Consider the following 215,687-nt stretch of genomic DNA (forward strand, 5'->3'; position numbering starts at 1 on the left):
ACTGCCACTTGGGGGAGCTACAGCACTTTCTGAGAGAATATGGTCCATCTACAATGTGAAGAAATTAAGTCTATTATCTATATTAAAATACATTTAAGTATCTAATTGTAAAAACACTGTGCACTCAGACCGCATTACCTTTAGCTTCAACTCTCACTGACCAATTGGACCCAATTATTGATTAACCCTTTGTGGACTTCTCTGTGGCCATGGTAAAAATACAATGTGAAAAACACGCAAGAACTTTTTGTATAAACAAGCTAAATGTTTACAAGCAAGAGTTCTTGTTGGCGTTTGTCAGAGAACTTCAAAACAAGGAGAGCCGGTAGTTTGGTGCAATATCCGTATTTAACCATTAAAGACCTAACAGCTGCATTAATAACATATGACAATGTTCACTGTTAATTGTAGAATAACGGCACAGAGTGCATAATGAAACATTGCTGCATTAAGTTAATTCATCCTCACATCATATTAACTAACTAAATAATAATAAAACTATGTAAAACAACTGTACAGCCATTGATTAGTGTCACTCTGTTCGTGTTGTGACTGAGTTTAAGGCTCTTCCACTGGAACTGGGTCATCAGTCTATGTGACAATGTCTTATGTTCATCTGTTGAATGTGGCCCATTTAGTGGTCATCACCTATGTGTGAAGCTGACAGTGTTAGAAAGTTGCATTTCTAAAACGTGGCAACATCAGCAAGTGCATTGTAGTGTGCAAATGTTTAGCGACAATCCCAAAAAAACAAAAAATAAATGAGAGAAAAGTTTGAGTTGAGGTCTTTGCAAGAGGAAAAGAAAGTGATAGGAAACAGCAAATCACCTCCAATGTTAAATTAAAGACAGAGCACCAACTGCTTACAGTCAACAGTGCAACCACAAACAAAACGTTTATACTAAATGTGTGAGGAAAATGGATGCAAGTCACTCCATGAAAGCACTAAAAAGTGTATTTGTCCTTATGATCCTGCAATATGGTTTGTGGGAACAAAAAAAAAGATAAAAAAAGAATATGAAGACGTATTGACCCCATATAATATGCATATATTAACTGTGTGCATGTTCATCACACCAGAAAGGATTGGACACTCAAAGACCAGTGATATAGCATCATTGATGAGAACAGCAGTAAGAGCAATTAAAACTTATCAAATGTACAGACACCATCAGCAATTTCAAAACTCAATCTGTTAAAGTAGAGGTGAAGAGAAAAAACAGAGAGGCTATTTACAGGGACAATTAAAAATGATGAAGTAAGCAGATGTTTGTAACAACATATCTACTGTTTCCTGTGTGCAATGTGAACACACCACACTGATTTGGGTTGATACTTAGCTGTTTTTGCAAAAGAAACTATCAGATAAAAGACATACAGTTTACAGACGGTGGCAAACAGACTTGTGTAACATTCAGTAAAACATCAGAACTCTGATGTGCTAACACTGTAATTATAAATATGCTCTTTGTTGTTATTATTACATTTTTACAATGTATCTATTCACCAACTTTATGCGTACGTGCATACGTTTGCAGGTGCTCAGTGACACACACACACACACACACACACACACACACACACACACACACACACACACACACACACACACACACACACACACACACACACACACACACACACACACACACACACACACACACACACACACACACACACACACACACACACACACACACACACTTTGAGCAGCAACACCCAGCATGCACCTCTCACTGCGTGGGGTAAACTACATAACAGGCGGGGGAAGCATTGCGTCAATAATTCCTGCACAAGGGGGGAGGAATGCGGACCCTTTTTTTTTTACCATCAGAAGTGTTGAGAGGTGCAGGAAGTGTTTCTGGACAAAGCCATGTGAGCACAAGGTAAGCACAGGGGCTTGAGGGCAAAAGCATGAAATTAGCAAAAGGAACAAAACAGAAGATGGGGCCAAAACAACTGTAGTATGTAAATAAACCATTTTCAAAACAGTCCTAATTAGCTCAAATGTTTTCGTCCCCCTCCCCTGTTACCATCTGTGGGTGCTGCTGCGAATGGAAAATTGCCAATTCCTCTAGTAGAAAAAAAACAGCGCAAAAAAAAATAATAAAAGGCATTAAATGTTAATGTAATATGAAAATGGCAGCAGCTGTGTAGATATATGAAAACTATTTGTCTGAAAAAACAAGCAGAAAAAAATAAATCAACTGAACAGCGCAAATAAATTACAACAAAGCGCAATTCAAGTGATACCAAATAAAATACCTCCCCCCCGGTTGAATTGAAACTCTGGATTTTATTCAAGTCAGTACATGTTGAAGCCTAGAAAGAAGTGTGGTTCAAGCTGAAATACACCCCCCCGCCCACCATCCACTACTGAGTATCTTCATGACTCAGTCTAACTTGAAGCGCGCAGACAGGCAGACATTTATGTTGGAAATAAAAACACAGAATTATCTTCAACCTCCTCTTCTGCGTGGTGGTTTTTCAAAAGGAGGACAGAAAGGTGCGACAGACACTGTGGAGAAATTCTTCTGGAGCTAAAAGCTTATCCAAGGCCTCAATCACAGTAAAGACGGGGGGGGGGGATGATTGCGTGAGTGACGATCATTGTCCTCATTAAACAGAAACAAGAGCTTGGAGAGAAAAAAGCTGTATCATCTCAGTTTTTTTTTTTTTTTTATATTTACAAGCTTAGAGATATACAGTGGGAGAAAGTGTGAAAAAAAGAGCAAGAGAAGAATATTATTTACAGCAGTTACTCCGGAAATAGGAATAAGGTTTTAACCTCGGCTGCAACAGAAATCTCATCACTTCAAATGAGAAACACCATTTTAGGGGCACACAGCACACACCCATACACTCATGGAAGAAGAGATTACTTTGGAACTTACTTTCAAAACCAAACATTTTTAAAAAGGAACAATTTGGCTTGTCTGTATGTTAAATATGAAGCTGGAGACGATTAGATTAGCATAAAGACTGGAAACAGGGGTGGACAGTTAGACTTCCGTTGTCTAAAGGTAACAAAATCCACCTGCCTTTTGTGGTGCAGTGACTTCCTGGAGTATTGCTGTTGCTGTGAGGTTGCCGGGCAAATTTAATGAAGTCACCGCGCTTAGAGACAAAACTGTCTGGGCACGTTATCGCCACAGCTTGTCAATTCTACACTTCAGTTTTTGTATGGATTAAAAACAAACAAAATACAGTGTCTTAATTAGTGAGATTTAGAGCATTTAGTCGTGGCATTTTGTTTTAAACCTTCGGACAGATCAGGGATAGCTGTTCCCTCGTTTCCAGTCTTCATGCTAAGTGGCAGCCGGCTGTAGTTTCATATTCAGCAGACAAATGGTATTGATCTTCCCATTTAACTCTGAGTAAGAAAGCCAATAAGCTTATTTCCCCAAATGTCTTAACTATTGCTTTTAGTTTCTTTCCTCTGTATGCCATGAGACCCATACATGTTTCTTTCACTGTCCTGCTCTCTCTCAGGTTAAGTAACCCAACAGTCACACAGGTAGGCAAACTCTAAATAAAAGTATATTTTAATTTCTTGTCTGAACTATCTGCGTTTTCTTCCCATGGTCACTCCAGACTTTTATCTAATGTGTATGGAGAGATGGGGAGAAAAGTGATAGATTGAGGGTTACACAACACTCTGCACTATGTAACTGTACTGTACAGTGTAAGATGACTGGCTGGCTACCGAGCTGAAGCATGAAGATTTAATCAGCTATTTACACACAACCTAAGGTAGTTTTAATTCAAGCTAATTAACAGAGTAAAGATATCTGGGCTCATACCAGCAGGGCTAACACACACTCTGCACTTCAGCGCAGGGCGCTTGCACTTCTCGTTCAGCATGTCATAGATGACCACACTTCAGTAGCGTGGGGGTAGGAAGGGTCTCTTCTGAGCATGGAAGGGACCACCTGTGAATGGAGGACCAGGCCGCTTGCCCCCACGGAAACCCCCTATGGGGCGATCTTGGTTAATCTGCGGAGAGGGGGTTCGGCCTCGTAGCAGAGGTCTCTGTGAGATGGGGAGTGAGAGGATCGGGGGTCGAGGGCTGGGTAAGGTGAGGAGGGGAACGGGGTTAGAGGTTTGGTTGCGGGACTGAGCTGGAGGACTAGTGGGGGGCTTGTGGAGAGGAGGGGCAGCAGACTGATTTGGAAGGCGAGTAGGGACAGTGTCGACTGCCGGGGAGTTAGGAGTGGAGGGAGAGGTTGTGGAGGATGTGGGAGAGGGAGAGGGGGATGGAAGAGGTAGATTCAGAGGCTCCTTCACTCTGCCCAGTAAGGGTAGAGGAACACCAGGGGCACCTTGGCGGTGGAGGGGGGGTGCATGACGGGGGACAAATGGCTCTTTAACTGTGCCAGGACGGTGCAGCTTAGGGGGTTCCCCTAACAACGATGACATGAGAGGTGGAGGGCCTACTTTGCTTCCTCTGGGCCCCATCCCGCCTCGATCCACACCTTCGGGTCTGATTGGGGGAGGAAGAGAAAGGGGGCGGTCAACAGGGACCAGCACTCCCCCCACCATGACTGCAGAGGGCACAGAGGAGTGGGAAGGTGTAGGGGAAGGGCGCTGTGGTACGGGGGGCGGAGGGGGTCGAGGGATTGGTGGAGGAGCGCCGAAGAAAGGGGATGTAGGAGGATGTTGGTGGAGGAGTGACGGGGGAGGAGTCTGCATGTTCTCCGCATGGTACGGCATTTGGAACGGAGATTGGGGAGGAGGATGTGAGTGCGGATGGGACGGAGGAGGGTGGAGATGTGGGAGGAGGAGATGTGGGGGAGGAGGCATGGAGGGGGCTAAGTCCTCACTGCCCCCCTGACCAATGTTAAGAGGAGGGGGGACACCATGGGGTGAGGGAGGCTGAGCTTCCATGTATTCCTCCTCTTCATACCACATTGCTCCCCCTGGCCGACCGCCTGACCCTCCCCCTCGCCGAGAGCCTCGGCCAATCACGCGAATGCTCTCTACCGTCTTGATGCGCTCTCCAGCGAGTGGGCGGTTAGAGTAGCCTAGAGTTTGAATGGGTGCCCCTTCAGTGCAGGGCGACACTAGTGTCTCAATACGATGGTACTGGCCCTCCTTCCCACTTGCTGGAGACCCTTTCCCCTTGTCCTCTCTTTTCGCACTCAGACTTCCATCATCTGAGCCACTGCTTGCCTTACGAGAGCTTCCAGAGAGTCTCCTTTCTCCGTTCCCTCTGTTGTTTCCCATCATCCTCAACTGGCTGTGTTGTCCATCTTTGTTACCCTTCCTGTCGTGACTGGGGGAGGAGGAGACCTGCTTCCTCACATTCCTCACTTCATCGTCCTTTAATTTTGCGCCGCTCTTTTTCCCTGCTCCATACCGGGAAGAGGAGGAGGAAGAGCCCATGAAGTCTCCGTTGCTGTTGCTTCCTGACGGGGTGATCACAGCATCCCAGGGTTCGCTGCGGTAGGCAGTGGGTGAGAGGTTATGACCTCCAGATGACCCTAGAGACTCTGGCACACTACCAGGTGTGTCCATGATCTCATCCTGGGTGGGGGTGCCAGCAGCCTCATCTCTCACTGGGGTCCCATCCACCCCATCAGGACTGACATCACCTAGAGCAAGACTAAAACCTGGATTACCCTGCAAGAAGCTGTTGATTTTCGATTCTAGGCTGGGGGGAGAGACGGAAGGAGCTGAGGGGCGAGGCGGGGGTGGAGGAGGAGGGGACAGCTGTCTCTCTTTCTCCCAGTCTCTGGTTCTCCCAGGTGTGTCTCTTTTGAGGCTGTTGCCCAGAGTGGGTTTTGTTTTTGGGGTGGTTGGGGTGAGCGGGGTTTTAACAGCTGATGATTCTGGGGAGGTTCGGGTGGGAGGAGCAGAGGAGGTGTTTGTCACACTTTGCAGGAGAGAGGACAAACCTGCACCAAGACAGAAAATAATCAGTAATATAAAATAAAGTGATGGTGTCATTAAAAATACAAGTACAGGGTGCTCTATGTATCTTACCTGGTGTGTTTGTTTTAGACAGAGCATTAAGAATGCCTTCAGGTGTGATGTCAACACGTGACAGGATGCTGGCCAGGGCAGGGCTCGAAGGGGTCGCTTTGGAGGCTGCTGATTGGCCAGAGGGAGTTGTGGGTGTTCCTGGTGATGGTCGAGCAGGGCTAGCTGCTGAAAGAAATTCAAAGACAGAGAGGGACGGAGTTAAAGGGTGGCTCAGAAAATCCAAATTACTTAAAAGGTCAGGTGTGTAATATTTAGGATAATTGGTTGGCATGAATGGTTTTCATTAGTGTATTATCACCTGAATATAGGAACTGCTGTGTTTTCATGAACTTAGAATAACTTATTTATTTCTACAGACACAATGGGTCGCTGTTTCAATCTACACTAATAGATGCCATTAAATCCTACACACTGGACCTTTAAATTAATCTAAAATACTAATTCAATACTTAAATGTATGGCATAAAATGCATTCATTTACACATTAATTGATTAGATTTACTATATCGAGATCTCTTAAATAAACAATTCAAATTACTCAAATCTATATCTTTCTCAGAGGTTATAATTACTCTATAGTTGAGTAACTTTCAATTTCAAACTAAAAGAGAGTCAAACAATTTAAAGACATGCCTGAAGATGAGTCATGCCACTAGTCACAGTCTGATTTTATGGCCAAACTTACAAACCCCTCGTTGCTACAGTGGGAGTGGGACAGGTAACACATCTGTAGTTGCTTGCAGCTCAAACACAATGAAAATCCATCAGTGATAATTTCATAATTTGTCAGTTATGTGTCACAAGGACTTCTACTATCCCCAAACACATTTCTTTGTCTGAAACTTTTAGCTACAGGTTCCCTCTTTACTACACTCATCTTCCCCCCAAACACACCTGTATTCTTCATGGCAGATGTGAGTGAGCTGAGAATGGAGCTGATCTTTCCCAGGTCCACCTTTTCCAGATTGACTCCCAGAGGGGTTGTTGGAGCGCTCTGAGCAGTCGCAGCGGTGGGAGTCACTGGGGTGGCCGTGGCGGCAGCAGTAGAATGGGTCTTTGAAGCTTTCGTGGGTGTGGTGGGAAGCTTTGATGCTACGTCTGACTTTGTAGTCTTGGCAACAGCAGCGGACGCCTTCTCTTTCTTGTCATCTGCTAGTAAAAATAATTCAAAGAGCTGATACATTTTCAAATATGAATCACAACACTACAACTGGGCAGCCTATTATAGATCTATATGGAAAAGACAATTATTTCCCCACTATAACACTCTGTAGCCACTAACCCCCTTCTGTGGCAGCATCAGCCTCTTCATCAGACATATCCATGTCCTCCATGTCTCTGTTGTCACTGTGCATTTCTCCTTCATCCATGGCCTTGCCATCCAGCTCTGGATCCACCTGGGCTCTGCTAGTCCCCAGTCCCAGGAAGGGTGAGTCAGAGCCAGTGGGAGAGGGGGCGTCTTCAGAGGGTGAGGGGATGGGAGAGTCCTCGGGTCCAGGTAGATTCGACTTGAGGGAATCTAATTTCCTTTTAAGACTGGCCACACGGTTGGCAAAGGCATTGTACGCCTGAGAGAATAGAGGAAACAGATGGGAGATATGAGGAAGATAAAAAAGGATATTTCAGTTGTATCTATTGTAACACTTATATTGCTTTCTAGGATCAACCTTTACAAGCAACACAGGTATTACATGAAATGTCTGGGTCACGATTCTGTTGATTAATTTCCTATTAATTAGAGAAATAATAGCATTTAACATAAATCAACAAGAACCAAATAACACCATTGTCAATTTCTCTCCACAAAAACAAAATATCAAAAAGGATCTTGCGAAATTGATTTTAACCTAAGACTCACATTGGCCACAATTTTAACCTCCTTGTACTGCATCTCGTAGAAAATGTCTGCGTTTCCCAAAGCTTCCAGCAGAGGAGGCCCTGTTTTCAACTCTTTGTCCAGGAAGCCGACAAACTCCTGCAGCTTCAGACTGCCGTCCTCAAAGTCCTTAGCAAACTTGTTCCCTCCTGCCTTGTCTGAAATAAAGGAGGACAAACAAGCAAACATTTCTACACAAGGTTTATTTAAGTTTAATACGGTTCAATATGAGACCTCGTCAATATCAAAGAAATACGGGTAACATCTCACAATTAAAATAAATGAACGAGACTAACAGTTGTAAATCATAAGTCTTGATCGGCTTGATTGAACCAATAGTAACAGTTTAAGGACCGGTGTGTAGCATTTAGTGGCATACATCAGTAACTATGGTGGCCACAAAAACCCAGGCCCTATCTAGAGTCAGTGTTGGTGTGTTCATCCTGGGCTACTGCTATAACATGGCGGTGCAACACGGACAAACGCTCCCTCTGTAGATAAAAACATCTCATTCCGAGGTAAAAACACAATGACTCTTATTTTCAAAATTAAATTGATTAAAAAAATAACTATGAATATTATGTTCCATTTCTGCCAATATATCCTCCTAAATGCTACACACTGAACAGCGTTTGCATTCATCAGAAAACAAAAAAACCAGCAGCAACAATATCCCACTTAATTAGGATAATCCACAAATCTTACTTTCCAGTGAAGGAATATTAGTAGAAATAGTCCTAATTCACCTCCACTAACTGTGTGTAAACTCCTGTGTTTTGACAAGGCATGACGAGGACACAGGACCATAAGCGTGTGATGATGCAGAAATAAGCTTGGTGATATCTGACCTTTAAGTCTCTTAAGAGCCTCCGTGCTGCACACATCCACCCTGAGAGCTGCCAGCTGCTTCTCCCTGAACTCCTCTTCGGCAACCGCTCGCTTATATCTTGACAACTGTTCGATGAGGGAATGGGGCTAGAAAAGAAACAGAGTGCAAATGAACAGAGATGACAAAGAGTTACAGCACTGATAATGGTTTAGATACATTCAAACAAAACATGTAAGACAAAGTAATGCAAGACAACACGAGTAAAAACTTACTGTGAACTCTGCTACAATCTTGGACTTGAGGGCAGCTTTGGTGTTGGTTGGGGCTGGAGAATAAAAGTAAAAGATCAACTTAATAATACAATGAGAAATGCAGCTGTAAATTGTAATACATTATTATGTGGTTCAAACTGGGAAGTTATTTTACTTTTAGATTTGATTAAGTGGTGACTACTTCAGGGTGCAGAGGAAAAAAATAAAAAAAATAAAAAAATCAAACTGACCATTTGCCCGGGGAGTCTCTTTTTCTTTCTCTTTCTCCTTTTCTTTCTCCTTTTCTTTTTCTTTTTCCTTTTCCTTTTCCTTTTCTTTTTCTTTTGCTTTCTCCTTTTCTTTCTCCTTCTGCTTTTCTCGCTCTTTTTCCTTTTTGTTCAAGCTGGCCTTGAGCTGGGCAATGACCTCCTCGGGATACACACTCCTCTCCTCCCAAATCAAGAAAATCCTCTCCACTGATCTGCGGACCTTCCCATCTCTGACAATAAAGCAGAATGACAACACAACATTGTACATCTCAATAGCAACAGAAAGAGTAGACAGGCATTTTATTTTTAACCAATAACAACCATTTAGATAAAAAAAAAAAAACATTGTAATGTTGGTCCAATACTACAGCTAAATAAAAACTGTGTGTACTCACTTGATGAGCTGAGCAGCATTAGGAAGGACTTCTGCGAAGGCCGAACGAAAGACAATAGCATTCTTTCTTTTGCAGTTCTGTATCACATCATTGGCAAGGTAGAAGAGATTCAAGCGGTGATTGTTGTCAGCTAAAAAAGGCAGACAAAGAAGAAAGGATAAGACAGAGAATAAATTCCTCCTATGGGTACACAAATGTAAGAAATAGTTTTGACCCAGGCAATGTTTCTACTGTTACTTACGAAGATATTGTTTGTTTAAGGTCATTTAAAAAGAGGTCATACTTGTCTACCAGAAAGAATTTATTTTTCATCTGTAAAATTATCTGCTTGGTACATTTCTTGGTCATACCATAACATTTGTATCATTATCTGGCATTTTTTTCTCAACTCTCAAATATCAAAATTGGTACCAGCCAGGCTATAATATTGATAATAATACAATGCAACAGGCAAAACCATGACATAATGACAAGAATTTGTTTTATATGCACCATTATATACACTGATACTCATACTCATAGTCACATAAGATAACAACAGCCCTTCATTTAAAAGCTTTTTAAGGCTGATTTATTAAAATTACTCTCAGTGAGGAGAAACAGCTTTGATTAAACTGAAGGCTGAAGACCGCGTCAGCTCTTGCTTGACTGATTAGTCCATTTATAGACCTGGAAATTTGTTTCCATAGTCACCTAACTTTAGTATTACACATACATTTCCAAAAGAAATACAATACTGGCAAGGACACACTGACTTCCAGTGCTCCCTAAAATAGATTCATTTTCTGTACACTGATTTTACTATCAGAGTTCAATTACAGCCAGTAAGCAGGATATTTGGCTAATGTTCTCTGACTTTCAGGGAGAGAAGGCTGCGCTATAAAAAAGTCTATATCTTCCTATTATGTAATATTTTGTCACATTTTAGCAGAGGTTAGCATCTCAGTTAGTCTAAAAGACACAAGACTAAAACCTTATCAGTGCTATAGTCTATGTGAAAGAAGTGTACACTGTGTATTATGTTTAATCAAATAAGTCGGCTCCACAAGATAAACAAACAAAAACACAGAAAGCAAGAATATCTAATATAATCTGATACAACACAGATAAAATCATATCAGTATATACTGACAATATGCAAATAAACTCTTCACTGTACAACACACAGAGATCATTACAGTTTTTTAAAATGTTTTCAGTCTTTTACTTTAAAATAGAAGTATCAGCATTAACTCAAAGAGTGAACAGAAAACAATGCCCTACTCAGTGTTAACACTCTCACACACACACTCTCTCACACACACACACACACACACACACACACTCACACACACACACACACACTCACACACACACCCCACTTGAAAATACAGACCGTATGATTCCCACACGGCAAAGCTACATTTCTAAAATTACAATATATGTGCAGACGTCTTACATCTAATTCCATTCAAGCAACAAACGCAAATCGAGAGTGAGACAGTCGATTCATTTAGAAAATATCCACAAAACTGCAGCACCAACTTAATTTAGGCCGAGGCATTTACAGAACGTCAAACAATATGAAACCTTTTTTAACAACTTAAAAGTATTTCTCATGCCAGAAAAAGTCTAGAAATGTTCATCTTAGTTAGTGATAACTGCGTTTGATCCGTCTAACTTAAAGAACATATTGCTTTTTGCATATCTTCCCACTGAAACAATACATGCTGGGAAAATTGTAGAAGATATGTTTTTTTATTAACATGTTAAAGTAGGATAAAGTAGGAGTAGCATTTTGGCCAGGGCTTTATTTAATATAAACCATATATGTTTAGATTAGATAGATTATATTGGATGCATGTTTCCCCTCACACCATAAAAAGGAACAAAGAATATTCAATTTAATATTGTTCTGCTTCAAAATGTATTAATTAAAAACATTTGTTGTGGATTTTATGTATGTTGAGTATTTCTCCCCTTGTATATCTTTTATCCGATAATAAAATGTGTCAAGTTTAAATTAAATAAATGCAATTCATCCAATACTTGGTATTAAGGCAATCCAGATACATTACAACCACAAACTACATTAAACAAATCATCTGATGCCAAGAAATGTATTTGGGTAGTAATTATAGTGATTATTTTTATAGTCTAGTGTACATGTGTTATATAATATATGAATATGCGGTGTCTACCATATCCTAAAGCATAACACACACAACATATGGTACACCTGAATCTAAACATATGTTTCTTATTAGGCTGCATTGTGCCTTTTTTATCTCACTGAAAGTATCTTCACACCGGTAACATTTCTCAACTAAACACTGGAACATGTAATAATAGAGTAGTTAATAGAGCATTGATCAAACAAGTTAATTTGCCCAGCACGGACACTGATGCGACAGTTTAGACCGGTGCCCCTCTAGCATACAAAACATAACTTATTCTACAAATATCCCAGAGACGGCATGTTGGCAGTGGTGCTTGAAGATCTACTGCGAGTACTTCGATCATTCACGACCACACATCTTTCCCACACATCTGAAGAGCTTTTTCATCAGTCTCTCTCCTCAACTGCATTACCATTCACAAATAGTTAAAGCTGCAGGAGGCAAATCCTGTCCTCTCTCTCAGATGCCTCGTACCACTTCACCAAGCCCCTTCCACCAAACCCACAGTCGGTAGCCCTGCAAAAACAGCACACAGGAAAGCCCTCTCTCTGAAATGACCTACGATTGGCCAAAGTCTCCCGTCACAGGCTCTGTTTTCTAAAGCCTGTAAACTGAGCCGAGAGGAGGTGCAGAAATCTAGTTTTTCCTCTCAGACCATTTGAATTACAATGTGCCCAATGACGCCTAAACACTGCTGCCTGCCACCACTTTAAGCCCAACTATGAAACCAAAAGATGACATTACATACCATACTAAAATGAATGCAACCTAATGGGGGAAGCTGCGAGGAGCTCGGCTTCCCCGAAAGACACACAACCTCCCCAGAAAGACTCATCTGATAAATTTAGGGTGAACTTTTGGTGTTGGAAAAGTGATCTTGCTATGTTTTCCATATAAGACCAAGAGTTGAGGCTGTGGGCATGTTCATAATTGTCATTATTACATCTGGACTGTTTAACAAAGAAACACAAACCACTGTCTATCCACCGTGTAGTGGCATTTTTATTGTTTTTCGGTGGAGAGCGATTAAAATCCAACAGTGAATCATATTTCTGTTTCTTTGTTGTCCCAGGCTAAATATTCTCTGTATGACTTCAACCCTGTTATGTGCTTCGGAAACTGATTGGCATGGATTGTCTTTACTCTGAATACATGCACTTCATACATTTTTATTTTTATTTTTATAGGTATTTAAGGACTTTTTTCGAGACAGAACCCAACCAGCCCAGCCAGCAATTATTGATCGGTAGATTGGTTAGTTGGCACTGCTCTCCTTTAGAAAACAATGGCTCAGCCAGCGTGCAGCAGTTTGCTGTGTGCTGTCAGCATAAGCTTTTATCATGCATTGCTCTGTGGGCACTGGGCAGAAGAGCGGATGGGTAAAAATGCCTACGTGATGATTTTCCTGAGACACTGGCATTTCAACAAGAACCTCCCTGATAAATAATTAAAATCTCCACATTTTTGGGCTGAGGCCTGTAAAAGATCTAGCGGATATGCAGCACAAAGTTTTTCAAGGTAACATAAAATTTTACCACAAATGCTGACGTTAACTGTGTATTTCCTGATGTTTCAGCAAATACATACAATAACAGAAACTCCATACTAAAGAGAAAAAGATTTCCCCTCCAGTTAAGATTGCATATGGGGAATTATTTCTTTGGCTTTCAATATTTGTAATGATTTCCTTTCACACTTATAAGTTTGAATCAACACGTTTGAACTGAATGTGTGAACAACAATTGGATGCATCTAGCTTGCATGTCAATTTTCCAATAAGATGTTATGATTTTTGTTATTGGCATCCATACATACTGTATAAACATCCATATTAGCATGATGTAACAAATTCCAAGCAAATTCAATCCAATACATCTGTTAAATGCTGCTTCAAACAAACTTCTAACAGGAATTATTTGATGCAGTAACAGTTTCTAGATATTTAAATCATGATAGTAGGCCATCAATCCTCACACAAGTTAAACTTTGTACCAACAGGCTTTCCAAAATATGTTGGGAACCAAACTTTTCCAACCCACAGTGATGAGTAAATATAATAAAAACATTGTTCTAATGACACAGTGTCACAAAATTATGATTTCTCCACAGAATAGGAAAAAAAATAATTTTGAAGTTTGTGAATTTCACCAATTTATCACTCTAACAAAAAAGAAAGCTCAAATTTAAATTATCAAGCACTAAAAACATCCATGAAATTAATTCCTGCATTCACCAACATCAACAACCGAAGCACAAACTATGTGTGACGTACTCTGTTGCCTTCTTGTTCTTCCTGCACTCAGCTGAGAATCTGATGAAATCTGTAAATCTAATAAACTGAACCATTCATCACTCCAGGTTTTAGAAACTAGTCAGTCTATGACACAACAATTACTGAACAAATGTTCCACCAAATTGTTCTTTAAGTGTTAAGTTAGACACCTTGTGCATTTCTGCAAATCTGTTAAAAAAAAAATCAGCTTCATGCATACTTTACTTAAGTACGTAAGTAAACAGTAACAACATAAATTCAAAATAGCAACATCAGAAATATTATTCACGAGTAAGAAGGTAGATTGTTGGAGGGGATGGAAACAGACAAAATGAGCTGTGATTTCGCAAAACAACAAAGTAAAAGACATAACCAATAAACTGATGGTATCTGTTGGATGTCTCTCTAAATGCACAAGCTAAAGAAGAGGGAGCAGTAATTTTCTGCAAAGGTGTTGTGTAAAGTAATCTTGGTTATACAGGACTCACAACACCTCATAAGCCAGAGCTACATGGAGCCAATGTGTTGACACTGCTGTAAGATGGGAGCGCTCTGCTGTAATGTCAATATAACGAAGCAGTAACCACAATACAGGACTGGTATAATGTTTCAGTAGCAGACAAACTGTCATTTCCAACATAAAGCAGAATAATGTGGTCGACACTGAGCGGATTAGTGAGGGAATGCACAACCACCCTGAATTAGAAATGAGGCCAAACACTTGTCAGACTCAAGTAACACTAGTTTACAAGGGCTATCTGGTGACACTGTCTACATATATCCAAAACTCCTGCTTTGATGTTTGACATAACCAACCAGGACAAGTTGAACTTTAATACTACTACTACTATAATATAATACTACTACTTTAATGTCTAAACCCACGTGGTCCACATAAGTTATAATAATAATGATAATAATAATAATAATAATAATAACTATTACATTTATTAAGTAAACTTGCTTTACAAATACACAGTAGGTATTTTTAGTATAACAATGAGAAGCACTTTGGTCGGTAACGTTTGAGAAAATATTCTAAAGTGCATCAATAAATTATTTGGGTTTATAAAATATTTTATGCTCAATAGAAAAATAAACTTATGAACACATGAATTCGGTTTGAGCGAACTTTTCCCCTCCACCATGTTTAACTATGCAACAGCTACTCTACAAAAACACATTGGCTCATTGCATCACATAAACAAGCATGCATGTTGTGTTAAGAGCCAGTCATCCAGAACTGCACTTGCACACAGATCAAGCTACAAAGCACCGACTAAAGCGGACATGCAGCTAGGTCTGACTAAACCCGCTGTCACCACCTTTATCTCAAGCGTCCAATATTTGAGATAAGCAGTGGAGTGCATGTGAATTATTCGTGAAACAGCAGAATCGGTCCCTCCAGCCCGCGAACTCCGGGAGGCCCAACTGTAAACACTGCTAGCATGGACAGGTTAGCGTTAGCTGCTATTAGCGGCTAATTTCAAGAAGTGATAACAGTCGATTAGAAAATTAAAATTCACTTTAGAAAATTATCAAAATGATTTTATGACTGCGCTGGGTTGCCTTGCGCTCCACACAACGCCACCACAAGAAGCTACGGGTTGTTTTTCGCGAGCTGATCGCGGCCAGCGCATAAAAAAAAAATTGCATTTGAATTAGCTAAAGTGAGCTAACTGTTAGCTAGCAGGTCAAGCTACTCACATTTCTTGAGCCACTTCATCCAGTAGCGAACGATAACGCCGTGGTGCTTTTTGTTTTCAATGCACCAGCTTGAAAGTCCCTGTATCGACTCCATAGTGTTGGATACTCCTTGAAATCGCCGGTCCAAAGACGCCTCCAGAGCAGCGTTGGAGCTGCGAGCTCCGTGGCCGCTTGCAGCCCCCGAACCGGCCGCCATCTTTCCTGCTCTCTGCTGCTGGTGCGGGATGAAGGAGCTATCGTAATGAGGACGACAAACACGCCCCCATGTTTGTACTTTATTATAACGACATTAACATCTACAAGTGACGGTATAAAACACAGAATCATAATGATAATTATTATTATTAATGTATGATGTTAGAGCTGGAAAATAATCAGACACAAGTTGGTTATATTTTGTTGTTTATTTAAGGCTGTGACTGTAATGTTACAGAGAAATATAGCTACAGGTGAGTCAAAGATTGGCTCCTTCGTCCAAAAGAACAAAAAAAAATATGGATTTTGAAACTTTAAATTCTGCGAAATGTACCTGTAATAACTACAATATGTCTTATAACAATGTTGTAACATTACCCAGGAATCCTTACAGGTTTACTCTAAATATGTTAGCACAACAGTAGTGCAATTCATTCACTGATGGGTTATTGGTTTTTTTTTTTTTGTATTAACTGCTTGACTGAAATAGGGATTATTATCAGTGTACATTGGGATTTCATCACAAAAGTTAAGTCATAACAAAGCATGACACCATTTCTCATCATCACATAAAGCCTTGGGTGAGTGATTTACATCACACAGTGCAATCTGTCAGATTGTATTCAATAACAGATAACACAATCTCTGACAAAATAGCCTACCACCAAAGAGATGAACACTGATGCAGGCACACAAACGCACACAAACGCACACACACGCACACACACGCACGCACACACACACGCACGCAGGCACGCACGCAGGCACACGTCACAAATTCTTGCAAAAAAACATCCACACATGTTTATTGTTCGTCCTTTTTCTAAGGTCAAGTCTCTTTGTTAAGTCTGTCTGTCCACAGTCAGCAGTGAGGACCAACTGGCTGTGAGGCTGGGGGGCTCGTAGAAGGGGCGTTGACTGAAAAGACGTGTTCTCCGGGCAGGATTCAGTCATCTGTGCATCCGTCCAACACGCTCTTGCTGAGAGCTAGATCCCAGTAGTGTTCAGTGCCGTGTTTCTTGAAGTGTTCTCTGGCCATGTTCTCTGTGGGGCACTGCTTGAACTTCATCTCCCCGAAACTGCGCTCTTTAGTTGTGCCCTGGGGAACAAAGACGAATGACATTAGACTTGAATGAGACCACAAATAGAATATATTAATTTTAATATGTTTAAGTAACAACACAAGCCCGCCGCAGGAAGCAGGACGTGTGAACGCTCACCTCCCAAATCAACCAGCACTTGTTGTTCCTCTTTGTATCGTCATCGCCATCTGGATCTGGAGAATCAATGATAAAGACTTTAAATACCTTAAATAAACACACAGACATGACAACACGTACAAGACTCGAAAGTCACTCTTACCATCTCTTTTGCTGTTGTGTTCCTCCCACTTGATTCTGTGCAACATCAGCTTCTTGAACTTTTTCTGGGATTTGGGGCCTAAAAAAGGAGGGAGAAATTTAGATTTTAAGCATGACTATAATTATCCCACTTCTTTAATATCTCAAGGGGGTAACAGAGACGATGACACAGCGTAGAAGTCGTCAAACTTCATAGAAGTGCAGCTGTTTCGAACTTCCATGTAGGCGTTCATGATGTCAGTAGTTTGGAACAACCCCAAGAGTGACTATTCATACACTCAAAGGGTTCGTTTAAGATGCTTAAACTTTGACAAACTTAATAATTCTGTAGATCAAATGGAAAAACATTGTAGGCTGTAAGTCATAATCACAAAGCTGAAGGGACTCAGGAGTCTCCTTTTATGGGCTCCCCATGCCTTCCCTCCTGCAACCACACACTTACTACTTCTTTGACATTAACTTCTGTTAGTTCAACAACTGTGATGTAAAAAAATTTTGATTTCATTTAGTTCATGCTGTTAGGTCTCCAATATGTTGTCTTTGGTAATACTGCTCCGAGTCCCTTCTAGCTTTCTGTACTTATAATCTTGTATGACAATCCCATAGAGACGGTCATTTTTTTTATTTTTGACAACATATACACAGTAAGGTGCCGACCAGTGAGCGCTTAACAGATGCAACTTTATCAAATATACAATAAAATAATAATAATAAAAATATGTTGCAGAGGTGTGAAAAAGTTATGGCACCTGTTTATTGAGCCTATAAAAAGGACAATATTACTGATGATAAAGATCCCTCTACTAATTCACCTGCATATATGACTCATATAGTAGATCAGCAAAATCTAAAAGAATTCATAAAATAAAGAAATTTACCACAAACATTTTTCCCCTCACAGCAAATGTTGGTTAGAAATCACATGTCATTAAAAGTACCAGCTGTGGTGTGTAACAGATCAATCAATTTAACCGAGAGCACTGACAGGCTTGGTTTGGCACTTGCACGTGTTGTCACTTACCTCCCTCCACCACAACAAGGTTGACATCTCTGTGCAGAACTACTGTACCCGTCAGGTACAGCTGGTTGGCATTTGCCTCCACTTTAAACTTCTTGGCAGGATTTTGCAGGTTACGGATCCTGTAGAGGTAAAGGTAAGGTCCTTAAATTAGACACACTTCTATGTTGTGTGACAGACACACACACATATTGCACTATACAGTATATTTGAACCACAGTATGTGCTCTCTCTCTCCCTATAAATGCACACCTGTACACTGAGACGTGGACACCATTAATGAGGTCTTCTTTTAACTTCTTGACTTTCTTCTCTTTCCTCTGCTCCGCTGTGAGCTTGCGGGCTGCATTGGCCTCCTCATGAGCCCTGCAAAGAGGGGACGCAATTAATAAAGAAAGCTTTTGTTATAATACAATGTTATACTGAAAAGTTTCCAAAATGACTGTAAGTAATGAGGAGAGAGTGAGATACAAGCAGTGTGAAGGGTTAACTGTGCTACTAACTTCTGTCTCTTGGCCATCTGTGCTCTGACGTGGGCCTCCACCTTCGTGGGGTCCTGAACCGCCTCCGTCCCGAGCACTCTCATCAGGTTGGAGATACGTACTAAAAAAATGAAAGCGAGACATCAGTTACATTTTGTTTAATCCTTTCTATCGTACTTTGCAATAATATTGATTTGTGTGGGGGGGTACCTTTGGGTTCTGGTGGAGGCATCAGTCCAAGACGAACCTTCTCTTGAACTTCTTTTTGTCCCTCCCTTCGTGTCTGTCTTCTCAGTTTCTTCTGTTCTTTCTTTGTCAGGTATACACCCAGCGTTACTGGTTTATCTGTGTCAACTGAGGAAAACAAAGAAGAACAAAATATATATATATCAATTCAGCAAATTATTAGATAGTAATGAAATACACACCATTAAGACATCTATAGGGTGTGTAATGGCTTGTAGACAGGGTACTGTGGGGATAGCAGTGGGAGATCTGACCAAAAAATAATATTATCTCAATCAAGATCTAAATTGCAACCTTCCTTGATGGCACAATCTGCTCTGCAGAGCTGGAGCATTTCATTCTTCTTAAGGGCAGACCATAGAGACTATTAAAGGCATCAATGTGAAGCACCACTAATGTTACAAGATGAAGCACAGAGCAACTTTTGAGCAAACATACCCACTCAAATTCAAATTGAGGACATAGAAAATAAGCAACCTAAACATCAAATATGATCAATCCAACACAAAGGTAAGAGTCTGTTCTTAAGACTGTATTAAAAATCATATCATCAAGATTTCTAAACACCCTGGTATACCTTAATAAGTGCACAATTATAGTACCTCTATGTAGGTATGTACGATTGCTTTCGAAAAATAGAGCAGGCAACTATAAAGGCATATTGAGAAGACAGTTGTCTGCAGTACAATCATTTGACAATTGGGAACAGTACTGATCATGATAAATTGTATATTTTAAATTTTTTTTAAATCTGACTTAATTTAAAAAGCGATTAACTGTAGATTTCACCAGTTTGTATTTATCTCTGAGTGTTTGACACATACTATGGGAGCAGCTTTACCAGTGTGCAGACTTTTTACCATCAACACACTTACCTGGAGGGCTAATTTGGGCAGGATGTTCCACCAGGTTGGTCACACCAAAGAGCTCCATGCCTTCAAATTTTGTGTCGGGTGTTCTTCATAAAATAAAGAGAGAAAAACATGTCAGTTAACTACAATACTATATATATACAAACTGCATTATTATTTATGGACATAAAGATGAATTAATATTAATAAGTAATGAATACAAAGTGCTTAAGTTCCTGGGTGTAGTTTCTTACATGTCTATGTTGGAGGGCAGGATGAAGGAGTCCCACCACTCAATGTGGGGGACCTCCCCTTCTCCAATCTCTTTCTTGGGGGCAATCAGTGCCAGCTTGGTGGATGCCTGGATTCCTGTCTTCTTTGCTGCCTGAGCAATCTCACATTGCAACCGTTCTAACTGGGCCTGGTTGAGGTCAAGAACAATGCAGGATGGACAAAAGACATGTTAAGTTCCTTCTAACCATGTTTTAATTTTATGGCTAGTCCAAGTTTAGTAGTCGAATCCCACCTTAGTTCTAATTCTTTGTGCAATCTTCTCAAAGCGCCCCTGATCGTGGAATTTGAAGGCCCTGCGGGGGCGCTGAGCTGGTGTAATGAACACACGTTGGTCGAAGTAGGATGTGGACTCCAAGTCCTCCCCAGGCTTCTCCTTCAGCTGCTGACGGAACTGCTCCCTCTTTACCGCTCGAATGTTCGCTACATAGACCAAGTTATGTAATGTTATAAGAAGTATGGTCTAGACCTGCTCTATTTGAAAAGTGTCCTGAGATAACTTCTGTTATGAATTGGCGCTTTACAAATAAATTTGAATTGAATTGAAGTATTAGACCACTGTACACATACCTTTCAGTGTGGGCATACGGTGTGTGAGTTCAACCTCTTTTCCGCTGGCGTCCACAGTTCTGCCCTTGTCATCCAGAATAAGAGGCGTTGGCTTATTCACCTCCTTGGCTTCAACCTTCCTATAAAAGAGACACACAGAGAAAGCAGTCTATTCACACTGCCTCATCAACGAAAACACATCACGCCCATGTGTTTTTTCACTTTCCAAAATCCTATATACTGTGGCATTACTCACGGTGGGGCAATTCCCATAGCATGTAGATTAGCTAGAGCCACTAGGTTGTGAGGCCCAGTGTTCCCCAAGGCTCCGAGGATACCAGGTTTCATTGCTAACTGGGACTGGATGCGGGCCTGCAGCTCAGCAGCCTTGCGGGCCTTCTCGATAGCATCATTCATGAAGCTGGCAGCCTGGGAGGGGGCGATAGATGAGCCACCGCTCGCAGCTGCAGCAGCAGGAGTGCCAAGAAGCCGAGACACTGGGAGGTTTTCCATTTGTGACTGTGGTGTGGGAAGGGGCAACCGCTAAAATCAGGGAGAAATAAGAACGGTGTCACATTGATTGCATTGCCTGAAATTACTGATACATGTCTTTTAACTATGCTTGAATTTTTTGAAAAGAAAAAAGTTATGTTATTACTGGTGAAGGAGGGACGGGAGAGGAAAAGCTCAGTTGTTTCTTCCGCTCTTCTATCTGTTTTGTGGCAGCTTCCATCATCTGTTTTATCTAATAACACAGAAGGAAAGGTTAGTAAATGCAAAAAGTTTACCATTAAAAACTCAAAAACAACATATTTAAGGACAATTATACATCAGTCACTGAGAATTTAATCTCATACCTGCATTTTGGTGAGCATGCCAGGGCTCTCAGATGGAGGTCCAGGTATGACCTCAGGCTCCTCCACCTCCTCAAAGCGAGGAACCCGTTTACGCTTAGCAACCGTCCCATCTCCTGGCTCCGGAGCTTCTCGCTTTGCACCGGTTTCAGCCTCATCGCCAAATACATCCTGAAACCAACCAACCAAAACAGAAACATCAATATCACATGTCACCTTTAATCCAAACACAAGTGTGTTTAAACTTAAGAGACAGAACAGTACCCCCCACACCCACACCCACACACACACACACGTCAATAATCTTCACAACACAAGTAAACAGACTACCAGTCTAAACATGCACTACAGGCTTTTTCTTCTTTCCTGGCCTCTTAAATTTGCAATAATGGATGAAAATATGGTCACTGTGATTTATAGCCAATAAATGGATTGGCATTAGGTCTAAATATTTCACTTCGCAATAACAATAAAAAGTTGATAGTTTAAGTTTGCTTACCTTAAGGTCTCTCTTGCGGTGCTTTTCTCCTCCTCCTTTGTTGCCACGGGCACTCCGGCTTTCTTCCAGCGCTTCAAAAAGACGTTCCACAAAACCTCCAGCAGAGTCATCAAGGAAGGGACGCAGCTGGTCTGAGGTGGAAATAATCAATAATTAAATAATTTAAAGACATCAGTACTTTGATGATCATTGCCACAACTGAATGATCATATCTAAACCCCGCCTCCACAGAGTGAGTTTAAATGCACAGAAAAAACATTTCATAAACACTAAAATGAAGCTGATATTTTAGCTAAAGCAGTTACAAGATTCACAAGAACCTGACGTCTGCAATAACCTGAGTAAATTTAGGATTTACATCAGTGCACTGGCATAAACATTCAAGATCCAATTGCAATTTTGGGGTAAATTGGGATGTATTGTTTCTAAAATCTTTGCATCTGTAAAAGCTAATGTATCTATAATCATTAGTAGAGGCCCTATGTCTTTATTATTTAGAAATGTGGCCAATAATTGTACACTTTAAACTGTTTCTCAAGCTGCATAATTAATTAATTATTATTATTATTAAATCAAACTAACTGTGCCATAATGAATTCCAGAGCATCATATTCATTGTACCACACTGCATTGAATCAAATCATGTCTAATCGCACTGCATCGCAATGGGGTCAATCGTATTGCGTTGGTAGTTGTTTCATATGGCAACTTATAGTGTGACAGGCAAGATGAACATTACTTTCCTCTTGTGAATAATTACTAATATTAGTAACCACATACAATGATTCGCTCATCACTAATGTGTCTGATCTAATCGAAAAGCTATTTAAACAAATAACCAAATAATCTGGACAACTGTTTGAAGGCCACTGCCATCTTTCCATTTTGCTGTGCAGCCAAAAAAACCCTTTGGCCTTTTTTCTGTGTAACCAGGGCTCCATCCTCCATATCGATAAAATGAATAATGGTTATAAAGCCTTACTGATCACATGTGTTTACTTCACTCCCTGTCCTAACTGGATCTCGACTAAATCTTTGTGTGTGTATACAGATAAAACCCAGCAGCTCTCAAACAGTCATTGCAGTTACCTATGGTCTTCCTTTTGTCCAGCCCCTTTCCAACACAGTGCAGGGCTGCAGTAACCACTGTGGGCTCCGAGAAACCCAGCACCTTCTTCACAGTGCGCTCCACCCATGGCCTCAACTCCTCCATCTCCCGTTTAGGAAGAGACATCCTCCAATCCTGCAGAACATCACAACATTTACCACGAAGCAGCACCATTCACATAACGCTGATACACCTGTGAGACAGTCCTAAGCAGAGAGAGCTACATGATATAACCCTCCCTGTGTCACTCATACCGACACACAGCCGCGCAAACACAAGCGGCCACTTACTTACTCACACAACCCAATTCACACAGTCAGCTCCCCTAAAACATGCTGCTGTTCCTCAACTGATGGCTGCGGTGTTCAGACATGGGGCCAACGATGCTAACCAAGAGCAGCATGCAAGCTAAAATCAATTACATCCGCCAAAACTCCCGGGCTAGTTAACGTTAGCACACTGCGAGCTACCAACATTAGCGATATAGCTGCTTCATTGAACGCACAAACCTCTCGATTCCGCCTGTATCCCTTGTCGGGTCGCTTGCGCTGTGAAAGGCGAACAGAAAGGGTCTAGTTAAAGAAGAGTAAAACACTCAAAGAGATAAGTTTTCTGTAGAAACTTTCTGTTCAGTCGCGCCGTTCGCGTTCACACGACGTTCCTAATACGAGACCCGGAAGAGGAAGTGGCGCCTGCTTCTTCTTCGGGATCATTTTTGCGGACTCCTTCCGGTGAAATGTGCGTTGGTTCCACCAGAGGTCCCTGAAGGTAACACTTGTTTCTTGAGCCATTGTGATGAAAAAGTCAGTTTTTTGTTGTTTTTTTTGAGAAGTCAGTCATCTTTTAAAGCTTGTATTTGACTAGAATAACTTTAATAAGGTAAAGAAGAAGCTGGTGAGCAGTGGGATTGTAAGGCTTTATGACAGAGCTGGTTTAAAACATAATGGTTGGTATTTTTTTATTGTAATAAACGTTAAAAGACCCTAAAACCAAACGTTAATTAACTCACATTTATATGTTTTTAATGCACTGATGTTGGGTTGCAGTGCTTTAAGTGGTTGCAGCACTGATATTAACGTTAAATCATAAAAATCAATAAGGCCTTATACTGCTTTGTATGTTGTTGTTTTTTCTATTATTTAGACAATAATGTTCAATTTCCCATTTTATCTGGCTGTGGTGGTTTACTGGTGGTTTACTGGTGGTTCACGGCCCCTGAATATAGAGGAAACACTGGACCCAACAGTGACTGTAAATGTTTGCTTTAAAGAAGAAGCATAACAATTAGACGTAATTAATACTTATTTGCAGATTGCAACCATTTGAATACGACCCACTCTCTAGCTGTAGATACAAACAGCTTATTCTAAGGTAACGAAAACATTCTTATTGTCATTCATTACACTCTAATAAAAACATCCATATGGATATTATATTCTATATTCTGCCAATAGATCCCCCCTTAATGTTACACACTGGACCTTTAACTCTTTGGGTGGGTTACCAAAGCTGCAGGAAGAAGACGCAGTAAACTGAGGTTCGGTTCCTTTCAGGTCAACCTGCTGTTGTGCACATTGGCTCACTAGAAACACTTTGCTACTCTAAAAGGAACTTTAATTAGTATAATTGGTAACAGCTGTGTTTATCCTACTATTACGTGACATGATGTTCTGCAGTGAAAAAGGTCTGTTCTGCTGCTTACAACACCACTATTATGGACCAGTGTTGCTTCAGACCAACTTTATAAACTTCACCTAATAATATAGACTATAATTTCTCAGAATTTATATGCATCAACAATATTTAAATGATCAGCAATGAAGATATAAACTTAGTTTAAACATTTTTTTAAGGGTTTTTGTACTTTTTTTAAACTTGAGTACTGAATTTCACTCTTGACCTTGAACAATGTGTGTTACAATTTATATTTCTCGTACTCAAGTACTGTAATCAAGTACAATTTTCGAGGTCATTGTACTTTACTTGAGTACTTTCATTTGTATGCTGTTCATTTCATAAAAGTGAATGAAATAGCCACTAATAGCTAACAAAAAATGACCCCCAGCCACCACTTCTACAAAACAGTTACAGAGGAAACTGTGCTGTGGTCAACTAGCTGATATATTAAATGCCATTGAAATCAATGGAAAAAGATAATTAAGATTAATAAATGGGAGTACTTTACATTTCCAATTGCCTGTCCAAGCTCAGGACTTGGTTTTCATTAAACAAATACAACCTATCCACAATCTCCTTTTATTAGCACTCGGTCTCTCGTGAACCTAGTGAACTATAACCCAACTAACCTCAGATTAGTCATGAAACCAGTTCTCTGGTTTTGTCAGGTGATCTCTGTTTCCTTCCTCTGTTGGCCCCACCCCCTTCATTTTCCCTCTATCTGTGCGTGATGTGGGTCAACTGGGTGCATTTGTAGTAGTGTGAGCATGAATGCAGTAGTGAGCCAGAGGCTATTCTAGTCTGCCTGCCCCCAACCCCCCCCCCATCCACAAACCACGTCCACAGCGTCACTCACAGTGCTAATGTTCTGTGTAACTATCCAGCGTCAGGATAAACTGTGTGTATATATACGGCACATTATAGTTTGACAGATATTCTTTCTGCAGTTATAACACTCATCAATATGTCAGCCATTCATTATACCTACCATTAATTACTCCTACTGAACAGCACAGTCCCATCATCAACCCTTCATATGCTGATTCATCGAGGACACATTCACCACAGTTTACCGTCTGGCTTCACTCCCTCACCCACTTACTGACTGTTTACATCCATGTTTATATGCAAACTGCAGCCCCGATTTATGTAAATAACTAGATTAAGCTTTCTGCACGGTTTGCAGAACCCAAATTTGGTATCTGGTAGTTCAAAGGAAACCTCTTGTTAGGTCCACAGAATAAAGAAGGAAATCTGAGAAACTTCATTGCTGAAACGTGAGATGTTTCACAAGCTTCTTTGTGTATAAAAACACAACTTTGGATCCAGTTCACTCTGTGACCTCTCTGGTCAATGTGCTAGATCAAAACATTATGAGACTTAAGGTGCATATACTGTAACAGAGAACTGGGATACAACTGACACAATTCCCCAGCACCCACGGTGAAGTTCAGAGCTGAAACATTTGATTATGATTAGTCAGTCCACAAAAAATGAACAGACAACTATCTTGATAATCAAACAAAGGACTAGTGTGTAGGATTTAGTGGCAGTAGCTGTGTAGTTGCTGATTGTAAAGCCCTCGCCTCACCCACCTGATACAAGTGTGTAGGAGAAACTACGGTGGCTGCAGAAAAATGAAAATCTAGAACCATTGTTTGGTTTGTACGTTCTGGGCTACTGTAGAAACATGGTGGTCCAACATGGTGGACTCCATAGAGGAGGACCCGTTCCCACCACTCCTGAATATAGAGGAAACACTGGACCAAACAGTGACTCTATGTTTGATGACAGCTTTTAAAGAAGAAGCATAACAATTAGACGTAATTCATGCTTATTTGCAGATTGTAACCATTTGAATACTCGGGCTACTGTAGAAACGGTTCCAGGTGGCAGCCTCCGAGGGAGAGGACCTACTCTCTAGCTGTAGATACAAAAGGCTCATTCTAAGGTCACGAAAACTCAACAATTCTTATTTTCAGGTGATTATACACTAATGAAAACATCCCTATAGATATTATATTCTATTTCTGATAATAGATCCTCCTAAATGTTACACGCTGGAACTTTAATTGTGAGTAAAATGGGGAAAAAAGAAATGATTCCAACTTCTCAAATGTGAATAATTGTCTTCTATGATATTAAACTGAATGTCTCCTGGTTTTGGACTGTTAATTGGACAAAACAAGACATTTTAAGATGTCATCATGCTCTGTGAATTTTAATGTGCATATTTAGCTTTTTGCTGACATTCTGCAGATCATGCCATTAATTGATTCTTTGAGAAAATAACTTTAGGTGAATAAATAATGAAAATAACTGATAGTTGTGACCCTAGTGATGTCTTCAGGTACATTTTCATGTTGTATCAGCACTCCAAAATTTAAAAATATGTAATTTACAATGATACAACATTGAGAAATCTGGCAAATCCTCACATGTTAAAAGATGGAACCAGATAATGTTTGGTACTTTTGTTAAATACATGATCAAAATAGCTTTCTGTTAATTTTTTGTTGATAAACAAATCAACTGATTAGTCATTTCAGCACTACATATAATGCTTTGTGTTTCAGTCAATCCAATTTTGACCTTAATTTTGGATAAACAACCTGGTTAAATATACATTTACAAGAGTAATCCCTAATCTGGTTGTAATCAAATGATTAGCAGGCCACTCAATCACATTTACCCACTCAGCTACCTCCTCTTCCTCCTCCACCCTCGATCAACCTGAATTCCTCGTCGGCACCTCACATGTGTTGTCCGCCCCCCCTCAGCCAACTCTATTATGTAATGACACCTCAGCATATAATATGACAATACCTCAGATATATACGCAGAAAAAACAAAACACACACAGGATCACATGCACACACACAAGCAGGCTCCTACACACACTGGAAAGTAGTGACTTCCACTTGTCTGTGCAGCTAAAACAAGTGTAAAACGGCATCATGGGGGCGTGTGGTGAGAGCTGTATGAATTAATCTATTATATTACTGGAATGCCAGGCATTTAGTCTGCAGTTAAGCCTAGTCCAATATCAGCAAAGCACTAATTGTTGAGTCTTTCACAAGTGTTTCCTTTCATTTGCTCAGTTTCCCCCCCAACATCCTCGGCATACTAAATCACAAAGTGATGTCAGCTGAGTATATTAATGTGTGCATTATGGCTCTGCTATAAATATTACATAAGTGGATAATGTATGACTTTATTTAAGGTATCCTCCATGTTCCTTCTCACAGCTTTTTGATCAATCAAGTGGTGTGGTTATGATATATTTCATCATGCTGACCCAGTTTTATTTCATTGTATCTGACAGGGGCTGTAAATCATCTTGGAAGATACAATCTCTGGGGACTCCACTGTCTATACTTCCCACATGGGCTGCTAGGACCTCGGTGTATGTACAAGTGTGAGTGCATGTGCAAAATGCCAAGTTTTCCACTAGAAGTGTGAGCTTTTATCTTTCACTCTTTCCCCATTCATAACCCCCTCAGTGTTTGCAAACTCTGCCTGCTTTATACACCTTTCTTTTTCCTTGTCCTCGGTATATTTTATCTGGTGTTTCCCCTTCACTCACTGTACTTGAATAATTGAGCAGTCGTGTAAGATGGCGTCATCACGAGCAGGCTCCCGAGAACACATTCAGGCCAAAGAAACTGATGGGGATGTTATTTGCCTGTAGCTCGCCTGTGCCCCAAATATCACACACAATGTCATGAGATACACGTGCGTCCTTGAAAATGTAGTCCTCGTATCGCTGTCCGTTTACCGTGTCCCCTGTTGGTGACATCATGGTGATGGGGACCACAGATGGCGAGGAGAGCAGCATCTTCAACCCCACACACCAAGGCCCGTCATCGCTGTGAGCTCCAGCAAAGCAGATATGACTTCAAAGTAGCTCAGATTTCCATCACAGGGCTGGCCACTGTGCAATTTTAATGAGCATCGAGGCTGTTTTGGGACTAGTCGGCACTAAAACCCCCCGAGGACTTGGGGTGAGTAAGAGCAAGTGTGTGAGTGTGCTCCTATCATGTCTTTGCATTTGTGTGAACACATGAGTGTATGTGTGTAGTTATAAAGTCACAGTGTGGCTTTACCTCACGTGAGTTTCAGTGGAGTGCAGTGAGTGAATTATGGGGGAGGGGAGTTGAGATTGAGTGAATAAGCACCCTAATTGTGTCATCCCCTTCAGCACAGGCAGTAGAACTGGACACCCTTAACTTGTTAAAACCAATAAGGGGATGCGGAACCACAATTAAAACCTACACAACAAGGGATAAGAGGGGCAGTAAGTTCATTATGTGCAATCCTATTGATGCACAGACACACGTGCTCAATTAATCCAACACATGCTTGTTGGATAGAGAAGTGAAAACTACTGAGCAGATTTATGATGCAATAGCTATGATTTTTCTCAACCTTCTGCTCACTATGTGGTGTAATAAAGACTTTCTTTAAACACAGCATGCTAAATTGGCTTTAATGTAGAGGGGGATGTAAAACTTTTTTAAAAAATCATAGAGGGCAAAGTGAAAAACACACAAACACAAAACAAATGGTTGGAGCAAATTAGAAATGTTCATTATTATTGTAAACAAGTGGGAAAAACAACGAATGTCCTCCATGCTCCCCAAAACTGAGTGAGGTGAGGTCTCCTCCCTGTGCCCTCCACACATCCTCTTCCCGTCCTTTTCCTCTTGCCCCTCATTTCCATCCTCCAGAGGAGGGGGGGGAGTAGTGGCGGGGGGAGATGGAGGGCAAGGGCTTCTCTGCTAAAAACTGCATGGATACAAGGGGGGGCCGAGAGGGAGGAAGGGAGGGAGGGCGGTCTCTGTTGTTGTAACGTAGCACAGTCAGTGTGTCAGAGACAGGCCCATCACAAAATCAGCCAGTCAGTGTGTCAGAGCGTGTAGTGGGGAGTGGCACACGCGTGTCCATGTGTGTTTATGACTCTGAGTGTGTTTGTGTGTGTACTCGCAGCTTGGGTGATTTCATCCCGTCTGAACAGGGAGAAATCAAACCACACCCTCTTAAAATTTGCCACTCTCGTGCCCATGTGCGTGCAGTATCCATGGGATGTGAAGAGAAAATGGTGAATGTTTCAGCCTTTTTGAATTCAGGAATTTCAGTCAAGTTGGATTTAATATTTGGTTCAATATATGAAATCAGAGCTGCAACTAACGATTAATTTCATTATCAAGTAATCAGCTAATCATTTTCTCAGTTAAATGATGGTTTAGTCTGTAACATGTCAAATATAATGAAAAATGTCCATCGCAATTTACCAGAGCCAAATTTATTTGTTTTGTCTGATCATCAGTCCAAAACCCAAACACATTTATAATAATGTAAATCAGAGCAACATTAGTGAAGCAGAGAATATTTGGACTTTTGGCTTATTTTATCTCTTAAAGTACACAGTTTTTTGACTCTGACTTTAAGTACATTTTGATGTAAAAATCACATTGATTTGTGTGACATAAAATTACAATTCAGTGGCACCCAGTGTGTGTTTGAGTTATCAGCAGAGATAGAAAATCAATGGCAACGCAGCCAAGTTTTATGGGCTTTAACAAACGCACAGGATGATTTTTGGTGAGTGAGATCAGTGAGGTTATCTTTTGATTTTCACCCCTTGATTTTGTTTAGAGGGACTTAGATCAGTATGCCTGGATTCAGAATTGGACTTGAGCCCCCTGTTTGACTGCTGTTACTGTACCAGGAATGCACTACAGACACAACCATGCCAGGCTCATCTCTACTGCCCATAGGAAGTATTTACTCACGGTGATCTCACGAAATAAACAACCAGCGCACACGAACAGCAGTGTTTTGCACTCCGTAGAAGCAGCTGGTTGGAGGATCAGCCAGCCCCCCCACTACTACCAGTCAGATTACCAAGGCTGTAGTCTCACACCATGCCGCCCCTCCTTCTCACTACCCTCTCCTTCCCTTCATCACCCTCACACACACACACACACACACACACACACACAAACACACACACACACACACACACACTTAAAAATGTACAGTCTGTAAATCTGCACCCCATTGAGTCGCACATCTGTTTAGTGAGAGCTGCTTTCCAAAACACGAGTCTTACTCACATTGTCACATATGATGTCAAATATTAGATAAGCAAATGTGTTCACTGAACAGAGATAATCATAATAAAAATACAATAAAAATACAGGGACATAGTTCAGATTTCAAAAATGCGTCATTTATTAAAAGATTTTTTTTCCTTTTCACCATTATTGAAAAAGTAGCCAGAAGAGAAATATCATGTCAAGGTGAGGTGAGAGGGAGAGAGACAGAGTTTAGTTTAGAAAGAAAAGATACTAACAGGATTGAGGGAGATGAAGGAGAGAGGGCAAGGGCAGACGAATGCAGCAGAGTGGGGGAGGGGAGGGGAGGTGGGGGAGAGGTGGGTTGGGGACTACAGTCAGCTTTTACAGTTTAAGAAGTGAAAGGCAGCTAAAATAAATGAGACATATTATTTCTGACCAATCAGCAGTGGTCGCTGCAGTAGAAAACATACATGAAAAAGGACATAAACAATGAAAAATAAGTGCAATTGGTTTTCTCTGTCATACCACAACTGTATAAAAACAGGAGTCGGGTGGGGGACACAACCCCCCCCTCCGCCTCTGATCAGCGTCTGGCACATCACACCGCCACGTTTAAAGACGCGATGGGGTAAGACTCCAGGTCTATGACTGAGGGTTCGAACACTCTTTACTCCAGGCTGCCAGTAGCTCTGTGTTCACACGTGGTGCTTTTTAAAAAGGAGTCCGGTACGTGGATATCCCTCCTCTCAATTAATGTAAATATACTGTATGAACCACTCATACCAATTTAAAAATATTTTAGTTTAAATATTTACAATTCTTTTGCAATATAGGTAAATCCAATGACATCGCTAAAACCCCCTCCTCCCGATCCTACATTTAGAAGAATATTGTGAGCAGATTTCCAAATAAAGAGCGAGCCTCCTATCAAATATCTAAATCAGAACTGGAATTAGAACAATAGCAGCAGTAGAGGGTGGTGCAAATAAATATTTCCTCCCATTCGTTTATATTTTCTCTGTTCTTTCAAGTTTTCAAGAGAACCAGCTATAAGTGCAGTTCAGTCTGTTCCCCTGTTGATCAGAACCAAAAGAAAAGCCCCAAAGGAAGGCTTCACTTCGAAACTACATGACAAATAGTAGCCACTGCTGTTGGTGTGTGTGTAAAGGTTGGAGATACAGACAGTTTGGATTGACTGTAGATGTCAGATTACTACGAGCTGGACGCCGGTTTTTAAGCAGGAGATGGACAGTCCATGATACTGTTGGTTTTGATGCTGTGTGTAACTTCTGAAGCGAGAGAAAAACGACTACATGTAGGCTTTTCATGATTGAATGTGTACTGGTTTTGTGAAATAAAAGCAAACAATCAAAACGCAGTATGAATGCACTGAAAGCACCAAATGCTTTTCTGAACACATCCTATTTGGTAAAAGGCACAGAAGTCCAATAGTCCAATCATAAGATTTCACTTCCATCGTTGTTGTTTTTTTAAGCAATAAAAACCACAAACAAACTGTCAACAGCATCTTCCCAATCGCCTCAAACAAATTGTAGGCCAAACTGTGCAAGTACACAGCAGGCAATATTCAGCTGCCCAATAAATAAATACAAACAATAAATAAATGCAGTGTCCGATCTACACATGAATAAATTAACTGTGGGACTCGAGAGTCATATGTCTTTTGAGTGGTCCTTGTTTTCTTCCTCCAGCTGGTCTTTCCTGGATTTTCAAGACCCATCAGTTTGCAAATTGAGGACCGGGCAGAAACATCTGATTCACGGAGGGCACGGCAGGAGAGGTTATGTGACCTCTGGCCGCTGTGATGTCACTCCTCTCGATGCCCTGCCACAGATCTGCCAGCCAAGCGCTCGGACAGTTCTTGGATTACATTTGCGAGTTGTTGACATCATTTTTTCCCCCCACAGTCTCCAATGATGCACCAGTATACATGTACAGTATAATGCTGCGTTCTTTACACTGTATTTGTCACATCACTAGCTACATGATTTTCAATGATGTCAATGTCACGTTTCCTCTTCAAGACGGATGCCTTGATTCTATCTACAAGTGAATGTAAGGTCAAACGTGTCTCCAACTATGAGACTAGAATAAAATTCAGCTCACCCTGCGTTCCTCACTCTGGATTTAATCCTAACTAGCATTACCTCATCACAATAAACCTTGGAAGCTTTCACTCTCAATATTGAAATCAGCCTTTCAGATGGAGTGTGTCCTTCAAGTTAGATGTCTGCCGAAACATTCATCTCTGAATATATTGATTGCTTTCATGCTGAAGAGAAACAATTACTTTCTCCTCGAAAAATCCTCAAAAATCTCTCCAATTGATCATTACTCAATCAGTTGTATCAGCCTTTGAGCTTCAGATGATTTCCTATGCCCCTCAACTCCACCCTTTGTACAGGTGTTTAGATTATTATGTAATTGTGATTATCAACTCTTGATAGATTTGATTCATTTACACATGTCCCGTTGTTTGAAATAACTGTTGTAAGTGTCTTGATGAGGGGTTGCGTGTGATCCATCATTTGTCTTCAACATATATCCCCCACAATTCTTTCCTCCACCTCTCGTTAATGCATCTATAATCACAGGCCTTTAGCCTCTTCGCCTCTTCGCTTCTTCTTCTTCTTCTTCTTCTTCTTCTTCTTCTTCTTCTTAACAACAGCTCTTGGCCTGGTGGTGTAACGAAGCAGAGCTGCCGGCTCTTTGTTTGTTCAATGCATCAGGTCTCTAAGGGGGTGGGGCACAGCCTGGGCAAAGGCTTGACTGTGACATGAGGAGATTGATTTTGATCCTGATTGATCTCGATGGTCTCACTCTGTTGTCCAGTGACAGGCTGGCTTTGGCACCGGATTGGCTTCTTCAGATTTTTGGGGTGCTTGTAGGGTGTGGTAGAAGAGATAGAGCTGTCTTGTGTAGCTGGACTGCCCCGCCTGCTGGGTGGAAGGACGGCAGTGACAGGCCGGTTGTCATTGTGACCTCCCACTGTTGTGCCCTCATGTGAAGGGCAGGCCTTTCGTGGGGACAGGATGGGGGCGATGTGAACCCACGTCAGGCTTGGCTCAGAGCTTTGACCTGCTTTGTAGTTCGATGGCTTGCCTAATTCTTCGCTGTCACTGTCCTTTCCCTTTGTGTCCTCATTTAGCTGGCTGTTAGCAGCCACACCTGGCGAATTTTGGTCGGCGTCAGATGCCGACGATGAGGGAGGAGGGCTGTCCCTTTTAGCGTGATCTTGCTTCACCCTCTTCTCTTCTGCACTGATACGAGGGCACTTCAGAAGCACAGGGGAGGGCGTTGGGGAGTCCGTACTTGTCCAGCTGAGTCTGCGCTTCTGGAAAATGAGCAGGAGAGTAATTTACAATATATAAGTTAGTTTATGGTGGTGTTGAAGGGAAAGGAGGGTTGTTTGTGTTTATGTGAATGCCTGTGTTTTCACCTTGACGGGAATATGTAACTGATCCCTGTGCTTGTGCGGCGGGGTGGAGCTGGAAGTTTCTTGGAGGGATCGAGCGGGCGATGCGACAACGCTGGAAGCTGCAGAGACAGGCTGAGTGGTGATCTGAGGAAACCAAAGCTTCAGCATCATCTCCACCTGGAGGAGAGTGTTCAGGTACTTCTCCCTACAAAAGATGGATAATAATTTTAATTGAGGAACAGATGGCAATGCACATGTATTACTGAAAGCATCTGGATGTGATCCTGCAAATGGAGCTAGATAAGTAAGTTTTGTGTTTCTCTGCACTGCCAGTGACTGCTGTAACTCTACCTACCTCAAGGACTGTTCAATAAAACATGGAAGGGGAGATGAGAAATGGAAGACTACCTCACTGGTCCCTACTCCAATTTAATAATCATTTACATGGTAAAATCGAACTAATATGTCTAGGGATGCAGAGGCAAGATGAGAATGAATAACAGATAGTTACAGAGAGTTAGAAACACTCAGGGTGGATGGTGGGACAATGTGGATAACATCTTACCCGCTGTTAGGTCTCTGTAAAACCCCTACGATCCTCTGGATTCGATCCATGGCAACGCTCTGCTGGAAACTACTCAAACCTGCCAGTCAAAAACATAATAACCCAGTCAGCATTCACACTTTTGAGACTACACAGTCGCAGGAAAAAAGCGTGCACATGTAGACATCCACAATATCTCTGTAGCACACACACACACTCACACCACTTTCACTTTGTGATATTGTGAGCTGATGAGTCAGCCACAAGACTGTCGCTTCACACACGCTGCACTTTGTACTTCATCAATAGGCTGCGTCAATACAGACTGCTGCACAAAGGGAACACTGTATCACAGTGAACTGAGACCACTCAGATCATGTGAACCTGTGTTCAGCTTCACAACTTTAGATGCCAGTCGAAAGCAGTGATGTAAGGTTGCTTACCGCGGTCGAATCGGCCCCTCTTCAGTCCATTCAGCAGCTCCAGCAGGGGCCTGACAAAACCCTGCAGCTCAGCACACTGACAGAGGAAGAGGGAGAGAAGATAAATTACTACTGAGTTTGAGTTAGGCCTCACTATCTGAATCAGTCTGCTGGGCTTTCCTCTGCACACACATTGCTTTGTCATCCCTCTCTTTTTCTGGGCCCTCCGCCCAGTCCCTCACCTTTTGAGCAAACAGCAGGTCTCCCTGTGATTTCGGGATCTGGCTCGTAGGATCTGTCTCGCCCAAGTTGATGTGAGCGGCCTTGCCGCTGCTCTCCGACCTGTATGCCTCCTCCTCTTCCTCTTTATCGGTGAAACCATCGCAAGTCCACTGGGACCCAGGACTCTCCGATCCTCTGTCTCCATTGGCCACAGCCCCGCCCACGCCACCGATGATGACAGAGGAAGAGCCGTCTGTCAGGAAGACATCCGTGTCGTCCTCCGCCTGCTCCGAGTCGCTGAACAAGAGGCTGTCGCTGGAGCTCAGGGAATCGAAGGAGGGCTGAGAGGAAGTGCTGCCCTGGGACTGCATTGCTGTGGGGGCAGCAGCAGAGGGTTGTGGTTATTATGACAGCTTAGAAGAAACAAAAAAATAGGCTTGGCCCAAACGCCCAAAACCAGCATGTTTTAAGTTGTGACTAGAGACAGACAAGAAGTAAAAGGCAGTGAAACAAAATCATAGGAAAGAACTGCTTTCCAATTGGCAACACTCCATTTTTTTCCCTATCTCTCTCTCCCAAAAATAATAGCCCCAATTACTCAAAATGGTGGGTATACCAGTGCCCTAGTTTAACATGGTGCAGAGTGGGACTGGGGGTAGGCAGTAGGCACACAATGGTAGTGCATGTCTGGCTCCCATTGAGGAGATTGGAGACTGGAGAGGAGAGTAAAATGTGAGGGGGATGGGAGCTTGTAGAGTAGTGAAATCAGAATAGGCAGTCTCTCTCTCTCTCTTGCTCTCTCTCTCCCCTACTGCCTCCGGTGCTCTCTCTAGCCCCTCCTCTCTGTCTCGGGCTTGCTCTCCATCCCCCCTTGGATTCATACACACACACACAAACCTCTCTCTTTCCTCTACGGCTGCATTTCTGTATGCCTCTCATCTCTCCCTGCTCTCCCTTCAGCTCATCCTGTTCGTTATGCACACAAGCCTGGTTGCTCCTCTTCCTTTCCTCTTCCAGACCAACCCACCTCCTCCTCCTCTTCCTCCTCTCTTACTCACATTTTACATTCTGTATCTCTGGCCATGTGCCTCGGTCTTTCCATTTCTCTCTCTCTCTCTCTCTCTCTCTCTGTGTAATCTTTGAGTGCCTGCTGGTCTCTGATCCCACCAACACATAGGGGGGGAATTAAAGGGGGGTCACAGGAATATACTCAACTAATACACACACCAACACCAGTTTTACCAGTCTCAGAAATAAAGTCTAAACTCGCTCACAGACAAAGGAGAGTGATACAGATTTTTGCAGTGTGCCCACACAGACGTAAAAAGAGCAAGAACCACCCATTGAGTCCACACAATGCCTCAATTTCAGGAATACAAAAACATTTCAACAAGCCCTGTTCAGCTTCTACAGCATACAAAATGCTCTGCCATTCACATTTTATTTCTGTCTGATGCCTGGCTTCCCCTCAGGCTACTTGTTTCCTCTTTAAACTAAATGTCACGTTGTTTACAGCATCTGCATGAGTCAACTGATACAGATAGTGGAAGAACACAACAATTACATTTGGTTCTTGTATTTATTTTTTCACCCCCCCCCAACGCCCTTTCATGATATAGTTCATAGATGACGGTAGGTGGGATGGGGATGGAGGTAGGGTGGGTGGGATGGGGATGGAGGTGATGGTGCATGTGTCGGTACAGTCTGCACAGGTAGGCATGGACCATGAATGCTGCGTCTCAGGTGTTGGCTGCCTTGTCTGTGTCTGCGCACCACGATGCCCCGCACAAACAGGAATTAACAACCCCGCATATTTCTATAGGAAAACGTCCCGCATGTTTTGTAACAAATTACATTTAGAATACCAGAAATGACAACAATATCAAAAATATTAAAAAGGTGGAGAAACGTTGATTTATCAATAATATAAAAGAAATCGCACAGCAATCACGTGTTAATGGTTTATTAACAGACACAGATGGAGCAAATGTGAAATAAACAAGCTTTTGGCTGAATTAACAGATTGTCATACAGGATATAGCGGGACAGGAAATTCCTTTAGGCTAGCCTGCCAACTTAGGGAAACGTTAGCCATAAAACAAAAACAACAGGAAAAAAAACCCAGTTGGAGAGACTCACCTTCAGTAATGTGAGATTTAAATAGCAGCTGCCGGAAACAGTCGCTAACGGCTTTATCTCCTACTTTTGATACGACAGATCCGTCAGGACACACTCCGGAGCTGGAGCAGCATCGGGGCGCCCAGCCTCAACTCTCTCTCTCTCTCTCTCTCTCTCTCTCTCTATCTCTCTCAGTCACACACACACACTCACACATACACACCGCCCGACCGGCCGTTCATCGGTTTGTGTCTCCGCTGGCTCTTTCTCTCGGCAGTTTACGAGCATCAGCATGTGCGCGAATCCACGTGCCCACGTTTTACGCGCATCCCATTGGCCGACGTCCCGGCAGGGCCGCACGCCATTGGCCGACCCCTCCAGCCAGTGATTGCTTTACTCGCAGTTGATTGGACGGCGGCCCGGGCACTCACGGTCCTGCCCACTCATGTGTCACTCGTGTGCGTGGTGTGGAGCCTGTGGAGGGTTTGGTGGTGGTGGGTTGGGGGAGGACTGCTCTACTACAGCTACAGCGGGTGTAAACACACGCACGCACCACGGCGCCAGCCCGAGAGATGCACAATATGTTCTATGCATTTGATGTACACAGTATGATCCCCCCCTACCACCACAAACCTGCATCCTCACACTCACCCCCCCCAAAAAAAAAACAACAACAGCATGCGCACCCCGGATAATAATAAGAAACCTTATGCAACCCAGGAATACTGATTTGGGTTTAATTGAATAAATGCATGCAGAGCCAACTCACACCAGCAACGCATAGATGACTCTTTGGCAGACCTATAATCAGAGGAGAGGAAGCCTATAATTTAAAATGAGAAATAAATAAGGACGTTTGCTGGGGATATAAAATACATTCTGACAAAATAAACATATTAGTTGTGAAACAGAGTTAATAATCACCTTCATGTCCACTGAACATCAAATTTAAAGGCTGACATTTGATAACTGGGTCCAGCCACACCGTGTCATCCTCCCTATATGACAATATAGTAGCACTCTTATGTTGTATATTGTGTGTAGAGTCAGTCTCCAGGCAACATTAATAACCCTCTTTTTGATTGCTATGCTGAAGTAATATACACCTCTGTGCCTCCCTCCTCCTTACTTCAGCCTTTCTTACAAAGTTCTTCAAGAGTAAAGTCATCAATAGGCCTATGCTGTACAATAGGATCCTATAGGGCCAAATAACCTATGTGATGTGACATTTGCTGGAATATAATATTTTTAATGGCAGGGGTTGCGCAACATTACCAGGAATAGGTCAACCTATTATTAAAACATAATTGTTTAACCCTTTAATCTAAGATATCTTGGCTACTATAACTGTCACTAAATGTGTTATTGTCACATTGTTTTAGTTCTGTATATTTATTGCAGTTTTATGCAGAATGTACCATACTCTCTTCAATTGTCTTGTAAGTCAATCTGACAAACAGGCTCTGCAACTCAAATGTTTAGTGTCACAAACATCCGTTAACGTAGCATTCCCTTAGAAAAAGTGTTGCAATCGTTGAGGTCGCAGAACAGGAAAACACGTCGAGTGATAAAATGACAGAGAGAGGAAATAAAAAGGTGATATTTTACCTTATTTTAGTAAAAACATATATACATCCCCCTCCCCCCCAATTGAGTCATTGAGACTCAATTGTTAAAATAAGATCACTCATACATCAAAATGTAAGTTATAGTGATCGGACCATCATGCTGTAAGTCAGTCCATGGTTTATGGCCATGTAGCAGCCTCCCCCTCTCTAGGTTACTACAAAGTGAACTCAGTGACCTGCTGTTGAAACATCCAGTGCAGTATACCATCAATGTATATGTATAGACCACACACACACACACACACACACACACACACACACACACATTATCTGCACCATACTCATCCGATGTATTGGTATTTTCTCTCCTCACAACACTTAGATCAGAGGTCAGCTAATATTCTAGCTTTTAACGGTATTTTTAGATGTGAAATGCCCGGTTAAAGCACAAGAAGTTGTGGATGCCTATAAGCGCCTTGCATGTCAGGGATGAAGGGATCTTCCCTTCCCCCACTATACATACAACATACTCATGAACCCATCGACCCCTCTGCTCAACACACAGACACACACAGGCTATGTCCTTGTTTGACTGACAATACCTGTCTTTGAGCTTTAAAGCTATATACGGTCACTTAGTAACCTTGACGCCAGGTGAGCAAACCCATTTTATGGTCAAAACACAATAATAGTTAACCTTTGTTAATAGCAAACCTGGGGAAAGGGTCCTGTTTGTTTATACTTAGCAGGCACCAGGTCGATAGAAAAAGCTTTCCACCCCCCATAGCATTCCTCAGCAACACATGAACCCGTTGAACCTCCTCTGAGTTCATGGGTTCTGAAGACCACCCCCATCATTTCCATCTCCCTTCCCCCTGTTGGTCCCATCCCCCACCTGCTTTCTGTGTTATTTTTCTCTCTCTCAATCCTCTTCTCATTATCGTCCCTTGTATTGACATGCTTGAGAATTCAATAGGAGTGACCATTTTAAGCCTGGTGCTTTTGGCGATGAAGTGGGTCAAAGTGCAACACATCAATTGGTCCCTAATATGGAAAATACAGCCTTCTTCAGTTGGCTTTCTCAAGGTGGAAATGGAGTCAAGTGCATCTGGAATAAAATCAGTTATGCTGCATCTGAAGTTTTAATACAGTGTAATTGATTTGTAAATTCACTGCTGAGGCCTGTGTCCTCATGTGACATGTAGGCCAAGCAGCAGAGGATCCTGTAGTTTATTTAAGGATAAGACTAAGAAAGCTTCGTTATATATTTAATATATATATATATATATATATATAATTCAAATTGATTATCATATTGATAAGGTTCCTGAATGTTTTGTGTTGAAGTCTTGCTCATCGTGAAAGCATGCAGGCATTCCAGTAGTGAAAGGAGTTGTAAGGCCAAATGCACAAGTAGGTGTGGCGAGAGCTTTAGACACCATAACAGAAATCTGACCCGCCTGAAGGAAGACCGAGGCCTAAAGAGACTAAACAGTAAACTGTCTTCACTCTGGTTGGAAAGGGTGAGCAACATATCATGTTTCACCTGGAAACCAGGGCAGCTGTGAAACAATAACACTCTCTGTCCTGCACCTGTCTGTCAGTCTGTCAAAAAGTGAAATATATATTCCCTTTATTCTATTTATGCAAGTGGTTGCATATGCCTCAGTGCCTTCACAGTGCACTTCACATTTCAACACAACATAGTGTTCATTCAGTTCAGCAATATTATCCACCATTAACTCTGTTTCAGTCACACACTGGTCCTTTTGAGATAGTCACACTAAGAGACTCTGCACTGAATACTGAACACTACTTATCAAATGTCGACAATGAAATGGCCAGTGGTTTCATGAAACAAGGCTACAATAGGCCTGTATGTTATCATAAAGTTTGACCATAAATCACAACAAGCCTTGACGTCTATTCAAAGCCCGAGAAACTCCTTCCTGTACCGGGGCTGCAGCGCTCACATTCGCTGAGCCGGGACATGTGTTCATCAGTATAAACAGAGGGACGTTCACATGTCGGAGAGACGCTCTGCTTGTAGATTTGTGAATGAAGTCAGCTGGCACGCCCCCTGCGAAGACGCGGCCAATGGTACGTAAAGATATTCTAACCACGCCCCCTCGATGGAACGCTGAGCGACCAATAGGAGGCCGGCAGAGGTTACTGCTGTTGCATAATTTGGCTGAAGCGTTCACGTTTGAGCGGTCCGGTACACAGTGTGAAAAGATGGAGAGGCAGACAGAAGAGGCGGAGAGCAAACAGCGGATTTAGTCTCAGATATACAGACCTGTTATTAGTTAGACTGATACCTTCTCTACCGAGGCTGACTTATGGTCTATGGTTAAAACAAATAGAGGCCATAGAGGGAATAAATACGTTTAAATTCATTCTGGAGTTTCAGGAAAATGATGGTTTGTCAATAACCAATAGTAATCACAGGCTAATTAATACTAATTAAGACAATATAATGTAAGACAATGAAATAGGTCATACATTCTATCTATCTATCTATCTATCTATCTATCTATCTATCTAGCTATCTATCTATCTCCCTCCTTATATATATCTATAACTATATATATCTATATAATGTTATCTATCTATCTATAGAACTATCTCTCTCTCTCTCTCTCTCTCTCTCTCTCTCTCTATATATATATATATATATATATATAACTATATCTATATAATGTTATCTATCTATCTATCTATCTATCTATCTATCTATCTATCTAATAGTCCAGACAATGGCTCTCCTCCAGCTGTCACACTCAATGCAGTAAGTGATGTAACCTTTGTATTTTTAATGTTTTAAGTTTATCCTTGACTCCAGAATGTGATGTAATCTAGATCAAAAGACTCATTGATTCTTTAAAGGGGAAATCCACCCTAAAGACACCAGTGATTAAGTCGGTGCATCAGAACTTTAATTGGTGATGTAATGGGGCAGCAGTTTGCAGTTTGATCCACTGACAATGAAAATAGTGATGGACTGGAGGGCTCAAAGATGTGTTTTCTACAGTAGCTGTGAATGACCATTTTCCAATCAAAGTGACCACGGGCCTGTCACTGCCTGTGTCTGTGGAGCGCAACCAGGACTGTAACCAACCTTTACAATGTTATAGGAAGGAATGACACGATGTAAATTATGTTTTAGGGTGGATTTTCCTATAAATATGTCACGTGGAGAGGGCGCCCCCTAGTGTTCAAAACTGAACAAGTCATCCAATAACGTTTGGTGTACAGTGTGAACAGTTTATGTAACATTTCTAATAGAGACATACTGAAACATAAAAGCATTTTCACACAAAATGATGCAAGTTTGTGCAATCCCAACAGAGACCTGTTAGATGTTGAACATTTTAATTAGAAAGACCTAATTTCAAAGAATCAGGCAATTATATCAGGTTATATGCAGATAACTGAAGGTGAAGGTAACAATGGGCCTTTTTCACAGCAGATATTGTTGGATTTGTTGAAGTAGTAAAGGCACAGGTGTTAATCTCAATAAGAATATAATGATATTGTAATAATTTAATATAATAATATTAACGATGGCTCTATTATACACTATATATATTACCACATACAGTATAGAAACTTATGTAGCCTAGCATTACTCTCTATATACAGAACATATATGGATGGGGGCCATCATATATTGTGTGATATGATATAATATGATACAATAAATAAAATAATGATTACAAACATATATAAAACACATATAAATATTTTCTTGCCTACAAATAAAGATACCCTGTGTAAATGCGGAGACTAGCCTCCATATTACACAGTTATAAAGTCATACATTTAAAATGGCCTTTTGCAAGCCCAAAGGTTGCAGACAAACTGGGTTTTCAGGGGTTGTAAGATGATAACTGGGGTAAGAAATAAGAAACAGAAATGCCTATTTTTCAAGTTTCACTCTCAATTAAAACACAAACGTCTAGGAAAAAATAAATAAATAAAATAAAAAAATATATATATATATATATATATATATATATAAATATACAATTTAAAATACAAGATGTACAGTATATAAAGATGTTCCTCACATATAATGTAGACCATAAATAAGCAATGTATACAATTCACATTTATTTGATATGTCAAGTACACTATGAAGTGGCAAACAATCACAGATCACATAAATTGATCTGCTCACATATTGCCTTGTAAGCAATGTACACTGGGGAACCACTGTCCCAGCCACTGTGATACATCCTCATCCTCTCTTCTCTCAGTTCTTCCTCTCAGACTGACACATGTTCAATCCTCCCCTGTGATCTGTGGGCTTTTGCATCATATGGTCCCTCTTTTCCTCTTTTATTTACTCTCCTTTACTCCCATTGCTGTTTTTTTTTTATCCCATTGTTCCCATACAGTAAACTCCTTTTTTCTGTCCTCTCACTCTCTGCTGTATCACCCTCTTTTTTTTTTTTTTTTTCAACAGCACTGAATAAGTTCTCACTCACTGGTCCCTCTTTGAGGTCTTGTCTCTCTCCCTGAGTTCTCACCACCTTTGCCCACTCTTTCTCTCTTTCCTTTTCATACTTTCTCTCCATCTGTCTGTTGCCGAGACCTGTTCTGGTGCCCCGTAAGCCAGAGTGGAGCCAGCATGTAATATCCACTCTCTGGCTGTTAAGCAGAGCTGTGGCAGGTGGGATCGCTGGACTCAGTGAGCCCCCCCTTCTCTCTCTCTCTCTCTCTCTCTCTCTCTCTCTCTCTCTCTCTCTCTCTCTGTCACTCTCTCCCTTGCTTGCTCCTCATCTCTCCGTCCACTTTTATTCATTTCTGTGTATGGGCAAGGAGGGCTAACATGGACTCTTTGGGTCTTTTTATCCTTTTATTGCTTCTGTGTGTCCAGTGGACAGCCGCCCCCGCTGCTGGTAAGGTCCTCCTGATTAACACAATCAGCATCATGTGAGATTTGTTTTGCTTTCAGATTGGTTTTGTAGATTGTTTGGCTGTTTCAGTGTGAGCTGTAGTAGTGGAGCAGTAGTAAAATTGGATTTGAGCCGTATTTGAGGACTGTAGTAGTACTTTAGTCAGGAATTAGTCAACTACTAGTTGTCGAGAATTGTACTGGAATAATATTAGAAGCAGCAGTGGTTGTAGATCAGAAGTGATGATAACCTTGTATTTATGTGAAATATACAATATTTATGATGCTTTTATCATGGCAAACATTTATCAAAACTCAAATTTAGAGCCACTGTGAACTTAAAGACTAAATTAAGAGTTTTAGGAGTTTTTCTCTTTATTCTTTTTCAGAGGAAATTGCCTGGACCTACACTGGTAAGTTCAAGTTCATTTGTAGAAGCAAATCTCATACATAAGTAATTCAAAGTGTAGCCGAAAGTGAGAAAAAAAACACAGAGGGTGGGTGATAGTCCGGAGACGTTATTCATATATCTCTTCAGAACTTGACTATTAAGATCTTTGTTTTTATTTTAGTTTTTATTTTTAGACCAGGAGCAAAATCCTGAAATCAGCTCTGTAATAAACAGGTTAATAGTAATCAATATAAAGAAAAATAAAATAAATAAATAAATAAATAAAATAGTAATAAATTATAAGTTCATAACATAACAGCTTCTGTAAGTTAAGTAGGATTTGTTCTCCCCCCTCATATCTTCCAACCCTTCTCCATCTGTTTTCCACTACTTCCCTCTCTGTCTGTATTAGTTACAGTTCAACAAGCTGGCATGAGCACAGCAGTCACACAGAGATGATGAAGGGGTGGTGGGAGATGGAGAGGAAGAAAGCAAGAGAAAGGCCGATAGAGAGGCAGGCGGAGGGAGGCAGGTGCACAAGGACGAGGGTGTTGGACAGAGAGAGGGAGATGGGACGGGATGAAGCAAAAGCATACCAAATCGTGGCCTTATTGTTGCAGCGCACAATAACCTATGTGTTTATTGTGTTGTGGATACACACTGGCTGCCTATGCCGTGGACAATGACATTGTGGGAATGAATGGGGCACACAGACCACTGCTCCCTGCATGTATTCAGGAGAGCAATACCAATGTACAGTACAGAAAACACAGCTAACTGTAGAGGTGGTGCCTGGAGCAAACTGGTGTCTATACACAGGCCATTAAGGCATAATTATTATATGTATGGACTGGAGGCAAGTGTACTGTGCAGAAACATGTAGTGTAATCTTAAACTAGTCTTGCATTCAAAAACATTAAGAAAAAGAAAAATTGTTATGAATTTTCAAAGTAAAACTCACTGGCATTCACACACAGTCCATACAGTGCTTGAGAGGGTGTGTGTGTGTGTGTGTGTGTGTGTGTGTGTGTGTGTGTGTGTGTGTGTGTGTTTGTGTGTGTGTGAGGCATGTTGTGTGATACAGCATTGCATGATGTGGCCGTTGCTGAGCTGTTAGCTGAAGTGGAAAGACAGTTTTGTGATGCACAAAACATTTTGTTACACGAGAGAGCAGAGTTACACGCTTTCAGAGATGCCTCTTGCTTACGAGAGATGAGAGATGCAGAGTTATGTAAAGTAATGGAGGCAAAGTCAGTCTCACATTCCATCATTTCCTCATCATGAATCAAGTGAGTGAATCTGCATGTGTGTGTGTGTGTGTGTGTGTGTGTGTGTGTGTCTTTTGTTCCTGGCTGTATTCAGGATAGGGATAGCATGCTTGGGGAAGAGGTAGAGGCAGGCAAAGAGGGTCAGAATTTTCGGCCTCTGGTTACCATGGAGACCTCCATGACGACCAGCGGCGGGGCCGCGGGACTCACTTTTGAAGTTGGGTCGTGGTGCGGGTCTTTGCTATGGAGAGTAGCGAGGGGTTAGGGGGCAGAGAGGAGATTAGAAGTGCAAGGTGGGGGTTGCAGGCAGTGGGAGAGCGGTGGGAGAGGTATGTGTTTACATCAGTAATGTTAAGCCCTCCGTACATTGTGGGTGTGGGTGTGGGTGCAGGAAAAGGTAATGTAATGTAATGTGTAATGTGAATTTTAAATGTGTCTGTCTTACCCATTTAGTCTTACCCATTTTCTTTAACGCGTTTACATAAAATATACATTTTAATTAACAATTAAACCTGCAACTGCAGATATATGATTGGATACCTTTTTTTTTGCACACTGCTCACATTTTGTTATTTGTAAAAGGTGTCAGTGGTGTGCCTGTTTTCTAAAGCATTCCTCTCTTTGCAATTGAAATTCAGATTCTTTGAATCACATGTCAGTCTCTTTTTCTTTCAGTCCCTTTTTTCTTACTTTCTTTTATTCTGCAGTTGGGGAGACCAGTTTTCTTTTTTACTCAGTGAACCACAGCTTCAATCACTCCCCACTCCTACAATTACTGTCTCAATATTTCTCTGTCCATCTTTTAATTAAACTCTTCTTATTTTTAATGTCAGTTGTCAGACAATAATGAATGAAGTGTTTCTAAGAATTTGAAATATATAGAGCATAGTTTACAGTAAGTACGTAGTATACACTTGCTGCTTAATAGACATTAGCAGCACATAGCAGAGGACCTGCAACATGCAGTAGATGCTGACAGGAACCCAAAAGTATGTTGTTGTCTAAAAGCTGATGTTGTGTATTGTCTTTCTAAAAGTTAAAAATTATTCTAAATATTTGACATTATTATCTTTTTTATTTTATTTTATATATTTTTATATATTTTTTATGTATGTTTAAATGTTGAATTTGTCACTCAGGAATCAAAACTGCAATTTTACATTTTACATTAGAAACCAAATAAAACTGTGATCAGAGGATTCAGAGGATTGACTTCCCAATCCTCTGAGTTATGACCACAAAAACATTTCTAAAAAAAATTAGCTGTTTTAATATTTTTGTCTAGAAGGAAAAAAAAAATCTATTTTAACAAGTCAGTATTCAGTTGTAAAGACGTCCAATGTCTGTGGGAATTTACAATAAACAGGACTAAATCATTTTACTGACATAAAGATAAGGACAATTAATTCATTTCTATTGGAAATTATTGTTAGTATCTCATTTCAATGTCTTAGAAAAAAAGATATTTAATATAACTTCATGCAAAATCAAATCAATGTTTAATTTAAAACATCTATTGTTACCATTGTTACTGAAACCTTATGAGATCTATACCTTATGAGCCGTATCTATTTCTGTAATTTAACTACAATGATACCGAAGAGATCAGGACACCTGGATAACACTGTACAACCAAGGTTGGGAGAGGTAATATAAGGCTTAAGTGACACTGTATATTGATTATGTTGTGGTTGTTATCAGTCGACATTAGTTATTAAGTTATGTGCCTGGATCACCTGCTTTTATGGCCACTCATGTCTGCGTGTTTCTTTGTTTCATGTCACCCGCATTTGAGTTAAATTTCAGTTTTAGTGTTGACTGTCTCATGCAGAGCAGCATTCATACAGTGCAGTCACAGATACACTATGTTGTATGTCTAAAAGGCTTTTGTTGCCTATTATGACCATTTATGCACTGTTATACGATCAGTATATGTTTTTTTTTTCAGTTTTTATTATACGTTTTATTAAATCCACCAGCATGAGGCTGTGAACCTAAGGAGAACATCGAGGTATAATTATCTTGTATAATTAGAGTCTGATCAATGGAGGCTTTTCACTAAATGACTGAGAGCCAGTGGGCTGTGTGATTGGGTGACATCATTGTTTCTGTCTTTTCTCCCTTCAAAAGGCTTGGTGGGTCAGTCTCAGTGGTCACAGTATTTCCCTGACTGCGGTGGCACTTCTCAGTCCCCCGTCGATGTGGTAACCACCCAGACTGAATATGACCCCAGTCTGATCCCTTTGACCCCACTGGGCTACAGTCAGCACGGCTACAAGCCCTTCACTCTGTACAATAACGGACACACAGGTAACTATGGCGGCTAGCTGGTATCCGAGCAGCTTTACGGCTGATCTATTTATACTGCACCATCCTTAATCGTAACCTAGCAGCAAATGTTTGACTCTCAATCAAAACAATCCTGAGATAATAATTTTATATAAAAAAATGTTTTATTGCAGTTTCTGATCACATGCCTACGTAGTATTTATCGTTCAGTTAACTTCTCTAGTCTGTTTAACTCTCGTTTTGCTCTTCTCTCCATCAGCGGTGATCGAGCTGCCAGACTGGATGGGGCTGGAGGGGCTGCCCTGGCTCTTTACAGCTGTGCAAATGCACCTCCACTGGGGCAGCGGCGGCCCGAGCCACAGGGGCAGCGAACACACCATCAACGGACTGAGTGCAGATGCAGAGGTACGTTCAAACTCAGCTCGCTGTAAATTGTAAAATCAACAGTGCAATACAAACCACAGCCAAGCCGAGTTGTGATTTAAGTGAAGGGCAGTCAAGGTCAAGTAGTGTGATAATAGTAGTTATTATTATTTAAATGACAAAAAAACACTGTCAAAAACCACTGAAGTAGTCTGCATCCACAGAAATCAACTTTCTGTTCGTGGTTATGGAAAAAAGGATGAAAAAATTAAGTTCATACTAACAAATTAATAAGGTGACATTTGTGAATTAGGATGAACTGAAACATGGAATAATATTTTGTGTAGAGAATGTTGAAGAGGTTGATCACAAAGCATAAAACAAAGACCAAATTTCACATGACATACAGTAACAGAGACAAAGGAAAATACACTTAGCATGCTTGTTATGTGTTTGCACACTTAACTTTCTACCTTTTGGAGATAAGTGAGATTTAAATGAGCCTTTGTAATTATACAAAGAATTAACAGCAGCTTAAAATGGATTACACTGCAGATTTTAGCAGCGTATGAGCATACAATTATTCGATTTGTCGATTAGTTGATCAACAGATAAAAAGTATCTGCAAATATTTTAGTAACTGATAATGAGTCATTTTTTCCCCCGTAAAAAATCCCAAATCTGGTTCCAGCTTCTCAAATGTGAAGATTTGCTGTTTTCTTGGTCATATATTAAAGTAAATTAAATATATTACGGTTAAGATTGATTAAACAAGCAAATTAAATACATTATAGTGGCCTCTGAGAAATGGTGGAGCCCATATATATATAAATATTTTTTATATATATATTTCATGATAACATTTATATATTAAAAAAATATGAACTGATTGAATAATCTGCAGATTACTTGATAATTAAAATGATAAATAGTTATAGGTCTCTTATTTAAGATGTAGGTGTTCAGTAGGAACAAATGGGCAGTCCACAGACTTTGGATAATTGTAAGGTATATAGAGATGAACTAACTCACTGCTGGTTTCTGTCTTTATGCCTCAGGGTTACAGCGGGAGGTTTGACTCTATTTCTTTCTTTCGTGCCATACTTCTGTTTTTACACTTTCTTTCTCTCTCTCTCTCTCTCTCTCTCTCTCTCTCTCTCTCTCACACACACACACACACACACACACACACACCTGTTATAGCTGAGTGACCTTGGATCCCTGTTCTGGTTTAGTGTGGGATAGGGATGGAAACAGCACACTGAACCAATGTCCTCTAGAGCACACTGAGGGAGGGAGGAAGTTTTGGGATAGACTGCCGCTGATATAAAAAAAAACCACTAAGACAGCGACTGAATAACCTTTTAAGGGAGGAGAAAAGATGGAGAAAGAGTGGAAAAAGAAGGTAAGCCGTCTTAGCAACTCAGTTCCTGTCCATCTGTCAGTGTCCAGGTATGCCAACGCACAGCAGTGGGAGAGGAGGAAGCATGAGGGAATTTAAGCAGATTAAAAAGACAAAAATCAGCTGATGACACAAAGAGGACAAATATTTGTTTAAAAAATGGAATCTGTCATGCATGAGTGGTGTAATTACATAATGAGACAATTAAGCTCTCTCTCATTGACATCAGTCTCCTCATCGCTCATTGTTTTTTATACTCTCAGAAGGAAAAACTTGCACACAGCTTTTCCTCTTTCTCTTTTATTTTTTAACCTTCAGCTGTCACGAGGAGAACCAGGACGCATTTCTTGCTCTAACACTGTTCTTCCTCTCTCCAGCTACATGTAGTGCACTACAACTCTGAGCTCTACCCCAATATGTCCGCAGCCATGACACAGAGGGATGGTTTGGCTGTTTTAGGAGTTCTCATTGTGGTAAAAAAAACAACAAACTGAAGCAATACACAACATTATGAAAGAAATAAGAATAAGTTTTTACACATTTTGAGCAATGTAAGGAACATTTAAGCCTGAGTTTCGGTTTCCCAGACAGGTGAGGAGACTAACCCGGCATTTAACAACATCCTCAACTACCTGAGCCGCATCAGACATGCTGGTAAGTTCACTTGAAATGTACGCTTCATTTATAATCAAGTGAATAGGCTTAAATCTTAGTAATTTGCATGGAAATGTGTTAGACAAGAAGGAAAGTTATGTGAATACAAACATATTTTGATCTAAGGAAAAACATAAAAAGAAACATGCTTCTTTGGGCATATAAGATACTGATGGAACAATGATGGAAAGATGAAAACGGCACAGCTGTCAGTTTCTCTTTTGTGTGTTGCTACAACCAACTCTTTTTTAAAAATATATAATGATATTTGGCTCCAGCTGTAGAATCTATACAACCTCACATACTCTTTTTTTCCCCTTCTCCTTACACCCACTGGCAGATCAGAAGGCGTCCATCCCAGCCTTTGATATCCAGTTGCTGCTCCCTAAGGATCTGGGACGCTACTATCGCTACAATGGCTCCCTAACAACGCCGCCCTGCTACCAGAGTGTGATCTGGACACTGTTTCACGAGAGGGTCCAAATCTCAAAGGCACAAGTAAAGCTCAGACACTGAATCTCATCTAAAGTGTACAGAAGTAGATTGTACACGGCTCAACCTAATATTCACCTTTCATGCAGACACTGACTACATTTTTATCCATGGTGGATCTCACATAAGACAAACTGATCCACCATGTATTGAAATGTCATCTAATGCCTAAATAAATAGATGAACACAGCCTATATTCACACTTTACTTTGTACTGGCCTTACACAGGCTGGTGATGTGCATTTTTTCATTCTCTACAAAACCAACATTTGTAAACCAAAGCAGTAATGCTTAATTTAAACAGAGGTTTAAATTAAGCGTTCTATTATCAAATCAAATCAGAGAACATATAATTTATATTGTAAACTGAATAGTGCTTGCGATTCAGTACATTATTGTATTAGTATAGATTAACTGAGAATTTGTTCCCTTATACTGCCAGCATTGTGGATTTGGTTGCTGTCAACATTCTGCTCTCAACAAGTCCAGCAATTTCCTCCTAAACATCAACATCAGTTCTTTTTTTAGGATTTAAAACTTCTATTAAAAGCAGGGTCCCAATTAGAAGCAGGTCAGCCTCTTTAATCAGCTTACAATGTAGGAATTTAGTAACAACTGACATTTAAATTGCCCTTATTTGTGCCAGAAAAGAAAAGTAAAACTGTTAACATGACTCAACATTTGCTCACTGAATCACTTTTACCATATTTCATCTACTGATAAACTTTTACTTCAGCTTAATGTTGAATTTTCACTACGTCCGTCAACTTACTTTTAGTTTTTTGCAATTGATTTTTTCCCCGTTCCTCTCTCCTTCACGTCTGCCCTACAGCTGCTGAAGATGGAGACGATACTTTACTCCAGTAAAGTTGAAGACCCAGACAGGATGCTGCTGCAGGACAACTTCCGCGCAACACAGTCGCTCAACCACAGGCTCATCTTCACTTCCTTCACTGCAGGTTAGACGCGGCAGAGCATGTGGGAAGATGTAATTCATCATTATAAAATAAACAGCACCCACTCTCTCGTGTTGACTACTGACATGCTGTGTTAGGAATTAGACATTTGCCTTTAAATTACTTACTCTTTTAATTTTTTTTTCAAATAGTACCTGATTAATATAATTTGTGCAGTGCTGTAGAAAGTATTCAGATTGTTTACTTAAATAAAAGTACGAATACTACAATGTAAAAAATACTCCATCACTAGTTAAATATGTATGTAGCTCTATATGACCTTGAAAAAACAAGACCATCATCGAGAAGATTGGCTATTTCTCACAGGGTTGAATTAAGTCAGATTCCCCTTGAAATCAATGAAACGGAGTAGTAGAAACATCAGTTTTGTCCACAGGAGCCGCCAGAATCAACACAAAATGAAAGTTTCTTGTAGGGGCTTTAATTAAAAGTACATTGGCTATAATAATGTATTATAAGTAGACAAATGTCCCCTGTAACTTTAATATATATTATATCATTAGATTAATATTACCTAAAATATTAATATAGAAGTATAAATTGGCCTAAAAAGAAAATATTCAAGTAAAGTACAAGTATCTCAAATGTGTAAATGTACTTTCCATCATGAATATATGTTTAGTATATTCTTAAGAGTTTTTCCTTTCAGATTGCTCAAACAGCACCTCTGTAGTGTTGGATGTAAAGTCAGCATGCTGCTCATAATGCAAACCACAATAACAAGCCAGTGGGTGGCCATGTAGACCAAAGCTAGCAATTAGCACAACCCATGCAGAGAGTGAAAAGTGGAATGCGGATAGAAATGTGGGAATATTAAGGATTACCGGTGACTTTGTCTGAGGGAAAGAGCCTTTGAGAGAGAGACAGAAATAAAGGGGAAGTGGTGCAAAAGCACGGGGGAGCAGTGTTTGTTTGCGAGCTGATTAGAGAAAAGGATTTGCAAAATCTAAACACTGACTCCATTGTTATCACGCGAGTCTAACTGAAAAAAGGGGAGAGGAAAAAGAGACACAGAGAAGTGAAAGAGGGAGACAGAGTGGTAGACAAAGACAAAGGAGAAAGAATTTGTGTAAAGTGCTCATTGTAGTGAGTGACTGAACTGGAAGGCCTGTGATATCAGCACTGCTGTCAAAGGCTGCAAGACTGACTAGACACAACAGTTTCAAACAGCTGAACAGCAGATTCTCTTCTGATAAACCAACAAATCAATTTGTATGAGCTGTGTGACAGTATAAAACAGAAAGCATAAAATACGCTGCTTTTTCTAATGATTTATTCAATCTTTTGTTTGTTGTAGAATCAGGGAAGGAGCTCTCGTCTGGTAAGACTACATGTGATTTTCCTGCACGTTGTAGCTGATGCTGTTGATGACGTCAATATTTCTAATAATTTAACTCGGGTTTATTGTATTTATTATATTTCTGTAGGTTTTTCTTCATCTGTCGTGCCCTCTTTGGTTTTTTTTTTTATCTTCTGCAGGTGAAGTCACAGCCATAGTAATAGGAGTGATGTGTGGCTGTGTAGGTCTGGCAGTAATCATTCGCTTCATAGTGAAGACGATACGGTAAGAAGCCGTTGTGTTGCTCAGTCACGACAGTGGCCTGTTTGCCGGCAGACACCGGCCTGGTTTAACTGGGTAATCTTCAGAAACTGTGGGAGCTATCGCAGTGGATGTATCCGGTCTCTTCTCATTCTCCATCTCCTATCTCTTGGCAGATTTTTTACAGTCCTCCACCGTGAAACAGTCGTGGTAAACAGGTGGTTTACCTGATCTCAGTACTGACAAGGATGCACAACTAGCACTCACAGTGTTGTTTTTGTGACTTCTTCTTTTTGTGCTTGACAGATATCCTTAAGCGCAGATCTTGGATTAATACCGCGATAAACAAACACAATATAGCATTTTTAATCCTTATTAAAATACCCTTTTATGGAACAGGAACCCTGTGTACCCACAGTCGTGTTTGTGGACTGCAAGAACATCTGAGATATAAATTAGAGTCTAACAAATAAATTGGCATGGCCGATGTTACGGAATGATTTTGTCTTATGAAAAACATTGGTATTGGCCTCGAAACAGTGTTGGTTGGACTCACAGTAAATGTATAATGCTCTTTGCAAGGTTTCACCATTAAAGCAACCTTAAGATCAGCGCTGAGGATAATCTGATTGTCTGACCTCTCCTGCAATAACATGGCTCTTTACCAATACTCTTACTGTTTTCTCTCATAATTACCAGTAATTAATGAAAGTATGTCCCACCAGTCAGTGATTTAACCTTTTCATTGCTCTGATCAAGGGTTCCCAAAGTTATCAATGTGTGAGTCTTGAGCCTTAAAGCAACACTATGCAAGTATGTGATCCTAAAATAACAACTTCAAAATCATTTTGATGCTACACCGACACTTTCATTCCTGTTTGGTACCCTGAACACCTCTTCTTGCACTACGTATCTTGGGTTGCCAGGTTGGGTACAATCTCGTCCAGGAAGTGTGTAATGCTTTACTGCACGCTGTCCCATGCCACCAACTATATCACTGATTTTGGTACAACTGGATTATATTTTATGGAGAAAATGTCCTCTGGCAGAGCAGCCTCAACTCTCTGAGATTTACGGGGTTTCCTGATTTACAGATAGCTTTAACTGCTGCTAACTGGTGCTACCATTGCTGACTCTGCCTGGACTTGGAGCTTGGAGCACTGGGGGTGTGTTGGACCACCGGGAGGAGGTGGAGGAGGTTTGAACCAATGCTTGCATAATGTTGCTTTGGGGACAGAACTATAAGTTTCATTGTTGGATGTATGAGACCTCTGATTCCTGCAATCTCTCTATGTTCAATCTTTAACTGAGATCACAGTGAGATTATGATACTCCTAATTTTTCTGGGCGTCCCTTGGATGCTTCTCAGGGAGCCTACAGGGGGCCCCAACATCCCACTTTGGGAACCACTGGCTTTCATAATGCCAATCAGCTGTGGGAAATTACTTAAAATGTCACCTCCAATCCTTCTATCTAATGTTAAATCCAATATTTTCTCTCTGTTTTTGGTCATGTGATTCTGTCTTTTGATCTGCGACAGCTCTACCTCTAGCTGGGACGTCCTACCCAGTAACCGGCCTGCTCCCATGCAAAGGTCACCGTTCAAAACTTCGACTTCTAGGAGTTAGATTCCTGACTACATCTTTTTGCTTTAACCACCCATTCATAGTGACTGGACTAGACGTTAACACCTCTCTCAGAGTATTAGTGCTTAAAGAAATTCCATAGACTGAGGAAAATAGTACATTATATATGTATATATTTAAATTCTAAACTTTCAGTGAATTCCCAGTGTTTAGAAATTCTTTAACATCAGTCTATCCAGAGAAAACTCCTAATCCATAATCCTTTAATCTTGAAGTTTTCTTTGTTTTGCTGGCTATCGATGCAGTGCATATACAGTATAGTATAACCCCCGATGTTCACTGGATGCAGACATGAGACATTCTGGCTCCATCGCAGCTGAAACATGAAAAGCCACATCCACATTAACACATTTATTCCCTCTTGAACTTATTCATCCATTTGTTTAACATGTAATATGTCGCAGTCTCGGTGGGCAACACTTTAACATCTTTAAATCATCTTTTGGTGGTAACTGAACAACACTCAGGGCACAGGTTATTTTACACTAGAGCCCTACAGTATGCACAACCGTCCATGTTCTCTTTAACAAACAAGGACCTCTGCTGGATAACATCACAAACTACAGCGACAGCATACGGGATGACTCAGTAGGAATAACTTTTCCCTTTGATGTTTCAGGATGAAGCAGCCGGAGAAAGCAAAAGAGAAAAAACAAGACATGGCTCTGAAATCGACATCTGAAGGAGAAAAGAAAGAAGAACCCTCACCGTCTCCTCAAAGTGAGCCCTAGCCGGCAGCACGGTCCACCTCCGGGCTCGTCCAGACACTCGCAAACACATATTCAATGATGTTGGCAGTCTTGGTATCAGACATTTTTTTTTATTTTATTTTGCACGTGAAGCACTTGGTTTAAATATGTCAGTTTGCTGGCTCTGAGTCGTATGTTTGCTCTCGCAATGCTTGGGAAGCACAATTGGTTCATGTAAATACTTTGTAAAAAAATATATGTTTTGTTTTTTTCTTGTTCCACGTTTGGCTGTTATTTCATCTTGTTTATCTTGCCTTGAAACACAAGCACACTGCACTGTATTAAATATAATAGACTTGTTTACTTGTGAATTGAAACTGTAGTACCATTATTTTCTTTTGCCCCAGGACTTTAGCATTGACACTTGGAGTTGGACAGTTTGGTATTAAGGTCCTATCAAATGAATTAAAGATCAATGATGAAGTGTAAACTGATGCTGTCAAAACATTATGGCTCTGACCTTAAATTAGCACATTGTGTTGTAAATGGATGAGTTATATTTATATACATATGTTCATTCTATTAGAAAAAAAATTATTTGGTGCCATATATCATCTTTGTCTGATTTATTTTTTGCTGTATATAACTCGTCAACAGGGGCACCTCATTAAAGTACTTGAATGGAAACTTCTTGTGTTTGTGTATGCCTCAATATCTGGATCATATACCCTCAAAACAGCTGGGTGCATCTTCTTCAGGTGGAGAAACAAAAATAAGTAGCTTGAATTTTGAAAGAACCCCAAAGAATGAATCAAGGTGAAGGAGACAATAAACCATTAAACGTAGTAGATTTGGCAAATATTTGTCCAGTAGATCTAGTTAAGATCTGAATTATCTCAAGGAATCTAATAAACAATGTAGTAAACTCTGGATAATCATTTTAAAGGAGAATTTAACCTTCAATATCCAACTCAAGGCATAACCTAATTAAATTCACTATGCAGACTGTGGGGACATTAAACAAAGCCTTTGATGTGTCCCAGAATCGTGATTGGCTTATCAAAATTAAAATAAACTGGGCAAATCTTTAATTTACGGGTTTGAGAAATACTAAATTAGGGCATGTCATTAATTGCATTTTAAAAGAAAAATCAGGCCAGCAGGAGGAAGAGAACAAATGATGTATAATTAACATCTTACTCATTTTTATATATATATATTTCTCAGTTTCATGTACGTTAACAATACTTTTTAATGAATCTACAAAGGGATAAGACTCATGGTTATTGTGATGTTATGAGGACTGATGATTGTTCTTGCACAGAATGAAGAGATGGAGTTGGACAGACAGAGAAATCAGAAATGAGACATAAAAATGAGGAAGCTCTCTGGCTATATTTTACTCATGAAAGCACGTTCTGTCTCTGATTTCTTTTTAACACAGAAGCCTACAGCACTACGGCTTATAATTCAATTAAACTTAATTTGCATCTATTTGCATTAAACATCATGTTAATGTTTGCTTAATATGAAATGGGAGACATGTTTCTTTCGTATTTACTCAGATTAAGATGAACCAGTCAAATGTTTCTGACCAGTTTATATTTGAATTAAATCTCAAACAGTTATAAGTATCCTAATATTAGAGACGTACAAAAGTGGTATAAGAAGATGTAAGTCTAACTGGAAAGTTTTGATCTCTCTATTTAGATATATTTAGCATATACAATACAAAAGCAATATAAAATATTTCTATTTATACTGTACAACTCATAATTATTGTATATTTAGTTAATGCAGTGGAAACATCAAGCCTGTAGGTATAAATTCCAATAAAACATGAATGAAAGCATCAATTGAAACACAATATTGTTGTCTGCTGAACAACTGGACCATTTTCTAATTGGACTTTTCCACGTTTCTTAGTTCATTAATACCCATCTGTAATAGTGACACATATCCCATAATCATTAAAGCACTGTTGATCAAAGCATATATTAAAGTTACCATTTGAAAAAACAGCAGTGCACACACACACACACACACACACACACACACACACACACACACACACACACACACACACACACACACACACACACACACACACACACACACACACACACACACACACACACACACAGTGAGCATCCATAAAATAGCTCAGGGGATCTTTAACATGTATTTATAGCTGTAACTGGATCACAGCTCACCATGACTGCTGCTCTAAAGCACAACCATGTGGACAGATTTAACACACACACACACACACACACACACAAACGCAAAACAGTTTAGGCCACTCCTGCTCACACACACAGGAAGTGAAATGGAGAAACGCAACTGAAGAACAGAAAAAAAAGATCACACCTTTGGAGCTCTAGGTCACTTATAGCTCACAGAGGCTTTCACTGCTGCCAAAACAAGGTAAGGAACTTCTCTCATCAAACAGCTGTTTTCTACGTCCTCTTCTGGTTTTAAGTGATAAAAAAAGACAGTCAGACAGCTGTGTCTTTGTCTAACTCAGCTCTCGTGTGCACACAGTGTTTACTTTATCACGGGCCATGTCAGTTATTTGGTATAACAGAAAAAAGGCTGTAAAGTGTAGTTGTTCAAACTTCTGTAGTCTTTGTTTCACTCTAGGACTGCTGGGTAATGGCTGCTCTCAGGGCTTTTCTCACTCTTTCTGCCTGCCTCCTGCTGGGTCATCAAACGTTTGCTAAAAACGACGCTCCCTGCCAGCTCTCCAGATGGAACAACGGCTACAACACCTTTGTCAAGCGCCACATTCGCTCTGGCACTCCGACTTCTCTCAACCAGAACGAATGGGAGAAGTATATCAGGAATAACGGGGGCTGTGACAGACCCACGCAGTCCTTCCTCCAACCAAAAGACCTGGAGAGGGTGAAGGATGTGTGCACATACAAAGGGGGAACGAGGTACAAGGAGAACCTGTGCATCAGCCGGGAGTCCTTCACTTTTGTCACGGTGAGGAGTGAACAGGGGACGTGCGGCATCAGGAGTGTCCGAGAGGAGAACAAACATCTGATCTTGGCCTGCGATGAGCTGGACAATCAGTGCCTGCCAGTCCATTTTGAGGGAAACCCTGATAATTTAAAGCCAAATAACAACGCCAAAGGCTGCCAGGACCCACAAACTAGAGATCATGCTCCCAGCTTTAAAATGCCGTGGCTCTGGTTGTTATCTGCTCTTCTTGTTATTATTTGTGGCAATTTTTTTTTTTTTACTTGAGAAACTTTATAAGACAATGAAGCTTTTATGAGAGGACATTCTCTCCTGAACACATTTCAGCAAAACCTTTTAATGTCTTGAAATTTAATTTGGAAAGTTTTAAAAATTCACCATCAGATCAACAATGTATTTTTGGGAACAATTCACTTTTTTTTAAATGTATCTTTGTAACAAAGGTTCCTACTGTTATAAACTTGTGCCAATGTATGTGTCACTGTTGTATGTATTTTACATTAAAGGGGCACAAATACAATTACCAAAGAAAAGGGATTCAATAAAAGATTCATCTGCACTAATTTTTCTAATGTTTCTTTTCAGTGCATCAAATGTGATACAGATTAATGTCAAAACTTAATCCTGATCACAAAGGAAAGATATGTACAGATACAATAAACTATAATAGACAAACAAGATGCAAAGATATCAAGACAAAACTCTCAAAATGCCACCTATAATCAATGTAAGTTGTACTAAATGTGTGTACATCCGTGGATCTTTGTACAAATGTTTGCTCTGTATTGTAGATGTTTGTACTGTCACTCACGCACACACACACACACACACACACACACAATGTACATTACAGCTCTACCAAAACCACTTCTTTATCAGGGTGTCAGTACTGAGAGACAATGACTCAAATTCACAAACAGTGAGTAATTTCATGCAAATAGAAATAGAGGAACACTGCGTAAGGATTCTGTTTCAGGTTTTCTTTAGCACACGTACCATATGCACACTAGCAAGAACAGGAAACCAACAAAAGAAGAGACAGACACAGCTGTGCTTTACAGGATGCTTTGGTAAGATTTGATTCAACACGAAAATCAACATCCGGAAAGATGTAATGACTTCGATCTATAACTGGGACACTCAAATGTCAATGTACAACAACAATGAAACTGCAAAGATTAAAAGATCCAATGACATAAGTTATAAGATATTTATAAGAAATTCAAGTCATTATTTTTCTTTGCTTAGCTTATTAGAGCATCAGACCATATCACACACAATTAATTAGCTTCAAAATGCTGTCCTCACATACTTTGACTGTCAACACTCAGATGGTGAAGTAATGACAAATTTGTTGTGAGCCAAAAGAAATAAAAGGGTTGGATTAACCTACTGGGCACTGGCTGGCAAAAATGAGCAATGGGCCCCGGTTGACCCCTAATTTCTCCCTTTCTGTGTACATTGTTTATGTATTAGTAAGTAATTAGTGATTCGTTTGTGGTAAGTTGATTAAGCACAGATTGATTTAGTAACATGCACCATGTATGCAGTTTATGCATTCCTGCATTTGTATTTATTAGCTGAGTTTAGTGACAGGTAACTAGGGCATGCAAAAAGGTCAAGCTGAATTTCTTTGGCTCCCTCTGCTGGACCACAAAGCAAACTACAACTAGTTGCGCCTATAGACTGAACATTATACAGGTCATTACAGTTTAAATATTAAATTTTCTCATGTTCAAACAACACTTTGAATTTTGAATTAAAATAGACAGCCCTATGCAATATTAACAAACTCATTTTCACAAATGACCACCAAACAAGCCTTTGGCCCCCCTGGTGGTCTGCAGCTCCCAGGCCAGTTACCCGCTTTGCCTGGACTCACAAACCTTTGCTTTGTAAAAGAGTTACAAAGTGATTAGTGATAGCATTGTCTCAGATAAGGCGTGTCCCTGAAGTAAGGGCGTATATTTTTCGGCATTTGTCCACTCTTGCTGCTGTTCAATCAACTGCATTTAGAAATCCCTAGAAAATTGGTAGGCACTGAGATCTGTGATCATCTGGTATCTATTGGCAGAAATTTTATTTTATAGTGTGAAAATAAGAATCGTGTTTTTTTTCACACTGGTCCTTAAAAAGCTCTGGAACAACAGGAGACCTGTTCTCTGAAAAAAATGTTCTCACGGAGACAGAAACACAAATATATATACACACACACACACACAGTTTTCCAACAGTTTTCTGGACTAACTTGCGTGTCTTCTGACTGCACCTGCGCCTGCGGGGATTTGAGTGGGTCTCTGTGTGCAGTAACTCAAAGCCGTTTGCACCAAACAGAAATAAACACTAATAACAATAGTTTGATTAGTTACAGTAGGTCACCTTAGCTGCACATGCCCAGACATTTCCCGAAACAACTGAGCCAAAAAGTTCCAGGTCTGAGTCAGGAGATGTGACTGTGCCGCTTTTTCACCACTAGATGGCAGAAAAGTTACTTAAAACTAACTGCTGGAGTCCCAGGACCACAGTGAAGCCTGAGCAACCTGGACTTTGACGACAACTGTCCATCTGTCCAATAACTTTTTTTGTATTTTGCACTTGATCTGCAGACATTTCATTACTGTGGTTTGATTCTTTATGAACACTGCTTTTTCTGAGGCACCTAACCTGCCTGTCTTTGCTTCCAAAGCTGATTATACACCCAGTTCCCAGTGGAAAAAACACCACATATTGCGAAACTAAACTAGCAAAATGTTAGTCTCACTCAAGAATAAGATGAGAGATTAAACTTTAGTACTCGAAGCCACCAACAAGCTCTTATTTTTGCTTCAGGTTCCTAGAGTGCAGCTGGAGCACGTTTAAAATTCACAGACAAAATGTTTGTTAAATTCTTTTAGTTGCACAGTGACATTCCAGGCATCGACTGGTAGTAGCGTTTTTATGATCCCTTTGGAAAGAAATGCAGCCCTGGTCTTGTAAAACTTTCCATTCTGCCACAGTGCATCATTTTACTTGCTACTACTCTGCAGTTCGCTTCTGTAATCTTTTGCCTCGTGATTCTGTTGCAGAGACAAGAAATACATGTTTTCTTTATTCATAATTCAGCTTTCCAATTTTCTTTTATCCTTTCATTTTCTCAAACACTGCTGGCTAAGTCATCGGATCATGAAGGAATCACAGGACGCACCTAAACCTTTCTGCCCAGAGGCACCAGGGAATGATGCTAAGTTGCTGAGTGCTATTCAAGAAAATTAAAAAAAAACAATAAAAGACATAAATATGTCACCATTTTTTTTCAGGTAATTCTGGAGACTTTAGGGGCCCACACTGGTCACATACAGTAACAGTGACCAGAGGTTGACCTCCAGTGAAGTATTTAACTATAGCCATTCCTATCCCATGACATCATTATATGGTCTCACACACGCACACAGTCACTTTGTACAAAAGCACACGTTCGGACACATAAGCATCAACACATTCACATGCACAAACTCAAGAACACTGTCTGCTGAACGCACACATGCTGACACTCAACAATCACGGCTGAGGAAAAAGCAAAAGCGCACAACAATCGTTGACTCGGGTCAAAGAGGAAAGGCTACGGGAGAATAAAAGAATGAGTGCAGAGTGAGAGGCGGTGTTAGGGTGGAGGGGCAGAGCAGTAGGATGCAAGAAGGAGGAGTAACATGATAAAAAATTTAAAAAAACAAAAAAAAACGTGGGGCTGCACTTTTATTGAACTTTTTGGGGTGGTTTTTCAGAAAAACAAAACACATGGACATAAAATTAGGTGAAAAGCAGGGTAAGTATGGGAACCAGCGCTTGTTTTTCTTCTCAGCTTTCCCTCTATTCCACCTCTTCTCCCCATCCCCTTTGGCTCACTGTACTTCACACAACCTCCATCATGAACATCTCTATCTACTTGACTTCCTCTCTCCTTACGTATTTAACCTCCCTTTTCTCCCTTTCTTCTTCTTCTTCTCAATTCTTCCCCCTCTGTTGTCCTCCATCTTCCTGTTGAGCGTAAAGCAATTCAGCATCATTCAGCCTGTACAATGCTGTTTTACAGTGCCGTTGTCACGTCGCACCTCAGAGGGGCCCATGGGCTCGTTAAACTGTAGGTGGTGGCCACAGAGTGGAAAAAGTGCGAAAACAGAAGGGAGGTTTGGAGGAGACGGACACATGAATGGGACCAAATTAAAAACAGCCATTTAAAAAAAAAAAATGTTTTGATTCAGTTCTTCTCCCTCCTAATCCAACCTCTCTCTCGCTCTCCCTCTGTCCAGACCAACTCATAACAAATGAGCGCGATAATTAGAACCACAAAGACTCGAGGGGGAGGGAAGGGAGATTTTAGGAGTTGGGGAGGGAGTGAGGGGGAGTGAAGGACAAAAGGAATAGAGTGTGAGTAATACAGGCGTCTGGGTGCAACTGCCCAGGCATCTGGAGGTTTAGTCTCATGTACACAAGGAGACTCCGCTCGACTCATGTACACACACACACACACACACACACACACACACACACAGAGAGAGAGAGTCCACTCTGATGTACTGATGCTTAAAATAACAATTCCTGGGTAAAGATGATGATGTATGTGGGCAGGATATTAAGTGATGATTTGCGTCTGACTCTTTCTGTTTGATTCCTGTAAGATACGGTTTTACCCAAGAATAATAACGAATGAGTAACAAATGTCTGGTGGAGGAAGATTTCAACACACACGCATGTGGGGGAACTGAGTGCATACACGCACACACACACACACATGCATGTAGACAAAGCAGTCCTGTACTTCCAGCATTCACACAAAGCTGGCCTCGTCTTGCCGTGAAACAAGGAACTTTTGCCCCCGCTTTTTTTTTTTTTTTTTGGGATTTTGGCAAGCTGTGATTGTACACACACAATGTCACAAACACACAAGGGCACGCTCCCGCACGTGAAATCGACTTATAATCTCCATTCTCTTTCTCAGTTCCTCTTTTCTTATCTTTTCTTCTCTGCTCTTTGGTCTCCCTCTCCGCCTCTCGTTTCCATGTATGAAGTTAAATGCTGCCATCTCCTCTGCTCTAATCAAACCCACATGGTTGCGTGGGTCAGCATGCCAGCAGCCCACAGTGCGGCACATACTTTTGGCTGTGAATGTGTGTCACTGTGGCTGTTTGTTTTGCAACTGTTGTGCAAGTCACAATAGTGAGCAGTGGCTTCCAAACTTTTGGCATCTGACCTGTTAAAATTAAACATCGTCTTGCAAACTCTGTGTCTCACACTGTTTATGCCTGTGAGTTTTTTGCATGTCAGACTGTAATTCTTGGAGGCCGGAGGAGGTCAAACTGTCCAGTATTTCACAAGAAAAGAGCAACTACTACAGAAAAGGAGACCACTTTGTGTCACAGAACAGTTTTTTTCTCTTTCATGTCCAGTTAATCTTCTCTCAACCCTTCAGATTTATCTAACAACCCCTTGGGGAGCCCCCCCCCCATTGACACAGAAGTAAATCATAGGAGATATATACTGTAATTTGTGGCACTTTTGTCTGTATGCATGTGCATATCTTGTCCAGTGGCTTCCTCTGAGGGTAAAGGCCAGAGATAATGACTTCCAGGAGTTGGTGGTGAGGAAGGCCAGGGTCAAGTTCACATCTGGGATTACCAGGGTTACTGGGGTGAGCGGATTTTTATTGGAGGTCATCTGGATGATAAAGTGGAGAATGCCACTGAAGTGTGACTTTACTACGGGCTGATCACACGCACAAACTCCAACTTGTACGGACAAGTTGCCTTTTTCAAAAATCTGAGATTGCAACATGAATGTGATCCACAACTATAACAGAATACTACTATATCAATCATACAGAAAACATTGCATGAAGTGTAATATAGTGCATGTCGTTTCCTATTCCACACCCAGATAAGCTCTGTTAGGGGAAATAAATAGTCTGTAGACAGTCTGGATGTTCCACAGATATGGTTCAAATCTGTGTCATTTGAATGAGGAGAGGAAATAGGAAACAATAAGCAGCACAGGAGGAAGTGGGCGTGGATATATTGCACAGTTCACCCCAGTGAGTGTGTTGATACAAGGCTCAGCCTGATTTGAATGAGACAAAACCAAAGAGACATAGAGGGAAATACAGCTAATCATCTCTTCACTCTAACTTTTGAGTTGTCTGTTAAAATTATGGTGACAGAAAAACATCAACAAGATAAAAACATGAAATAGATTGAAAAATTAGAACCACTAACCAGATAATAGGGAGATATTTTCCCCTTATTTTCCAGTCTACGGTTGCTTCTTTTATCCAAAAAACAGATCATAATCCAAAGATATAAAGTTTAAAATTATGTAAAACAGAGAAAAACATCTTCACCGTGAAGAAGCTGGAGAGTGCAAATGTTTGGACTTTTTACCTGATACCATACTTCATCATTTAGCAAAATAATTAGTGATTCATTTCCGGTCCATAATCAACTAATTCAGCACTAGAGATTTCCAAAGAAGAAACAAAAAATGCAGCATTAATGTTGCTGCAATATTGCTGCTGTGAACTGCTGATAAGAGTCAAACATTATTGTAAACAAGTCCCAATACACTTTGTTTTGCTTGCACGTGGTGCAGCCTGTGAATCTCTGCGTTAGCAGTATCAGTTACCAAAAAGGTTCTTGGTACGACAGAGAAACAGAAAGATTAAGATGACAGAACAAAAGAAGTGAACAGTATAGGGGCGGATAATAGCTGGAAGGGAACATAAGGAAATGAAGATGAGTGAAATAAAGTTGGCACCGCAGGTGCAAACTAATACTTCTTACACCTCCGAAGACAGAGGAGTCTCTCTTTACATATCTGTCGCCTTCATTCTTTCTCTGTTTCTCAACCTTTCCATCTCTGTCACTATCTGTTTGCCTTTGATCTCCCAGCTCTCTCTGCTGACTCACTCTCCCTATCCTTTTTCTCCACAACAATGAGATAAAAAATGACCTGCACTCTGGTCTCTATAACTTTCACACTAACTTTTCCCCATTTTCTTTCTTCTCCTTTCCATCCTCTCCCCTTCTGTTTTCCCCTTCTCCCTCTCTTCAACGTGCTTGAGGAATGTGTCAGAGCAGCACAAAAGAACAAAAGCTTGACAGGAGGAGGAGGAGGAAGAAAGGAAGAAGGGGAGGGGGGGAGAGAAAGTTGCGTGAGGTAAAGGAGAGACAGAAAGGAAAATGGGGAATGGAGAGAAGGAATGAGTGGAGAGAGAAAGGTTGAGAGGAGCAGAGCACGGTTGAGTGGATCTGAATGTTGAGCGGTGCTTTGTCATCACGTGCTGACATGCAGCATCACACACATTTCAGAGCTCTTTATCAAGCCCCCTCTCAACAGCACGCACACAAGATGGGTGAGGCTGTCACTGCGCTATACTGCACGGCTGCCTGTTCGATTCAGTGGACCTTTGATGCATTTCTTGTTGTGTCATGGTAATATGCTAATGGCCTGCTGGAGGCTGAAGATGAATTTTCCCAACACTAGACAGCTCCCTATTGTAACCTTTGTGTTTGCATCAGTCACTTTTGAACTGGGGGCATGATCGATTCCCTCTTTCTGAACAGACCATGTTCGACAGACCACCATAGCAGCAGTGAAGCCGACTGATGCTGTGCTTGAATATATATATTCTTGTATTAGATGTGGACACGTCTCGCCTTTAAAATGGTACTTTTCTACTTAACTGACTGTTATTTTATTTTAATATTGTCAGAGCAAACCCTTAAAGAGTTAACAACTGCAAGTCAGCTTCGAAAAGTAAATGACAGGAAAGGAAAAGGGAGGATGGGAGAGGAAATTGTAGCTCTGATATGGCTGTCTAATGGCTCACCTCTGTTGTTTGGACCAGGAGTATCTTGTGAGGACATGCTGTGATTGTGGCATGGTGTGTGGCCAATGAGGAGCGCGTGTGTCCTGATGAAGGAAACAATGTGAGCGAGCTTTGTTCGCATCAAACAGAGCCGAAGGGCTTGATGCGAGGCTCTGGATTTGGACGCAAGTCTGTGCGTAAAAGCGCATATCGCGTTACCAAATAACAATCTGAGGCAGTTATTCAACTTTCTTAGTCAGTGCGTCTTTGTTATAAATCTGACACTGAGCTGGTGTGTACATGTAGGTTTGTTGGGGGGCCTTCTGATGCCCCCCTTTCTTCCAAGTCGCCCGGTTTACCTCGCGCTAATTCGCCGTGCAGTGTAGCGGATGGGATCATCCATCAAGAGTCAATAGTTAACGTCGGCTTTGTCCCGTTGCCATCCATCATCAGCGCGTGCGTGCGCACATACATAGAATGTGTGTGAGTGTGCGTGCTCTTTATAGGACTACCTCCGACCCCGCGGGCCCCTGACCCTGCCCCACAGACCCGTCTGACTCGCTGTTCCAAATGCCCCCGCGTCTCCTCCTCCTCTCTCCCCTTTCTTCCGTCTGAGCAGCAGGGGGGCGAAAGGCTCTGAGGAGACCTGCGCCAATCCCACCTCTTATTTTAATCTCTGCCCCTCTCTCTCTCTCTCTCTCTCTCTCTCTCTCTTTGCCTCACTCGTGGGTTCGGGGTGTTTTTTCCTCTGACGCAGGCCCCGTTAAATGGATAGCCCACCGGTCGAGGGCAGAAGCTGTATCCCATTACCACCGCTTTTATTTTTATGACACACTGCCGAGGCGCACAGGAGGCTAGGGGTGAACTTGGCCTCTCTCTCTCTCTCTCTCTCTCTCTCTCTCTCTCTCTCTCTCTCTCTCACACACACACAGCAGCTCTGCCATCCATTCAGTATGCCAGTCTGGCAGTTGACTGGTTCTTCCTTCGCACCGCCCTGCCAAGACGACATGTTCTGTCAACAGACTGGCCTAGCTGACATCCTCTCTGTACAATGTTCGAAGTCACTCAGTCAACCGCCCCATTACTGGCTGCATTTTGCATACATAATACACCTAAACATTTGATATAATATTATATCAAGTCTGCAGAGCGCAAAAGGCCATCAGGGCGTGGTCACTTTGGCTGATTCAAGATACGCGCGTGGATGAGAGGTGTCTGCAAATGCTGGCTGCGTGGGTGCAGCTCTGAAGTGTTGCCTCCAGGGGCGTGGTTAGGTTGAGGCACTGTGGACCATTGCTTGTAATCAGTTGGCCGGCGGGGCGTGCCCGTATAGACAGGGGGCGTGCTCAACCCTACACAAGTATCTTTGCTTTCTGTGCCATTCATTTGTAGCGCAGCCGCTTATAACGTGCACCGGCACATAGGTAAGATAAGAGCTCTGACAGTAGGCCACTCATCCCGGAAAGAGGGCAGAAGTAACTGGACAGGCAGCGTCCAACCATCCGGCGCGCCCACACGCACAGATTCAGAAGGGACAGTTGGAGCATTTTTGGCGCAAGACGCGCACGGGCAGCAGCGCACCGACCACACTTGGACCTGACAGTTCATCCGCAACCTACCTGCAGCCTAACATGGAGCGCAAAATCCCCGATTTCGCCGGCACCTGGGAGATGAAGAGTTCTGAAAACTTCGAGGAACTCTTAAAAAAGTTGGGTAAGTGATGGAAATGCTGATTTACAAAAAAACAAAAAAAACAAAAAACACTATGTGGCAGCTTGACTCATTTTCTGCGCGAGAGTGGTTTCTCATGAAGCTTTTATTTCTGTGCGTAATGACACAGATCCGATGTGTCAGCTCTAACTGTAGCGGCACTTTGTCGGCACATTATAGGTCAAATCTTCCTCTGTGTCAGTGCACCAGCGAGGATCACCCTCTGTACGGCATGGGTGGGGGGTCTTTGTCATTCTGCAGGACCCAAAATTCAGTGCTTGGCCCCCAGCCAGCATCACCCCTCTTCCTCTCCTCTCCCCCTTTGGCCTCCCCTGCTAACACAATAGAGACAAACGGCGGCACATCTGTCCGTGTCACAACCTCAGATTGTGTGTGTGTGTGTGTGTGTGTGTGTGTGTGTGTGTGTGTGTATTTAAGAAGACCGTTATGACACGATACAGTGTTGGACAGTCACATCATTATCTGAAGTGACAGTCGGGGAAGTGACAAACACCTGCTGCTGAGATTCACACAGTTTTGTCACATCACTGCTGCACTTGGAGTCTGAACGGACGTCACCGTGTGTGTGTGTGTGTGTGTGTGTGTGTGTGTGTGTGTGTGTGTATCTGTGTGTGAGCGCGCATACACACTCAGGGCCGTCTATCGTTATCGTTCCCATTAGAGGACTTTCCAGTGCACACCTGGAATTCATATCACGTAAGCGCACACGGAGAGATGACTGTATGAGATGACTTCCCCAAACAAAGCTGCCTTTTATCCATCTCTCTCTCTCTCTCTCTCTCTCTCTCTCTCTCTCTCTCTCACTCACTCACACACACACACACACACACACACACACACACACACACACACACACACACACACACACACACACAGAGTCTGCTGCATATGGAGGTTATTGAACCTAACCCATACAGACACATCACCACTCAGTTGGAGCGCGAATTCCAACTTTCCCGTTGGACTGATTCACCAATTAGCGTTTAATAGGTCTGTCTATTTATCTCCACCTACTTATCTCTCTCTCTATCTCTCTCTGTGTGTGTGTAAGATAAAAAGTGGGTTGAGGGGCTATAACAAAGGGAAAGATGGAAATATGATGACATGGCACTGTGCGCAATAATCAGTGTGCATGTTTTTGCATGTACACCCGTATGTGCCTGTGTGCACTTTCAATGTCCCAGTGAAATGTGTGCCAGAGCGCTAAAGAGAAGAGATGGGAGGTGTAAGACGAGTATTCATGGAGGAGGAAGTGCAGGTTAAACTTCCCTAAGTGACACTGTTGTACCCGAGCCAATACTCTCTCTTTCTCCCTTACACACACGTGCATGTATCACCGCATGTGTTCCTATAATTTCCCACTGCATTGGCATGGCTGACAGAGTGGAATGGCCCTTGGTCTCACTGGGGGGGCACAGCTGTATGCAGCCTGTCAGCACCCTCCTCCTCCTCCTCCTCCGTCCATCCTTTCTTCCTTTTCCTCACTCCTGCTCTCCTCCCCTCTTCCCTCATCTCCCCATGTCCCAAATGCTTCCTCTGCCCTCTGCTCTTTGACCTCTGACCCTAGCCGTCTGTCTATCTATCTATCTATCTATCTATCTATCTATCTATCTTGTGTGTGTGTGTGTGTGTGTGTGTGTGTGTGTGTGTGTGTGTGTGTGTGTGTCCTCATGTGGCCAGTGTCTGTGTGAATTTAAGCATTTTGGTCACACGTTCACAGAAGTCTGTTCAGGTAATTTTCGAACTTCTAACAACTGGCAGTTACTTGAGAAGCTTCAGCCCCCTCCATGGCTCCCAAATGGTTCACAGGCCAGAACTTGACTCCTGTGTCTGAGCCAACAGACGGAAGAGACGCAGAGGTCAGTTACTGTCTGCAGGTCAGAAATAATCCAAACTTTTCAGGAAGGAGGCTTTTTCCTTTCCTCAAGCAGTTTTATATTCAACTAAGGTTTTCTAGACGCAATTACGGCATGTTTGCAGTGATGTGCTGTGTTGTGTTAAACCCAACTATCAGTTTACCCTTTTCTTTTCTTTTTTATTATGTAGAGTCATTATAGTATATTAAAATTATACATCTATCATCGGAAGTGGTACGAAATTTAAGACATTTTTTGTTTTTTTTTCTATTTTCTTTGTCTTTTAAGGCAAAATCCATGTGTTAATTGATTTTTGATAATTTATTGTTGATTCTCAAAGGTTTCCAACTAGAAGTTTACTCACCTTTAGGGTTACAAGTAATGATTATTTTGATTATTTAATTATTTAATTATTATTATATATTAAATTAAGTCCAAAATGTCGCAAAATGATTAAAAATTACAATGAGGCAAATTATATAGGAAACCGGAACAAGCAAATGTTTGACATTTTTGCTTAATAAATTACTATTATCAAAATCGGTGGAAATAAGATATTCCTTTATTGATTTGAATTCTATTAATTGACTAATTGATTAATCAACCAACCAGCCGCTCCAAAGGGTGGAAATGTTTCCAGCAGTGTCCTTACACTGAGTTTTACACAATGGGATTACACATCTGCACGCACTGAGACGACGCAGTGTGTACAGCACATACAGTGCATACAGTGTACAGCCGGGACATCCTGATGCACACTGAATGACTGTGCATTTCTGAGTGTGTATATATTTACCCTTGGTGACAGGTGGGAATGTGTGAGAGGTGAGAAGTGCGAAACCCAACTCGAAGGCAGATACACACTGGACGATGTACACAGACTTCCCTCACACTTGGACAGAGATCTTCACCCACCACACACAGACTACTGCCCTCTCGTCTGTCTGACCCCCACCCCCCTCCTCCCCTCCCTCCACACAGGTCTGCACCTCATTCCTTCTCTTTTCCCATGCTGTGTCATCAGTTTCACTCCGATGCACTATGGGAATATGGGTGATCTCTCTGTTGAAGACAGTAGAAAACTGCTGATTACATAGGAAATACAAATCACCATATTAGTCTGTGTATTTGAGTCTGTCTGTCTGTGTGCGTGCGTGCGTGCGTGCGTGCTTGCGTGTGTGCAAAGATGATTAAGTGTGTGGGGAATGCAGATGTGCTGGCCGTGCTTTGTCATATGACCTCATTGTTTCCTCTGTCATCATTATTGGACAGGGCTGTGCAATGCTCCTTTTACCCTGAGTGTGCAGGAGAACACTGAACAAGCAGCAACACTACACCACACACACACACACACACACACACACACACACAGGGCCTAAGGCCAGTGGTTGTGCATAATCTGGTAAAAACGGGTTTAATTTGCCTCGCTCCTTAGGGTTGTATCCTATAAACCAGCACTAGGTGTGTACATGTTGCATGGGAAATTCTCATTCAGTTTGTGGAAGTGTTGTCAAATGTTTATTTGTGTCTTTGTGTTGTATTTTGTGTGTTGTTAGTTATAGGAACCCCAAACCTCTTCTTAATTCGCCTTATCTTACCTGTGTGTGTGTGTGTGTGTGTGTGTGTGTGTTTTTAGGTGTGAACATGATGCTGCGTATGATTGCAGTGAAGGCCGCCTCCAAGCCACTGGTGGAGATCACGCAGGATGGAGAGACGCTGTCTATTAAAACCTCAACCACAGTGCGCACCACCCACATCACCTTCACTGTGGGGCAGGAGTTCAATGAGGCCACGGTGGACGGACGTCCCTGCACGGTACACAACACACGGGGCGCAAACATATTCCTTAAATGCTCTCTCACGTCTACTTTACTTGCACACACACACACACACACACACACACACACACACACACACACACACACACACACACACACACACACACAGAAGAAAGGGGTGTACAGGGAGGGACCTGTCCAGATTACATCAATCTGTTTAAGTTGGCTTTTCGTCATATTTGGACTGATAGCATATCTTTACCACTCCCTTGGTCTCTGTAGGCCGATCATGCAGCACTATGCTCCTTCACTCTCTTTGACTCTGACGTCTTTCAACTTCCCTTCTTCCCTCCGTTCCCCCTTCTTGCCCTTTCCTGCTCTTCCTAATTCTCCCTGTTGCTTTCCCCGTTTTCCCATAGATGGCCTCTGTTTGGCCGTCTCCAAAGCAAACACATGCAACCAGCCAGTGCTTCCCTCTAGTAACGATGAGCGCATCACAAGTTATCACCTCTCAGTGATCGCCCTGCTCCACCTCTTGTTTTCTCTCTCTCTGCGAGCCACTCTCATTATCTCCCTTCCCGTCTGAATGCCATTGTGTACATCTGAGCATCCATTCATCGTAACATCAAACAGCTTGATTTGTGTAATGTTTTTTCTCTTTCTCTCATCCTCTGTCCTCAGAGTTTTCCACGTTGGGAAACTGACAGTAAGATCAGCTGTGAGCAGACTCTGCAGAAAGGAGAAGGGCCAAAGACATCCTGGACCCGAGAGATCACCAATGATGGCAAGCTGATCCTGGTAAAGCACACAAACTTTCCATCGTGCCAGAGTTTAAATTTAGAACCAACGATGGTAACGCTTCACTGTAGATTAAAGAGCACAAATTACACTGTAATTTTGTTGTACATTCCAGTATCAATGTGTTGTGGACTCACATCATATATAATTACAAATCAACTTGACTTTAAGTTGAATTACTCCTGACTTAAATTGAACTTTCACATTTGACTTGAAATGACTCGACTCCAAAGAGTGTTAAAGCTCCTGCTTGACCTTGAAAACAGACGTCTGAACACAAAACAAAAAAAAGGAAAATTTTAACTCAAGGCCCTATTTCAGAACATTCAACCCCATCTCACAGTCTTCTTCAGCAGATGGAGTTCACTCAGTAGCCTCTGTAGATGTTTCTATTTTTCTGCTGTAAAATCTTCCTACCATTGCAATCCATTCAAACCCTGTGAAAAATCAGACACCATATTCAGTTTTAGGCTTGCATTGGACTGCCAACAGCAGAGAGATGACAGCAAAAGAAGGAAATGGGGAATTCCATGCAACAGAGGCCCAAAAGCTTCAATACAAATATTGCAAATCTCCAAACAGCCTCATAAATTTAATAAAAGCACACTATCAGAAAATGTTGACTTTTGGTTAAATAATGTCTGCAGTCAAGAGGTTAGGAGAATTTTCCTTTTTCCTATGCATTAATTTTCTTTAGTGGTAACAAAACATCTTACTGGCTAATTCTGGTATGTTTACACCTAATGATGTAACCACCCACCACTATTACATTTCAGGTAATTGTACCTCATTTGTTTATGGGCTCTCTAGTGAGGTCAATATGTCATATTTTATACTGTACAGTTCTCAATAAACAGGTTTGTGTTCAGTAAAAGTGCTGCATGTTATTCAGTTCTTGTACTGTTAATAATATAGTTACTTTGACAGAACATAAAAGCTAAAATGGACAATGTTTGGTCAGCTGTATCTTCCTACCCCTAAAATACATCACTATACACTTGTATTACCAGTAAGTAGCTATATTATAAGCTTAAAAACATTTTGAGTAACATAATTTATCTACCGTTTACTAATTTAATACCCTGTACACCCTAATTAAAACTTCTTAAGTGTAATGTTTGTTTTGTTGCCCTATTATAAATTCCTTGGAATATCAGTATTGTTACTCCTACTCTGTTACCCAGAAATCCCATTACTGTACCTTGTCATATTTAATAAGTAACTGGTCATTTAAAAATACTTGCTGTGCATTACTCAATGCCATTTAAAAGTACATTTTAAAGTTTTAAGTTAGTTTATTAAAAAACAGCTTTACTGATAGCTGACAGCTCCTGGTATATATTTTATTGGTACCCTATTTGTAAATCAAAATTAGACTGTAATTTGTAGGCTATAATCCAAAGTGTTATAAATTCTATAACTGCACTTAGAGTGTTAGTAATGGCAATTTAATTATTCTCCAGGCAGAAGATGAAAGAACTTCTTTCGAGTTTACACATGCAAGTACAGGCATCAGCTTGAAGCTTGAAAGCACAAACAAATAATTATGATGTTAGTGATGTGTGTAGTGAAGGCAAGTCTTAAAAGGTTAAATAATGTTTTTGTAATAGTGTTTTACTAGTTTGCAGTGCCTGTTCTGCTGCTGTCAGCTACAAAACCTTGCGTGAATGACAAGGTGGCTGTTTCACAAACAGAACTGTATTTAATAAGAAACCCCACCCAGCTGGCACTTCAGGTTGACTACACATTGAACACATTGAGCTAACTATTCCGAACTATTATTTGACCCAAGTCTACCGGTAAACCAGTCCAACCGGAGATGACGCATGCATCCTCCACAGTCCCCTCTGGAGTAAATTTGTTTTTAATTGAACAAACTGTAAATACAACAAAGTATTTATGGAGCACTGCCTGCTTGACAGGTTAGCAGTAAGTTTAAGTTGACGACTCCTGACGTGCTCTTAAGCACCAAACCCACAACAGTTTTTTTTCCAGAATCCAGTCGTGATATAACTGTGAGTGTTTTGCACAGAGTTGCTGAGCAATACGTGTTTGCTTAAACAACTTTCCCATAAATAATGTTTGTTCGAAAAACTTGGCACAGTATGGAATGGTCTGGAGACATTACAAACAGCTCAATTTGGAGGTTTAGACAGAATCGACATTAATTGCTTGTTCTACAAAATACTTTCAATATGAATTAACATTGAACGGATGACCATGCCAGTATTTTTGAGTGTTCACATTTAACATCCACATTCTCCTCTCTTTTCAGACAATGAGAGCAGATGATGTGATATGCACCAGGGTCTACGAACGACAATGAACAAGAGCACTTCTCACTTTTCGTCCTTCCAGCCGCCCCTCCCCTGCATCACCACTTGCATCACTACTCCCCTTTTGTCAAGTCAGCGTTGGGAGATAGCAGTCTATAGCTTTATTCCGTAGCTTCACTATGTAATAAGTGTGGTAATTATAGGTAATTATATCTAGTATGTCACATATCTACACAATGGTCTTAGCTCCTGAGTCACCCGTCTGTCTCTTCAGCTCCATTAAACGTGGCCAGCTGGGGTATAAACATGAAAATGTATGTTGCATTGTATGTTGCTGAGTGACAGCTCATTTATTTGGCATTTTACGTGTGTATGTGCGTTTGTATGTGTGTGTGTGTGTGTGTGTGCATGAGTTTGTGTGGCAGCAGAAGAGAGGTGTGAGACTATATTTGTAGATGTGTAAACCAATCTATGAGCTCTTCCAGTTTCAGGTCAGTTTTGATGTGCCCCTCCTCTCTGTTCCTTTAGCCTGCCCCTCAACTTTAACCTTTTCTATCTCACAATGACATTTTATATTTATTACTACACTAGGAGTCTGATACAGTACTGCTAAAGTTTTTACTTTGTGTCTCTTTTGTACGAAATGTGATCATAGGAAACAACACTTTCTATGGGAAAACAATAAAGCACGATATTAACTCAGCTTGACATCGATTCTTGGCCCTCCTGCACTGAAAACCATTAGGAGCATAGAAGCATTTAACAGTGCATATGTTTTATGGTTTGTGAGTGTAGCTGTAGAATATGTGCACATTAGATGGCTCCATTTTATTTTAGGCTTTCTGTCAGCTGTCTGCAACTAGAATAACTTGTCTTCCCGTCCCTCCCACCCTTCTCTCTCTGTCAATCATCTCTCTGCCACATGCCCTCATTATTTCTCCCTCACTAGGCTTCAAGGCTGAAAATGTTTCCATTTAACTTTTTTTCCCCTCTTTTATCACACATTTCACGTGGATCTTCTCATCCTGCAACTTTCCCTGGCATGTGAAGCGACACACAGAGAGCCAGCTGTGGGAATGCCACTATTAGACTCAGACTCTGTTTTATTTCCATTTCATTTGCCAGTTGGTTAAATTTGGTTCATATTTCTCTGGAAGGGATTTAAAGGCCGCTTGACTTAAAAGAATAGTTCAACATTTTGGGAAATTTGGGGCATTTTGCTCTCTTGACAAGGGTTAAAAGAGAAGATTGATATGCCAGCAGTCTGTTCAGGTTAGCTTATGACAAAGACTGGAAATAGAGGGAAACAGCTAGCTCGGCCCTGAACAAAGAGAACAAAACTGGCCTAGCATCTTAGAGATTCATTTATGCAAAAACGATGTGCTGGACTATTTATGGACTATAAATGGTGCATTGTAGTTTTTTACACATTGTTTTTTGTATGCATAAAACAAACCAGATATAATGAGTAGGGGGCTTTAGAGTGGACGGTAGGTGGATTTTGCTACCTTTGTAAAGAGGCTACGGCTGAGTCAGGTTATTAGTTTGACAGGTGACTTATGTGCAGGGAGGAGTGGAGTGTGTGTACTTGTCTGCATACTTCAGAATTTGTCACAAAGTCAAGATGGGTGACTAGCTGTTCTAAGCCAAGCTAATCGGTTGCTGGCTGTAGCTACATGTTCACTGTAGTGACTGTACAGACATTAAGGCCGGTATTAATTTTCTCATCTAACTCTCGGCAACAAAGCAAATAAGTGTACTTCCCAAAATGTTGGCTTATTCCTAATTAAACTTCATTAATTATTATGGAACTATTATGGCATCTGTTGTTATGGTAACCAAGGAGGATGATAAGACAAATAGAGGTCAACTTGGGACCTTTTGGGGTCGGACAGTGACACCTGACCAATCATCAAATGGTCAGACGGTGAGGGTCAGTGGGTGTGTCTCCAATGGCAGGAAACGCCAATTGGATTACAGGGTACAGCTGATTGACAGCAGATGTGCTTAACAAGGAGTGGGCTGTTAAGGGACCTGGAAATGAAAAAGGGGGAGAAAGATGGATGACCCCGGCTTCACACACATACGTACACACACACACACACACACGTACATACAGTTGTACAACAAGTAAAAACTAGATGGGGAAGAATTCCTGAGAGAGGAGTGATGCTAAAGCTCTTTTATTCTTTTTTACAAACTATCTCTTCTTTATTTCTCTTCTTGCCCTACAGCTGTGTGTAGTTACAGTGTGACCTCAATAAAGTCCCCTCCTCTGCCTCCTTCCCTAATAAAAGGGGTAAATAACTACCCCTCCCTCACTGTTTATTACCCCCTGGGGCAGTAAAAGGCAGCTGTCTGGCCCCCTTCAAAACGCCCGGCCTACACTGGACCCCCGTAAAAAACACAGACATACACACACACATTCACATACCAAACTAAAAACACACATTCTGGGAACTCTTCACACATACCATCAAACACTCACACTGTACACGCAGCTCATAAAACACTGCCGTGGCTCACCCAAAAGGTGAACAGACAAACTGCCTGGTGGGACAAAAACCTGTGAAAAGACGTAACACCACAAGAAGGTTCTGAAAAACAAGAAAAAACTGAACACACCGTCTCCACTGCTGACATCCTGACTGCATTGTTATCCCTGCAGGTTGTTGGCTTTGCAGAGAGTGTAACAAGGAACAGAAGACAGTTTGGCAACATCCTTACCTCACTCCTACGCACCCTGTGAATCGAGAAATAAACAATACAACACACACACGCATTCCCACAAAATAAGAAACACCTGTATGATGAATGAATACGCCTACACATAATTGATGAACTTCATCCATCAGCATTAAGTGGTAATCGGATACCCTTTTAACATGTCTAACAAGGTAACCATAGGCAATCAGTCGAATCAACTGAATAGAAACCAAACGTTGGTGCTATTGACGCTTGTGTGAGAGCAGGTTAGTTTAGGTGCCCAGGGGCCACAGCTGTGTCAGGTTGCAGTTTGACAAGTGACTTATGTGCAGGGAGGAGTGGAGTGTGTGTACTTGTCTGCATACTTCAGAGGATGTCACAAAAGTCAAGATGGGTGATTTGTGATCTGGTTGAAGCAATTTTTGCCACACGGGTCAAGTGCATTCTGGGTTAGATGGTAAAGAAGTAGGATAGCTCTTAGAAAAATGCCCTGCAGGTGGTTGAGTGGGAGAGCATGATGGAGGGGGGAAAAAAGAGGCACAAACCCCCATATCTTCATGATATTGCGCACACACACACACACACACACACACACACACACACACAAATTCATAGAAAGAACATGCATGTGACAGTGTGATGACAGGTGTGTGTCATTAAACACCTTCACATACTGTACTGTACTCTATCCAGTATATTGATTTACACCCACACACACCTGCAAGCATGCACAAACTGATCTAACTCATCTCATCTAACAGTAACACGTACCGTGGTAAAAATGCACCAATCTCCTGTGGCAAATGCAATTAGACCACCCAGAAACCTCTGAGGCCTCTTGTAAAACATTGGTCAAGAATAGTACACATGAGGGCATACCACACACACACACACACACTGCTGCTCTGACATAGTTACAGTTTGACTGTTTACTGGAGAGAAAGGAGAAAAAAGGAGTCACCAAAACCGCACTGGCCCTCTTGACACGCAAGTACTGCAAACGTGTAATTATCCACATGTTCACATAGAGAAATTAGGTTCTAAATATGATATTAAATTATCTTAAACTTCCCTTCTTTCACTGACAAGATGCAGAGTTAATAAGCCACAGGAAAGACATGAGAGAGTGGGGAAGGTATTCAGCAAAGGTCATGGGAAGAAGTCTGGAAATCAAGTATATATGGTTGGCACCTTGGCCCACTGAGCCACACAGGACTCTCAAACCAACAACCATCAAAACCTCTTCTCTTTAACGTCTGGACAGAGAATCCTTCCATTAGGGAAAATAAAATCAAAGAGGAGTGAAATGGAGAGACATGGAGACGGTGAGTCAGAGACTGAAGGAGGGGTGAGGTAAGGACGAAAACATCCTTTTAACTTCCTTGTCTAATTTCATAAAAAAGGTGATTCATTCACTTACACAAAAAAGGGATTTATTAATGCTTTGCTCAGACATCTTCATATCTACTGTCAGCTCAGCAGGGAGAATCCTTGAAATGATCATCACTGGCCTTTCATAAGCAACATCATCATCCAAGACAATAGTCTTATAGTGTACCAGAGGTAGGCTGAATGAAGTCTTTGTACAGATGAGGAATGTAATAATAAATCTGATTACAGACTCTTGATATTGACCTCTGGAAAGACGGCAGGAGATGATGGAAAGATCTTCTAGATACTATTAGAAGACAGAAGAAGAGAAAGAGGTAGACTGTGGGAGAAATTAAAGAGAGAAAAGTACTCTCTTATATAGGAATTTGACTTATTGACAGATACACATACTCTACTTGGCTAAAGGTGTGTGGACGCCAAACACTACAAAGCAAAGAAAGTGTACAGAATGCACTTTACAGGAGCAGGACAAAGGCTGCATATAATAGAAAAACATACATACAATCTATTCCATTCCAACAAAACTCTCTTTATTATTGAGGTTACAGTTAAAGGTGGTGTTGTACTGGACTACATTTTACTGAGGAGTTTATACTTTTTTGTCCTTCCTATTCATATACATGAGGGGGTCAGAACATTAGAATATGACGCAATCCAACACCACCACTAACTATGACCTCAGTGTTCAGTGTCAAAACATTATAGTTGCAGCCTAAAACATTGTGATGTTTTTAGGCATTTTTGTGCTATAAAAACACGGGAGAAGGTCAAAATTGCAAAAATAGTTGGGATTTTATTTTGTATAATTAATTAAACATCGAAGGCAACTTGTTCCAGTGACAATAGTATTTAGAGATACAGTAGTTTGGTATAGCTCAGTGTTTTGCACGGGGGGGCTGCTGTGATTGGGAAACTATGATAGTTGGTCAAATTTGTGGAAAAGCTGCAGTGATTGGATAAGCAGAATTCACTGTGATTGGCTGAATTTGTATTAATTGCTGTGATTACAACATCGCGAGATCCTGCTTTTTGTGGCACAGTACCTTCATGCCCCAAACAGTACACCCATAAGTGATTGTTGAACACCTCATTCACCATTGGGCATTAATACTTAAACAGCCAACGCTCTTCTGGTTTCAGGCTTTCCACAACATTCTAGGATAACATGTTGCTCGATGAAGCCTGGCTCACAGTCTGGGTTCCAGTTCATCCCACAAGTGTTGAATGGGGTTGAGGTCAGGGCTCTGTTCTTCCACACCAAACTCAGAAAACTATTTCTGCATGGACATCGCTTTGTACATGCCGAAAACAGGAAAGGGCCTTCCCCAAACCTCAGCCAAAAAGGTTGGAATTATAGTGTTGTCTAGAATATAACTGCATTCTGTACACAAATGTAGGTACACACACTTTGGTTGTACAGGTTAGCACGTACACGTGTAGCCAGCAACATAATAATTATATGTAGAGAAGCAGACAGTGAGATAGAGAAGAGTGGCACCCAGGAGGATCATGAGGCATTACAGGGTGATCAACTGTCAGAACTCAATGACTCATTCTTTTTTTTATACAATCATCTCACTGTAAAGACACACTCACACACACACCAAAGCACAGACAAACACACACACACACACACACACACACACACACACACACACACACACACACACACACAGGTACACACACTTTTAAAGAGTCTGCATTTCATTACTGCATACATGAGGTTCAGCTTATCACCCTCTCTTTATTTTCTCCCTCTTCCTCGACTTCCTCTCTTGACCGGCACCAGACGGCGTCCAGGCCAAAGCATACCGGAGACCAGCGCGTCATAGCTGGACACAGTGTAGCACAGGCTGAGGTGTGCTGGGGTGTCGTTGATTGGTTGCAGAGGATTGTGATTTTGGAAACAGGGGTGGAGGAAGCACACCTTGTAAAAAATCTACTGGCTGCAGCACATGCACGCAAATTCACACAAACCCACACACACACACTAAAACGTGTGTGTGCATGAAAAGAAATCCAGATCTGCTACCCACGAGTTGCTGTATGGCTGAGAGCAATGTTTTCTGAAAAAGCAACGTTGTGCACTCTTCGTGGGAGTATATGAAGAAGCACTGATCATCATCATGACAACCATAGGTGCAAAATGCTGGCACGGTTCCTGCGTAACCAAACAGGAGTGTCGTTGCACGAGCACACACAGAAAACAGGCTTGTCTACTAACACTAAACTGTCACTATCGTCTAACTTATCCACAAATCACAGTTACTGTACTGCACTGATAATATGTAACACACTGGTGCTATGGTCTCCTTCTGCCCTCCATCTTTCTATCTACACAGCCAAGCTCTTTGTCTGACACTGATTTACTGATCGTCCAACAGGCAAAATATCCCATGGACATGCCAACTAATGTAGTACGTCCAGCAGCGGACATTCCTTTTGCTCCTCATCCTAAAATGCACATTTCCTTTGAAAGGGAAAATTCAGCACTCAGAGCATTAGACGTCAGCTGAACATCCAGTCTCTGCTGCTGTCTCTGACATAGCTCACACGCAGTTTGGGATATTTTCTGGTTGTGTAGTTCTTGATTTTAGAGTAGAAAATAAACAAATATATGTGCACAATCAGTAGTAATTAGTCTAATTAGTATTCACTTTTAACATCTGTGTAGAAAATCCAGAAAATGGAAAATCAGTGTCAGATTCCTTAGTGGGAACACAGAGAATAAAGTATGACGTTGACTTGTTTTTAATGTTCACTCTGCTGTGCAGCAGCAGTTTGCAAAAGCTGTAAACTTTATCTACTCTGCACTGATTCAAGTTGTGTTATTACAGCAGCGTGACTCTGCAAAATTCGATTTTATGCCTGACGTTAATGGGTTCCTGCATAGTTCCCACTGGTGTGAAACAGTCTGTACGTGTGTGTGTGTGTGTGTGTGTGTGTGTGTGTGTGTGTGTGTGTGTGTGTGTGTGTGTGTGTGTTTTGGCTCTCACTCCAGTTCCACCTCTGTGCAGGAATCTGTGGTTGTGTACAATGAGGTTTGGTTGCATGTGAGCTCGCGCATCTGACTTTACATATGGCTGCCAGTCGAGTTACAGTAACAGCCACCTGCCAAAAAGTGCTAATGTGCGTCACTGCAAAGGGAAAAAGTGTCTCTTGGTGTGAGTATTTATTCTTTATATCATTGTATATTGTTATCATGGGACTATAGCATTAAAATAATGGTTCCCATTAGGTCCACTGCTGTTGCGATGACAGGGATATGAGATGAGAAGAACAGGAAGGCAATAAAGACAAGGACACTGATGGAGACCAATGTCAATTAGGCAGTAACTGTAAGAGCAATGATGGAGAGAGAGAGGTAAATGATCTAATAATCATTATCTTCTCCCCCACTACATTCATAAATCAACGCTAATGAAGTTCTTATCATTTTCAAGATGTGTTGGCCACTTACGGGTTTACTCTCCAAACCCATTGCACTCTCCTGCCCCAGTTCTGGCAGAAATCCATCACCACATGATGAGTCTCGACTGGGAAAGCTGATTTGCAAGAGACAGAATAAGACATTCAGCAAATTACTACAAATGTGAAAGGAGGAATTCAGCACAATATCAGCTGACCATCATGAGTCATAGCCCTGACAATCAGACAAAGACAAACTGGTCTCGGATGATCTTTCACAATTAGCTATAGAAGGAAAAACCACCAGTTTTGACCAGCTGTTACTGTATTCAAGCGCACCTTGAGGCAAGTTCAGCCAGGTTAGAAAATACATTAGTTGAAACAGACCGCCACCAAGTGGTGACAAGTGACATTTGTTTCAGTCTATAGTAGCACTTCTTACCAGAAGAAATAACACCACATTTTGTAAGCACAATATCAAAAAGCTCTGCGGCTGAACCTCAGAGTTTGAGGCAAAACATGAGACAAAATGGCTTTCAATTTTGCTTGTTACTTCAGACTTCAGCAGCTTTATTTTGTGAATTTCTTTCAACAATTATATCCCCAAATGTTTTGCTGATGCAGTTCTGTATTAGCACTGTGGGAGGTGTGTAGCTCTGTGGGATAATTAATGTCCGACTGTAATGTAATAACAAACTTTGTGTGTGTCTACTTGCCAAAGAGGTTAAATTAATTTGTTTTTTGGGTGAAAACAAATAGTGTTTATAGATCATGTTGAAAACTCTTACATACCACTCTTTCCAGCTGAAATACTTTCTTATAAAAATACAATACCTTTCAAAAGGGCCTCCAGCTACCCCAGTTCATAATTTTCCATCATTCAATACAGATCCAGTCCCAATTATGTTCTCCTGCACTGTGTGAGCAGATTTCCCAATCAACAGGCTTACCACAAGCACAATCGGGACAGGATTTATGACGTCGAAGCTCCAAATGAATGCAATTCTTAACTTGAGCAAATGATAAAGAAAGGTATACAATCTCTCTGCAGCAGATATGAGCCTGTGCAAGTTACACTGGAATAAAAGCACAAAAAAATGGTACTAGCCACGTTTGTATACATACAGTGTGCAGAAGACTGGATCTTTGACCTATTTTATTTTATTTTTTTTTCACCAAAAGTCAAAAGCATTGATGCAACTCTTGAATACAAAATGTCTGAGGTCTCAGAAATGCATATTACTTCCTACTACTACTACTACTACTACTACTACTACTTCCCTTCAGTGTCTCTATGTGTATCTTTCTAGTGCAGGTCTATTAGTGTTGTGACCCAGAAGACCTCAGAGTTTGTGAGATGGAAATTGAGCAGAGGGCCAACAATACCCACTAAACTAGTAATTAATATGGTGTATTCCTGTATCTTTTTCATGTTTTTTCCAAGGCTTTAGTTTACATCTGACCTAGCAGTTATTCCCTGGTTTTGCGATGTTTGCCCACTAGGGGTCAGAAGAGACACACAAACAGCACTTAAAAAAATTGTTGCCAAAACACGGTTTAACTTCTTACCTCCACACGTAACACAAACTGGGGAAACTTGGTCAACATCTTTGAATCATCTTTCTGGCCACCTTTGGAATGTAAGTCACATATAACCAGATGTTTTAACCCTTGTTTGGTCTTGAAAATAAAATAATAAATAGATGTTCCCCTCCACCTGTGACTCACCTGCTGGGAAAGTAGCATAAAGGGAGGGGAGCTAGCCAACGGTCGTAAACGGCTACCGTTACCGTTGGAAACCGAACATGTCAGTCATTTAACGTAGGTATTAATTTAATTCAATGTGGGGATAATGATGTAAATGCGAGCTCAGGGAAAAGACGACCGTCTTCTTGGTGACTTATCGGGTTGGGGGAAACATAAATGGCAGGTGGGTGTAAAAGTAACACAAATGGAAGAGCCAACGTTAAATCAAAGATGGCGCAGAATTTCTTCCTCGCTGATAGATACAATGGAGTGATACTGAGCGACACTGCCACTACTAGGGCTTTACTTTGCTACAGTATTGATGCTGTTGCTGTGTGGCATTTATTATTATAACAAGGCAAAGTTGGTATTTTCAATAACGTTATACCCTCTAGTCTAACAGCCCAGTGGTTCCCAACCTTTTTCATCAATGGACCCCTTTTCTATTATTGTTGTAAACCGATGACCCCTGAGTCAGTTACTGTATTTTATGGGTGTTTCATATTAAACAGTTAAAGTTGTGAACACACTAACTGCAGGAGGAGATTTGAATTATTTTTGAGAAGATTATTACCTGTGTGAATATTGATAAGAAATAAGTTTTCCTGATATTTTTATACAGTTCTTTTTCTGTATTATGTCTTTTTCAGCAATCATACATAATCAGCTTCTTTTTTATGACAAATTCAGTGTTTTCTTCTCATTGTTTTATAAGCTCTTTGGTTGTTTTCTAATGCAGGATGAGGCTTATCATATCACATTATATTGTTTATCAGTGAGCTCTGTGAATATAGTGTGTGTTCAGGTTTTCAAAGTTTATATCTTGAATAATCTAAACAAAAAATAACAATTTCATTTCACAGAAATGAACAAAATGTTCAAATATAGGCCTAATGTGTATATTTTCAAGTTTTCTCATATACTACCACCTAAAATCAAGAGTGCTTTGCGACCACTGGTGGGGGTCCTGAGTACCAGGCGACCACTCTAATAGCCAACACTACCCTGGATCGGGACTGGGAGGACTATATGAAACAGACAGAGACAGAGTCCTATAAAATAAAACATTGAAAATACAATACGAGAATAGTAATTGCACTTTCTATCTTGTGCCACTGTGTTCATGTGGAGGAATAACTGTAGAGGCCTGACAGTGGCGCCCAAGAGCTTTACAAGAATATATAGGACAGAGGAGCCTGTGTTTGAAGTTCCATTCATTATTTCCCCAAAGACTTCTTTTTCCTTCCTTTTAATAATGAAAATTATTAAATTAAATTTGATTTCAGTTTAACCCTCAGGGCCTTTATAGCCAGAAAATAACCATAACCCTGAGCTAAAACATGTAAAATCTAAAACATTTGACTGAATGAAAGCTGCTAATTTCATTTTTTCTTGCCAATACAATACACTTTCAACCTTTTTCAGATTATATAGTCCTCTTAGAGCCTCCAAACTAAATCTAAAAACAGAGATCAATGAATTGTTAATTTGAGGATGAGGTTAAGTTGAAGATAGGCAATTTGTTGTGGTCCAGCAACACAGCCATTCACTCTTTCACCATTCATGTTTATACAGTTCATAGATATTTCTGACCAATTAATTCAGATTCATTATCATATGATTAAAGAAATGATAACTAGGGATATCATTTTGCACGGCCCATTTTTGTGCACCCCTGCACAGAACTTCATGCTCTTTTATATTACTCTTCCATTCAGTGACCCCTCAAACCCTGTTGATGCATCCTGGAAGAGACACCTGAATAGAAATGTTTCATAAGGTGATCACTTGAAATTTATTTATTAAAAAAAAATCATTAGGAAGAACATAAATCTCATATTTCTTTTAGTAAATGTGTCTCTTTAGCTCCTGTTGTGAAAATGAAAAATACATTTACCTTTTTTCTTTATTCTCTGTCACAAATCTGTCAATCTTGTACAGCCTGAATCTTGATAGCCTTGCCAGTATCAGGGCACGAGTTTCTTTTATCATTCCCACATAAATTAGATCCAATGACCTTTTCCACAGCAGACATTTTGACCTGTCCCAGTAGGAAAAGCACAAGTGAAACGTGAAGATTAAACAGTGGACCCAAACCATGCCAGGAAAACAGCATAACAGAGCCACTGTGTGTCACCATTCCCTTTATTGGAATTTGAATAATTTAAATAAAAGGCTGATACTTCTTTCTGGAACCTCATTCATTCATTAATTTACCAATGATATATAGATCACTTGTAAGCCATTGATAAGTAAAACTTTTGGGTTGCCAGGTTGTGGAAAATCCTCCTTCATTATGACACTTGATTTGTCTTTTTAGCTCCTCAGCACCCTTCCTGTTTGATCACTTCTAGAAAAAGAGCAACAAGACATCTGAACTGAAATTAAACTTGATGGATTGTTGTAATAACCCTTTATTAATGATTATTAATATTCATACTGTAGACTGACTAACTTTTGCTCATGGTTTCCTATTAGAAAGTGGTAGATTGCTCTTACCTGTGAGGGCAACGCAAAAGAAACAAATAAGTAAGTCAGAGGTGAGCAAACTGAAAGATTCTGAGAGTCAGAGTATGTTTGAAAGAAGAGAGAGAGAGAGAGAGAGAGAGAGAGAGAGAGAGAGATGTGGGTTTGAGGTTTGTCAATGTGAACCAGTTGCTCAGAGAGGAGTCTGGTGGATGAAGGAGGACGGATGGAGGGAGGGGAGCTCTGAGGATAAATGCGCTCTTTCATTTCAAAGTGAGAGAAATCCGTTACTAGAGGCACATATTTGCATCGACAGAAACTCGCGGGAGACAAGCGTTTCGTCGTTAATGTGGGGGAAATCAGCGCGGAGGATCATGGATAACAAGTTATCAGAGGAACCGTGCGCAACTCATCTCAAACTTTTGGCTTGATGAGCGGAGTTTGTGTCAGCGGGAGAGCTTGAGCTTCAAAGACGCGCTCCGGAGTCAGGAGGGATAAAGCGCGCTGCTCACTGGCTGTTTGGGGAAGGTGTTACACATTAGTAATGGTTTAATGACTCTGGACTGCGGCCTCTTGTTGGATGGGACAGGTGCAGGATTTTCACGCTCAAGACATGGGTCACTGAAGTGTCAATTAAGTAGTTTTCTTTAACCTAAATACCCTTCTATGCACTGCTATATAACCTTCTCCTGTGGTGCCACTCAAATACTCCTACAGGGACTTAAAAGCGCCAAAATCACGGACAATAATTCTGGTGTCGAGTAGATTTATTTTATTTAAATCTATATTTAACAACTCGTGTCTGCTTTTGTAAACGTACTGAATTGAGGCTCCCACACACAGCCATGCCACAGCAGCACAGTTTGACTGGATTTTACGCATCCCTTGGGGAAAGAGAGGGCTGAAAAGCGCGTGTGTGCCTGTGTGTGTTTATGTGTGTGTGGTGGACGCCTATGCACTACATTTCCAACAGCTCAGGGAAGACCACTTTGTAAACAGGAAAAAAAAAAGGTGGGTTAAATAGACGAGAGACTCTGCTTTCATTCGGTTTTATAAATGGAGCTGCGTAAATACCTGTTGTGCTTGGAGTTCATCCTCCTTAAAGGTAAGAACTACTTTCTCTTTCTGGGTTATATTTGGTTTTATAAGTCAAGTTTAACTTTTGTTTTACACAACTTTTGTTTGCTTGTTTTAAAAATAAGATGACACCACTTAAGGAGTCTGAAAGTGTGGGGGGGGGGTTATGCAATCACTGCTCCTCAAGCTGAATTGGAGGATGTAAAGTAAATCTCTTGTCTATGATTGATGCCTCTTGACTTGCTCTCCTGTCCTCCAGCACAGTCTTACCGGGTGATATGGTCATTAACCTCCAAAACTTTTGAACTTTAACAGACAACATATGTGAATAATTACGTCACACGTGCCTCCCTGAGTCCCAAAGAGCTTTATTCTGTGTGACAGTAAGCGACTGACCATGAACACATTCCTAACATGACTGTGTGCAGGAGAGTAAAGAAGCAGGCATATTAAAACATATGGCCACACTCCATTTGCCAAATAGATCAAAGGTATAGGAAGTTGCGCATGAGTCCAGCAAAGTAATGGTTCTTGGTTCAAAGTCAGATGCTTAAGTAAATCTATCAGTTTTGTCAGTACAGAGGAAATATTTAACTTTCGTTGGAGGCCTCCAGCTACCAGAAGATGTTGGGGGGGAATCAGAGATACTTGTATGCATCCTCTGCCAAAAGGTTACTGGTCCATCTCCTCTTACAGCTGACACCTTCTGACCCTGGCAGCTGTGTAACTCAACCTCAACGGCCATATCAGCCATTCCCATCGCTTACTTGATGTCTAAAGTTCCCCTAATAAGGCGCCTGTGCCATGTGTGTTTTCTCCATGGAGCATGAACATCAGCTTCCCTCATGTACTCATGTTTGCTGTGGCAGAGCAGCCTCACACACCTCATTGGGCCATTCCTGCTCACCAGCAAGAAACCAAAGAAAAAGACCATTGTTGTCTACCAAAACTGGGTGTTTATGTAGTTGATAAGCAGCGGTTTAACTACTGCATTATAGCATGTGGCCGTGAAGAAAAAGGAGAGACTGAGATATTATTCTGTGTGAGGCATGTAAACTTTGTACATGCTCTGAATCACACACACACACACACACACACACACACACACACACACAATCACATACAGTCTCTTAAGTTAATGTATTTAATGAGATGTTGCCAACTTTGAACATGTTGACTGAAGAATGATTATCCATGCATTCGGTTTTCATGCTATGCAAAAAGCTTCTCATCCAGAAGCTGAGGAGTGAATGAGGCATGTATCCATCATCATGGTCATTCACACCACGTACTTATACACATGCACACACACCTTTTTACACATAGGTTTACACAGCCAAATGTTGCATGTGGTTAGGTTTTACACATTGCCCTCCATTATCCGTTTAAAGCAAACCTTTACGGCATAATTCCCCCGTTTTTTAATGTGTAAACTGGATTTAATTTGTACGGTAGCTTATGTGACCTTAATGTAAGTGCTCTTGCGTGTGTAAGTTTGCTAGCTTGTGCGTGTGTCATACATGAGCATATAGGTGAGTGAGTATGTGTGTAATGTTAATGGTTTCAGCAGAGCTCCCCTGATGCAAGCAGCAGGCATCCTATGCCTGTTACACTCTGTTATGCTTTTACTGAGATGTCGAACACAGGTGTGTGAGCGTGTGTTTCACAAGTCATTCATACATTTTCCCTATTATTCTCCCAGCTATCTTCTTGTGTTGTTTTTTTTTTACTCTCCCATCATTCCCGGCCTTTCATTCCTACTCCCCCTCTTCTTCCACCCCCATTCCCCACGAGAGGGTGACAGAGATGAGAACAGAACACGATGGAGATAATGGAGAGAAAATCTGTGAAAGAGGGTGAGAGGAGTCGAAGGAGAGGGATGCATGGGAAACATTATGAGTCAGTTTAATAAAGATGATAGAAACAGACAGTCGAGCAGACATCTCTCCTGCAGGTAATTTCACACAAGTGCTATAAGTCAGGGATGTAAATTAAAGACAGAGAAACAGACAAGGAGAAAGGGAAACTTACATATGTTAGTCTAATTAAAAACAACATACATCAATGTCTCTGCATACTGCTGTAAGTGCTGGCATGTCTCTGTAGTATCCAAAACTTTCTAGTGTCAAGTTCAGTTGCTGTTCTTCAACATGTGCACACACACATACTACACAATTGCAACCATACACATCCAGCAGCAGTAGCGCCCAGAGCCGAACGTGTGGTTGAGAGAATCTGGAGCCAGTTTGGCTTGATAAATGTTTGCAGCTAGTTGTCATGGTGATGGGTGGTCAGACGGGCTGCGGTACAGTGTCATATATAAACCCCAATGAAAATGGAACCATAGGAGGGAGGACAGGACAGGGAAAACAGGGAATGATGGTACCGTTTTGTGGGAGTCTGAGGGGTTGGGAATGGAGAGGGGGCCTTGTGGTAGAGTTACAGTGTGTGTGTGTTTGTGTGTTATAGGAGAGGGAGGTAAAAGAAAGAAGCAATTTATGGTTTATGAGAGAATGAGTGAAATAGAAGGATGAAGGAGAAAATCAGTAGCAGGGACTGTTATCAGAGGTCTGGTTTGTTGCGGAAAGAAATTTGGAACCGGAGAGGGGGGGTGATGTTGCCACAAGAAAAGACAGATACATTTTACTGCACTGTGGATAAGAACTGTGGGAGAATAACTTGCTGCAACAAGGCTGTATAGAAAGATTTTTCTACATTCTGGCCATAAAAGCAGAAGGTTTAGTATTAAAGAATTACTCTATCTTTGCCTACGCATATTCCCATTGGTGAAGTGCATTAAACATCTGTGTAGACTCAGATGGCTGAATTTCAAGTCACTGGAGGTTTGGATGTAGAAATGTTGGAAGCTCACACACATCTGCAAGACGAGTAGAAACAAGATAGAGCTACACTAGCAGCTCTGTGTAGCTCTTTGAGTGCTTTGAGTTCATGATAATGTGCTCACATGACGATATAGTGTTTAACATGTTTGACACCTTAATTTAACACGTTAGCACGCTAACATTTGCTTATTATTAAAAAGCACAAAAGAGGCAAATGCGATTGTCGTTAGTTTTGTGGTGGTATTTGGTCATAATTAGACAAATTACAATTTTTACCTGATCAAGATGAAAAAGTTAAGGGATCACAAAAGTTAGAACAACTCATCAACTTCAGGAACATTATGTCTGTAGCATGTACCACTGAGTAAATGTTTAGATATACAGCCAGACTACAGCAAACTTTTACCTGCTGGTTGCAATAGAGGAAAAGTCAGGGGATTACCAAAGTCAGCAGGAAAGTCTGTACAAAACCTTATGACAATACATCAGATATTTCTCATGATATTTCAATCTGGGCGACAGAACGACATTGCCATTCCTAGAGGTGCTGCTAGCATGGCTATAAAAACCCATAGCTATAAACGTCCAGTGAGTAAATCTGGGTACAAGAGAAAGAAAGAAATTTGACTGGAAATTTCAGTGACATTACAGCAAAAAACATCTGCATGAAAAGAGAAAATTAAAGAGCAGGTAGAAGAAACTACAGTATGTGAGAAAGCAAGGAGCAGAGATGGAAGAGAAACAGTGAACATATCTAGTTTCCTTCTCAAGACCAAGTGGAATCCCCCTCTGATTGGCCTGGCCGAGGTAACTGTCTGTGTGTGTCAGTGTGTATTTGTGGGGAATTATCTGTATACAAGTGTGTGAGTAGCTGGTGTATCACAGCAGCAGTATTCTGGTCTTGTTCCCCATCCTGGACTACTTTTTCTCCAGTGGAATCACTGAGTTATGTACAGTAGGGGAGTTACTGTAGATGCCTCCGGATGCTGCTAAATGACATGTCAAGTCAAATGTATTTTAACAAAACACATCCAACACACCCTGGTTTTCAAGGATACAAACAGCATTCAATAGAAGTGAGACAAGTTAAATACTGACTGTCAAGAGTAGCGTAGTGTTTCTGAGACTGAACTGAAAATACTACATAATAATGTCCTTTAATTGAAGTGAAACTGTGCATCTATAGAAAGTAGCGAGGCAAGTTTATTTCCTGTCAGCCACTGTTAACATTTGTTTATTTGTTTCAAAAAGTCGTCTTTGCTGTACACTTTGCATTTTTATACATCTGAATTCAAAGTTTGACCAAAAACCTGTTAGTAGTCGGTTTGATAAACACACAGGTGCAGATACATACAATACAATACCATCAACATTCAACACATCGCACGACTTTCTTTCATTCACAGGCACTTGTCAGGGAGCTCTTGAATAATCTGAGCAGTAAAGAGGATTCAGCTGGGAGAACTAATCCCTTGCTTGACATGAAATCATAGTTAAATCAATACAATATACCAAAGCTTAGCACATGAAAGGAGGATGGGATGGTGGCGGGAAACAGCAAACAGCCTTGGTATGAGTGCAACAGCCGAGTTATAGCGACACCTGCATGACGTTAGTCGTCTGATAGCCAAACGAGCGATTGTGATGCACGAATGAAGCAGCTGGTACCAATCTCCATTAATGTTTTATTCATGGTCATTTATATTTTGCTTGGAAACTTTTTCAGCCATGCTGTTATCAGCATGGCTCCATGGCATTGTCTGTCTGTACAGTTTGACCACTTTGAGGTTGATATTTGTGGTTTTAAGTGAAATAACTCAACAACTGTTGGATACATTGCCATGAAAATTGGTGTGTCTTTTTATCCAGTTCTACCAATACTTGGCTGTACTTTGTGATAGCATGCTAACATGGTAAACTAAGACATGGTACACAATACCTGCTAAACGTCATTAAAAGTAAAAGTGTTATTTGATAAGAACTACTATACAAAATTAGAGTTGTATTGTACATCTGGTATTTATAGAGAGGTACTTTTTTAAAAATCACAATTTAATGTGATGTTGCTGTGTTGCTAATGACTCTTTAATCTTAAATTCCTATTTACTTTGAATTCTTAAAGGTCACAAGTAAACTCTTGTTTCAGTTCATTCAGTTTCACTCTGACTAAAATAACAGGAAAGATTTAATCTATGTAGGTGTGCATTAATCTTCCGTTATATATTTTTTCTGGTGTTGGGCAAACATATTTAGACTTTCCTCTTCAGACTGAAACAAAAAATACGATGTGTGTCTTTCACTTTGCCAGTTGGAACATGTTTTCATGCTCCTGTTTGCACCTAAATGTTCACAACTCAGTGAACTGTCTGACTACCATCTTGTTGCTCTCTGTCTTCTCTGTGTCTCCCTCACCTCTCTCTCGTTGTATGAAGGGTAGACTTGTGTGTCATAACAGGGGGCCTACTATACTCCATAGTTTTTCTAACCCACACCCTTCCCTGCCTTGCCTCTTCTCTTCCCTCTACTCTGCCTCTTTCCCCTCAGACTGAACTCCCTTTTTCCTCAGAGGTTGCCTTTGGTCACTCTGTTTATCCATCTTTTTCACCCCCCCCCTTTCTCCTACACCCCCAATCCCCTCTCCCAAGGCCAGGAGGGAAAATAATAATCAGATAGTGTACAGTCCTGTACACACAGTTTTCCAGCTCCAACATGTTTTTCACTAATTTTAATGGCTGATGAATATGATTTATTATTTATTTATTATTATAACATTTCACATTTAAAGAAAAAGTTTGACATTATTATTTCCGTTCTTGCCAACAGTTAGATGAGAAGATTGATACAGTAAATACTAAAAAGGATTGAACAAACGAGATATAACGCGTTGATTTGTGATACGCTGGATGTGCTGGTTGGCAGATTCTGTTACTTTTGGACAGAGCCAGGATAGCTGTCTCCCCCTGTATCCGGTATTTATGCTAAGCTAAGTTAGCTGGCGGCTGTCTGTAGCTTCATATTTAACAGACAGATATGAGAGAGATATCAATCGTCCCTTGTAACTCTTGGCAAGAAAGCAAAAAGTTGGAAAAATGATCTTGTTCCACACTGTCTGATAGTACCATGTTCCAACTCTTCATGTGAGCTATGTTAGGCTATATTTACACTGAATGAAATATTGAAGCCCGAGACTCTACATCTTTCATGGCTGCACCATTTATTCAAATGGAAATATTATTGATGTCTTATGAATCATTTCCTCAAAATGACATATCTTTGGAAACTTTAACTAGAATTTAAATTTCTTTGGGTCTGAACCAAGTGTGAACCTATTGTGACATTTGGGTGGATCATTGGTTTGTGGAGTACTGTTTCGAAGCTTTGAGTTTGTCATTATGGTTGTCACCATGACAGTTTGTAGGAGCCAGCGGATGTAATGTACTGCGAGTTGAGCTCCGCTAACTGGCTGCGCAATTTTGACTTATCCGTAGTGGCTTGCCTGGTCACACATAATCTCGTATTACAGAAAAATAGTACAGTAAAATATGTTTCTGAAACAATTTTAGGTAAGAAATAGGCAACACACTAACAGAAGCTTGATTCATATGTGTCAGCTCTGCCTAGTTTCACAGTTTGATCAGACTTTGGTGTGGTGAGCTGGACAGACTCACTGAGAACGATTTGTGAGTCAGAAGGTAGCCTCGCCCAAAAGCATACCCTGCTTTGCTGTCTATTTTACTGTAAATTGGACCATAATTTACTAAATGGACATCATACTGTATGGAAGAAGACTTGAAACAAGTGATTGAGACCATAAACTTGTTAGGAAACCATTTACTAAGCTAATAAATCAAGTGAGAAGTCAGGTCATTTCTCCATAAGACTGCGTGGTATTACTTTGTCATCTGTGCAACAATCTCTTCTGCTATGTCTTTCAGAGTTGTGTGAGTGTTTCAACATAGATGTAAAGAATCCACGCATCTTCACCGGTCCAGAGGACGCTCTGTTTGGCTTCTCTGTGTTACAACATGAATCAGACGGAGAGAAATCGTAAGTTGAAAGACTAACAGAGAAACAGATCAACAAAAAGAGGATGTGTACTATGATGTCTTGATGACAAATGACTTTATCACTCCTGAAGGATGCTGGTCGGGGCTCCCTGGGACGGGCCACCTAACAACAGGAAAGGAGACGTGTATAAATGCATTGTGGGAGAGGAGAAGAACTCCAACTGCAGCAAAGTGAATCTAGGTGAGAGAAACAAACATCCTTAAAAAAATCAGCTCACATCAGGTTTAGATATGTCACCCTGTGAACTGGTCTCTCTCTCTATCTCAGGTGAGACTGCTCTCCAGAACGTCTCGAAAAACCTGAGGAATTCTCACCTGGGAATGACGCTCACTCCAGACTCCCCTGATGGCTTCCTGGTATGTGGTTTCAACACTAAGAAACAAGACTTTTTATTTCTGCTAGGTCGTCATTTTGGTTGTGTGTGGTAGCCTGAAGGGATGTGGTGAGACCAGTTTGTGTTTGTTTGACAGAATTTGAATGAATCAGGGCTGTTGCTGTGTTTTTATTTTACTTTGGAAGTGACCATGTCCAGTTCACTCATCCCCCACTTCCTGGATACTGTTTACAAAGTCAGACACACTGATTAATTATTGATTATAGAATACAAACATCTTTGTTTGTGGATTTAATTATACATACACTACATTATACTCGTAATACATGCATATTATGGGACAAATTAGAAGCAAATTACAGGTACAAGGTACAATGACCAAGTGATTTTTTTTTTATCCAAAAGGTCAAAGGTCAACTATGACATTATAACGTCCTGGAGTGTGCCTAGCTAATTGCGAAGTGCCTGTTTAGCCAGTGCATTAATATAGTGATAACTTTGATTTAGCCAAAAGAATACACTTTATACCTTTTAAATAATTCCTTCACCACGTTATATGAGTCTGGACAGACATGGACGTAAACTGCAACTTATTCTCAAGTCAAAGTCAAGTCTTTAGGGAGTCAAGTCTCAGAACAGTCTAGTGCAAGTCATTGTTTTTTGTCTAACTTGAGTCTCACATCTTAAGTCTGCCTGCGCCAGGAAGAAGAAGTGTGTTGTGTGTTTGTATGTTAGTTACTGTGTCTATTTTCCTGTGTCTGTTTGTGTCTTTATGTGTGTGTGTGTGTGTGTGTGTGTGTGTGTGTGTGTATTAAGCAAGTGTGCTTGAGTGTTTTGGTGTCTGCCAGGTTTTTACTGCTGCTTCGGGTGGGGAGTCGTGCACAGTTCACCAACGCCATCCAGCTTAGCCCACTTTAGTGTGTGTGTGTGTGTGTTTATCTTAACCCCAGTGGTCAGGTCTATAACAGGATCGGAATGCGTCTCCGGCCCTTTGTTAATGACAGACCTACCAAAAGCCATAGCACCTCTCTCGCTTTTCTCCGTCCTCTCCCTCCTTCCTCTCTCCATCCCCTCTTCTCTGCCTGTCTGTGAGCCTGAGGAGAAACCCGTCCATAATGACAGGGCAAGCAAAACCAGGATGTTTCTCTTTCTCTCATTCTACCCCCATTTCACCCAAGTTTCTGTCTCTCTTTTGTCTCTCTGCTGTATGCAAGAGTTCCTCTTTTATCTCCTTTTTCCACCTCCTTAGTCCTCCCATTTGGTATGAAAGCCAAATGAACGGCAAGCTTTGAAGACAGAAATATTTTTATATGATGCCCCCCCCCAACCCCACACTCACCCCCTACATTTAGCACAATCAGATTTAAATTGCTTTACTGGTCTGGTGTTCCAGCTCTGTTAAACCACTCATGACAACAGTGACTGCCAACATGTCAACAATAGTCTCCCTCTCTCTGCCTCTCCCTCATTTTTCTATCGCCCCAAACCACACTATTGTAGTTTTTCCATGACTTATTCCCTCTCATGACTTGTTTTCTTTATGTTCCCTGTATGCCCTCATTTAGTCTTTTTCTGTGTTTATTTGTGGGTCACCCAACCACATATGTCTACGTGTTAAAACCCTTTGATAACGACCAAAAAACCACCTACACGTCGTGTGAGCGGAACACAAATACTTCATATAAACCGCTGAAATTGACTGTAAATGCTCCAGAAAATTGCTTCACCTGTAAGACAGATGCTGATGTGTGTGTTTGTGTGTGTTTTTCAGGCATGCGCCCCTCTGTGGTCTCAAGAGTGTGGTACGTCTATGTTCAGCACGGGCATCTGTGCCTCTGTCAGCGATGACCTAGAACCGAGAAAGACCATCGCTCCAACAGCGCAAAGTAACCACACATTTGCACACACGCACACACACATTGAGGCAGAGGAACATGCTGCACAGGCCTGTTTTAGCTAACCAATTATTTTTATAAACATGTGGCAGGGTGCTCCACATACATGGACATCGTGATCGTGCTGGATGGCTCCAACAGTATCTGGCCCTGGTACGAGGTCCAGAACTTCCTCAGCAACATCCTCAGCAAATTCCACATCAGCCCGGACCAGATGCAGGTAAAAGTGCAAGTTGATGTGTGTTTGCACTGCCTATAAATATTATTTACATTGGTAATGGAAACTTGCGGGTTTGAATTTGACTGAGACTCCCACTTAAACCTCTGGAACCCCGTAGCTGTTGCCTAGAACAGCAAGGCAAGCTAGTCCCTTGAGTGAAAACATACATGGAGTGACAAATATAAAGAACCAGTTTGGCAAAATATGACCAGAATGAATTGCTTTAGTAATGTAAAGGGACGTGAGCCGAGCTAGCTTGTGGTTGGAGAGGAATGGAAGTTGGAGAGGGGGTCTGGGGACATTATTCTGAGCTAAACAACAAGAGGAGTGAGAGGGGAGGTTTGGGTTTTGAAAAGGGAGGGCGGGGGGTAAGGGGTAGCAGGCAATGTGAGGTGAAGAGGAAATACCTCTGGTTTTTGAATGAATTCAAAAATTCCCCAAGTGCACTGTTTGCTTTAAGAACAGGATTGGTACTTAAAGAGATAGCTCACCCCAGAAACAAGAGTCTCAGATGTTGCTTTCCACAAATATGTACCAGCACAACCATGAACATGTGGCATTGTTGAAATACTTGTACGTGTGTGTGTGTGTGTGTGTGTGTGTGTGTGTGTGTGTGTTTGTGTGTGTGTGTCCATGCATTCAGGTTGGTATACTGCAGTATGGTGAGGTAGCGGTCCACGAGTGGTCTCTGAAGGACTACCAGACCACACAGGATGTAGTAGAGGCCGCCAAGAACATCAGCAGACAGGAGGGACGAGAGACGCGCACTGCGTACGCCATCCACATGGCCTGGTAGGCCTGTCCTTCACTACACTACATACTTCACTCTTACTGGCTGATGTTCTTTGCACTCGAACATATTGTAGATTTGGCTGGCCAGCTGGAAACTGACTGACTGTTTAGAGTTTGGTAGAACATTCTTTGTGGTTTTCTCTAAATATATTACTCTATAATTTGTAGTTATAATGGCAATCAGGTGTATTTTCTTTTTGTCTGTTCTTCTTTCTAATGATATACTCCAGTATGATTCCATCAGGCTGCTTTTGATTTATGGCTTACCAAGCTATCAGATTAAACAGTTTAACATGGGGTACTCAATCAATATTTTGATTTTAACAACAACTGTGTAATGTGAAAGGAATCACTCATGGTGACAAACACACATATTTAGGATAAATCTTCAACTCTATCCAGCGTTTTAGCATCTTCAAGGTCATAGTTTTGGTTTTATGGCCTGAAAAGTTACTTTTTTTATTTTTGTTTTTACTCTCAATGCTCCCATCAAATATGTTTCCAGAAGCTGTTTTTTACTGAAAAAGCCTGGATGTATCCGTTATACGCCACTTGCATAGTATCAAACAGCAGACAAAATCTCCTTTCCTGTTAGGTGGCCCGTCCCAGGGAGCCCCGACCAGCATCCTTTGGTTTGGATTCTTTACATCTATGTTGAAACACTCACACAACTCTGAAAGACATAACAGAAGAGATTGTTACACAGATGACAAAGTAAAGAAAAGACAACAAGTTTAAATTTTTTTTAAATTTGGCATTTCTTTAACTACAAACGTACACTGTCCAGTCAAACTTTGTTCAGACCATTGACAGGATATATAAAGGACAGAGCTTAGTAAATAGTTTCCTAACAAGTTTATGGTCTCAATCACTTGTTTCAAGTCTTCTTCCATACAGTGAAGTTCATTTAGTAAATTATGGTCCAATTTAGAGTAAAATAGACAGCAAAGCAGGGTATGTTTTGGGCAAGGCTACCTTGTGACTCACAAGTCATTCTCAGTAATCCTGTCCAGCTCACCACACTAGCTGGTGAACATTTAGCAGCTGAAGAGCCAGATATCTTCATGAGGAGTTAGTGGAGACCACAAACAGACCGAAAAGTAAAGTGGATATTGAACTTTGCCAGGTGAACAGAAAAAACACGCCTCTAAATGAATGATAATGTGGCTCTGTGTTTGCTTGGTGAGTAAATAAGCAACACGTTTGCCACAACAACTTTATGAGAAGATGTCAGTGTTGCGTTTACAACGTTATCAGCTAAATTAAATTAAAGGTTAAATTAAAGAAGGTTGATTAGCTAATATTATTTTTATTGTTCATATAGATTTTTTGGAAGCATGTGCAATCACCAGTTACTGAGCAGAGATATATAAACTTAACATCCTGACAGAATGTGTAGACTATATTTAAAATACTCTCCTTTAACTAACTCGTGGCTGCATTGTGACCCAGTCTCTCATCACCTTCAAGACTTTTCTTTATTGAAGTATGTTAGCGGTATTGAAGCTTGAAACCCAAGTCTAAAGAAACAGATCTATAGGTTGAGGGTCAATACCCAAATGAAAACCTCTAAGTCTTAAAATATCTCTTTCTTTTCATAATAAAATTCCTGCTTTATTAAAGTCATACCCACATTGAGCACCACACCCAAACCTGATGTGTGGCCACGTCTTCCAGTTTGGGATGTGTATCTTGGAGAGGTATTCCACTTTTACACACATACACACACACACACACACACACACACACACACACACACACACACACACACACACACACACACACACACACACTCACACACCCACACACATACCTATACACATACACAAACACACAGGTAATTGGAGAGTTCCTGTTTTCTGGCATACTCAAAGGTAAAAGTTGGATAAGTTTAAGAGAAACATTTAAAAGGTAGTTTAAAAGCAGTGACTGGAAAATGGAGCCAGTAAAATAGTGTAACTGTGGCGTTAAAAGAAAAATCCAGACACTACTGCACCTTTCCCACCCTGTCAGATGGTGAACACACACCAGTCTCATCAGGGCTCATGGCAAAAAAAAGAATTAAAAAAAAGAATTTTTTACTCAAATGTCTTGAGTCTGCGTGTCAGGGTAAAGAAATCAAACCGGGATTACGGTTGAAATAACTGAAGAACGTCTGTTTTGACTTATAAAAACATATGTACTCATACTCACACACTCACACACACAGACATACAGAGTACAGATGGACTGATAGCAGAGCTGGCACTAGACAGGAAAGTGACGGGGTAGAAAAACAGTAAGATTAGCTGAGCTGGACTAGTTGGCTGCTGGCTCAGCACGGGTGCAGGTGTGGCACAGCCTGACCCAGCCTGGTCAGCCAAGTGGTGCTCCTGCAGCTGTAAAAACACACACACACACACACACACACACACACACACACACACACACACACACACACACACACACACACACACACACACACACACAGAACACGTACAGTACATACATGCACGGATGACCTACACAAATATTAAGGGCTCACACCATACAATCAAATCCACACACATTGTATTTAACTATATAAATATACATACAAGCGCTGACATTGACTGCATTTATTCCTTGCCCCTCCCAGCTTCAACTTTTACCCTCTTCCCTGCATGTTTGACCTTTAACCTTTAGCCTACCCTTGTCCTTATTATAAACTTAACCCCAAACCCTAGCACTTAGCGCCTAAATATAGCCCCCTGGAGGCTTTTGATGATTTTATTTTTGTGTAGACAATCAGTAAACACTCACACAGAGCTGTAGACTAAAGACTTGAGACTTAAAGGTCCAGTGTTTAACATTTAAGAGGATCTATTGGCATGAATATGGCTTCATCAGTGTATTATCACCTGAAAATAAGATTTTTTCATTAAGTTAGAATGAGCTTTTTTTATCTACAGAGTGGGTCCTCTTCTACGGTGGTTGCCATATTAAACAGCCATGTTTTAACACTGGCTTAATATAGGGCCTTTCGCCTTTTTTGTGAGTTTTGTGGTCACTGTAGTTTCCCCCTACACAAGGGAGGGTGAGGTGAGGGGTTATAATCGTTAACTACACCGCTAGATGCTACTAAATCCTACACATTGGCCCTTTAAGTCACAAATTTGAGTCACAGATATACTTGAGACTTGGCAGAAAGACCAGGTAGCCCAAGTCAGGAGAAATAAACCCACCAAATCTTCTGTATTTGACTAGATAAACAGATGATGTAAAAGTGTAGTTGTGGGAAAAATAATAAAAACAAACTCAAGAACAGAACTAAACTAATGGCTGCTGGTTGTAGCTTCATATTTACTAACACAGACATAAGAGTGGTATGAATCTCATCTAAATCTCTGCAAATATATATAATATAAATAGTTTATTTTCCCAAATGTCGAGCTAATCTTTTTAAAGGACTGGGTCTTAGCTTTAAAAAGAAGTGTATGACACAGTTTTAAGCAAGAGTCTGTCCCCCTAATTGCTCCCAATGGGGAAAAAAGTAAGTAAATACTTTGGACCTGCGCAGTGTAATGCTGACATGTAAAGGACAGTAATGGAGTGCACTGAGGATAGTTTGAATTCAGAGTAAATGACAGACTGTTGCATGAACTTCAAACAGCCCTCTACAATTGGATTAGCCACTGATTTTTATATTGCTCCACCCGTCTGAGACGCTCTCACTCAAGCCACACACACACACACAAAAGTACACTCACAGACCACTGTGCCGTGTCATTACCACACTGCTGTGACTCCATAAAATGAGTTGTAAATACAACCAGGCCTCCCAATTAGCGCCACTCACTTTCTCTCCTCTTTCATCTCCCCTTCCCTTTTTCTCCCCCTCTTGCATCTTTCATCCTAATTTTTCTGTGCTTTCCTTTTTTCCTTTTTAATCACCTGTCCCTTCTGACCTGTCTGTGTCTTGTCTCATCATTTCTCTCCCTCTTTTCTCCTCTACCACATCACTTCCCTCTTGTATATCTCTTTCTTCTCTCTTTCCCACCACAGTTTTATTTCACTGTATACTCCACACAATCTTAATGCCACATCAGAGCAGGATTTGCACTTCTCGGTCGTAATATTTGGCTTCATTTTACTGTCTTTTATCATTCTTTTAATTAGCATTCCCAATCCCTTTCTCTGCCTTCCAGTAACTTTCCTTAGTTTGCTCTCCCCCTCTCCCTTGTCTCTAGGTTTTTCCAGACTGACTATTTACCTATCTACCTTTCTTTTCTCATCTTCTCCAGTCTTTTACTCATCTTTGTTCGTCTCTGTTATTTTTCTTCCACTGCTCTCCTCTGTTTTCACCTCTCCACTCCTTCTCTGCTCCCTATGTAATTTGCAGACTGCATAGGGGAAAGGGTTGTTTTTAACTCTGAGTTTCTTGCGGCTGACCACAATGTTATATTTAGGCAAGGGCTGGAGTTAGGCCTGAAAATGACTGAGTTCACTAGCAGAAAGTACTGTGTCACACACACACTGTGTGTGTGTGTGTGTGTGTGTGTGTGTGTGTGTGTGTGTGTGTGTGTGTGTGTGTGTGTGTGTGTGTGTGCGTGCGTGCGTGCGTGTTTGTGTGTGTGTGTGTGTGTTTGTGTGTGTGTGTGCGTGTGTGTTGGTCTGAGGCTTACCAAACCCTATTCAACGCTTGAAACAAGTCCCACTGAGAACAGGTTTCCTGCAGACGAACAGGGTGCGGCCTGGGTTTGTTCGTGTGTGTTTGTCATTTAGGTTTCCTCTCTGTATCATGGCACAACCGGATGGGAATGCACAGATGCGGTCGCTGTGTGTAATGACACATGCACACTGCATGCAATGACCAGTTTGAGTCAAGTGGCAGCTAATGTGCTTATGTGTGTCAAGTATGAGTAATATAGTTGTGGGTCCAAGTCCAGTTGTGATCTGGACCATTTATATCTGACTTGAGGGGAAGGAACTTCAGTCCAATATCTCAGTGTTTTACTGGCTATTCATTTTCTCAGAGAAGCACTTGAAATTGTATATTATCTTATAGGGGATGTTTATTTGAGATTTTAAGAAACCAAGTGACTGATACTCCCTGGTCTCCTCCCTTTCCCTCAGGCTCTTTCACTCCCTGTACTTTCCTTCTATTTTCCTTCTCTTTCTTTCTTGATTCAAGATCACTTAGCTGGATGTTTTAGCAAACTAGCATGACATTCTTGATCTCAGCCTGTCCTTTTTTTTATTATAGCACGGAGGCATTCAGTGCTGAGCGTGGAGCCAGGCAGGGCGCCACCAAGGTGATGATTGTAGTGACAGACGGAGAGTCACATGACGGGGAGGAGCTAGAAGATGCTCTGACGGAGTGTAACAACAGAAACATCACCAGATACGCCATCGCTGTGAGTACATTTCATGAAGTCTTGATGGGCCGTTCTGCTCATTTGAGGGTTTCAGCCTATCACGATGCTCAAAATGTTGCTTCAGGAGCTTTTTTCTACCATAAAAAAAAGAATGCAACCATTGTGAGAGACACAAACAACTATCCTAAATCATCAGTGGGGTGTGTAGAGCATCCCTGACATTCCTCACACATTGTGTGAAAAGATGGTGACCATGTACATCCTCAAGCAACCACACAATACCACCACCCCAAAAATAACATCTCCAAATTACCAAATGAACCCCTTGGGTCTACTAAAATAGCCAAGTGGGAAGAAAAACTCTTCCTTTCGAGCCACACCCGACCCCCTCAACACACAGACACACACTGAGTGGGGGCATGGTTTTAGTGTCAGAGGGGCAGACAGGCTCTAGTGGCAGGACTGGTTGCTGACCCCTCCCTTTACCCACAAAAGAAGCTGGGGAACCTCCAGACTCCACTAGAACCACAGAAGAGGCAAAGTGCTACTATAGAAATATGTGACGGTGGAGATCAGATACATGTAGTAATCTATGGATGGAGAAGTTCAGTTACAAGTCCCCCTGTGTTTGGATAGCCCTAAGGTTTGAATTATTTTGAAGTTTGGTGCTTTAGCCGATGGTGTTGTTGGCTGAATTCCACGTATCAGAGCAAAGCTTGTTGAGAAGAAGAAGGGCTTGCTCTGCCTCTGGAACAACAGAAATGGATCAGAAAGGGATCACATTCAAAATTCTCCTGTGCCTTCCTGAATCTGTCTGTCGTACAGTCTTAGTAAAGGTAGGTATCTTGAGAAATTAAATGCAGTCTGTTTTTAAAGCATTGGTTCAAAGAGAAGAACCTGATGAAGGCCACATGCCAAAACACATTGATATGAAATACATTTTGCTAATGCTCACAATGATAATGCTAACAGGCTGATGCTAAGCAGGTATAATGTTTACCATGGTCACCATCTTAGTTCACACTTGCTAATTAGCATCAAACACAAAGGACAGCTAAGGCTACATTTATTTTTTTTACCTGACATCAGTCCAGTAATAATGGCAACACATTTAGTAATTGTTGAGATATTTCAGTCTGCACCAAAGTGGTGGACAGACAGACAGTGTCAACATCTTTCCACAAACAGTGTGCTCCTTTCTCTGGACAGTCCACAAACCTGCCTGTGAATGGTTTTCATTAGAAATAATTTCTACTGAAGAAATAGTCCACTGTAATGTGTGTGGATCAGGACACTCTGTCTGGAAATAGATTTATTTAGCTTTTAGCACCACAGACAAAATTTAATTTACCTTCATTCTGTTGGATTGGAGGAAAGTTCCAAACATGGGCAAAAACAACTTTTTCTTGTAGTGTGGGTGTGAATTGACTCTTTAAAATGCTGACAATGAGGTATGTTACTCTTTGGTGTAAATCCTGACCATCCCAGTAGAAACAGGGAGAGGATAAAGGTTTGCAAACCATAAACTGTGTTAAAATGTGTTGTTATGGTCTTAAATAACAACTCTACCTGACATGTACACAACATAATGCCAGGTCAACAAAAGTTTAAATTTGAGAGAAGGAAACAGACAGCCAGAGACAGAGAGTCAAGGTATGGCTAGAGCTGAAATTGTATACTCAGCCCTGAATGAAGAAAACGAGAGAATTAGGTGGGTTTTGTGGTCGGGTGTTTGCCTAGAACGTCAAAGTGATGACAGGTAAGTACTACTTGAACAGCCATGTTTTGATGTTGCTCTCTGTGCTGCTGCCTGTGGGCGTCGGTTGTGTGTGTGTGTGTGTGTGTGTGTGTGTCCAGTGAAAATGGCTCACAAGGGAGGGCAGAGCTCTCAAAACAAGAGCACAGTCACTACAGACTGTGTTTTATACATCAGTGCAGGTCAGGGGCTGGAAGTGTGTGATTGTAGGGGACCAGCTTATGCATGTATGTACTCCTGTATTCATACATACATACAAATGTCATTGTGTTTCCAAATAATTTAAGACTTTCTGTTTTCTGTCTTCTTCTTTCTCTTGTTAATGACTATATAAAAGCCAGCAGCAGTTGGCAGCCTGAGTGGAATTTCTCAACCTCTATAATATCTTAATGTATATAATTTTATGTAGGCTCTTTTCACATTACTCCACCCCCTACTCTCTGAAAACAGAGGATTTCCTTAGTTTGCTTGGCAGCAGGAGTCACAGGGGGAGATTCTTGGGTTTGGTTTCTCTTATGGAATTTTCTCATTTGTACTTCAGGCGTTAAGCCATAGGCCACTGCTGCTACAGTATATCTTCCTCATCAGTCATCTCTTCACCTCTCAGCAAGGCCTGTGCTCCTCATTTACAAATCTCTGTTGGCTACCGTTTCCTCCGTTCATATGTTTTCGAGGTCAGTTTGTTGCCTGAAGTTATTGTTTAATTGCTAGTAAATTACTCAGGCTGTGAAGCGTGTTTATTTTCAGTTTAATCACAGTTAAATCCTCTCTTCTGGGCAGTGGTGGAAGAAGTATTCAGATACTTAACTTAAGTAAAAGTTCTGCTACCACACAACAAAAGTACTCCACTTCAAGTCCTACATTTAAAATCCTATTTAAGTAAAAGTCTTTACATTTTATGAGCAAAATTTACTAGAATTAGAAGTAAAAGTAGTCATTGTGCAGAAAAATGGTCCCTGTCAGTGTTTTACTATCAGCCTATTATGGGGTTTGTGGTTTAATATTACTGCTGCATTAATATGCATGTTGCATTTCACTGCTGTGGATGTTTATGGTTAAGCTAATTTTAGAACTACTTTATATACTGTTGGATAGTTTAATCTACAGCAATGCATCTTATTCTATAACAGGGGTTAGCAACCTTTACTATCAAAAGCCATTTTTGGTAACAAAATAAATCCCTGCGGATATAGCACACCAGTCAGCTAATAGCGTTGGTAGTAAGCAAACACACATCCACGCACTAATCTCTGTTTTCCTCCAAGACTTTTATCTTTTTAGATTTGGAATCCATGGCTAGCGTAGTTAGGGAGACTCAAGACTAGTTATCACAAAATATATTGCAAAAGGCGCCAGGTCACGACGTAACTTTTAAAAAAAAAGTTTATCTGGTGTGTAATGGCTACACATTGGCCCTCTCTTCTCTTCCCTTAAATTTCAATGATGAAGACACAGTAGGTGCTGAAATATTGGTCTGTTTGCAGGCAGCAAATCCATCAGTGTGCTCTAGTCCCTTTTTTTTTTCCTGATCCGCACCTGATTCAGCTTCATACTGCTGGAAGATTTGCTGAGAACCTTGTTTCATCTCTCTTCACGGTCCCTCAGAAACATGGGGAAGTAATTCCTCTGATTCATGCCAAAAAGTCTGTTTATGCTCTCTGTTTTTCTCGCTTTCGCCCCCTTTCTCTGCCTCCAGCTTAATCCCTCAATGTTATATTGAACTTATGTTATCTGCTTATTCAGTTACCGTATTCTCTCTTTTTAAAGTATTTTTCCCTCTCTCTTTCTCTCACGCTGGGCTCCAGGTACTAGGTCATTACATCCGTCGGCAGCAGGATCCCGAGACATTCATTAATGAGATCAAGTTTATCGCCAGCGACCCTGATGACAAATACTTTTTCAATGTGACTAATGAAGCCGCTCTCAATGACATTGTGGATGCCCTGGGAGATCGCATCTTCACTCTGGAAGGTTTGTGGAGGAATGAAGGAAAGATGTTTGAAAAGAAATAAAGCAGCAATGTTACACTCATGATTGACACCAATAATCTCTGGTGTTGCAAACCGCATGATTTATCAGTAGGGCTCATTTGAAAATAATCCATCAAGATGTAAATATAGTTAGGTTGCATGATGCATAAAAAGAATAAAAGCATAAAAATACAGATATTTACTGTATACTGTGTATATATAGGTGGGATTTCATTAATGCAAGAGTCATTATAACTTAACATTAACATTAATACCAGGAAACCAAATCTAGAAAGAGTCTAGGTAAAGTCGGAGAAAATTAGGAAGAATGAAATACAAGAATGTGAGACAGAAATGAAGAAAGAATATTTAAGAGGGTGGAAGTGAGTAAAATGGGATTGGGTCCATGTGAGAAAATAAACGGTAGTCCTGCAGAGAAAGCAAGAAAAGGAAAAGAAGGTAGAGGGAGTGTACAGCTATCACAATAGTTGCAGGAACATGAGAGGAAGGCTGATGAAAAGCGATGCCACCCTTTAAATGTTTAGGGAACTCAGAGAGGAAGGGACAGGAGGAAAGGAAAGGGTGAGGCATGTCTGCCACCTGTGGTCTTCATGGTGAGTGAGGGGCTAATGATGCCATCTAGATCAGATTCTGAGAGGGAGAGGAAGGAAGGGAGGAGATGTGTAAAGAAACATGACAATGGAGAAGACTGACGTGCTGTCTCTGTCTGCTTGTAGGCACACTGGGCTACAACGAGAGCTCGTTCCACATGGAGATGTCTCAGATCGGCTTCTCCACACACACACTGGATGTAAGTATGATCAGCTGTTCATCTTTGTATGAAGTGCTTTACCTGCGTTTCAACTGTGTGTTTCATACATGCCCCTTTCTGCTCTTCAGGATGGCATTCTTTTTGGGATGGTGGGTGCCTATGACTGGGATGGTGGAGTGCTGAAGGAAGGGATCAACGGACGCATAATGCCGTCCAGAGAGGCTTTTAAAAGCGAGTTTCCACTGGAGCTCAAAAATCATGCTGCTTATTTAGGTACCCACATATCACAGTATCACACAACAGGATCATACTTTTTGCATGTGTTACTATTGCACAGATTATTGTGTTATTGTGTGCTATAGCTTGGACTGATTTGAAATCCTGTGCAGTTAGGGCACGATGCAAAAGTTAGTTGTGATCCTACCTAAAACATCCTTGTTTGCTTATTAATTATCTCTCAAATCACACATCAGAACTTTCTACCAGCATGTAGAAATACACCACACCAGAGTAGGTTGAAGTCAGACCACACTTTAAACTGCACGAACATGTAACTCTGCAAGTTGATTTTCATGGTCCAAATGGTCAACCACAGTATGCTTGATTTGAAGTGATGACTCTTGACTCTTTATTGAAGGCAATAGATTAGGTTGCAATGTTGGATGATGTGTATTTATGTGTTTCCAGGTTACACAGTGTCATCTGTGGTAGTCGGTGACTGGTGGAGACTGTATGTAGCTGGGGCTCCTCGATTCAAACACAAAGGCAAAGTCATCCTGTTTGAACTCAGTGAAGATGGCAATGTCAACATTGTACAGGCCCTCAATGGAGAACAGGTAACAGGTCTTCATGAGTCTCTCTTCTCCCTTCAGTCACTTTTATCTATTAAATATAGCAGAAAAACAGCAGAGATTAAGGCAAGGGCTCCACCTAATGGCAGTAAGCTGAAAGAGCGTGTTTCTGTCTGTAGATTGGATCTTACTATGGCAGCGAGGTGTGTGGGCTCGATATCGACCAGGATGGCATCACTGATGTCCTTCTGGTTGCAGCTCCAATGTTCCTTGGCTCAGGAAACAAGGAGGCTGGTAAAGTCTACATCTACTCCCTCAGCGGGGTAAGACAGCATTGGCACTGATCATTCCTTATGGAGTATTATGCAATCACTATAAGATTATGTTGTTTACTTGTTAGGTCTTCGTAGCAATTTTCTAAATATCTAATTTTTTTTTAATCCCATGAATGTTACCTCCAACTCTTCTATCTTCCTTCCTTCTTCTTCCTTTTTCTCCCAGGAAGAGAAGTTTGTATCTAATGGTACTCTGAAGTCTGAGGATAAGACCCAGGATGCCAGGTTTGGTTATGCACTGACAGCCGCTCCAGACCTCAACCACGACGGCTTCACTGACCTACTGGTGGGAGCCCCGCTGGAGGATGAACACAGGGGGGCCATCTATGTCTACCATGGAGACGGTATTCACATCATCCACAATTATAAGCAGGTACTTGTAATTTGCCCACAGATACATTTTCACTGGTGTATTTCAGGTTTTATTAAAACTGAGTTCTGTTCTGTTTTTGTTTCTGCCTCACAGCGTATTCCAGGGTCATCGATTTCCCCCTCCCTGCAGTATTTTGGCCGCAGTGTGAGTGCTCGGTTGGACTTGGACGGAGATGATCTAATAGACTTGGCAGTGGGTGCACATGGCAGTGCTGTGCTGCTCAGGTGGGTAGAGGCAGATTTGGGAGGGGAGAGAAGGGCATTGCCAGAACAGATTCTATTTTATAGCTGCAAGCATTGGGAGATAATGAAGCTAGACATTAAATGCATTAACTACAGCCAGCTAGTTTCTATGTTAAAGGAAATAAATCATACAAAAAAAAAAATGTATTTAATTTCCCATGTAGATTAAAATCATCTACTGGTTTCTACATTTTTATGGTGTCACACAGCTGCAAATTAAATCCTGTTTTATCCTCCACTGTCCTTCCTGTCCCCAGCTCTCGAAGTATAGTCCAGATCAATGTGAGTCTGTCCTTCCAGCCACACTCCATCAACGTCATTCAAAAGACCTGCCAGAGGGGAGGCAGAGAATCAGCCTGTCTCAATGCCACTGCCTGCTTCAAAACTGTGTCCCGCTCTCCTGGACCACACAGCAACAGCTTTGGTATAACGCTTTATTTATTCATAAACGCCAAAGTCACAGGCATGCTCTCTCTCTAAGCCTTACAACAAGCACTGTAAGTGTTGTGAATTGGCCAGTCGCACAAATGATTAGAATGGGAATTTTCCAACACTCACCATCTGTCTCAACTGCCTGCTCCCTCCTCAGATCTGTGGGTGTCGGCAATGTTGGACGACAGGAAGTTGTCTGCGCGGGCACTGTTTGACGACAGCTCCCACCGGCAGACCCAGCTGGCAGTCCGAGTTCACACAGGACAAACTCTCTGCTACAAGCTGCCCTTCCATGTCTATGTGAGTGTTAGCACATACATCAACCACAAGTTAAACATTAAAACATAATTCATACATGTACAACAGGAGAAAGTGAATGACTTTAATTGATCACATTTGTTTCTGTACACAGGACACAGCAGATTACATCCGTCCAATTAGCTTCTCACTGAGGTTTAAGATCAACAATACAGAGAGTGGTCCAGTGTTGGATGAAGGCTGGCCAACAACTGTGAAGAAATCTGTGAGTGGCACAGCATTGACTGTTATCGTTAACAACTTTCTTACTGCATCGCATTTCCACCTTCTTTTCTCCATCAAACACACTGTCCTCTGCACGTGGCCCTTCCAGATCCAGTTCTTTAAAGACTGTGGCGAGGATGATGTGTGTACGACAGATCTGGTGCTGCAGGCTCATATGGACATCTCTGGGACAAGGTACAGATTTGAGATGTTCCTCTATTCTCTTTTCTTTCCACATGAGTTTGATAGATATCTGCTCGGCTGTTTGGTTTCAGTGAGTTTTTCTTTGTGTTTTCTCCACAGACAGAAGCCTTATGTGATTCGCAGCCCTCGTAGGCGTCTGGCGGTGGAGGTGCAGCTTCAGAACAGACTGGAAAACGCCTACAACACCAGCCTGACACTGCACTATTCACGCAACCTGCACTTCTCCAGCCTCAGCATTAGGGTAAACCGCACACCTATACTGCTAACACATAACTCAACATAGAATTTACACAGACAATTTCTGTTTCTCACTTTTGTTTCTTTTGATGTAGGAGGATGCCCACTTTAAGATTGAGTGTACAGCCCTTGGTGCCAACAGCCACTCGTGTAATGTCAGCTATCCAGTATTTCGTTCCCAGTCAAAAGTAGGTCCATGCCGAGGAAATAGCTCCATCGCTCTCTCTCGACTCAGCCCACTCATACTTCACTTCCTCCAGGTGAAATGTGTCACTTCAGCAGGTTGTTCTCTCTTTTTATTTTACAGGTTAACTTCATGTTGGAGTTTGAGTTCAGCTGCACATCTCTGCACAGTAGAGTTCAGATGAAGCTTAATGCTGACAGGTAGCTCACCAAAGCAACACGTTCTGTATACTCCATAAGGTTTTTAATATGGTTTCTATAACAAGAGATTAAAAGTGTGAAAAGCACAGATTATGTAACCCTCTGGTTCTTTTACAGCGACAGTGTGGAGAGAGAGGATACTTTGGGGGACAACAGTGTTCAGCTGCAGAGTTTTGTTCAGTATGAACCAGACTTGTTTGTTAGCAGGTGTGTGCATAATACTGTATTTATTCAACAATCAGATATTTTAGTTACTTTAAATACATTGTATTAATGTGATGTTTTCCCCGTTTTTCTGTGTAGTGACTCTAATTTGAACCGATATGAGGTCCACCCCACTCGGACAGTGTCAGAGGCAATTGGACCAGAGTTCTTCACGCACCTCAGGGTAAATCTGTGGGCCACATGCCATGCTCAGTTTATAAACCTTCAAGTTATTGTAAATCTCCCAGTAAACTCTAAACTCACTCTAAAAAACAAAGACTCAATTAGAGAAATTTTTGTTTGTGCGTTTGTAGGTGCAGAACCTCGGCTGTTACTCTGTGAGTAATCTGGAGCTCAGGCTGCATCTGCCCTCTGTGGCTGCTGGAGACAGAGTCTTTATGACTGTCACTGATGTCTTTTCATACAACGTGAGTAGTGCTGCCACGTGAGTGTTTGTATCTCTCTTTTAGAATACATTTGACATATTTAAATTGCTCCTTAGGCCACAGGGGTGAACTGCAGCGTGCTGAGTGATTTGGCCCAGCTAAAGGCCAGACAGAGGGATGTACGCTCCCTTCATCCTGAAGACATGATGCAGGATGACATACTGGTAAGGCCCCTGGTAGCACAGCAGCCACTGAACACTGTGCAGTGCCACTACACATGTTAACATGCTGTTTGTTTGTATGTCTAGAACTGTAGCAGGTCATGGTGCACGGAGATCGTGTGCAAAGTCCAGCAGCTTCTAAGAGGCCAGGTGGCAGTCATTCGCGTCAGCCGCAGAGTTCATGATGATTTTTTCAGAAAAGTGAGTTACACAACACTACGCAGATGCTTATTACAACCGACTTTTTCTGTCCTATGACACACTGTGTGTCTCTTTTTGTAGGCCAAATATAAGTCAGTGAGGATAATAGGTGCCTATCGCCTCGCAGCTCAGGAGACTAACCTCGTTACTCTGGGTACAGGAACAGTCTGGAGGGAGGTAAGAAGACTGCAGTGTGGTTGTGAGTGGAAGAATGGCATTTACTTTCTCTAATTTCTCCCTCCATCTGTTTTTTTCTGTAGACTGTACTGGAGGTGCTAAAGGGCAGAGCTATTCCCATCTCGCTGTGGATTCTGATCGGCAGCATCATTGGAGGCTTGCTACTACTGGCCCTTATCATTTTCATACTATGGAAGGTACTTTCATGTTACATTTCCCTTCAAATTTCTTCAGTAAAAATTAGTGCGTTGTGGCCAGAATATCAATCTCTGTCTCACTTCTTGTCAGCTGGGATTCTTCACACGCAAACAGAGAGGAGAGGATGAGAACCATGAGGACTGAGCCCAACTTTTGCTGCCATGACAACAGTCATTTGCCATGACGAATACCACATGAGCCGAGTCCACCTCAGACCAGGCACAGAGATAGTACTGGGATTGGATTCGATACACAGACCCAACAGGGACCTCCAGGACCAAAGAGAACACCCCGAGGGTTCAACAGAAATGCACTACCCACTATTTCCAGGGTCGGGAGCACTTATGTAAATAATCTTTTTCTAATTTCAAGGAAAAACCAAAGTGTATTAAACCACAATTCTTCTATTTAATATACAGACATCTTCATGGTTTTACATTTCAAATGATCACTTTGTCCAATGTTTGTCTTACAGTTTTGTGTTAATGAAATTAAACCTGTTGAAAATAAGTATTCTTGTACTCAGTTTATTAATTTGCTGATGCATGCAATAAAAACAAGGAAAAAAAACTATCTATTTAGAATTTATTCCAATCCAAACTGAAACATTCCAGCTATATAAACTAAAACATATTTGACAGCATTCATACACAAGTACTATGAGTGAGTTCTCATGCTTGTACACCTGCTCTCAACTTGTGGCAGTGGAGTTGACATACGATTCTAGTAGAAAGATGGTTTCATCTACCTGGTTCTCTGCTGAATCTAACCTGCAGGGGAAAAGAACAATAGTGAGAATGGTAACACCAACAGACCAAAAACTCGATTCAATAATGTCACCTGTGGAAAAGGTTCTTTTGTTCCTACTTGTTGATATGAAGGCGCAAGGCCTCCAGCTGTTGCTTTTCAGGAGCGGTAATCATCTCCTCGACCTCCGTCAGCTGTTCAGGCTCGGCCCCGCTGGCCTGCAGAGATGCCAGAATGGCCTCGATTCGCTGGGATTTCTCCAGCAGACGCCTGTCAGTCAAGCAGAAAACCAATCAACCACTGATCTGTGACACAGATTTTTTTAAAGTTGATAAAGTGCGAATATCTGGCTTGCAAGGACAATAGGTGCGTTTACATGGACCATAACATTCCACTGAAAATCTGAATAATAACCCAGTCAGAAAAAAGGGTCTGTAGCCTAAACCAAGATGGCCCACTGTATAAGTGCATATCCGTAACATCAGGTGACCCAAGAACACAGGACCAGTTGTTCACACATTCTGAGTAAACATGTAACATGTAAATGCACATCTTATCAGTTCATTTTATTTAGTGGCCATGTCAACAGCAATGTCTAATCACAATGACTATAGTCGGGGTAAAGAAATATTGTCCATGTAACTGCAGCTAGTGAGACAGAGAAAACTTGAGGAAATAAAATCATAATGAACTCACTTGCTCTCTTTGGACTCAAACAGGCGTCGCTCTATAAGGTTGGCCACTGTCTGCACAGAAAATTGTCCAGAGATGAGAAATACTGCCAGAGATACTGATACAGAGGTGTAAAAAAAATCAGCAGTCCACTGATTAGTAGTGCATTGTTTTACCTTGTAGCAGTTCTGAAGCAGCATTCTTGCAGTTGGGAGTTGGTTGACGGTGTAAAGATAGAAGGTACGAGAGGGAGCATAGTCAGGAGTCTTTGGGATTTCCTGAAGAATACAAAAATATCATGGCTGTTCAGAGAGAAGGAGTAGGTAGATTAAAGAATGAGAACTACGGCTGCTTCCTCAAATTTGATGACTCAAATCATCTAAGAGTGCCTGTTCAAACTGTCAATATTAAATTCCTCCTCCATCATTGTCCACAGAATAAAAGATTAGGCTACGATGCTTTGTAGGTCTAGTTTTAAAAATATCTCATTCACTTAGTGCATCTTTAAAAAGTGTGCCAAATAATTTTCAAAGTAGGTTTTTGGATCAGATTTTTTTGGACTACTCCTACGTTCCAGGCAGTCACTCATGTTAATACTCCTGGCCTGAAGAGACTTGAAACTTGCTTTGTATATTTAATCACAGTGATGTCCTCTTCTTTTTGTCAAAGGTACAAATTATTTCTGGCAACAGTTAAGAGGGAGGACTGTTTTGGAAGCTAGAGTTTAAAAGTTCAGAGTTGGGTTATAGCCTAGTAAGAACACATGAATGTGAAGAGAGGAGCTGTGAAAGCATCTTCGTGTGTCAGGCGTGTACCTGCAGCTGCACCAGGTTCTGTGAAAGCAGCGTGTAGAGCATATCTTTAGCCTCTTTGGCTGGTATCATGGCAAAATCCTCCACCTGCTTCTGCTCCAGATGACGTTTCCTTAGCAACAGACGGAAGATGCGCGCTGATCTGGAGCCAAATCTGACAACAGATTAAAAGTGATTAAATTAATAATGAGTTGCTGATGACAGGACAATCGCACATATAGACGATTTTAAAACCCACACTCACTTACCTCTCCTGTACTACAGACTCAAGTGTGGCCCGAGCTAGATTGGCCAGCGCTTTGTGGAGATCTGAGAGGTGAGTTAAGAAAAGCAAACCACGTGTTTCATGAATTAAATGTGTTGGTTCTTGACAATATACTCAATGAAAAAGGATACTGACGACGTACATCCCTCCTCCGCTTTCACCAGCCTTCCCCACAAACTCCATCTAGAAAATGAAAAGGACAAGCACATCTAAAAAATCTCTAGATTAAAAATTAAGATTGGAAAATGTGACAGGTGCCTTGCAGACGGTCATACCGGGTCATCAACTAGCAGCGTGAGGTACTGGTCTAAGATGGGTCTGGGGATGTTGTAACTACTTGGGAGGGATCTGAAGATCTCATTGGCTGAGAGGGGCTTCGTGCAGGTGGCTGTGGGCGAGGTCGTCACCTCACTCATCCTCAGCATCGTCCTCACTATCTCACTGCTAGTCTGAGTTATTAAGATGAAATGATTTAGAAGGACAATCATTATAAAAAGTCATAAACAACCATAATAATAATAATAATAATAATTGGTCCTACTATAAAAAAAAACAGGCAAGATAGGAAAAACGATACCACTCGAATATCTTTACAGCAAATATGAAGCTGTTAGCTTAGCTTAGTATAAAGACTGGAAACAGGGGTGAACAGTTGGCCTGACTCGGTCTAAAAGGTAACAAAATCTGCCTACCATCACCTCTAAAGCTCACTAATATCTTGTTTGTTTACCCTGTGCAAAGGTTTAAAGTCTTGTCATCACCATCAGGCTGCCAGGCAAACAGTGGGCGAGATATAACATGTTAATTAGTGAGCTTTAAATGCACTAAAAGGCAGATTTTGTCATGAGAGTGGTATTAATCTTCTCAGTGGTATTAATCTTCTGACCTGGTCCAGTTTGTTGGCTACAGCACTGATGATGGCCTGGTCTCTGAAGTGGAGATGGAACCTCTCAAAATTCACCTGCCAGTAAATCCCCTCATCACCATGTGTCTGAGCAGAAGAGATGAGAGACACAAACACAAGAGGAACAATACATTATATGTAAGGGACAGGGAAATTAAGGTGATTTGAGTTTTGTAGAGCAGCAAATGTCTTAAAAGTATAACTAATATGTTCAAAACACCCACCTCTGAATCCATTTTAGTCTTCTTTGCATTCCTTTGGTCCTCTCCATCCTCATTGGAGAGTCGCCGTTTGCCTCTCCCTATGAGTGTCACGTGAGGTACCCTGTAACAGTCGGGGAAGCTCTCTGGTGTGGGCGGGGCGGTGCTAACGGGGGCAGCGGGAGTACCAGGGATAGCAGGGGTTGCAGGGGTAGCTGGAGTGCCACTGTCTTTTGTTCCTGCCCCTGCCATTGGAGGGCAGCGTTGAAGAAAATGGGTCTCCACCAGTTTGGAGAAGGCAGAAGACACTTCACTGTAATCCATGCTGCGCCCCTCTAGAACAGGAAAGGAAAGACAACGTGGAAATTGCTGTTGTAGTTTATATTTTGAGGGATGTTTGAAAGGTGTTACGTGGTGGTTCCCACTTGCTAATCCTGCCTGGTTCCCACCGAGGCTTTCCTACCCTTTGGCCGAATGTATGTATTGTATGGTAACTGCCAAGACAGCAGTAGTGGTAATTGGTAAACAATAGTAGTGGAGACATGAATGGTTCTCTACAGTCCTTGACTGATACAGACACTGAGATACTGACCCTCCATGTTCTGCGTGAGGCGGTCGGCGACTGTCTTAACCGTGCTACTCATGGTCATGTCACCTCTCTGTAGTAACTCCTCTATGATGAGCTCTCCGGTGTCACCGTACAGGGTTTTGGCGGTGTATATGTAGCGTGGGTATCGCAGAATTCTCAGAATCCGATCACAGCTGGTCCGATACTCGGTGGGGCTCCCGGGTGCTTTACGACCTGAGCTGAACACACAGGTCCCATGCTGCACAAGCACACACAAGGACTTCTTCACCTACAATGAGACAGAAAATGGTAAAGAAGAGGTGTTTTACCACCTTGACTCCCTTTACATGCACACAAAAACTGATTACTAATTAAATAAAGGCAGAAAATGCATTTGTATACTGTAAATAACGGACAAGCATGTTTTGTGCTACTGCCAGTAATCAGATTTTCCTATACTAAAAGAATCTAATGTCTACCTTCTTTCCACTATTGTTCTAAAAAAAACATGTAAAATTATTATTTTTTAAATTCCCTGGCACTGCAGCAACATTACTGTGCAAGATGATGTTAAAATCTTTTTCAAAATCACAGCTAAGGTTATACATAAACAAGTAATCAGGTTTCTGGAGCAATAATGTAAAAGGTACACAGGGTTTTGCATTTAAACAGATGATACTACTACTGCACTACTGCTGCAAATGGGGAAAAATGTCTGTAATATTACACCTACAAACGGCTGGACCACTAAACTCCGCCTGAAAATGCTGAAAAGCAGTGTATATACAGCTAAATATATAAAGTATAATCATCTCTCCTAGTGTGAAGTTGAGACACTAAAAGCGTACCAGGTCCAGTGAGATCCCGGTCTCATGAATGATGGTTCTTAAATTCTGTGCTCCACTTTTGAGCAGGTGTGTTCCCACTTTCGCCACAACTTCTCCAAAGTGCTCCTGCAGCAGGAGACCACACAGACGCACCTCCTGGGCAGTCATCTGCACAGACAAACACACAGAAACATTCAGATCGAGAAAGGTCTCACATCCAGGCTCACTACAAGTTTCCAGACAACCTACATTAAGCACCTGTATCCACAGTAAATACAACACCGTCTATGTTCTTTTAATATTCAGTATATATAGTAAGCTTAGCTTTACCAGCTGACTTCTCAGAACACCTCATAATAAAGAACTAATTGTAAATATAAATAAACAGTAAACATAACATTGATCATTTCCTGTATTTCTGATGCATTTTCTTGCTATTTCATTGAAAGTTTGCATTTTGTTTTGATAGTGGCTGGCTGCCACCAAAGGAGGGATTATCTTTTGGAACAATAAGACTTTCTCAGAGCACAGACGTTGCTAATAATATCAACAATGGCTCGATTTATTCAAGTGTCCCAAAAAGCTGCGACAGTGAGTCAGCATGCACAGTATGAGGACTCTGAAGGAGCTACATGGAATTCAGCCATCATTAATTTAATTATTAAAAATAATAATAATGTTATTATTCACACAGCCCCCCTGTGTGAATAATAACATTATTATTATTATTATTATTATTATTATTATCTGTTCCTTCTGCCAGTCGACTGTAATAAACTATTTGTTTCAGCTAGAAACCAGTAGGATGAATCCTTTTTGGAGTTTGACCCATAATAAGTGACCTGACTAAATATCCAAATATATTGGTCTCTGCTGCTTCAATTTTGGATAATTTGTTTGTTAATTTGCCTCTCAAAACTTTATGGCAGTGCAATAGGAGACTTGTTTGGGCTCGAAAACTGCTACACAATTGAACCGCCCAGCAATAAGTTACCAACATTAAACCTTTGATTATACCTGTTCCTTAAGTGCATTGCTGCAAGGCTGATCCACACTGTACAGAAACTCTGTAGAGTACATATTGTCAGTGTTTGTCATTCATTTAGTGACAATAACAACAGAACCAGACTAGTTTAACAGAACAACAGCCAGTAAGCTGAACATTGTGCCATCTGAACCTCCTCACTATGTTTCACAAACCTCTCCGACAGCGAGCTTTCTGGACAGAGGCGATCCTTGCCTTCACGCATCCCACTGACCGCCGACTGAACACATGCGGGCCTCTCGTTGACAACACATGAACACTTCCGCTCTCCGGCTTTGCTCTCGCTCGGATTTGCCCAGCGGTGCCGCGGTGCATGCCGGGCTGGAGGCGGACAGCTGTCTTCAGTTTGTGGAGGACCGACGTCAGTGTTTGTGCTGGTCTGTGGGGGAAGATGGCGGAGGCTGCGGCTGTTCCACCGCATCGGTTTTTCTGTCACTGTTGTAAGGGAGAAGTGAACCCCAAACTCCCGGTAAGGCAGACGCTTCTCCTCACGTTGTCTATCACACTCTCTTGTATATTATGTGCGGTTGACAGGTCGGCTTCGCTCCGATATATCGTTTGTTTCGTTTGCTTGCTACAGCTAAAACACTAGCTAGCCCAGTTAGCAGCTAGCAGCGTTTGTTGTTGTTAACTCTCTAAATAAACTCGTGACACTCGCAAATGTCTCCGTCCTCAAAACGGACACCAAAAGTAAATATCTACAGGTTTAGGTGGGCTTGCATGTGTAGGACATTTCTGTCAAAGAGCTGTGTTTGACGCCTTGCTTTGACAGCTTGGGGGATTTTGTGTTTTGTACAACACTTAACAGCTGAGAGAAGAGAGGAAGGTTATTACCTGGTCATTTTGATATTATAGGCAATATTTACATTAGTTGTTTGATTATTGGCTGTTTTCGTTTTCAGTTTTTATTTCTAAACGCATTGTTGACAGGGCGAGTTGGGGATTTTTCAGGGAACATTAACATCTAACTAGTTTTTAGTTTCAGTTTTAAAAGTCAAACGTGAGAGCAAAAAGCCAACGTGACCCACATCTAACAAGACTTTTACTAACCTCAGGGTGTATACATGCATCCACATCCTGGACAGTCGTGAGGGTTTCCTATTTGCACTCAGTTACCAGTTTATTAGGTACACCTAGCTAAAACTAATCCCGTGTAAATCCTAGATTCATGGAGGCTAAAATGGTTTGTGGAAACTGTTCTTAGAGAGATGTTAATTCAACTGATTGGTCAATTTGGAAGCTGTTGTTTGTAGTGGGGTTAACTTATGTTGTGTTACACTGACTAGAGGTGAAAAGATTAGTTAATTAATTGATTAGTTGATCAAGAGAAAATACATTTCTAACAGTTTTGGTATATTGAGTATGTCAAATGTGTAAAAGATTAGCTGGTTTTTATAGTCTTTTATTTTATCAGTCTGACTTTATTTGAGTTTGAGTTTGAGTTTCTGTTTTTATTTTATTTTAAAATGTCAACTTTTTGTCAATTGTGATGGCAGTATGACTCTTGGTCTGTTTGAGTGTATATTTTAAATGCACTAGCAGTCACAATGTCCGTAAGTCAGTCCACTAGATGATCTTGTCAGCTGAATTCTTATTTTTATGATATGGTTTGGGGTACTTCCAGCCTGCCATGTCACTGACTCTAAATTGGCCTGCTTGTGTCAGGCACACTCAGTCCTGTGGCATGTCTTCACTGAGCCAACTGACTGAAACACCCAGTCTTATCCCCCCCTACACTACTACAGAATATCCTGAGGACCATCTCTGTCATGTATCCATTTATACAACAGATGTGATAACCTTTCTTTTAGCAAATGACACACAACTCACTTAAACTGTTGATGTGATGTTTTATAAACCAAGCTAATAGATGTTAAGTTGTCATGTGAGTTTGAGCGTAGAATTCATTTGTATTCTGTTTTCAAAAGCATCCAGTGACCTCCAAATATAACAGAATATACATAATTTATAGTACATAATATAGTATTTAAAAATGTGACCTACCTTTTTTAATTAACATCTGTTATAAAATTAAACAATTTAAATGACACCACTTCAGTCCTGTTCCCTTGGTTGAGAAACCATGGCTTACAGTGAGTGGACAACATAGGATCCAGCTGTACGAACTGGCAGTAGTGCCTTCCTCATTCTGTTGTGGTGGTTTCTAAAACACTCCACAAATTAGGTGTGGTTGGCAGACCAGCTCTACCTCCTGGGCTACATTCATAAAACACTGGTTGTCATACAAATCTGGCTGATATTATTCATTCAAAGACAAACTGCCAGTATGTTGTTTTGTTGACCAAACCGGTCAGCATATTGCCTTTTACAATGTTTTATTGATTGCTGTAAATGTGTGGGAGGTATAGAAGAATATTTTCCAGATATCACAATATGGCAAATACAGCATGTGGATATTTTAGAACAACACAGTGAACTTCTTTCAGTTTTATCAAACATTTCACATGTGAAATACAAAAGCCTCAGTCATGCATTTTCTCATAATTATTGGATAATAAAATCATAATACAATTAGATCATATCACCAGTATAGTTGATTGACAGAAAATAACAATCTGCAGCTACTTTAATAATCAGTTATTTATTTCATTTTGAAACTAACTAACTAACTTTGTGGTGACTCTTTCTAGGAGTACATCTGTCCAAGATGTGATTCAGGGTTCATAGAGGAAGTAACAGAAGACTCCAGGTAAGAGATGTATATTATTCTAGCTATCTACCTCGCGTCTCCAGACAACATGAGATGTGAAGGCATTTTAGTGTTAATCTGGAACAAAAGCAGGCACGTGGGCTGTCAGACATTTTCTCATGCTTATTTACAAGAACCCAATTGTTGCACTGTAGATGCTTGTAGGCTTTTGTCCCAGGCTAGCACTGACCCTGAACATCTGTATTGGGTTGTAATAATAAGGTGTCTTTTGTCCCCTTGTGCGCTGTTTCCCTCAGTCTCCTAGAGGGTGGCGCTAACGGGATAGATGACACAGCCACACAGTTTGCAGAGGTAAGAACTGATGTGAGGGATTTGGGGGAGATTGGGGTGAAGATGAGGGTAAAGAGGATTGATTGCAATCATTTTATGTGTTTTGATTAACATTGTCTTCTTCTTTCCCTGCCTCATCTGCCCTGTCCTTCATTTTGCTATCGCATGTTGGCTTCCTCTTTTTTTCCTCATCGTGCTGCCTGCTTTACTATCCTTAATCCCACTTTCTGTCGGAAAATCCCTCTTTCCCTCAAACCCTTACCTGTCTCCTCCCCTGTCCAATCCCGACATCCCTGTAGTTATGGCACCTGTTGTTACTGGAGCGGCCATTTACAACAGACGGTGACACACCTGACTCAGAACCTCGGCTCCCTGGAGGTCGCTTGGGGAGTCTCAGTGACCTGGGGGGGTTGGGAGGGGGACCAATCGGGGGGTCAGTCCCAGCAGGCCTAGGAGGACCTATGGGGGGTCTACTAGGAGCTGGGGAACACTGGGGACCAGGACGTCCCCCTCGCCTGCACAGCCATAGGAGATACCGGTCCAGAGGCAGCAGTAGACCAGACCGCTCACCTGCTGTGGAGGGGTGAGTAACTGACCTGTTCAGCTTTCTCCTCTTCTGTCTTCTTTACCATCCCATTGGCTCTCCTCTCCACTCTTCATACTCCCACTTATAATAATGACAGTGCTATTTATGCTCTTACAAGTTTAAGTGTTCTTGTTTTTGCCGGTGACATTAACTGTATATTTTCTCTCTGTCTCTCAGGATTGTACAACAGTTTCTCGCCGGCCTCTTTGCTAACTCTGGAGTCCCTGGTTCACCTCCCCTCTCATGGTAAGATGACATTACAGTAGCGTCAGGGTGTTAGTTCTAGCGTCACAGCGTGAGTGCTATTTCTTAACAACTTGTGGTGTCTGTGTCTCTCTCAGGACGGGGATGCTGCACTCTAACCCAGGGGATTACGCATGGGGACAGGGAGGGTTAGACGCTGTGATAACACAGGTAAACCAAATTTATTAGGACTTTATTCAAACCTCGTGTACCTTTTTTTTTTTTTTTTTTAAATGTTTCTGAAGTTTACAAATGTGTGTGTGTGTGTGTGTGTGTGTGTGTGTGTGTGTGTGTGTGTGTTTAGTTACTAGGTCAGTTGGAGAACACAGGACCTCCTCCAGCAGAGAAAGAGAAGATCTCTTCTCTCCCAACTGTCAATATCTCTCAGGAACAAGCAGGTCAGTATTTCCTTGTTTTCCTATTCGTCTCACTCGATCTCTCCGCGTTTTTCTTGTTGTGTCCCTGAAATAGAAATTGCAGTATTGCTTATGTACATGGCTGGAGCTGCCAGTCTGATCCTATGTATGCAATAACTGTACTGTATTTAGCTATGTACACACCTTGGGTTGGACAAGTTCTTTGTGAATCTATTATTAGCTAATCTAATAGTGTGTAAAGGCATCACTAAGTTCTTAGTAACCTCTGGCTAGTTTAAAGTAGTGATTTAAATTAAGCCGCACCATTGAAACCTGTCTTACCTATTAAAGCCCCCTCCAGAAAAATGTGCTAATAACACATCTGTCATTATATAAATACATGCCTATTTGTTTAGAAGTCTCTGCAGCACTTGGATACAGCATGAAAAGGCACTTGTGTTTATATGCTGTTGCTGCCTGCCAAGAGAAGCCTCTGAAACTGTGTCTGTTTGGGACGAAATGCTCATTAACCTTGAGAGTATCAACAGTTTGTTCCATGAATATCTTTAAGATGACGTTGTTTTGCTCCTTGCTGGTCTTTCACATCCCCTGTTTTTTCTCTACATAGTCCTCTTGTGTGTCTGTTCTTCTTGACTTCCTCTTCTGTGTATTCTGTCCTATTTTGCCACTCAGCTGTAACTGTGTGGTTAGTTATGCAGACCCAACTTCTGCAGGGCCTTTGGTAGCTGATAGTCCATATGTCTTTTTTTTTTTTTTTTTTGCCCTATCAGCATCAGGCCAATATCTTTTTTTTTTTTTTTTTTTTTTTTGTTTCATTGTTTTAGTAATTATAAAATCTATGCTTGGTACCCTTAAATATTTCACTACCCTGCTAAGGAACTTTACGATGTAACCATAGATTTGGTACTAATGATCTGACACATCCCCCCTCAACAAATCTAGCTAGTCATTACCAAGTGACTGATAATTAATACTAGAAATGAGTTACCACAAGGGTATTGATAGCTAATGAATGGTGTCTCTCCTCTCTCCTGTAGACTGCTGTATGGAATGTCCGGTGTGCAAAGAGGACTTCGCAGTGGGGGAGCCAGTCAGACAGCTACCCTGTAACCACTTCTTTCATTCAGACTGTATAGTACCATGGCTGGAAATGGTGAGTCACAACAAACAAGATAGAACTTTGTAAAATAAACTGGATCCTTAATGACGTTTAATACTGTACATTAGATATTGACAGCCGTCATTAAGACCTAGAGGCAATTTGAGCACATGCTTTGGCTACGGGGTAATCCACATGGAAACATCAGGGCTGGCGATATTCTACATTTTTGTTATTGTCAACAAATCCCATGAAAAGACCAAAACAAACAATAAATGAGTCCATCGTCCCCCCTCTGAGACACTGAAGACGTAAGACCTTTTTAATAACCCCTCACAAATATATGCTTTAATATTTCAAAAACTAGATAATTTACTAAAACAGCTGGTGGCTATTTTGAGTTGTGGATTCATTTGGTGTGCTAGCTTTGTAGCTGTGGCTCAGGAGATAGAGCGGGTGGTCCACTAATCTCTGGGTTGGCGGTCAGATCTTCCTGGCCACATGTCATAGTGTCCTTGGGCAAGACACTCAACCCTGTGTTGCTCCTGGTTGGGCAGTTCAGCACCTTGGATGGTAGCTCTGTTGCCATCAGTGTGTCTGTGTGTGTCTGTGTGTGTCTGTGTGTGTCTGTGTGTGTCTGTCTGTGTCTGTCTGTGTCTGTCTGTGTGTGTGTGTGTGTGTAAATAGGAGGCCAATTGTAATGTGTCTTTGCTCTAAGGTAGACAAGTGCTATATAAGAAGATTTACCATTTAGTGAGTATTTACAGCACCAGGATCATGTATGTGATCAACTCAAATAAACATTTACCTTGTTTATTGTAATGAAGGAACATGTTGGCCAGTGCAGCGGTGTGGCTCTCGAGACTAATGGCACAGAGGAATAACCTGTATCAATCGATTGTTGGCTTTGGTCTTTTCAAGAGATTTGTCCACAAAAAGAATATATAATATTGCCAGCCTTAACATTAGAATGGGTTCTGTTATAGTAATATCTGTAGTGAAAAGCTGTGTTTGTGTTCGCAAATGAACAATAGATTGTTTAAGGATTTGTTTACCCATACTGAAGTGGCCCTTCTCTACCAGAAATTTATTCAAATGACCAAATATCCTGGAAATGATCTAATGTTGTCCTCCAAAAATTTTAATTGTATTTTGGCCCCTCACCCTACTACTACTACTTTAGAGGTAAACTGTAGTCAAATCACCGGAAACGCTGCAGAAAAATCTGCTGTGGCGAGAACAGCAAGCTAATGCAGAGTGTCTTATAAATGCTGACCACCTACCTGTAATGAACCTCATTAAAAAATGAGGACTAAAACTGGGAAAAACAATAATAGGCCTAGCATTAAATTATATGACCGTTTGTGAGCCAGTGCTGTCCTGCATTGTCAAGAAAACTAATGGAAAGGTTGTGGACAGTGATTTTGTTCAGGTATACTGCCGACAGAAAGACAAAGAACAGCCTGAGCGCCATGTAAAATAGGAATCAGGACATAATTAATAAGGAGTTGCTTGTTAAAACTGCACAAAGCTAATGTTATCTGTATTCTGTTCTGTGGTCGTACAGCATGACACATGTCCAGTGTGTAGGAAGAGTTTGAACGGAGAAGACAGCAGCAGCCAGCCCCCATCAGAGTCCCCCTCCCTCTCCATGGACCCCCGCACACAGGAGAGATGGTCCTTCTGAGGCACCCACCTGTCTCATCCCTCGGTTCTCCTCGCCTACATCCAACAACACACCGAGAAGACAAACTTCTCACTTTCCTCTTTTCATCTCTGTTGCAGTCATAATCATCTCATTTTTTGTATTTTTATTTTCTATTTTAATGCCTTCCTCTTCAAACATGTATACAGATACCCTTACAGACGTCTTAACGGTCACACGAGGTCTGCTAGATCTCTCTTCTGTTATTTTTTTTTCTTTTTCTTTTTTGCCTAATAACAAACCAGCCTAGATTGATGATCAAGCCCATGTCTTCTCTACTTCCACTCCACAAACTCGTTTTCCATCTTTCTCGAAATGCACTGCTGCAATACACTATTGTGGGGAAATGCCAGACTTTATATCATACACCATGCCCTTTTTACTCATTGAGAAATTAGCTAAATGCTGCAACTGAGCCCTGTATGGCATATGGGAATACTGTAGGGGTCACTATCACTCTTGGCATTTACAAGGACTGGACCCGACAACATGAACACCTACAGCCCTGCAATAAATAATTATGTTTCTGAAGGGTATAATGTTTAATTTTTGTTGAGATTATGTCAGGAAGATGTTGATTGAACTGTGGGTCGCTGCCGTTTAATGGCCACAAATAGAAAACTGTGACATCAAATGCAAGCAAAGGAGGATTCCTTACACCTTTCGGGACTCTTCTGCATCTGAAAGAATTTAAATGTTATACGAGTAAGGGAATGAAATTAAAAATCTATGGAGCGCAGCCCATTGTCTAATGCTTTAGATTTAAAAATACTCCTCCTCCTGGTGTATATATTATAAACAGATGGCATCCCTGTCATTTTATTCCTCTGTTTATGGCTGTCTTTTGTTTCACATTTTTATCACTTTTTTGGTTGATGTAAATAATTTTAGTCCAACAACTTATGGTTTGCAAAGGAAAAAAAAACATTGAGAATGGACACACAAATGTGAAATACCTGGTTATCGAACTGTATATTATATATATGAAAAAAATGTCTATGATGTATTAATAAATTGACAAAAAAACTGTCATAGTTTTATTGTCATTGTGTACATTTTATGCCCTCTCTGCACCCAAAGATACTTGACGTTGGATATTTTAAAACAATTTGTTCTTTATTTAACATTAAAATAATGATTTAATAGCAATAGCGCAAGGCATTTACAAATTATGTACATTATTTATATTTCTTCACAGATAAGACATGTTGAGGACACTTCAAGCATCTTATTAGCTGGAAATCAAGGCACCAGTTACACTTCAGTACAGGTCATTCTGGTGATACATTCACTTCTTTCAGGTACCATTCCTGATAAGAATCGGCACATAAAAAAGCATTTTAAGGATTGTGGATTAAAATCACATTAGCTGAGGTTAATTTAGGTGACCAACGAAATCACTAAAGCTGTGCAGATAAAAAAATAATCCTGTACCAGCTAATAGAAAAATGTGTGCATTGAGTGGCTTGTAAGAGTAATAACTGGAAGTATTTATAATGTGATTCAAGTAAAACAAATGCATGTGCAGCTTTTAATGATCAGTGTGTGTTCCAAGCAAGTGTGAGCAAAGAATGAGCCGGAGCAGTGGAGGGGATGTAGCCCACAGCGGGATCCCACACCTCAAACTGGACCTCTGATGATGACCTACAGAGACCAAACATAGAGTAGAATTAATTAATTTTGTCATCTGCACAAAAAATTAAGAGGATAAAAACACATTTCCCATGCTATACCTGTTGAGTATGATGAGCACTACTGAGCCATCTGGTCTGATGAAGGCAGAGTACTCCAGGTCTGTTTTCTGACTAGCAGACACACCCACTCTCTGAGACCCCTCCCACAGGAACTTGCTGTGTAAAAAAAAAAAAAGATGATTTGTGTGTCTCATTAGACTGCCTCCTTGTAATACTGGAACAGGTTAAATATTCCATTCAGTGTGATCATGTGAGACCCAGTTTCTTACCTGAAGTGGGCCATGCTATAGAAGGATGGCTGCTTGTAGAAGACATCACGTTGTGCATCTACTATAACGGGGCTGTCTACAAAGTTTTTAACCCAGTTTGGTCCACCAGTCTGGTCCAGTGCCAGGTTCCAGTCAGTCCAACCCACCACATAATGATTTAGGTCCTGCCGTGGAGAAAACACCCACAGTTTAGTATCTAGCCTGTGCTTTGTAGCTGTGGTTAGAGGTGTTGCTTTGTTTAAATGAATCCATTGGACTGGTGCCTGGTGTTCTCTTTAAATGTCACAAGGACAGCACATCTACATAAACAAATCCCTCCTGATTCTCAAGATGTCTAGAGTCTGAATGCGCCCATGCAAAATGGATAGAATGGAGGGAGTCCAATTTCCTTTGAAAGAGAGTGAAGAAAGGAGAAACAAAACACCAGTTCAAGCTTGCATTGATGGCCTGCAGGCAGTTTCTGAAGAGTGTCTGCAACAGACTGCAACCTGTAAACCTGCACTGCAGCATCGAGGGAGGTGATTCACCTTTCAGAAACAACTCGCAGCCTGCCAAATCTCACATCTGTTACTCTGGATCTGACTGAACAGGCATAACCCTTGTGCATAGGCTAAGATGATCTTACCACTATAATGTCATGTGCATACTGTTCGGCCCTGTCCCAGCTGCCCAGCTTCACGCCTCTGTCTAGTGGGTTCCAGCCAGAGCAGGCCTCTGTGCCAAACAGGTAATACTCTGGGTAGAGATGATGGGTGACTCCGAGGCTTATCTCAGCTGGAACAAGGAAGTCCATGTACCAGTGAACTGCCACACCATGAATGTACCTCCCAGCATGAACATCATTTAGGACCTGGAGGAACCAGGGGGAAACAAGTCTTGAGTCAAAACAGAGTTTCCACATGAATTGCATGCAAATATTTTCTCTTGCCTGCTGTAGACAGTAATGTTCGTTAATAAATGCTTTTGTATCTGACTGCAGGGTGTGGAGAGACGTTAGACACCTAAAAAGGGGATTTGTGCCAATGTAGACTGTGTCTTTTTATAGGATTTTCATCACACCTGTAGAAAACACTTCTGCTAGCAACACTAACTCATTGTCTCACAATGGGCAAGTGTCGATTTGAGCAACAACTTAAATACATTTTCTACTGGTTAATTGATCCAAACATATTATGCTACTCATCCGGGTCCAGATCATATTCATATAATTGATTATATCACCAGGAATATAGTTATATACTGCTGGGAAGTGCTGAAAAGTGTAATATAATAGCAATATCATCCCCACTGGTTTTCCATTATACTTTGGTTAGTATGATCATGAAACAGGTATTAAATTCGTTTTATGGGATAGTAAAAAAAGGTAATAAAAAGTGTTATTAAAGATGATAAAAGCCCAAAGACTAAAAAAAAAAAAAAATCTAACTTGAACTCTACAGAAATCTGCTTTTTTGAACAGGCCTTATTTAATCTTGTCCTTGACTCTTGTGACAACCTCTCAGTGAAGACAAACACTTTTCTTCAGGAGTCTATCTGATACACTGGTAGTTTGGAGTCTTCCCTCCACTCCTCCAGAGTGTATGGTAGTTGACTACACTTATTTTAGCTTTCCCCCAGCACCTAACCACATTTAACTTACCTCATATCTTCTTTATTGTGTTGATTTGAACTTGTATTGTATTCTATTTTAAGTATCATATTAAGATATTTTAGTATTGATTTATCTATTTTCTTGTCTGCAACGCCAGTGTAGCCTACAGCAAAGTTTACTACGACCTTTCCCACTATCTCTCCGTCCTTGGACTCACCACTTTAGCCCAGTGAGGCAGCAGCAGGCGGTTGTCATCCAGTATGAGTATGTGTGTGTGTGGGTGTGACGAAGCGTGCAGGGCAGGGCCCAGGTCCAGAGCCACCCAGTCCCTCTGCTCCTCAGGAGTGAAGCCCAGAGCCTGGAAACTGCAGTGAGACAAAGATGCTTCTCAGTCTGTTGTGAAATTCAAGAGTCATGACGATTCTATGTAATCTAATGTGAGGAGAGACCTGTAGTTAGTCATCCGTCCTGCAGAGGGCTCATTCCCTGTGGTCAAGGCCCAGAAGGTCAAGTTATATTTAGCATATTCCTCAAGGAACCTGAGAGGAAAGAAAAAGGTGGCCACCGCAATAAGTTCCCCTCGTATCACGCAGTACCAACATGAGCCATCACATTCAGGTAAAGCCGCTCATGTCACCTGATATAGTACTGAGCCCAGGTTTTATACTCCTTGCCCCCAGGCTGGCCCTTCAGGGAGCCCTTCCCCACAAGCGCACCATTAGTTTTCATCCAGGCGGGGGCGCTCCAGGCACTGGCCAGCAGTGACAGAGGGCGAGGAGACAAGGCCTGAGCACGCTGCAGGAGAGGGATCTAAGAAGAAGAAGAGAGATTAGAGGGATGGAGTGATGGACATGTGTATATGTGTGAGAGTGGAGGAGGAGAGAGAGACCTTCATGTTGATGTCCTCAGGGGCCAGTGTGAAATTGTCCAGGTTGTAGTCTCCAGGTGTGTCATCATAGGTGTACAGACGGGTGGAGAAGTCACAGCTGGCCATTGGCACACGCACCACACTGTAGCCGATACCTGCCAGAGACACGGCATCAATAACAGCTAAGCCTGTGTGATTGGCTTGTAGAGGAAAAATATTTTGATTATACACGGAAAACCTCCACACTCAGTTACTTAAACCCATGGGTCAACAGTATCGTAGCAAGGACACATGTATATAACATTTATACATGTTTGTAAAACTTTCTGTTGTCCAGATGAGTTATTGAGGTCATTATAACACTATAATGTAGTTGTAAGCAGTGTCAACAACTATAACTCTTCCTGAGGGCACCCATAAGTGGATGATGGTCTATAAAACAGATAATTAATTAAATATCAAATATATCTTCATAGGAGAAGTTGCACAATTGGACTTACTTTACTTTAAACACTTAAAATGTTCTATAATATATATATATATATATATATATATATATATATATATATATATATATATATATATACTACTTACAACTACAATATAGAGTGTTAACAACCATTTGTTAAATGTTTATATAGTAGTTATTAAAAATGGGGGAGTTATGAACATTTAATAAATGGTTAGGGGGAGTTACAGTAAAGAACTACATATTGAAGTTTTGCTTTAACACATACAAAGAGTTTGCTCTCATGTAAACAATTGAATATAGTTAACTGCTTTGAACATCAATTTCTGAGTAACTCTTAGCCATACAGTCTACAAATAGACAAAAATTAGGATAAAATATTACCCTACAATTTTTTCCTCCCTTTTACTTGGCATACCGTCAGGGGAAAAGTACTGGCGTAGCAGCTGGTCCTGTGCACCAGCAGAGAGAGACAGGATGTTAATGGCTGCTGCGTCTGTCATAGCTCCTCCGAATCCCCTGATCTTCTGGTACTTCTGGTAGGGAACAATGGTTAACCTGATACCTGAACGAGACACACAAACAAAAAGAGATGCTTTGCACCTGCTCCAACATCACAGACATCCCCGTCAAAAGCCCAAACCACTCACCTGCCCCGGTGCTCTTCACCTGGACCTGAGCCTGGGCCCCCTTCAGTCTGCTGCCGGCCATGCTGGAAAGGTAGGAGGAGTACTGGCCCAGAGGAGGCAAGGAGACTGACCCAACACTATCACAGTAGGTTGAATTACACTCACACACCACAGAGTCATGGCCAAAGTTTCTGGCAACACATTCAGTGCTTCCTGGAAGGAGAAGAAGTCAGAAAAGAAGCATTATTGTTTCTATGTTGGGGTATAAAATGTACTTTACATACATGCAAAAACAGTGGATACAACCACTGGGACAACTGCAACCCAAACCAGGTGTTTTCTGTGTTGTGTTACCTGTACAGAGGGTCACTTCTGCTGTGAGGAAAACAAGGACCAAAAGTACAGATGATAGCAACAAAAACGCCATTTTATCTAGAAACAAAGAAAACCCAGATTAAACTACAGAGCTGTGAGTTTAAATACCAACAAATATGTTTTAAAATCAGTATTAAAAATGATAAAAAAAAATACTAGTTAACAACACCAGAAGTGCTCCTTTCATTCAGCTGAGACACACACACACACACACACACACATTGTTTTGTCATGTCATTGAGAGGATTTTAGAGAAGATTATCTCACCTTGAAGGATCCGGATACAAGCTCTGGCATGTCCTGCAGGTTACTTCAAATAGTTACACTCGACCGTCACCTTAACTGGGCCCAATCTGTCATACCAACCACTTTGTTTTGGCGATCAAATACGACTTTTGGCCGGTCATGTGACTCTCTGAAGTATCACGTGAACAACCGTGTAATATAGTCTGACCGGCCGCCAGGTGGCGCTTTACCATAAACGAGGCTAATGAAGGAGGGCATTGATGCGTTTGACTACCCTGATGTCATTCAAGGTTATATTTATAATGTTTTTAAATGTTTATAAAACCTTCAATTGAACGATGAAGAAATACAGCCTTAGAGTATGTTTTTATAATATTATCAGATATATGTATTTAAATTATAAGAGCTCTGTCAAATTAAAACATGGCGCCTCTAAAATATGGGTTGAAGACAAGGTTGTCCCATTTCTGCAGCTCTTGTTCTCCCAGTTTCAAATCTCAATTACAGATTGCACATAAAGATATTGTCATAACTAAGTGGCAGAAAATATTATTTCATTCATATTTCATTTCTTCTCAGCAATTAATGTGATTAAATCTTTTTCCAAGGCATCGGGCATGAGTCTGAATACTAATAGAGTATGGAATTAAGACTGCATTTTTATTTTACAAAAGTTATTTACAGTGGATTTGAACTGATGTTATTCAGCAATTACCTGAACTGTATTTATAAAACAAACGAAGGTACTTCTCTTACTTTATTCAACATTTTATTATCAAAGTGACACACATGCATCATAAATTACAGAGGGGGTCATATAGACATGGGTGTTTGTATGTTTTTGTATTTTTTAGTACACTGATATTTGTGTGTGTGATATTTGTGTGTGTGATTTAAGTCTTCATGTAACTTCAATGGAAGCCACAAATTCTCTCCAACATTGATGGATTTCTGTTGCTCAAAAAGATGAGTTCTTTCTTTCCGTCCTCTGTTCGACCTGATGAGGGGAAAAAAATAATGAAACGTTATTAAAACATCATTTAAATTAGTTTTTTTATTTAATAAAGCAAAGCATCCACAGTATCATCACTTACTATGTGGATACTGCAGCCAGTGGCGGTCCATATAGTAGAGGTAACAGCTCTCAAACTCCTTCTCGCTGTAGTTGGGCACAGACACCGGGATGAACGGGTCCATGCTGTCAAACCCCTTCTAAAAGAGGGAAACGAAAGTCAAAACACTGGGCATCAAATATGACCCCGTCACCCCTTTAAATAGTGTGTTAAGACAAGAAAATGTCACAACCATGACTAACAACATATAGATGCAAATATATATAAATATATATATATATATATATATATATATATATATATATATATATATATATATATATATATATATATATATATATATATATATATATATATATATAAAAATACAGACATGCATATCATAATTTAAAATGCACCACAGGACCTGTTTTATGTTCAAACAAATACAGATATTAATATTTCTATAGTTCAAATGGAGAAAGGAGAGAAATCATGGATGATAATGCATATTTTTGACATAACTTATTACAAGACAAGTCAAGTCCACATGGCCATGGGTCTAAAAGATTAATATTATGTAATTATAACTTTTTTCATTTGGTGAGACAGGAATGTTATATGACCCTACTTTGAGTTTTACAGTTCAATCATTGCACAGCACAAATGGAAAAGGTGGGTGACGATGGATTTATTGGTCCATTAGGAAATTGATCTTTTGACATGTAGACATCAACTAAATATGACTGCTGTAAATAATATTGCAATCCACTGCAACAGCACAACCACACAGTATAACGCTGCCAACGGGTTCACTGTTAAGCATAAAACAAAATGAACAAGGTAAACAGGATGGGGACAGTACGGACACATTTGAAGATGGGACTCAACCTTTGTTAAAAATGTCACAAGTGATCGATACACTGGCAATACTACTGGAAATACAGGCTGTTTTGTGGCTCACAGACAACAGAAAGTTGAGCTGTTTACCACTAAGCGACAAAGCATAACCATTATGACTTTTGTGTATCGCTTTACTTAATTCTGAAAAACAACTTCTGCCCACTGAGGATTGGAGTGATGCAGTCTCATCACTCCAAGGTTTGTAATTTCCTGACTAATAACCAAAGTTAGAGAAGAGGAGGAAAGACTCATCTGTCATTAGAGTTTGAGGGCACGTGCTACAGATTACAAAGTACAATAAAACGATCTCTGACCTCTCCCAGCAGCTCTTTAGGCAAGTAGGAATATTTTGAAGTGTAGACAGCCCCCGTCTGAGCCAGAGTGGTTATGATGGCACCTCCAGTCTGAGACAAAGAGTGAATGTTAATGGGGGAAAAAAGAAAATCTATATCTATATTATTCTCATGCGGTCATCGCCTTTAGTGTATTCTTCTCACCCAGTCGTTCTTCATCAGCTTCCTCAGGTTATAAACCAAAGTGAGCTCCTCTGGGTCCACCTGATGGACAGCAAGAAAGAGAGACACATAAGACTTCCCATCTGAAGACAAGTATGAGACATGACAGTACTGTGAATGTGTTTTCCTCACGGCAGTATTATTCATCTTCCTGATGGTGGATCTTCCCCACAGGGCGTTGACACCATCCACGGCCACGGCCAGGCGGAAGTCTGACTCCGGCTGCCCGCTTTGCAGCCTCAGCTCCTTCATCACCGCCCCCACCACATCACTGCTGGTCTTCACACGAGTGATACCCTACAGCAAAAGGAAACACCATCAGGAGGCTGATCGGTGTCTCACAATGGGGAAAACCAATTAAAGGGGGAACACCAAAGTCTGTTTACAGCATCAGTTGGGGCTGCATACTGTAAGTTAGAAAATGAAGCCGTTAGTACTATAAACACACCCGAACCTCCAACCAAACTGTCTGCGGTGGAGTTGTATTGTGGGTAATGTAGGCACCATGTTTTGATGAAGAAGAGGAATGTGTGGAATAAAAAAAAAGATGATATCTCTGGTTTTGCTGCATGGATTTTAAAACTGTCCATCAGTGGAGTACTCTCTTAAATAATAACATTTAACTTTGTTGGACAAAATCTGAGCAACTAAGTTATGTTGAGGTGTCAGAGAAAACAGTAATTTCATGTACCATTTCTTTAAATTAAGCCTGTAAACATCTGGCAGTTTAATACAGATGCCTCAGCAGGAGGTCTGAAACTCATTTGATTTCTTTTGACTAATAATGAGCCATCAGAAGGCTGGCTATTAATATCAGATCTAATTACAGCCTACAACAGAAGCTCACAGCTGAAGCAATAGTGACCAAAAATTAGTTTGTAAAAAGTCAGACGAAATATGGCAACAGCACTAATGTCTCAAAGTTTTCCTTATTATAGAGCAAATGATACAGTGAAATATAGCAGAGCAAGATGGCTGATTGGAAGAAGTCAAAAAATTCACAGGCTGAACATAAATCCACTGCTCTTTTCCACCTTTGTCAGTGTGTGTGGTACAAAAATATTGTGCTGATCCATCACCATGCTCAGTTCATTGGCTATTGATCACCACTAAGCACAGGCAAGGTGAGAGATGAAACTTTAATGACCCCTGTGGGGAAATCGGTGGGCCAGGAGGAAAGAATAGGTAACACAGAGAAAATACAACAGATTGATGAAAAACGTCTTGGAGGGTGAGATAAACCACATCTCCAATGAACACAAATAACTACTCCGAGCCAGAAAAATCCGGAGAGGGAGGGGCACTCATTTGCACTGTGAGATGACTCACCTGATCCACCAGCTCTCCTAGGGTACTTCCCTCCTCAGTTGACTCTCTTTTTGTCCACACATAGCGCTGCTTTGTCTTTATCTGGGGGAGAAACAGCACAGTTTCAATGACCACGTTTATATGTACTGGGTTCTCTTTAATTCATGCACCAGGTTTCCGAAGTTTCTTCACATAAAGATACAAATACTTCATACACAAATGTATAATGTTAGCTTTCTATTAACATAATTGCGTGTGTGTCAATATGTTAAAGACTGAGTTGCTTTGTGGGGATTATCTCTATAACGAGTCTTTATCTGCTCTATCTATTGAAAAGCAAATGTAGACAGTCCACTGGAAATTCCTGAGCAGCAATACTTCCTAGATGGTCTATAAAAGAAACATTGTCAAATCCACTCTATAATTCAAATACTTAACCATATTTAATATAAGACAGTATTTTTAAAGGTGTTGCATATAGAACCTTTCCATCCATAATCCTTTTTACATGTTAAAGAGCAGAGTCTGGCTGAGTTCTTAAGTTGCTCCCTCCTCATTACATCGAAACATGTCAAATATTTCCCTAAAATAATAAACTCATACCCCATCGTGCTGTTATATTGCTACTGTGCCATGCAAACACACTGTACTTCAAACTCTTCCTTTTACAGCGATGATGTGGGTAAATTCAGGTGGTGTCATTAAGCAGTTTAATGGCTTCATGTATATCAGCATGTGACCGCTGTGAAGACACAGTCACGGCTCATTTAAGGCCTATAAATGCCTAAACGCTTGTTAATAATGTAACAAATTTGGTAATACGCCACAAGCCTCATTGTGTACACATCAGGTTAATATTGTGAGTTCACAGCTCAAATAAATATCGCCTGATGACTGTTCATAAAACTCATTACCTTTGAAAGGAAGGGCTCATTGGTGATTCTGAAGTTGCGTAACCATTCGGTGGCTTGTAATGGCTGATCATAGCGAGAGCTGTTAAAGGATGAGGGCAGTAGCTCTTTACAGTTCTTCACCCAGAGGTGAGCTGTATTATAAAAAAGAGACATGTAGGAGGGTCACTGTTGACACTTTCTGTACTTCTGCAGTGGTAGCAGTTGGTGTGTGTGACTGTGTTGGTCTCACCGTCAGGAACATGCAGCACCAGCCATCCCTGTGTATAGCAGAAGTGGATTGTGTGACAGAGAGTCATCGTCTTCCCACTGCCCTTCAACCCATCTGAACAATGTGATAAGGTTAACAACTGGTTCATTCAGAAGCATCAAGAGTAGAAGTTTATCTGTGTGTGTGTGTGTGTGTGAGAGAACAAGTATTTCAAAGGATACAGAATAAATATCGCACGGCAGGTTTGCTGTTGTCTGTTTTCTTCAGCGAAGAGATTACCTCTAGAGCTGGCGGCCTCACCATCATACAGGCTTCATTAAACGTCTTCACCTAAATCCATACATGACAATTTGTCTTCATGGTAGATATTTTACTATTTACAAAAAACAAAACCATTAATCAAGTCACAAAATATCATCTATGAGCCAGTAAGTTTAAAATAATGTGCATGCAGTCACAGATGTCAGCTCCTACCTGTTGTTTATACCGCATGGGGAGGCCGTGAGGGAACACTGTGCGGACGTGTGCAGAGGGCAGTGTGTAATACTGCCCGAAATGTTTCTCAGACTGACATGCCTGGAAAGAGACAGACAGTGAGCACAGACGACTGCGGCTACAAACACTGTGTACCTGTTAGCATGATGACGACATTTGCACTGGTAAGGTCAGATTTACTTACTGGATCATTCTCCTGAGTTCTGAAAATGGAGAGGGGCTCAGGTTCTGACTCTGCAGCCACAGCCTCCTGCTGCTGACTACCTCCACTGGTATGAAGGGACCTTACATGTGTTACCTACAAAAGTTTAATAGGACAAATCCTTTCATTCAAGTGTAAAATGTAGCCAAATGGTATGTTTTAAAAGATATTATATCAGATATAGACAACTAATTATACAACACAATAATACATGATGGAAAGTCTTCATGTACTGTAATCTACATTCAAATCCTTCTTCTGGTCAAAGTGAAGTCTTGCTCTGGATTGTGGGGTTAATAACACATAACCGTCTACCTTATGTATATAATAAGGTATAACCTATAACCTATTACATTAATCATTTAGTCCAGCACTCTTTGGACATTTTACAGAAAATTTGACATGTTTATAGATATGGTATGTTGTTGTTCATTGAAGCTTTTTATAGATATTTATATACACATTTATTTCTCACCTACTTGTATGTACATAAGAGTTCTATACTCATCTTTAGTACTATTTGTTCTGCTTTGTTACCCTTGTTTTTAACTGTATGTTAAAGTACATTGAGAGCAACTTAAAACCAATCAAATCTTAATATTCTGATGTTCTACATTTTGATATACTTAATATTCCTCTACAACTATAGGGTAGTTTATTTTGATACATATATTAAAAACTTGTAAAATAGCTATTAAGACAGCTGACCTATGGTAGCTATTTAAACGAACACAATAAATGAAGTCAACATAATGTGAATTTTTCACACGAGCACAACCATCAGTGTAAATATGTCTTGCCTCCACGCTTTGCAAACAGAGCAGCTGAATATTGAAAAGGGATTATTCTTCATATACAGTACAGGTTATGTATCTGCAGCTTCTCAGACAGGATAACATAAGATGTTACTCTATTGATGCCCAGTGGGAGAAATTAAAGTTTGGCCCAGCAGCACAGGGGAGAATGTAGTGCAAATAGTAGAGAAGGGTAGAAAGAATAAAAATATAATAAAGATATAATAGAAAACATATACACTATATACAATAAAGTGAAATATGGTGTGCAAAAAGTATGTTAAACAGTGTATAGCTGTACATGTGCAAAAGTTACAAGGTAAGTTTGTGCAAAAAGCGACTGCCAACAATGAGCTTACCGTCTGCCGTAGTCTGAAGGACACTCTGTGGAGCGCCATGATCTGAAACACAGAGTAACTAAATCAAGTAAAGTCATATTTTTGGGGAGGGCGAGTAGCAATGGAGCAAATAACGTGTAAATACTCCGCAGTGTCGAGTAACCTTGCGTAAACAGTTAGCTAACAGCTAGCTGTGGCTAACCAGAAGGCTACATGAGCAAATCCGGAACCAAACTGTTTACCTGCGATTCTCTTCAGTAAATACTCAACGAGGGTCGCTTCGGTTTAAGGTCTTCGGCTGATAAATGCCCCCCGGTGAGGTTTTAAATAGAGGGTAAACCGCACACCTGCAGACAGAGTCAATGTGCCGGACCTGTCATGGACACCGCCATCATGCAGCACCGAGCCGGAAGTGACGTGAACAGTGAGGTCACGCCACGAGCCAGGCGACAACAACTGAAGGAAAATACATTTGATCATATTTCACCTGCAATAATAATGAACTGGATTTATGGAGGCTGTAAACACACAGTGGAGGTGTTTCATACATAATTAACAGTGTGGAGAATGATAGTGCTCCTTTAAAGCACTAAACGGGTCTGTACTGACAGGACCCCTGGGAGGGTTTACACCTAAAGGAAGGCCATTTCAGTGGTAACTAATAGATAGTATAGTAAAGGAGTGTCTCTGTGGAGATTAGGAAAGAAGTTACAAGCCCATTTTACAAAGAAGGTATCCATGGTACCTTCATAATTGCATATAGGCCTCCTTATTTATCAGAGCTGCTGTTAGGACACTTACCTTTATGTGTTTCATACTAAAATGTCAATATCTCCTTTTGTTCCTCATTCTGTGATGGTCTATATTGTTCCACATGTCATATTCACCATATCTACATCCATCTTTTAACTACGTACTACTCACTCTACTGTACATACTTGCTTTCTCTCCTTGTTTTTATATTTTCTTGAGTCTCAATTTGCTTTTGTCCCTTTCTGAAAATAAATGTCTTTATATCTTTTCTATTTCATTACTTACATTACAGTCTGAAGATATGGTAACTAAGCATTTTATCTTTTTTTTTTTTTTTACTGATCCAACCTCCAACAATATAGCCTACAGGAAATAACTTTTGAACACTGTACACTGTATGAAACAGCCAAAGCTGGATTAACAACCAAGCAAAGGCCCAGCTCCCCCAGGACCTCAAACTAGGTGCAGGTTCAGCCTATGTCAAACTATGGCAAACTGATTTAGAAAACGTCTGCGTGTTACATTAATTGTTCTAGCATATAATAGTACACTTATTATGCTTGAGTCCAGTTAATTAAATTATCAATTAATTAAAAATTCTTTAAACTTTCATTACAGCATTAATTACTTTTTGATTAAATAAAATACATTGTACTTTATTGTGCTCAGTCACCCAGGGCTCGGACCCCAGGATCAACATGTGTCATCTGGTTTGTAGTAATTTAATTAATTGCCAGTTTGCTCATCGAGTTTTAGAATAATGCATGAATATATGCACAACAACTTAAATGCCATGGACCCTCTGACTGTCTCATATAGGGACCCTAAATATAGTTTTAAAAACTTTATTTTTAGGTGATGTTGTCTTTACATGGTACATAATCTTAAATAAAACGGTTCTTCTTTTTAATTACCAAAAGCTGTTAGAGGTACAGCAAATCCTAGTCAGTCTGTAATGGTTACATAAAGGGGACAAGTGAAATTAATGCACTTAATGGGTATTTAATGAGAGGTCACAGTGTACACAGTGCAGAAAGAGCAGGGGGCCAAAAGAGACACAAAAGCTTATCTTTGTCTCGGGCCCCATAGTAATTTAATCCAACCCTGTGTACAGACAAATACACAACAAAATAACAATAGTGATGGTGTTACTATATACTACTGTTATTAGTAGATAACACTACAGATAAGAACAACAAAAAAAGCAATAATAATAATGTTATTTCTATATTATCATTTTTAGTATTCAATTATTACTTTATTTTCATGTTTATACTAAAACATATCCGTGTGTATGTCTATTATAAACACGTTAAGTTGTCTGTTATATAGATTTCGTGTTATAAAGCATTACTTGTAGTTTTGTATTTAACATTTTCTGTTTAACTGATGCATAATAAACATCCCTCCCATATTAACTTTTTGATAAGTGCTCAGCACAGCCTGCTTTTTCTTTTCCTCCCCCCACCAGTGCGAGCTGAATCCCATTTTACAATACGCGACACAACTTTTGAGCTGCTCCCCTCCACAAAAAAAAAAACCCAACCAGCAGCGCACTTTAGCCAAGTCGTCGCCATTTTATTAAGCGTCTAAATAGCCCTCCCCAATCGCCTATTATGAACCGCAATGAGATCCTGTGCTGTATTCACCGTTTTATCTCCTCCTCTGGCCACATGAAAATGGCCACGCATTGCATTCCCGCACATCCACCAACCCCTTCTGCGCTGTCAGCCTGTAACCCCGCACACACACACACACACACACACACACGCTGCCGCCGCCGCCGCCTGCTGCTGCTGCGCCCTTTCCAAGCCCGTCGCGCTGACACGTTAACGGGCTTGTATGCAAACGAGAGCACAATCTGAGCCATTATTACTGGCGGGAGAGATGTTAACTTTCCCCGAGAGAAGTGGGCAAAAAAAATAAGATCCAGTGTAACCAGTCCGCCACCTAGCTGCGGAGACGCGCCGACGGAGCTCTGTCGACTGTATGAAAACACCCGCGCCAATGTTGTTGCACAGTAGGCTCTGCGCTCCGATGAGACTGAAACTCGGTTTTAGGAGGTGTTTTAACCTCCGTTGGCCTTAGTTATGTAATCAAAGCAACATCTAATGCACCAAAAGGCTGTGGATTGATGTCGGTGCGAAGGGGGAGAGCAGGACAGCAACACCTTAACCTCCTGACTAAACGCAGTTGGCTCCGGGACGCGCTCTCGGGTAAGTAGCCTACGTAGCCTTATTAGAGATTTTCATGGCAGTCTGTATTAATGTGTGCAGGCCTGTCATCATCAGCTCGGGCTCGCAGCACTGTAGGTAAGTGAGGATTTTGTGCATCCGCTTTTGCGCTAATTTTATCCCCTTGTTGCTGAGTACGTTTCTCCGTGCATGGTGATATTTCTTATTACAATGTTGCTGACACCAGCAGAAGGGCTGGCAGAGGACAGATAGGAGAGAGAGGGGAGAAAAAAAAAAAAAAAAGGTGGCTCGGGGACTAATCCACATCACAAACACCACTAGCAAGCACATTTTGATGCTACGTAGCGCCCCACTTCCATGTCGAGTTTCAATCCGCAGCTGTGTTTGTGTTTTAAGACGCTTAAATGTGGGTTTATTTTATTTTATTACGGAGATAGGAGTGACGACAACAACAACACGTGCATGTGTGTATCATTTGTAAGTGCGACAGCATCAGGCGGATAGTGATTTTCAGAGGTGCGCAAAGTCATTATGGAGAAGGAAGCCCCTGTTGACGTCCTCAGTAAACCAGTGATAGGTTGCTCCAGTGCGGTAACACCCCCACTGCCCATACTGTATCTACAGTAGCAACATCAGTCAGCCTACGCAGCTGCGACCTGGGTACACAATGTACGACCAAACACACTTCTAATACACTAACTAGGCGAGAGAGTGTGTGCGTGTATGGGTGAGGAGGAGGGAGACTCACGTGAGAAACCCCCCCCTGTACAGGAGGAGTGCAGGCTGCACCGTGCACTGTTGAGGCTTCACGGTTCAATATTTAGAGATGCCATCACAGCAGCCCTAATTTCCAGCTGCTCTGTACGTGCTCGTGCTGTTGTCAGGCAGACGATAATGGTGTTGTCGTTATTGATGATAACACCGTCATGGGATGGTGATGATGGCTGGAAATATGGTGGGCCATTATCATGATTTAATCGTCGCCTCAGCGCCGAGGAACCACACTGACTACAGTGTCAAGTCCACCCATCATGCTGTCACTGGAAATAGCTTCTGGTCTAATGTTAGAATAATTTTGAGTTATGCTTGAGAGGTATAGCTCTGGAGAGTATAAGAAGCTATTAGTATGCACTTTGACTGATGTTGAATGGGCCTGCCCTTTTAAGTTTGAAAACCTGCCACTCTTATTCTCCTCTTGTATTTTGCACAAGATTGAAACCCATACCCATGACTCAAGCTTCTGCTCACGCCCGCTCCTCTTCAGTTTGCTCTTTTCTTCGGACAGGCCAGAATTAAAGTGGCTGCGGCGCTTTAAGAGGACCACTGTCCATCTCTATGCTCATTTGATTTTATTGTAAGGAGGTTTGGCCTTGGAAATCCTTTCCAAAACTGTTACATAACAGCAGTTACTGGAACAGATGTTGATTTGAGCTCAGTATGATTCAAGGAAAGGGTTTGGGAGTGGAGGGACCAAGAGGCAGGAGAGATAGCCCACTGAGCTCTTAAATGAAAACATTATCTGAGATGCTCTTGTAAGTTTAAGGGGGCAGTTCAGTGTGTTGAGAGACAGAAGAGCTATTTCATAAGAGGCTCTCAGGAGAGAGCTGCAAGAATGCTTGGCAGGGTGTGTTTTATTAGAAAATGGATGAGTGTATCCCTTAATGAGAGAGAGAGAGTATAATGAAGGAAGCATGACAGAAGATGCTGATTCCCTTTCGATATGTTAAAAACTGGGCTGAACACAGTGTGAATGAGAGTGAAAGTTTTTTTCCTGGTGAGGAGAATGTTATTTTAGGGTGTGTTACTTGCTGTAATGTCACATTAAAAGTCAATTTACAATGGGGTCAATGAAAAGCTTACTTGACTTAGAGGAAGCAATGGGAGGAGGAGGAATTTGCACTCCTTTCCAAAAATAAGTTTTACCCTTTCCTACGGATTTGTGTTACCACTACTGAAAGGGGAGGAGGGGAATGGTCGGACCGTGAATGGAGGGATTTTGGGTTGGAGAGGAGGAAAAGAACGAAGTGGAGGAGGAAATATGGTTCTGATTAACATGGATACAGTGTATGAGTTGACCATTTTACTGTGTGGTCTGCAGAGAGAGGAAAAAGAGAGAGAGAGAGAGAGAGAGAGAGTGGATGGGACTAATAGAGAATGCATGCAAAAGCGTTCTGCCAAACATGAAAAGGGGAGTTTCGGAGAGAAAAGAAAGTACAGCAGAGGGAAGGGTGGGAGGAGAAGTGCTTGTGGGAGTAGCGGCGAACAGAAGGCGCAAAGACAGTGGGGAGAGGAGGGGAGGAGACTGGATCAAGTGTTTGAATTAGTCAGGAGCTGATTGATTGATATATTGATTTAGGGAGAGGAGTCAGAGAACATAAGTAAAAGCGTCGAGGTTTAGGGAGCGTTTGCCGCCTTTCAGGGTTGCCGTTATTTACAGATTGTTAGAGAAAACTCACTGAGGCTGTTTTTGAAAAATGTGAGTAAGTCTTTCTTCCAGTTAATGCCGACATTCTGGGAATCGGCAGCGTTGATTGGCCCCCTGGGTTTTCTGTATGATGAGATCATCTCTGTGGACACAGACTTTAGCACCTCTCTACAGCTGCTAGCAGGAAGGGGACTTTCCCCTCAATTCCTGTACTGCTGCTACTCAGCATCTGAGCTTACTGAAATGACTAATCACTGTCCTCTCTATCTTTCTGTCTGTGTCTGTCCTTTCTTTCCCTCTGTCTCTGCCTCAAACTTATTCCATCTCAGTTCAAGCCTAAAGGACGAGAGAGAGAGAGACCTTCCTTTGCTGGATGAAGGAGCCCAGCTGTACTTGGACTGTTACAGGATATTGTTTTGGAATTCTCTTCACCTACACCTGCATTCAGCTCTTTGCCACTGACCCCTCCAACCCCACAAGGGTAATTTAAAAGTGTTATACTGGGAACCCCGCAGCATCCTACTTCTCCCCCCTGACTTCTCTGATGGACCAGAGAGTGAAGGGGGGAACCCCTCCGACCACAAACTCCACTCTGGACCCCACTTCCGCACCTGAAGACTCTGACCAAGACCAAGTGGCAGAGAAAAAGAGGAGATGTGAGGGGGAAAAGGAGGAGGAGAAAAGAGGAGCAGGGAGAAAGAGAGAAGGAGACAAGGGGGCAGTTCTGGAGTTGCTCATCGAGGGGCGCTGTGGAAGCGCAGGGCAGCAGCAGCTTCAGATCTCTGGCAGAGAGACCAGCTGCCCTGAGGGGAATGTGCGACTCCGGATTGGACTACAGGCCAAACGTACCAAGAAACCGCCCAAGATCTTGGAGAGCTACGTATGCAAGCCCACCATCAGGACCTATCAGAGGCAAGGCAGGGGGGGACTGCTAAGGGGGGATGGAGAAGGCGGAGTGGCCCAACAGAGCAAAACCAGCTCTAGTCCAGACGAGGCAACAAGAGAGCAACGCTCAGGCTTGGATGCTGTCCAGACCACATCCAAACAAACTGCATCTGCTGCTTCACCATCACTTGCATCATCATCATTATCATCGCCATCATCATCTTCGTCATCGCAACCATTGTCGTTGTCATCAACAGTTACTACAACTTCCGCCACAACCTCAGTCCCTGCCATAACCAGCCAAGGGACTAAGTCTGCCAAACAGGTAAGTTAAGGAGCAATTTGCCTCACACACACACATACACACACACACACACACACAGATTCCCTGTCAGCTGCCAATATTAAAACTTCTGTTAGTGTAAGTTAGCTTGAAATGGAAAACAAACAAACTGAGGGCTACAGTGATTGAAGGTATTACACATTATTAATGACATATACTGTGTGTGCTTTGGTTTTTGCAGTTAACCATCAGCCTTATATGGTGCAAAATCGCCCAGGTTTGTGCTCAGTTGTAATAAGGTCAAATGAGCTATTGTCTCAATACTGAAACCTAAGCAGCCCATTTAAATAAACAGGCCTATAAATAGGACAACAGCACAGCAACCACTTGGAGCTATTACAGACATTGGTCCATCAGTCCCTATGACAATCACCCAAGGGGAAGCTTATTGCTTTAGCTGCACAAACGCCACTCAAGCTGCAGCATACCAAAATTACAGGACAAGTACGAAATGTCAAGCCTTCTCATCTGTATTAGTGGCAATTTATAGCTACCAATAGCACAGCTTTCTCTCTCTCTTTCTGTCTCTGCCCGGCTCTCTATATCTGTCCCTCTCTTCTATTTTTACATCCCCTCTTTTCTCTACCTGCTCTCATTTATCTTTCACTCCCCCTCTGTCCCTGTCCCACTCCCTTCCTCTCTGTTTCTCTGCCTTTGTATTTCTCCTTTCTGTGTCAACCCCATTCCTGTTTCCATCACCTCACTCTCTCCTTCTCCTCTAGTATGCCCTCTTTTCTCTGCCTGATTGAGTCATTTTGTCCTCACTCTCTCTTTTAATGGGCGGACAAAAACAAAAGCATTTTGGTTATTGTCTCTTCCCCATTGTCCTTCACTGTTGTCAGCAAACTAATGGATGTCACAGCTGTTGTTGTCTATGACAGAGATTCTGTGTTTGCATTCCCCAGGTTCCTATCAAACTGGCCGATAAGACAGAGGTGGATTCAAATGGCTCATCTGAGAGAGTGAAGAAAGAGAAGCTCCCTAGTGTCAATGGCCAGCCTGTCCCTGCAGGACACAAACCCAGCTCGCCCACAACAGACCAGACAGCTTCAACTACTCCCTCCAACCCAGGCATCCAAGCCCTGTCTGCATCAGAAACCAGGAATGAAGGAAAGACCTCCAAGAAACATAATGGTTTGGTACAGACAACAAAACAGAAGGGAATATCGAATGGGAAAGGCTCTGCCGACATCCTTGGCACTTCCACCTCGTCAAAAAACAAAGTTGGAAAACACAGCGGTTCCTCCTCTGTTTCTTCCGTGGACTCATCGACAAGACCTCCACTCTCCACCAGCTCCCATAAAGAACTCAGCCTGTCGAGTAAGAGTAGGCCAGACTCTCCTTCCTCTCCTTCAGTCACCCCTAAACCCCAGTCCTCCCCTGCTGTGGATCTCTCTTCTGCTCAATCCCAAGACCAGGATCCCTCTCTACAACCCCCACTAGAGAAAAAGAGAGAAAAAGAAAGGAAAGCAAAGAAAGAGAAACGAAAAGACAAAAAATCTAAACAAGATAGATTGGAGACTGAAAGAGCAAAAAGTGAGAGCAGAAAGGAGGAAGGCAAGAAGAAGAAAAAGGAGAAAGGGAAGGATGGAAAATCAAGGCACGGTAAAGAAAAAGATGAAAGACATAAGACTGACGATACGTGGAGGGATGAACTAAAGATTGAAAGAGCAAAGGCTGAGAAGAAGAGGGATAAGCTTAGCCCAGACAGACAAAGAACAGAGGATAATAATGCAAAATGTGGTGAAACGGTCGATAGTGGAAAACTAGATAAAACCTATAAAGTTGTGAATCCAGGCAGAGCAGATGAGATAGATAAGACAGATGACGGTTGCAAGCCCATTAAACAAGCTGAGCCAGCAACAGCAACAGGTGACACCAGTAAATCAAAAGAACAAGACGTCTCAAGACATTCAACTGTGCCTCCAAGCCACCCCTCTTCTTCTGCTCCTCCCTCTCTGCCCACTCCTCCTGCCCGTGCCCCCGTTTCTCCCCCTTCTTCCCCCCAAGAGCAGGACAGCCGACCGCTCAAGAAACGTAAAGCCAGGCGGCCCAGCTGGACCAAGCTCGTGCACCGTGCGCAGAGGGTGGAAAATCAGGAAGCCCCTTCAGATTCCCAACATAATCTCTTACTGAATTTTCCCCAGAACCCCAAGAACTCCCTTCCTGCCAAGGCCACTATTCAGCAGACTGATGAGTCACACCCAGCTCCCTCTAGCTCTTTAACCAGCAGCTCCTCCCCTCTCTCTTCTGCAACCAAACCTCCATCTCCAAAGCAGAGTAACCCCACATCAGACCCTAGCCCCCCTGCTTCCAGATGCCCCATAACCCCTGCCCGAAAAAGGGGCCGCCCTAAATCCCACAGCTCTAGCTTAGATGAACCTCCCCCAAGACTTTCACCAAATGCTATCCCAACTGAGGTGCCTCTTCTGGGGTGTGACGGAATTCAGAAAGCCCCTGTGCTGGAGCCAAGTCCAATACTGCAGTGTGCAGCTCAGTCTAAATCCAGCCCCAAGAAGCGTGGCCGTCCTCCCAAACGACCCCTCCCCGAGGACCAGAGCGGAGATGCACTGAATCGCACTGATGATGCAGACAGGAGTAAAGACTTTCATCCTCCTGAAAAGGGGAACAGGCAGCTAAAGATCAGGAGGCTGATTAACGAGATGAAGAAAAGAAAGAAGAGGAGACTTCACAAGGTAATGCTGTCTGGGTATGTAGGAAAGGAGGGAAGGGGAGGCGAGGCAGCAGATGGTGAGACCTCTCTGAGAATGTGTAAATCAATAGAGGCTACAACAGTACACACGCTCTCAGCCCTGTCCTCCTCCTTTGGGAGTAAGCTGGGCCCTCAGATCAATGTGAGCAAGAGAGGGACCATCTACATGGGGAAGAGGCGAGGACGCAAGCCCAAAGCCCAAACAGCTCCAACAGTCCAAACCAACATCCAGAACTCAACTCAGTCGTCTCTGTTTACCAACCCCTCTGAAACATCTCTGTTCTCTAACCAGCCCCAGCCTCCTCCCTCTCACCCGTTTCCCTCCCCTTCTCTAACCCACTCCAGTGGGGCCCAGAGCCCTTACAGTGAAGGCAGCCTCACCGAACCAACATCGTCCTTACTCTTCCCTCACCCCTTCTCCCTTCCTTCCCCATCATCTTCCTGTACCTCCCCCCGTCCTCCCTCCTCCTCGTCCCTCTCTCCCTTTGTGAAGAAGAGTTGTCCGTGTCAGGGAAGGCATCACTTCCCCTTTCACCAGTCTTCATGTAAGCTCTCCTGTCCCACCCCTCCACTGCATCACACACCTGGCTCTCCCGGCCACCTGAAGGAGGCCACCCCCTCCCCCAGGAGCGAATCACACAGCGAGGAGACACTGCCTAGCGATAGTGGGATTGGGACGGATAACAACAGTGTGTCTGAGCGAGGGGAGATGAGGGGAGTTCGAGGCATGCTCAGGTTGGGTCAGGGGTCAGGAGGGATTCTGGGGGGTCAGAGGCACCCCTCTTCTCTTATGGACCGTCCCTCTCCTGTCTCTTCACCCTTAACTCACATGCCCAGACATACAAACCCCATCACCAACTCGACTAGTATGGAGCGGCACAGAGACAGGCACAGGCACAGGCGGAGGGATTACGATTGTTCCTCCTCCTGTACATGCTTGTGCCCGTGCCCCTGCCCGGGACACAACAAGTGCACGCATTCAGATTATTACCCTTGCCTTGGGCACAATGCACTGAAGAGACAGAAAAATAAACATAAGAAGAAGCACCAGCAGCTGCACATGCAGGATCCGGAGTTTCTGGCTGAGCTAGAAGATCTGATTGGCCAGTTCAGCGAGGTCCATATCGGACGGCGAGGTTGGGCGAGGACGGGACTGGGACAGGGCTTTGATGGGAGTGGGAATGCTGCTGGAGGAAGGCGCCATCACTCCTCCTCCCATTCCGTCCGCTCCAACATCTTCAGGATCAATCTGAATGGCTTCTACTCTCCTCACCCTTCATCTTACTCTGCTAATACCTCCTTCTCCCCCCAGCCGTTCTACCCCTGCCAGCCTGTGCATTGCAACAGGAAGCCAGACCGCAGGCAATGTGGTTGCCCATCAAAGTTCCAGGAGACCATTGAAAATATGGGCTTTTACAGCAGCTATCCCCCAGCCACAACACTTTACCACCACCTCCCGAGCTCCTACCCGCTTCCCTCTCCGCACCAGTATGCCACCCATCAGCCCCATCATGCCCACTTCCTCCTCAACCCCGCCAGATTCCACAGGCGGAGGAGCAGGTTGCCGAGGGAGGGAGCTTTAGGAGGAGAAGTAGAGGGAGATATAGGAGGAGGCAGTGGAGGAGGCCCACACCTCAGCTCAGGGTTCACATCCAGCCTCTCCTGTGGCTGTGGGAGGAGCGAACATAAACACAAACATAAGCACCGTCACCGGCACTGCGAGCGAGATATGGATGACGAGGAGGAGTTACAGGAGGATGAGGAGGAAGATGGAATGGAGAGAGAGGGGTTGGCCAGTTCAAAGCCAAGGTCAGGGTTTATTTTGGGGCAAGGAGAAGGAGGAAGGAAAGGAGCAAGAGGAATGGGGAGTATGTTGTCCAAAGAATCGCCTTGGTTATGTGAGAACGGAAATGACTCCTTCTCTGCTGCTGCTGCCACATCGTCATCATCCTCAGCAGAGAGGTACAAAAACACATCTCTCACCTCACTGGGGTTGGGTTCCTCTCACCTGTCCTCGTTTGGAGGAGGCTGGGGAGGCCTGGGTCAGAGCTGGACAAAATTCGGGGGCCTGGGAGGGACAGGATTTGGAAACTCAAACCCCAGCTGGAGAGGCTTCACTGGGGAGCAACATACAGGCCAGCTGATTGCATCAGACGGAGAGGACGACGACGGCGAGGACGCTCAAGAGTCACACCTGTACAGGACGTCCCCGTCCCCAACACACACCAACCTGTTCACATCTGCTGCCATGGCAACAGGGGGGAGGGGTCTGAGGAGCAGATTGGCCGGTAGGAATCCAGGAAGTGGAGACAGGTCATGGAGGAGAGATGAGCCAGCGTGGACAGAGAGGAGAGAAGCAGGTGAGGATGCGTGAATAATTTGATCAATAAATGTGTGAATTAATAGAGCACTTACGTGTGTGAGGTTATGTTAACATTAGTCCTGAAGGTGGTGCGAATACTTGCCCATACTGCAATGTTATTATCTCTCTGGCTGGAAACTGTCAGTGCTTATAAACGTTACAAGAATCCTGCTTCTTGAGTTTTGTGAATGCACAGTTGTATTCTGTCATTGTTTTATTGGCAAAAACAATGAATACATATAATACTGGGAGTCATTTAGAGAATATCTTCGTGCTTATCATTGAAATACATCAATAGTGCCCAAATGATGACAGCTAGCTGAGTAAATAGGTTTCATGCCAAGAGGCTCTTTTCACTTGCACAGTGTGACAGATTTTTGTATTTGCACAATGTGGAGATGAGACTGTGGCACCAATAGTTTGCCCAATATAGTGACAGCATTACTTTTTCTCAGGTGTTGTTGAGCCACACATCAAAGCCTGGAGGGTGTTTGAGAGGAAATCAGACTCCGTTCTTTTTATAGCCAATTTCAGACTCCCTCTGCTGTTCAGGGGACGTGCCCAACACCCACCCACACACACACACACACACACACACACACACACACACACACACACACACACACACACACACACTAACCACTCTGTTGGAATTTTTAAAAAGTGTTATAGCAGGAGGGCAGCATCTTGATGGGAATCTTCCAAAAAATCTTTGAAATCTTCCCGGTCTACAGCGAACCACACGCTTGCGTTGCAGGCTGGGGCTACCCAGTGAACACAGTCATTAGTTAACCACCAGATTGGCTATTTAAAGCATGGCCTATCCCTCACTGCTGGCCAGCAGGGCCTATTTGACTTGGAAAAATCCAATAAGGAAAGAGTGGTCAGTCTTGTTGGGGACTGTGGAAAATGGAACAAAAAGATAGATGACCTCAGGAGTGATTGATGAAGGAATAGCAAGGAGGTCAGAATTGGGGCACCGTGAGGGGAAAATGTTGTTTTTGAGAGAGGTGGAATACATTTGACATCAGTTCATCCTCTAACTAAACACACATGTGTTTTGAAGTACAGCACGCTAGCATGGGCACACTCACACACTTTTTTTTCTCTTTCTTTGTCTGCTCAGCCTTTTGAGATTGTGTTCCACATTATGAGTGCAACGCAAGAGTGTATACGTGTGCATGCTCATATTAAAAAGCATGCCGTCTGCACAGCATTTGTGTCCATTCTTGTGGTTTTTCGCTGTGTGTGTGTATACATAAATCAATTCTTAATGCATTTCCCAGAAGTGATCTGGTCAGAGGAAATGTTGTGACTCACCTAATCTGTGGCCCCGCATGACTCAGCCTAGACTGGCCTCACCTCACACCTCCTGCTGGCTCAATCACTGATCCACATCTGTCTCATTTCCTCTCTGCCACTTACACACCCCGCCCTTCCCTCCTGCCTCCTTCTGCCTCAACCCCCCTCCCCTCCCCTTTCTATTTCAATGACTGCAGGTTTACAAGGTGACTCGAGAAGCCGGGGGCAGCAGAAAAGTGTGCCAGCACCAGACAGTGTGGCAGGGAAAAACAAAAGAAGGCCAGGACGGCCCAGAAAGTACCCACTGCCCTCCACTGTATCCTCCCCCACACACTCATCTGCAGCTCCCTCCATGTCATCACCCGACCTCTTGCCAGGCCACAGCCACAACAGAGATGGGAGAGAAGTGGGAGGGAGAAAAGAAGAAATTGTGCCAGAGAGAGATAGAGGAGGCGACACGGTGCAGCAGGTGACAGAGCTGGAGCTGCAGGCCAAGAGGAAGAGAGGACGGAAGAGAAAACATGGTGACTCCCCTTGTCATCAGAGGTAAACAATCACAACTGTATTATAAAGTACCTGAGCTGGTTGACTTGAAAATTCAATACAACCACTCACTACTGCTATATTAACCCATCGTTTTCAGCACTGTGTGCTAAACCAGTGCCTTTTCTCTCTTTCTCTTTTTCCTCTCTATCGTTCTATCTCTCTCTCTTCATGCTTTCCTTTTAGTGTCCCTGAGGATAAATCTGAGTGTGACACCCCCCCTGAATGTTTTAGCCAATCAGATGTGGACCAGGCTCCATCCCAACCAGTAACCATCCAAAGAGAGGAGAGAGCAGATGGTCCTCCCAGGAAGAAGTTTCTGAGGGCAGGTCTTTACTCTGATGATTACAAAACTACAGAGTGAGTTGAATTCATAAACAAACTATTATAACATTGTTTCTGTTATTGGGTCTTTTGTTTATGTTTTTAATGCGTCTCTTTCATAGTCCGCCCTCCCAAGCCCATCAGCTGTGCAGAGAGAGTATGGAATACACACCAGAGGAGCATGAATACAGCCTTTTACCTGCTCCCATACATGTTGGTGAGTATTTAAAAAAAAGTGCAAACGTTGCTGTACTTTGTTATAGCTGTGATAGCTCATCCAAACTCCCTTTCTACCCCCAGGGAAGTACCTTAGGCTGAAGCGGATTCATTTCCAATTACCTTATGATGTTATGTGGCTGTGGCAGCACAATCAGGTACAGTAGAACCCCGTAACACAGAATCGGGAAGTTAGAAGGTCATACCTTAGCATCTTTGCAGATAAAAGAGTGTTACAAGGAGATTTGTGGAGTCTCATGAATATGGACGTAATTCTCATGTTGTGTTGCTGCAGCTTCAAAGGCAGCCTGCTGTCCCCCTGAAGAGGAAGCGGCGTTACTGTAAGTTGCCAGCAACGGATATGTTATTTTCAGGTTTAGTTGATGGATCAGATCAATACTCTCATACGGTATCTTACTCACTTTCGCTCTCTCTTGGTTTCACTCAGGCCGGCTGAAGGAGAGGACTGCAACCTCTCACCAGATAGCGGTGAGTTCATGTGACTTGAGGTCAATTCATTCCACTGAAGAATGCAGTTTAGATAACTGGTAAAACATGCATGCGTCCCTCCATTTTATTTTATTTTATTTTATTTCACAGGAGGAGAGCTCCAGTGACATTACCAGCCTATTTCCTCACCTCGACATGGAACCTTTGACCAGCAGTGAGAGGTATGGAAAGAACACAAGCGATTCACGTTTCAGAATAAACTACTGATGCACTAATGTCAGCACAGGATGGCTTATGTTTCTCTCTGTGTGCCCGGGCCAGGAGCTTTGTGGTGAAACACCACGTGTTCCTTGTGAGGAACTGGGAGCTTGTGAGAGACAGACAGATCCAACTGAGGATAGAGAGGGCAGGAGAGAGAGACACAGAGGGAGAGGAGAGGGACTCACAACTTCTGTCCTGTGATGGAGCCAATGGGGACGACAGCCACATCAAGTCAGGTCCATGAAGCAAGTGTGTGTGTTAGTTTTTGTTTCTGTAGGTGTTTGTGTATGCATATGTGTACGTGGTTGAACTCTATACATTTTCATTTTTTCTGTACATCTGTATAGATTTCTTCTGGTGTCCTGTGTTGTGTCTTTTACTTTGTGTGTGCATGTATTTGTGCGTATGTGTGTGTGTGTGTGTGTGTGTGTGTGTGTGTGCTCCGCTTACAGCCGTTGTCCTCATATTTGGCTTGTCTCTCCATATCATACTCAGCAGCACAAACTAAGTGGTTTTCCAACCACAGAATTTCTGCCTGCAGAAATGTTTCTCCATTTCTGTCATCCACTGTTGGTGTCCAAGAACCCAGTAGGCATCAACTTTCCCCATTAGCAGTGAAACCACACAATTTCCATCAAAGACTTCCTGACTGATGGCAAATAGTAATGAAGGAAAAAAAGGAATACATAAATACAGATATATCTGTAAAATAAAGTAGATGCTGTTTTCACTCCCTCCTGCAACGCTTTTACTAACATACAGAATACTGTTTGACCTCTGACCTTCAGATCAGCCAGTGGGGGTGGAGGTGACAGTTATCAGCAGTGACCCCCACCATCAGAGTCAAGACACCTCCAGCTTGCTCACTGCCAGCCCCTGTGTGAGTGAACAAATGCACCCATGGAAAAAAAAAAGAAAAACAATATTTTTCTTTTAAGAATTTCCACAAGGATAAAAATCTGCTTTTGCAATTAATTGTGCATACTTGTTCACCACAGCCCACCAAAACCCAGAACAGAAACGAGGAGGAGGGAGAAGAAGAAAAACGAGGGGAAGAAGAGGTCTGCAGCAGAGAACAGAGGAGGAAACGGCTGAATGATTTACTTTTGACCCTGCAGCATTCATAAGCTAACAGAGAGAGGTGAGTGAAGCATCAGATACAGAAGCAGGGGGGACTCAGAGAGGTATACGCACGGTTTTGTTGATAGTTTCTTGCCTTTATGTAGGTGGGACCACTCTGAGAAAGGGACCAGGCCCACCACTGGACAGATGGAAAGGGATTGATGTCATAACACTGCTATTACTAGTAGTAGTGCCACAGAGAACAAGGGAGAAAGGGAGAAGAGAGCGGGAGAATTATTGCGGCTGAAAATGCAAGAAAGACATCTCACACACTGACAGATGAGTGTGTTGAACTTAGCGCTCTGAAGGGCATCACACCGAGGATGAAACCATGGCAACACATCTTTTGTCCAAGCGTCGAGGGATGAGAGAAACGGAGATGGACTGTCCCGGATGAAAGAAAGAAACAGACCAGCTGAAATGAATTTGCACTAGTGCTGGATGAACAAGCACACTAAAGACTGTATGTATGCTGAGTGGACACACTATAAACACACATACACTCTGATTGCTCTTACTTCGGCACCTTAAGCAAACTGGGAAAGACAGACGTCGTTCGGAGACTGAAAGTGGACATATACGGTACTCAGCATTTCGGCTCTGAAGATTCCAAGAGACGAGGAGTTCACAAACTGCCCGAGGGAATAAAAATGTAGCCTGGGCCCAAACTAGGTCAAAATTGAACCCTCATTTAATCATTAAGCTTTCAAAGTCACATTGCACCTTTGGGAAATGACACGAGTAGAAGTGAACCAGTTAAAGGCTGTTGAGACAGTGTTAGGGTTTTTCTTCACTTTACCAAGACAGTGTCTGCTATGTACCAGTGAATAGGCAGGGGAGGGGGTGGGCTTAGTGATAGGAATTTTGGCATCACTGCAAGAGAATTTCTAATGAGGTTTTAAGAAAGAAGTTATTTTTGAAAAAAAAAAAAAGACAGCCTCGAGTACTGTCTGCTAAAGAAATGGACAAAATATATTCATGATAGGAATGTTTATTGTTGACTATTTTCAGTATTGCTTCCTGGGGAAGGGAGGGAGAGGGGTAAAAAGTGTTTTGTTTACTTCAGACTGCCTTTGAGAATGTTTCGCTCTTTGCTCCAGAGCATTGACAATCAGAATGTCCTCGGGCGGAGAAAGGAGAGAGGAAAGGGAACGAAAACTAGAATTGATTTGCCCCAAATGCTCTGTAAAAGTGCCATGTTGTCTTGTGTACGTACCTAAGCGAACTCATGCAGTCTTTAAAAGCAATATCTCATCCGATAAGGACTATATAAGGACTTCCTTTGTTATGTTTTTTAAGTTGTGAATATTTGAGGATTGGAGGTCATTTTTTTCTGTACAGTTGCATAGTAGATTGTTCTCATCTTAGGAGCATTGGGCTAATCTGCTTAGTGGAAGTAACCATAAGCGTTTAGTTTCATGTGAATGTACATAGAGAGAGACCTGTTTTCCTTCTATCAGCAGTAGCGTGTAAAAGTAGTATTATACATGACAATACTATCGGGATTATACATAAAACTTAATAATCAAATCTTTCATTTTACTAACATGTTTTAACAGATAATACAGCTGACCAATATATAAGTAATTTCTCCTTAAAATTGACTATGATTGTATATGATTTTTTTGTAGACTTACATAATTTGTCTCTTTTTTTGTTAGCTGAGTGTACGTTGTTTTGTTTTTTTTGTTTTTAATTATTGGTCAGACAATCAGTGACAGTGAATTAGTTCCAGTGTTAAATTTCTGCTCTCTTTCAGTAGTGTGGCTTCTAATAACAAGCCAAGAAAGTGCAATTTCTTTGACTGTTTACATACTGTATGTATATTTTTCCTCTTTCCTTTTTTAACTAAGAGCACTACATTATTGCCAGTGGATGATTAACTTTATAGCAAAGGTACACATAAAGAGTTATTTATCTAGTTTGCATGACATGTAACCTTTGCCTGTTGCCTCTGATAATGTGCATCTGAAAAAAAACATCAAAAACAAAGTTATAACTCAACGCCATAGAATGTCAGCTCAGACTTTTTGCCTCTATAATCATAATAATAAAAGCATTTTATGTCTACTAGTACTAAACCCTGCAGACTATTGGTCTATCAGTTATAATGCCTTGTCCTGTTACTGCAGTGATTTTAATCAGCTCGAGCTAACAGTGCTATCTAGTGGTGTTAGATTGTATATCTCACGCTGTGTTGTCCTCCATAATGACCCACAATGGAGGACGCTATCAAAGGAACACGGTTACAAGATGGGGGAGGGCTGCAGCTCACTCTGGGGATTTATTCTCCTCTTTCTGCCCTTCACCACATCCGAGGGCATCTGGGGATCTTTTCATCCGAGCAAAGAATTGAGAGAATTCCCTGTGAATTTAAAACGGATGAAGTTAGGTATTAAAAGTGTTTTAAAGAAGGCTCAATTGTGAGTCTTCACTTCCTTTGCAACGTGACACATGTACGTAGTTTCCTGTTACATTCAAGATAACAAATAACAGGACATGTCATTTATGTTTTCTGAGTGAGATCCTCTACATTTCCCCATGATGCTTTAACATATAAACTCTTTAACATAAATGTAAGCCCAACGATGTGACTCAAACAGTTGCGCAGGTTTGGTTTATACTGATCATTTTATTTGGTGTATTTACAAACAAGCACATGCAGGAGGTGGACAGTGACTGACACTATAGGGGCACTGAACTATATGCAATAGTAGGACGGGGGGGGGGGGATGTCTACAGGCTACATGACACCAGAGAGAGAAAGAGAGGAGGAAGAGGAGGTACAGAACTCATCATTTTACACACACACACATAAGTGAAAGTGCAGGATGTGCAGACACACAGATGTGTTCACACTCATCTCTGCTTTCACTGCCACATACGCTGCCATATCCACGCTCACACACACACACACACACTCAGATAATGAACCCAGATAGATAGAGAGACACTAGATGGGTCAGATAGAGCTATTCCCTCAATATCAATAAATAGTACATTTTTTTTAACAGCTTTTAAACAAATGCATTTAGACCATAACCTCACATTTGAACAAAATAATACAAAACCAAACAAAAAAACAAAAACTTGTTGACACATTTTAATGCATCAACCGATATTTTATATTCTATCTAGACATTATTTCTTGTAAACACCTAGGGATTATCCATTTGATGGCATTTTATTGGGATTAGAAGTTACAAGGTATGAGCACTGGCTTAACTGAATGCTACTGGACAGTTGCCATAGTGACAGAAATGTCATGCTACATGGCATTGACACAATAACATGAGGAAACTTTCAAGAACTGAGCTTTCCCTGATTCATCAATAGAAATTAAACTTTCCTGGAGGTCCTTTAGTGACCAGTTAAAATCACTTTCTTTTTATATTAACTATTTAAGCTTTTGTTTTAGGCATCATGTGCCAACTTGCATGAGAACATCAAATCTAAATTACTTTAAAATCAAACAAGGCTTTTAGTTGTACATTTAACCATATGCATAGTAATCAATACAGAATCTAGAGAATAACCAATAAATAAGTAATGTGTTTCATATGAGCAACATTAGAATCAACAAATCACTTCCACCACTACCACTATCATTAATATCAATGATTATGATAAGCAAACATGGCAGGAAGGGTTAAGAGAAATACAAAAGCTGAGGTACGAGGTGAAGACCAGCCACCAAACCTACAGACTTTACAGTAGCATGATGAATTACATACATCTGGGATTTTCTCACTGCATTAAATTTATGGTCAGATAGTGCTGAACAAGAGCTGAGCATAGTTTTGTGAGGTGTTTATTCCAACACACGTTGGCCCTTTGAGGTTTTGGATGAGTAGAGAGATTAGCTACAGATTGCTGTTGTCTGATAAGTGTGTGGGATAGATATTTTTTGGCATTCATTCAAAGCATTCATGGCACATTACAATGCATACAGTGTTTATGGTATGAGGCTAAATCTAAATATTTTATGAATATGATGTCAAGACATTGGCAATACATAAAGCACATAGGAGGGAAGATACTGGATTTCATACAACAAACACATATTCCTCTTTTTTTTGCATGTATGACAACCACTTAATGTGTGTAAAGTTGCAGAAGATGTAAAGATAAAGAATGAATCCATTCATTTTTAATCATCCACTTCCTCAATGTGGCCACAGTGTTAAGCTTGTGTTTCACTGTCTGCTTTCTCTTGTTCATCTATCTTTCTATCTATCTTGGTAATATCAATCTCAATTTATATACCTATTTATATATTTTTTTTATGTATATTTATACAGTCAAATATATTAGCAGAAACATGTCAAACACACATGAACCAGGCGATAAAGGTGAGAGGTCAATAGGGGTGAAAGGTCATAACACAGATCTACACAGCTACAATTCACTACATTACTACGCAGTATGCAACAGGAGCTACGGCCCAGTACTCTGACATGCTCTCTCAACTCGACAACCTGCATGCCACGACTCTCTACGGCTGACGGCTAGAGATATTAACGTGGCTACTACCAGGCTGTCGACTGTCACCGCCTCACAACAGGCAGCCACTGATCTGAAAGCACTTGAATCTGCTAGTGGTTGATTGCACAGAATTTCCCCGTGATCATGTTCAGATCAGTGGCTGACAAGGAAGGCAGAAATTGAGAAAAGGACATTTAAAGGGATACTTCACTCCAAGATCAAAGGTCTTCCAGTAGGAAATGATCTAAATTTGACTTGAGTCATTATTTCACACCATCTGCTGCATTCCTGCTGTTAAAATCCATTAGTTTAATGCTACCAAACTGGATGGATTGTGATGGGAAAAAACACCCATATGTTCATAAAGGGAGAGGGTTGCAGACTGCTCCTGATGCACGTAAAGCAGAACAGATGGTGTTATGCACTCAATTTAAACTCTAACCATGCAAGCGTGAAATATCCCTTTCAGAGTAATGGAGCCTCACCACAACCTCTCAATACTCGCCTAAAATATATATATATATATTTATTTTGCTTTTTTTATTGATTTAGTGCAGCAGTTATGGTATCGAAGTCACATGATGAGGGAGGTGTAGCCAATAGGCACCAGCCCCTCGTTATCTCCCTGACGACAGCGAATCCAGTCTTGATCGACTCCTCCTAACACCACAAGTTCCTCCCCTTTGCGGAAGGTGAGCTCCGAGCCTGCTCCGGTGTGGTCACACAGCGTTCGTACTGACCTGAGGACAGACAGCAGAGATCTTCTCAGTCAAAATGGTCTACATTAAACACCAACCACAAACAATAACGTCATCTCTGACATGTAGCCAAATCCTGGATGAGTCACAATGCAGGATCGCTCAATGTCAGACTGGTGAGTCACCAGTTATAGTCTTTCAAAGGCAAAAATAATAACAGGAGAACTTCTGGTGTCTCCTACACCCACTGGGGCTCTTAGAGGGGGAAATAAGTCATTTTAATAAGAAAGAAAAAAGAAAAGGGTTTTTATTTTTAACCATCTATTTTTTTATCCTGTTCTAGCCACGGATGAAGACATGTTTTTTCTTCTTTTTCAAAATCATAGTTTTTGAAAGTTTGAAATTTTGACACTCTCCCAGAAGTAGACATGAACTCATGTAATGTAAGTTAATTTATTTTTCATTGTGTCCAAAATATATCCAAAGTTAGATCCTACTTGGGACAGATTCCCAACACACAGATTTTTCTTACACTCTTTTTTTATTGGATAGGACAGCCAGTGAGACAGAAAGGGGGAAGAGAGAGAGAGGGGGGGGATGACATGCAGCAAAGGGCCACAGGCTGGATTCGAACCCTTGCCGCTGCGGCAAGGACTCAGCCGTAGCACTCTACCAGGTGAGCTTCTGGGGCGCCCCCAACAGACATTATTTTGTGTAACACCAGAGTCTGCTGCCTAGTCTACCAATACGTACAACGCTCTTGTATTTACCTGTATGTTAGCCCGTCATTTTATTCTATATAATTGGAAAAATAAAAACCTTCTTCTCATGCCGGGTGGTTGAAAGATGTCTCATTTGCAACTAGAGAAAATCTAATTTACCATAAAAGGAAAATCTGATAATATTAGGAAAATATGGATACCTTTTATTTATATTCTATTATTCATTGGTCACTGGGATAAAAGTTTTGAGTGACTAATAGTGCCCCCTTATGTGCAGGTAATCATGGTACAGTGAATGAGTGGTATTATCTGCATATTACTTTTTATGTGTATGTCATTTTTTCTTTGGTTTATTATTTCACATTTGTATGGTTGAAGCTTGTTGGGGATGAAGGGATGGGTTTTATAGGGAAGATGTATTGTGTACTGTTGTGTATGTATGTGTGTATACTGCTTTTTTATATACAAATTTGTGGCATTAATCCTAAATCTTGACTTTAGATTATAGCAACATCTGTTTTTGTCAAAATTGGGCTACTGAGATTTTAGGTCTGATTCAATAAAGGTTTTTTATATTTTTCATAATAGACTCTTCAGGACAATTTAAGTTATTTTGAAGCTTGTAAAAACTGCCAAAATGCAACATCCATGAGATATCAACTCTGAAATAGAGATTTATCTTCCACTTCAGCCAACACAAATGCAAAAGTTCACCCTCTATAACCATCTGCATCACGTTATGTCTGTTGTACCTGAGTGGTCTGGGTTTGTCATTCATCTCCAGTGCATCCACCTCTTTCTCTGACTCTGGCTGACCATCTCCCTGGGACCCTGGGACCCTCTTTATTATTGGGGTGGAGCTGCTGCTCACCATTCGAGTCAGGGCTGTGACCCCAGGAGCCAGCCACTGAGAAGGACGCCTGCAGAGTCAGACAGAAAGAGGACGAGATGATGACGAGGGAAAACAAAGAGACAATGTGGGACAGATGAGCAGAGAAAAAACACAGACAGTTACCATTCACACAGAAAACAATTTCAAGTACAACAGTGACTTTAGAAGTTGTTTAAGTCACTACAGTGGTTGAATTCACAAATCCATTACAATCTCTCGAGAGAAAGATGTACTAATGTATGCATTAAATTCATTGGCTAACCTGGTTGGTGGTATTTGACCTGGTGGGCTGTTGGGGCTTTTAGAGGCTCCAAAGAGCCTCCCCAGACCCCAGGGAACCTGAGCACCACTGCTGACCGGAGCAAAGTCACTCTGTGCCTGGAGCTCTGACAGATCCGTCCTCATCTCCCCCTTTTTCAGGTTCAGCTCAGCCAGGTTCTGGCTCAGTCTGCCTCCCCAGCGCATCACAGCTCCCCATCCCTGCTGGATCACCTATGATTTAAAAAAAAAATGTCAGCCCTGCAGGATCACACAAATGTATTTGACTACAATAACTAAACAACCCCACAAAGGTGAGTACCTGTCCTGCCTGCTGAGCAAGGCTGTCCTCCTCAATATCAGGAGGAGGTAACTCTCCAATTTCCTTCTCCTGCACCCACAACAGCTGAGGACTTGTCTGCCCGAGAGTGACCGAAGCCTTTATGGGTGCAGCACTGTCATGTGTTGACTCCCCTGATCCTCCATTCTTTGGATTAGCCAATGGGGACAATTTCTCTTTGGCTACCTGATGTTCTGGACTTCCAAAGTCTACTTCTGACAGGCTTTCAATATATCTGCAGCCTGTGATTTTGTTTTGAGACCCCTCTGTTGAAAGCTGGAATCCAGCATCCTGACAGGGTGGACTGGGGATCTCTGGATTGTGACCGTCTGGCTCCAAATGGTGGTGCTGGAAAAGCAGGTCGAGGTTGAAGGTGAGCAGGCTGAGAGGCTGCAACACGAGGAGCAGCTCCTCGAACAGAGGCTGGCAGGCGGTCAGTGACAGGCGCATAAAGGAGGTGGGACGGTAATATGTCTCCAGTACATCTGAGGGGAAGAGAGATGAGGGTTACATACATGCACAGCCACAGGAATGAGATGACATGTAACTGAAGGAAACTTACCACTGCAGGACTGAAGGTGGGACAGCCAGAGATCAAGATGCTTAATACTAAAAGAAAAAAACAGAGAAAAGAGGAAAACTGAGGATACAAAGAGGGCATATGCAGGCGGATCAAAATATAATATATTTAATTTTTTAACTACTAATTTGAGCACTTTTCATGCTACCAGTGGACACCAGAGAGAGGATTAGGAGCCAGTACTTACTTCAGTAGGCCAAGCAGGAATGCGTTGAACCTGTGTTTGCTTTGTCTGAGCTGGGGCAGCTCTCCAACTCGAACTTGAAGGGTGAACAAGGCCTGTGTTTTTGGACCTTGAAAAATGTGTTGAGAAAATATATGTAAAGAGAGCGAGAGAGAGAACGGGCTCAACAGAGGAACTTGCAGAGGTGAGCGAAAAATTTCAGCCAAACTTGGCACTCACAGGCCAATCGATATCTGCATCCTGTTGTTCGCATTATTCAGCATTTATGCACTAAAATCAACAAGTATTGACTGATGTGTGGGAAAATGAGAGACAAACGAAGTCCAGAGTTTTTATCATTAAGATCCAGGGGAAAATCATCCCACAGAAATCATTTCCAAATCTATAGATGCAAATTTTCCTACAATCCTTGCCATATCTACCTGGCTTGGTTGAGGCCTGAACAAGACTCCAGGCAGAGTTTGGCCTCCTGCCTGCAATCAGGTCACTCTGGTGGGGTTTCAAGCCATCGGTCAGCAAGCTGTGCAGGGCAGGGCATAGGCACTGCAGCACCAGACGGCCCAAAGACGGATTTATAGTGCTGTCTCCTGATAAGGCCTGAGAGGAGAGGAGAAGAGAGGAGAGGAAAATGGGATACAGTGAGGAAGAAGATGTGCAGTGATGGGGAGGGACGGGAGAATAGATGTGAAAGGATGACTCAAGAGAGAGGGAGGGAAGGAAAATGGGACACATAAATGGGGGTTTGAGAAAAATAGAGAGCGATAAGGGTCAGTATGATGTGATGAGAGATGATTTTGGGGAGGAAGGGGGAATTTGGAGTTAGTTAACAAAGGAAATTCTTAATACTACGAGATTGGGTTATCTAAAGATATTCTAGTACCTTGTTAACTGAGAGAGACTGAGGAGAGACAGAACAAAATATGTAGAGTCAGAACAAGAAGGAATGGAGGGAAAGCATTTTCAAAGATAAACAATCAGTTCAATACAGGATGCCACTTTGTTGCTCGACACAACGATTTGTAATCAAGAGTGACATGAGAAACACTTTCAATATAAACAAAAAAACAACAACAAAAGTTCATTCTGTTCTCGTAAACCCACGAGTGGTGTGAATTCAGCAGTGACTGACCTTCTGAACTACAGTCCGAGAAGAACTGAACTGGGCCAAGATGGCTTCCACTGCCACACTGACTGCACTGACCAGAGCTGGAGGGAAGAACAATGGTCTACAGTTAAACTGTAAGAGCTATAGACATCAGGGACAAAGATGCATTGCTGGACAAGTGGACACACACACAGGTGAGACACAGACCTTTTTTTTCCTGCAGGCACAGAGAGGACAGGCCCAGACCTCTCATTGGATGCTTCACATCTTCGCCCATCCAGGATGTCTCTGTCCTCTGTACAGAGCCAGCGAATGAGACACTGCGAACAGCTGACAGTGACAGTAAAAGAGCAATTACTTACTGTACAAGTATAAAAAAACAAAACAAATTCAACAGAAGCTAAATGAATCACCACAGACAGAAATACCATAACTAAAATATTTGTGTTTTTAGCAGGAGCAATTAAGCAATGAGAAGCATAGCGGAGTATGCAGATAGAAGCAGATGGTACTACTGTCAACAAACAGTGTGTAAGGACACCCTGTAAATATTGGTGAGCTTTCAACATCTGTATCTATTAAGACAACTTTCTGTATGCATCAGGGATAAACAGGATCCCATGCATTAATCTTGACTCACACACAAACGCACAAATACACTCATTATATAAGCATAAGCATACATAGAGGTAAGTGAAGAGCTAGGGGGGAAACAACTGTATAAGCTACCACATCAGTCAGGTCAGATAATTACATACATGTGCAAAGGGCAGGTGTTGTGTTGAGTGTGATGTTTCTATAAATGGATTTATATAAACTAGTTATATAAATACAGACATTCTTATAATGAACAGGATGCAGTGGACCTTAATTACTTTGAATGCACACACACAATCATTAAAAAGGTTACCTTAAATAATTATTTATATTCATCTTCAACAAGCTACTTGGGTTGTGCTTGGCATGAAATGCATGTTTCAATTTCAACATTCACAAAAAGAAAACAAAAACAACAGGTAGACAGACGAGACAAGACCGACACAAAAACAGACAGATAGAGGAAGACAGAGAGAAAGAGAGTGATGAGAGTGACTCTAGACACCCTCTGACAGGAACAGCTGTTACCCTTCTGAAGGCCCTTTGCAGATTTGAAAGGACAGTGTAGATAAGATGTATCAAATGACCTGCAGGGCGCTGCCTTCTGATATATAAAACAGCTACAGTTACCCAGTTCTTTCAAATCTGCAAATCCCCCTGGGTTGAAAGAGTGACAAAAAGTTTGAGGGTCACCATATCTAGAGCGGAGAACAAAGACAGAATCAGACAGTAAGAAAGACAAACATGCATGCGAGCAAGATGTCAGACAAAGAGAGAGAGTGTAAGATGTAGGGAGAGAGAAAGAGAAATCTTACTCGCCACGCGCGACTGCGGAGGAGCCTGGTGGAGTTTAGGGGGTAGGGGGGGTGCCCTGGGCGGTATAGGAGGGTAGAGGTTTGGATAGTAGAGGGGAGCAGCGAGGGCAGGCAAGGTGTGAGAGCGGGGGAAAAGCGGGGAGCTGAGGCAGGAGCCTGCTGTGCCTGGAGGGGGTGCTCCGGAACGCTGGGGAGGGGAGAGGGCTCCGATAGGGGAGAGGCGAGGAGGTGCACCCCTATGCAGAGGGCAGTTTTTAGGGTGGTAGAGGTAAATACTGGGTAGAGGAGGAAGCTCTTTAGATGTCCTGGCCTTGTTGCTGTTATGGTTTGTGTGGGAGTGTGTGCGCTTTTCTGAATACAGCGAATCCATGGCACTGATACTGTTTGAATACGTCATCATGATGTCAATGTTCTTATATGGGGTGGTGCAACCTGGAGCATCTGTGGGGCCACTAACAGGTGTGTCTGACTTAGTGTGTGTGTCATTCTGCTTTCCTGAGTTACTGCAGCAGAGAGAGTCGAAATTGCACATAGAGTCAGATGCAAAGTCCCTGTGTGTGTTAAAGATATTCCCATATTCACAAGGAGAGTCTACATCATAATCGGCCAGGGATTTATAGTTAAACCCTGTGTTTAAATCAGTGCTGGAATCATCTCTGTGTACAGGAGCTGTGCTGGCAGCAGGGGTCCACTGTCTCGTGCTGTGTTCATCTGCGGACTCCCTGCCTACATGGCTGTGGGGTCTGGGATCTGCAAAGGGCTCAGAGTTACAGTAGCCTAGGCGATAGGAAGGGAGGGCAGTGTGGAGGAAGTAGGGTTGGGAGGACTGGGCAAGGGACAGTGGGGGGGAGGAAACTGGTTATTGGAAAGGGTAAAAGGCCAAAAATTTTAATGTGCCGGAGTCAGGATGGAGAAGGCAAGCGCAAAGGCAAAGTGATATGAGGGAGCAAAGCGAAGCCATGGACAAACAATGGAAACAACAGAATGGGATGGTTAGGTGAGAAAAACAAGGAAGATTAAAGGAAAAAAAAAATGTGGCAAAGAAATGGGAAGGAGAGAGAGATGCAGAAAATGTTAGTGTCTGTCGAGAGAAAAATGCACATTCATGAGTGTACTCCAGCAGAAATCGTCATCATGTAACATCATGCAGTAATGCAGTATTTAAACAAGTCAAACAGTTGATTGACAGTTACACATTGACAGTGCATGAGAGTCAATGGAGTTGATTTATGAAGAGCAATAACCACAGTCTTTCATTTAAAAGGGTTTAACACAACAGGAAATGATACCGGGGCCATTAAAGAATCTCACAGCTGCACAGTAGAAATACTTAATCTGTCAATCAGCCACTCATCCCCCGATGACACCGTAATTAAAATGCCACTATCAATCGCAAAGATTCATCATAATAGGATCCAAGTTTTCTTTACGGCATCTGCTTTCACTTTCATTCTTGTGTTGAGAGCTATGAATATTAAGCACAAGAGAGCACAGTGAGTTCCAATATTTACGCTAACTTTACTGCAGTGCGTGCCACCATCACCTCTGGATCACCTTCTCTCTCCCTCTCTTTCTCTTCTGTCTGCCTTTGTTTTATACCTCTCTCTCTCTCTCTCTCTCTCTCTCTCTCTCTCTCTCTCTCTCTCTCTCTCTCTATGTAGCTCCTTCCCCACCACCCCTCCCCTCTCTCCAGCAGTACAGCATACAGTGTAATGCTGAGTCAGTCAACAGACAGCTGAGGTCTGTCCGTTCCTGCTCAATCACCATGTCTGTCTCTGTTAAGATTCAGAGAGACTGTGGCAACAGAAGCTTCACTACACTCAAATTACCTGAGACAAGACTGCTCGGTTATGGGCTACAAAATGAGCTGAAAAGCAACCATACCTTGGTTAGACTTGGGCTGTCTTTGAACTGTAACTAACACATGATACTTCCTATTTTTCTGGCACTAGCTCTCAGCAATTGGTTCATGCACAAAGACCCACCCCTTGGTCTCTTAAAGGTGTACACACCTATTGTTGCAGCATGTACCTCATTAGTAATTCATTTGACTTTTATAATCAGAATGCAAAGGTAAAACCCGAAGTAATGCTAAAATAATGACGTATCAATTTTACTTAACTACTTGGAATTAGCAGCAGGAGAACATGAGCAATTACAATTAAACTATACGCCCTACTGTATGTAGACACTGACAAACTAATAGTGTCTATGTAGCCTGCTGCAGTACTGCATGAGATAGGTAACTTGATCTTAGCTATCTGTGCAACTCTAGGGAGCAGGGGGAATAGACAGCAAAAGCATATTAGGCATCCCACGTTAATGGGATTTAAAACCAGTAAAGAGGCAGAGGAAGAGGAGCAGGACGAGATTTTAGGAGAGAAAGAGACAGCAGAAGAGAGTTGAGCTGGTAGAAAGAGGGAGGAGAAAGGTAGTGAGCTCAGTGGGCACTCCATTATCCCTCTCCCCCTTGCTCTGAGGAGTGGATGAATAATTGAATAAGGCAGTGATGACATCACACTCTGATAACCAGTGCAGGACATACTGGCTGGAAAGTTTCCAACCTCCTCTTTCTCCTCATATTACCTTCACTTTCTTCGCTGTCTTTATCCCTACATCTCTTTAAGCTGTTGCTCATGTTCCCTCTCCAGCTTCCACTGTCTTGTTCGCTTCTCCCGTCTGTGAGATCACCCTCTGTTTATCCCCCTTCATCACTTATCCATCATATCACGCATCATCCCTTTCTGTGACTCATGCTCGTCCTCCGTACTCTTCGCTCTCGTTCCATACATATTTTCCATAAATGAGTCAACGTTTTCACCTCCTCCTATTTTACAGTCCAAGGATATTATTTGTTCATCACTGAAGTGAACAAGCTGACTGTTTGTCTGTCTTTCCCCCATCTGTTTCTCTCCATCATCTGCCCATTCCAGATTTGTCGTCGTCCAAATTACACTGGGTTACACTGATTTGTTTATTTTCTCCTATACACACACACACACACACACACACACACACACACACACACACACACACACACACACACAAATGCACATACACACGCACAGACCCCTTCCCCAACGTGATTAGATTCAGTCTCGTCATGGAAATACCTACTCACCTGTAGTTCTTGATTCCAAAGTCCTTCCTCCATCGGCTAGTCCTCTCACCTCCAACTCTTCCTCTTCCTCTTCTTCTTTCCCCTCCTTTTCCTCACTCTTAATGTCCTCACACTCCCACTCTCTGCCCATGGTCCACAGGCTGCTGTCACTGGCTGAGCAGCCAATCTTCTGTGATGGGCACAGCTCTAGTTGTCCACCCTCCTTGTCAGCTCTCTGGAGCATTTCCTTCAGAGCAGCCATTGAGGTGAGGGCTGGTGGTGGCTGCATGAAGAAGGCCTGAGCTTGAGAGGTGTACTCCCATTGGTTGCCATCGCTGCCTGCCTTCTCTCTTCTCCACCTCAGGTTGTACAGTATGTCTGGATCTGGAGTAATGACTGTTGGGTCAGGATCTGGGTCAGTGATCACTTTTGTTGAGGGGGAGGCGCTCTTGTTGCGGAAACGCAGCTCTTTGAAAGTTGTGGTCTTGGGAGCTATCGCTGGAGATGATCCTGATGATATGAGCTTCTTTTGAGTTTCCATATGAGATTTTCTCATTATCAGGGGTGGAAGCTGCGGTGGGGCTTCACCATCAGGTGTGAATGCTATGAGCCAATCAAATCGCTCAGGTTGTGCAGAGTTGGCAGGGAGAGTGCTGACTTTGGTGGGTGGCAGAGAGGGGGGGATTGGGGGTAAGGGGCGCGGAGGAGGAGGAGGGGGAGGTGAATCTGGTAACTCAGCAGGATACCGGAAAGACTCAAAGCTCATATTCTTTTCTTTAGTTTCATGTGTATTGCTAACCCCAGTGCTATAGTAAGAGTCAGAAGTCAGACCGCTGTTCCTCTTCCTTCTCCTCGCCATCTCAGTGAATGACGTGGTTCTCTGTGTGTCTTTGCTCTCCTCTTTCTTTTTGCCTTCTTCGGCTATATCTACCCTTCGATCCCCATCCAACTTGCTTGCTCTGCTGCTCCATCGATCTCTGGTCATCAACTCTGTGTCACATTCCTCCTCATCCTCCCTCTCTTTTAGCCTGAACTGATGTGGCTCCACAGACCTGGACGAGATAACATTTTCTCCATCTTCCTCATCCTCTAACCCACCGACGCAAACACCAAGCTCCGGGCTGAGTTTGAGGAGCTCAGCCTGGGTCAATCCAGCAAGCATCAGTAGCTTCCGAATCTCCACATCCAGTGCATGAAAGGAGGGGGGAGGGGGGAGGGCAGGTGGGGGTGGTATAGCAGGGGGAGATGAGGAGGAGACTGAGATAACTGGGGGAGGAGGTAGAGGTGGGGGACGTGTGGTAGGAGGAGGAAGGGAAAGGGGGGTCTTTTCCTGTTCGGCTTGAAGAGCAGCGAGCCGCTGCGCCTCCTTCCTGGCGAGGTGGCGCCTCCGAGGGGGAGGAATAGGCGGAGTCGGGGTGGGAACAGACGGCGGTGGAGAAGGAGAGGTATAGAGTGTGAAGTAAGGGACTGGTTTAGAGGTGGGGAGAGGAGGAATGGATGGTGGAGATGGAGGAAGGGGTTTCTCACACCTAAAAGTGGTGAATGTGGGGGATGAGGAGTTTGGGGAGAAAGTTGTCAAAGTAGGAGAGGTGGACACAGCCATGGAGGTGGTCTCCCTGCTTATATTGATGTAGGTGTGGAGATCAGAGCTCACGCTGGCATGTCGCGCAGGAGGTTTGGGGGGTCTGGGTGGTGGCTCGACAGGGGAAGGGGTGAGGGAATCAGGAACAAGAGGCTCATCACAGTCTGATGGAGCAGTGAGATCAACCCCTGCATCTGAAAACTCCTGAGAGTCTCCCATCGTTCCTCCGCGACCTTTATACAACTTCCAGGGAATGTCGATGTTGCCCATTTCATCCATGACATCTGAGAGATCCTGCTCTTCCAGATCTCCAAGATCAAATCCCTTCTCGTGGAGTCTGGCGACATAGGCCAGTTTCACTTCCCTGTTCACCTTCTCCAAGCGATCCAGGTGATCTAGCCGATCCCTCAGAACATCCCAGTGTTGTTCCCCCTCCAGATCCCAACGAGCCACTTGGATCACCTGGCTGAAGCGCTCCATTTTTCCAAACTCCCCTACTGATTCTAGAAAGTCAAGCAAGCCTAGTTTGGTGACCTCAGAATCACCTTTGACTCCTAAGTAGTCAGGAGAAGGGGAGTCCAGGGCGGAGGGGTAGCCCTCATCTGGGGAGCAAGGGGGAATCGGGGAATGTGACGTTAAGGAGAATGGATTGCGGCTTAGAGGAAGGGATGGGGGTGAACGTGCAGGAGGCTGGCATTCAGGTGCTTGTGGAAGAGATTGCTCTTTGGGGGACAGAGCGACGGATATATTATCTTGGTCGTGGGAAGAGCAGATGGAGGTGGATTGATCTGCACAGTCAGACTCCAGATCAGAGCAGGAGCTGATAGAAGTGGAGGACGAGGAGGTGGAGGAGGACAGCGAGAACTCCAGGAGGGAGGGGGGACAGTCACAGCAAGAGGGGACCAGGGTGTCGTCATCTTCGTCGTCGTCGTCATTGTCAGCCTCCTCTTCATCATCGTCAATATCAATGTCCCCACTGCTCTCTTCCTCGTCATCTTCTTCCTCAACTTTTACATTTTTCTTGTTGTCCAGATCAGCACTTTCATCTGCATTCTTGCCTTCATTTTCCAGACTGGCAGCAGGGCAAGCAGAGGGCTCCAGCTGGGCCTGTGCTTGCAAAGGAGGCTGAGGCTGCTCTTTGGCCCCTTTCCCATCCTGCCTCTGGGGCAACGGGGCCGGTGGAGGTGGTAGCTGCAGTTGCTGTCTGATAGAGATGGTGTTGTTGTTGTTGTGGTTATGGTTGAACATACTGTTGTTGTCCTGCGGGGAGCGCCCATCGCAGCACAGACACGGGAGGCTGGGCTCGTTGCAATTGGGGTCAAGAGGGAGAACCGAGGGAAGCGGAGGAGGAGCGGCTGCTGGTGCAATTTTGGTTGCTGCCGATGCGCGAGCACTCTTGGGTTTGGGCTTAGTTGCTTTAGAGATGGTTGAAACCTGTTTTTGTGAAGCAAACCTTGACTGGCTTACGGGTGCTCGAGGCTGCACCACCACCCTGGTCCTGGTGGGTGCAGTGGGGCCTTTAGTAGCCCGGCGTGGGGAGGATGTGGTGATTGTGTTCATGTTTTTATCCTCCCTTTGAAAACCAGGGCCATGAGACTTTGGTGCAGCTAAAGCATTGGTCCGCCTGCTGACGTCAAAGCGCCGTGGCTTTGGAGGCTGAGAGGAACAGCTAGAGGACTGCATTGTGGGAATGGGAGTTTTTAGGATACTGTAATATTTCTGTTGCTATAGAAACAAGTGTTGTAAAGGCTGGGCAGATCCAAACTATGACGCGCCGTGACGGTCACATCTTGGCTTGACTCCCAAGATCCTGCAACATCAAAAAAGACACACAGTGATTAACGACTACGAGCAAATTCAGCTCTTCAAAGAAGTTTTCTTGCTCTACAAATGTTTTCATATAAGGCTAAGTCTTTGAAGTTAAACCCATCATCTGGACCATTCATTAAGCTCAATTGCTTTTGGGCTTTTCTGTTTTATAATTATCACAGCCCAAGTCCGGGGAGGACACAGCAGGGATATGAACACACACACTGCCTCTCACACAGTCCTGTAAAAAAAAAAAAACCCACTAAATCAAGCATCGCTGCTTAAGGAAAGTAATTTGAGCTGAAACAATTAGTCAACTAAATTACAGAAAATGAATCAAATAGTTGCTTATTCATAAAAATTCTTAAACATCCACTGGTTCCAGCTTCTCAAATGGGACTATATATGGTCTTTTATGGTAGTAAAAATCTTTGGGTATTGGAGTGCTGATCAGACAAAACAAAGCATTTGAAGACGTCACCTTTGACTCATCACTTTCGGAAACAGTGATGGTTATTGAGAACTTTTTTCTGCCATTGTATAGACAAAAATGCTTCATCAAGAATATAATCGACAGATCATTCGATAATGACAAAATTTGTAGTTGCAGCCCTTAAATAATGTTTTCTCCAGTATTACAGTGGCTAAATTTCTGTAATGCAGTAGGAAGTGCTTCTCTACAAATTTTCTGTAATAACATTTAAAATGTTTTATGAACTTGTTTGGTTAAAACAAATAGTTGAAAATCTACATAACAAGCGCCACTCAATTTGTATGCATCTGTTGTACTGTTTCCTCGTTTTTTTCAGATCCATCTATCTTTTCAAATTCAAACATGCACCCACACACATATCACATGAAATGATCCTAATGATAATAATTGTCAGCTAATTTATAGCTTAATAGCTGTCACTCATCATCTGCATCAGTCATGTTCAGCTTCACTGAGCACTGATATTCATGAGTTTACAGTAGTCAAGCTGTCTCCATCTGTGCCAGTCCATCCTTACAAGCTGACAAGAGGCAGCAAGATGTAGATCAAAAGAAATGTCGTTTAAAAAAAACATACCACACCTAAAGCAATGACTGAACATAAAAAGCAGATTTAACTGGAGCATGAAATAATCATGCAGCAGCACTGCACAACACCGAGTCTGCCTTTTCTTTAAAGCACATTTACCGACGGCTATTGCTCATATATTCCTCCACAGTGCCCTTCACATCACTGAGGAATATAAATCACTCAAGTGCTTGCTTACACAGGCCCTTTCGTCGGAATGGCCAATAAAGCCAACAAAGCCATGGAATAAAACAAGAAAACAGCATATCATCACATGTAATTTAACCCGTCCTCTGCTTAGTATTTACCCCTGCATGTATTGATCCCACAGAGCTGATGGAGACAGGGAGGATGGGAGGAGGAGGGGGAGGAGGGTACCTCCAACCGCATCGCCCTGATATACAGGCCCCTCCGCCCCTGTTATAACTCAAATAATACACATCATATTTAGATCCCAATTAAAACATAAAATAATAATACATTTTTACCTAAAAACGAGTCAAGAAAAATCACTGTTAATAGCGGAATGGCATGATCTACGCAGGCTCCGTGGGGGAATGGGAGGTTTTGCTTATCCGACTAGACAATTCTGGTTCGTCTGAAAACAAAATATATATAAATATACACAAATATTATAAATTAGGTCTCGACTCACGATCAGATTCAGGTAAAGATGGATGAAGGTCTCCATCTCATCGGGCTCTCTCACATCCCAGTCCGTGAGAATGTGAATCTCTCTCCGACGTTAACAGCCTCGCATCTGTCTTCTCGCGAGGATGTACCACCCCCCCCAAATCACCACCACCCACCCCCTCCATCCCCAACCAAACCACACCCCTTGCTTGCCTTATCATCACATCCAATTTATCTCGAGTCATTTTCAGCTTCACCTCCTTCCAATAATTGGTTTGGAGCCCTGCGTTCAGACGGAGACTCTCATTTGCTTTTATTTCTAATAAATTATCTGCAATCTGCGTTCGTGCATTTATTAGACTGCCTTCAAGAAAGTTAACTAACGTTCAAACCTCATATGCAGCCAACTATGGCTTCTTCTCATTATTTATCAATCTGTCTATAAAATTCTTGATAAATAGATTGTTTAGTCAACGATTCAGGAAATGCCCATTATATTTTGTCAGAGCCCAAATTGATGCCTTAAAAACACATTATTATCTAAAGAAAAGTTCCAAACCCAAAGATATTTATATATATATATAAATATATATCATATATAACAAACAAAAACATCAAATCTGCACATCTAAAAGAGCTAGAAAGATTTTGGCATTGTTGCTTGAGAAATAACTGGTGACTAACTGACTTTCAATATAATTTGTTTACTTTCTGCTCTACAGCCAACACAAAAAAAAAAAAAACAGAGAAGAAAAATACTGCTCATAAATTATTTATTAAAAGCAACAACATTCTGGCCAGTACAGACTTTATAGCAGCAATATAAAAATAAATGGAATGAGAAAACTGATCAAGTTTGACCCTTTGTTCTCTGTCAGGGTACGTCTACTATCATATATGTACTGTCCCTTTAAGTCCATAATCAATTCATACATCCAGTCCTACAAAATAAATGATTTCATTTCTATCTCCAGTGCCATGTGTTCTTCAGGGCAGACAAATATGACAGGTAGACCTTGTGCGATTAATTTCAGTGTCACTCTTAGAGACATCATATTCTTCAGCGGACATGAGTGGAGACACTGCACGTCATGCACTGGGTTCAATAACTAAACATTGAACAAAAGAGACAGGCCATTTGATAACATTCACAAATATCTACAAATCATTGCAAAGTTAAGAAACTGCCTGCAGGATTTCTAAATATCACAGCGGTGTTCGGGTCATGCTGTTTGTAGTCAGAGCCTTGTCCCTGAAAAAACACCCTCTTTAAAAGAGAGATGAGTTCATCTGTGTGTTGTGATAAAAGTCAAAAGTGAACCGGGCTGATGCACCTGACCCTCTTCATCACCGTTCCCTCTCACTTGTTCCTCTTGTAGATTTTCTTGGCAAAGTTGAGGAAGACTGAGTGAGGAAGATTTTGAGCGTGACAAGCGATGAGTTTCTGTAGCCGCTGGTAGCTCTCGTCTTCATATCCGTGGTACAGTGCTGGCATTTGCAAGGTGTTGTACAGCGCTTTGACCTTTTCTACACTGGTATCATCGTGGCGCCCGTAACATGCCTGAGGAGGAGGTGAAGGTGAAATTAAGTTTTGCTGATGTACTGGTGACTCTAGTAGTACTTCTGAAAAAGGTGGGATCAGAGGCCACCGTACACACTGAGGAGTCTAAAGATAAACATAAAACATGGATACCTTGGGCTCAGAAATAAGTTATTACAATAAATAAAGTTTCTATTGCTGCAAAGCATTTTTATTTGCAGAGTTTAAAAGTAGGAAATAATTTCTTATAGTGGTACACAAACTTACACTTACAGTTAAATCAAATTAGAGAATCTGTGAGCAGGTCATTGCTCTAATTTAAATGTATGATATAATTGTTTTTATATTGCTGCATAAGCGATACTAATGTTTTTAATATTCTGTCTGATGTTTTTGTGACGGAAACAGTGAATAAAACCTCCAAAGTATATTAACAATGTATTATAGTGCACTCCCACACGTGTGAGAGCCACAAGATCCATGCATACAACTCTTGGTACATATTTAAAGATTATACATATGAGTTTTAAAACATTAATATAGCAGCAGACAACAATTTGCTATGTAAAGATATAAAGCAACTGTGTTGCTATTGCAGCCTCTCTATGGTTTGTTTACATGGGCATGTGCAGCTGGGTAGAGCAACTGAAACTGCAGTTTCTCTCATCTATCTGGTTGAATTATGGATTTATTTGAACCAAGAGTTTATAATTGTTGGAACAGTGGACTAACAAAGACAGTTTTTTTTCTGTCTTTGAATGAAGTTGTGATGTTACAATGATATGTAAGGTAAAATTACATGCTTACATGATACATGATAGCGATATTACAGCTGTTAAACAAAAGGACTTTAAAGGATTTAAACAAAACCTGTGTTGGTGATTGTTGGAAAGACTTACAAAGACAGTTTTATTTCTGTCGCATTGTTTGGTCGGAGATTCTGGTGCTCTAGTGCACATTTCGTATATGTAACCTTTAAAGTGTTGAAACAGACAGGGTTGTTATCTAAAGTCCCACCTCCAGCTCTGCTCTTTGTTCGGGAGTCATGATTTCCAGGGCCTTCACCACCAGCCAGCTGCATTTGTTATCCTGGATGTCTGTACCAATCTTTCCTGTCACAGCAGGGTCTCCGTAACAGTCTAAGTAGTCATCCTGCAAACGAAACACATTGGGTGGTTATTAACTCTGTATATTTGACAGCATGTTATTACCTCTGCCAAGGAGGTTGTGTTTTCGGTGCCGTTTGCTTGTTTGTCTGTCAGCAGGATTACGGAAAAACTACTACGTGCCGGATTTTCATGAAAGTTGGTGTCACTTAATTTAACATTGTAAGTCCTTTGTAATACGTATATCCTTGCAGATTTGCGTATCACAGAAGATTGGACTACTGGCCTTGGCAGAGGTAAGATTCTAGTTCATTATGTGATGTGAAAGCGGGATGATGTGTAATTACCTGTATTTGAAAGAACTCTCCCATCTCAAGTAAGATGTGTTTGGCATTATTGTGTTCCTCTTCACTCTTAACTCCTGCCTACAAGAGTAAGGTAAGGAGTAGGACGTTACTCTATTACTTTTACTCTGTTACACTTTTGTCAAGTGTGTACAATGTAAACACACTCACCATGTACATTGCAGCTGCAACTGGGAGGTAAAAAGAGTAAAAGGCGGTCTTGTATTTCACAATAGCTTTATACCTGAAGGACGAAGAGAGAAAGAATTACACCTATTTGCTTTGGTAGCCAACATCCTTTTCTGCCACTTTGCTTTACAGATTTTATTTCACTACCTCTCCATGGTGAATCTGTTGAGGTCAATCTGACCAGGGGGAGCAGTCATGAGGTCCAGAGCTTGGCCGAGTTCTGTCTGGAAAGATATCTGAAACAAACGAAGACACAGTAAGAATTCTGTGTTTGTCTGTGTTATGTGTTATCAATCAGGACGTATAGTACCTCAGTAAATAGCTCAAGTAGGTGGACGTAGTAAGGCTGATCCCGGCAATGTCTGCGAAGTAGTCTGTAGATTGACCCTTCTAAAAGAAATGAGTCATTGATGGCATCCAGACCAATTCCATCCTTTAAAACAAACACACAGGATTCACCTTAGAAACAGATCAAACTAGTAATACAGGAAAAATAAACCACACTACAACAAAACATTTATTTTTCTATATATCAAGTCTCACCTTCTTGTACCAGCAGGGCTGTCCTCTCCGAGTCACAGATGCATCCATGATATCATCTGCCACCAGGAAGAATGCCTGAAGCTGCGAGCAACAGAGACACAGTTGTAACACGTAATGACTTAGAGAACGTAACACCCTTGTAAAGTGTCATTAGTCTGAGTCTGTGCTTGTGAGCTGAAGTTTTAGCGACACACTGGGAAACACAAAAAAAAAACTTAAAATAAATTAATATGGCAGAGATCAGATTTGACATGAGGATAATTTATTGGTTTGAGGTATAATAAACCAGTGTCTATGCTCTATTAACATCACCTTTGTGTCAGATTTCATCTCTGACGATGGAGATCTGACCATGATTTATTACACAAAAGATGGTACAGTACCACAAGCTCAATTATAATACATACAGGTGATGTTATTCTATATTTTTCTTCTTGTCAACATATACTGTGAAAAGACCAAAACCAACTATGCATCAGTATGTTTCTCAGTCCTTTCTGACCTCTCTGTTACAAATACATATTTAAATGTCAAAAAAGCAGAAGAAGAATAGGTTACATCAGGCAAAACCTGTTTTTGTCTGTTGATGGGATTTGTTGATAGTAAGAAAAATGAGGAATATTGCCAGACTTCTCCTTTTTAACATACCAGAACATATCCTTACCAATTCAATGCACCAGCCAATCAACAGAGCCCGCTGCACTACGTCCTGTGTGAGCTGATTGGGTGGGAGAAGCTCCCTCAGTGAGCCAATCACAGACAGACCACGGTTCCTCTTTCCTCCAGGAGAATTGTACACTAAAACCTACGAGAAGAACATGCAGATAAATGAAACAACAGTTCAGGACGTGAAAGGAGTAACTCACTAAAATACAACACACACACACACACACACACACACACACACACACACACACACACACCTCTCTCAACCTGCTCAGAGCATCCGCCAGCGCAGGATCGGTGAAGTCCCTCTCTACAAGCTCCGTCACCAGCTCCTCAAACTGGGTTTCAAACAGCTGAGGATCCGACAGCAACGCCTTCTTGTTGTGCGTCCCATTGCAAATGCTGTCTCCCTGGAAAGACGAGGTGCACAGCGTAAGAGAAGTGTGTTTTAACCTCAGCGGGGACACGGCCAGCCACATGGTCCGGATAGTTGTAGGGGCATTAATGACCCATCTCAGCAGACGTCTCATTCCCACAAACCAACCGTGCAAATGTCTCCGACCAAACTTAAAACAAGCTGCGGTCAAACCTATGAGACTGTACCGTAACGGGTTAAACACATAACGCTGGTAACTTGTTCCGGTTGAGAAAAAAGCCCACTGAGCTCAGTAAACAAGAGCAAGGATTAGGTAGCTCAGGAGAACCACTATTATTAGCGAGCTGCTCTTGTCGGGAAAAGAAGCGTTAGCTGACGCTAGCTTACATTAATTCCCTGCATCCAGTCTGTGTACAAGGCAACCTATAGCATATTAAATAAACATATTTTTTGGCGCACACACATTTCTTTACATACCATAATGACACTGCCCTCTTATTCCCAACTGTTCACTGTAATACCGCTAAATGGTTTATCTTCCGTTTCTTCGTATTGTCTGCAAACTGAAGTCTGTGAACGTCTCCTGTAACCAGGATATGAAGATTGTAGTTCACTGTCCCGCTACTGTCCGTTTTATTATATACCGGCGAAACTAAATTTCCCGACATCCTTTGTGAGTGGCGCGTGTGGGCGTGGCGTTCGAAGGCTCCATTTGACATTGAACGTTTTGATTGGCCGGTAGCATCGAACCAGGATGAGCTTTCACACTGGCTGACCAATAGGATTTGAGGACGGGCGGGGCTTAAGTGGAGTGGGGCGATTTGTAAAGAAAGAGGGATAAACGTCAACTATTTTAACTGTGGTTTCACTGATAGAGAGAAAAATAGATAAAACAGATACAAAAAGAAAGAGTATTGACCTTACAGTGTCGTTTGTTCTTCATTATATGTACAAAACATCAACATAGGTATTTTTATTTGATGTCTATCATTTATTTCATATTTTTGAAATACATAACTTGCATTGAAAGTTTTTGCCATTGACACTGCATTTAAAATCTGGAATAGGTGTCATATTTAGATACATTTATTATTCAGGTTTCAAGGCTCTATCCTGTTAAGCCTGCCATACAGATATACATTTCTTCAAATAAATAATGTTTTATGCAAGACAGGAGGTAGAAATACAGCTCAGTGCCTTAATAAGGGAGTGTGTATGCGTGTAAAGTTTTAAAATTAGTTACATACATATGAGTGTATCCAAAATGTGCCTTTACTGATATGGAGTCAATATTATCACTTAGTGAGCACACCAAAAAACTTTCCAAAGAGACAAAATCTCCAATCTGACACAAATATTAATACACTTTGAAATCTAGTATCCAGAGCTGCCAAGCCCATTATATGTCCACTGGACTCTCAGCCGCCTTTTTTTTCATTTAACCACCCCTCCACAAGAAAACCTGTGCCAACACATAGTGTGAAGTTTAACCTTATAACAAATTTGTCTGTACATTTATTGCAAGAGACTCTTCATGTCGTCAGAGTCAGAGTGCAATTTACACCTCTCTATCTTACAGGATTGGACTGCTTTAGCCAGTGTCACAGATATGCCTGTGTGCTTGAAACATTTTCAAACCCTATCCAAATCAAATCAGAATGCAGAGGCATGTTTGGAGCCATCTGGCAAAAAACCTTGGGAGCACTGAATATCATTGACTCTGGCTTTCACCTCCAGCTATCTATTCACACGAACACATTTCAAATTGGCTACTATCATAGGTCTTGGGTGCAAGAGGAAAAAAAGTAAGAAGCATTGTCAAAACATGCAGATAAAGACATTCTGAGGACATGTTACATAGTTACACAGACGGTCAGGATTGAATGCACAAGGTTCCTGCTGTATTTTGAAGGCTGGAGCAAAAACATGCACATATGCAAATCAAACCACCGTGTCCAGGGGCCACCCACAGAGAATACATTTCAAAGACTGAGCATGTGTCTGTGGTGTGCATTAATATCAGTGTTAAAATGCTGGCTGCCTTTTTTTAAAAGGCCAGTGTGGAGGTGGAAAAGCGTGGAGAATGTGGGAATCTGAACTGCAAAAGAGACAAAATAGCAACTGGGTAAAGTGTCCATGTGAGAGAAAATGTGTCCTCATGTGCAACCTCATCTGTTTATCTTACACTGTACTCAGCTAACTACATGTTTATTGAGATGCATTTTTTTAATCAATGGAAGACAAAATAAGGGTTTCCATGATCACTTCACCTGAGTGATCCCGTGGATGAACAGCAATGTACAAAAGGGCCAGAAGCATATTGCAACCCATAATTATGTAATAGTCTGAATGTACATGTGAGTAAGTAGTTGTTGTAGCATGAATGCTAGTTGAAGTCTGTCTCCAGTCTTGAGGGACCATGTGTTTCCAGATGGATATTGAGAGAGGGAGAGAAGAGTACAGTACAGCACAGCAGAAAAGATGCTTCTGGCTGGTTGTCTTGGCCAATTGTGGATTTATTCTGTTAGAACAAAGACCACACTGCCCAGAAATAAGCATCTAGTGACCGTTTCACTGATGTTGAACAGTGAAATAGTGTGAGCTCTGGGCTGATGTTCAGAGTGATAAAGAGCACCACTGAATAAGGCCATTTGCACAGTTGGCTTCAGGAAACGGAGGAGACAAAGAGGAAAAGGAGGAAAGACTTTCAAAATGTAATCACCACTAAACTGCTCCAGATTCACATCCCTGCCTTCCTTGGTACCCTGTTAACGCCTAAGCCTCCTATTTTTCTCTTCCGTCCCTCCTTCACCCTCCTCTCCTCCTCACAGTGCAGACTCTGAGTAGAGAGCTCCTGATGACCCATGCGGTGGATGAGGGGTCACTAATCGGCGTACTGACGCAGAGGAGGAGCTTAAATCTCCACAGCTGCGCAGGTGGATCCCCTCTGGCACCCGACTGCCGTGGTGCCTGTTGTGTCGACTGTCACTATGGGAATGGTGGTGTCCACGGCGATGAGGGTGATGGGGGTGATGGTTGGGGTGTCCTCTGCTGGTGTTCCAAGGGGTTAGCAACACCTGAGGATGTTTTTATCAAGCAGAAATGTAGACAAAGAGCAGACGGTATAAGTCGCAGAAGAACTGAACTATTCTGATGTAGTGAACTGGAGATAAGGGGAAATAAATTAATCTAAACGTTTCTTACTTGTTCCAAGGGCAGGTGGTTGGTGGCAGTGCCCTCAGCTCCATTCCTCCTCTTAGGCCCCTGGCCTGTGCTCCCAGCATGCTCGGAGGAGGGCGATAGGTTGCGTTTGGAGCGCTGCAGGAAGCGAGCTACCAGACCCCGAGTCACCTGAAGGAAAAGTAAAAAGATCAGTGAAGGGGAAATAAGAAAGTCAAACAAGCTTTGGCGAAGACTTATATGGGAAGAGTTTGCTGCCGCTGTATCTTCTATCAGTTTTCAGACTAACCTTAAGGTCTCCAAGGGAACGGTGGCAGTCTTTAGGTAAACGCAGTGGTGAGGTTGGGGGAGGTTTGGAGGGAACCTGCACCCCCGTGGCTGCTGATTTCATGCTTCCTTTCCTTGGCAGAGCAGCAGCGGGAGGCAAAGAGGTGCGGGGCAACAGACACGCCTCAGAAGATGGACCTTAGAGAGATGGAGTCAGAAAAAAAGAGAAGGATTTTGGCATTTGTCAAGTTATAATACTGTTCTAAAACTGGTCTAGGGGGAGAGGGGAGTAACATAAAAGTAGATGAGGGATATATTAGAAGTCAGTTTTGCACATTTTATCATTCCTTTATTGCCTGATACAGACATTTAGATTGAAATTCAGGGACAGCCAAGGCCAAACTAACAATCCAACCAGCCCTGACTAGAAATATAAACATAATACTACCCAAAAACACAAAAGGGGGAAAAAGGAACCATTATACCAGCTCTGCCTTACAGAGCTTCATGGCAAGGAAACAATACTTAACTAATTAACTGAAATTTAACAGCAGAATTACTACCTTGTTGAGATTAAGTTGACAACATCATATAAAAGAGCAATGCACTAAGTCTCGATGACCCAGCAGCAGAAAATAGCCGAGAGGCCCCAAAGTGCTCCAACTGATCTTGATATGTATTTATTAATTATTATTATTATTATTAATTTAATAATCTCTTTAAGAGCTGTAAAATAAATGTGCATGTAGCCTTGAGAGAGTATGGAACACTACTGGAATTACATAATAAGCCAGATTGTCCTTTTTCAACAAGAAAGAATAAGAGCATACAGTTTTGTTTTAAAATGTAATAGTCTAGTTCTATAAATCTATTATAGTATAACAAAACTAGGTTAATTAAACTCTCACCGATTCAGGTTCATATTGGGCAGTCACTTAAGTAAAGCACAGTAACCACTGTGGATAATATGTAAATGGGGAACTGGTTAGGTACATTATTGTTTCCACAGCAGAATCTAAATGTATCACTCTGTAATCAAATCACTGCGAATTTAGATGTTGTGGAAGAGTTTCATAAATCACATGCACATGGTTTCCTCCGGTCTTTAAATCTGCATTAGTTTCTAAGAGAGTTTGATAAATGATGTCCATTAGTTGCAAATGTGTTGAATTGTATCTCCTCAAATGAACTTGTTTTTCTTTGGGTTTTTTTCTTGCTTTTAATTGGCAGTCAGATGTGAAAAGAGACAGGAAGAAAGTGATGGGCAGTGGTGACATGCAATAAAAAGCCCTTTAGATATAAACTCTTACCTGTGTCTGTAGATGCTTTGCTGCCTCCAGAGCCAAAGTCAACTAGAAAAGACGAGATACAAGAACAGGTTATGGACATAGAAATAGTAATTAAATAAATTTACTCATTATTGTGTCTGATTCACCTGTATCAGTCGAGGAGCCGAGGCCTGGCTCGCTGTGAGACCTCACGAGACGTAGGAGCCCTTCGCTATCCTTCCTTATACCATCCCCATCTTTCTCACTCTTCCCAGCCCTTCGTCGTAGGTACAACAGTTGGCCCGGGAGGGTCGGCCCATTACCCTGACCGCCACCCTGCTCACTGGCAGCTGAGGAGGATGAAGTGGGAGGAGCAGAGGAGGTTGGGGCAGCTCTTTGGCTCGAGGGAGTGGAGGGGTGAACTCGAAACTCTGGGATAGAGGATCGCTGTTGAGAGTCGGAACCCCCTATTGCTTCCAGCTGAGAACAGCTACTAGCTAGCACGGCCTGGCGACGCAACACTGGAGACCTGCAGGACAAAACAGGAGAACTTATATCCCAATAATCCTACACTATGATGAGTAAAATATTATCTATTTAACTGCTTATCGATATTTCTGCATGAGTAATAATAGTAATGCCATGAGTCTATAAAATATTTAATTGTGTGTGTGTGTGTGTGTGTGTGTGTCCTCACCTGTACGTGGTGGTCGCTGTGCTGGGTGAAGAGCAGGAGTTGGACCTCTCTCCTCTGATGAAGCACCTGGCTCTCGGTCCTCCTGCCAGTGGACTCTCTGGTGTCTGAGACGAGGGACCACGAAAGCTGATGTACTCCCCACTGTCTCCCCCGTCTCCCCCCTCACCAAGGGTCCTGTTGCCCCTCTCCCCCTGGTTCCTCAGCCCAACCTCCATCAGACAGGAGTCCTCAGATGGGGAGGAATCATCAGGGATGTCCACAATCTCTGACATCAACAGAGATCCGCTGTCCATGGACACTTATGAATTGAGAAATGTAACTTTTAGCTTATAGCACAGTTTGAAAGATACATTTGATCTATTTCACGTCATTTTGTGTACCTTCTTTAAACACTGTAAGTAATAACATGAAAATGTATCTTTCCTGATTTTCAATATCACATTTTGAAACACATATTCAATTTATGCAGTTATAGTTAACTACTTAAAATCTATATTATCTATATTATCTATCTATAAAACCTATAATACCACAAAGCATATCAAAATCCCCAATTTTCCTTGGCTGACATTGTGAATTTGACACCATTGGGAGTCAGTAAATGAGTTGGTTTCTATGTGTGAATGTTGCCTGTAGTGTAAAGTGCTTTGAGTGGTCGGAAGACTAGAAAAGCTCTATACAAGTCCATTTACCATTATCGGTATATTTGTTTCACTTGTTTAGTCTACAAAATTGTTGGAAAAAAAGCAGCAAATCCTCACATTTGAGAACCAATGAATGTTTGGAAGTGTTAAAGGTTGTCACATTCTGCCTAATCATTCACATTACATTGCTTTTTTTAACTTAATGCCTCCTTACAACAAGTGCATGTGAATCTGTAACAACGTGATGGTTTCTCACCTTCTCCACTGAAGGCAGTAGAAGTTCCTCTCTCTCCAGACAGCTCAGTGCCGTGGGGGTCATACACTGTTGCCTTAACAGTCAAAATAGACAGAAATCAGTATGGGAAATCACACACAACACCCACACAGATACAAACACACACACACACACACACACACACACACACACACACACACACACACACACATTCACCTGGCTCGCAGCTCTTTGTCCCATCACTGCTTCATAAGGAGGGGGGCAGTCAGTGGGGTAGAGAGGAACAGGGCTCTCCATGGAGCCATTATAGGTGATGCTAGACATGAATACAAAAATATTGAACACATTTTCTTACACACTCTGTCCAATGTGTCTATATGTGTCCATGTGCTGTTATGTACTGTACACAAGCGATGCTGATGTATAATATTTTATTTTAAGTCACCTCTGAGCATCAGTTTCAGAGCTGCAAGTGTACTCAGGAGGATAGTAAGGAGGGGGAGGAATGGGTGGGACAAACTCCTCAAAATCCATGATGTTTGTCAGGAAGGCGTCCTGAGGAGTGGTGCATTCTGGGTTGACCGAACGAGACCGATGTGGTGCCAGCTAGGCAGGGAGCGTAGGAAACACACACAACAGATAGATGTAATGGGCTACAACATTTGTACAAAGTCTGCTTTCAAATGTAAACCTTAATCCCTGAATTCAGCAGTGTAGTTTACTGCTCGATACTTGTCATTTGTGGTGGAAAAAAAAGGCCAGTCTGGTGTAAAATGTGCTGTGTCTGCACTCACCAGGTGCACAAGGTCCAGAGAGAATATGTGGATACTGCAGGTCACAGTGGACAGAGTACAGATGATGGTGGAGAGAATGCTGAGACCACATGCACTGAACAAAAGGTCCTGCAGAGAAATGCGCATTCAGAAAATCTAAATCTGACTACATGAAGACGTTTTATTGCTAGAAATATGTCACATTTATAGGATAAGTTCACACTTTTTCCAGAATATCTTAAAACAATGCTAAAACACTGTAACTTTGGAAGATATCCGCTAGATTTGTCTAACTCAGACTGCTGACGCCTCATATTAGCATCACATGAATGCATTTCAGTATACTCATATATCCATGTGATATATTAAAATTAATTTAATTAGGGATCTTTTAATGGCCAGTGTGAACAGGAGGAATTATTACAGCAAGCAAAACCAGTTTCAGTGTTCATATGGGCAGCTATTGTTTTAAGACAGACTTGAAAGATTGTGAGCAAATCCTTTAATAGTTAATTCGATAAAATTATAATTTAGGTCTCCAGAGTAGAGACACATCCTACTCACCTTCAGTTGATGTCTGACTGAGTGACAGTCAGCATTCAGGTAGAGGACCAAGGTCTCCTCCTCTGTGATGGAGCAGGAGTGAGTGGGCGCGCAGCACACACACAGACCATTCTCCACCTACACACATTCCCATACACAGTGGTGAAGCACTGAACTGTATACTAAAAACATATTCTCACTTATTCCTGTCACGTTCCACATGGATCTAACTAGAAGGGCATTTCAGCACGACACAGAACACTTGCATAATGTTGTGTACCTGGCAGGTGAGCATAGACTTGACCATCTGTGCGTTCTGACAGGAGAGCATGGAGCCGGCCAGACTGAGGATCACACACACTGCAGACAGCAGCATGAACAGTGACACCTGTGGAGGAGCACAGAGCCATGCTTTGATTTAGAGAAGGGTGTCAAAACTTGTGCCATGAAGGGCCAATACAGTGCAGTAGTTTTATTCTTCCAACAGAAGACTTTGGCAGGTAGTTTCACTGATAAACATTCAGCCTCGCTGGCTGAAGAACTAATAAGTAATGTTTTGTAGGTAACATTTTGGTTTTTGGATGAACTGAAAAGCTGCACATGTTTTTCCCTCCAAGTCATGCCCAGATCAACCACTCCCAAATTTGTGTTGGTTACTTATTTTGTAGTACTTTTACTGAATTAATACATGAATACACACAATGTAAGCACTGTGTAAAATAGTATTGTGTAGTACAACTACACTTCAACACAAGCACCATTAACAACGGGTCAGAAGACCAGGTAAACATACAGGACACACTGTAAGGCTCTTTCATTTAGCTGTTTCCAAAGTCAAGAATAAACTCAGCTTTTAAGCCAACATGGATGAGAAATCCTTAAAGTGCTCAGAACAAATGGAACTTTGAACATCTACAATTTTGTGACAACTAGGTGTTGTGATATCATCCAAAACCCAAAACAGCTACTAAAGGGACCTTGTGTTGAAACTGTTTTCTTCACATCTCTTTATATCATGCTTTAGTGGTGCTAATTTACAGTCAATCAAATGACAATAACCTGGTTGACACACAGTGAACTGTGGATTTTCTGGTCCCTTGTGGGTCTTGGACCCCTCTTAACCCTGTTGGTAATCCAGCGTTGCTCCATGGCACATGGTTTTTAACCCATAGCTAAGAAACTTGAATGCTCTTTTTATCAGACAGAAATATACATACCACCAGCGTCAGAGGTCTCCTCCATGAGATTATTCCAACTATCCCTGATGCGACCACCTGCAAACAGACCCCACATACATCAGAAATCACGTCCCTCAGGATCTCTGTTGGTGTATTAATACTGTATGTTTTAAGTCTGAGTCACACTTACAAAGAAGCCAGCCCAGAATGGACAGGACTGCCTCACACGTGCTGAGGAGGTGAAGGCCATGCTGGTGAAAGAGAAGGCCAGGACCATGGCCCCCAGGCCCAGGTGGCACAGCCCTAGGTACAGGAGTAGCCGTGCCCCACCAGGCCCCCGGCCTGACATACCCCTGCGGCTATCCGACCAGCCTCGAGACCCCGAGGCCGAAGCCACACTGCTGGAGTCTGACGGCGAAGGCATGTTAGGCTCGTCTGCGAGCCGAGGAGTCTGGAGAGGTCTCACGCTTACTCTGGGTTCATAAAACGTGCAGTTGTGTGGGTAGACGTACAGAAGAGCAGAAGAGGCAGAGACATAAATGCTGGCTTCAGAGCTCCACTCGGTCACAATTATGCACCAAGCTCTCCACTGGCAGGTGCCATAGGTTCTGCGCAATGCCCCATGGTGCGCACTATAGTCCAGTGAGTGAGTCCAAGAACTTTGTCAGCAGAAAGTTGAGAATTGAGCAGCCACTACACACTCATAGCTACCTACTCACCTCATTTGACATTTCAGCCATGATACTAACTGCTTCAGTCAATACAATGTCTCTTTCACCCCATGCAGTTCACAGGCCACAACAGCCTATAGAGTAGTCTATACCATTAACCTCTTGCTCCGTCATTCTCTGATTAAATCACACAAATGAGGTTGTTGTTTTTTTTTGCAATCTACACACCATTGTTTTACTCATTTGGTTTTTGCTGCTCCCCCCTCTCCATCTTCTGCCTTCCACCTCTCCCTCCTCTCGCCAGTGGCATTGCGGTAACTGGAGACCCGAGCAGGCCGCAAACATTAAAGCATCCCAAAGAAAGCAGCTGATCCCTCCTCGCTTCACCCCCCAGCAGAGATGACATGAGCCGGTCAGTCCGTGTGTCCAGTCAGGAGGAGCGACATCCGAACATGTGCGCTCCCCTCCCCGCAACCTTAAGTTAGGTCCTCATCTTGTCACGAGAAAAAAAAAAAAAAAGACGGTGTGGAGACCAAAGCGCCAAGATCACATCGGTTCGTTCGGGAAGCGAGACTAATTACCTCGACATGAACAGGAAATAAATATCCTCCATCGATTTTCAAACTGCACCAAAAATAGCAGCCAAGCTGGAATGAATCTTTCCTCGCAGGTTTCGATCTTTGACAACTCCACCTCGGGGGTTTTGCGGTGGTCCACACACGCACCTACAGCACCCCTCCTCCTCCTCCTCCTCCTCCACCACCTCCACCGCCTCTTTCCTCCCTGCAGTCACGCGGGCATCCCGTTCAGCCCGTGTGTTTGTGTGTGTATGTATCCCGGACGTTTACCTCACTGCCTCCCACCAGGCGTCACATGAACATAACAACATACCCGTAGGCTTAAATCCATCCAAGTTTATTTGTGATTCTTCTTTTAATATTTGCCCCTCCCTCCGCTGCCCTCGCGTCCTTTCTTCTGCTCCTCGGTACAGCTCTGGCACTAGGAGAGGAATGTATCGTGTTTGCAAACCGAAACCTGCCCTGCGTGATGACAAGGCACGCAGCAGAACGTGTAGGCAACTTGAAGATGCGGCAGAGCGCGCGTACACCGTCGTGGTGCTGATGCTGGGAAGGAGGGGCGGTTGCCTAGCGACAAGCTCCAGCTCCGGCTACTGCAGCAGCGTGGGGGGTGGCGGGGGGGGGAACTATCACCGTACTGGTCGCTAGGAGGATAGTTGTTAAAAGGAGAAGGCAGCAGCCGGTCCTGGTAGTGAGAGTGTCCCATAGATGCTTGGTCTAATTTAGTCCTATGTATTAACCAGCATTGTGTCTGTCAATAACATATTTCCTGTCAGTGTCCTTGAGACACAAAGCCACCTTCTGATTTGCAAGTAACTCTAAGTTGCCTGACTACTTGTTCTTTACTTCAGTCTTTAAAGTAAATTAAAAGATTGTTAAAAACTATTAACTTGGTTGGTTAGAAAGCCAAAAATTACAGTACATGTCTAAAACAGATCATAGCAATGATGGAAAAATTGGAGGCTGAAACACAAAACAGTATTTACGTCTTTCTAGTTCCATTTTCTTCATATGTTTGCAATCTAATGTATATATTCAGATTTTCCCATATTGTAATTCTACTATTTCTTCCCACTCATCATGAGGTTTCTTTCCTGTTAAAGGTTTTTCTTTGGGATGTTTCTCCCAAATTAATCATCTATGGATATTTTAAAGCCCTTTGAGGTACATTTGTGATTTTCTGGACAATAAAAATAAAAGAATTACTTGACTTTTCACAATAAAACACTTACAAAATGCATGACCAAGCAACACATAGTCCACACAATCCAAGCTGCATGCTCTTGTTACTGTTACTGTGCCAACATAGAGATTCAAACTACATCACACTCATGTTTTATTCAGCAAGCAGAAGGTCTGTTAACTACATACAAAGTCTTGTGGCAGGTCTAACAGGACACAGAATGTGAAAAAAAAGCTTAAAAAGTAGTTACAGGAAACACAGTATGTCTGTCAGGATGAGATGAGCACCTATAATCAGAGTCATTTTGAATGATCTGAAATTGCCCGAAGAGGGAGACATGTCACATGTAGCTAATGTGTGATAGTTTACTAAGAAATTCATTAGGCACTTCAGATAAAAGGCAAGACCCACTAAATCAATTCAAAATGAGGGGCATGTGAGCACTGCTTCCCTCACATCCTGTCCATTCACTTACATTATCCATCATTGTTTCATCCCTCCACCCATCTTCTCATATTGCACTTATCTCTGTTCCTATCTTCCACATTCTCAATCCATTCATCTGTTAAAACGAAGCTTGTTTATCACCCGTGTTTGTTTCAGATTCAACTTCATACAACCAACATCAACAACTTGCATGAGCATGTTTTCAACTTCTCATAGGATGTACTCACAAAATGTCCACGTAATAGACTCTTTAATAATCAGTGGCATCTGTTTCTGTAGATTCTGTTGAATGCTTTACAATACTGTACAATATTAAGACTTTTCATCAATTCACAAAGGATAAGCACAACATTAACATAAATGTAACCAATAAAAAGCTTAATGTTCAGTTTGTGACATCTCTGCAATATATGCCACTAAAATAGGGGGAAATAAAATGTGTACCCTGTCTCTGATATGGCACTGCAAGAAAGGGATGTCAACTGTCTGTTCCATTGATGTGAACTGACCAAAGTAAAAATAAATTGGTAACCAAACATGTTTTTGGACTTATTCAGTAATCAATTTAGTAACACTGTCCAGTATTTAAACCATCTAAAAGAGTCTGTGAGATGCCTGTGGCCCCTTGAATTCAAGATGAACAGGAAATAACAAACATCTGAGTCAAATACTATAACCAGAAGCCTACTGTGTGTGTACTGTATGTGAATCAAACCACTTCCCATCAAACTTCTCCTCTAACACGGAGCTCCTAAAAAGACACTACTGCCGGTGCTCACATAAGAAAGCAATGAAATGGTTCCACTGAACTGTGTAAGTGTTTTACCCAGTCCAAAACATGATTTAAAAAACCAAGGTAAAGTTCTTTAAGGACATTAAGCAGTGCTGTTGTAGGGATGATAATGTAGTGATAAGCCAGAGAAATACAGGGCGGAAATACAAATGTATATCTTATAACAAAAGGTGGGAACTGCTGTTTTGAGGTTACAAGCACTTTGCAACATTTTCATGATAACACCATCACAGGAAGTGTGGCAGATTAAGTTCAGTGTGAAATTAAGGCACAATCACCTCTATCAAATACATAAATTATTTTTCTGGCAAAGTATGCTTTTGGGGGAAAAAAGGTACCAGAATACCGGTAATTTTGGTAATTTAAAAAGTATGTATTTGACATTTTAGCCCACCAGATGGAGACAGAAAACCTGCCGTGCTGTATTTCTCCCCAGTAATACTGATGTGTTCTTAAATGTATATGCTCCTTTACTATGTGTGCTGGCCAGCGTCCCATCTAGAGAAGAACACATTTGGAGGATTTTTTCTCTGTACTGCTCGTGATTTTCACCTCTCGACCTGTGGGGCCCTGTCAAACAAATAAAGGTAGACAAAGAAAGGAAATTAAAGACAAACCTAGTTTAACATATAATCTTATGTTTAGTTTAGTTTGGTATTATTTGGTTTAGTCTGTTCTGACTTACTGCCTTCTTGCCGGATTTCTGTAGTATGTCTCGTGCCAAAGACAGAAAAGACTAAAAGAAACAGAAAGATGAAAAAAATAGTGAGAGAGAATGAAAATTAAGGCGTATGTAGCATATTGACACATAACTAAATAAACAAGAGCCAAAGATTAAGGAGGTATGAAGACAGTGTTTTGTCAGCGGTTACGTTCCGGCTCACCTCCTCCACATTAATGCTGGACTTTGCACTCGTCTCGAAGAACCTGATGCCGTGATCTTTTGCCAGCTGTCAACAACAGACACGGACCTGATTACAGTGGGTCAGGATGTTGGTAATAATCACTTCCTGCTTCTTATCTTAAGTAGATACAAAGCGGATACATCAAAAAAGTGTGTGACTCAGTCAGTGCCTTCCTCAAACAACCACTCCCTCTCATATTTAAAAAGTAGGATAAGTATTTATTTCTATTGTCTCTTCCTCGTAATGAAACGTCTATTAGTGCATCATGGGACAGCAAATCTAACATCTATGTATCGACTTCTCTCTGAATGACCCTACTGTTACTACATAATTACACATATAAATAAAAAACAATACAACACATTGGGAATAATTAGGTTTCTGTGTGGGTCGTCTCACCTTTTCTCCTGTCTCCCTGGAAACTTTCCGCTTTGCTTCAATGTCGCACTTGTTACCTAGTAGCATTCGACTGACCCCAGCTGATGCATTCTGGGAAAGAGGGAATGCGGTTAATTGTTTGGCAAGGTTCAGTTCTTGTCTACAAGAATGTTTGCTTGGTAAAGCAGACATCTTTACGTCCCATGAACTGAACAACAAGAAGGAGATGCACTTGAGAGGCAGTTTCTGTGCAGCAGCTGCTCTGCGGGAAAACTCTCTCTGTATGTAAGACCACCCAAGACAAATGTCTAATATAAAACCTGTTAGCCAGGTAAAACATTAGTTCACCTTGTAGTATAGTAAGTTGTTTGGACAGCATTTAGTCTTATTGACAATTGCTTACAATTAAAAGTTTAAAGAGAAGGTACCAAATGATCTCACACACGCTGATGGTCATTTGTACTCACTCTATTAATGATTTTTCAGTTCTTAAACCTTGATCAGGATAAATGTATTTTACCGGTGACAATGTGTGACAATGGGCGTCCTGGTAGAACAGTGGTTAAGACCCACATCATACACTGTAATCACAACATCAGTGGTTCAATTCAGGGTCATTCCTCCTTTCTCTTTCTATCCTTGTTTCATGTGCGTCTGTCTGTCTGTCTTCCTCTCTCTCTCTCTCTGTCTCTTTAATAATTGTGAACTCATTATATTTGAGGATTGGACCGCTAATCAACTAAATTCGATGACATCACCTTGGGCTCTAGGGATTTCTCAGGATTTTCTGACATTTTATACAAACAGAGTTATTAATTAATCAATTAGTTTTGAAAATAACCTGCCTACAGCCGCAACCTTAATTTGTTCCTTATAAAGAAGTTCCAGTGAAACTCAGGGTAAGAGGGGAGCTGTCGGTTTAAAACAGTTTTGCAATGCGCCTGCTTTGTTGTTGCAGTTGAGCTCAGGCCCTTTCTCGTGACTAACACATATCCAACTGACTAAACACTATTTTTAAGTCTTTCCTGGTTGTATTGAGAGGAAACAGTCTCACTTCTTTGATGCTCTTCATCCAGTTCTGAATGTTTTCGAAGGACTTCTCGTCTGTGATGTCGTACACCAGGATGATGCCCTGGCGCAGAGCGAGGAGAGAGACAAAGAGAGAGGATTTAAGGAGTCAGTGAAAGGTACAGAGCGAGCACAAAGGGACAGTGATGTCAGCCTGATTATCCAGTCTGCTTGTTCTGCGGGCGTCCTGTGCTCACCATGGCTCCTCTGTAGTAGGCTGTCGTAATGGTCTTGAACCTCTCCTGCCCTGCTGTGTCCCTGCACAAAGCACACATACGAAAGCATAAAATGTGCACCGATGCATGTTGCAAAAACTTTAAAACGCAGCCGCAGTCGAAAGGAGATGTAGCTGAATGTAGCGCGATGCATTTCATGTGCCTGTCACACTGTCACACAAGCTGGATTTGATGCTGTAACGAAACTCTTGATGTGACATGAAGTGACTCTGTGTCCATGTGTGATGGATACTTGGGCAATAAACCCTGTCATAAAGTCAGTCCTGATTTGGAGAAACAAGAGGGAGGTTCCTCTTTCTTCTCAGGAAAACAGATCTCAATGTGTTACTCAGCGTTATTTGCTTTAGCATTTTCTACACAAGCAGCCATCTGTCGTCTCTTACCAGACTTGTAGTTTCACTTTCTTTCCATCCACTTCAATGGTTTTTACTTTAAAGTCGATGCCTGGGAGACAACGAGAGGACGGGAAAGAGCAGAGAGGAGAAGAAGGGGCGGGTAGGGGGGTGGGGGGGGATAAAGAATGAGTTAAATACCTCAGATATGAACTAAAAACACACCCGCCCAGGCACACTGCACAGTATATAGGCCACCCTCACACGGGTGGAGACTGATTCATGGATATTCCCACTGTGATTTTGACCCCCTCAGTGCACTCCCCAGCCATGCAGCACACACACTGTCTTTGAGTTTTTTTTCCTGCTGGATGGACAAGCTGACAGACAGACAGACAGACAGTGGAGAGGCCGACGAGGGGGGGGGTTGTCCTGTGAAAAAAACAACCAATAAATGTGCATGCCAGAAAGCCAACCATTCTTCTGGGAACGTAGAGATGGTAAAAGAGATAGGAATGAGGGTGGGTGGACCTTGTGAGAGCCAAGTGAGAGGAATGAGATCTGAGGGAGAGATGGGGGGGAGAGGGTCAGGGAAGAGACAACAGGAGGAAAAAACAGAAAAGAAAAAAAAAAGAGAAGAGAGATGAGGGTGAGAAAACAAAAGAGAGACTAGTTCAGACATGAAAGCAGTCTGAGAAGTGAGAAACCAGTTCGTACAGTGGCCGGGCATCAGATAGAGGAAGAATGAAATGTCAGCATTCAGCAATCATGTCCCAGAGTTTCAGAGAGGGGGGGGACGACCAATAAGCTGGTGCGGACATGTCGCAGGTTTAGAAGACAAAACATTTCACTGTTGACAACGTACCGATGGTGGAAATGTAAGTGGAGTTGAAATTGTCCTCGGCAAAACGAATGATCAGACATGTTTTGCCAACTCCGCTGTCCCCGATGAGTAACAGCTTGAAAAGGAAATCATACTTTTTCGCCATGGTCGGAGCTGTTCTTCAAAAGTTTAAAGCACAACTGCAAAAAGGGTTGAAAAGTCTGGGTTGTCTCTTTCTGGAAGTACTTCTCATCGACTTAGTCTTCAGATGTTGATTGTGATTGAAGCAGGGTTAAAAAAATAAAAAAAGTTTCTCCATGTAACTCCTCTTTTTCCCTTTTTTTTTTCCTCCTCTCAGACTTGTCACCGGTAAATTCCGATCCCCCTCAGTGCCTCTGTGCTGTGTTTGTGCGCTGCAGAAAGAAACACACACTCCATCCAAAGTTAGTCTACTGCAGATCACTCTTCATCAACACATCTATTCGAGATTCATTTTTCCTTCCTAGAGTCCATGTCACTCCGTTTACAAACGTACCGGGGTGGCTACGTGTTTCTTCTCCTTCAAAAAAAAAAAAAAAAGAAGAAAAATCTGGCCGTCGGCCCAGATCCCAGATCCGCTGAAAGGCTACGTAGTGTGGGAGTGCTTCATGGGAGCGACCGGCTCAACACCTGCAGGCACCCAGCGTGGGCACAAGATGGCGCCATTTGATCAGAAAATGAATAACTGTAACACACCTGAGGGGAGACCTTAACAAAGGTTTCTGAACTTCCCTTAAGGTCAAAGAAGCTCATTTAAAAATAATTCATAAGGTTTACCCGGTTGCAGAGTTTCTTTAAAGGTTTGAACTTGTAATATGACTGAGGAAACTTTAGAGCACGTGTTTTTCTCATGCCCTGTCCACATTTTCTTTAATATGGACAATTTAAATTAATCTGTTTCTGACACGATTATTAGGATCGTTGTTATAGATAAATGTCATATCCACAGTAGCAAATGGAGGAATAACGAGCCCTCTTTTGTGTATTTTTTAAATGATTTCAAATTGTTTTTATTTTGTCTGAAAAAAAAAAAGAATTCCAGTAAATTATAACGAAAGCTTTGTGGGGACATTTCACCCTTCTTGTTGTTTTTATATTTTAATTCTTGCTCCTCATAGTTATATTTTACTTCCTGGAGATTAAGATCTACTGTCTATTGTTTATGTTTCTATACGTTATTATTATTTCAATTTACTTTGATGTTTATTTAATGTATTTTCTACCTGTATGTTTGTTATTGTGTATTTAACAATAAAAAAAAAATTCAAAGATATTGAACCTGGCTGCAGACAAGATGGCGGACACCAAGCGATCTGTCGGCAAAAATAAATAATTAAAAAAATAAAAACCCTCTAATAAATGTTGGGAATGGAAATAATTAAATTTTTTATTGTTGAAATACTAAGTTATGTCCGGACAAGTAACTAACTAATGCTCTTAATTAGTTAAATCAGTTCAATTCTTCATGACAATAAAATTAAAACAATTAATTATATATATATTTAAAAAAAAGAAAAAACTACAAATAATTTTTTTTAATTTCAGGTAGTTGAACGAACACAAACTCCCAAAGAAAATTACCTTTATTAAAACAAACAAACAAACAAACAAACAAAAAACCCAGACACTTCCGCTTTGTGTTTGTCCGTCAGCCAGAAGTTTCCGGTGCGTTACCGATGTGATCTTCCGGTGAGCGTCCAGACACGCAGACATGCCTGTGAGTAACACTACGGTTTTTATATTTGCCATCCGTCGTTAGAAAGTGTTAAAATGGAGAAAGTTGAATACGATATAAAAGAGTGTTTAGTTTATGGTGGAATCAACGTGTTTATGTTGCTGTACTGTAAATGTAAAGGAGGTGAAAAAGGGACGCAATATGGCGAAACACGTGTACGACAAAAGCAGCACATGCTGCTCCCTTGCTCGCTAGCAGTCACACGTGGATTATTTTGGGGGTAAAAACTCCACTTTCTAAGATATCTTGGGTTGCGATTGCTCCAAAAAACCTAGTTATCCGTTTGGTTTGAGCGCGTTTACTTTCCCTTTGTTATATTTATTATAAAACTGTAAAGCGATCTCGACCTTTGCCTCGAATCATGTAGTAATAAAGTTGGCACCTGCGACCAGAACTGGAATTTATCATTTTATTGCAGTAACTTGAAGACTCTGTTGGTAAACTTCAACCAGTGTAGACTGATATTCAGCTGAACTGTTTGTGTGTAATGTCCTTTCAGCTCGCCAAGGATCTGTTGCACCCGAGTCCCGAGGAGGAGAAGAGGAGACACAAGAAGAAACGTCTTGTACAGTGTCCTAATTCTTATTTTATGGATGTCAAATGTCCAGGTGAGATTGTTTGTTAACCGCCATTTATAGATAATGGAGACAGAAAGTGTGTTTAGTAACACAATACACGGAAGTACTGACTGTGCCTAAATACAACTTCCTATTAAAGTACTAATAGTAGTACAACTATTGAGACTTCAGACTGATGGAAGGGAAATGTACTTTAATGGAAATGCTTTTCATTTCAATTATATACAATAATAAAATATACAACCAGTACTTTTTGATATTTGAGTACATTTTATTACAGTATACACTCAAGTGATATTTAAATTAAAGTCTAAATGCAGGATTTTCACTAATTGCTGATAAATTATTATTATCTAACAGGTTTAAGTATTTGTATAATATGTAAATATTTGCCTTTATGTGTTGCCCTTTCATTGTTCCGTTAGTGATTGGGGTGTCAAATAAGGCATACAGTGACACTTGTGACTGTCTATGTTTAAATGGGTTTCAAAGTGACTCTTTTACACAAACGGCTACAAGGACACATCAGTACAGTACACTGGGTTGCTCAATGACTATTATGTGTAATGACATTTTAAGGGCTGTCCCATTCAATGTTTTTTTTAAATTTGATTTGTGTGTTGTTCGCAGGTTGCTACAAGATCACCACAGTGTTCAGTCACGCTCAGACTGTAGTGCTGTGTGTCGGCTGTTCCACAGTCCTCTGCCAGCCTACAGGAGGGAAAGCTCGCCTTACAGAAGGTACAGAACCACTACATGTTCATCTTAAATCTACATATCCCTACACGCCTTTTTTTTAAAAATGCACCAATGTACACTGTAGATGTGTCACTTGTGTAACTGTTGTGTGTTCTAATAATAGATCATTTAATAGTTCATGTAAAATTATAATTGAATACCGCATGAAAAGCCCCAGGTTCACTGTGTGTTAATTGGTTTTTGGTAATTTCATTGATTGGAAATTGTAGAGTTTTCAGCACTTAATTACAATATCAGCAGCGGCATCATTAGTCAATCTTGTAGCCCTGTATTGTAGAGCGAATTATTGTTGGATTATATCCTACACACACACACACAGATATCATAAAGTTGTGTTTAATCAAATTACAACAAACTGACTCACAGAAAACCTGATTGGATTTTAAAAAACAAAACCTTTTTTTGAGTTTAAACAAAGAACAGCACAACACACAATTTCCCCCACCCCAGACCACCATATGTCATAACCCGAATAATTTAATGATTAAAGAATAATAAAATCGAAGGGGGTGGGAAAAAGGATAGCAGAATTAAACCTAAACATACATCCAACAAGTATGTTAATTAATAATATAAAATTAAGTAAATATTGTTTCTAGTCCACTATATATTCATGATTTTGGGGTAACCCGTTATCAGAAGCCTTATCATGTGGTGTGTTACACACCACATAATGAGAGGGGTCTTCCAACCAGAAAGGGGGCCAGGTAGCAGTATTTGCTGTATAATACACTTGTAACGGATGCCCGGATATTTGCCTTTGTGTTGCCCTCTCATTGTACTCTTCATGAACAGGGTGTCAACTAAGGCATACAGTGACTCTTGTGGTTGTGACAGAAATTCATCATAACTCAAGATCAATTTCTACACAATCAACCACAAGCACAAATACCTTCTTCATTCAGACATTGTGTTTCTTTTGAGTCAGTACAACAAGAAGTAGTTTCAGAATAGCTAATCGGGTATTTCTGATAAAACATGAATCGGATTTGTCTCACCAGTCAGAGTACATTGAAGAAAAGATGATGCACTGTATACAGTATGTTAGTGAATTGGTTGAGCTTAAGGTCAAGGTTTGCTTTTACTGACGCTCTCACTGGTCCTACCCACTCTATCCTGAGCTCCGCTGCCGTGGTAACTAAGGGCTTTTCAATGCACTCAGCTCTGAGTTACTATTGGTGCAGCTGCAGCTATTGGCACTAAAACCACACTTGTTTGGAGATGATTCAGTCTTTTTGAAAAGGCAGATAGCAACATGAGTTTTAGTTTTCTCTCCTGCTATATGTCAGTGAGTCAGTTTATGCACCATCCCTGATGTATTGACTGGCTTTGTTCTGTTAATCCCCAATAGCGATTGTTGATGCACCGCCTGCTTCTTAAATGTCAGCATTTTAATGTGTCCACGGTGTTCTCAAAAAGTAATTTGACACTCTTTTGAGTTTTGGACTCGTGGTTGCATGAAACAAAACATTTGAAGTTGTCACCTTGAGCTTTGGGAATTTGTGATTCAAAAATGTGTTGGTATACTGAGAGGCATTTCTAATATTTACTATATCCTCATAGACATAAACGGGATGGACAAGATACTCCTTACATTAACAATCAACACAAGCTACACATAACATCAACTATTCTCCATCTTTCCTCAGGATGCTCCTTCAGGAGGAAACAGCACTAGTTTAACCAGACATGGTTGGACACAGTTGAGGAAGTAGAATGAACACCGCTTGATGGACATCAAGTAACACTGCCATGGAGCTGATGCAGCAACGAGGAGACGGAGAGCATGTAATATAATTAGCCAATGAGAATATGCACAGAGAAATGCTTGGCGTTGTTGACATCCCACCAACACAGCTCATCTATTAATTCTTCTCTCTTAATAAACTTAGGTTGTTTTTTGGTAAAATAATCTTGCATGTTTGTCATCCAGTCTGTTCTTTTTGTTGTTTTTTTAAATCTCTTGATGGTTCGTAGATGTCATTTGTCTGGTAAAAGACACTTGTCAGCTCAGGACCACTTAACAAATTGCTGGTAAAGATCAGGACCATTTGAGGAGTCTATCCTCCATGTGTACAGACGTGTGGCCTTAACAGTTTTTTGTGCCGAGTAATTTTGCATTTGTTGGCATTACACCCTGTGATTAAGCATAAACATTTACAGGAAGGTGAGGGTATATGATGAGCCTGGCGGGTGTTGTTTAACAGTTAACACAGCACTATACATTTATGCAAATGTCCTTTGAAAACATCAGAGCAGTTCTGAGAAAGGGGACGCACCATGAGCTGAAATTGCAAATGAACCTGAGTTTTACTATGTAAAAGCTACACTCTGTATAAAAGGAATGTTGACTGATGTGTGAGTTTAAAGCTGGTAATAAATCCAGACACTAAATACATATATCTTTCAAGTTAAGGCCAAAGTGAAGTTTATTTAGGGTCAACACTGATGTCATTGGTGCCTGCTCCGAAGCCCGTGGTGTTGGTTCAGGGCCTGCTCTCATTCTGAACGAGGGTTGATTCAGGGAAAGTCGTCGCTGCCTCTGCTTCTGTTTCCCGATGCTTGTAAAACACAAACACAGTACGCAAGTGTTGTGACACTAAATGACATCATCATGAACATTGTGGTTGTGAATTTACATGTGCTTGAAAGCTTCCTGTGAAAATGATGATGAATTCCTGTGAAGTTGCAAAATAATGATCACACTAGTAGCTTGAGGGAAAAGCTAGAGATAAATGGGATGAAATCTTTTGTCCTACAGTTTACTCACAGCTGTTAAGGCACGTAGGCCATTTGCACAGTCGCTATATGTGACAGCATTGAGTTATACACTGAATAAAGAAACTGAATCAGGAGAGGGAGTGAATGATAACTTTCTTGTTGCTATGGTGACATTTTTCTTGTGTCTTGCTTGTATATTGGACACAGCTTACAAATAAAATCATAGTAAATGGGAATATTATGTGCCTCCTGGTTACTGAATGACTATTAAAGGATAAATGTTTATTCTACACTCACTTTTCATGCTGTGTTCTCCGACAGCCACGTTAAACAATTTACGCAGCACTCGTATACTTTCAACTAAAGGTGTTCTAATGGATTAATGGCTACATACAGACATTGAAAACCTAATTAAGTTTTTTACTAATGTTAGTTACAAAATTATTTTTTGTATGATTGTGGGATTGCTGCAACGGTGGATTGTTTATGGAGTTTCAGCACCATCGCACTTGTGGCAAACACGTCACTACTGCTAGCTACAGTAGCTAGGAAGCTCATCTCATAATGTGCAAATGAGGATTTGATCAAAAACAAATGCACTAATCATTTGTAATAGGTTAATCCATCCATTTCTTGGCTTATCTGGATCCAGGTCACATAATTTAATTGAATACATGATTAGAAATTATTGTTATATACTGCTGGGAAGTACTGAAAAAGACAAGTAAATAACTCTAGGCCATATGATCCCAACTGGTTTTCAATTATTCTTTCATACTTAAGCCGTATAACTGTGAAACAGGTAATAATTTGTGTTCTATGTGGTCCAGTGAGGAGGTGACTGTCAGTACTATGGAAGAGCTCTCTAATGTATCAGAGCTCAAGGCTACAGCTGTCGGAATAAACCATTGACAGTATATATAAGGAATAAACGTATAGTGTAGTATAGTGGCCACTGCATGGTCATATCCAAACAGGAATTTTAAAACCAAATATCCCAAAACTTGTCAAAGTGTTTTTTACAGTTTCTTTGTGGACTGTTGATATTTAGCACCCAATATTCATATATTACTTGGAACTTTCAAAATCAGGTGTCTACAGATAATGGGAGTATAATAATAATAATAATTCAGTATTATTTCAATGCAATAATATTCTTTACATAATTTAAATTCACTCTAAGGCTCAAAGGCTGTGTAACAAACTGTGTGTACAACCTTGTCTCTTTATACTTGTGTGTGACAGACCTTAAGGGATGACAGCATGTCCTTGGTTCCCATCACACTAAGGACCAGGCGGACGCGAAGCAGTGAAAGGCCGGCAGGTAGAGAAGCATCTCTGGGACACCTGAGAACAGCTGCGACAGAGAGGGGACTGACCCCGCAAAGAGGCTCAGACAGAGAAATGAGAGGGTCAGTGGAGAGCAGCTGGGAAACAGACTCATCCTGAGAGTGGACAGCCACTCGACATCTGCACACACCTGCAGGGAATGAGAGAGCGAGGAAGAGTACACTTTGCCAAACCTAGGATTAAAAAGGGCTATGTGTCAAGTACTAGTGTTGTGATCATAGTGTGGAGATACTTTCAGCACTGACTGTAAAATGTTAAGTTGTAGGTAGAGGGTGCTAAAGTGCATTATTCTCTCAGGGTGCAGCCTGGCTCTCTGTGGCTTTCCTTTTTGATAAGGGTGCAGCTGACACAAATTAAGAGCAACGGGAAGACAATAGATGAATATGGGTTGTGTTGGTTGATGCTAGTTTATTCTGGAACTCATATGCATATGAGTCTATCAATAAATGTTTGCATTTATCCATGCATCCATAAATTAGCTCCAATTCTTTGAGGACTTGCTGTTCTTCCTCTAGCCTGCAGCAGACCATCACTGTTCCAATATGCTTTAGGGCTGCCCTAAAATACACGATTAAGCGCCCATCTGATCTGGTTTGATCTGGAACAGGTTTGCCGTACTTAAGCACAGCGCATTGTATGAATGGATACAGAAAGACAGGGATAGCAAGGGGAGTGTAGTCACTGAGGGAGGTGTTGATGGGATCCATTGTCACTGCTAAAACTCTTTTGTCCTGCAAAGTCTGGACACATATATAAAAAAAGATGGCTGTCAAATTCTGAAGTCATCTGTGCCAGGTTATCACTGACTGGGAGGCAGAGTGGAGGATGGGACCAGAAGATCGATAGTGAAGGGCAGAAAAATCATTCAGAGACATGGCCAGATGAGTTTTTACTGTATCGATCAGAGCAGTTTGCATTCTCGTCCCAGCTTTGAATTCAGCCAAAGGAAAGTTGTAGAATGAAAAAGTGATATGAAAGAGGATTGGGGAGAAAGACTGAGAGAAAAAGAACCAGAAACTGAAGAGATTAAAAGAGTAAAAAAAGCTCACTGAAGAGACCTGGAGTTCAACACACACACACACACGTACAATTTTGTTTATTTGAATTTCTCCTTTGCCAAGGACAGAGCCATTACACATCATTAGCATCCAGTGCACAATTAACTGACCCGAACACTGACGAGCAGAGTCTGGCTGACCCCATATGTCTCCATGGCAACGACCTCCAGCAGAGCAGAGCTAGTGTCTGGGCCACTTGTCAGAATCCCCTGGGAGTCCATGGTGACAAGACGTGGCCTGTCACACATTGACACAGAACGTGGTGCACAGGGCAGATGGCAGCTCTGGTAAACAAGACAACAGCACACAGTGGTCCTGACTAGAAGACTCTTGATTTCTGGGTAAAATTTATTTTCCACTGCTAGAATTTATTAAATCCTTTTTTCTGTTTAAAGCCTCTCCACAGGTACAGGTAGAGAGTGAGTGTCATGGACACTTAAGCAGACACTCACTCCTGTCTTGACTACACAACACAAAGACATACACACCCACACACAGCCAAACACAAGGAATCTATTCAGTCTGAAGATTAAAAAGCTGAACATTGGATTAAAAAAGAAAAAACGTACAAATTCAGGTAGTAATTGGATTGTAATAACACAGTTTGCAGCACGCTCTCAGTTTAATTGCTTATTGTATTTGTAATGGCTTTGATGACTCTGATTGATCTGTAGCGTAATCAGCAGGCCATTTACATTATTTCCCCATTTTCCCCACTCCCAATTATCCTAACTGTCATTGATGTATAACAGGATCCTGTTTACCCTAAACTGTGGTAAACAATGTCTTACTGCAACAGGAATCTTTCTTTTAAACTGACATATTACACATTGTGCTACACAGAAAGACACAGAAGGAAAGAGAGGCAGAAAAAGAAAGATCTGGCCTGGACAGGTTTTACTACTACCGTGTCAAGGTAAAAAGAGATAAATACGATGAAATGTGAGTTTAAGTGTGTGTCCCTCGTGGGTTACATCAGGTAGGGTTTAGGAGGGGTCCGCTTTGCTGCATATATTTTACCATCTCACAGAAGCAGTAGGAATTGTGGCCCCTGTGCCCCTCAGTCACAAAGTTGATATATTAGTAAACATATGCTTAAAGACACACACCAAGACAGACATCTGTACCATGCACATGCACATATGCGCGCTCAAGCTCCCATGCACGTTCATAGAAACAGACAGGAACACACACACTACACACACCTCTCTGCAGGAGTGAGGGTCACAGTGATGGATGCTATCCCTGAATGGCCGTGAGTATTAAAAGCCTGGCGACCTGGTAAAAACAATCCGTCATGTCAGTTTGTCGCAGCTTGAAATTAATCATTCCTGTGTCGGTGATAATTTCCTGCATTAATTATTCTGACCATGTAGCTTAAATAGTCTGCACGCTGTGAGTGTGTCTGCCAGCACCATGTTTAAAAGAACATTTAGGGGGATGAAGAGGAGTTTGAGGAGTCATTGAGGGATAAGTGAGGTTGTCAAACTCCACCCCCTTCTGGTCAAAGCCCGTTATCTACAGTTCCACACCCTTATGACACTGGGGAGAACGCGAGGTTGGGCATAGGAATAAATTCTTTCTAGTGTGGCTCTTTTCTATGGTAAAAATACAAAAGTACAAAAATATTTGCTCAGATCATTTAGCAAAGCAGCGAGCAGAGTGATAGAGGGACATGAGTTGGAGGGAGAAAAACAGGGTGGCGGAGAGAAGATGTAAACACAGGCTGTTTCAACCTACTGAGAATGTTTGAGCACACTGCTTTGTGTTGGCTAATTGCAGCCTAGCTCCTAATGGAGGAGGCAGATAATGTGTTGGGACTGCTGTCAATAGTTTGCATGGGAGAAAGGCTCAAAATGTAAATATATAATCACTAGGCAGATGCCACTCAGTTGTTTCGGTTAGCCAAGTTGTTACAGAGTGTGTTTGCACAAATGGAATAAGTTGTGCAGTCAGAAAAATGCATTTGAATAGTAAACTCATACATATACAATTGGTTATTGACAAAACAAGTAAATACACTCTGTATTTGAGCAGTCGTTTATAAACAGTGTGTTTCAGAAATACACAGACAATACTTGAATGACGAATATTAAAATGATTTAACTGAACACTGTGCTGTGCTACAGTACAGAGACAAAAGTTCCATTTCGCTCCATTCACTTATTCATTCATTTTGTTCGCCCATTGCCTTTACCCATTCATACCTACTCAGGGTTCATAGTGATCTAGGATCTATCTGTGCATGCATTTGAGGAAAGGCAGGGAACACACAAACACACGCAATAGGCCATTTACAGTCTCCTGTCCAACTGACCTACATTCCTCTGAAAAGTGAGAGAGCACCACAGCAGCACATAGAGACGGATGCAAAAACATGTCAGTGAACATAAACACTCCCATAGAAAGGCAGAAAAACCGAACACCATTCTTGTTTATGTTTAAAAAATGGTCCATCAACAGAGTACAGTAAATCCCCACAAAAGTAATTGTAACCCACAACAATCACTGCTGTCACTGGTGGCACTTCAGCTTCAGTGCAGTATGAAATGAAAAAATAATGAAATGTTTAGGGATTCACAATTTTTTTTTCATATTACATCAGGTCTTGCAAAATCAATTTGACTTGAATGTCCAATTTGTAATATACTCAAGCCTATTCCTGTCGGAATCACCCAATCAACAGCTTTCTCTGGGCTCATTAAAAATAAACAGTCAGTGTGAAGTACACACTGATTGCTAATCAACTGTTTCACAAATGCATGCATGTGAGCGTGCGAGTGTTTTTGTGACTCCCCTTGCTCGGCATCCTTTCTAGTCTGTGTTAGGAAACTCCTGTCTGATATAGACACAGGCGGTTGCTATGGAAACCAACATTACTTTTCAGTAGAAGTAACTGGGGAGGTATGGAAGGAGTTGGAGGGAGGGGAGGGCGGGTAAAAGCAGAGTTCAAATGAATATGAAATTAAAATGTAATCCTCTGTGTGTGTGTGTGTGTGTGTGTGTACCCACTTCTCAGCATCTGTCTATGAGTGTGATAAGCAGAAGGTATAGAGCTAGCAGCAGGGAGGCAAGGAGGAAAAGAGCAGAGGAAATAAAAACTTGCTGTGCTTGTGGGGCACTTGGACTGAAGGCAGAGTTTGGATGGAGGATAGAGGAGGAGGAGGGGGCATAAAGACAAAGAAGCAGGGGAGATACAGCCCACTTTCTCCTTTTTTGATGGCTGATAGTTAGGGGCCTGGAGTTTCAATACTGACAAACACCAGCCACTGAACAGGCACGCATGCACAAAGTTAATATAATAATGTGCCCAGAGTACTGATGTCAAGAGACAACTCTAGAGCCAGGCTAAGATGCTAAAAATATCTCACTTGACAAAATACCAGAGTCCCACCTGTATGCTGGAAGCCACACAAGTAACATTGCTGGCATGCTGTTGTCTGTTCCTCGGCTCTAATTGGCCGACTGCCCCCACCTTCAGCCTGTCCACATCCTCCTCCAAGGGGCCAAAGGGCCACAACTTGAGAACTTCCTCTTTTACAATGAGGTGTGGCACTCTGATGGAGAGCACTGCCTCAAAAAACCTATAAGGAAAGAGAGAAGAAAAGCCACACATTTAGTGAGAAAAAGAAAGAGTGAACTGAGAATTAAACGTATAAGTGGCACTGGGCCCTTGCTGTGAGTATAGTATGCAGAGGAGTTACAGGTAGCAGAGTTATGTCAGTGGAGGTGGCAACAGTTGAAGTCCTGTCGGCGGGGAAGCAAAGCACATCTCCCCTGTGGCATCATTAAAAAGCCCACCGTCTCTCCCCTCATCCCGATTCAACTTAACAATCTGAAAAATAGGTCAATTAACAACCTCTGCTCTCTTACTCCTTCTCTCTCTCTCTCACACACACACACACATATACAGGCATGTCCCCTGCACGCAGCCAGAGGAGAGTGTGGGCGGCCAGTGTTGCCATGGAGCTAATATTGTACCGGTTCGCTTCCGTGGTGATGGTGATGAGGGTATGTCATGGGCCCGCTGCTTCTACCTGCACGGCAACCTGATACAATGATCAACAAGCTTTACAAAATCTTCAATGTATTATGGAAAAAAAAGAAAAAGGAGAATGAATTTACTCTTGTACAGTAGCCAGCTCCCTAGAGAACATATGAGCGGCACTTCACCAACTATATCAGTTCTTTCTAAGAATGATCATCCTCTTGTGTTAAACTGCCTAGCTGAAAACGTACAATATGCATGGACCACTTTACTGTGTAAATTCCTATTTAGGTGCTGGCCAACCTTCTTAGGAAACTACATTAAACATTTATGGATTTAAAAAAGTTACTGACTGCCCACTAAAGTGTGAAGGGTTCAGGTAGACTTTTAAGAGCTTGTAATCTGATCTGTTATACTAACAAACGCACGCATTAATAATTTTATCGCTAATGGAATGTCAACATTACTTCCATGATTGTGTATGTGGTAGAGAACCAACTAATCCAATCAAGTCTCTTATGCACTTAGCATGAGAAAAGTTAATTGAACAGAAAGGGGAGAAAGCATATTGCCATAACCTTCTGAGCCCTTTATTGCGTGCATACAGCCCCATTAAATGAAAATGTCTACGTAGGTGTCTATGAAAGGAGGAGTTGGCATTAAGTAAGTCAGGGATAGTTATGCGCTTCCACAACTCTTTGACTTACTTGGGCCAAGCGGAGCAGAGCTGAAGACCACACACACACACACACACACACACACACACACACACACACACACACACACACACACAGTATTACTAATGCAAGATGCTAAAGTGCTGTACTGTAAGATGTGGAGACGCAAGGCAAGCACTGACTCAGCCCGATAAAAGTACAAAAACAAAATGTTGTGGTAGCGTTATCAGGTTTGGACACTGAATTCCACTCATGACAAATGTTCACCTGGTATTAGCAAAAGACTTCTACATATTAAGCTAAAAATTTAACTGGGTTTCAGTATTGGCTAAAGAGAGCAGTGTAATGTTACAAGTTTATATTTTAAATCACCACCTTACAGGTTTCTGAGTATTGTTATAATAAAGGTGGACATTATAACAACTTGGACTATAATTAACCCTGGAGGCCAAATGCTGATATGGAAATCTATCAGGAAGCAGTCTGTGGCCTCCAACACAAAGGCAGAGCAGGTTGAATTTAAGTCACTTTGTTTGAAACTAGGTTCAATAAAGAACTTACAGTTTGGCAACATGAAGGCAGTCCAAAGAGGCAAAGAAATCCGATCCTCTTACATAAGAAAGCAGATTGCGAACTAGCAAACACAGGCAGGTCCACAGAACAGGGAGCAGGCAGGCACATATGGCTATAACACAAAGTATTGCACATGAACAGTAAACATGGCTGGTACTGAGGGACTGACTGAGGAACAGGTGTGGAGGGAGGAGCAGGATCAGGTGACTGGCAATAGGCGGGGGAACTTCTGAAGACATCTGGTTGACAGATGGGGACTGACGGGGACTAAGGGGACGGAGAAAGGTAGACAAGGATGCAAGAGTTGACTGAATATTTTGCTTTAGTTAGTATGAATCTTGAATTTTGGTGTGTGTGCATTCACCTATCCTATGGTAGTGTGTAGAGAGTTATGTATATTCAGTCTTCCCACTGTTATATCTCCTTTCATCATCACCACGGCAACATCACTGTCACTCTCTGACCCGCTCTTCCTGCTCAGCACGCGCACACTCGTAAACACACACAAGCACACAAAAAATCCAATCTTTATGAATTCAATACTGTCTCTAATCCCTCTTACCATAAATACACAAATGCACACACACACACACACACACACACACACACACACACACACACACAGACCTGTATGTGCTGGTATAGGTCTGACCCTCTGGTTGCCAGGGAAACACCAGGACATCAGGCAACAGAACAGGGGGTTCATAGATCTCCACTTCCTGGTGAACTGTGACTAGTCTGGTGGAGTCATCAGAAGGGTTTTACTGCCATGAAAAGGATGGGAGAGAAAGTAATAGTGTGTTTGTGTGCGTGTGAGTCCATGCTCCTGTGTTATGTCTGCAACAATGCTGAAGCGGCTATATATGTCCACAAAATAATGGGTTTTGTTGATAGAAGCTTCCAGTTCACCACTCATCTCTACTGTCAGCACAAAGAGGAGTTAGAGATAAAAGATCCTGTTGCGATGGGAACAGCCTCCCGCTGACAGAACCTGGTGACATTTGGGCCGGTTGTTATGATGATGACATTATAGTTGACAGGTGTACCACATGATCGTGGATCAGTACAGGCAGGTGATAATGGTGGCCAACCTCTGGCATCCATCTGTCTGCCTCCTCTTCCACTGACAAAGCTAGATGAGCACACACATACACAGAAACACACAAGCCATCCTCGCCAATACAGGAGTGTGAGGTAAGGTCGCTGCTTTTAAGCGTAATGAGGCAGCTGGGCTCCACCATGCAGACAGCAACAGAAGAGCACATGGAGTTCAGGGGAATCAACCAAGTCTGGAGAAAAAGATACATGAGGAAAATACTCTTTTGTGTTGTTGTGTTGTGCTTTTGGGTATGTAAGCTATTTATTTCTTATATAGTCAAACTGTCCTCAGGGGGACAAAAAAATAGCAAAAACTGCCTTTTGTGTGGTGATTTAATTTTAGAGAAAAGAAGGGGGGTTAGAATACAACTTATTTGAAGTCATCTTAATAAAGTTGGAATGACGGGTCAACTCTTGCCAAAAAGGATGCATTCCTTGTCTTTGCAGTAGGTCGCGAGAATCCCTACAGTACAGAAAAGAACAAGTGTCATGATGGCTGAGCACTAGGATGGATACTGGGGTGTGAAACAGTGTAACACATCTTGTCCAGACAGCTGTCAGTGTGGCTGACACAATCATGACATTATTATTGTTGTCTGGGAGTTGTTGCTCTACAGGTAAACTGGTAACCTAAAAACCAAGGCTCACATCTGGGCATAGAGAAGGAGAAAAAAGAGTTGATTGTATTTAGACCTTAGAACACAACTACCCCTTTAAACCACAACACACCTGACTTTGGAAAGTGGTCAGCTATAATGTAAAGTATTGTGTATTATAAGAAATGGCTTAAAACCTGTGACAATGTATTGTTTGATCATTCTACTAATGCATCTTAGTTACATTAATTAAAATGTTTTCTTTCTGGTGTTACATTTTGGCCATTTCTTCTTCTTTTTTCGTAAAATGTTCTTGAGTAATGAAACGTTCTTGCAGTCACATTATTGTCATTGTTTTGGCTGAGTCTAGCCTGAATATGCGTAAAAACATATCGCAATTTCCATTTTCTGTGGGTCCTTTGCTATGCTTGGCTCAAACTGCAATTCTGAAAGACTAAATTGGTTTCCTGGAAAATGGAGAGACTGAGAAACAGGTGGAGAAGAGAGAGAGAGAGAGAGAGAGAGAGAGAGAGAGAGAGAGAGAGAGAGAGAGAAGCAAATGAGAGTGTTAAAAAAACTAGGCTATGGACATTACCTTGGCCTTAAAATTATAGAGCACAATCATGACAATGGACATAGCCTGAGAGAGATGATGAACGCCCGGGGAGCAGAAGAGCCCGCCAGTAAATAACATAGATAACAAGCTCATCACATCTGGGTACGTGCTGCGCCCCGGGCAGAACAGCGCCTCAGGCTGCCTGGCTTCCACACCTCTGTTATTCTGTTTCATTTTCACCCTGGGCTACACACACAACGGACTATGATTCCTGTTTCATGAAAAAAATTTAAATCAATTTCCTCTGTTCAGGAAAATTGTGTGAATGCTGTGACTGCCTTCTTGCTCGAGTACATTTACTTACACACGATAAGCCCAGAGAAGATTAGTGTTCGCTCACCTTTGGAACGAGCGCTGGTGTTTAATTTAAATAGCTTTGACTCAACTATCATCAATGAGTAAGAAGACCTAAATAAGGTACTTAACATATAACAAGTTGTTGTTATGATGTCAAACTATTAAATGTGACTCATTACCTCACACCCTGAGGTATGGCCAGCGAGCAGTTATATAAATGTCTTTTTAGTTTGGCACATTCTGACAATCCATGCACAAATAATGTGATATTACAAATAACAGATACTGAGTGTGTGGTCCTTTTTCAGACTATCCTGAACTGTGGTATCTTCACTGCCCTGATAATAATGTTTGAAAACCGTGTACTGTAATGATAACAGCTTCAAAACTCCACAATGTCTATTCTATTTACAAAGACCAGAAGTGTGTGAAAGGGAAAAATTGTTTAAATGAACAAATAAAAAGTAAAGACAAAAGAGAGAAAGACGAGAGAAAGCTAACTTCACCCTGCCTATTGTGAACCTTTTTCACAGCTAAAACTTTATTCCTCACTCACACTTACTTTGCTAGGCCTGCTGCGGTAAGATTATAAACCTAACAAAGGATTACACCCAATTAGTATGAGGACGTCTGACAAACATGCAAATCCTAAAACAAACAATCTTCTGTTGTAAAATGCATCTCCAGCTGCAACAAACACTCCCAACCACAATTTGAATTACATAAAAATGGAAAATAGGACAATCTTTTGCAGGATGACCAAATAAGTGACCTAAAAGGTTGTTACCACAGGCTTTTCAGACATAATCAGTTAACAAGGACCTAAATGAAAATCAGTTCTGTAGCACAAAATGGCTCCTCCCCATTTTTTGTGTCTTTTTTTTCCATAAGCGTATTAGTACTAATTATATGCACTAGCACAGAGTCATCACTGCATTATTGTACTTTATATTCACTGTTGTTGCATTGACTCACGCGTCAGGAAAAGTTTGCAGGTTTATTGCAAACTTAATCATATCCAATGCATCCACGATACAACTGTAACTTAATTTCAATTAAAACTCAAATCATTTTTTGCTTGTGCTGAATGCAAATGCAAACAAAAACAGAGGATGCCACTTGTATCCCTGCTTAGACAGCCGTCCCTAAGTAGTCGGATTAAAATGTGAAATTGGTCCCCCAGATTTGACAAAGGTAAAACCAGTCACAAGCATACTCACTGAGCATCCACATGTCTCCACTTCCCCCTTCACCAGAGCCCCATGCTCATGTTGGTGGTGATTGGTGCCAGTATAGCAGAGACTGACGGAGCACAAACTGGCCTCAGGTAGAGGACTGATGAACAGAGAGAGAGAGAGAGAGAGAGGCTTGGACATAGACAGAGGCTGGACACAGACTCAGTGTCAGGTCTGGATGATTTCCTGAAGTTACACAAATGGATTAACACAAGCACAGAGACAGACAGACACACCAGCAAGTGCAGCTTTTTTTAATTTTTTCCATTACTTTGACTAAAACTAGGTTTACACACACATTCAAAAGTCATTAATCCCAACTTCCATTTGTTGATTAATGTTCATGCTCAAAGAAGCAAAAGAGTTTGGTTCAGGGTTACCTTGTTGTAGTTTTCTAACGGGTTATCAAGTTTTCCAGCAAAACTATAAGAGTTAGCCTAAATTCGTAACCTAGCTACCTTTAAACCCCCAACATTTAACAGGTAAAATTACACACAAGATTAAAAAAACAATTATCTCATTTAAATCTTATTTTTAAGAAAGACAACCGACTCACTTGAATATTAGCTACAGGTAGGGTAGCTAACGTCAAAGATGCTGCTAACGTCGGTAACTTAGCAACAGGGTGTCCAGGTAACCTGGCAACTATTGAAACCATGACAACCCAAAAACGTAAATATCCATCACATCGAGGAAAAATGGTGGCTCTCTTCAGCGTTTCGTCACAAATTATAAATGATATTGGCCACAGTAACAGAGAGATAATCATTTTACAGTGAGAGAGATATGAAAATAGGCCCATCATTGACGGACAAAATAACCAAATAGCCTGTAGCAACTCTAAAATTAGTTTGTTACATTATGTAATGTCCAAATGTTCATTAATTGTTCGGTGTGAGACGCACAAAATGAAACACATTTTGCTTATTGTTGTGTCGCATTAGGGGGAAATTGATTCCACTGAATGAAGGATATCTAAACTGTGAGCCCCGTCACACCAAAAATAAAAAATAAAACAAATAAAACAAAAATCAAATGAAAACAGCGACACAGAAAAACATGGAAGCTATAATGTTAGAGATATATACTTTATTAATTCTCTCTGATAAAATAAAATTACAAAATAATTTCAACCTCAAACGGCACTTTCCTTGTTCATAATTATTTAACGTATTGTTAATACATATATCATAATTGTCATGACGAATGAGAAGAATACTATAGTTTAGTAATATTAGATATCAGCTATAACTGCGTTTAATCATAATGGTAGAAAAGACTAAGCAATACAAAGCTAGATTTCGTTAACAGCATACTATACAATATTCCAAGCGTATGTAATTCAGTATTCCGGCCACAGCGTGTCGCTATAAGACAGTTTTCATATTGTCTCCAATGCAAGGGTAGGCTTGTCTCTTTTCCCATCACCATTATAAATCCTCTCAGATATACCTTAAGTCTCGCTTTCTATGTTTTATTTATTTCATAAACAGCTGCTCCTTCATGGCCATTTATCCTTTATAAGGTTTATTTGTGTTCCCTTGTGTTCATCCGTAGTCCACCATGATCTGTTTTAAAGCAGTGAAGAGCAGTCCATGTACAGCACTGTAACAAGTCCATGCCCAGATTTTCACAGTTATTCCCTCAGAAATATTGTCAAGATATCTGCAACGCCTCCTGCTATCTTTTGTCCCCGGTGACAGCAGCGTTCCCTGCCTCTTATTGAAGTCCATTTAAGAGAGAGCACTTTGGTTGTCGAGGTGTGTGTATCTGTGTGTAAGTGCGTGTTGGTGTCTGTTCCTGTGTCTGCATGGCAGTTTAAGTGATCGAGCAAGCAAGAGAGAGTGTTTGAGTGTATTTCTTTACACAGAATACATTCATGATAACAGTACGTTGTTTTGGGACTGCAAGCTTGAAGAAGAATGGCAGTAAGTAAGGTCTTCTTCCCATTATGAAGGGTCGTAGACACAACCATACACTGTGAAAAAATATTAATCACATCAACTTATAATCACACAGCTAAATAATTATTGGATTTTTTTTTTAAATTAATCAGTCAATTAAAGTACTAATGTAAAAATGCTATTTTAAGTATATTTTTTTAATGAAAACAAAACAATAAATAACTACAACATCCAAGTCAATTTGACTCCACTGACTTCAGCCACGTCTCAGTAAAAGAATAAGCAGATCATTTATTATTGGTGGGTAACGTTTTTGACTTAATTTAAGTGCAGACCTCTGGTTAGATAGACTCCAGTAAATTTAATAACATGAAATGAGAACACTCAACCAAATGTGGAGCATCAAGTTTGTGCTAGGCTCTGTCTTGTAGAGTTTCAAAAACAGTTGCGACATCTTCTTCAAAATCAATTAACCCGATTGAAATGCCTGATTAATAAATAAATGTTTATGTTGCGATCTGTTCTTTCATCCTAAAACCATCCCAGTATTAATGCACGTACAACTATAAATTGTCAATTTTAAGAGGTTCTTTTTTTTATAATAAAACTGTCCAGAGAAATCAGTACAGCAAACCTACAAATACACTTAAACATCAGTTCAACTTAACTTGTAATTTAATAAATGCAGAAATAAAGTCCCGCTGTAGTTGTGTTAGGTTATTTTATTATCTGCTACTGTCTTCCTCGTCACAAACGGACGTTATGATGACTTACGTCCCTTAGTGATTGACAACAGCTTCATCTGTAGTTTGTGTAGTTCAGTGAACATTTACGATTCTCCCGACTGAGTATTTAAAATGTCACAACTATGCATTGTAAGTCTAAACTACTGCATTAACTCGCACCCACAAAAGTGATGAACATTTTTTACAGTGTGTCTACATTGCTTGGCAGTGCTCTGTGGAGATTGACAGTGCATTGAGTGCTTGGCAGTATAGGCTATAATATTATCTTGTGGGCTACTGAATTAATTTCTTTCTGTGAGTGTAAATAGGGCCTGCATTGTGAAAGATTGTGTATTTATGTTTGTGCTGTGTTAACTTGTATTGCGTGGCTGGTGTGTGTGTGTGTGTGTGTGTGTGTGTGTGTGTGTGTGTGTGTGTGTGTGTGTGTGTGTGTGTGCAGTGCATGCCACTAGTTTTTTTTTTTTTTTTTTTTTTTAATCGTGGTCGTATTGATCGAACCTTCTGTTAAAGGGATGCTCGTTAACACACAATTAGCATTCAGATAGAAAATACATCATAAGGATAAAAAGTCATGGTCATTAATTCCTGATGAAGGGAGAGAGAGATTGGGAGAGGGGGGAGGAAAGAGAGAGAGAGAGAGAGAGCGCGCGCGAGAGAGAGAGAGAGAGAGAGATAGAATAAAAGGCCTTTTTTAGTAATTGGAGTGGATTCCATTTAGGAGCTCTGAGTTCATATAATTATTCCTAGTGATTTCTCCTCCTCTCTCCTTCTCCCTCCTCCTCCTCCTCTCTACCTCCATTTCTCACCCTCTTGACATTCTTCCTCCCCCTCACACCTTTTAGAGTCTCCATTTTATCTCCATTTTTCTTCTCCTTCCTTCATCAAGGAAACCGCACCAAAGTCCCTAACACGTCTCATCATTCATATTGGCCCTCCATCTTAATCCTATTATTTCTCCTCCCGTCTTCATCCCTCTCTCGTAGCATTAGTTTCAGAGGATCACCTCCTCCCTCCTTGTTCCTCTCCTTTAGTCTGAAGTGAGAAGACCCCCACCCCGCACCCCCCACCCACACTCTCTCCCTGTTTTCTCTCCATATTTGTCCTCTCCTGGTCCTTAGAGCTGTCTTCAGCAGCTAGAAGTGCAGGTGTTGAGGTTGGGGCTAGCCTCCTGGCTCTCCTCTGGGCTCAGTGGTGGGGGCGACAGAGGGGACTCCAAGGCCAAAGTAGGAACCTGGGACGGAGGCGGCGC

At 41.7% G+C, this 215,687-nt stretch overlaps 18 protein-coding genes, 1 long non-coding RNA gene and 2 other non-coding genes across 40 annotated transcripts in view; 9 read left to right on the forward strand and 12 right to left on the reverse strand.

Moving 5' to 3' along the window:
• Positions 1–1,100: 1,100 nt before the first annotated feature.
• Positions 1,101–15,949, reverse strand: rprd2b (regulation of nuclear pre-mRNA domain containing 2b). Of its 5 annotated transcripts, none has more exons than XM_051407559.1 (10): positions 15,744–15,949; positions 9,606–9,735; positions 9,193–9,440; positions 8,963–9,015; positions 8,710–8,836; positions 7,844–8,019; positions 7,268–7,553; positions 6,880–7,134; positions 5,986–6,147; positions 1,101–5,897 (listed from the first exon to the last, which is right to left on the reverse strand). In XM_051407559.1, exons 1-10 carry the CDS (start codon positions 15,937–15,939, stop codon positions 3,883–3,885), a joined length of 3,648 nt encoding a protein of 1,215 aa, XP_051263519.1. In that variant the 5' UTR covers positions 15,940–15,949; the 3' UTR covers positions 1,101–3,882. The 5 variants fall into 5 exon arrangements, with proteins under 5 accessions (XP_051263519.1, XP_051263518.1, XP_051263516.1 ...); XM_051407558.1 differs by having other exon boundaries at positions 5,986–6,150; positions 6,880–7,137; XM_051407556.1 differs by having other exon boundaries at positions 5,986–6,150; positions 7,844–8,052.
• Positions 15,950–16,128: 179 nt separating this feature from the next.
• On the reverse strand, positions 16,129–23,876 carry prpf3 (PRP3 pre-mRNA processing factor 3 homolog (yeast)). The gene is made up of 17 exons (XM_051407561.1): positions 23,707–23,876; positions 23,179–23,332; positions 22,090–22,220; positions 21,594–21,761; positions 21,395–21,481; positions 20,993–21,279; positions 20,758–20,876; positions 20,423–20,610; positions 20,151–20,317; positions 19,921–20,003; positions 19,010–19,153; positions 18,821–18,920; positions 18,570–18,683; positions 18,321–18,439; positions 17,301–17,378; positions 17,159–17,214; positions 16,129–17,037 (listed from the first exon to the last, which is right to left on the reverse strand). The coding sequence occupies exons 2-17, from the start codon at positions 23,321–23,323 to the stop codon at positions 16,885–16,887; spliced, it is 2,139 nt and encodes a 712-aa protein (XP_051263521.1). The 5' UTR covers positions 23,324–23,332; positions 23,707–23,876; the 3' UTR covers positions 16,129–16,884.
• A 7,211-nt stretch (positions 23,877–31,087) lies between these two features.
• Positions 31,088–37,988, reverse strand: LOC127367392 (circadian-associated transcriptional repressor-like). Of its 2 annotated transcripts, none has more exons than XM_051407174.1 (6): positions 37,724–37,988; positions 35,605–35,957; positions 35,384–35,459; positions 34,962–35,040; positions 34,418–34,601; positions 31,088–34,309 (listed from the first exon to the last, which is right to left on the reverse strand). In XM_051407174.1, the coding sequence occupies exons 2-6, from the start codon at positions 35,953–35,955 to the stop codon at positions 33,704–33,706; spliced, it is 1,296 nt and encodes a 431-aa protein (XP_051263134.1). In that variant the 5' UTR covers positions 35,956–35,957; positions 37,724–37,988; the 3' UTR covers positions 31,088–33,703. The 2 variants fall into 2 exon arrangements, with proteins under 2 accessions (XP_051263134.1, XP_051263133.1); XM_051407173.1 differs by having other exon boundaries at positions 31,088–34,312; positions 37,724–37,985.
• A 6,100-nt stretch (positions 37,989–44,088) lies between these two features.
• ca14 (carbonic anhydrase XIV) lies at positions 44,089–56,568 on the forward strand. 4 transcript variants are annotated; one of them, XM_051407414.1, is made up of 13 exons: positions 44,089–44,174; positions 44,560–44,583; positions 47,960–48,139; positions 48,378–48,523; positions 50,261–50,356; positions 50,471–50,537; positions 50,878–51,035; positions 51,862–51,988; positions 53,304–53,327; positions 53,486–53,570; positions 53,723–53,764; positions 55,087–55,140; positions 55,812–56,568. In XM_051407414.1, the coding sequence occupies exons 1-13, from the start codon at positions 44,105–44,107 to the stop codon at positions 55,921–55,923; spliced, it is 1,185 nt and encodes a 394-aa protein (XP_051263374.1). In that variant the 5' UTR covers positions 44,089–44,104; the 3' UTR covers positions 55,924–56,568. The 4 variants fall into 4 exon arrangements, with proteins under 4 accessions (XP_051263374.1, XP_051263376.1, XP_051263375.1 ...); XM_051407416.1 differs by lacking the exon at positions 55,087–55,140; XM_051407415.1 differs by lacking the exon at positions 53,723–53,764.
• Positions 56,569–58,162: 1,594 nt separating this feature from the next.
• Positions 58,163–59,429, forward strand: LOC127367500 (uncharacterized). The gene is made up of 2 exons (XR_007885495.1): positions 58,163–58,308; positions 58,525–59,429. It is a non-coding gene; the product is annotated as an uncharacterized LOC127367500 (long non-coding RNA).
• Positions 59,430–68,068: 8,639 nt separating this feature from the next.
• crabp2a (cellular retinoic acid binding protein 2, a) lies at positions 68,069–75,844 on the forward strand. Its single transcript, XM_051407179.1, has 4 exons — positions 68,069–68,416; positions 71,927–72,105; positions 72,750–72,866; positions 75,142–75,844. The coding sequence occupies exons 1-4, from the start codon at positions 68,335–68,337 to the stop codon at positions 75,190–75,192; spliced, it is 429 nt and encodes a 142-aa protein (XP_051263139.1). The 5' UTR covers positions 68,069–68,334; the 3' UTR covers positions 75,193–75,844.
• Positions 75,845–87,060: 11,216 nt separating this feature from the next.
• Positions 87,061–113,340, forward strand: itga10 (integrin, alpha 10). Its single transcript, XM_051407466.1, has 30 exons — positions 87,061–87,965; positions 94,716–94,827; positions 94,919–95,028; positions 95,116–95,204; positions 96,954–97,068; positions 97,170–97,297; positions 97,941–98,089; positions 103,314–103,464; positions 106,987–107,152; positions 107,889–107,962; positions 108,052–108,196; positions 108,611–108,759; positions 108,894–109,037; positions 109,216–109,422; positions 109,516–109,646; positions 109,922–110,088; positions 110,254–110,396; positions 110,509–110,619; positions 110,728–110,813; positions 110,922–111,063; positions 111,155–111,247; positions 111,367–111,443; positions 111,561–111,650; positions 111,747–111,831; positions 111,962–112,075; positions 112,150–112,257; positions 112,342–112,455; positions 112,537–112,632; positions 112,716–112,829; positions 112,921–113,340. Exons 1-30 carry the CDS (start codon positions 87,917–87,919, stop codon positions 112,972–112,974), a joined length of 3,513 nt encoding a protein of 1,170 aa, XP_051263426.1. The 5' UTR covers positions 87,061–87,916; the 3' UTR covers positions 112,975–113,340.
• polr3c (polymerase (RNA) III (DNA directed) polypeptide C) lies at positions 113,217–119,159 on the reverse strand. Its single transcript, XM_051407467.1, has 13 exons — positions 119,026–119,159; positions 117,847–117,993; positions 117,023–117,287; positions 116,455–116,765; positions 116,213–116,317; positions 115,602–115,775; positions 115,458–115,509; positions 115,310–115,370; positions 115,065–115,215; positions 114,426–114,527; positions 114,274–114,323; positions 113,698–113,847; positions 113,217–113,600 (listed from the first exon to the last, which is right to left on the reverse strand). The coding sequence occupies exons 2-13, from the start codon at positions 117,991–117,993 to the stop codon at positions 113,522–113,524; spliced, it is 1,647 nt and encodes a 548-aa protein (XP_051263427.1). The 5' UTR covers positions 119,026–119,159; the 3' UTR covers positions 113,217–113,521.
• Positions 119,160–119,168: 9 nt separating this feature from the next.
• Positions 119,169–126,703, forward strand: rnf115a (ring finger protein 115a). The gene is made up of 9 exons (XM_051407471.1): positions 119,169–119,339; positions 121,522–121,580; positions 121,838–121,892; positions 122,171–122,454; positions 122,635–122,703; positions 122,799–122,871; positions 123,005–123,098; positions 124,115–124,230; positions 125,744–126,703. The coding sequence occupies exons 1-9, from the start codon at positions 119,184–119,186 to the stop codon at positions 125,861–125,863; spliced, it is 1,026 nt and encodes a 341-aa protein (XP_051263431.1). The 5' UTR covers positions 119,169–119,183; the 3' UTR covers positions 125,864–126,703.
• Positions 126,704–126,976: 273 nt separating this feature from the next.
• gba (glucosidase, beta, acid) lies at positions 126,977–132,195 on the reverse strand. Its single transcript, XM_051407468.1, has 12 exons — positions 132,044–132,195; positions 131,756–131,833; positions 131,423–131,614; positions 131,191–131,337; positions 130,325–130,458; positions 130,073–130,245; positions 129,885–129,974; positions 129,653–129,800; positions 128,470–128,694; positions 127,845–128,008; positions 127,615–127,731; positions 126,977–127,525 (listed from the first exon to the last, which is right to left on the reverse strand). Exons 2-12 carry the CDS (start codon positions 131,826–131,828, stop codon positions 127,420–127,422), a joined length of 1,569 nt encoding a protein of 522 aa, XP_051263428.1. The 5' UTR covers positions 131,829–131,833; positions 132,044–132,195; the 3' UTR covers positions 126,977–127,419.
• A 571-nt stretch (positions 132,196–132,766) lies between these two features.
• On the reverse strand, positions 132,767–139,170 carry dap3 (death associated protein 3). Of its 2 annotated transcripts, none has more exons than XM_051407470.1 (13): positions 138,994–139,170; positions 138,773–138,814; positions 137,602–137,715; positions 137,397–137,498; positions 137,144–137,252; positions 136,944–137,036; positions 136,715–136,845; positions 135,822–135,902; positions 134,625–134,789; positions 134,475–134,534; positions 134,292–134,381; positions 133,117–133,231; positions 132,767–133,019 (listed from the first exon to the last, which is right to left on the reverse strand). In XM_051407470.1, the coding sequence occupies exons 2-13, from the start codon at positions 138,809–138,811 to the stop codon at positions 132,934–132,936; spliced, it is 1,185 nt and encodes a 394-aa protein (XP_051263430.1). In that variant the 5' UTR covers positions 138,812–138,814; positions 138,994–139,170; the 3' UTR covers positions 132,767–132,933. The 2 variants fall into 2 exon arrangements, with proteins under 2 accessions (XP_051263430.1, XP_051263429.1); XM_051407469.1 differs by having other exon boundaries at positions 133,117–133,234; positions 138,994–139,169.
• A 1,974-nt stretch (positions 139,171–141,144) lies between these two features.
• LOC127367544 (histone-lysine N-methyltransferase ASH1L) lies at positions 141,145–156,726 on the forward strand. 6 transcript variants are annotated; one of them, XM_051407458.1, is made up of 14 exons: positions 141,245–141,720; positions 144,454–145,334; positions 146,258–150,425; positions 151,927–152,275; positions 152,459–152,632; positions 152,719–152,813; positions 152,897–152,970; positions 153,108–153,153; positions 153,261–153,301; positions 153,413–153,483; positions 153,584–153,759; positions 154,312–154,403; positions 154,522–154,664; positions 154,750–156,726. In XM_051407458.1, exons 2-13 carry the CDS (start codon positions 144,669–144,671, stop codon positions 154,648–154,650), a joined length of 6,081 nt encoding a protein of 2,026 aa, XP_051263418.1. In that variant the 5' UTR covers positions 141,245–141,720; positions 144,454–144,668; the 3' UTR covers positions 154,651–154,664; positions 154,750–156,726. The 6 variants fall into 6 exon arrangements, 4 of the variants coding, with proteins under 4 accessions (XP_051263421.1, XP_051263420.1, XP_051263419.1 ...); XR_007885499.1 differs by lacking the exon at positions 154,750–156,726 and having other exon boundaries at positions 141,243–141,720; positions 153,584–153,754; positions 154,522–154,662; XR_007885500.1 differs by lacking the exon at positions 154,750–156,726 and having other exon boundaries at positions 141,243–141,720; positions 153,584–153,772; positions 154,522–154,578.
• Positions 156,727–157,257: 531 nt separating this feature from the next.
• On the reverse strand, positions 157,258–173,645 carry rusc1 (RUN and SH3 domain containing 1). 3 transcript variants are annotated; one of them, XM_051407462.1, is made up of 13 exons: positions 173,528–173,645; positions 168,443–171,813; positions 165,322–166,176; positions 164,117–164,239; positions 163,934–164,010; positions 163,685–163,702; positions 163,227–163,401; positions 162,808–162,913; positions 162,603–162,649; positions 162,023–162,525; positions 161,705–161,934; positions 161,303–161,470; positions 157,258–159,870 (listed from the first exon to the last, which is right to left on the reverse strand). In XM_051407462.1, exons 2-13 carry the CDS (start codon positions 171,684–171,686, stop codon positions 159,705–159,707), a joined length of 5,712 nt encoding a protein of 1,903 aa, XP_051263422.1. In that variant the 5' UTR covers positions 171,687–171,813; positions 173,528–173,645; the 3' UTR covers positions 157,258–159,704. The 3 variants fall into 3 exon arrangements, with proteins under 3 accessions (XP_051263422.1, XP_051263424.1, XP_051263423.1); XM_051407464.1 differs by lacking the exon at positions 165,322–166,176; XM_051407463.1 differs by lacking the exon at positions 163,685–163,702.
• Positions 173,646–174,261: 616 nt separating this feature from the next.
• On the reverse strand, positions 174,262–178,907 carry fdps (farnesyl diphosphate synthase (farnesyl pyrophosphate synthetase, dimethylallyltranstransferase, geranyltranstransferase)). Its single transcript, XM_051407154.1, has 10 exons — positions 178,747–178,907; positions 178,151–178,303; positions 177,892–178,032; positions 177,228–177,308; positions 176,995–177,117; positions 176,832–176,920; positions 176,667–176,739; positions 176,499–176,576; positions 176,063–176,197; positions 174,262–175,066 (listed from the first exon to the last, which is right to left on the reverse strand). Exons 1-10 carry the CDS (start codon positions 178,747–178,749, stop codon positions 174,866–174,868), a joined length of 1,077 nt encoding a protein of 358 aa, XP_051263114.1. The 5' UTR covers positions 178,750–178,907; the 3' UTR covers positions 174,262–174,865.
• Positions 178,908–179,239: 332 nt separating this feature from the next.
• fam189b (family with sequence similarity 189 member B) lies at positions 179,240–188,786 on the reverse strand. Its single transcript, XM_051407130.1, has 14 exons — positions 187,245–188,786; positions 187,094–187,150; positions 186,157–186,264; positions 185,898–186,014; positions 185,355–185,462; positions 185,006–185,166; positions 184,777–184,876; positions 184,582–184,654; positions 183,682–183,979; positions 183,152–183,513; positions 183,027–183,068; positions 181,739–181,914; positions 181,474–181,620; positions 179,240–181,346 (listed from the first exon to the last, which is right to left on the reverse strand). Exons 1-14 carry the CDS (start codon positions 187,476–187,478, stop codon positions 181,095–181,097), a joined length of 2,235 nt encoding a protein of 744 aa, XP_051263090.1. The 5' UTR covers positions 187,479–188,786; the 3' UTR covers positions 179,240–181,094.
• An 836-nt stretch (positions 188,787–189,622) lies between these two features.
• rab13 (RAB13, member RAS oncogene family) lies at positions 189,623–195,060 on the reverse strand. Its single transcript, XM_051406861.1, has 8 exons — positions 194,511–195,060; positions 193,697–193,757; positions 193,275–193,335; positions 193,064–193,141; positions 192,031–192,120; positions 191,611–191,676; positions 191,412–191,462; positions 189,623–191,296 (listed from the first exon to the last, which is right to left on the reverse strand). The coding sequence occupies exons 1-8, from the start codon at positions 194,632–194,634 to the stop codon at positions 191,225–191,227; spliced, it is 603 nt and encodes a 200-aa protein (XP_051262821.1). The 5' UTR covers positions 194,635–195,060; the 3' UTR covers positions 189,623–191,224.
• A 1,082-nt stretch (positions 195,061–196,142) lies between these two features.
• Positions 196,143–200,536, forward strand: rps27.2 (ribosomal protein S27, isoform 2). Its single transcript, XM_051406327.1, has 4 exons — positions 196,143–196,224; positions 196,742–196,850; positions 197,451–197,561; positions 199,229–200,536. Exons 1-4 carry the CDS (start codon positions 196,219–196,221, stop codon positions 199,255–199,257), a joined length of 255 nt encoding a protein of 84 aa, XP_051262287.1. The 5' UTR covers positions 196,143–196,218; the 3' UTR covers positions 199,258–200,536.
• Positions 197,211–197,346, forward strand: LOC127367776 (small nucleolar RNA SNORA13). The gene has a single exon (XR_007885544.1). It is a non-coding gene; the product is annotated as a small nucleolar RNA SNORA13 (small nucleolar RNA).
• LOC127367777 (small nucleolar RNA SNORA13) lies at positions 198,335–198,469 on the forward strand. The gene has a single exon (XR_007885545.1). It is a non-coding gene; the product is annotated as a small nucleolar RNA SNORA13 (small nucleolar RNA).
• On the reverse strand, positions 199,980–208,997 carry LOC127367338 (uncharacterized). The gene is made up of 5 exons (XM_051407100.1): positions 208,993–208,997; positions 207,935–208,213; positions 206,103–206,292; positions 202,819–202,992; positions 199,980–201,780 (listed from the first exon to the last, which is right to left on the reverse strand). The coding sequence occupies exons 1-5, from the start codon at positions 208,995–208,997 to the stop codon at positions 201,580–201,582; spliced, it is 849 nt and encodes a 282-aa protein (XP_051263060.1). The 3' UTR covers positions 199,980–201,579.
• Positions 208,998–212,026: 3,029 nt separating this feature from the next.
• Positions 212,027–215,687, reverse strand: part of kcnn3 (potassium intermediate/small conductance calcium-activated channel, subfamily N, member 3) — a 52,548-nt gene continuing 48,887 nt past the window's right edge. For all 4 annotated transcript variants that reach the window (XM_051406324.1, XM_051406323.1, XM_051406322.1 and 1 more), the window contains one exon: positions 212,027–215,687. This exon is cut by the window's right edge and continues 300 nt beyond it. In XM_051406324.1, the coding sequence (XP_051262284.1) occupies positions 215,565–215,687 (123 nt within the window). In that variant the 3' untranslated portion in view covers positions 212,027–215,564.

Source organism: Dicentrarchus labrax, unplaced genomic scaffold (assembly GCF_905237075.1).
Source record: "Dicentrarchus labrax unplaced genomic scaffold, dlabrax2021, whole genome shotgun sequence".
Taxonomy (NCBI): Eukaryota; Metazoa; Chordata; class Actinopteri; family Moronidae; genus Dicentrarchus; species Dicentrarchus labrax.

What these genes read in the sequence shown, in the direction of transcription:
- fam189b (XM_051407130.1), bottom strand. Translation starts at nt 187,478, where the DNA reads ATGCCTTCGCCGTCAGACTCCAGCAGTGTGGCTTCGGCCTCGGGGTCT. An exon ending in GTTCCCTTGGAGACCTTAAG is followed by an intron (nt 181,621 to 181,738) that starts GTTAGTCTGAAA and finishes CTTTTCCTTCAG; the next exon opens with GTGACTCGGGGTCTGGTAGC. An exon ending in ACCACCTGCCCTTGGAACAA is followed by an intron (nt 181,347 to 181,473) that starts GTAAGAAACGTT and finishes AAACATCCTCAG; the next exon opens with GTGTTGCTAACCCCTTGGAA.
- LOC127367392 (XM_051407173.1), bottom strand. Translation starts at nt 35,955, where the DNA reads ATGCAGTCCCAGGGCAGCACTTCCTCTCAGCCCTCCTTCGATTCCCTG. An exon ending in GAGGGGCCGATTCGACCGCG is followed by an intron (nt 35,041 to 35,383) that starts GTAAGCAACCTT and finishes TTTGACTGGCAG; the next exon opens with GTTTGAGTAGTTTCCAGCAG. An exon ending in TTACAGAGACCTAACAGCGG is followed by an intron (nt 34,602 to 34,961) that starts GTAAGATGTTAT and finishes CATCTTTTGTAG; the next exon opens with GGAGAAGTACCTGAACACTC.
- polr3c (XM_051407467.1), bottom strand. Translation starts at nt 117,993, where the DNA reads ATGACTGCCCAGGAGGTGCGTCTGTGTGGTCTCCTGCTGCAGGAGCAC. An exon ending in AGAACCTGGTGCAGCTGCAG is followed by an intron (nt 114,528 to 115,064) that starts GTACACGCCTGA and finishes TGTATTCTTCAG; the next exon opens with GAAATCCCAAAGACTCCTGA. An exon ending in TGCTTCAGAACTGCTACAAG is followed by an intron (nt 114,324 to 114,425) that starts GTAAAACAATGC and finishes TTTTCTGTGCAG; the next exon opens with ACAGTGGCCAACCTTATAGA.
- rprd2b (XM_051407555.1), bottom strand. Translation starts at nt 15,939, where the DNA reads ATGGCGGCCGGTTCGGGGGCTGCAAGCGGCCACGGAGCTCGCAGCTCC. An exon ending in GATGAAGTGGCTCAAGAAAT is followed by an intron (nt 9,736 to 15,743) that starts GTGAGTAGCTTG and finishes TGCCTTTTTTAG; the next exon opens with CTGACAACAATCACCGCTTG. An exon ending in TGATGCTGCCACAGAAGGGG is followed by an intron (nt 7,138 to 7,267) that starts GTTAGTGGCTAC and finishes TATTTTTACTAG; the next exon opens with CAGATGACAAGAAAGAGAAG.
- rusc1 (XM_051407462.1), bottom strand. Translation starts at nt 171,686, where the DNA reads ATGCAGTCCTCTAGCTGTTCCTCTCAGCCTCCAAAGCCACGGCGCTTT. An exon ending in TCAGGCCTCAACCAAGCCAG is followed by an intron (nt 162,914 to 163,226) that starts GTAGATATGGCA and finishes ACATTTTTCAAG; the next exon opens with GTCCAAAAACACAGGCCTTG. An exon ending in TTCCTGCTTGGCCTACTGAA is followed by an intron (nt 162,650 to 162,807) that starts GTAAGTACTGGC and finishes TTTTTCTTTTAG; the next exon opens with TATTAAGCATCTTGATCTCT.
- rps27.2 (XM_051406327.1), top strand. An exon ending in TATGGATGTCAAATGTCCAG is followed by an intron (nt 196,851 to 197,450) that starts GTGAGATTGTTT and finishes TGTTGTTCGCAG; the next exon opens with GTTGCTACAAGATCACCACA. An exon ending in GAAAGCTCGCCTTACAGAAG is followed by an intron (nt 197,562 to 199,228) that starts GTACAGAACCAC and finishes ATCTTTCCTCAG; the next exon opens with GATGCTCCTTCAGGAGGAAA.
- gba (XM_051407468.1), bottom strand. Translation starts at nt 131,828, where the DNA reads ATGGCGTTTTTGTTGCTATCATCTGTACTTTTGGTCCTTGTTTTCCTC. An exon ending in AGAAGTGACCCTCTGTACAG is followed by an intron (nt 131,615 to 131,755) that starts GTAACACAACAC and finishes TTCTCCTTCCAG; the next exon opens with GAAGCACTGAATGTGTTGCC. An exon ending in GTGCTCATCATACTCAACAG is followed by an intron (nt 127,526 to 127,614) that starts GTATAGCATGGG and finishes TGGTCTCTGTAG; the next exon opens with GTCATCATCAGAGGTCCAGT.
- prpf3 (XM_051407561.1), bottom strand. Translation starts at nt 23,323, where the DNA reads ATGTCTCTTCCTAAACGGGAGATGGAGGAGTTGAGGCCATGGGTGGAG. An exon ending in CTGCCCTCCAACATAGACAT is followed by an intron (nt 20,004 to 20,150) that starts GTAAGAAACTAC and finishes TATTTTATGAAG; the next exon opens with AACACCCGACACAAAATTTG. An exon ending in ACACAACAGCAAAAGAGATG is followed by an intron (nt 17,215 to 17,300) that starts GTAAGAGTGACT and finishes TTGATTCTCCAG; the next exon opens with ATCCAGATGGCGATGACGAT.
- ca14 (XM_051407414.1), top strand. Translation starts at nt 44,105, where the DNA reads ATGGACTCTTTGGGTCTTTTTATCCTTTTATTGCTTCTGTGTGTCCAG. An exon ending in GACTGAGTGCAGATGCAGAG is followed by an intron (nt 48,524 to 50,260) that starts GTACGTTCAAAC and finishes TCCTCTCTCCAG; the next exon opens with CTACATGTAGTGCACTACAA. An exon ending in GAGCCGCATCAGACATGCTG is followed by an intron (nt 50,538 to 50,877) that starts GTAAGTTCACTT and finishes ACCCACTGGCAG; the next exon opens with ATCAGAAGGCGTCCATCCCA.
- rnf115a (XM_051407471.1), top strand. Translation starts at nt 119,184, where the DNA reads ATGCCGGGCTGGAGGCGGACAGCTGTCTTCAGTTTGTGGAGGACCGAC. An exon ending in GGTTCACCTCCCCTCTCATG is followed by an intron (nt 122,704 to 122,798) that starts GTAAGATGACAT and finishes TGTCTCTCTCAG; the next exon opens with GACGGGGATGCTGCACTCTA. An exon ending in TAGTACCATGGCTGGAAATG is followed by an intron (nt 124,231 to 125,743) that starts GTGAGTCACAAC and finishes GTGGTCGTACAG; the next exon opens with CATGACACATGTCCAGTGTG.
- dap3 (XM_051407469.1), bottom strand. Translation starts at nt 138,811, where the DNA reads ATGGCGCTCCACAGAGTGTCCTTCAGACTACGGCAGACG. An exon ending in CCTTCAGACTACGGCAGACG is followed by an intron (nt 137,716 to 138,772) that starts GTAAGCTCATTG and finishes AAACTTTTGTAG; the next exon opens with GTAACACATGTAAGGTCCCT. An exon ending in GGTGCTGCATGTTCCTGACG is followed by an intron (nt 136,846 to 136,943) that starts GTGAGACCAACA and finishes TTTATAATACAG; the next exon opens with CTCACCTCTGGGTGAAGAAC.
- LOC127367338 (XM_051407100.1), bottom strand. An exon ending in GTGTGGCTTCCAGCATACAG is followed by an intron (nt 202,993 to 206,102) that starts GTGGGACTCTGG and finishes CTTGTTTACCAG; the next exon opens with AGCTGCCATCTGCCCTGTGC. An exon ending in CTCTGCTCGTCAGTGTTCGG is followed by an intron (nt 201,781 to 202,818) that starts GTCAGTTAATTG and finishes CATTCCCTGCAG; the next exon opens with GTGTGTGCAGATGTCGAGTG.
- rab13 (XM_051406861.1), bottom strand. Translation starts at nt 194,634, where the DNA reads ATGGCGAAAAAGTATGATTTCCTTTTCAAGCTGTTACTCATCGGGGAC. An exon ending in GGATGAAGAGCATCAAAGAA is followed by an intron (nt 192,121 to 193,063) that starts GTGAGACTGTTT and finishes CCTCTTTCCCAG; the next exon opens with AATGCATCAGCTGGGGTCAG. An exon ending in AGAAATCCGGCAAGAAGGCA is followed by an intron (nt 191,297 to 191,411) that starts GTAAGTCAGAAC and finishes TTTGTTTGACAG; the next exon opens with GGCCCCACAGGTCGAGAGGT.
- LOC127367544 (XM_051407458.1), top strand. Translation starts at nt 144,669, where the DNA reads ATGGACCAGAGAGTGAAGGGGGGAACCCCTCCGACCACAAACTCCACT. An exon ending in GATGATTACAAAACTACAGA is followed by an intron (nt 152,633 to 152,718) that starts GTGAGTTGAATT and finishes TCTCTTTCATAG; the next exon opens with TCCGCCCTCCCAAGCCCATC. An exon ending in CGACAGCCACATCAAGTCAG is followed by an intron (nt 153,760 to 154,311) that starts GTCCATGAAGCA and finishes TCTGACCTTCAG; the next exon opens with ATCAGCCAGTGGGGGTGGAG.
- itga10 (XM_051407466.1), top strand. Translation starts at nt 87,917, where the DNA reads ATGGAGCTGCGTAAATACCTGTTGTGCTTGGAGTTCATCCTCCTTAAA. An exon ending in TATTTCGTTCCCAGTCAAAA is followed by an intron (nt 111,248 to 111,366) that starts GTAGGTCCATGC and finishes TTTATTTTACAG; the next exon opens with GTTAACTTCATGTTGGAGTT. An exon ending in CAGGAACAGTCTGGAGGGAG is followed by an intron (nt 112,633 to 112,715) that starts GTAAGAAGACTG and finishes TTTTTTCTGTAG; the next exon opens with ACTGTACTGGAGGTGCTAAA.
- crabp2a (XM_051407179.1), top strand. Translation starts at nt 68,335, where the DNA reads ATGGAGCGCAAAATCCCCGATTTCGCCGGCACCTGGGAGATGAAGAGT. An exon ending in GGAACTCTTAAAAAAGTTGG is followed by an intron (nt 68,417 to 71,926) that starts GTAAGTGATGGA and finishes GTGTGTTTTTAG; the next exon opens with GTGTGAACATGATGCTGCGT. An exon ending in TGGACGGACGTCCCTGCACG is followed by an intron (nt 72,106 to 72,749) that starts GTACACAACACA and finishes CTCTGTCCTCAG; the next exon opens with AGTTTTCCACGTTGGGAAAC.
- fdps (XM_051407154.1), bottom strand. An exon ending in TTGCAGCTGCAATGTACATG is followed by an intron (nt 176,577 to 176,666) that starts GTGAGTGTGTTT and finishes TTACTCTTGTAG; the next exon opens with GCAGGAGTTAAGAGTGAAGA. An exon ending in GAGAGTTCTTTCAAATACAG is followed by an intron (nt 176,198 to 176,498) that starts GTAATTACACAT and finishes TTTCGTTTGCAG; the next exon opens with GATGACTACTTAGACTGTTA.